Source organism: Squalius cephalus (assembly GCF_949319135.1).
Source record: "Squalius cephalus genome assembly, chromosome: 5".
NCBI lineage: Eukaryota > Metazoa > Chordata > Actinopteri > Cypriniformes > Leuciscidae > Squalius > Squalius cephalus.
This window is the reverse complement of record NC_137126.1, coordinates 24,423,291-24,675,083: the sequence shown is the minus strand read 5'-3', so window position 1 is coordinate 24,675,083 and position 251,793 is coordinate 24,423,291. Positions and strand designations below refer to the sequence as shown.

General features: G+C 37.6%; 6 protein-coding genes across 15 annotated transcripts; 4 read left to right on the top strand and 2 right to left on the bottom strand.

The window, feature by feature from the left end:
* The first annotated feature begins 28,575 nt into the window (after nucleotides 1-28,575).
* aqp3a (aquaporin 3a) lies at nucleotides 28,576-33,612 on the top strand. Its single transcript, XM_079871099.1, has 6 exons — nucleotides 28,576-28,994; nucleotides 31,261-31,387; nucleotides 31,521-31,658; nucleotides 31,751-31,875; nucleotides 32,456-32,673; nucleotides 32,777-33,612. The coding sequence occupies exons 1-6, from the start codon at nucleotides 28,887-28,889 to the stop codon at nucleotides 32,949-32,951; spliced, it is 891 nt and encodes a 296-aa protein (XP_079727225.1). The 5' UTR covers nucleotides 28,576-28,886; the 3' UTR covers nucleotides 32,952-33,612.
* Nucleotides 33,613-39,609: 5,997 nt separating this feature from the next.
* On the bottom strand, nucleotides 39,610-44,054 carry LOC307158681 (uncharacterized protein). 2 transcript variants are annotated; one of them, XM_079871472.1, is made up of 6 exons: nucleotides 43,547-44,054; nucleotides 43,390-43,455; nucleotides 42,303-42,806; nucleotides 41,612-41,740; nucleotides 41,248-41,338; nucleotides 39,610-41,043 (listed from the first exon to the last, which is right to left on the bottom strand). In XM_079871472.1, the coding sequence occupies exons 2-6, from the start codon at nucleotides 43,445-43,447 to the stop codon at nucleotides 40,836-40,838; spliced, it is 990 nt and encodes a 329-aa protein (XP_079727598.1). In that variant the 5' UTR covers nucleotides 43,448-43,455; nucleotides 43,547-44,054; the 3' UTR covers nucleotides 39,610-40,835. The 2 variants fall into 2 exon arrangements, with proteins under 2 accessions (XP_079727598.1, XP_079727599.1); XM_079871473.1 differs by having other exon boundaries at nucleotides 43,390-43,458; nucleotides 43,566-43,633.
* A 3,100-nt stretch (nucleotides 44,055-47,154) lies between these two features.
* wdr54 (WD repeat domain 54) lies at nucleotides 47,155-51,582 on the top strand. The gene is made up of 9 exons (XM_079871294.1): nucleotides 47,155-47,919; nucleotides 48,077-48,139; nucleotides 48,216-48,282; nucleotides 48,423-48,479; nucleotides 48,608-48,735; nucleotides 48,838-48,938; nucleotides 49,636-49,798; nucleotides 50,010-50,084; nucleotides 50,743-51,582. Exons 1-9 carry the CDS (start codon nucleotides 47,686-47,688, stop codon nucleotides 50,872-50,874), a joined length of 1,020 nt encoding a protein of 339 aa, XP_079727420.1. The 5' UTR covers nucleotides 47,155-47,685; the 3' UTR covers nucleotides 50,875-51,582.
* A 14,255-nt stretch (nucleotides 51,583-65,837) lies between these two features.
* rhobtb4 (Rho related BTB domain containing 4) lies at nucleotides 65,838-123,396 on the top strand. Of its 4 annotated transcripts, XM_079871454.1 has the most exons (12): nucleotides 66,311-66,434; nucleotides 66,518-66,624; nucleotides 94,033-94,234; nucleotides 94,646-94,749; nucleotides 100,486-100,671; nucleotides 101,468-102,269; nucleotides 102,621-102,840; nucleotides 104,605-104,723; nucleotides 114,555-114,705; nucleotides 117,785-117,873; nucleotides 118,101-118,206; nucleotides 119,103-123,396. In XM_079871454.1, exons 3-12 carry the CDS (start codon nucleotides 94,043-94,045, stop codon nucleotides 119,282-119,284), a joined length of 2,151 nt encoding a protein of 716 aa, XP_079727580.1. In that variant the 5' UTR covers nucleotides 66,311-66,434; nucleotides 66,518-66,624; nucleotides 94,033-94,042; the 3' UTR covers nucleotides 119,285-123,396. The 4 variants fall into 4 exon arrangements, with proteins under 4 accessions (XP_079727582.1, XP_079727580.1, XP_079727579.1 ...); XM_079871456.1 differs by lacking the exons at nucleotides 66,311-66,434; nucleotides 66,518-66,624 and adding an exon at nucleotides 65,838-65,923; XM_079871453.1 differs by lacking the exons at nucleotides 66,311-66,434; nucleotides 66,518-66,624 and adding an exon at nucleotides 85,846-86,233.
* An 8,635-nt stretch (nucleotides 123,397-132,031) lies between these two features.
* Nucleotides 132,032-175,027, top strand: LOC307158674 (uncharacterized protein). 2 transcript variants are annotated; one of them, XM_079871451.1, is made up of 16 exons: nucleotides 132,032-132,346; nucleotides 158,272-158,327; nucleotides 160,457-160,569; nucleotides 161,971-162,045; nucleotides 166,470-166,607; nucleotides 166,771-166,848; nucleotides 167,205-167,356; nucleotides 167,981-168,035; nucleotides 168,183-168,257; nucleotides 169,603-169,708; nucleotides 169,810-170,292; nucleotides 170,367-170,759; nucleotides 170,843-170,941; nucleotides 172,809-172,924; nucleotides 173,013-173,064; nucleotides 173,145-175,027. In XM_079871451.1, exons 1-16 carry the CDS (start codon nucleotides 132,261-132,263, stop codon nucleotides 173,279-173,281), a joined length of 2,214 nt encoding a protein of 737 aa, XP_079727577.1. In that variant the 5' UTR covers nucleotides 132,032-132,260; the 3' UTR covers nucleotides 173,282-175,027. The 2 variants fall into 2 exon arrangements, with proteins under 2 accessions (XP_079727577.1, XP_079727578.1); XM_079871452.1 differs by having other exon boundaries at nucleotides 132,036-132,346; nucleotides 172,812-172,924.
* A 397-nt stretch (nucleotides 175,028-175,424) lies between these two features.
* rtkna (rhotekin a) lies at nucleotides 175,425-244,998 on the bottom strand. 5 transcript variants are annotated; one of them, XM_079871460.1, is made up of 13 exons: nucleotides 244,645-244,998; nucleotides 189,303-189,502; nucleotides 188,082-188,143; nucleotides 186,300-186,353; nucleotides 185,468-185,585; nucleotides 183,311-183,535; nucleotides 182,787-182,881; nucleotides 181,959-182,065; nucleotides 181,743-181,871; nucleotides 180,597-180,762; nucleotides 179,855-179,959; nucleotides 179,210-179,300; nucleotides 175,425-178,345 (listed from the first exon to the last, which is right to left on the bottom strand). In XM_079871460.1, the coding sequence occupies exons 1-13, from the start codon at nucleotides 244,753-244,755 to the stop codon at nucleotides 178,339-178,341; spliced, it is 1,470 nt and encodes a 489-aa protein (XP_079727586.1). In that variant the 5' UTR covers nucleotides 244,756-244,998; the 3' UTR covers nucleotides 175,425-178,338. The 5 variants fall into 5 exon arrangements, with proteins under 5 accessions (XP_079727586.1, XP_079727587.1, XP_079727583.1 ...); XM_079871461.1 differs by lacking the exon at nucleotides 244,645-244,998 and adding an exon at nucleotides 212,203-212,481; XM_079871457.1 differs by lacking the exon at nucleotides 179,210-179,300 and having other exon boundaries at nucleotides 244,645-244,876.
* Nucleotides 244,999-251,793: the final 6,795 nt, after the last annotated feature.

Sequence of the window (251,793 nt, the reverse complement as noted above, 5' to 3'; positions counted from 1 at the left end):
GTTACACATTTCACTCATTAACGAAGAACACTGGGCCCTCAGTTGGCCTGCCAATGCTTTTATACCACTACATTACTTTTGAATAAGTACTTGTTGTTGAGCCAGTTTTACAGATTCACTCCCAGAGGTCAGGGGTTTGCTGTTGGAAGCTGGGATGAATGAGCTGACTATGCAAGATCAGTATGTACTATTTAATCTAATTTTCTCATACCCTATGAAATACACCTTTTACATTCTTTTACAGATTCTGTTCACAGATGTGGACACTATGGACACCTTTAAAAAATTATCTTTTTAATGTGAAGGATACATTTTTCAATCTTAATTTTAACTCCTTCCAGTCTGTATTAGTGTTTCAAAGAATTAAAACAAGATAAATTATGAGGTGGTTTGCAAAATTTGAATGAAATCTATGACAGATTGATTCAAACTTGATGCTAGTTTAATAACGCACAACAATAATAGTGCTGACAAGATAGTTGGTGGTCCTTACTATAATTTAAGCAGTGCATACGTTTGGTCTTAATGAAGTTTCACCCCATGAATGTTTATTTTTCTGAATGTTACAGAAAATGTGTTGCTCTGAATAACACACAGCTAAAATGTTTCTCAGAGATTTTCACATCACTTCATTTTAGAACAGTATGAGATTGATTATAGACAAATGTGATAAACATTTTGATGGCAAGTTGTAAATACTGTAAACAGAAAAGGTATGCAATTGGAATAACATGAGATGTCACTTGCTGAACTTTTGTGGTACAATGCTGAATACTGTTTATAGGAAAATAAACCTGTTTGAACAAAATTTGTGTTTTTGGTTTTGTTAATAGTTTGAGCATCAGTATGTATTTGTTTTTTCATTAATGAATTATACTTGCTATTACTATTACTCAACACATCAAGTTATTTAGAATAAAAAAAATAAAAAAAGCTTTACAACAATATAGGCTATGCCTATGCATATACATAATACAGATTTTCTTTTTTTTACCCACTTCATACATATATGCAGGGACTTGATGAGATCCAGTTCCTTCAAATCAAAATTCTTCACATAAAGTGTACTCATTATTTAAGTCTGGCCTTTCCCATAACCCCTCCTTGAATCAAATAAATCTTTTAAAAAGGAAGGAGCACATTGCACAATGTGTTTGGGTGTGACATAATCTGCTGTCTGGAGATATCAATTTTAACTTGTCAGTCAACTTAGTCATATGTGATCATGATTTGGTTCATGCCTCAGGTCTGTGGTGTTGGTATTAATTTTCTTGTCCTGAATGATGTTTGTTGAAATGAGACAAACACAATCATCAATCACAAACCCTGTGAACCAATATCAACCAATTACAATTAAAAAGTTACTTCAGGTGTGTATCTGAGGATTTAAAGACATTTGCAGTCATTTTTTCCCCTCAGTTTCTATTGAGTTCTTTCAGCTTTTGAGCACTTTTTGAGAGAACTGTGAGCTCCCTGCACTCAAAAATAGAGGTTCTACATTGCATCTCTCTATAGTTCCATGAAAGACATTTCACTGGGAAATACTGGGTAAAAAAATTAGCTAGATAATTAAAATGTTCCTCACACACTATGGGACAAAAGGTTCCTGCAAGAACTGTACACTGAAAGGTTCTTTGGGGAACACAAAATAGTTCTTCTATGGCATCGCTGTGAAAACCCTCTTTTGGAAACTTTATTTTTAAGATTGTGTCAGTAGGCCTACTTCATTTCTAAAACCAGGGGACATCGCCACTCAGATTCAGGAAAGTCAAGGTTGTTTTAAACCGGAACCCGCTTTAAAGATGTCCAGACAGTAGTTCTTGGCATTTGAAATGAGTATTAGGGATCTCATGATCATGTTCTTCCTCCATTTAAATCCTCTTGAGCCTCACTCTCTATGGGCACTTTATCTTATCCAGCCTTCTGTTTTAAAAGGGGACGACTCTGGCTTGAGCACTATGGATAAATGGGCATCTACTTATAAAAATTAACATGACATTTTGAACGAGCAGCGACAGCAAGCGCACCAGACAATTTTTTATCATCCATGAAAGTAAACCCTTGTATTCTAGATTTTGGACGCAAACCTACAGCTGCAGACATAAGAGCTCACAGAAGAGGGAGACAAAACATCTGTGACTGAAAGCTGAATCGTTGAACTGCATCTCCTGACTGGCCTCACGCTGACGATGAATTCACACAAGGTTCTGTAAAAAGACAGAAGTAGCTACGAGAACAAAAAAACCATCTAATATCTCTCCCAGAGTTGCTTTTGTTTATAAAGGTCAGAGATTTCAATGGACCTGATTGTTAAAGGTTGGATTTATTAATAAGAATAATCTGATTCTTTCACTTTCTTAAAGTTTTGTTTGAAAAGAATGGGTTAGTCTTAGTATCACCTGATATATATGACAAGCTCTGTAATATCATCAAGAATTAATGCAATCATATGTTGTTCTGACATGTGAGTTGTATTAGGTGGAACCAATTATAGGCCTAGCCCAGAGCTTGTCTTGTTTGCAGTTGAAAATCAAGACTGAATTTCCATTTTCATTTAGTCCAGGCCCTCCTCGCATGGTAATTGTATTGTGCAAATGTCCCCATTGCTAAATACTGTGATTTCTCAAATGTCATATGTCATTTGTCATCCATATCTAATATGCTCTGCGTTGATAGCTTACACTTGTCTCCTGAGCTTTTGATTTATTACTCACCTCTGAGCGACTTCATCTTCTCAGCGTTCTTATATTCAGTTCCTTTCATTTATTCCCTGATGGTTTGATTCAATGCCAACTTGCTGCCTTATTTAAAAAGAGATATTGCAGAGCCTTATATTAATAATAATAATAATTTGTAATCTTTTTTATGCCCAACTGATGTGCAGCTTGCGTAAGGATGCCATTATTTAATTCCCAGGGCTCCCATTGCTCGCAGCAGTTTAATGCATTCAGTTTACTATAATGAAAACTAAATATATTTTGGTTGTTCTACATATCTTCATTGAATATCACATGACTCCTGCATGTCTGTCTCTAACCAATTATCAAGAACAAGTGAATACAACAACAAACCTAAATTTATTTGATCTGGGAATGATTACTACAGTCATTTTGCAGTTGGTTATGTTTTTTGAAAGAAGGTTGCGTTGATTTGATCAAAAGTACTTATTCAAAAGTAAAATATTACTTAAAATAATTTAAAAATGTCATTTGTGTAATTTATTCATGACGACTCCAGTCGTCAGTGTCACATGATACTCATAATAATTCTGATGAGCTGATTTGCTTCTCAAGAATTTTTTTTTGATAATTATCAATGTTCAAAACAGTTCTGCTACTTAATATTTTGTAGACACTATGATACTCAAAAAAAAAACAGGATTCTTTGATGGATAGAACATTCAAAACAACAATTTATTTAAAATGGAAATATTTTGTAACATTATAAATGTCTTTATTGTCACGTTTGATAAATGTAATGCATCCTCGCTTTTGAGTGGTAGTGTATATTATTTCTTAGTCAAAGTGTGTCGATAGTTGTTTTAGTTTAGCACACACAAGACATAAAACACTTAGATTTGGATCAGTCATACTGTTTGAAAATAAATGCACAAAACAAGACATGGATCCTCCTTTTTGCCAGCAGCACAATGACTGTCATGAGTAAAGGAGTTCATTAGTCCCTATTAGGCCTCGCTCTGAGAAGTACTGGTTAGCATTTTCTTGTTCTCAGTGAGTGATGAGAAATGATACCACTATTGCCACATCCTTGAATGTGACAGCTAGGTCTTCCACCCACAGTAAGTACTTGAGCTGGGTTTGCTGACTTTCACACAGACATAACTTAATACCTCTGGTGTTTTCTCAGGAGTCAAGCTTGACTGGAACAGATCTGCTCAAGTGCAAATCATGATAAAAATGTGTCGTCCTCTCTGCTGAGCAAAGATGGCCCATTTTTGTTCTCTCTGTGATAATGAAAGCATGATAGGGGTTATTATGGGATGGAAGAAAGCTGAAGTGATGTTCTTTGAGTGGCAAATATATGGCTATTTCGACCAACAGATTGGAGTTATTTGTAAATACACTCATACTTATATTTTGCCCTCCTCTTTTAAAAAATATTCTCATTTGATATATTCTAAACATTAATAATTTATATTTAAAGTAAACTTTCAGCAACCAAAAGCTGGCAAGTAATCAACAGGTAGAGGACATAAACACTATGAGGTGATATGCAGCGGTGCGGCAACAGATTGACAATGCATCTGAATGACTAGACCATGACTATATCACATAAAGCTTTAAATGCTTCTGTAAACTAAAGTGGACACATAAATCAGTTTAACATAAGAATTTCCGGAGTTGACTTCATGTGTGGCAATCATTCTGAATGTATGTAGTCATTGTGGTTAGAAATGTCTGTTGAGATTTGACTTTATGAATAAGTACATACATATAGTTTCTGAGAACTAAGGGTCAAACCCTTTGTCTTACAGTTTTTCTCGATTGCTTAAACACATTTCTTGAAACTATGCCTCGTATTCTCAAAACTGTAAACACAAATCCATAACGTCTCACCCAATTCCCCAAACATCCTATTTTCAGGTCAAAATGAAGCTCTACACTCAAAACCATTCACTCTTGCTGAAAAACCAAACTTTGCCCTCAGACAGAACACACAAGCCCTCAAAATCACACACACTACAACATAGTCTAACACACTGGTGCAATAAATTCAAAACAACATTTCCAAAACGGGTAAGTTATGTTGCTTGTGGTTCCCCCCCTCACAAACCTTTTCACATGATGAACACAAAAGACACAACCAATGGATACATTGGCACATTTTTATTCATTCATATACTACACAGTACAACACACACACACACACACTTTTTTTTTTTTTTTTACTCTCTCCTCTACTTTTTTTATTTACTTACAGTAAGATGTGTGTGACCAATATATGACAGTAAAAGAGCACACACAAACCTTATTCTATTATGGAATTGTATTGGAATGGTAAAGAGTGTTGGGACGTGACAGGAGGGCCTCCACTCAAGGAGACAATATGATGAAAACGTCTAAGAATGTTTCACGTATGGTTGAAATACCATCATTTGCCTAGAAAGATAACATTCTGGGAGTCAAGACTATAAAGGAGAAAAGATGCCCTCTCTTCACTGTCACACTCTGCAGCCACTCTGTGTGACTGTACGACTGCTGGCCTTTTCTTGCAATAAAATACACCTCATCAAAGACTATTGGAAATGTTTGTCTTTTATTCAGTGATAGAATTTTGTTTGCCACCACACCTCCATGAAGCTTCTCGAGGCGACAGTAAAACTCAAATTTGGCCTTATACTCGTAGCCCAGCCTCCCTCATAGTCATACTATTGACAAAGACATGGGCAACTAGAGTGGCTTGAATTTCATCTGAGACTGCTTGTCTTCTTGCCCTTGCCCTTCGTCCTCCTCCTCCTCCTTATCCCTCCTCGATCTCTTCCTTCATGTCTTTCTGGATCCATTGTTCCAAAACTCAAACTGATTTGGGCCCTTTTATCTATCTATTGAATGATCTGATTGATGTGTGTTCAATTTTGACTCTTAGTGTTTCCACCTGGGTAATTGTGTGCTAACTGAGCTGAAGCTGTGCTGACTTGAGTGAACAATATTGAATGCTAGTGCTTTATACATGACAACATGGTCTAGACAATGAGAAATGAAGGGATTTGTGTGTAGAGTTTTGCAGTGACAGTTCAACAAATTTGACTCATGTGTCAAAACAGGGAATAGTGTTTATAGTTTAGTGAAATGGGTGCTTTTTGATAAATGGCATTATGGTTTTGAAATTTTAGTTCAAAAGCCTGGTTATAGTGTTTAAGCAATCGAGAAAAACTGTAACATGCCTGGCGGCAATTCATTGTCTCGGTGAGTGACATTAAGCATGTAAAACCAGTGTCGTCACTCTGAATGATTACATATACTGTGGCTTAAACATTCTGTCTCACACAGTGTCATAATCTGTAATGTCTTGAAATTCTGTCAGTAATTACTCACCCTCACGTCGTTCCAAACTCGTAAGAAAGTTCATCTTCGGAACACAAACGAAGATATTTTTGATATAATCCAAGAGCTTTCTGACCAGCCATAGACTACAATGTCATTGCAACTTTCAAGGCCCAGAAAGGTAGTAAATACATTGTTAAAAAAGTCCATGTGACTACAGTGGTTCAACTTTTGTTATGAAGCGATGAAAATACTCGCTTCATCGCTTAATCGCAATAAAAAACTACTTTATTTAACCCTTTCTTCTCTTCCATGTCAGTCTCCGACACTGTTCACGTGAGCACCACGACACATGCGTGTGATGCTGACGCAGGATCCAGCCGATACTGAGCCGGCGTTCTGACGTAGAAGCACTGCACTGTGTTTACAACGTGAACAGCGTCAGAGACTGACAGGGAAGATAGGCTATATATTATTTATTTTTATTTATATTTATTTTTTTCGCACAAAAAGGATTCTAATTGCTTCATAACATTAAGGTTGAACCATTGTAGTCACATGGACTATTTTAACGATGTCTTTACTACCTTTCTGGGCCTTGAAAGTGGTAATCACGTTACATTTTTGGGTGAACTAACCCTTTAAGTAATTAGGACATTAAAGGTGCAGTTTGTAAGAATGACAGCTAGTGGTTGAAAACAATCCCCCGCTCCTCCTCAGACTTGACGCTCACGCGGGTTGCTAGTTTGAGGGCACGCAACAGGAACAAGCGCAATTGACAATGACAGCTGAGGAGTAAGTTGATGAGTTGATTTATCCACGTTTTAATATGCTCTCGTTCAAAGAGATTTTTATATGGATATCAAGGCTTTTTAGGTTGTGTAGAATCTGCAATCTCTGACCCAGTTTATTTGCTGGCTGTAATACGCTGTGTTTCCTGCCAACTGGCATCCCGGGGTGTCGAAATACTATTGGGTGAACTGGCAGTGGGCGAGATCACACAGACCAAAACAAAAAACAGAAATTCCAACACGGAACGCACATTTCAAAGTAAAATAACTGGCTGTACACTGTAAAAAATGATATGATCAATAAGTTATGACAACATATGTTTTTACATTGCTTTAAGCAATTTTCTACTTTTTTTCAAGAGTCAACTAATTTTTTTAAGTCAGTTTAATGTAGCCTAATTTAAGTTGAAATGACTTAAACATTCTTCATACTTTTTTTTTTACAGTGTAGAAGTGTTTTTGAGAGAAACGAGTAGGCCTATGTGAACTTAGCATGTTTCCTAAATATCTGCAAACATATTATGGTATTTGTATGCTTTAGTAGAGAGAAAAAGTTACATAAAGCACCTTTAAACACTGTTTTCTGTTAGATTATATGGAAATTGGTTAAATCTGAACATATAATCTTTCTAACTTTTCTGTCAAAAGCAGATACACCAGGCAAATAACTCATATCATTCCTTCTCTGTTATTGTTTGACTGCTGAATCTCCATGGTAATTCAACCAAGATGTTTTTGATTTTTTCCCCCTCTCTTCAATAGGAAAGTCAATAGGTGAAGGCTTTTATGTCTCCTTTGTGTTTGAAATCCCCCACAAATCATTTCGGTTCCACAAAACAGCAATGAACAGATTTCTCTGAGCCTGCCAGAGGATAAAAGTATAAGCGAGATCAAAAAAACTTATAGCAAGGATTGGTCTTCGTGTATATACCGCATGGGGCTTTCTTTTTTGTTATTGACTTTTTAGTTATTTTATCATCCCTGTAGCGTATTTTACGCAGAGGCTCACTTTTAAGAGAACTAGCCTTTTTCACATTCTTTATAAATTCTTTATAAAAAGACTGGCAAAGCAATATAAAATCAATTTCAGCCCTTAATGCTGTGACATTGCCATCGTGTCTATAACGGACACGCTTACATGGCATTTCGTCATTGCAGTAATGAGCAGGAAAAGCACTGAATGGATGCAGTGTTCGGTGAATGTTGGTGACCCGAGGCTGTGTTCAAGCGCTCCTTCAATTTTAACACCCAGCATGAGCCTCAGTGCTCTTAAGAGAGTCAGGGACAAGTTAATCCAGAAATGTATATTTCCATATTTCACATATTTCCAACATGATGTGCATTTATTTTTATTTTTTTTGCAATGTCCTGATTCAAGTTTTTAACCACCGACTTTCTAATGCAACACAGTATATTTGATCCACTCGGTTCAATGTCTGTATTTTTAGAAGAAGGACCACATCAAATACTTTCATAATTGTGTCAACTCTCTCCCCACTTGACAAGATAATTATGTGGTGGCATGAAGGTGTCGAATGCACAAGCTTTACAAGTACAGGCTCACACAGATGCTTCTGAGGAGAATGAGAGTCTAAAATAATAGTGTTTGGCATGCTGAAATGTGATAGAAAACAACATGGCAATGAGTAGGAAAGCACAAGAAAACATTCCTGGCTTTATCTCAGTATGTTTAATAAACATACTGCCTGATGGTCTTTATCTTATTAATGAACACCTGGTTTGGATTCCCTGTGGCCTTAAACAAATAAATGTATAATCATTTCAGAAGAATCTGAGAGATTTTCTGATGCACACTACTCCCTAAGCCGAGGAGATACTCCTGAGCCGTAGAGCAACAACCTTTGTGATGACGAGAACTCAAAATGAGGAACCTCCTGCCCACGTACACTCTCAAAATCACACCTGGACATCATTATGTTAATCAGCTTGTGAGTCTGAAAACATTCCCACATGTGGGTGTGCTGCGCCCTGAACTGACATTAATATTGCATTATAATGCAGCTTTACCTTAATGAAGGCACAAACAAAGAGTTCTGAAAGGGATGTGAAAAGAAATGAGCGTGAGGGAGATATTAACATCCTCTTTCCAAATGTTCGCTCAAGATAAAAAAGGTATTTTTGTCTTAGTTATGTTTTCGGAACCTCAGGTGTTTCCATTGAGTATGTGTGAAATATTTATTTTGGTCTGCTAGCTTATACATTCAAGTTTATAAGAACTGGCAGCATGTAAGAATGACACCAGATTTTTTCAAAGTGATCCCATTTTCTTATCTGAAATATCTCTGTACATTTATAGTATAATAATTATTGCTCTGAGAAATAATAATTTAAAATTTAAAATAATTTGATATGCAGTTACCACTTTTATGGTATTCAACATATATATATATATATATATATATATATATATATATATATATATATATATATATATATATATATATATATATATATATATATATATATATATATATATATATTAATGAAAGATTTGCTTAATGTCAAACACTTGTCTTTGGATTGCTTTATTTTAAATTTCCTTTCACAACCCTTCAGATGACAACTGTTTGAAGAATGGATGTATGGAAAAAAATCTTTCTTGGAGCGTAAGAACCCTGCTGTTACGAATGAGTTTCTGTTCATGCAGGTCTATGTTCAGACATGCTTAAACCATGTCATCATGTCAGTGGTTTCTCTCTCCTCTTATTTGATCACATGAAATTGCCCTAGGTGTTTTTTGTTTTCTAAGAAGAAGAAGGGATGATTTCTTAGAAATCTGAACATCCTTTCAGTTTGAAAACAGTAAGGAGTATATATAGTTCAACCCACACATTGATTTAATCTTGTTCTTTTTGCTTCGAGTTGGAAAGCAGTATGCTGGCCTGTTGGTTCAGGTATGGTATCTTCTCTGAAAACACTTTTCCAAGAACACTTCATTCCATTCATCTGTCAGCACGGAACTTTGGAAGACTCATTAGAACTTGGATGAGTTTCAGGTGGTAATATAGTTTATGAAATCTCTATTCTACAGTGAGCTGATCTCATATTTTCATTTTAAAATCTCTCAAAGTTGTATTCACAAAAGTATTATTTTACTTAATGTTGTTGGATCTAGATTAAGGTGGAGGAAAGGATAATCTTAGATGCGGTGCAGATCCATCCATGGACAGTTCACACAAACTCATCACTACATCTCCAGGCATGCGGACATGTTGTTAATGAACAAACATTTTTCCATTGGCGTGCCAAAAAAAAAACTACACTGTAAAATCTAATTAGTTGGACTTAAAAAGCATGCAAACCGATTGCCCTAAATAAAAAAAACAAGTAAAGTGAAATAGGAATAGTATGTGGTACTGACAAATGCTTAGTTAGTATAGTTCACTTCGCAAGAGTTCTAGTAACCAAAAAAGAACTGTAGAGAGTACTTGATCATTTACTTTAAATTAAATATAATTGTTACCATTGTTGTGTTTTGCAGGCTGAATGTTGAAGTCTGTGTGACTCAAGTATGATCAATTGCAAGCTTGTCACAAATATAGAGGGATTATATAAACCCAATTAAAAGTTTCACAAGGTGTTTAGGACATAAGTGTTAGCAACATAACTATAAAAGATCATTAATTGACATGAAATATGTTATACATCATTCATTCATTCATATATGTATATATATTACTTCTCTTCCTTTGAATCTGAATAATTGATTTCTTGTTGCATTCGCTGCATCAATGGAAAGAGAATTACAATAGTATATATGAAGTTCTAAGTGCCCAACCAGGGATCACTAATCGCCATAATGGTGACTAAACACATTTTAGGAAAATCAACATCAATTTATGAAGTCAGCTTATGTGGTGTTCTCTTTCAGTTGTATTAAAATTTCAACATTCAAGATGACTTTGGGAAATGAGTTAATGCAAACAGAGAAAAATAACTGCAGAAGTGGAGGAAATGAGTGAAAAGTCCCCACCTCAAAAACCACACTCAAACCAATCAATTTATCTTAACTTGGGTTTTCTTAGTAAACTAAACATAGTATGTAAATAGTACATTTTTACAATTAAGTTAAGACATTAAGTAAAGTTAACTAAAAAGTGTTAGTTAGAAGAATCACTGTTGAATTTTACAGTGAGGCTAGGGTGACTTCTCAGACAATCAAATCAGAACCTACTGTTGTATATAAATTATTTAAATAATTTAATTGTGTGACAATTCTAGAGTTTGGGTTTAATAACAAAGAATGACCATGGAAGAGAGTAAGTGCAGAGGTGTGTATATATGCAACAGCTCAGACATAATGAAGGAGAAGCAGGAAAACTAGTGATTGAAAGTAGTAGGCTATTTAACCGTTGTGAATTATCTGAGACAGGGATAATTTGAGCTGACACTATGGTATATATAAAAACTCTAGCTCCTCATAGTTTTAAATATATTGTAATCTAGCATTGTTTTCTTTTGGATAAGACAATAAAATATAATTGTAATGAACAAGGTGGGAGGTAATGAGAGCACCAGTGTTTGGGAAGCTACTTTAAAATTGTAGGCTAGTTTGCCAAGATACAAGCTATACTCAAAATGTAATGTAAAGGTTAAGTATAGGTAGGCTATACAAAAGGTAGCTGAAGTTAAGGGACCAATATCTAGCCAACTATATAATACTTTACAATGTATTCAGAGCCGTAAACAATAGCAGTTTTTAAATTAATTAATATTTTAGTTAGAAAAAAGTTAACGCTAAATAGCTGATGAGACCTACTTCAAGACCTAAAAACAGAGTTGCCAATGCTCACAAGACAAATAAGCAACTGCAGCTTCAGAAACAAGCCCAATATTATTATATTATTTATTGTCATCAATTTTATTGTCATGCTAGGTAGAGAACAGACTTTAATGATAAATCGGATGATGAATGCGTAAAACTGCGCCTTGAAGAGCGATGTAGCACTTAGGCCGCAGTATTCCAACATATCTGCAAAGTGCATAGGTGTAATTCGCCAGATAACAGTTCCCCTTTAGGTTCAGCAGTTGGCGAGCGGTGTAACTTAAAACCATGCAGGAGGAATCCACACCAACAGAAACCTTGATTTCCAACAGTTGATTCCAGCAGATAACGCTCAGAAATAAAAGCAACAATCCAACAGGTGAAATGTGATTCCGCAGAGTTCAGCTCCAACCCCAATTAAACACACCTGGGGCCTGATGTATAAACGTTGCGTACGCACAAAATGGGCATAGAAATATGCGTACGCATTTTTCCACGCACATATCGGGATTTATAAAAAATAAACTTGCCGTAAATAAGTGCGCACCGTAAGGATGCTCTTGACCGTGCGTACGCACTCTTTTAGAAGAGTATGTGTTTTGGCGACACCAACTGGCCCAAATAGCAATAACTATTTAAAATGAAAAACTTCTAAATTATCCTATTACATCACCCAATAAATCAAATTGCATCAACCTGAATTATCATTATGATATGATTATGATGGAGTTTGATGGATTCATTGATTTTAATAAAATTTGGACTCTATTTCATTATAGCTCTGCACTGGTGTCTTGCAGAAGATCACTTTTAGACAGAAAATCTAAAGAAATACAAGATAATACAAATATAATTTCGCTCACCAACCTGTCACTTGAAGCAAATATCCATCCCTTCTTAAATGTCCGCGCCAGCAAGCGTGTTGGGCCGTTTAGTGAAACTGACGCAAATAACAGTTTAAATAAATAAAATACTTCTGATATAAACTATGTTTTACTTATGATATAAACATTTAGATTAAATATGCCATTCAAATTAATGGAGAACACTTAAACATGAAATTATTACTGAGAAGTTACAACATTTTTTATATTCAAATTCAATCAATAGAAATATTTGTTGTGGATGCGGTGTTTTTGAACACGTTTCCTGTAGCGTGCTGTGTTTAAATGTTTTAACCACAGAGATAATTGCTTATCATGATAATACCAGATTGTCTGAGAAAATAGTTTCGTGCAAATAATGCCCAAGGCCTATCTGTTTCCATTAAAAATATAAATCAATTAAAAATACTATTCGGCCAGTGGAAAAGATTAAATGTATTTTACACTATTTGATTTATGTATTCAAAAACAAGACAAGGACAGGCAAATACATGATTTTTATTAATGTAATGTGTCTTGTACCGTTAAACGTTATCACGTGGATGAATAATCATATGCAAATGATATGCAGATGAGGATCTGCATAGTAAAACTAGGCGTTGTAAGCTCCATATATGGTTATTTCAGGGTGGAGACGCATGTGCGCACAATCTTCCGCTGACTGGGATTTATAAAGTGAATTCTGCGCAGGTTCTGGCGTAGGCCTACGGACGGTTTTATAAATCTGAAAACTTTTGTGCGTATACGCAAATTCTGCCTTATGTGCGTACGCACACTTTAAGGATGAAATCTACACAAAGTTTTATACATGAGGCCCCTGGGGTCTCATTTATAAAGCGTGCGTACGCACAAAACGGGGCTGGAAACGTACGTACGCCAGTTCCCACGGCCACGCAAAGGTTGTGATCTATAAAAAACAAACTTGACGGGAGAATGTGCGCACCTTTAAGCAAACTTTGAGCCGTGCGTACGCACATTCTGGAGACAAAGGGAATTGGCGACACCGATGGTGAGCTGGAGTTAAGTGTCTTTTTGGTCACTTTTAGACAGAAAATCTAAAGAAAATTAAACATATACAGAAAGATAATACAAATATATAATACAAATATAATTTCACTCACCAAGCCTGTCACTTGAAGCAAATATCCATCCCTTCTTAAATGTCCGCGCCAGCGAGCGCGTTGGGCCGTTTAGTGAAACTGACGCAAATAACAGTTTAAATAAATAAAATAATGATTTAAACTATGTTTTACTTCTGATATAAACATTTAGATTAAATATGCCATTCAAATTAATGGAGTTAAGCACTTAAACATGAAATCATTACTGAGAAGTTACAACATTTTTATATTCAAATTCAGTCAATAGAAATATTTGTTGTGGATGCGATGTTTTTGAACATTTTTCCTCTGGCATGCTGTGTTTTAATGTTTTAACCACAGAGATAATTGCTTATCATGATAATACCAGATTGTCTGAGAAAATAGTTTCGTGCAAATAATGCCCAAGGCCTATCTGTTTCCATTAAAAATATAAATCAATTAAAAATACAATTCGGCCAGTGGAAAAGATTGAGAAAAACTTTCTCTGAAATGTATTTTACACTATTTGATTTATGTATTCAAAAACAAGGCAAGGATAGGCAACTACTTGATTTTTATTAATGGAATGTCTTGTACCGTTAAACGTTATCACGTGGATGAATAATCATATGCAAATTATGATCTGCATAGTAAAACTAGGCGTTGTAAGCTCCATATATGGTTAATTCGGGGAGGAGACGCATGTGCGCACAATCTTCCGCTGACTGGGATTTATAAAGTGAATTCTGCGCAGGTTCTGGCGTACGAACGGTTTTTCCATTGGCCATTTTTGGCTTTCGGGCGCACGTACACTTTTAGTAAGGTTCCTAAGCACAGTTTTATAAATGAGACCCCTGAGCTGGAACTACCAGAAACTTCACGGCAGGAGTGTTGAGGCCAGTTGGGAGCTAAACTCTCCAGGACAATTGCCTTCCAGGACCGAGTTTGGACACCCCTGCTCATCCCACTCCTACATCTAAACACCAACCATTTCTTAAAAACTATACAGTATAAATAAAAACATAACAGACAGTAATCACCATGACTAATGTATTGCTAAAATGTCAAAGGCAGTACAAAAGTTGTCCAAATGACTTTGTGTTAATGCATAAATAAAATGGATACATTTATGATTTTTTTATTCTTTTTAAATTATTTTATTGTCATTTCTTGAGTCACAGCGAGAAAAATATTTAGTGTCCCGTGTTGAGATTATGATGCGATGAAGAATGCTGTGTTGCACACTTCCAAATTAGTTCCTGAAACGTACCGTAAAAAAATTAGGGATCATGTAAATTCTCAGGACAAACGTTTGTGGAGTTCGCTCGTGATATGAAACGTCACATACTGACGCGTCTTGACCAAACGGCAATATACGACGAAAAGGGTACCCCTAAAACGTCCGTATGTGACTATTCGGGTTATGGGTAGGTTTAGGTATGCGTTAGGGTACCGCTAAGAGGCGCTGCTGGTGCGCTTATGTCTTCGTCTCATATGGACGTTTTAGGGGTACCCTTTTCGTCGTATATTGCCGTTTGGTCAAGACGCGTCAGTATGTGACGTTTTGGGGTGAGACCGGGCTGGTTGTGTACTGCGAATAAAGTCACAACTCTACAACAACTCAAGGAGTTAGTTTTGCTGGAAGATTTCAAAAATTGTTTGCCAGAGAAAATTGTAGTTTATTTGAATGAACAGAAAGTGTCTACTCTGTGTTTTCTCTGATGATTTTGTGCTCACTCACCGGTGGTTTTTTCATCACCTACTAAGCGCAATTCTTATGTTCGTACACGAAATGTTAAAGATGTTGCGACTGAGTAAAAAGAATGCAGGTAGTGACAATATGGAAAGCCGCAAATGTTTTTTATTTGCCATGAGGCTGGGCACCTCCTTTCAGCTTGTCCTGCTTTGAAACGGAAATCTAGCAGAAAGCCTCACTCTTCAAAGAGTGTAGTCCTAGTTGATAGTTGAATATGTTCAATGTGTCCGCATTCAAACCGTTTTTTTTTTTATGGAACAGTGTCATTTGATGAGTCAAGGACTGAAGCCAAACCTGTCCGCATCCTGAGGGACACAGTGTCGGCTCAGTCGTTTATCTTAGAGAGTGTACTATCCTTTTCTACCCATTCTAGCTGTGGGGTTGATGTACTAGTAAAAGGAATTGATCTGGCTATTGTTAAAGTTCCCCTGCCCAATGTATTTTTACAGTCTGACATAAGTTCCGGGCTTGTCAAGTTGGCTGTTTGTGCTGAGTTACCTGTTGAGGGAGTATCGCTCATTCTTGTCAATGATTTGGCGGGTAGGAAAGTTTTCTGTTTACCTGAAGTGATGGATTACCCCGTTGATGTAAATAAAGTTAACAATGTGTTACATGAAACATTTCCTGATGTGTTTGGTGCTTGTGCAGTGACTCATGCTCAATCTCGTAAGTTTGAGGAGACTGTGGATCTTTCCGAATCTTTTTTGTCTACCGAATTTCCTGATCAACCTGATCAAGATGTAAACAATGCGAATGAGTTGAATGTGTGTGCGCAGTGAAACAAACTGCCTTGCCGAAGCATTCGGTTGCTTACAGTTTTTCTCGATTGCTTAAACACTATAACCAGGCTTTTGAACTAAAATTTCAAAACCATAATGCCATTTATCAAAAAGCACACCCATTTCACTAAACTATAAACACTATTCCCTGTTTTGCAAATCCATTCATTTCTCATTGCCTAGACCATGTTGTCATTTAGAAAGCACTAGCATTCAATATTGTTCACTCTAGTCAGCACTGCTTCAGCTCAGTTAGCACACAATTACCCAGGTGGAAACACTAAGAGTCAAAATTGAACACACATCAATCAGATCATTCAATAGATAGATAAAAGGGCCCAAATCAGTTTATTGAGTTTTGGAACAATGGATCCAGAAAGACATGAAGGAAGAGATCGAGGAGGGATAAGGAGGAGGAGGAGGAGGAGGAGAAGGAGGACAAAGGGCAAGAAGACAAGCAGTCTCAGATGAAATTCAAGCCACTCTAGTTGCCCATGTCTTTGTCAATAGTATGACTATGAGGGAGGCTGGGCTACGAGTATAAGGCCAAATTTGAGTCGCTTCACCGTCGCCTCGAGAACCTTCAGGGAGGAGTGGTGGCAAAAAAAAATTCTATCACTGAATAAAAGACAAACATTTCCAATAGTCTTTGATGAGGTGTATTTTCTTGCAAGAAAAGGCCAGCAGTCGTACAGTCACTCAGAGTGACACAGAGTGTGACAGTGAAGGGAGGGCATCTTTTCTCCTTTATAGTCTTGACTCCCAGAATGTTATCTTTCTAGGGAAATGATGGTATTTCAGCCATATGTGGAACATTCTTAGACGTGTTCATCATATTGTCTCCTTGAGTGGAGGCCCTCCTGTCACGTCCCAAGTTCCAACACTCTTTACCATTCCAATACAATTCAATATTAGAATAAGGTTTGTGTGTGCTCTTTTACTGTCATATGATGGTCACACACATCTTACTGTAAGTAAATATAAAAAAAAAATTTAGAGGAGAGAATAATAAAAAAAAAAAAGTAAAGCAGGGAAATTTTTTTTGTTTTGTTGTGTGTGTGTTGTACTGTGTAGTACATGAATGAATAAAAATGTGCCAATGTATCCATTGGTTGTATCTTTTGTGTTCATCATGTGAAAAGGTTTGTGAGGGAGTGAGGGAGGGAGTGAGGGAGTGAGGGAGTGAGGGAGGGAGGGAGGGAGGGATAGGGGGGGACACAAGCAACATAACTTACCCGTTTTGGAAATGTTGTTTTGAATTTATTGCACCAGTATGTTAGACTATGTTGTAGTGTGTGTGATTTTGAGTGCTTGTGTGTCCTGTCTGAGGTCAAAGTTTGGTTTTTCAGCAAGAGTGAATGGTTTTGAGTGTAGAGCTTCATTTTGACCTGAAAATAGGATGTTTGGGGAATTGGGTGAGACGTTATGGTTTTGTGTTTACAGTTTTGAGAATATGAGGCATAGTTTCAAGAAACGTGTTTAAGCAATTGAGAAAAACTATAATATTACGATGAAGAGGTGTTGATGCATAAATGGTCTCCGCCTAAAGCTGAGGAGGGACTGGAATACGGTTTATCAAGCTGTGGTTCCAAAGCCTTATTGACTACAGGTATTAAGCGTCGCACATGAACATGAACTCTCAGGCCATGTTGGCCACGAATGATAATTTGTTAAAAGATTTATTTTGGCCATCTTTGAAACCTGATGTAGCAAAGTTTTGTAAGTCATGTCATTCCTGCCAGCAAACCTAACCAGGTTATTCCCCCAGCTCCGTGAAAACCAATCCCAGTGCTTGGAGAACCATTTGAGCGTATTTTAATTGATTGTGTTGGCCCTCTGCCAAAAAGAAAATCTGGAAACTCGTATCTTTTAACCTTAATGTGTCCGACAAAGCTTTCAAGTTGGAAGTTGATGCTAGAGGCACAGGTGCCGGTGCAGTTTTAATTAAGACTGATGATACTGGAATAGAATACCCGATTCGGTTTTTTTCCAATAAATTTCTCAAATACCAACTGAATTAAAGCACTATAGAAATGGAAGCTCTAGGGTTGTTTCTTGCCATTCAACATTTTGAAGTACACAGGGTCTAGTGCACAACCAGCCTGATCTCACGGCAATTCGTACGAATTCTATGAGGTGGCTAATTTGTACGAATTCATACGACCTCACTCGCACGAATTCGTACGATTTTTGCTAAATCGTACATATTTTACGAATTGCCAATTCGTATGAATTCATACGAATGACCTATCCCTGACCCTGCCCCTAAACCTACCCATCACGTGGGTTTAGCAAATCGTACAAATTCGTACGAGTGAGGTCATACGAATTCGTACGAATTAGCCACTTTTTTATCACTCGTACGAATTCGTACGAATTGGTCGTGAGATAGCGTTGGCACAACCAATTACTGTGTATACTGACCACAATCCTTTAGTTTTTCTTCAACTAATTTGTCAAGGTTTTAATTTGAATTTCCAGCATAAAAAAGGAGCTGAAAACGTGATCGCTGACACTCTTTCACGTATCCATTCTTAAAAACCTATGGTTTTTATTTGAAGGGTGGGGGTGTTACAGCTTATGTCTTTTAGAAGTATGTGTTTCTGAGTGTTTCTGTTGCAGGAGAAGGTGTGGCCTGCACTCAAGCCAGCAGAGATCCTGATTGGTCTGGTCTTGATTGGTCTAATTTTGGTTCCATTGAAACAAAGGACCACCCCAAACACTATGAGGCTGAATGCATGCCATTTGTTTTGCTCTGTCTTGATTTCCTCTGTGATTGTGTGCCTTTTGTGAAACTTGCTTTTGTTCATTCGATTTATAACTCTTAGTTTGTTTTGAGTTACTTTGGCCTTCAGTTATATTGTGTAAATTGTAAATACTCAATTTAGGGGAAGTAGGGAGTGTGACGCCATTTCTTTTGCATATATGTTTATTCTATGTTTTGGGTTAGGGAGTTAGGGAAATTGTTATATTTTTCTTTTGATGTGTTTTTTTTTTAGGCCCTAGACGGCCCTACCCGCAGCAAAGAAAATAAATGTTGTTTATTTAAGGTTTTAAATTATAGTCTTTTTCAACATCAAGTAATCCCTTGAAATGTGTTGGCACCATAAATCACACAAAACAGATTGAGGTGTTAAATAAATGATTTAAAACAAAATCTCAGTGATCATAAATACAATAGTATCAACCAGTTAATTAAATTCCAAGTTACTGTACCAGTTTTAGTTGCAATAGGCCAGTGAGTGACTTATTTGTCATAAGTTGAGAGTTCTAGATCTGTGATGTGATCTGCACTGTGGATAAACTAACTGACATGATTTAGATTTCATAAGTAAAATGCCTTGTCAGAGGATAAGCTCAGATGGGCATCCAGTACATCGACTTTTCAAGAAAGAAAAACTTGAATTTCAGGTTTTGTTCTTGGTGTCTCAAACAACTGTCAGTGTAAACATAACTGTCAATAAATTCCTTTGAAGGATGTTGTGTTCACTGTCATTTTGTCTACTGTTTGTTTTATACAATTGCCCTCTCTGTGGCGTACGGACACTTGTTTTGATATGAAAGTCTTCTTGGTCAATCATTGAAAGATGAGCTATATTTAAAAAGAAGGTAATTAGTTAAGAGAGCAAACAAAGTTTGAAAGAAGGTAGCAAAACAAGTTTAATGTATTATGTAAAGACTCTCTGCTATACTGTTCGCTCGATATACTACTATATAAATGTTCTCTGCTATACTGTATTCAGGCCTGTGTTTCACTGAGCGTAAAGTCAGTATGTGTCCTCGCTGACATCTATTGTTGTTCACTGAGTTGTCAGGGACAACTGCACTTTTGGACGACAGCCCGGACAACAGCGCAAAACTTGTTTAGGCGGAATTTAGATGAGGTAATAATTAGTAATCCGGAGACAGATTTATGAGACTGTAAGCTCACCTCCTCAGTATGTAAACAAGCAGTAGTCCCAGTCCCACGTCATGTGTCAATATTGTAATCAATTTGCAGTTGGTAAAATAACTGATAACTTCTGTGTCATAATTCGAGGTTGTTTAACATTAATCTAATGTTTGACATGTCTATGTCACACTTTAATCTAGGGATTTGCACATTTTTCAGACCCAGTGATGACCCATTTTGACTATCAGCCAATGCGTTGTAGATATGTATTCAACATCTTTTTTTTTTTGACAGAATTGGGAGATCTATTCAAATACATGAAATAATAATTAAGACACCAATAACATCTAAAGTAAAAAATATAATGCATTTATAATGTAGTGCATATATTTAACAATGTTTACCATTTTAGTGCAATGTTCTTAAAGTGTGTGTGTTTTTTTTGTTTTTTTTTAATAAACTATAACAAGATATGGGCACTGAAGGACTTTCCTGAGATACATGTAATGAAAGTTTGTTCACAAGTTGAAGATTGGGTATAAGTTGTTTCAGCAAGTTGCCTATTTCAATGCCTTCTGAAGTTTATTCATGTTTATTTCATTTCATGTTGTCATGACTCAGGTCACTATTGTATGTTTTAATATCTATATGCAATCATAATGTATGAGTGGTAGAACCACATTTGACATAAAATGCCTATAAATAGAGGTCACGCTATATAATCACATACATGAAATTAATGTTTTAGGGAAAGTTATTTTTTTTAAAGTAATGCATTATAATATTGTGTTACTCCCTAAAAAAGTAACTAATTGCGTTAGTTACTTTTTATGGAAAGTAATATGTTAAGTTGTTTTCACAAGATTTCACAATGTCCTGACAGAAACCCATCAATATATGATCTGTTAGTCAGAAAGACTTTAAGTTTCAGTATTTCAACAGCAATTCAGTTACAGAAAAACTGTAACAGGAAACAGTTTTCTTTAGAAGGCAGAAACATGATCTGATAAATGATCTTTGGTAAACGTTCACAGTAACTGTAACCAATTACTCCATGTTATTTATGCAAAAGGGTTAATCGAAAAATATAGCCTATGCTAACTGTTCAAGATTTTGTTGTGTTTTTAAGAAATTAATATCTTTATTCAGCAACTGTTCTTCAGCATTTATAATGTTACAAAAGATTTATATTTCAAATAGCCTAAATGCTGTTCTTTTGTACTTATATTCATCAAAGAATCCTAACAGTTTCCATATTAACTAACAATATTAAAATTAAAAAAAGAAATGTTTCTCGATGACCGAATCAGCATAATGATTTCTGAAGGGCCACACTGAAGACTCAAGTATGATGCTGAAATTTTGGGGGGTCAAAATGACAATTTTCACCTGAGATTGAGAGTCAGATTGCAAAAGCACTTTTGTTTTTTGACCAAAGAGTTTGTAGGCTATGCCTGTATCTCATATTAAAGAAATCTAAATATCCTTTTAGATTCTAGGCTACTTCTTAACAAACTTTTCTTTTGGTTTCTTAATTTTAAAGGCCCATGAGTAACACATTGGTACACATTTTCAATGGTTGCACATTTTCTGAAGAACAAATAATGTTGAACCTAGAAATGTATTTCGGTTTTTTTTTCTAGAAACAATTTAACATTCCTGAGTGCCATAAATAGTAGCCTAGGCTATTTTTTTCCAAAGTTTGTCCCTGTACCTGTAAAAGTATCTCAACATCCTTCTATATTCTCATTCTTAATAAACTTTTCTTTTGTAGGCCTAATCTTCATTTTAAAGGCCCTATATGGTTAAATTATTGAATTATGTATATTATGTCTAAAATGATTGATTTTTACCCATTTTCATAGGCTATAGCTACACCAACGGATATTATTGCAAATATCATCAACCTCTATTCAAAACGATAAACTTAAAAGTTTTATTTATTTATTTATTGTCAGGAAGATACATAGATGGCATGGCATATTATTTGAGAGCACAATAACTGGACGTCTTTGAAATTTCATCCAAAAAAGCATTTAGACAATGGCTTTTTTGAACTATAGGCCTATATGTTGTTGCAACCATGTATGAATAAATGAAAAGTGCATACTTTACAGATAAAGAGAACTTAGATGATTAGTATGGGCTGCTTTTTAATGCTTGAGACTTTATTTGGTTATTCTGTGTTTTAATAACGCGTCCAAGAATATGCTATAAATTACTTTAATGAAAATGTTTTTCTCTATTTAAAGGAAAACGCTGACTTTTTGGGACTTTAGCTTATTCACCGTATCCCCCAGAGTTAGATAAGTCCATACATACCCTTTTCATCTCCGTGCGTGCCGTAACTCTGTCTGAAGCACCCACCGCTAGCCTAGCTTAGCACAAAGACTGGAGGTAAATGGCTCCAGCTAGCATACTGCTCCCAATAAGTGACAAAATAATGCCAACATTTTCCTATTTAGCCTACATGTTGTGATTTATATAGTCACAGCGTGTACAAATAACAAGGTCACATGAGACACAGCCATCTTCTAACCGTATACATACTGGGAACTATATTCTCAGAAGGCGAAGCACTGCTACTTCTGCAGAGTGATTTGCTCGCAGCACCTGTGGTGAGGAGCAGAGAGTTCGCTCAGAGTTGAAGTAAATCACTCCGCAGAAATAGCAGTGCTTCGCCCAGTATGTATACAAAGATGGCTGTGTCTCATGTGACCTTGTTATTTGTACATGCTTATTGGGAGCAGTATGCTAGCTGGAGCCGTTTACCTCCAGTCTTTGTGCTAAGCTAACGCTGGTGTGAGGGTGTTTCTAATACTTGTAATGGCTGTGGGAGTGACGGTAAAAAATCTAGTCTCTCATTCACCGCTATAGAAGTTTAATCAACTATTACGACTTCCGCTTCTGAGAAACTCGGAAATGTGAAAAAGGTCTATTGACTCAATTAAGCTGCCATTCTATTAACCCTTTCTAACCCTTTCGCACGAACGATCACACCGGTGTGATTAGAACGGGCAGTGCATCATGTGATCAACTGCTAAATTCAAATGTGTTTTCGCGCGTTGCTTGGCGCTGAGCCAGAGACAGTCACAGGCGCACTCAGAGCTGTCATATAGAGCTGGTAAGTCCCGCCCCTCCCGCTAACCCCACTGGACCTCTGGTTGAAAAATCGTCAATGCAAGTGAATGGGAGAAAATAATTATTTTCTGGTCCCGTTTGAATTGTGCCATGAATGTGAACATATGTTGTCTGTGATTTTTTTATATAATTTTTCGTGTAAAGAATGCTACAATTTAGCGGGTAGAAGTTTGATACGGTTAGACTTTAGGCTTGTTCGACTTCATGCAGCTCTGCGCAGACCGATCGGCGGCTGACTTAAAGCAGTGCATGCCGGTTAGAAATTTTGTCCGACTTGATACAGCGCCGACACCACGTGACTCTGACGTGTGCCATCAAAGTACCGCGAGAGCGATTCGAGAGTAGCCGGAGAACTCAGCCAGCGCAGCTTCTCAAGAGCGGCTGCACGAGGGCTGATGACGACACAGCTGCTCCACGATTGGCCGGATTCACCGCATGACAACGATCACGTGTGTTTCGTGTTTATTCAAACACCTTTAGTTCCTCTAAAGCTCTCAAATCAGTTTTTTATAACAGTAACTAAACACTCTTTTCATGTTGTTGCGATGTTATATTGTGTCATGTTTATCAAATTAAAACTGATTAAAAAACGTAGACTCCACTTCATTGATAGTAGCTTATGTTGAACTTTATTCTTGTTCAAACAGACGCTGTATGAAGTAGTACATAAAATATTGAATGAAAATGTCTCTGAAACATCTATTATTTGGCAAATATTGCATTTATTTCACTTGAGCTGTGGTAAAGTATGCAAACACCACGTGAGCGGTCACCACGGGAACCAGAAAGTTTACCACATACTTTACCACAGCTGAAGTGAAATGAATGCAATATTTGCCAAATAATACACAGATGTTTCAGAGACGTACATTTTCATTCAATACTTTATGTATTGCTTCATACAGCGTCTGTTTGAACAAGAATAAAGTTCAACATAAGCTACTATCAATGAAGTGGAGTCTACGTTTTTTAATCAGTTTTAATTTGATAAACATGACACAATATAACATCGCAACTACATGAAAAGAGTGTTTACTGTTATAAAAAACTGATTTGTGAGCTTTAGAGGAACTAAAGGTGGTCGAATAAACACGAAACACACGTGATCGTTGTCATGCGGTGAATCCGGCCAATCGTGGAGCAGCTGTGTCGTCATCAGCCCTCGTGCAGCCGCTCTTGAGAAGCTGCGCTGGCTGAGTTCTCTGGCTACTCTCGAATCGCTCTCGCGGTACTTTGATGGCACACGTCGGAGTCACGTGGCGTCGGCGCTGCATCAAGTCGGACAAAATTTCTAACCGGCATGCACTGCTTCAAGTCAGCCGCCGATCGGTCTGCGCAGAGCTGCATGAAGTCGAACAAGCCTGTAGTCTTTCTCGTTATGTCTTTTCCACTACTGCTAGCCGAAGAATCATACCATATACTGTCAAACTCGTAACATGAAAGATTATATAAAAAAATCACAGACAACATATGTTCACATTCATGGCACAATTCAGACGGGACCAGAAAATAATTATTTTCTCCCATTCACTTGGATTGACGATTTTTCAACCTAGAGGTCCAGTGGGGTTTTACGGATGGGCGGGACTTACCAGATCTATATCACAACTTTTCAGTGTTTTCAACCACATAATGTTTATTTTAGGTTTCAGACATATAAATTCACATAGGGCCTAAGTAATAATAAAACAATACATTTAGAGTTTGTAAAATACACACTGATGTCTATGAAAGAGGCAATAATAATCCTTTCCATTATAATTACACGTTTTATTCATATATCAGATACACATTGTGCAAGTAACTTTTAAAGTTTACTCTATTCTTCTCCCAGTTCACCAGCCACTTACTTTTATGTATTTCGGGAGAAGTGGATGAATTCATGTGTTGTAAATCCAACAGATCCGATTCTCTGAACTGCGTCTGCGGCACAAACTAACATGGCGGCGCCCATCGCGCATACAGCTCAACTAACGCGATCGTTATAAAGGTGTTTAAACCACAAAACACTTCCACTTGCATATATTTGACAATCGGAATATCAGATATTTCACGCCACAGCTAACACATGTGTGAATATGTAAGGGATAATGAATAGAGAGGCGGTCGTTATAGCGAATAACAAGCCCGACAGCTGAACGGGACCCCGACGCGAAGCGGAAATATAAATATAAATTTATATTTAAATTATAATGATTTAAAAAGGAGTTTATTGTTTTAAAAACGATTGTATTGCTTCCGCCAAAGAAAATAGTCCGTTCCGTGTCCATAGCAACGCGCTGTTTTGCATGGCAACGGTCTGTTATAGTTCGCAGAGGTCTGTTATCAAGAAATAACATACCGCATTCTACATTGGAATTCAGCCAAGCCATGTAATTAAAAAGCAGATCATCATTCATTCAGCGCTGTTGTTGCTGCGGTGTGTCACGTGACAAGCACGCGTCACCATAGAAACCATAAAGTGACACGTTCTAAATAACCATAACGATCGCCTTGAAAAACTCCCGCTGGGGGGTCAGCCAGAATATTTTACATTTTCTTATCTATCTATCTATTCAAAAATTCAAACGCTTGCTTCGTGGAGGTTTGACTTGTTTTATCCAACTTATTTTTCAGGTAAGAATAGTGCGGCCATTTGTAATTTTACCATGTCTGGTTTCCGGTGTCGTTCGCTTCCAGTTATTTTAAGCAGTAACGTTACAAAACTCTCGTTATGCCGCTTGATATTGCAAACTGGTATTTCTTACCATATTATTTTATTGTTATTCTTCTCGTTATTTCCCTATAGCGGTACATTTTCACAAGATTTCACAATGACCTGACAGAAACCCATCAATATATGATCTGTTAGTCAGAAAGATTTTTAAGTTTCAGTATTTCAACTGCAGTTCAGTTACTGAGTTACAGCCACTGTCCTTGGCTGGTTTTGGCTGGTATTTACTGAACCGAAACAGTTTTCTTTAGTTTTCTCCCTGACCACACCTGCTGTGTCTCTGGATACACTATGGTTTGAAAGTTTTTTAGCTTGTTCCAGCCTGTCACAGCCCTCCCTTTAGACAGTAAACAAACTTGTCTCCCAAATTGCTCTACAATGCACCGATTGCACTCATTGCCCTACAGTGCAAAGTCTTAGAAGCACTATGCACATGAGCAAGGTTAAAAAAATAACAGGACGGTATGTGGCTCATTATTCCATCACAATTTCATAAGGAGCTGAAGTGTTATTCTTATACTGTAGCCTAGCCTATATCTTGATCACATCGGAAGTTTCCCCCATTTGGACAGGATTCCGTAGAGCTGCGCTTGCATGGACTTGCAATTTGTAGACTACCTGTACAGGGGTGCATATCTTGTATCAGTTTCTGTTCATAAATTTTGTCATTCAATGATCATTAGTCACATATATTGTAAAGGTACAAATGTAGACATATTTAATTCATTTTCAGTTCAAAATCAGAAACTAGCCTTTTTGCTACACTCATTCACCAGTTAGCTCACAAGAAAACAACTATTCAGTGAAAATACAGCAGTGAAAGCCAATGTTGCTGTTCAAATTTGATGAAGAGGCAATGGAAGAGAAAAGAAAGATGAAAAGGAATGATGTTAAAAAAAAAACCTATACGAGTGTGGATTAGAACCCTGAACCTCTAACACGCTTGGTAAAAGTTCTGCCACTGGACCAGTTAAATACAGTTTAGACATAGTCGGATCTATGTATTTATTCACGTGAAAATTCTCGCCACTAACAACATATATTAGACCTCAGTAAACGAAAAGTTAAACCCAATGTACTATTTAAGTACAGACCCCCCCACAGACACACTTTTTAAAACAAACTTACACCACTGGCAAAAAGGGCATGTGCTCTGCACAGGTTGGACCCTGGTAACAGGTTGAGTTTTGGTAATATAAGCAAGTTTGTCTTTGTTATTGTGCTTTTCATTAAGAATAATAATGAACCCATCATTCAAGCAATTGCTGCCCGAAACCCACCCGCTGGTGATACCGGTATTACCGGTGTGATCACACCACGGGTCACCAGTAGGAAAATTTCCTCACCATCACATCCCTAATTCAAGTGTATGCATAGCACAGTCTAACCAGATTGACTTGTCTAGGACTGCAGTAGCTTTGACACTTTTTATCTTTCAGAAAGTCTGTGTAGGAAAATGTGCTATAGCCAACAGAATCAAAAAAGAATGAATGGGTACAGACCGTTTACAGATATTAAGTTGGGCAAGCTACAAAATCCTTTCAAATATCCTTTCCTTGCCTTAATAACGAGTTTCTTTAAATCTATAGTTACTTTCTTTTTAATGAAACAACTAAAGAGTGATACAACTAAAAAAAACTGATATCAGGGAGGGTTTAATAGGGCTCCTGTGCAACATGGTTAGTATGCGTCATTTCTGTCAGGACCACTATCGTCAAATACGATTGACAGTTAGCATACAGTTAGGATTGGTGGTGGTAAGACATATAATACCTTATGTAGCCCCGCCCCTTTTCAGAGCTGCGTTCCGGTCTGTATTTTCACAGCGATCTTGCGTATAATTATGAATGAACGGCTCGTTTTAAAATCTGATGTGAGCTTGACTAACATGACCTGCCAGAACTAACGATATACGCTTGATAATTACAGACAGGCAATTGAATAAATTTGAATGCATAAAAGGTGTAGCCTATATAATGAACATTATTTGACATTTAGAAAATAGCCTTGGCTGTTTGATCCACATTGTGACTAATTCATTATTAGATGTGTAAGATTGCACACATAAAAGTTAATATTATGTAGGCTAGATTTATTTTTTATTAATTCGTTTTTTTTCTCAACAGCTGTATTGAAGATATTACTGCCATCTGCTGAACACGTAATTTTGAGGTAAACTACACTTTCTATTTGTTTTATTTTTCCCCATTTATTCAGAAATTTGGCACAGTCTATAAAAGTGTTAGTCTTAATACAATTTTTCCATTCAAGTAAACATTCTGTCACAATCAATGGAAAAATCTAGAAATTAAGTCAAAAGAATTCTCATGTTCTGCTGTTTAAATAATTTCAGAATATGTATGGCCTAATTGTAAATACAAAAAAATATAAATCTTTCAGTATAATGATTGTGTTTAGATTAATTAGTGCCTAATCAGCATCATTGGTAACAGATTTCTTTTATGAATCATACTACTAAGCAAGTGACCCTGCCCGTTCCTGGAGCCAGAGCCTTAGTCATGCTTTATGTTAACTCAAAATGAAACTCGTCTCCTACAACTGGCCATATCACTTTTAGAGATTAGCCAAAAATACTTCTAAAATGTTACACACAGGCCCACTTTTAATCCAAAAGCCTTAATAGTGGGTGATGAAGTTTCAAAAATGCATCAATGTGAGAGAAAGGGAAGAAAAAAAAAAAAAAGAAGAACCTGTTCTATAATAGAGAGGAACAGCACTGGAATGCAGTGTGAAGGGGTGTGAGCATATATGAATAATACAGGGAGGGATCGAGGGAGTTAATGTGGTGTATAGGTGAGTGTGTGTGTGTGTGTGTGTGTGTGTGTGTGTGTGTGTGTGTGTGTGTGTGTGTGTGTGTGTGTGTGTGTGTGTGTGTGTGAGATAAAGAAGTGTGTAAGGGGGCAGGCCATGAAGGGCTGGTCCTGGTCCATCGTGGCTATAAGAGCAGAGCCCTGGCCTTCACATGAGTATACGTCTTTGAGGACATACAGGTTTTTTTCACACAGTCAGAGGAAGACATCCACACCCGGCTGAAAGATGGGTTGGCAGAAGGTCATGCTGGATAAGCTTGCACACACTTTCCATATCCGCAACAAGCTGCTGCGCCAGGGATTGGCTGAGTGCTTGGGAACTCTCATCCTGGTGGTGGGTATTTCTCCTTAATCATAATTTAGTCACTTAATCACAACATCAGTAGTAATAGCATCAAAGCTGAGCTCGGTAGAAGTTAATAGAAATGCACTTAGTCATATGGTCTGAAACAGCATGTTTATGTCTCACATAATCTGTAATAAAAGTCAAAAATAAGATTTCTTTTTTAGTGCAATGTTACATGTAGAGCATCAGCTGTGGAATTGCACACTCTTGCTCTTCTCACTCAGATTGATGAAAAAGTCAGGGTCTAATGGGCACTTTAGCACATGCAAGAACTCACATTTTCCTTAAGCATTTAACTGAATGATAGATTAATGCAAATTAGCATTTAAATCTGTACTATTGTGCACACAGTGGTGTGGAGTCTTACAAAGATCTTACATTAGCATGTTTTAGTTTACTGCAACTGGTCTTCAGTCCAAAAGTCATCCAAACCTGTGAGTTTCTTCTGTGGAACACAAAATAAGTATTTTTTTTTTATACAATGAAAGTCAATGGGGTTGGTTTGGATCCCTCTGACTTTCATTGTGCGAAAAAAAAAAGAAAACAAGTTTTATTTTTACACAATTGAAACATACACGGTGAACCAATAAAGGAAGCGTACTGCATTGTATTTTATTGAAAGTACATGATAAATATGCCCTGAGGAACTATACTTAAAGGAAGTAATTTGCAAATAAACAAGAAAGAAGGGTAGATATAATCTTAGTCCGGTTCGTGAGAAAAACATATGCTCTTGACATGCATGATAAACAGCACAAAAAGTACTTGAACATCCTCTAATTTAGTGGCAATTTTCTCGGTGACAAACAGCGCACATAAGAACTAAGTAATGCAGCTTGTATCAGGAAAGAAGCGCATACCAAAGCTTTCGATGAATAGCACTTGTTTCATCACTTCCATTAAAATACCACAATCCACGCGTGAGAAACAACATATGTTGAGGTTTAATGTGTGCATTTGCCACACCAATAACAAGGATTCATTTTTTCTTATCCTAAACATGTAAAATCTATATTTTGGAAAGGTTTGACATTAATGCAACCATATTTAGTGGCTAGATATTTAGATATTCACCAGGATGAAAACATATATGATACATATTATTAACTTGACAGACCCACAATTCCCCACCAGTTTACAGTCAGAAATGTTCTCAAACATTGTGATAAACAGGATGTCTGGTAAATGCACCACAAGTGGCAGACTACAAACGCAGAAACCGCCGCTGTAAGAGATCAGGGCTGTGTGTGAATGACAGTCACATGAGGGGTATGAAATATGACTCTTGTTAAAGAGCACACTGACACCAAACTGCTGCTACAAAATGCTCTCAAGGCAATTATGTGATTTTACAAGCACTTTGGTAAAAACTTATTTCAAGAATTACACTCATAGTTTTCTTTTAAGGTGGCCCGGGGTTATGTGAGAGATAATACTTGAATAGAGAGGTCATGCGATAACTGAAACACTCATCAGGTGGGATGTTTGCTGTGTGGCAAAAGGTATTCGATGTGCAAGTTACTTTGAACACGGTCTTTGTCTGTGAAGGTCAGAATTGTTAATATTGACTTTATCTGCAAACGTTCTTCCCAGAGCAGAAACAGGAACCATTTCTCTTTGGTTACACAATAGGCTTACTGTGAAGGGAAAAAAAAGGTTAAATAAAAATGAATAACACAAGGAAATGTAATAGCATTAGAGAACAAAAGGAAATACTTTTAGGGCCACGCTTAGGTGATAAATTGGTTTTGTGAGATGCCATTTTTAGGCATGTGTTGACATTGTTGCGGAGATTTAAACTTATGAAAGCTCTTCAATGCTTCCTGGCAATTACATGACTTTAGTATAGCCTTAGCTTGAGTCTGATAATTTGATATAATGCCACAGGTATTTATTCACACTGAGGTGACTTCAGCCACAAGTCTGAACAGCAACTTGTAATTGCTCTTTGTCAGAAAGGACTTGTAATGACCTGTCTGAAATATTCTATGTGAAAATGTGCAGACCAAAGTCACTATAGATTTGTAGTGTTTCAACAAAAGGGAATACTTATTTTATTTTTAGCAGAGTTTGAAACTGCAACCTGCTATTCTCATCACCAGTTTAAAGTATATGTTGTGGCTCACAATTTGAATGGCCTACTCTTAGATGGTAAAATGATTATTCATAGTGCTGAAAGAAATGGCACGCTTGAAACAATGTGTGGTTTCTCAAACTGTAATTAACGCATGTTCTTATTTCACATCATTCACAGATGTTTGGCTGTGGTGCAGTGGCTCAAGTGGTACTAAGTGAAGGATCTCACGGACGCTTTCTCACTATAAACCTTGCTTTTGCGTTTGCCGCTACCCTTGGAATCTTGGTTTGCGGCCAGGTGTCAGGTAGGCAAACTCCTCTAAAATTGCATCTTAAGCTGCTGTTGTGCATGGTTATAAAAACAGGACTAAGCTTTTATAAAAGATTCTTTGTGGATGAACTGTTTGGATGAGAGAACCTTTTTTTTTTTCACCTTAGGCGGACATTTAAATCCAGCAGTTACATTTGCTCTCTGCCTCTTGGGACGTGAAAAATGGAGAAAGTTCCCTGTGTACTTTCTGTTTCAAACAATTGGATCCTTCTTGGGTGCCGCAATTATCTTTGCTGAATACCATGGTACATGTTACGCAGTATTAATCTTCTCTCTTTTCAAAAGTGTATATCATGTTTATCTTTTCTGACACTTTATTTATTTTTTATTTTTTTAGATGCAATGTATGAGTATGCTGGAGAATCAAATCTGTTGCTTGTAAATGGGCCAAAAGCCACTGCTGGGATTTTTGCTACATACCCCAACCCTCATCTCACCATCTTAAATGGATTCTTTGACCAGGTCAGTAACTGCAGCTTGTAACTAACTTAAACCAATTATAAAATCTCTCATTAAACCATCAAAGACATCCTCTGTAATGACTACATTTTTATTTGTAAATATTTCAATTATGTTGTTTTTATTTAATTACAGGGCACGATTATGAACTTACATGTCTTTAAAAATAATGAAAATAGAATATTTGATGTAAATTAGTCTATTACCTAAGGGCACATATTGAAGGTAAAAAGAAACAAATACAAGGAAAAGTTTTTCAAGCAAAACATTTTTTTACCATCCCCATGTTTCAGTAGGACAGGGGTGTCCAAACTCGGTCCTGGAGGGCCACTGTCTTGCAGAGTTTAGCTCCAACTTGTCTCAACACTCCTGCTTGGAAGTTTGTAGGATGCCTAGTGAGACCTTGATTAGCTGGTTCAGGTGTGTTTAATAGGGGTTGGAGCTAAACTTTGCAGGACACTGGCCCTCCAGGAGCAGGATTGACACCCTTGCCTTAGGGGGTTCTGTAAAGTATAATGAATATATTATTTTTATTATCTTATATATTTTTGTACATAAACCATAAATATAACCATCTTCCCAGGTGATAGGCACTGCATCTCTTATTGTCTGCATCCTGGCCATTGTGGACCCCTACAACAACCCGATCCCCCCAGGTCTTGAGGCCTTCACGGTGGGGTTCAGCATTCTTGTCATTGGACTCTCCATGGGCTTCAATTCTGGTTATGCAGTTAACCCAGCTAGGGATTTCGGGCCTCGTCTTTTCACCGCCATGGCTGGTTGGGGTGGTGAAGTCTTTACGTAAGTATATACATTTAATTCCCATAACAGGAACATATTATGTATCAAGTTTTTGCTTCTGTCATTAAAAACTAATGAGACTTTCTATTTTGTTTTCCAAAAGTACCAGACAGTGTTGGTTTTTGGTGCCCATCTTCGCCCCCTTCCTGGGATCCATTATTGGTGTGATTGTGTACCAGCTAATGGTGGGGTGGCACGTGGAGGGAGAGGCACGGGACAAGAATAATAAAGCTAGGGAAGAGTCTTTGAAACTTAATGACGTCAGCAGCAAGGAATGATCTGCGTAAATTCCATCAGCCCTCCGTACCATAAATCCACATAAGCTTTCTGCTTATGAGTCTCTGGGTTCAGTGAACATGTCTTATACCACACAAGACTCCCTCTTCTGTTTCAGAGCGGATTCTGATTGTCTTGCAGGCCATCAAATGGACTTTAAATGCTGAACATTTCTAGATTTCAAACTTGTGTTAATAGTTCCATCAAACATTGTTGTTATTCTTTTTTTTTTCACACATCCTCCAGAAGGGAAAAAGGTGTTTCTTCAGCAACACGAATTATATTAATTCACTGTTTTGAAAGGTTAGTAACAATGTTGTGTTGTTCATCTAATAGCAGTTCTACTAAAAACAGGTACAACAATACTTAGCTTTCTTTCTTTTTTTTCAGTGTAAATATTTTTTATTCTCATCTTCATTTAAAGCAGAATTATTTCCTATTACATTTTAGGGATTGCAACTTAACGTATGCATTTTAGGAAACATGTTACAGTCGATAGTGGAATAATCCTGCCAATTGCATCATGACATTGCAGTCTTTAGACTGGTGTCATCATCCTCTTCTGTATCTGTTATCAGTTTAGTTTCCTAACCAATGTAATTGTGATTGAATGTTTTGAAGCAATTTATTGTTATATTAATAAAGGTTTTTGTTTTAAAAGAAGTCTCACACTGTGAAGTTTTGTCTTTTTTATGTTTAGTTGAAACCACCCTTTGTCGTTCCTTTGTCTTTAGGGATGTGCTCATTCATGTACTCCTCCAGGGGTTGTGGGTGTTAATCTATATTAGTTAAAAAGATGCCAAAGCCAGTCATTATCAAAGACGTCGTAAGATGAATTAAACAAGCCTAAGGCCTTATGACACAATAGGTATGGACCACTGGAGTCTTAAAGTATACAAAAGAGTAAGAACATTACCAGTCTCTCAGGTTCACATTCATATTAAGTTTATTGGGATAACATCTGGGTGTGTGCAAGTTAAAATATAATACATTCCACCTTCAAGAAAGAAAACAACCTTTAAAAGTGAACTATAGCTTCAACCAAGCCACAACACGCCAGGTTAAAGTTCTCAGACCTCAATTATATATTCTTTATTATCCCTGCTTTATTTCCCAGAACCCTACAAAAACAAATTGTTGCTAACAACACAGGGTTGTTGACAGAGCAATAACTCACTTTAGTTACATTTCTAAAAGCAATTTCAAAACAAAAGAAGACCAGCCTTCTCTACACTTTAAATTGGTGCATTAATTCAAGCTTGTGGATTGATGTGTCACATTGTGGTTGAGGGAATGAGGAGGATTCAGGCACAGAGTTCTATGGGCTTTTTATTTAATTTTAAAAACAAAATAAAAACTCACAAACCAACGCACAGTATGGCAAGGCAGGGAAGGACTGAAAACATGGGTAACACTACACACTGGAACATTAGACGACACACTGGCACAACACAGATAATGTAGAGAGAATCAATAGGAAAGCAAATGAGAAGGGTAACATGGCAAATGAACTAATAACAAGATAACAGGTGGAGTCACATTAGACAGGGAAGCACATGGCACATAGAAACAAATGTAAGGGAAGCCATGTGCCTCACACCAAACATCATGACAATACAGGAGCACGGCCAGTGAAAACTCACAAAAACAAAAACATACACGACCAAAAGCACATGCTGAGGGAACAAACACTCAAGCCGTGTGCTCACAACAGAAGACAAAACACGGAGCATGAATGTCTGGAGCTCGACCCTGAACCGAAACCCAACTAGGCAGGAGTGCTGGTATCAGAAGGACAAGACGATACAAGATTGTCAGGAACTCAAGTGATTTGATTTTCCTTTCTCCAGAATGTGATTACTACCGTTCGAAAAGTTTATGGCTTTCTTTTTTGAAAGAAGTGCCTTATTCTCACCAAGGCTGCATTTCAGTAAAAACTGTATTAATTTGATACATTATTACAATTTAAAATGACTGTTTTCTATTGTAATATATTTGTATTAATTCCTGTGATGGAAAAGCTGAATTTTCAGCAGTCATTACTCCAGTCTTCAGTGTCATCCTTCAGAAATTATTCTAACATTTCTTATTATTATCAATGTTGAAAACAGCTGTGCTGTGTAATATTATTGTGGGCATGGTATGTTTTTCAAGATAGTATCCATTTCTTTTTTTATTCTTTTTTTTTTTTAAATAAACGGTATGTAAACATGAACTTTATTAATCATCCACATATAGGCTACATGTTTTTTTTTTTATATATACATACATTTAAGTCAGATATATCAGGAAATCTTCTCAGCCAGCTCATATTGCACCTTTACAAAACCCTCTCTTTTGAGTAAATATGACTCCCTTGCCATTGCGTCCTTTTTCTCCTTTGGGTACATTAGCACAGATTGCTTCTTTGTGCCCGAGGCACTTTCAGATACTGGTTTCATTTTTCAGCGAAAAAGACCACTTCCCTGCGACAGCTCCTGTCTTAATTTCCACTCAAACAAGTTTGGAAACAAGATGTGGGAAACAAACAAGTTTGGATACAAGATGATGGAAACAAGTTGAACAAGTACCATGACAAAAACATGCGCCCTGTTTAGACTCCATAAAGCTTATCTTATTGGCTTAGAGCCCACACACCTGCATGGAGGTCTCCGAACAGTTTCGAAGTTTCATGTTGGGTACGGCACGGGCAAACTTGCGTTTAGGGAATGCATGCCAACTTTAATAAGGCGTGAAATCTGCAGTTATTTCAGGGCTTTCGCGATGTTTGGATTGTTTTATGAACATTTTGCTTGATAACATAAAGTATTGTCCTTGGGTGTGGGGTTCTTACGTAAACAGGAATCTACTTAGCAATTACAGTGTAGGCCTGTCCTAGTCCGAATAAATTTCCTGTGCACAGAGCCACACATTTCCCATGATGGCTGGCATGGGAAATGCAGAAAGAATTTGTTTTTTTTGGTTTCTAGTTTGGTAAAATGATCTAAACAATAAATGATCTTCTTTCTGCAGCTTAAGACTGTTTTGTAACCTGAGACAGCGTAGACCTCAACTAAGAATGTGAGTGGTTCTAATAAAACGCCCAATGGGACGATGCCTCGTCTTTTTTTCTTTTTCTTTTTCTTTTTTTTCGCAGAAACTTGTAATTTATGTGAAAATCCTCTTGAAAGACTTCACAGCTGGAGCTAGAATCACTGGCCTCAGTACCACATGCGATGTCCAAAAGAACATTATGTCTTTTCATCTTTACACTATGCGTATAGTTTGTGAGGGATTATATATATATTTTTTTTTTTACCTTAGTGAAACAGTAGGCTATGTTTTAGAATGTAGACTTCTACAATATTCTCAAACAAACGTGAGCTTTCAATGCAAAATGTACAGGTCATGATTTAGTCGCACTCTTTGAGGTCCACAAGTACTTGTAAAGCACATTCCCAAGTTTACTATGTTGTTTCCTGTTGTGATGCACCAAAAGTGCCTGAAGAAATGCTTTGTAAAGGGTCACTGCTTCTTTAGCTGGGAGCTAAAACATCACAGCTCCCAGATACCTTTAAGATGCTGCCAACCCATATGCTGCCCACATGTGGAAAAACAAGCTGAGAGGAATCCATACTGATAACACTTTTTTCAGATGTTTTCCAAAGCAATTGCGATCAGATCGTAACACCTGTACCTGATTTGAAATCTCTGGTGTTTTATTTTTTAGCAGGAGCGCTCTGTAATTTTTCAGTAGGCCTATAGCTGATTAAAGCATTGATACAATAATAATAATAATAAATAATATAGCATACTTTAGCAAAATAATAATAATCAAAATGATGTGAATTGTATCCCGCACAAGATGATTTAAAACATGTCTAAATGACTCAAATTTTCAGTGTGCACAACCACTGAGTACCTTACAACAACAAAAAGGTAGAAATCATCTCCTTTTCTTCTCTGATACATCAAATAACTTGTCAGAATGCCTTTAAAGGATTTTCTTATCCCCTGGTAATGACAATTATTTTATACAAACAACGTCCTTTGGTGTAAGGGTAACAGTTCAGTTAATTTTCCTCCACAAGACATGCTTATCTGTTACAAATATGACCACCTTTTCATAGTTTAAACGATCTACAAGACAACTGTTGTCAGCAATGTTGATCTGACTATCATATTGCATGTTGGCCTTACATTGGCTTTTCAGATTTTGTGGCTTTAACTTTGTTCTAATGTGAACAATGCCTCTTTTTCATTTATGACCTTTTGTGTTCATCCTCAAACAATAACCTATTGTTGTTTCAGAGTTCCTTAGAAAAAAGGGGGAAAAAAAGATGACCACAAATCAAAACATTCCTACATGATAATTAAGATGCACTTTTACTGTACATTCCTTACAAAACATAGTGTTTTGTATATTTGACTTTGTTAAGGGACTTTAATCAAATTAAACCAATCTTTTGGAAGGAATTATGTGATCATCCCTCATTATTTCAGCTCCCTGGTGCATTTTAATGAAGCAAACTACGTGCAGTTGGTGCACATGACAATTATGAATAATTTCCATAACTGCATGCTTCTTGGAGGACAGAAAAGGTTGTGATCGGAGATACAAATGAACAGCCAATGGAAAGAGGACGACAGAAACAGATAGGAGCTCAATCATGCTCAATCAGTGAATCGGGTGTGGACATCCTCTTTTATCCTGATAGGTATCCTATGGGAGAGCCTCTGCTTACAAAGACATTTATTTCCCATGGCCCTGTCTCATGTGTGTAACGTACATGATACCTATATTTGAGAGCAGAGAGCTTGTGCTCTACATGTTGCACTTTTTGAATTCTGCAACATATTTGTTGGGAAACAGATGAAAGATTATTTATAAATACTGGTATTTCAGGGACAGTTGTCACAGGGACTAAAACACTCAAGATTGTAGCTGTTGCGTTTTTGGTTTATTTGCATAGCAGCTCACTAAATTAAAATCTAAAGCAATGATAACAGAACAATGGAGATGTAAGATATACATTCAATGGTATAATGCATAATGATGGCCATTTTAAGATATCTTTTCTCTGGAAGGTGTCTGCATCTGTCATGGTTCAACAATGACCTGGCCACAATCCAAATATATCTATAGTATTTGTTGTAACAAAATGATAATGATAATAAAACAAAACCAACCAAACACACACACACATACACAATTATTATTATTTTTACATTTATTTATGCAACCTGCTCAAATACACGCCTGCTTTCAAAAAGCTATCACACCTTATCACTTGCCCAGTCAAGTCTTCCACTTCTTGGTGGTTATCTTGTCCTCTTATCTTATAAAGTTTTAAATAAATACAACTCAACCAAAAATTGTTATGTGACTGTTGCCAATATGCTTAAATGCAATGTTAACAAACCATACAACTTAAACCACAGTGCCAGAGTACCACGGCATTGCGGTGGAATGTGAAAGTATGCAGCTTTCACATACTGTATAGGCCGTATCTCTGTAATCTGCAAAGGTTTAAAATCCTTTTAGAGGAATTTATTTAGAAAAACATGAAAAAAAAACAAACAAAAAAACCGGTTTACCCTGTAAAGAGGTAAATAGTTTTTATTGTATGATTTGTAGAATTTTTTTGTTGTTGTTTTGTATATGCTTAAAATTTTACACACACACACACACACACACATTCTTGCACATCTTTATGAGGACATTCATTGACACAATGCAATCTCTAGCCGCTTACCCTAACCTTACCCATCACAACTGCCTAACCCGAACCCTTACCCTAAACCTACCCTTAACCCAATTATAACCTTATCCCTAAAACCAAGTCTCGACCCTCAAACAGGCCTTTAAAGGGGTCTCAGAAAGTGAGGACCGGCCAAAATGTCCTCACTTTACTCTCTTTGTCCTCACTCCAATGGTCTAAAACTCAAACTGGTCCTCACAAAGATAGCTGTACAAGTACACACACACACACACACACACACACACACACACACACACACACTACAATCCCTAACGATTCAGCACAGCACTGGCCTTGAACGATTCAGCACTACCACAGTACATGTTGAAGAAATCTTCTTAGATGGATCTTCGCACCAAAACAACACATCGTCAGTTGTGTACCACCGTCTCATTGGATGTTTCGGCCTTTTATTACAGGACACCCTCAGCAGAGGCAGGCCCACCACAAGCTGATCAGACCTGGGTGTCTGATCTGCATGACTGGTAATTTGGTGGCCCACACCGTATCCTTTCGTTTCAGCCACAGCCAATGACTACTTCCATCGGCGACAGTGGCAAGTTCCTTAATAACTTTCTGCGGGCCCTGGCCTCTGATACCCACTTCCTTCAGCAGCCTTATGATGGAACCGGCCCACCTGATTTATAAATGTAATCAAGTACATGTCCTATATGTGACATGTATATGACTAGTCTAAAAGTGTGAACAAAATATCACATACTTTTCAAAGAAGTGAGAATGTGCAACACCATGTGTTTCTGGCTTTGATTTTCATGCTTGCATGTCAACCTTACATTTACCTCTCTCTCCTCAAAATATGTATGCTTTACACCCTAACAACAAGCTTGCACAGACATGTTTTTCATTTCTTAGCTCGTGCCCTCAGCAGAAGAGCTGTACAAAGCAGTGAGTCAAAAGAAACAGGTAAAGTTAGTCTGATAATAAATCTGAAAAAACAGTGAAGGTGGTGCTCCTCCACCCCTTCAGTACAAGTTACAGCAAGTTTAAGTGTAAGTCAACAGTACTTTATTGGAAATGTTAAATGTAACTATTACATGTGATATTTAATAATATTATTATTTTTATACAAAAGGTTTTCATATATTTGACATTAATTCCTAATCACACTAACAACAACTTTCTTCAGTTAGGCTTATGCAATTCAGAAATAATCTACATTACTGCTAAAAACATCACTTGTTATAAAAACATTCAGGTTTCTTCAATGCCATATCAGTATTTTAGAAGCATGTTTTGAATGTTTTTATAGTTTTCCAAGAAATAAAATTCCTATTTTACATGCACATATATAGAATGCAGCTTATATAACCATTCACTGTTAACTACACAGAACATCTTTTAAGTTTGATCTGTATTTGACCTGAAGTTACCTTATATCTTTTTTGGCAAGGTACAGACTATTGCCTTTGATCAGAACCCAACCTCAGTTTTTCAAAATTCAACAGAGTGATGGCATTCTGCTTGCAAGAGCACAGTACACCCAACAGATGTGATTGTTTTCAAGATGTTGGATATAAAAGAGAGAAGAACGTATAGTCAGACGGTCATTATAGCAAAATGAATTGTAATTTTTCTTTTAAAAAGGCACATGAAATATTGATTTGATTTTGAATGATCTCAAGCGAGAAGCCTTTGCGTTGGATTCCGGTTGCATAAATGCTAAGACTAGTTTTACAAGTTAGTCATCAAATTTTTTTTTCTTTATGACCGTTCATACCTTTTCTTAGTCAGTTACATAAAGTTGTAGATTGGTTTAATTTGATACAGATAAGCAAGACTCTTGACTAACTGCTAGTGGGTTGTATAAGTTCTTAAGACATTGTCTTAAACTAAAGCTATGCAACTGGCCCCCTGGTGTTAAAGTTGTGATAATTTCTTGCAATAACTTTATCCCACTTATTCCACGGGCTACACAACAAATAAATAAATACATGGAAATTGGGCATGAGCATGCAATTGGCAGTCATTCCCTGGACAGCGGTCAGTATCAAGAAATAATATCAAGAATCAGAATCAAGCATTCCATGTAATAAGTTAATAAAGCCACCAATTCAGTTCTGTCAGTTTTCTTAGGAATGATACACAGGTCACTCTCACATTTATTTCTTCTATACATAATGCTGTTTAGTCGGTTAGATACGTTTCAAACAGTGGCGTGACTGTTCCATCTTTCCATTCAACAAGGATCTCGCCTCGCTGGATGGAGGGGGACTGAGCAGGTTTCATAGGGTGTCGGGTTAGAGGGGCTCTCTCACTAGGCACCGGAGACCCTGGCTGACTGACCTCTCCTGTCGGAGTGTAGGATTTCAGCACTACCACAGTCTTCTTCCTCCTGTGCGTGAAGACAAGAAGTAGATCAGCCACTCATAAAGGAGGAAAACTTGTTACTGAGTATTTCCTTGTTATGAAACCGATTTCAACCAGCACAGATCAGTTACAAAACAATGAAAAACCTCTCTATGTGTAAAATTAAATGCTGCCATTCAGGGTAACAATGCCTTGAAGGTTTATTTACCAAAAATGAGAAGAATCTTACCTGTTCTGGTAGATGTTAAGAATGATGATCACAAACCCAAGTAACAGGGCCAAACTGCTTAGAAGCAACATTGTCATTTTCCAGCCTGTTCCTGTTATTAAAAACGTTATACATCACCAACTAACATTCTCTTTTTTTTTACCCACACCATTTTCTGTATTTTTACTCATTTTCTGTCATTAAAATTCAGTAATCTTTCGTTGGCTCAAGACATGGCACCGTGTTTAGGTTTCCTCTCCTCTACTGCCCTCATGTGGACATAATGTAACGTTTTGAACGTTTGATTGTTTATAGCCTGTGTCCTGACCAATAAGCATTCAACTGTTAAAACGAATCAAACTTTCTGAAACAGATGAGAACTTACCATAGTCTGTTGTAAAAACATTAACAGAAGGTCCCCCAGTCTCCACGCTACTTTTAGGTTCAACCGATGCCTCTGCAGTCCGTGTCGCTTCAGTTGACTTTATTTGTGAGGTCTGGCCATTACTCCCAGCTTAAGTAAAGTAATAAAAAGATTATACAAATATGTTATACAGCATAGTGATTATTAGACACAAAACAGACAATGTACACACAGGAACCCTGTCATTTTTGACCAATCAATTTCAGTCGTTCATGATCAGAGATTTTTGGGAAGGTACGTCTATATGTCAGGTACCAATCCTTGGAATTAAGATATGTAAATAAGTATGTACAATTAATTATTAATGATAACTTACTTGTGTCAGCCTGAGATTTGAATGTGGCTCAATTGAGAATTTGGATTAGAATAGTCAGTGACATTTTATTACACTTAAATATCACTCAATCTTCTCTGATATTTCCAGGTTTTCCAATACTGTGGGGACCCTGGTTAAAATTTAGTAGGACAAGATGAGAAAGTAAAAAAAAAACACATATGACAGAGGATGATATGGTCTGGTATGAAAGGAGTGACCTTCAAGAGACGCTCAGCTGAATTCTGTGGAGTTTTAACTGAAGAAGTGGATGAGATGTAATTAATCAAAATGATGGGATGACGGAATGCACACAAACTCCTAATCTAACTCTCTTACAATGCCAATATCGAATCTGAGTGAGGATTCGGGGTCCAGTTGAAAGTGTCTGCTGAGACTCTTGCAACACATTCTGGTCGTGATGTGTGCTGTCTGTATCCTCGCATACCGTTTGATTAGCCATTGTCCTCCACTTGCTGCCTTTCCCACGATCTTTGGAAAGGAAGACCTTGGAGGAATCGTGACGTACGCTCAGGTGTAGACCCTTGCTGTGTAATGTCAGGAGACCCTTTTTAGAGCAGCTCCAGGTCTGGCCCTCACGATCCTCCTCCTCAGAGCTGCAAGCTTGCAGCCAAACACTCTCATGCTCCTGGATCTGGGGTGCAGTTAGACACCCTCCTGTCTGCGGGTTGCTGAGAGAACGTGTCTCTGGGTTCCAGTGCCACTCTTGCAGAGCTGAATCTGCCCTGCACTCTTGCAGGGTTAACCTGCTGCTGACTTGACCTTCATTTACCTGTACACACTTCCTCAGCTCTTCATTCCTGATCATGAGTCCTGTAACTTCTATAAGGGAAAAGAGATATTATTGTAGCTTATAATACTTATGTTAGGTAACATTGGCAAATTCATATTGCAAATATAGGCTATGTGGTAAAATACATCTTTAATCATGCATCAAAACCTCACATATACAGTATCTGCTGCTAACAGCACAACAAACAACTTGACAGTCTTGACCAAGTTAGAAGACCATCCTTCCCTTTGAACACTATAGCAAATAACATATTTGCCAACTTTCATATATGTTTATGATACACGTATACATGGAGCTGTAGCCTACTAAGTGTGAACAGTCTGGGCTTTTTTACAGAAACATCCTCAAAATCCTATGTGTTTAGTAGCCTAACCATCTTAATTTCATTTAGGAAACTGCACTTTTTTTAAAATCTTAAGTCAAGTTGCCTATTAAGACTGGAAGTTTCTGTAATACAGCCAAGTTAGCGACTTCTACTGACAAATGGTAGGCTTCTAATATGATGACAACATTGTTTAACAACAAATGCGATTTGTTCTTTTTAAACAATACAATAAAGACACATTTTATTTCAGTTTAAACATTGAAATAAAGATAGCACATGCTCTTTACCTTCAAAAACAAGCGTTGTGAGAACAAAAGTGCACAATCCTCTCCAAACAACATCCATCACCCCGGCTACAACGGCGCAATAACAACACTAATATTAGACTTTCATATTACAGTTAGCTGTTCTGATACAAATACAGAGTAAAGTAACAATTCTCACCGCGCCTGATATCCCCCTAAAGCAAAGCAGAAAGTGAAGAGTGACGATGTTGATCCACCCGACAGTTGACACTGTAGCGCTACAGATTTTCACTTGAAAGAAGACTGGAAATTTATGGCGCATGAAGCGCAAAAATGTTCAAAGAGTGAGTACAGAATACTAATTAACAAAAGACGAGAAAAGGCAATTAAGTGCTCTGCTGAGTTGGGGGAAAGACAGTAAAACTAAGGGAATCACGACAACAACCATTGTGCACATTAGCCTACATGAAACTCGAGTTTGCTTATTAATGTAAAAGACGTGTATTTTCAACATCACCAAACAATAATAGTGACGGGAAACTTAACTGTAATCTACAGAAGATTTACAAAGAGAATACTCATTTTATGAGGCTCAGCCATTTGAATGGCATTCCATTCAAGCTGAGATGACAGAGCTTCTGTTCCCGTTGCTGTGTTGTTGCTAAGTTGGCGTCGACAGTCACACGGTATTTAAAAAGAATGGGAGTGTGAGCAAAAACACTTCAGAATTGTTCCAACTATTTGTGTTTCTATGGTGCAGACAGAGTAAAATAATGCTACAAAATCACTCCGAAATGCCACTTTTGAAAAGGAAATAAACACTTTTACTATAAATTATGCTCTATGGAGATAATTTATCTTTGTACTTCTATTACTATTTTGCTAACCAAATAGCCTAAATTAGCCTTTGGCTGACAAGCGAGTAGAGCATGATGCTACATCCACACCATAGGTCTCAGTCAAGAAGACAACTGTCATACCAGCCAAAATTCAGTCAAAGATGTGATCCATGAAAATATCACATCAAAGTGAGGATATTTGACTATTCTGAACGTGGAACAAAACTTTAAATTAAGAATTGTGTTATCAGAGTAATGTCATTTACACAATGCTGTAGCCCTACAACATATCCAGCAGGTGATGAGTTTTCTCAAAGAATGTTCATACATAATCTGAATTGCAGTTAATAGGCCTATTATTTCTGATTGAGATCAGTAATTGGGCAGTTTTCTGTCTTCATGGTCAAAAGATTGCCTGGACTCTGCCTTCCCTCTCTCTGATGCCCATTACATGATGGGGCCCATGCTCACTTTCACAAGCCCCATACGCACAACCTCTCTGGCAGGTCTCTTATACACAAAGTCATTAATTTGTTCCTCCCCCTTGCTGTTTTCAAATGCACTCATACAGTACTTTTGTGGTAAGCAACTGAGGTTATTGTGTGTTTTGTTACATAGCCTACTGTAACTGTTTTACTGCTAATATTTTCTATTACTTTTTTTCATGGAAATTTCAGATTTTGCATTTGGTATTTTGTTTAGGGAAAATGCTTTGATTTTCATTGAGAGGCCTAAAGAAAACATTCTGCTAAGGTCTTTCAGAAGGAGGATCCTTTGTACCTCCCACAGAGTGCTAACAATTAGATCTTTCACAACTGAATATCAAAAGAGATTTTGATATCTGTATGTAGGAGGGTTACAGGCAGCCTCTTGTTTGTCAATGTGCTGCAAAAAGTGTAATTAGGATAATCTTTATTTTTTTATTGGCAAAAAAAAAACCCAAAAACAAATAATATGTGGTTTTGTTTGTTTGAAAAACTAAATCTGTATATTAACCCTTTTACATAGAGGTCAATACAGTGGACAGCTATTAAAAAGCCATTTTGTGTAGGCTATGCATTATGGCATAGTTGCACATAGTGCATGATATACACTGTCACCAAGTGGCAATCCTTTGTGTTTTTTTTTAGACCTTCGGAATATCCATCCATTCCTTCTATCCTAGGAGACTCTTGCAGTTAAAAAAACAAACATAAAAAGTAACATCCAAGGAATTGTGTCATTGTTGAATTGATAACATATGTGCACAATTTATGTAAAATGCAAAATATGTGTAAAAAAAAGTCTTGTTTTTCATGTCCTAGAAGCAGCAAAAACACATAAGGAAAAAAATCCTGTCTGTGGTTATCATATTTCATGCATTTAAGGGTTAAGGTAATACAAAAAAAAAAAAAAAAAAACACCAGAAACAATAATCATAAAATATATATATTTTTTAATAATGTAACTTTAATAAAGTTAAAGCACTTGTTTTGTATTTTGGGCTGGGGATTTTTTTATATACACAATTCATTTTTGTATAATATTATAAAATAAAAATACATTTTGTTCTATCTTCATTTAATGCATTATTTTAGTAAAAAAATCAAGCAAAAGTATCTTATTCATACGAGGCAGATTAGTGCCATCTGGTGGAGGGGGGAAAACTGAATAAAATGTAATGACAAAACCACTAGAAGGCTGTATATTTTCCCAAGCTGTTGAGAAGGTGATGATCTGCATCATAATCCTCTTCATCAGAAGGCTATTTTTGTGTGTGCTCTCCTCATCAGACTCAGAGTGTCAAGGAATGTGTCATCTTCTTATGAGGGGTATATTTGTGCACCAGTGTTCTCTAGCTCTATACCTTTTCTTTTTTCTTTTGGTAGCTCTACCCTCAATTCCGTGAATTTTTTTTTCTTCCACAGCACAAAGAAACCAATGGAAACATCCAGCATGCTGAAAAACAGTGCCACAGGCCAGCAATTTGTCTTCTGTGGGAGCTCTGGCATGCACACAGTTCCAACCATGGTCAATTTTCCCTGAAGAAGCTCTGTGCAAAAGGCAATGTGAAGAAATAGTCGCACGTTGTGTGTCCCTGGAGAGCAGCTGTCACTTGGAGTACAATGCGTCTGCCCTGATTTCTTTCAGGCTGTGCCCCACCAATTTTCCCGTGTAGACTGGCAAATTCCAGGCATAGCTTGTACTGGCATCACAGGCTGCCACGATTTGAATGCAATATTTGACAGCTTTACTTGTATTAAACCCATTAAAGCCATTTTTCCCATCTGTCACTAAGAGTTTGTTGTGTTCTCTCCTGGCACGTCGTTTCTTTGTCATCAAATCGGATGACCCTTAAAATTTTTTGAAAATTGCACAGTGGCATGATGGCCCGAAAAATCACCCTCCCTGATTCAGCATGCCATAGTTGTGGCTTCATAGACACCAGCAAACATGAGAAGACAAAAAAATGCTTGTATATTAGTCCAGTCTAAAATCAATCCATTAGAAATACAGCAAACACAAATTTGTCATGTCAACCATCATTTGAGCTTTAGGCTATAGAAAAATTATTTTGATGAACACCCCCCATTTTAGCACTGCTGTTTCAGAACATCTTTTACAAAAAGGTTCAGGCTCATTATACTATACAAAATATTGTTTAGCATGGTAATTAGATATTGATTATAAATACAATATTTTCCCCAAACAATACAACCTATGAAACTATTAAAATAATAGCATCTGTTTGAAACAATATATGGATTTTTTTTTTATTGTTTTTTGAAAATGAACATACATATAACCATACAGAACATAGATAGATAGATAGATAGATAGATAGATAGATAGATAGATAGATAGATAGATAGATAGATAGATAGATAGATAGATAGATAGATAGATAGATAGAGCAAATAATAATTAAAAAAAAGCTGTAGCCTATGTCTTTAAGACGCTCAGAAGCGTGCGTCACTCCGTGCACGGCAGATAATTGTGACGTTCTACACAGGTACACATGTCTGCTCCGTCACTATGGCTGCAAGAGACGCGAGATGGTGATGAGACCTTGCTTGAATACAATTAGACAAAAAATATTCATTATACCTCTTCTCCGACGTTGACTGGCCTAATAACATGCGAAACTGCGTATGTAATTTCCATATTAGGCGCCATTCTATCAACTAGTTGCACTGAAACGAAAGGCTTGGCTATAATTACCGTTATTTATGTCTCACGCGCGATTACATGGTAAATAATGATGTCTGGGATTAATTAAATGTCAGTGTGTTGTTACTGGAAAAGAAGCAGTATTTTATACTTTACATCTTGCCGCGTTGAACCAGCCTGGACATAACTTAACGTTACCTCTAAAATCCGATTTAGTGTTGGTTTGAACAGCACCGCCCTAATTCTCTAGTCTCAAGAAACTCTCAGCATTTACAATTGCCCATTTTGTTTGGAACTGATTTCCAAGTCCTGCTTCGCATTTCGGAAACAACATCCCTACTCTTCAAAAATGGCGAAAATGTACCACAAAGAGAAAAGCATTCCGATAAAGAGCAGCGCGTCCGCGCTCTACAACAACCTGAGCGTCCTGCGCATCGCGCCGCGCTGCCTCACCTATTTCACGGTGGTCCACGCCAACGTGGTAAACATGGTCAGTGCGTCCTGGGACGGCCTGAACTATTCCCACCGACAGCTGCAATCTAAAGAGGGCAACGTGACCACCAGCTCCTCACTCATCATGCAGGTAAGAGGATTTGAGTCCTACTAAACACTGTTGATTATCTTGTTTGAATGCTGTCACTATTTTAACACCCTAAATTGGTAGGCTGATAGTATTTGTACTTTTCATTGTTTTAACATTTAACCCTAGATTATAATTAACTCTGATTTTTGTCTGACAGGCAGCCTGGTGTGTCCTGCCCTCAAGAGATCTTCTAGTTCTCACTTCTCAGAAAGGAATTCAGGTGGGTCAAGTGTTATGCCATGCTCTTTACATGCACGGGAAACATGACTTAAACTAGGCCTACGTTTATTCATCAGATGTATGAATCAGATGGATCGATTATGGTCTATTGGCATGCCCTGGACACACCAGAGACCCCCACAGGTCAGTGCACACCTCTGTCTCCGTAAATAACGTAAGCGTGTTTATTCATTTTCACCTAATTTGAAGGAAGAACTGTGTGAAATTGGTTGTGATTAACTGCGTACCTAATAAAACTGACATCATCTGTTGTAATTTCCCAGCTAAGGCAGTGTTTGCCCGAGGGATTGCAGCGGTGCGGGAAAAATACATTTGTGTAGGTAAGTAGCTTCATCTGTCAGCAGTGGATATATATAGTAAATATCCGTCTGTTCTAAGCAAGCCATTTATATATTTCCTTAGTGTGTATACTAAAAGTGGCCCTTTCCATTCCTCACACTTTTTTCAGGGGTCTCATCTGGCTCAGTGCTGGTGTTTGACGTTCCCAGTAAAGGCAGTAACATCACCCTGTCTGAGGTTTTGGAGGAACACAAAGAGGCCATTACAGACATGGCCTCTGAGTGCTCAGGAAGTCTGGTATTAACTTCTAATAACTTTCATTTGTCATGTTTGGTTCAGTTGATTTAAATTACTGGTGGCTCAAATGTTTTAATATTAAATTGGCCTCTTTTTTTCCAGGAGGGCATTGCTGATTTAGTAAGCGCTGATGACTCTGGTCTCCTCTGTGTGTGGAAATCAGGAGAGGATTTTCAACTGCTCAACAAGATCCCTGGTTTTGAGTATGTTAGGAAGTAACACTCACTATACAAGAGACCATGGGTTTCATTCATGACAATGGGTTTCATTATTTAGGAGTGTATTCTATATAATTTGAACGTAAAGTGGTCCTTCCCAAAATCTCTCCTCCTGATTTGGAAACACTTTGTAAACCTGAAATTTGATAGTCAAACAAGTGAATTCTAATAATTTATAAATAGGGAGCATGCACGGCATGGCATGCACGCTGATTTTTAATTCGCATACTTCCAGCCCATGAACTACGACAATATGTGAATCCTGTGGGATCTTTTGGACTCCCTTCTTAGGTTTGGCACCAGTATATTGTACAGATGCAAAATAATAATTGGCCATATTTTTAACAAAAAATATTTAAATAATGTGTTAAGCTTGCTGACAAATGCTGGTGCTCAGAATAATCGTGTTCTATAATAAAAACTCACTGATTTTTATTTCATATAACTAATTGGATAATTAATTAATTTTGTGATTATATATTGTTATGGTAAGTGTTATCAAAATGCAGTGTCAGTTTGCCTAAAAGAAAATAAAACGCATCGCTTCATGAATCCGAAAATTTACATCAGAACGACTTTACAAACGGTTTACACAAAAACGTATTCTGCCTGTGTTTCATGAAGTATACCAATACATCATTATAGTACATATATTATTCAAATGTGTATCTTCTTCTCTCAGCACAAGTTGTTCTTCAGTCAAACTGTGGAAGGGCACAGTCATTGCCGGCTATGGGACGGGACAGATCCGTCTGTATGAGGCGGTCACGGGTATACTGCATGCAGAGGTCAATGCTCATGCGCGCTGGATCTACACACTGGACATTGCCCCATTCACTGGCCTGGTGAGAAAAGATGTATACAGTACAGTCTGTGTGTCTTACAATTAATGTATGGATCAGTACATATGTGCACTTTGAGTCTAGTAATCGTATTATTTAAATACATTTTGAGCACAAATAGGCTTAATTAAATGAAGTTTTTCATATTCAGATGTATTCTTAAAATGGTAAACTCTCATATACTGATATTGTTTTCCTTTGTTTAATGAAAAAGCTGCTCTCTGCTGCAGAAGACTCTTGGGTTAGAGTGTGGCATCTGAGCTTGACCCCAGAGACTAACAGTGTAGAGGTAAAACCCTTCACAGACATACACTGCATGTCAAATTTTGGGGTCAGTTTGGGTTTTTTTTCTTCTTCTACAGCAAGATGCATTTAAATGATCAAAAGTTACAGTGAATACATTTATAATGTTAATATCATTTCTATTTCAAATAAATGCTGTTCTTTTGATCTTTCTATTCTTCAAAGAATCTTGAAAAGAATAATGGTTTCCACAAAAATATTAAGCAGCACAACTGTTTTCAACATTGATAATAATAATAATAATAAGTGTTTCTTGAGCAGTAAATCAGCATATTCAAATGATTTCTGAAGGATCATGTGACACTGAAGACTGGAGTAATGACTGTTAAAAATTCAGCTTTGCCATCACAAGAATGAAGTACATTTTAAAATATATTCAAATAGAACACAGTTCTTTTAAATTGTAATTATACTTCACAATATTACACAATGTTTTACTGTATTTTTGATTAAATAAATGCAGCCTTGGTGAGCAAAGAGACTTTCAAAAACATGAAAAAAAATCTTAACCAACCCCAAGCTTTTGTACGGTAGTGTACATGCACTAGAAGTAGTTACATTAAATAAAAACATTTGACTTGATATTTTGTTCTGGAGTATTCAGTGTTGCAAAGCACTTCTCTGCATTTCTCTGCCCTTTCTAGATCGAGCACATGTACAATGAGTGTGTGACTGACACGCAGATCTGTGGAGCCAAGTTCTGTGATGGCGACGGCTACGCATTTGCAGTGACCGGCTATGACTTGAGTGAGATCATTCGCTACACGCAAGCCTAATCAGCATTACATCATGCAAGGTCATGTCTTGACAAAATATTTGTGAATAAATTGGTGTGCATGATAGGCAGTGTCAGGGGGCAGAGAATGTTTTCTTAAAACCGAAAGACACTACCTGAAATTGCCCTAAACAGCCCCACTTGAACACCAGGAGGCTGTGTTAAGTTTGTCTACATGACTGACAGTTGTAATGCATACAAAAATACACTTTTGTGCTCTGATATTGAGGTAAAATGCATAACAAGAGAACATATAGATTACCTTATAATCTGGGTAGAGAAGTATCAATGTAAACAAATTTTAGAAGAGGTAATTCTGTTGTTCTTTTGCTCCTTATATAAATAAATTTACTAAAAATGTATTTTACCTCAATGAAAAATCTGAGGTCTGCAAATGAATCAAATGGAATGTAATCATATTTGTGATTCAGAACACAGAAATGATCAAAATATATTTTATTTAATGTGTAACATAAAAATTGCAGAGGCTATTTTTTTCCAAAGGGAATTATAATGTTCTTTAGATTTGTCTAATAGCCTTTGAAATAATCACATTGTATCTAGATAGTTATTTCAACTTGACGTAAAAGAAAATATTTTATATTTTGTGTCGTTGTCTTAGTTTTTGTTATTCTCTGTTTCATTGTAAGCAGTTGTCAGTGACAGTTCAGCAAACTATTAAAAAATAAAGAAATAGGTTTCACTCATTGACTGTGGCCTTTATTGCAATTAGAAATGTGTACCAGTAGATGGCAATAGAGCTTATGTCTTTAATGTTTTTTGAACATTTGCAACATTTGAGATCAGTATTAAACAGACGTATCATAGAACATATCCAGCATAAATTAGGGTAAGAGTCCTGTGTGCAATGGTTTAATTGTCTCCAGTGTCATCTCTGTGAACTCGTACATTTTTGATCAACTTCAACACATTTGATGTTTTTGTAGTTTTCTAACAAGAGATTTTTTTTAATTTAAGCAGCATTTTTTTAATCCTTGACTAATATATTCATCACTGTTAAATTCAGTCCCTTTGCGTCTCTCTGTTTGCCTTTAAAAGACAAAGAGATTGTCCTTCATGCACCTGCCATGAGGCCCTGATGAGTCGTTATCACACTGTAATGTTTTGTTGTCATTACATCATTCATCTGTGTAGGTTTCTCTTTTTTAGGTAACAGCAGAACACCAGAGGAATGCGCATTATCACGCCAAGCTATTTTATCAGTGACCTGTTGAAATATTTTATGCTCATTTGACTGTATTTCCACCATAATATTTGTGCCCGTACTGTTAGTCTGTTGTTCCCTCATGTATTATCCACACATGACCTCCCTTGCCAGCTTGTTATTGATAAAACACCCCATGCTCTCTTATGTAAGACTTTTAACTTTGTCCTATGGATGACACTGTGTGTGCCCTATATCTGTTATTAAGAGAGAGTGAATATCAATGACACATATAGGGACAGACCTAATAGACTGGGAGAAGAGCGCTGACCATCATATTTGATGGTGGACGGAGAGGAAGAGAGTCCAGAGAGTGTCGATGAGACCTCCATTAGCTGTGGGTTTAATGGAATTATGCAACGCTGCCGTGCGGCATTGGAGCACAGTGAGATGTGTTTAAGGTCATTGTGTTTAGTGGGATCTGTGGTAATAAACACTATGGCTGGTTTACAGGCTGTGTGAAATTCAATAGTGCTTTCCAGACACATCAGATCTGTGGCCTCCAGGGGGTCGCAGTGTTTTCATATGGGATGGCACAATGCAATTCCAGTGGGAAAAACCTAGATGCTCATTTTTTACACTTAGGTGGATTTATTGCACTTAAGTGGAAGTAAGAAATATTATATTCTGTGCTTTCTATGCATGTGATGTGACGAGTCTTCAACTATGGGCACTCCATGGTATTGATTTTTAATTATAAAATTTAAGTTTTCTTTTTGACCTTTCAGATGTCTTTATGTATAGATTTACATTGTACACTTGATCCAGACCCAGAAAAATCATCACAAGAATGTTTGCAGTGCATCATTTCCACTCAAGCGGTAATATTGTCAAAAGTATGTTATTGTAACATGTATGTTCTGTTTTGGTTTAGTTTTCACTATTTCTGTTCTTGTTCACTTTGCTCGTCAAGTTTCCATGGTTGTTAATTAGTTCCACGCACCTGTTTCTGTTCAGCTGACTACCACTACTTGTGTATTTAAGCCCATAGTTCTCCACAGTGTTTTGTCTTGCGTTGATGACGCAAGTTTGCGTCATGTTTGTTTAGTGATTATTATTCCTGTTCCTGTATTCTCTGAGTGTCAGTTAATTACAGAATATACAGTATATATTGAATTCTCTGTCATAGTGTTTACTGACCAGCAAAACATGGCAGTTATATTGTGTACAGTATTATATTGTGATACTGACACATAAAAATTAGCTATGACTTTTAGCTTTAGATTTAGGAGTCAGCCAGTTTATCAACAAAATGTTTAAATGTCATTTCTATAACACAATATATCAATGTGCTGGAAATGACAGAATCCTACAGTAATAAATGCATATATACAGTTAGGAAAATAAAATGTTAATTTTTTTTTTTACAATGTTATAAAGTTGTGAACGACTGTCAGTGTTATTTAGTATAATTTAGATACTATTATAGTTTTTTTCATATTTTGAATGATTTTATTTTAATTTCTATTTGGTTATTAGTAATTTTGTTGTTTGTTTTTGTCATTTTTGTTCATTTTTGAAAAATATGTCTACTATAAAAAAAAGTTGCGACCTTAAATTTTTTAACTTGGATGTTTAAAGGGATGCCCTTTTCACAAGATGTAAAATAAGTCTCTTATGTCCCCAGAGTGTGTATGTGAAGTTTTAGCTCAAAATTCCCTACAGATATTCTTATATAGCATGTTAAAATTGTCACTTTTTGAGGGTGAGCAAAAAATGCACCGTTTTTGTGTGTGCCCCTTTAAATGCAAATGAGCTGCTGCTCTCAGCACAGGGGGCGGAGCTTCAAGAGCTCGCGTCCTTTTACCTCTCACACACATGCACTGGAAATGTCAATGTTTATGTTCAAACTGGAGTCAGACAATGATGGAGAGAAGAAGTGACAACATGTAGAATGCAACAGGACGTTTCTGAATGGTTAGTTGATGAATTTATGTAGCTTATGTGTAGTTATTTTCTAGTCATTGATTAGCATATTCTGTCATGATAATCTATAAATCTTGTTCCCAGGGGCAGAGTTTATGTAAATTATAGGGTTAGTGATGTCACTAACCCGGGAGGAAGCTTGTGTAGTCCCTACCAGCCGTTTATTGTAGTCCTTAAAAAACGATTTCTTTAAAAGCAAATATCTTCCTTTGCTTTGAACTTTGAGCGTTGTACCTTTGCAGATGTTGTTTATGCTCAAACAGCAACATTACACACTAACTAAAGTTAGAAAAGTCAAATCATAATCAACCACCCCTTTAAGTCTTACTTGGATGTTGAAGTCTTAAATGACATAAAACTGACATAAAAAATGAGTTGAATCTTGTATAACTTATAAAAAAAACATAGCTTATTTTGACGAGTTCAAGACATGTAAAAAAGTTGTCATAACTTATTTTTTACAGGATTCATTTTATTTAAGTTTCAAGTTAAACTAAATGGAAATGAAAAACTAGCTGAAATAAAACAATTTTAAGTTTATGTTGATATGTATATAATATATAATATTTATATTGATTCATATTGATAAATATTTTAAAACTTTTAATTCATTTCAAGTAACAATTTTTTTTAATGGTTTTTAGGACCTTTTCATTTTTAATCAAAATGTCATTGATCTTCTGTGATGTATGCAGGACTTCTCCAATCATTTAGTCTGCTTAAACCCTGTCCTTTCTTACAACCGAGTAAGCTCACTTTCAGATCTCACTTTCGATTGATGGAAGCAAGTCCTTACTTTTTTTTCTTCTTTAATCCGTTTCACTTGGATGTGCCTAACAATACAGAAGAAAATATCTGTTGCTACTTCAGTTTCATCTTGACTTAAAATGTGTTTTATATTTTCTAAAATCCCACAGGGTAAGTGCCCATGCATTAGTTGAAAAAACACTCATAAATGAGGGCCTGTTGCACTCTTTTTCAACTTGACAGCTACACATGGACACATCGTTTTATCTTTAATTAGCCCTTGGGATTTAAATAAACATGCATTAGTTGTTTGCTGGCTTCCGTACTTGATATTAGCCAAACGAGGGGCTCATTAGTCTGAATGGAATATGTTTTAATACAAAATGGTACATGTTTATTCATGTAAATGAGATGGAGAGAGGGTTTCGAGGACAGTACAGACGCAACTGACTACAATCATAATACTCTGCAGACGCATGTCTTTTTATTCATGAAGAAGAGATTGAACTGGCTTTGAATTGTGGAGAATAATCTGTCCATATAAAACATGACAGTTTATTCACTTTCTGTCCTGCCTGTTTGTCATCATATTTTTAGCAGTAGCTGAACCCAGTGACCAGGCTTTAATGTTCAGCAAACAAAAGCCGCTGGACGAATCCCATTAACGTGAATGATTAATTTGGAGATGTCTGGGTGGAACACGCAGCACTCGCTCTCCCTTCCAAAACTTTCCAAAACCTATCGGCCTTAGCGCAAAGCCTGCTGGGAAAGCACTGCCTCACAGGGATTGACAAAGTAATTCCTCACCAGTCTGGAGCTGAGGAGAAAACAGACGCAAGGAGGAAATTGGGGAAAAGTGTCTCCTGAAAATAGTTCATATAAATAGACTGGAATCAGCAGGAGGGGGAAGGGGGATCAGACACACGGACAAATGCCGGATGAGAGAGAATGACTGGATAGAAAGCGGAGTGAGAAAGAGGTTATGATTCATCTGGTCATATGGAGATTGAGTTGTTTGCACACTCCACCCGCTCCAACAGCTGCCTCCGTCTCTTCTGCTGGGTGCTGCAGTGAGAAAAGAAAACAGAGAGAGTGAGCTGTTTTAAAGATATGTCCTACCTTTGGAGCACTGCACAAAAACAAAAAGAATCTTAGTCATGCAGTTTCATGGTCACACCTCGAATCTGACTTTCATTTATCAAGCAGGCCTATTTCATTTATGAATCAGACAGACAGTGCCGAAGCTGGTTATGATCACCGATCAGTCAGGTCTTAAAACCTGTGCTTGAAATAAAACAATCAAATCAACGAAATAGGACTGGAAGAAAATATCCTTTATATTGTTCTCAGCATTGTCACAAACATCAACCAAGACACGTAGCAAGAATAATTGATGATCAGAAACATGTCATGTGAATTCCTCATGAATTTGTCAGTAACTGTCATTACCTGTGGGTGTAATTTCAGGAAATTCAAAACAACTTCTTGTTCCGAAATGAGCCGTCCAGGCAGTGACCTCAAAAAGTATTCGAACACCTTTTGGTAATTCCCTTTTTATGAATTTAATTCCATTATACAAAATAGTGTAAGTAGCATCTGCTATTTTTATTTATCTGTAGCCAATGTGATTTTTGCACAGGCATATTAACCGTAAACCACTTGTAGCAGTGGTTTTCATCGAAGAGCATACAGAATTAAATTCTGTATGCATTCTGGAATCACAAAATGAATCATGATTCATGAGTACCTTTGCCCATATAATCTTTAAGCTAATAAGGTCAAGCGTATTTGGCTTGTGGAGGGGCTCGATGAAGCAGCTTCAACTCAAGCTTAGATATACTCCCCAGTGGGACTGCTAATGCTTGGATGATGAGTATATGGTAGCAAAATGCCTAAATCATGTTGGTGGAGTTGGGGAGGTGGAGGGATGCCAAAACAGCTGATGCCAGATCAAGATGAGCGGCTGCTTATGTGCTCCGGCAGTTGATTGAAAGATTAGATGGGTTCACTCCTCCCGAAATTACGTAGTGAACTTCACTTAATTAATTTAATTTAACACTCACAGTTTCTGTTAATTAAAAAGGTTTGAAAACAAGTAACATTGTCATAATTACAGCAGAAATGCCCGAAGAAATTTCTTAGTCATAATGGGGTGACTTTATTGGACAATGGGAGTAAGACTTAAGAGGAGGATTACAAATCTCAGTGGAGATCCCTGGAAAGAGATTATAGTAGAATAACTCCTCATTTTGCCTTTCATTATAATTGAATTAAATACAGACACACAGTCAGTATCTTCCCTGAGAAATCAGTGCAGACAGTGAATATTCTACAATTATAAACCTCACCTCTTTCCCATTGTTGCTAATATTAATTGGCTGGCTCAAGAAACATCCAAGTGTTTTATTGTTAAATAAACATGCAAGCTGTAGTGAAATGGTAGCGTTGCCAGGCATATTCGATATTAAAATATAAATATAAAAATATTCCAATGTCTATGTTTAATCTGGTCATCCTAAAGCCTGTTTTATACTTCTGCGTCGAACTGCCGCCGTAGCTACGTCGTAGGCTGTGTGTAGCGCGCGTACCCTACGGCGTACCCTGACGTGCACCTCTCCAAAAATGTAACAACGCGTCAATTCTACGCGGACACAAGCGCGGTGATTGGTCTGCCAGAACCCCTCCCTCGGGGTTTCACATGCTCCCTAGGTGCGCGTCAACGCGGACAACGACACAGAAGTATAAATTAAAACCAACACGTTGCCTACGGCGTATAGGCTCCGGCGTAGGTCCGACGCAGAAGTATAATGAGGCCTTTAAGCGTAGCTAGAGACAAGCATGCTTGCCGGTTTCTCAAAGCTTCATTAAAGTGGTAATTGTGTATAAAGATCAAAGTGTTCATTGTCATCGGGCTGAATTTGCACCTCAATTATCAGACACGGACATCCTGAGGCAGGTGTAATCAAGCACAGCAGGATAGGGCACAAGGGCGTGAGTTTGGCACAGAGAAGTGAACAGACAGCCTGAAGGCTTGTCACTAGCAGGCAGGCATCAGAGATCAACACGTTAGCAGGGGCAGAGCACTTGACGGTGGAGTGCTGTGTGTTCGAGTGCTGGGGTTGTGTTGGGGGGACTCGACCGTGACCTCACACTTTGGCCCTGACATGTGAGATAACACTCCAGGAGCATGTGTAAAGTGTGTTTGTGTGTGTGAGAGAGAGAGTTAAAATATGATAGGCTATGTATATGTGCATGGGAAATATCATTCAAAATGTTTCACAATAAAGTTTGGAAACTGGTTCTAAAAAAATTGTGAAAAATCAGTTCCCATGCTCAGTCGGTTGTTCAGCTGATGAAACATCTTTCCAAAAGACTTTCTGTAGACATTAACCTTTATAAAACCGGTTTGAAAGGTAGAAAATTGCATCTAATCTAGGACCTGTACAGCACATGCCATTATAAAGACTGTTAGTCTATATCTTCACAGCCTCATTTTCATGCTAGTATTAATTTTATCTACCCTGACTAAAGTCTATAGTCAGGGTTTCCTGGCGTGCTTCTCAATACTAAGGCTGCATATCTGGGCTGCCACATCATCAAGCTTTGTCGAAGGACATCTCAATTTGAAGGATTTTTTTGAAGACAGCAATTTTGCATCCTTCATTCAGCTTGTTTTGTAGGATGCATCCTTCAGTCGCCCACAATCTTTTGCACGCATTCCAATTCACAAAATGTCACTACTTAATAATGCTATACAAAACAATTATTTTGGAGATGAAGGCATTGTTTTTGTTTTTGTTTTGTTTTTGTAAATTAATTATATAATGCTAAACCATATAATGTAAACCACTGGGAAACCACAGACGGTTGTGATTACCTGTACTGCATTAATAGAAAAAGATGTTTCATACAAAGTCATTTAAAATGATCATTTTAATAGTATTTTCGCACCAGAAACATTTATGAAGTAACCATGCGCACTTATACTAGACTCATTGTAGTGTTTAATGCTGAGGAGGACTCTAGCCTACATGCCTCCTAAGGACTGGAGGAAGGAAGGAAGGCCTAGGAGGAAGCCTTCCGTTTGAGAAGCACCCATGTACTACTATTTGGTGATGCCACGAGACCCTCTAATTATACCTACACTCTCAGAAAAACTCTCAGCTGTCACTGGGACAGTACCCTTCAAAAAGGTTCTAAAATGTACCATTTAGGTACTAATATGTACACTTTTGGAACTAATATGTACACTTTTGGTACCAAATGAGGGACTAATATGCACTCTTTAGGTACAAAAGTGTACCTTTTGAAAAGGTACCGCCACAGTGACAGCTTTTGTACCTTTTGTTTTCTGAGAGTGTACTGATTGTGCAATAATCCAATTACTAAACCAACGAGCCGACTCTTTTCAGTGAGCCAGAAATGTACAGCGGGGCATAGCAGTCCGATTCCTGAACAAATTACTCTTGTGTCAATCGAAAACACGCAGCTCTTATTTCCAAAGGAATCATTCGAATGAGTCGGTTCTTTAATTAATCAAACTGTTGACAACTAATAGGTACTGACTGGTTGTTCATATGACATCTACCCAGCAAGCCGTCATTTCACCGTCTAGATTAACTATAGACCCGGCTATGAGTAACCCACTTCTAGCCAAAATAACTTGGTTACATGTCGTTTTTGCCAAAATAACTTGCGAGATGTATGATATTCCATCATGTAAGCAAAGTAAACAGTGATTACAAGGTGTTTGGTTTCATTTATTCACTCATTTCATTTCTTTGTTATCTAATTGATGACTAGTCTATTCTTGGGCTATGGTCTAGATGTCTTAAATTTTCAATGACAGCCCAAATTTTGCCTTCTGGCCTGTGTTTGGATGGCTTTTAAACGTCTTTAAAGCGCAAAATTGCCTGCTGGGTAAAGATACACATTATGTATGTTGTCTTAAGTATTTTATACACATTACTGAATGAAATATGTTACCACATTGTTTGTTTAATATTGTTATGGTTAAGGTTCATTATTGGATATAATTTGACACCTCTATAAATATGCTACTGTAAAAAGTCATTAAATGTCTCTGTAAACACACCTTTTGCGAGACTTGATTTAAATATAATTCTTATTTAAATTACCTCATCATTTGGCAATGGAATTGTATTTCACCCCCCAAAAATACTTAAGAATTACAAAAAGAATCATTCATGGAACTGTTAAGAAAATGGAATCGAGAGGAATTTGAACCAGATTTGGAATCAATAAATTCTTTATTAGTCCCATACCTATTCACAATTTCAGTTCAAGCAGCAAAGACAAAGTATGTTCTCAGGCTTGAATGCACTCCACCCTTTTGAACTTAATGTTTTAGTTAGATATTTAGTTAGATAGCCACTTCATGATTATGTCAACTAATAATGTTTGCAGAGCAGCAAGGTCTTTCCAGGGAGTTCCTGGTATGTTTTTCACAGAGTGGTGAGATCTGGTTTCATGTGTCAAGTTTTAAAGTCAATATATTTTGATCTGCATCACATGAGGAACCGGTGACTTCATGGAGCAGTTACATGTAGTCATCCATAACAGACTTGTGACAAGTCAAATTTCTGAATTATCCAAAAAGCAGCGCTAGTATTTGTTGAATCAGGAACAGGACTTTGACATAGCAGTGTAAGCAATATTTCGTGCAAAGATGTTTGTTATTTTTTCTTATCAGTGTGCTTGTGCAAACATTCACTCATTGGCTAAAAATAATAGAACATTGAAGAGATATTGCCTCAAAGGATGTAGATTTGGCCAATGTTTTAACATTAAAAAATGAAAAAACAATGACGGCCCCAGTGAACTGGCTGCAGGCCACAACAAAGACATATTAATTACATAATTTATATTACCATGAGCAAACATGGGAGTACTGTGGGTTATTTTCTTCTAAATGTGTGTGTGTGTGTGCTCCAGCTGTGCTGTCACTCAAGGAAACCCACTACACTCGTAACACACACTCGCCTTTGCCCTCTGAGAGGATCTAAATTTGCTGTGCTAAGCAGAAATTTAATCTAGTCATAATTACATGCAAAACATTAACCTGAACCCCAATCCTCTCTGCCCCCTAAAGACTGCTTGAACTCTTTAGTCTGTTTTTCCATCCGATATACAACACAAAACACAATGTCAGAATTGATACACATGAAGTCAGATTTAAATTTGAGGCACATTACCAGTCAGTGTTCTCTATTCCAGACATCACTGTCACAAGATCCTAGAGGCCGTGACATCGGCATGCCCTGTAAATAGAACACATATACAGGGAATTCTCCTCTTGACTGGGTTTATATAGGAGACTGATGGACCGTGTGGCCTCCAGATGGGCACTCAGGCCTGGACAGCGTGATCAGAGGTGAACAAAAGCAGAAATCTAAATGGAGCAGAAAGACAAACACGCCAGTCTGTTCATTTAGTCTTTCCAGACAGTTAATGAGGATGGACGCTAAATGAAAGTGGTCAAATGAAGTGCAAATATCACAATTTAGCCTTAAAAAGTGTAGGAGGTGGGCTTTAATGGTAAACATTTGTCTTATATCATATACAGTATTCTCTGGCATATGTTGCTTGCACTACAAGCAGTAGATTCTATCAGTGAACTAAAGTTTAGCAATAATCCAAAAGCCAATGGAAAAATCCTATTGGGTTTTGCGCAAACCAGGGTGATGCTAACTTCTGGGTTGGAGTTCAAAAAGTAACCCTCAAATTCCAGAGGAAGACTCTCGCCTGTGAGGGAGATTTGGAAATATGCTAATCTTGATCGGGCATGATATGATGGTGTCAGGGCAGCGTTAGCTGTATTTTGTCCCTGTTTCCATGGCAACCCCAAAGTGCTGCTTGGAGGTGTGACGCTGCTCGAAGTGTGGCATGTGCCAAAGCCTACTGGTTATCTCTCGTTCGCTAAGTTTCTATTCATAGTGCTCAATGGTGAGCCATGCTGAGGATGGGCATGTGGTGGGTACAGTTGGGCTACGCAGCCCAGCCCAGATCAGACCGTACCATGCTGATTTTAGAGAAACGCAGAGGGGGGTTGGCAGAGCGCAGGTGTGTGAATGGACTGCCTGCAAAACCTCAATTCTCAGTAGTTCCGTTCAAGTCTAAGTAACACCTGCTATCTAACAGTGATGGGCTTTAGTGACACAGTTTTCCCCACATAAAAATTTGTAGGATCATTTTTGGAATAGGAATATTCATTTTGCTCATGAAAAATAGATCAGTCTTCAAAAATTCACACTTGTCTTTTATGAAATTTACTAGCAATTTCAGAAGGAAAATTGTTTCGATGTAAATCCTACACCATTATTTTTCAGTGTGCCCTGATTTTGTATTATTATTGTAATAAATAATACCAAAAATCTGTATTATTTTTAATAACATTTTTTTTATTGGAATTATGTATAGCTACCTTGAAATGTAGAAAATATAATTAATCCTACAATTATTTATTAGCTGTCACATCCTTCAAAAGCTTTCATGCATTTACGGCTCAGTGATCTCGACTCTGTCATGCGACTGGAACCAAAAGTCAGTGAGGGGAGCTCTACTAGAACTGTCACTGGATATGTGGTTTTTTTTAGCAGAGTGGATGGGCCTGGGGACAGAATCTATGTAAATAACAGCTTTTGTGGGTGATTGTTCAAGCTCAATTGGCACCTCTGTAATGGGCTTTTGTAAAGTGGATCAGTGAGGAGAATGGCACGGCTCTATGCCACAGAAAACAAGCCATTGTGGGCTCTGCCTGTTCAGTGCCAGGGACACAGAGAGTTGCTGAGAGAAATTGATCTGGCCGGGCTTAACCCCTAGTCTTTCATGTGTCTATGGCTTTGGCCAGAATTGGCTTTGTTAGAATCAGCCTACGCAAGGTCTTTCCGACCCAATGATCAGCACTTTACCCCCCTGGGAGAAGGGAGAGAGGCAGTGGACTGCACTGAAGCCACCTTTATTCCCCATTGTGCCCATGCACGGGTACATCAATGGTGTTGGGTAGAAGCCTGAGGAAAAAAAAAAAACTGCTGGGAAAGACACTTTGGAATAAAAACCCAGGAGAATCAACAACATTGTTGTTGTAGGCTGCCTATACACAGACAACACCCAATACAAGCTATTTTACCAGTTTAATGAGTAGATTGAACAGTGTTTCCATCGCTATTTATGATATATTGATTTAGAAAGTGTCATTTGATTTTGTGGAACCCATGAGTCGGTGTAATACTTAATTATTTCTAGATAATAAGATGAAGACAGATTTCTCAAATGCTCCAGGGACACTTCATATTTTAACTGAGAGGGACGAGTCTGGACACATCCTACTATGGCCTACTTCAGACGGCACTTTGTGGAACACAGTGGCAAGTATGAGGGAGCTTTTTTTCTGGGAACGGATCCCAGGATGTCTGAAAACCCTAGTGAAATCGCCAATTGCCACAAGGTTAAATAAACTGGGTCATTTAGTTTGTACAGCGAGTGGTATTTTAAATAACCCCACCTGAAAATACCTCCTGATCTATATACGTTTGTCCTAACTCAAACTACGCTCTTAAAAACAACGGTTCCAACAGGGGGTTTTCACAGCGATGCCATAGAAAAAAACATTTTTGGTTCCCTAAAGACCAGTGCTTAAAATAAACATTATAACCCCCCCCCTTTTTTTTTTTTTTGGGGAATGGAAAGGTTCCATGGACGTCAGTGTTTCTTCTAGCATTGATACCATTAAAGAGCCTTTATTTTTAAAAGTGTGGGGGTAAAAATATCCTTAATTTCACATTTGGAAAATGTACACTGGTTACCAAACTTTACATAAATATATTGTTTAATGGTGTCATCGAACATATATGTATTCCAAACAGCTGAAGTAGACAGTATTTTAGAGCTAAGCTACTGTTTTTAAATAATTCAATTAAAACCAATATACAGACCTATATGATATCATAACAATCTGAGACATAACAGATCATACATCAAAAATTTAAATACATTTTTGTGGTATACAAAAAAGCTGTAACATAGACCTGTTTTAAAAATTAGGGTTAAAAACATTAAAGGCATAGTTTACCCAAAAATGAAAATTCTGTCATAATTTACTCACCCTCATGTTGTTCCTCTATGTCTTTCTTTATTCTGGATCATAAAAGAAAATATTTAGAAAATTCACCATACAATGGAAGTCAATGGAAATTAAAGCGGTTTGGTCACCAACGGAATTCTTCAGAATACCTTCTTTTGTGTGCAGAAGAAATAAAGTCGTACAGATCTGGAAAGACATGAGGGTAAATTTGATGATGGTGGAATTTACAATTTTGGGTGAACTGTCCCTTTAAGGGAAGTTCATCTAGCATCCATTACTGCAGTTTGCAAATGGCAAATAACTCACGTAAAACGTGATAATTTAAGTTGAGAAAACTTAAATTCTTTAGGTGTTACCAATTGAAGTAATTGTAAACTGTAAACTGATAATACACAATACTGTCGAATAGGCTGTTCTGCCACACTGTTCATCTGTCATTCGGGCTCAGCAAAACCAGTGTGTGACATAATTATTCAGAAAAACTCAAAGGATGTTACTTAAGAAGAAGAAGGAATATCAGGTCACTTCTCAGAAAGATCAATGAACAGTAAACAGCATCACCTAATGATTCTCATTCATTATAGAACAGTGTACTGTTTTGCAAACAGAAGGGGAAATCTTGCTTTGTCAGTGCCATGACATAGAAAAAAAAAAAAAAAACTGCTTGCAAAGTTTGGAAACATTTTGTGACTTTCTGAGCTGTTATTAGCATGATTTTTTTTTTTAAATCTAATTTTAACATCTTTAAAGCAAAATTAAGTACAGATTAAGGAATTATGGCTTTTTTATATTTTTGATGAAAATACTTTGTGTCTGTATTTCCCAATTTAAATTTTAGGTTGACATTTTTATTTCATTTATTCCACAGTTTAACATTTTGTATTGTATATTTTGATAGTGTTCATTCAAGTTTAGGTTTTGCTTAAGAATGGATCAGTCTCAGGCTCATGTGGAAGTAAAATGTCATGTGTTTGCTGAAAGTTGCTGTAATAACAAACCCTGAATGTGCCGCAGGTGTGTTTGTAATGAGATGGAGCTGCATGCGTGTCACTGATGTAGGCCATATGTGAAGCGTCCTGACATGCAGGTCCAGCAGAGCCATCCACACAGACGTGAACCTACGGCACAGTTTAATGCTTTAATGCTCAGTGCTCACCCTGTGGGTCTGTGCTATGTCAGTACTGTTTTGTAAAATGCAACTTTTTGTAAAAGATAACAAGGAAACAGAAATATTGCTCATAAATATCCCTGTCAGTTCGCACAAAAGCAGGTAGTGTATTCTCTATTTTCTGTAAAAATCTGTTTTGTTGCACAATGATTTCCTTAGAACATCGGCATCTCCTTTGCTGATGGATAGGAGGCATTGTGACTAGTCAGCAGACTAAATTGGGAATTAAGTGTGGCAATCCATTGTAATACTTTCTGTGTATGACATTAAGTTAAACCATCAATATTCAAGAATAAACCCATCCCTACAATTAAATAAATTTAGAGTTCGAGTGAAATAAAATCTTTTGCAATGTTTTGTTTACCCTCTTTTTCATATTTTGATCATAACAATTATATTTATATTTTAAATATTTACATTCCTTTTATTTATTTTGTTCTTGTACTGAAAATATTTACCTTCATGCATTCCTTGAGAGGAAGTCAATGATTATATGAAAATAAATTCATTGACTAATGTTTACCTTAGTATTATTAATAGCATTTACTTAATCACTATAACGTGAACCCAAATTAGCTTTTAGCAAAATATAACAATTGACATCTATGTTTAGCACACGTCCCATTCCATCACTTGCACAATTTCAGCCTTTGAGTGGCGACACAACACGCGCCGTAGCGCGAGCTAGGCAGAAGCTCTCGCGCTCCACTTTATGAATGGATGGGAGTGGCGCTGTAGTGTCAGTGTCAGTGTCGTCACGCTGTTAATAGGCGCTGGCGTTCGTCAGTGGACTTCACAGGACAGCAAGTGGACGACATATGACAGCAGCCAGAGCGAGACATTAGGGGCATTAGGGGCAAAAGGCGACTGGAGGCGATACGGTGAGCGCGCGACTGTGACAGAGGGGCAGTTCACACATGTTACAGGGTGGGAGGATGGGATAGGGTAGACAAAGGAATAGCAGGCACGTTGTTTAATTGGCCGCTCGTAGACTAGGCTACTAGGACACGTTTACGGACTGAATAATAAAAAGTTTCATTCCTTGCTATCACGCTGATGGCCTCTCACGCGATTCACTTCGACTTTTTGATTCGCGGGATTCGTTTTTACTCCAAAACCACCTGAAAGTGCTGCTTTTTTCCCGTCATTTTTTGTGTTTGTGTGTGTGTGTGTTTATGGTATACTTTGGTATGACTGGATATCCCGAAATGCATTCCTACAGAGTTGTGGCAAAGTAGAGATATAATTGTACGAATCTCTTTTCAAAGGCGTGACATAATCAAAAGGGCGAGACAGAGAAAAAACTCGCATCAGCACCACGCGAGCACACTTCGCCTGTCTGTCTGGGAGAGACTCCGAACCGAAGAGTCTTCGTTACAGGATCTCAGAACTGTTGGTCTGCATTTACTGTCCCTCCCAAGAGTTTTGGGCTGTTCCAGCTCAATGACTAACTCCCTTTTCTTTTATCTTGGAAGAAGGACACATGGTTTGGTTGAAGGCAGTGGTATGGTTTAGTAGAAGGCAGTGAGCACTTTACTGACGCGCGTACCCGAAAGATTCACGAGGCGAAATCACATTAAAGGTAAGTACGGTTTTTTATTTTTGTTACAAACACAAAACTTTTTAGTTTGATATGACATTTAGCCTAGTCTTTTGTCGCCTGTACTGTTTAGTGTGATCCACATTTTTAGCCCATTTGTGCATTATTTTGCTGGACAGATTTTTTTTTCTCAGGTTTTAAAATGTAATTTCATTTTGTCGTGATTAATGCCAATGCCAACTGACAAGACTCACATTAGTTCGCTTTGAAACATTGCAACCTATTACAATTGTTCTAAAATTAACTTAAATTGTTGCCTTAAATTTTCAAATGAAAAATCAAAGTGGTGCCAACAAGTGACAACCTGCAGTGGTGTTCATAGCACTTTTTCAACCACTTGAAATTAATCGATAAAGAAAATTGAGTTGAATTCCGAAAAGACCCAAAACATGTTTTTGACAAAATAATGACAATTTAATGATCGGAAGCAAAGAAGCTGTAAATATAACGATAATCCCTTTTTTTATAGTGTTAAAAGCACGACCATAAGTGAAGTAGACCTACATTTGTGATTTTTTTTTTTTTTTTTGTGTGATTTCTTCGCAAGTTTACTGTGAGGTTGTTAATCTGAGGTTGTTATACTAGGGCTGTGTCTTAAAACTGCTCAGATGATTGACCATTTTCCCTAGGCGCGTTCTGGTCAAAAACCATTGCAATGAATGCTGCTAAATAGGCAGCTCAATAAGTTTTGAGATACAGCCAGTGCTTTGTAAACAGACACCAGGTCTGTGAGTCACTCCTGTAATATGGGTTCAGGATTCAAGTAGGGGTCCCTAATATTCAAGGGGGTAAGTGGGTCATGACATAGTGACAGCCCAACTATATCTAATTTAGATTGCTTAACAATCTGTTGAACATTATAAAGTAGTAAATGTTTTTTAAATCAAAGTTAATGTAAAAAGTCCATGAGTTATAAAGAGTCCGGGTATAGAAGCCATTGGCACTGTAAAGGTTGAAAACTCCTCAGCTAGAGGAACACGTAATGGACATTTACAATTACAGAAATCTCAGTCCTTCTCTTCCGAATGGATGTACGTGGCACTTTTATATTTATATTACTTCCACATTTCTCCACATAGATTTTGAAGATTTCGCACAGCTGAGTAAACACTGACTGTCCGGTCATAATCCACACCGCATCCTCACTGCTGTATTAATAATGAACGCATGATAATAACTAATAATGATATTTATTGTGGGAAACATTCATTAAATATATTTACATTTCAAATGATACAAGACCAGCTACAGAAGGAAATTCTATGTCATTGCACTTTGATTTGTGAATTAATAACTTGTTATGCGCATATCTAAGATTGAGTTAATGTAAATATTTAAAGTTAACTTGCCATGGCAAATGTTTAAGCTCAGATTCATATCTGTAGGTTTGAGGCTGATCATGTTGTTTGGACAATACAAACTTGACACACATTGGAAACAGTAACTACATGATTACTGGCAGTTAAAGACCGTTAAGGGTACAATTGCATATTTTTCCAACCGTTTGTTATCTGTCATGGAACTAAAACCATTGTTTTTTGGGTGAGGCAGATTGTGGAATATGTTACCGCCCTTTCTTTCTTTCTTTCTTTCTTTCTTTCTTTCTTTCTTTCTTTCTTTCTTTCTTTCTTTCTTTCTTTCTTTATCTACTTCATCTCCAAGAGATTGTTGTTGGTGACTTGAGCTTTCCAGCAAGCTTGCACTCCAAACATTCCAGCCCTCTCGAGCACCGAGGAGCTGGCCAGCTCCACACAGCTGGGAACTATATAAGACCCAGGGCCAGTGTATTGAGCAACATCTTTAACTTGGTCTTGCACTCCCTATGGCTTGATACAAGAAGGGGGAGGGGGGCGTTCCACATTCCACTTTCTCTACCGGGGCAAAGCGCCATCCAGATCCCAGTAGGAATACATAGAAAGGTAGAAATTCCAGTGTGCAGATAGATGGATGTGTCTGTCACAACACATCACAGGATGAGTAAAGCATGCACACGGCATACATATGTATGCTGAATGCACAAATGACATTACACAGACAAGTGCTGTTCATTCCTGAACTCTGCACACATGCATATACAAACATTGGGGTAAACAAACATGCATCATTTCCCCAAAGCACATGATGTCCGTCTGTGCTGGACCAATGCAGTTTAGAGAGACGGTCAATACAGTGTTCTGTCTCCCTCTGCGTTTTTGGCTGCTCTTGCAGTTGTTTTTGAAAGGGGAGAGTCCGTGTGCAAAGAAAGTTGAGGCCAGGACAGCGGGCCGATAGCGAGAGAAAAGAGTGGGAGAGGGAACTGGAGGAGAAAGAAGAGAGTAGATCCTTGGAAAGACTTTGCAAGGGGTTGCGGGGGAAAGGATCGCGGCTGAATAATGCACAGCTGCATACTAAAAGACAAAAAGAGCATTTGAAAAGGAGAGCGAGAATGAAAGATAGTTACAGCAAAACAGCTCCTTGTATGTCTTATAACAGCAATTACGAGGCAGTATGGGAGGTAGGAAGAGGAGGAATATTAGAAAAACAAACTGTAAGCTTTATTAATGCAGTGAGAATGAGTGGAGAGTAAGTGGACTTTTTGAATAGTTTCGAATAGACTTGCGGTAGTCTGGTCCTTATTGCACCCTATTCTGGCCAAGAACACACTTAAGCCCCTTTCACACAGAGATTCCGGAAAATACACGGATAATGTGTCTCGGGATTTGTCCCGGGATCGTTTGATTTTGTTTCATTCACACTGCCAGTGATTTTCCGGAATCTGTGAGTGCGTTCACAAACATCCCGTAAAGATCCCGTAAGGAAACGTGACGTCAGGATGTGATAACTCCTCTTCGTCATTTCGACACGAAGACGAGTCCATACTCCCCAGTAGCGCCACTGGCTTTGCCGAGTGGCTCGTTCCCCATATGCTGTAGCATAGGTTGTAGAAAGGCCCGTGCGATGGCACGTGGGTCATCACTATGACACACCCCTTACGGCATTGGTCCTGGCTTTTGTTCACACAGGGTGTGTTCCGGGACTGATCCCGGCAATGTTACTAGGTCCCCATCCCGGCATCAATCCCGGGACGTGTTTGCGTTCACACAGAAGGCTCTCCAGCAATTTTACGGCAATTTCCCGGGATCAACGCGCTGTGTGAAAGGGGCTTTAGACAGGAAGAGACCATCTGACCAATATGTACATTTTATGTGCAGGGTTATCTATATTTATGCATTTGGCAGACAATTTTATCCAAAGCAACTTACAACTTACACAGAAAATACTGTAAAAATAGCAGAAAATGAATATAGACAGACACTGTCATCAAAATTGTTCTATCAAAGGTTTTTTTTCCACATCTAAACTAAATTATGTTTTATTAACAAAGTTCGGGAGGAGCACGTTCAGATAATTAAACCTAATTAAACACATGTGGAGCACATTCAAATAACCAAACCTAATTAGACACTAGTGGAGCACACTCTGTTCAATCAACCCAATCAACGAGTTAAGAGGTGTATATATACAGCAAACTTGCCTCCGTTCGTTGACAGTTTAACAGCATCCCTCCACTACCCCAGCTCCTCACTTCTGGTCCTAAATACTCTTACAACAACGGGGGGAGTAATCTGGGTTCGGGCAAAAATTCCGAGCTCGGAGCCCTCCCCCCGGACAGCACGCCAAATACGCATAATCTTTACTCTGTTTAATTGATGTAAGTGTTTACTCGTGAAGTACTGATTATGTCACAGACAAATATTAGCTTTGCTCATGTATCAAGTTTACTTGTTACTAAGTCCCGGTTTCACAGACAGGGCTTAGACTAAGGCAGGGTTAGGCCTTAAATTCAATTAGAGCATTTAGTAGCTTTTATAAACATGCCTTAGAAAGAAAAACATTACTGAAGTGGCAGTGACATATTTTAAGATATGTCAGTGCAAGTTGCTTTCAGTTAAAAAAGCCCAAACATGCATTTTTGATGCATGTGGAGGAGGGCAAGTGTTAAGTTAAACTTAACTGATACATGCTGTGTACTTGATGTGTACAACTGATACTTGATAAAGGTAGTGCCAGCCATTGTGACATGTTATTTTAGGCAGTGTCTTAGTCTTTTTTAAAACTTCTTTTTACTTTTGTTTCAAATGGATTGATACAGAAGCCTATTATCCATTCATTACAATCCTGGAAGCACTCCTAATAAGAGATAAACTCCTGACAGTTTATATATTTATTTAAAAAAGTATAATTATAATGATTTTAAATATAAATAAATAGATAAAAAATATTTATTTATCTCTAGAACCGTTTAGGAAGTGTAGCTCTCTGCTTTGTTTGTGAAACCTTCAGTGGCGTAAGCATGTTTTGTGCACACAGACACACGCAGTCCATGTGACAGTGCTGAGAGTTGTGAGGACAGGCAGGTGTTGTGCAGGAATTGCTCAGTAATAAGGTCCTCACCCTGTCTCCTCTCTGTCCTAGTCCAGATTCCCTCTCCTACTCTCCGTCAGTTTGTTCATGTGTGTATGCTTCGAGTTCAACGGAGACTGCAGATAGGGTTGCACATTGCACAACTATTGACACACTTTCGGGGAGCATGAACTCAGTCACCCAAGACTGCTTGTCTCTACAGGAGTCATTGCCTCCTGAAGTTATAAGTTATTCACGACAGCATTGGTTTAAATTTGACAAAGTTTGTATTTTTTTTACCCTTTCACATATAAAAAGTAAACTTCAAGTTCACTTTACTAAGTACTGTATACTTAAGTAAAGGTCAAGTATATTTATGTATACTTTATGTAGTAAGTATACTAATATCAATGTACTAGTATTATACTTGTAAGTGTACTGTACTGCTTGGGACTAAATTGGCCCACTTTTTAGTGTATAAAAGTTTAAGTATACTTTAAGTGTAACAGCGGTAAACTTTGAGTGCACAACTATATTACAAAAATATTTTTTGTTTGTACTGCAACTATACTACAAGTGAACGTATATACTGATAATTTACTAATATACTTGTAGCACATTTTTTTTGTTTATTTTTTTAGCCCTATTTTAACTATCTGAAACGCAAGTATCAACTTTGTGGGCGGATCTCTGGTGCTGTTGCAATTATACCGACGGGATAAATGACTCTTGTGTCCGAAGCAAATCTAAAATGGGTTGGTCTGAAGTAGCTACATAGGTGTGGTTTGGGCGTAACGTGCCATAAACCAATCAGAGCGTCATCTCACATTCCCTTTAAGAGCATGCGCGCTTGTTCCATGGCGGATTGCTATTATGATGGCGAATTTGCCAGGCGCACGCCAGGAGCGGTTCACAGCCGAGGAGACCAGCATTCTCGTCAGGGCCGTAAAAGACAGAGAAGTGACATTGTATGAGGATGGGAGAAACCCACCCAAATTAGCTTCGGTTAAAGCTCCAATATGTCATATTTTTTCACCACAAGAGGGCGCAGTTTCCAACAATAAGAAAGGCGAAGCTTGATGACGCTATGAAGGAGGTGACGATGGGAGATGTCGTTTTTAATGCGTTTTCACCATCTAGCGATGTATCTAAATGGAATTAATGAATCATGATCACGGATGAGGTAATTTATTCGTTTTTGTATTACCTGTATGTCTGATCGTATTATTTTATGTCATCGTAATTAATGAACTGCAAGGAACGTGAAATGTTATGCTATATTATCCCGTTACAACTTACAGCTATTTGTCAAATGATTTGTTGGGTTAATGTTGTGCAGTTTTACGTGTTTATGGTTAATGCCGTGTTGTTTAACGTGTTCAAACCAATCGTTCTAAAAGTAAATTTGAACGAACATTTGCAAGTAATGACTAAATATATTTTTTTTTAACAACACATATCCGATTGTAATTAATTGTACTGCCATAATCTCGGTCACCACGCGTGATAAAAAGCCTTACCGAAGTACAAAGAGCAATATAACTTGTACAATAAAAAAAAATTGATTTGCTTACCTGTCTATCAATAAACTCGCGAGAGCAGAGTCTCTGTCAAGTCCAAGATTGTCGCGCAGCTCTCTCCATCTCGAAAACGCCTGGGCGATATTTATCTGGGTTTTATTCCTCCGTTTGTCACACAGTCTGCGTGTATCCGAATATGGACGCTTTCGTTTTGTTGGCACTTCAATACTCGCCAAAGAGTAATCGTGATCCATAACAGCTATAACCATACAGTCTATGGCTATAACGCTATAACCACCACTTCCGCATTTGACCATGTGATATTCCGGTGTGGTGGAATATCACATGGTCCACACCGGAAAAAAAGGATAGTGCGGACATTGCGTCACTGAGAGGCGACATTTCTTTTCCGGGACGGACAGTTATTTAAAATCGGAATTTCTCTGAAATAAAAAATCTTTGGAGACTTTTGAGATATTGTAAGTACACAACTGGAGGAAATATATCAAACTGTGCAAGTTATTTTCGGAAATTTTATTACAAAATTGTTACATATTGGAGCTTTAAACAGGCGTATAATACTGCCCTACAAAGGCAAAAGACCTTAAGTCCCTAGAGTGTGTAACTGAGAAAAATGACTTTAAAGATTTTTAGTTGTCCCGTCAAATTAATTATAGGTAGGACACTGGAAATCTGGCAAATAGATGTTTTAGTAATGGAAATTATATACATAAAAAAATCTTGAGCTCAAACTTGACTTTTGACCACTATTTTTAAGTTACTGTGCTCTGCCTTTGTATTGTCAGCAAAAAGTGAGAAGTCATGCCAAGGCAAAAGGCAGTAACTTCCACATTATCAATATTTGGTTGCTGATCACCATTAACAAAATCATTATAGTAACACCTGTATAAAATCTAGTGATCATGGCATTTATTTTGTATGATTTACAATTATTTATAGCCATCTACTTATTGCTATCCTGTGCTTTGGTTGCATTCTGATGTCATTATTAATACATTTGACATGACAAAATACCTCCATAGATATATTAGTCCAGCGTTGGCTCGACCGCGTTTAGGGCGGGGCTGAAGGCACCGGCGAAGTTTTGGCAATCTGCCAGCTAGATGCATGAGTGTTTCAACCAGGTCCAGTACCCGAACTGAGTGAGGCGGGGCTTTAATTCTTGGTTGTATTCATCTGATACGGCAATGTGTAACGTTTTTCTGTCAACTCTGCATAATCCTTCGCGATCGATATTGCACGTTTGTCGACGGCGGGTTCAGACCATACTAACTGTTCTGACCGCAGGACAAAGCTCTGAAGACATCAGAAGCTAGAGGGACTGATGGCAGCTGTACAGAGTACACAGGCTACACCATAATTTTAATTTGAATGGACAGTAAAACAAAGGCAGATAACCGTACAATCTGGTAGGTAGCATTATTTGATAGAACACCGGCACAGTAACTTCATATTGACGCGCGGCTAAACAAAGGCAGAGCACCGTAACTCGTAATTTGAGCGTTCCAAAACAAAGCCAAAGAGCGGTAACTGATGTTACGGTGTTCTGCCTTTGTTTCTCATGGGCTTTTGGAAGTTACTGTTAAGACAACTCATTATTTTCTCGAAAAAACAACGGAATTGATTCAAGATACTTATCCACATGATAAAGGAGGTCTTGAATGTGACAAAAATATAAATAACTCATTTTCGACCAAAAACGAAGTTAAGGTCTTTTGCCTTTGCACGGCAGAATAATTTGGGTAAATGTGTAAGCTAGATTTATGCCTATTTTTTCACATCTTCATGGACACCACAATGATTTCCCTTGTGTGGTAATATTTTTCCTTGTAATTATGTATAGTTTGTGTGGAACTGCTGCATTTGTGTAGATGAGAGAAGCAAAGTGTATGCGTGTTGTGCACACGCTACATTACGGCCAAGCATGCACCCTTAAAATAGCATCTGAATAACGCGCCACTGACTTTAGACTAGGTTTTTCCTGGTCTGTGGCGGAATTGTTTTCTGAAACTGCAAAATAGCACCAGGGAACGTTTGCGCCGGAACACGCCTCCTCTTTGCGCTGAACCACCCCAGGAGCGCAAGTTCATTCCCTAATTTACAGACGTGCGTCTGTGGAGGGAAAAGTCCGCTGTGCGTCGGGTGCAAAATAGCAATGATACATGCGTCGGTGTACAAAGTCAACTGCGCTGGGTGCAAGATAGGGCCCTATATGTGAAGAAGTATTTATTAGGCTACTCAATCAAAAGAGTAAACACAACTAAAAGCCAAGTATAGTATACTTGATTATACTTTTCCTTATATCTCGATCAAAAGATTGAGTAGCCTACAAGTATAGGCCAAATATAAGACAAATATATACTTAGACTTTTCTGTCAGTAGAAGTATACTTGAATGTACAGTACATAAAAAGTAGACTGAAAATATACTTTCTTATTTTTTATTTAAAAGAAGTATACTAATAGCACACTTGAATAAACTTCTTTCTTGTGATAGTATGTAAAAGAAAAACCTTTGGGTGCATAATTTCTCCAACTCTTTTCTTTTTTAATACTAGATATCAAGGTCTGTTGTGTTTGCAGTATGCTTCTTTTTTTTTCAAAAGTCAAATGATGTTGTACGGAAATGTGAAATATTTTCTCCAGTTAATGTACCGTCCGGTTTATGTAATCTCTGGATAATGTACTTCAGGTTTTGCTGCTCTTACAAAACATTTGATAGCTGTTGATTATATGTCATGTTTTGTTTTATTTTTTTTCTGAAGCTCCAGACATTTCAAATGTCAATGAATACTTGAAAGAATGCTAGTTTAACATTTAAAACCTAATCATCAAAATGTTCTGCTGTCAAAATAAAAGCAACATATCCACAGTGCAGATCCTGGCATAGAGAGTATCCAGGTGATTATATTATATATTGTCCCTGAGAAACACATACTAGCAGCAGTGTCTTACGCTTGTTTAGTTTCTGAATGAATCAGTGCTTTTGATTGAATTGGTTAAATGAATGACTCAGTGACTCACTCATAAAAAAAAGTCACTTGTCGCCACCTATTGGTGTATATAACTGTTCAGATATATAACCTTTATTTGTTATAGACAAACCATAGATTAATTGAATTATACAATAAAAATATTATTTAGAAGTTTAATTCTTGACAAAATTAATGATTTAAAAAAAAATGTGTATATTAACAGTGGAGTACATTTTATATAATATAGTACATTAAATTAAGTTTTATTTTGTTTGATGGGTAGATAGGCCACGTCTTGCTCTTCCACAGAAGTACTTCCATGTAGTTGTTGTAACAGTTGCAAATGACAGTGTTGTATTCCCAGAAATGTATTAAATTTAAAAACCCTGTCAGCTAAATTTTTGTCATAGTTTTGCACAATCAATATGATCCTATGATGCAGCCTGTGTTCTATATGGGGTTTTGGACCTTTGGGCTCTGATTTACATGCAATCTGACAGATAGTATGCACAAATTCTGAGTGTAATCCATGTGTTTTGCAAGAATAATTGCACAAAAGCAACATGTGAGCATAGATTTGATGCACCCATATTTAAATGAGCCCCTCTGCATGTGGTAATTGTGTGTGTGTGTGTGTGTGTGTGTGGCCTGGTAAACCCTACATTACACAAAGATAGCAATATCCGAAATCCTTGTCCTTGTGGGAAAATTGTTTTCCCCCATGAGGAAAACAATTTATAAATCATACTAAGTAATGTTTTTTTTTTTAAAAGAAAGTTTTGTGTGATGGGTAGGTTTAGGGGTAGGGTTAGTGCAGTTTGTACAGTAAAAAAATCATTATGTCTATAGAAAGTCCCCCAAAAACATGAAAACACAACATGTGTGTGTGTGTTTGTTATAGACTGCTTGCATGTTAGCATACACAAACATTTTTGACTTTCCAGACCCAGAGTCAACACCAGTCTGATCCAGTCAGTGCACCACATTTTTATATTCATCAAATCACATAACATTTGCTTTTGGATCAAGACACTGTGGCTTCAGTAATGACCATGTTTCCTTGACTGTTAGAGTTTACATATCTCACATAACTACCTGAGCCCAAAAGTTACAGCAGTGCAAAAATGTTGTGACTCATTTAAAAAAGTTTTCATAAGGCTCTCTTGAATAGGGGTGGGATTAATTAAATGAGAATGAAGCCACCCTTTTTGCACTGTGCGCTGTGTACTGTACTATATCGACGTGTATGTTTGTGTGTGAGAGTGCAAATCTGAAATCTAAAAACCCAGTTATCATGACATCTCCATCTTGTTTGACATTCTTTATTTTACAGCGGACATACCTCAGTTGTGATGAGATTACAATGCAGTTTCTGATTTACAGAGTGCAGGAAGACACACACATGCACACAGTGTAAAATATAGAAACACATTAACTTTCAAATCATTTGCTCTTTGTAGAGTAGATGCAAAGCAACCTGACCCGATGTCCCGGCAGTACCTGAAAACCACATTCCAAAATAGCACACCCAACTTGATCTGTGATCCCATAAAAAGCACATATACAGTAGTAGTAAGCCAACACACACAATGAATCATGAGGAAAACCCTGTTGAGCAGGGAGTGGCCGGTGTGGTATTCTGTGCAGAACACCCACAACAGCTTCTGCTGTAATTCTTCTCATAGAAGCACAAAACATAAGGGCTGACAATGCATCTCACTGTATGACCATCATCCAACACATAACAGATTCCTTTATTTGTTTCAAATGAAGTTTTCTGTATCTCACATGTGCAAATGTATGAAAGTCATTGCATGATCTAACAATATCAAACCTTGTGGCAAAATGCACACGCTTTTCATGCAATGTATTTCACAAAAAGAAGGCTGTTTTAAATGATAATAAAATATATATTTTTAAGTGTGACTTGACTTTAGGTTCCAAATAGTGTTTTGAGGCCACTGTATATTTGCAAGAGTGGACAGTACTTGAGTAATTGTACTGTGATTGTAATTAGGGAGTGTTCAGGAAACCTGTTTACTATCAACAGTAAAAACAGTTTTTTTTTTTTTTTTTTTTGCAATTCCATGTTTCTAGTGGCACAGACATTACATACTTGAACTTTTACTCAATTACATTTCCAGGGGGTGAAAATATACCCTTTACTCCTTGAAATTTTATTTTTTTTAGACATATTCTGCAAGGGTTTTTTTATGACTAAAAAGTCTATTCAAGGTTAAATACAATGTGCATCAAAGTTACTTTAATGAGACAGTCTCCTCTGTTCCTTGAACGCATGAGTAAATTTCTAAAGACAAACCTTAATATTTATTTTTAATACTTAAGTACAATTAAATGTGGATACTTTTGAATACTCATAATACAGTACATTATGAATTTTATTTTTTTACACAGTACCAATAAAGCAGGTACAATTTGTCTGCACTCTTTTGACCCCTGGCAAGTGCTGATGTGACAGGCACAGAAATAACACCAATATAGATTTTTCCAGTGCTTTTTGGAGATGTTGTTTTAAGTGTTCAGTAGGGTGCCAGACAGTCAATTTGTTGTGTGTGCATGTGTTTGTGTCCATATTCAATGAGTGTTTGTCTTTGATTGTGTTCTGTGTGCATAGCAGTTCCTCATTATTTGGTAACAATTTTCTATTTGTGGGCCTAATTTTGTACCCTTCTAATCCCAGTTCTAAACAGTCTATGGAAATACATTCCAAAGCGATTACATTGACCTGTTCTCTCTGGAAACCCTTCATCCAAAACAGAGAGAGAGAGAAATGAGGAGTAACTGAGAAAATGTGAGACTATGAAACAAAATCACAGCAGCATATTGGCCTTCGGTTTGTTTCCAGCAGGTTCAGCTCCTATAGCAGAGCAGCAGTGCAGTGTACTTCCTCATTCCCCCGGCGGTGGACAGCAGGTTCAGATTTGGCCTGTGGTGCTTCAGAGATGTTTGTTTTGGCATGTTAACATTAAATTAGCCTGCTTTTTTTGCTCCTGGACCCTGTGACATTTTTTAATGTCACGTTATAGCTACTATTTTTCCATTTGCTTGGAATACAAGATACTTTCCACTAGGTGTGCTTTATAATTACTTTTTGTGAATTCATATTTTATGTACACTGGCATGCACCTGTAAACACCATGTGCCAATTTAATTATTATTATTATTATTATTTTATTTTATTTCTTAACTGCATGAATTTCCATGCTGGTTATTGCTGGTTTCGAACTGATCTAGCTGGCGGACCGACACAGCTAATGAGTATAGCAGCGTTTCCATTACCCTTCAAATTGCACAAATTGAAAATGGAAACACGTCAATTTCGCTAAAACTCCCATATATATCGCAAAAAAAAAAGGTTTTACACTTGCATAAGGTGGTTTTTCAGGCAATTCGAAAAAGGTATATTTACCAAAACTGCAATGGAAACAGTTTTTGCACATTTACAGGTCACCTGACGTAGATGGCGCGGTATGTTTGGACAGAAGACAAGACAGAGTTCTTCATTAAACTCAAAAGTATTACGGGAATACTGGATTCTAAACAACAAAGAAATGCCACAATATATCAAGACCTTGAAGCAGATGGAGAGGGAGAAACACCTCATATGTGCTGCACCTCATATACGCCTATGTCTCCCTTCGATTAAAAATAATGGCTGGTGCGGTGGCTGAGATATACATAAACCTACTAACATCCATTGCCATCATTTTTGGAATGACTTATCGCAAGAGGAAAAAATTACGTTTTAGTCTCATAACATCGGTTAATTCAGAGAAATTCACAATTTTAAATAGTGACTTGTCACTTGTCGCCTGTCAGTGACGTAATATCTGCGTTTTCGCTTGTACTGCCATAGTAACCATGGCAACAGACGTGGACAAATGTGTAACGTCTAGCGGCACGCTGTTGTTGTTTCGTTCAAACATTATGGACCATGGCAAGCAGACTTTGGGACAAAAGGAGAAATAAAATGAGGATCAATATCAGCGTGGCGTTTTCGAGACGCCGCTCTTGCGTGTGCTCTATTAGACAGGTGAGCAAATGTACATAAAATGAATCAATGTTATATAGCTCAACATGATGAAATGTTAGATTATGATCAGTATGTTATTCTAATATTGATCTAGCTTACTGTTAGTCTCATACAGCCAACAAACTAACACATAGAATAACATTATAACTTTAAAAACACTCAAATGCAGTTTAATGTAGACCAAGTGAAACAGTGCTGTGTTACCTCACAATTTTAATTCGTCAAATAAACTGACTGGCACGTAATCCGAACTTGCAAAAATATAGCACGTAAAATATTATGGACAATATAAACGTGCCTGCAGGTTGATGTGGCTATTTTACGTTGTTCAGAGTCAAGCAGAAAGTGTCCATACAGAAAACATAAACATAAATAGCCAACCAGCGCTGCCATCAGTATAATACTCGGATTTGTGGGTCTTGAGGAATCCGTGCTTGCCGAGTATTACGCGTGGGTTCCTGGATATTTTCTGTATCTGTTGTGCCCACTGGATAGAGGAGTCAGACCAAGACTTCTGTGCTCAGAACTCAGTGTTTATTTCGACATTCCTTAACTTGTGACTCTTCCTCGTTCCACTCAATCACATCGTGCATTTCCTTCTCCCCATCTCTCTTTGTCTCTCCCCCTTCCCGTTTTTCCCTTACGCTCGCGATATCTCGCGTAAAATCTAACTTTATTTAAACCTTCCCATTTAAATTCTTACAGTAGTAATTCAGCTCTTGCGGGTAGTTCGGTAGAATGAAATGTCCTCATTCCTTTATATCCCCCGGGATTCGCGTGTGATGGTGATATCTGTCTGTCATTAGCAATCGCGCCCTGCTTCATACCACAGTCATGTTAAAAAAAACATGAATGTTTTCACTTATCCATAAATATTATACATAAACATTATTAGATCCATCGGCATGACGACAAGTTCCATGATTCAACGCTCATCAATCTAAGCCTTTGTTATTGTTTTGAAGAGGTTAGCGACCCCTAACGGCGAAAAAATACATATTGTACCTTTAAGCTAGATATTTACTCCAAAGGATTCAAAGGAAAGTTTTACCATTAGATGTTCCACTGTCTCTATTCATTTAAAGTAGTAAAATAAATATTCTTGGCAAACACAGCCCTGGAGTGTATCCACACCCAGGTGTGATGGTCAGTATAGTCTCGTCCAGATGTTAAGAACATTGCAGCATAATAGATAAAATAGCAGCACTGAGTAACTTCATTCCACAGATCAGAACAAAGATTGATGGGCTAAACGAATAATTCATGTGGTTGATTATTTGCACACACAAAAAAGTTCATTTTAATGTCTTTTCCTATACAGCAAGTGTTCATCCCCTTAACCCTGTGGTTAGAAACTAAATAAAATGGTTTGTCTGTCTATGAATGCAGCTTTTGTCTTCAAATGAATGTAATTCCAGAGAAGCAGTACTTTGACTTCAGGCTAATCACACAGTTCTTTGAGTTCAACTGGTAATGATGTCATTGACATACATGATATGAGGCTTAAGGGAAAAAACTAAAAGTCCTGAAAACTAGACTTGATATTCCTTTCATTATCTTTTGTGACAGGTTAAGTGTCATTTTTCAAAAATGGGACGTCTGGGTCATATCTATAGTCCCAAATTCCAAGCTATATGTGCAAAATTATATTACTCAGTTAATTTAAGCCGGAGTTTGGTAATCTTGAAAGGAACTTGTGCCGTACTGCACTTGGCCCCGGTGTAGCTCTGTGATTAAACAGCTGAGGTTAGTTAGGTTAGCCTCTTCATTTGAGCAGGTTCTGCTTAAAGATGTTCACATTTAATACATGGCACATCCTGCTAAGAGTGGCAACACTTCTGTCTCCTATTCTACTATAAGATTAGATGTCTTGCTAATAGTAAAGATATGAACTATACGCAGCAGGGGTCTCACCCATTATGGGCCTATAAGCAGATAGGGCCTATAGTTGCTCAGAGTGCTTGTTAAAGCATTTATCATGTGGGTAGATATTAATTGATTGCAGGAGAGCAGAAGTGTCTGTCAATGGCTTGAAGCGTCTGAAATACCCTTCCTAATGAGGCCTGGAGAGTTAGTCTTGACTGAAGTCTAGAGCATGGCTAAGCTCACTTCATCTTCATGTCACCGAACAATGCAGGGAAACCACCTTAAAGCTATCTTAATCTCTCCACTGTCATCTTTTCAAGCCCGTTGATTGGAATAGGATGGAGGAGTGTAGCTGACGTCACGCAAACAACATGCGGTTCTCTTGAGCGCTGGGTGGATGAATTGTGTTTGGCAGGTGGTTTTGCCATTGGACATGTCAGATGAGCCTCCACTTGAGACTCGCTGACTTGGGGATTGTGTTTGTAATATGGCTGGGTATCCATACAGATGTCTCAATTCAATTCATTAGGGTACATTTGATTTATAATGTCATTCTGCTTACATATGAAATACATTTTACAGTGTTTCAGAATGATTTAAGTGGCAATTTGTATTTTGAACTGTTAATTGACAACTAGCTCATGAGAGTTGATTGGATCACGCTGTATGTTTTTGATTCACTAAAAGAACCAGCTCATAAGAGTTGTTTGCCAATGAATTAGGCAATACTGTTCCCACTGTATGTTTTTGATTCACTAAAAACAACCAGCTCATGAGAGTCGTTTGTTAATGTATCGGGCCACACTGGTCACCCTTTATGTTTTTGATTCACTAAAAAGAACTAGCTAGTGAGAGACGTTTGGTAATGAATCGGGTCACATTGGTCGCCCTGTATGTTTTTGATTCACTAAAAACAACCAGCTCATAAGAGTAATTTGTTTGTCAATCAGACTACGTTTTTGCATCAAGCTCAGTAGATGTTTTGTGCAGTTACTTTGCAGTACACAGTGATTTAATATCACATTAGTGGACCAGTGCAAGGTTTCTCAAATAAACACAATATACGTGAAACCTATAACTGAATCACTCAATATCTGTAACACAGACTGAATATCACTGGATATTGCTTTATTAACAAACAATGTGCTCATGTTACAAGCAAATATCAATATAAATTTTGTCCCTCCCCCCCATTATGTATGAGAATGCATTTTTTACATACTTTGGAAGAAAGTTGACACCTAGTGTGCTGTACATAAATCAGAACAGTAAGTAGGTCACATGTAGCACACTGACAGCTGGCCTGAACTCACAGTGTTAACATACTTGGAGAGCTTAAAATTGTGGGTTGATAAGACAGTGTGGCCTGTCTCAGTGTTGTGGAGATAAAGTCTGTCTCACATTCTCCCCTCTTTACCCCCCTCCATCATACCCTTGTCCCTTGCCTGTCTTTTGTCTATGGAGAGATTCCATGCAGCTTTTTGACATGATAAACAGGAGTGGATGTTGGCAAAGAATTAAGAAATAGTTCCCAAACATACACACACAGATACAAACATGGATGCAGATAAACATGAGCCTGCGGTGGGTGGAGAAGTCCTGTTTAAGTCCCCAGAGAGAAGCCTGTCATTTTCACCGGATGATATAGTCATGAATCAGCAGTGAAAGTAAAGTTTTAATGATGAACTCACGAAAACACGTTGGCACAAACATTTTCTAAATCTTACTGAATCAATTTCTGATTGATTTCAGTAATTTATACACTTTGGGGTTTTGGTTCTGTGTATATTATAATTCATTTGAATATAAATGTGACTCCCCTCCTTATGTGCATAAGATCATGATGATCATGTTTGTAGCTACAGACTCACAATTTTATAATTAATGGCTATTAATAGAAAAACTCAATATAGAAACCCAGAAATTATTTTATTTTCTGTATATCTACACTAATTGCCAGTTTCTTTCATTTTATCTTCATTGTTTTCCTAAGTGTTATCTTTGTTTGGATGTTCTGCACACAACCTCACAAGCCTCTCACATGGGCAACACCATGCCACTGTTTGTGTACTGATACCAGGAAACCTCCCTCTGTTCTCAGAATGTAAATCTCATCTTTTTCCTCCACGTTATGCACTTAATGACTTGTTTGGTGACTTTGTGTCCATGGCGCTAAATCTTATCCCTTCTTTAATACAAACTATTAGTACCCATGACAGGGGTGTGCCTCATTCAGTTCACTGTTCCTAGTCAAGATAACAGTTTGTCCGCTGCAATCGATGTACTGATGTAGTCCTATGACTTCCTGTTTATGCTTTTTTTTTTTGTGGCTCAACTTCATTGCATTTATGCTTCTTAAAAAGATTCCCCATTGTATAACAGGTCTGACCTGCTTTGCCTAGTCTGAAGATGAATATGTTTGCAGTAAAATGTTACGCATCCGATTATGATAGCTGTGTAAAACGCAGTTTGTAAGTTTGCCACTTGCATGAACAGTGGTTGCATCACTTTATGCCAAGTGAGAGTACGTGTGAGTTTGTTTGATATGAATGTGAAAGACATTTTTTAATGTGCATGTACAGTGCGTCTAAATGTGCGTGCTCATGACCTGTGGTTCACATCCAAAATCCACAATAACAAACATAGCTCAACTCTGCAGGAGACACTTCATAATGTTTCCCAGGCTCACCCTTCATCCACCCAGCCTAATTTATGTTTCTGCCCTCCATTTCCTTTGCTTTGCGCTGTCATAATGTCAGTATAAGAAGTCTGACTGTACATTATAGGCTCAGACACTTTCACTAACCTCACCTCATTATACATCATTCCATGTAAACCCTTTCATAGACAAATCCCACAATGCCCACGTTCATAGTCTCTCACTCTCATTCTGGGTGCTCCAGAGAGGCCACAGGGGCATCATTTTCTCAGGGCCCACTGAGGCACTGGCACTGGCATGCCTGCTAGAGTCCAGCTGGGTCTAAGATGGATGGTAGAAAAGGCTGTATTGACTGAAGTGTGGGAACAGGGGCTGTATGTGCTTCACTAAAATCTGTGACTGACATCACTGGCAGGCTTTGTGCAATGACATCATGGTCAGACCCCATCCGCAGTCTAGATGTTTGAGAAACGAGTTTTTTAAGTGCTCATTGTTTCAAAATTTCAATACTATAAAAACGGAAACACCATGGTGATGGGTGATATTTTCTGGGTGATGGGTCTTTCTCAGCACTTACTAGAGGTCTGTGTTGTGTTTTATGCCAGTATTTATCACTAGAGGTCAGTATTACTTGCTGTGTCTGTTTAAGTATGCAGGAACAAATATCAACGAGTTTCCCTGTCACCATATTAAAATGTTATTTTCAAGAAATGTAAATTTTTTAAGGCCCCCTCCACCAACAATAGTTAATGTTGTTGTACCTCTGTCTTTTTTAAGGAATCAAAAGTGAATTGATGAATGTATGATGAATCGTTACTGCAGATTAATAAAACATATTTTACATTTGCTGAGACCCCCTACACTATCCCAGATATCAAACGTACATCGCAGAGATTTGATGTGCGTGTTTTCATCTGGAAGACGTAGGCTTACTGCTCACCTGCAACGTGTCTATGAGATGTTTCCTGTCAAATGTTAAATAGACATTTAGAAGATGTCTTTAAGATGCTTATACTCTAGAATGTATGTAAAACTGACCTTTTAAAGACATTCATCAGATACACAGCAGAAGCTTTCCAGACGAAGTGCTCTTTATAAGACATCTTGCCGACGTACGTGTGCGTATATGCTTAGTGTTTATATAGATCTTTGTTGAGACAAGAGGGGCTTTCTGTTAGATTATTTCCTGCACAGAATTAGTCATTTATTTACAGTGCAGCTGTCACACTTATGTGGAAATGACAATTTAAATAATTAATACACATCTGAATACTATCGTAATCTTGTTTTACCACGTAAACAGTTATCATTTACGAAAAAGAAGAGTGTATAATAAAACACTGCAGTGTTCCTAACTGTCCTTCCTTCATCTGTCAGTATGACTGAAACCTTGGAAGTTACTCTACGCGTGGTATCGCAATAAAATAACGTCTGTATCTATTGAATATGCGCCTCTTAAGTCCAATGATTAAGTAATGTATGTATGCCACTAGTTTTCAGACGCAACTACAATGTGTTACGGGACTTGCATTGTAAAAACATAAACCGCTCCGCCTGTCAGGGCGTGTTTGAGTCTAAACAAATGACTGGTAGATTGTGGGTTAACGGGCCGAGTGTTCCAGACGGGGCGGGGCCATCGGCCGCGATGGATTTGATTGGCTGCCAGTCACAGTGCCATGGATTCGGGGTGAGTTCAGTTTACGTGACGCTCGAGTAGGGGCGTGTCATTGGCGAAATCAGCTGTAGAAACAATAACACACCAACGACGCCCCAAAATGAGAGCTTATCTATAAATGTCAGTAATTTCAGGAGAAAGAGGCATCTTTGAGAGAGTGGGGATAGATGTAGCGCACTTCATGGTTGAGGTTTTCCACTGCATTCTGCAAACTTGTTTCAAGGGATCTCTTTCAGTTCAGCAGAGAAAGCGAGTGTGAAGATGCTGCCTTTGTGTCAGCCGTGACACGCCAGCGAGTTGAACACACACAGTCGAGAGTTTTTCAGAGACGTCTCAGTCATTTAAAGGTTTGATTTGATCTCCTGCACCCGGTTTAACGGGAGCTAGGAGGGAACCACGCGAGGACTGGCATGTGGGTCAATTCTGGAAGCGTCGGAAGGTAAGGTGAAGAAATTTAACTTTGTTTCACCTCGCGACAATCATACAGCATTTGCGGATTCTTAGTTACTGTTACATTTTTGCACTCAACGATGCATCAAAACTGACTAGTAAAAACACCACCGCCCATCCTTAACGCTTGATGTTGGAAACTTATGGCAAGCTGTTTTAACATGTATTCATTCATTCATTCATTCATTCATGCAACCTGCGTATTTTATTACTGACTAGGATCTATTCAGTTAGTCACTCTCACATTACCATTTCCACTCTGTGGTTCACATATCAGCTGTTCACTGTTTACTAGTTACCATTTTATTATGTATTCACCATGTTTATGATAGGGTAGATATCCCATTTTTATCAGTAACATTCTCTATATCACTAGATACAGTTGCTGTTTTATAATTAATAGAATCTATAGAATTGCCACTTTATAGTTCATTGAAAACTCTTACACCGTGACCACACATGATGTGCCGCGTGACAAAGTGACCAATATAAAATTAAATTCATTTGTCCTTAAATAATCCAATAGTAATCGGATTGACGGCTAAATCGGACTGAAAAGCCATCATGTAAACAACTTAATCGACCCGATTGAGCACAATCTGAATGAAATTTCTATCGGATTGAAAGGGTCGTGTTTTTCCTTTTCTAATCGGATCTGAGAGAACGTAAACACTTGATTGGATTGAAAACTGAAACTGGAAAGGATTGCGCATGTGCAATGACGTATGACGCATGAAACGAGCTGCAGTTGTTGTTAAATAAAATGTCATAAATTACTTGTGTTATTCTAAAATTCTCCTACCACTCATCTTCCGTGGAGTAGAACAACATCACATCAATCCTCACTTCATACTCTCCTCCACAGACACTTTATTTTGGGCTCGGGAAGGGTGTTTTTAACTGATAACTATAAGCAGCATGGCAGACCGGTTCATGTACTCCTTGTCTCCAAATCAGGACCTGAAATTGAAAAATAAACAGTGGTAAACTGTATTCATGCGCATGACAAAAAATATAATATGATTGGAAGCTTGTGACATAGAAACGCGCACATCAACCCGATCACTTTATTTATCGTTCGTGTAAACACTACGTTCAGATTCATCAGTCGGAATGAAATAGAATGGGGCATCAGTTTACTGTTTTTGATTTGTCATCATTTGTCAATATTGGCAGTGACTAATAGCAAAGGAATACGTACTAATGAAATATATGCTTGTTGCTGTTGGCATAATTATTAGTAAATAGTGAATAAGTACTAGGCTACTATATAATAAATAGTTACTAATAGAATTTAAAAAAATGTTCTTTCTGCTCGATTAAGTACCAGTAGCATAACAATAGTTAGTCTTAAAGAATAAATGGCTTGCCATAGGAAGTGTGTCTTTGTATCGCGTTGCGGCAGCTGAAACTCTCCACCTTTTTCACTTTGGCCAGTGTGTTGCTATGCATCTTCTCAGTCTTCATAGTACCGTGTTTTATGTGTGTATGTATTCATTTTCCACAGCACACTCTGATTCGGTGGCGAGCATGGGCTTGGCTCACCTTTTCTGACCTATCTTTTTCTTTCTCTTTCTTAAATGAACTCACATTTAATTCACTGGCATTCTGTTTCATCTTAAAGCGAGAAATCCTCTTACTGCGAGAATTCACTACTGGTTTATATTTCTCAATGAAGCACATTCTGAATGGGGTGCTGAATTAGGGCTTTATACAATTATGAATGGGGGTTTGTCAATGGCCGTCCCTACATATTTTTACACTATACTTTTACACCTGATCTAATCACATGAGAATATCTTGAGCATTTGAATTCTCTGAAATGCCACCTTTTTTTTTTGTTTTTTTTGTGGCTTTGCACGCATGAGCCAAGTTCTCCCGCTAATGCTATTGTGAGATCTTACTGACTCTTTGTCCATTATAATCCAGGGACAAAGTGAAGTGTTTTAGTCTTTTGCTGATTCAGCAATCATTATTTTATGATGTGATTGTTAGGCTATATTATACAAGCATTGCTTGTCAGCAATAAACTCCTGCTTCATACTCATTACAAACTGCAGTTAACATCATGCTCTGTCATGCTGTTCAGAAATTGATAACACAAGTGTGTTTTTCGCTTTTTGTATGCTCACCTTATCTGACAATATTTTATCAGAATGACAAGTGCTGATAATCATAAAACAAATTCAAATTGTTGTGCGATCATCCATACCAAAAATGCTCTCAGATAAGCCAACCCTATCAGCGCTCTTTGAATACATTCGCTTTAGCTGGTCCATTGAGAGCTGAAGTCTGGGGACTCTACCTTTCCTTTTTTTTTTTCCATGGGCTGACTTTAATGAGTCTCTCATTGCTGAGTTTGCTCTCAAGGGTAAAGGTACAGTTGTATTTATAGTGCACATGACAGCTTAGGTCCATAGGACTCATGACGCTTGTAGTCCATGTGGGCCACTGTGCTAAATAGTTAAACTCTTTTTGAAGACTTAATTGGTGGTTCACTGTTATGTATCAGCTTAACTTGTGCACATCTTGCTGTAATTACTACTTTGTTCTTGCTGATGTGAACTTGTTTGAGTATAGCATGGAGGACATGAGTGTCAGTTGGCTGCAGTTGGGATCAGTTTAAGGATCATCAGAAAATACTAGCAAATATATGTATATAGCCTACATATATTTGCTAGTATTTTCTGATGACGGCATGACGTCACATACATCAACAACATATGAAGCAGCCTCTATGGAAGACTAGCACGCATTTCAGACGTGAATCGTGGCAAAGTCGACGAAGAAAGCGCGGTCGGAAGAGTCAAGGAAAAGAAAACGACGGCTATGTGTGTTTACGACAGTAACGTTAAATACAAGTACTCCACGGTGACTCTAGGGGTCGCTGTTTGAGAAAAGCGGAAACTGCGTAGTGTGCCTTTAAGTTGCACTTAGGTAAGAAAATATAAGTAAATATCTAACCATCTGGTATGTAAAAACAAATGATGCTAGTGCTTTCTCAGAACTAACTTCTCTTTTCAGAGCCATTTTCAATTACTTTTAACTGAAGTAGAAGTCATAAATGTTGTAATTTCAAGTTCTGCGTGTGAATGACTGGACAAAGTTGAAAGGGATGTATCAATTTGGCATATTACAGAAACACTGATCTGTATTATAGAGAACATCATAAAATATATTCATAATAATCTATGTAGAGGGCGAAAAGAAAGCCTGTAGTGCTTTATAATGGATAATTATACAAGTTATTTTAATTTTACATGTAGTATTTCAATCAATTTAAAGGTGTATGGAGTGATATAAGTGTAGTTATTTGAGTTTACTGTTCATAATTTTGTTTTGTTTAGGCTTTGTTTCTAACTTGAATGGGTGGCATGTCATTACAAAGGCCAAAATCGGAGGTATGAATTTCCCAGGTACAACCTAACAGATTAATTTTGTCCAATGTTTTACTTGAAAGTTTTGTATCTATGTGCTATAGTTCTTTTAAAACCAGTTATCTTTTATTAATAATCGGTTATGTTTTTGTTATAAAATGCAAAGACATTCATACATGAAATAGGACTTAAGCATCCAGACACTTGTGGCTACTGCATGTAAAGTAAATAAAATGTCCCTGATGCTATCACACTGACAGTAGATCTCAGTGATTCAGTGGTTAATTCCTCCATTACCCCCCAGTGACTGATGGCATTAAGGGGAAATATCTAACTCATTCTCTGATCTGAAGGACTCAGCACTCTGAACGACTTTGTGGCCTGGCTATAAAATGTAATTGATCCACTAAGAGACATTGACTCCTCGCAGTACAAAGGCATGTGGTGTAAGACACTCCAAGGTTCTATGCTGCAGTGGTACAGTTTGCTCAATGCTTGCTATTTTGAAGCAGTCTAGTATTTGGAAACAATGTAAAGTCTGGTGTGCAGCAAAACGCTGCTCCACTTTAACCTGTTTACTGGCTAGCAGGAGACCACCACGTTACATAAGTTGTCTGTGCTCATGGCATACCCTGTCTTCACATGTCCCCTCTATAAACACTTAAAATATGCGTACATAAACATCAATGCGGGGACACTCAGGGCGAAACACTTGGCATGATGCATTGATGGAAAATACAGAAATTAGGCTAGTTCATTATGATAGGCAGGGGTTAAGCCAGTGTATGTGTTAATATGATTTGGGTTGATTTAGTTTGTATATTTGGATTTTCTTTTTATAAAAAAGGGAAGTCTGGTTTCCGTGTAAAGGACGGGGGCTTGCAGGTGCTCTCTAAGAGCGAGGCTTAATCGTGGATTCTGGTTATGTGACGGCAGAGAGAGCAGCCTTTGCCACTGGAGCTGTTATGTAACACACACAGTGCAGGAGGGGTGAGCAAGTCTCCGCTGCCCAGCTGTCTAGAAAGACAGCTGTACAGAGATGGAAAGGACAGTCAAACTTACAGAAGAATACTCTTGTTTGAGATTTATTTTGCCACTAGAAATATGTGGAGAGTGCTCTACTAAGTTATTATAGCCTACCAAAAGAGTTTATTGTCCATTAACTGCCATATTTGCTTGTGGGTTGTAGTTGGTCCACAATGCTGTGATATTCTTCTTTCTACCTACCTACATATTTAGATACACACACACACACACACACACACACACACACACACACACACACACACACACACACACACACACACACACACACACACACACACACACACACACACACACACACACACACACTGAGGCTGGCAGGACTGAATACAAGCAGACGAACTGTTGTGTGGGCCGTACAGTGTTTGTGAATGGAGTGGGCGTCTGCCACGCGTCTCATCTCTCTCTTTCTCTATCTCTCGCTCATTCTTAGACCTCACCTCCCACTGTTTCTATCACTGCCTGTCACTAAAACAAGCGCTAGTGTGGCACACTGCTCGTCTCATTCCCCATGACAAAACACTGACTCACTCAACTGACTATGCTAAAAGCTTCATGAGACATCCATGTCTCTGGTATCATTGCTTTTATTATACACATTTGTTTGTTGTGTTTGTGTGTCCCAAACGGAAACTATACTCAGTTCGTAGATATTCTGACCAAGTGTTCAGGGATAGACAAAAACACAACACTATAAATTGTCATCATTTAAAAGGTTAGTTCACCCAAAAATGAAAATTCTGTCAGTAATTACTCACCCTCATGTTGTTCCAACCCCATAAGACTTTCGTTCATCTTCGGAACACAAATTAAGATATTTTTGATGAAATCTGAGAGCTGTCTCACTCCTCCATAGGCTGCTAGGTAATTGCAACTGCCGGCCCAGAAAAGTTAGTAAAGACATCGTTATAGTAGTCCAAGTGACTACTGTGGTTCAACCTTAAGTTTATCAAGCGACGAGAATACTTTTTGTCTGCAAAACCCCCCCCCATCTAACCCTTTAATCACCCACATGTTGATTCAATTCTGTAAAAAATTCTTTCTTCTATGGAACTATTTAATGAAAATTAATTAGGCTGTCAAGCTTTAAAATGACACACACACACACAAAATGTTTTATTAATCCAAATAAGTTGTGCAGGATATCTCAAATCTTCTGAGGCTGTACGGTAACCCAGTGTAGGGTGTGAGAAACAGGCTGAAATTTAAGGTATTATTCACCAATAATGTTTCTCAGTGCCATTTTTCAAAGGAAGTGAAGCTTTCCATTTCCATTTTCTTATGATCAACAAGGATGCGTTTATTTAATCAAAAATATGGTAAAAACAATATAACTGAGAAATACTTTAATCTAATTTAAAATGACTCCAGTCGTCAGTGTTCTGCTGCTCAAGAAACAATTATTATCATTTGTTGAAAACAGTTGTGCTGCTGTATATTTTTGTGGGAATAAAAAAGTCTTACTGACTCTAAACTTTCGAACAGTAGTGTATTATATATAAAAAAAAAAAATCACCTTTTATATTCCAAAGAAGATGGAAAGTCATACAGGTTTGGAAAGACACAAGGGTGAGTAAATGATGACAGAATTGTCTTTTTTTAATTTTTTTTTATTGAACTATCCCTGAATGTAATTTCAAACATGTAGGCCTATAGGAATTGACAATGTATAGAGAGTTAAATAGTGGAAACATTGTGGTTGATTGTTCAAAGTGCATAAGCTTGCACTCACACCTCTGTACCACCGCCCCACTTTTTGCACGCTGAGAAAACATACTCAAGTCTGTTTCTTTGAAAATTTGGTAAAGATCTCCCAATTATTTTATTTTTTTAAATATGCAGTCATGATAATCTTCACCTTAAAAGCATCCTCTATAAATGTTGGTGACTCTCACACAACAGCTATAAAGATTGCTGTTAGATAACAGAAACATCTAGTCACATTTACAGCTCAGCTTCATCAGCCCGTAGTGCCACCGTTATGTAACCTGTTAAAGAAGCTTCCTCCAGAGCACCCTTAGCACTGACAACATTTCACAGAGATGTCTCTGAAACCTTCTTTGCTGATCCAAAATCTCAAAACTGGCTGTAACATTCCCCTCATGAGGAATTAACTGAGCACTGCTGCTCTAGATAAAACGTCTCTTGACCTATTGTAGGCTATTTTGACACATTACTAATCTTTGTCTGATTGCCACCTTGCTACTGAGAATGAATTGAGTGAATGAGAATCATTTTTAGTCCCCAGTATGTCACTGGAGGCCAGAACTGTGACGTCTTTGTCAGTGGAACAATAAACAGTGGCGTATTAATCTTTCATGAGCTCTTTTTATGGAATGTTAGCTGTCTTGGACAGCGGAGCTCAGAACGGGTTGTAATGTATATGGGTGTATCACTTTAGCGGTATCAAAAGAATGCACGGTTCTTAGTCGGCCAAGAGTGTTGCCTGTGTGTTTATTCATGGAAATGCTTTATTGTTTCCCGGAAAGTTAATTGATTTGTGCAGCTCAGGACACTTTTAGTGCATTTATCAAGGGTAATTCAAGCCATAGCGGGTGCACTTTTAAAGCCACAGAGGAGTTATGGTTCCCAAAATCATTTGTACTTGATTTTATACAGCCTCTTGTGTATTAATATAGTTTTTTTTTTACAGCTCATTTTACAGCTTGTTGAACAAATGTCTGCATTCATTACAAAACAAAAATCTCTCATTGTTTTAGGGAAAAAAAGCACATCTCACGTTGCTTGGTTGTCATGGATATTAAGTTACAGTCGTATGTGTTGGCACGCAGGTCTCCTAATGATTTGTTTCAGATGCATCCCTCTGCAGGTTTTTTTTTTCTCTTTTCTCTGCAGTCTTGATACTTAGGAGGTTTAAGTCAATGTTTATGTTCAGGAACCCGGGCAAAGCGTGAGAATTAATGCTGTCTGGTTTAGCTGTGTTCTCTCATACAAATCAGCATTACCACTGGGCTTTGACCTTAGTTAGCTTCAGGTGGATTCTTCCGAAAGAAGGAAAAAGTGCTAGATGCACTTGTTCACGTCTACTGACGCTGTACAGCCAAGTGCAGAACTGTGTTGGCTGTCTTTGTTGTTCCTTCCTCAGACAGAAATAGCACCTGACCCAGATTTTTGTTTAAACTTTGAACATTTGGTGAATGAGTAGTCAGTATTGATGTGGATGTTGTTTTGAGTAACCACAATAATTGGAGTGAATTATTATCGTTTTCCTACCATCATTTTTTGTTTGTTATAACTTATTTGTATTTTTGTTTTGTTTGGACTTTTTGTCCAAATTATAATATTATTCAATATAATAATGATTAGCAGTACTTAAACTATTTATCTCTATTTTGCTGTCTTTCAGGGCCCTCTCCATGGATATAGACACAGATTATGAGCGACCCAATGTGGAGACCATAAAGTGTGTGGTGGTGGGTGATAACGCGGTGGGCAAGACTCGGCTGATCTGTGCCCGTGCCTGCAATGCCACCCTTACTCAGTACCAGCTGCTTGCCACCCACGTGCCAACTGTCTGGGCCATCGACCAATACCGTGTGTGCCAGGAGGTGGGCAGACCTTTGGCATATTGTGTACATGTTGAAGAGCATTAAGTGTTGACATAAATAGTGTACTATAACTGTCCATACATGTCAATTGAGTAAAACCTGTTTAACCAGTGTATTTACTGCATATACATTAGTATATCAATATATTCTTTAGTTTATATAAATTAGTTATAAATGGTATAAATATACATACGATTTGTTTACTTGTAATATTTGTTCATTTATTTGTAATATTTATATTAAGCTCATTTAGTTTTACTTTTTACTTTTTGTTAACTGTCATAATCCTAGCCAGGCAATTTCAAATGTGACATTTGTTCTTTATTAACTTGCCAGTTTAATAAAGCTCAATATAATAAATATAATGTGCTTGCATTGGTGTGCTGGTAAAATTAAACCTTACTTAACAAGGTGCTGGAGAGGTCACGAGACGTGGTGGACGAGGTCAGTGTCTCTCTCAGGCTGTGGGACACATTTGGAGATCATCACAAAGACAGACGCTTTGCTTATGGCAGGTCAGTTACACAACATGGAACTGGATTTGAACTCATAGTGCTCAGTGTGGCGTCATTGCACTATGAGTTACCAATAAACCATGCCACAGAACCCTTGCCTTGATACACACACACAATTCATGTCCCACAATACCGTTGCTCAGATCAATCTTCCATTTTTTTTTTTCTTTCTGATATCTCTCCACTCTTGGCTTTGGCATGTGTTGCCCTGCCAAGCTTTGGTTATTGCCCTAATCCTCCCAGCTGGGAAGGTAATGTGCTGTAAGCCTAGCCAAAGAGCACTGCGTGGAGGCTCTTATTCTCAGCGCAGTGCAGGGCAGCGGAGGATCAATGGATCAGCAGTGGTGCTTTGGCTCAGGGCAGTGCAGCAGATCACAGTAGCTGCTAAACCAAGCAGAGAGATGGGTCAGAGAATGAGGGAGATTGACACTGTTCCTAAATGCTTACAGTGTTTACATCTAAGGGTGTGTTCACACTTGCAGTTCGGTTCCCTTGTTTTGGTCTGGACCAAAAATTAAAATGATGCATTTAGTCCTGGTTCGCTTAACGTGCACAGTCATTTTTAAGACCAAACTTAAAGATACAAAAACAAAATAAACGGCTTTTATGACATACATTTTGTGACAGATCTTATCGAACATCCAAAACAATGCTGTGTGCTGGGCTAAACGCATCCATATGATAGCATTATTACCAGCTGAGAACTCATTAAGAGTTCATAAAATGAATTATAAAAGAGTCAAAACAGCGCCAGGAACAGATCGAGAGACCCAACTTATCATCGGTCTGAATCCGCTTGTTTGATGAGCACCAAGGTTCTGATGGCAGTGTTCACACTTTTACAAATGAACTGCAATCACAGGCAATTTGTTTTATTCAAACCAAACCTGCCATAAAACAATTTCATTGCATTAAATATAAACTCTCAAGCAATAAATATATTTAGTGGATGCATTTTGCCCACTTATACTTTTTTCTTAATATTTATGTTTTTCAGTAAATACTCATTTTCTGAGAAAAAAAACTGGGACTGAACCTTTTCCAGCCCAGATCTTTAACCATACGCACAACCATTCAAAAGTTTGGGGTCAATAAGATTTTTGTACTGTTTTGTACAGTAAGAAACATTTCTTATTACTATTAATGTTGAAAACAATTGTGCTGCTTAATTTTTTTGTGAAGCCAATCATTTTTTTTTTCAGAATTCTTTGATAAATAGAAAGTTCAAAATAACTATTTATTTGATATAGAAATCTTTTGTAACATTGTAAATGTCTCAAATACTTCTGATCAATTTAATGCATACTTGCTAAATAAAAGGATTAATTTATTTTCTAAAAAAATCTTACTGACCCCAAACTTTTGAATTGTAATGTACATAGTAGACTAAGAGCTCATGGCAAGTGAGGTTTTGATTATGTTATTCATCAATAATGTTATAGCATTGTGAATGTGTTTTAGTATTACTTGTGTGACAGAGAGAGAGAGAGAGTGAGAGAGTGAGAGTGAGTGGAAGACAAAGAGAAATCTGTGTGAATGAATCAACAGGATGTGTGTATGTGAGATCAGACACGTCCTATGTGTGTGCAGAGTACTGAGGCAGATGCAGTCAGCTGATAAAACATTATTAATGGTGGTGCCCTGTTATGGAAACAGAATCAGGTGACCTTCACCCCCAGTGTCTGTTACTCAAGCTAAATACACACCCACACAGACACATTTAACATTTCTTGAAAATGTTTATCAAAGCCTAGCTGAGTCCATTAATTATTTGTGAACATAAACTTGCAAAACACATTGTGAAACGCAAGTGAAACGATCCTAACTTATTTAGATGTTTAGGTAGATAAGGAAAAGACTTCTGGAGGAACCGTGACTCAGTGGGTAAGTCCTCTTCCACGAGCTGACACATATTTATACATGCATATCATCACACACGCGTTGTTTTCATGTTTAATGGAGACTTTCCATAGACATAATAATTTTATACTGTACAAACTGTATATTCTATCCCCTTACACTAACCCTACCCCTAAACCCATCACACACAACTTTCTGCATTTTTACATTTTCAAAAAACATCACTTAATTTGATTTATAAGCTTTATAATTTTCCTCATGGGGACCAAAAAATGTTCCTACAAGGACAAGGATTTTGGATATTGCCATCATAATGGGGACTTTTTCCCCCCATAATGTAGAGTTTACCAGGCCACACACACACACAAACTGATACCATCCTCATGCTATGGTACTGCCCCAAGTTATATTCTTTGCTTTTTACTGTTGATTTTTGTTTGTTTGTTTGTTTTTCTTGGAATATTTAGGCTTATTTGTATGTTTAGATGTGTCTCTGTGATCGAGACTCTGTTTACAGTGTAGTCAAGCAGACCCGTAGTCAGGAGTTTGAACTTAGACATGCTCTACATAGCGCTACAGAACACCACACACTGATTACATAATACAGTCCTGTATGACCCTCAGCACTCGTTTTTTACAGTGGTTATTATTCACTGAGAAATGGTGAATGATTGTGGATACATCTGTGGTTGTGGTGTGTCAGTCTGTTTTTTATTTGTCTTATCGCTGACCCATTTCCACATATTCTTGCAAACGTTTCCATGTTCATGAACATACACACACTAACAGAGACACAGACAATCGTCGACTTTGACCCCTGGAGGCTGCAGGTCTATTTGCACATATACCTAGTATGCAGGGTTTGAAATGAACTGTTTCACTCACCGGCCAATTTGGCAACTAAATTTTTAAGTTACCAGCCATGCAGAACTTCTACTAGTCGAGAAAAAACAACAAAAAAAAAAAACATATTAACTACGTCACAGCTTGCAATTATCTAATCAACCAATCATATGGCAGTTGCTTCAATGCATTTATGGGTGTGGTCCTGGTCAAGACAATCCCCTGAACTCCAAACTGAATGTCAGAATGGGAAAGAAAGGTGATTTAAGCAATTTTGAGCGTGGCATGGTTGTTGGTGCCAGACGGGCCGGTCTGAGTATTTCACAATCTGCTCAGTTACTGGGATTTTCACGCACAACCATTTCTAGGGTTTACAAAGAATGGTGTGAAAAGGGAAAAACATCCAGTATGCGGCAGTCCTGTGGGCGAAAATGCCATGTTGATGCTAGAGGTCAGAGGAGAATGGGCCGACTGATTCAAGCTGATAGAAGAGCAACTTTGACTGAAATAACCACTCGTTACAACCGAGGTATGCAGCAAAGCATTTGTGAAGCCACAACACGCACAACCTTGAGGCGGATGGGCTACAACAGCAGAAGACCCCACCGGGTACCACTCATCTCCACTACAAATAGGAAAAAGAGGCTACAATTTGCACGAGCTCACCAAAATTGGACAGTTGAAGACTGGAAAAATGTTGCCTGGTCTGATGAGTCATTCAGATGGTAGAGTCAGAATTTGGCGTAAACAGAATGAGAACATGGATCCATCATGCCTTGTTACCACTGTGCAGGCTGGTGGTGGTGGTGTAATGGTGTGGGGGATGTTTTCTTGGCACACTTTAGGCCTCTTAGTGCCAATTGGGCATCGTTTAAATGCCACGGCCTACCTGAGCATTGTTTCTGACCATGTCCATCCCTTTATGACCACCATGTACCCATCCTCTGATGGCTACTTCCAGCAGGATAATGCACCATGTCACAAAGCTCGAATCATTTCAAATTGGTTTCTTGAACATGACAATGAGTTCACTGTACTAAAATGGCCCCCACAGTCACCAGATCTCAACCCAATAGAGCATCTTTGGGATGTGGTGGAACGGGAGCTTCGTGCCCTGGATGTGCATCCCACAAATCTCCATCAACTGCAAGATGCTATCCTATCAATATGGGCCAACATTTCTAAAGAATGCTTTCAGCACCTTGTTGAATCAATGCCACGTAGAATTAAGGCAGTTCTGAAGGCGAAAGGGGGTCAAACACAGTATTAGTATGGTGTTCCTAATAATCCTTTAGGTGAGTGTATATATATATGCAGTATAGAAATATAAAAATATATCTGGTAATTTCTCTTTTTTTTTTTTCTGACTAGTAAAAGTTCTGAATGAGACACACAGGCCTATATATAATAAAATTTGTATTTCATACATTCATTTCTTATTTAACAAAAATCCTGTCATCCAGCCATCTCCTCCATTTTTCTTTCGTCCTCATCCTTTTCACCAAAAATGTGTTTTACGTGGACAGATCAATACAGTACAAAGAACATCAATAAAAAGTTGGATGTTGGAAAATAACAATAACTTTTCTGTGAACCAAATGCATTTTAATCTTGGCTATTGATTCAATTCAAATGAATGATGTGCATGTTCAAGTAAGCCAGATATGTGCAGATTCTGCACAATATGCTTAATATATCATGATGACTCACAAGTTGAGTATTCGCGCTAAATTCGCAGATTTTGCTTATACGAAGTTCCCCAGCAGAGGTTAGTAAACATTATTAGTAACCTGCCAAATTGGCTAGTGATTTGACAGCGTTACCCACCACAGTAGATTTTTACCCGCATTTGGTGGGTTGGCGGGTGTTCATTTCAAACCCTACTAGTATGGCTTAAAATGCTGTCTAAGTTTAGTAATGAGGCTTAGCTGATCTTGCTCAGACTGTATATGTGCAATCCCATTGCAATGTCAACATTTCCAAAGGAAATCAACATGTTATAATTGTCCACTTTGCTAATTTTATGTTTTCAGGGAAATTCCATTGTTTAATCATCACACATGAGGTGTTCGCCAATAATAAAGCAACATTTTTGAGAAGCCATATTGTTTCAAAAAAGTAATAGTTCTAGATTTTCACTTTGTTGTCAATAAGTATTTCCCAGAAAGATTATATCAAAGAAAGAAAGAAAATCTCTTAGAAATGTTGTCTGAGAAACACTCTCTGTCATATTATATCTATAAACATGCACATGAGCACTTTCCAGTGTAAATGCATAACTGTGATGAGATCCGCTAGACCAAGTTTGTTTACATTACAACAACAATGCAGTGCTCCATTAGTCATTCTTGTGTATGCTGGTCTCACATGATGAGCTTGTGAGTGCAGCTGTGAAATATGACATGGTCGGACGACTCGCTATTATTAGACCAGCGCTGGTTATTGAGTCAGATGAGATGCTTTAATGACGTGCGCAACACCTTGCATGCAGACACATTCACTGGAAGAGCACTCACACAATCATTACTCTATTTGTCTGCTCACTCGCTCACTGTTTCTTTATGAAGTTCATTTATGCCGCAGGGGAAATGGTCATACCGCGACTTTTATTATATAAAAGACTGATTATGATTAGTGAGCTGGTGATCTTTGGATTTGCATTTATGCAAAAATCTCATTTATGAATGAATGTTAAAGCCATTAAACTAATATAATGGTAAATAAATATCACTTTGCATATAATTGTGCCACAACAATACTCTTGTCAAATCATTCTCCATAATATAATATAAAAATATATAATAAGTCTGGACTTATGACATTTGGAATCCAAGGAAATCTCTTTGTAGCTCACAGTAGTTTTGTTTGTTGCATTTCACAGTTTTTATTCCAATAACAGTGATTCACTGTCCATTTTAAAGCCTCTGTGTAGGATGATTAGTGTCCAGGGTTTGCCAATTTCCTGCCTATTACATGATTCCTTCGGATGTATTCTCTTTAAATAAATATATTTCTTTCTCTGTGTGTGTTTAGATCAGATGTGGTAGTGCTGTGCTTCTCTTTGGCCAATCCGAACTCCCTGCGCCATGTCCGCACGATGTGGTTCCCTGAGATTAAGCACTTCTGTCCCCGCACCCCAATCATCCTGGTGGGCTGCCAGCTGGACCTGCGCTATGCTGATCTGGACGCTGTTAACCGGGCTCGCCGGCCTCTGGCCAAGTATGACCACATCCTACACCCACTCGTAGCACATATTATGTTGTTAAACTTCAGTATGAAGAGTTTTTCATTCTTTTTTGAGCTTCCGTTTTGAGAGGATTCTTGTGCTTTTTTGAATGTTTGTGGTCAGTTATGCATTTGCTACACTTGCCTTTGATGCCTTGTAGGGTAAGATGGGTAATATACCCCCATATATTGTATATAAAATTGTAAAAATGGTTGGTACGATTTAAGAAAAAAATACTTTAATTTAATTTTAAATTAATACTTCAATTCAGTATGGACACATTAAATTGATTAAAAAAGTGACAGTAAAGATATTAATAATGTTTCAAAAGATTTCTGTTTCAAATGAAAAACTTTCTGTTCATCCAAAAATCCTGAAAAAAAAATGTATCATGGTTTCCACAAAAATATTAAGCCAAATAACTTTTGTCAACATCAAAATTATATAATATTTTAGTGATAACAAGAAAAAAAGTTTTGACCACTAATTCTGAAGGATCATGTGACACTGAAGACTGGAGTAATGATGCTGAAAATTCAGCTTTGCCATCACAGGAATAAATTACATTTTAAAATATGTTCAAATAGAACACAGTTCTTTTAAATTGTAATATTATTCAACAATATCACTGTTTTACTGTTGTTTTTTTATCTCATAAATGCAGCCTTGGTGATCATAAGAGTCTTTTGATAACATTACAATCAACAAAAAAACTTTTGAATAGTAGTGTGTATAGTCTGTCTGGCTTTAATAATGCTTCTGTTTTTTCTTTAACTGTCCCCCTCCTAGACCCATCAAACCTACAGATATCCTGCCCCCAGAACGAGGCCATGAGGTCGCTAAGGAACTTGGCATTCCATACTATGAAACAAGCATTGTCGCTCAGTTCGGCGTTAAGGATGTGTTTGACAATGCTATCCGTGCTGCGCTCATCTCTCGACGCCACCTTCAGTTCTGGAAGTCCCATTTAAAGAAGGTTCAGCGTCCCCTCCTCCAGGCCCCCTTCCTCCCCCCCAGACCACCACGACCTGTGGTGGGCATCCCCGATCCTCCTCCCATGGATGGAGAAGGTCCGGACTCTCTTTTCTGCCAGCTGTTGTGTGCAGACGTCCTGTTCCTCCTCCAGGCCGGAGCCACTCGTGTCTTTGCCCACAAGATGTACCTGGCCACTTCCTGCTCAAAGTTCTATGACCTTTTCACTATGGACCTTGGAGCGGCAGGGCTGGAGAAGGAGGATGAGGAGAGCTCGGAGGGGAGTGAGGAAGAGGAGCAGAGCCGAAGAGGAGCCAAAGAACAGGCTGGGCGCACCAAGAGCCTGGACATTGATAAGGAGGGTGAAGGTGGCACTAGGGGTTCAAATAGGCTGCTCATGTTGCAGCAGGGCTCACTGAGGACTTCACAGAGCGATAACGCTCTGCCTGCCAGGGGCCAGTGCTCTTTGGGACCCCTGGGAACAGGCCGTGCTCTTTTGGGATGGGGGCGTGGTTTCCTGGGGGTTTACCTGGAGATGGTGGATGACCCTGTGACAGGTCGACCGAGACTCATGACAGTAGTGTCCATGGATGAACTCATTCAAAAAGGGCCTTTCCAGGTAAGAACAAACTTAGGGCCAATTCACACTGCACCAACAGATGCCGACAGACAGCAACAGATACTTTATCGGGTTTTGTCGGATCAGAGTTGGCGTCAGTCGGCTCTTCTTTAGGCCAATTAAACGTTGAATCGCTGTTTGTCACGTCGGTGAATGTCTGAGAAGTGACGTACTGTAATCAGGTGACTGTCGCCGTTGGTCTGCGTCTGTTGGTGCAGTGTGAATTGGCCTTTAGATGACATACAGTATTATAGCGACGACCATGATGCCATTGCATGTTTTTTAAGAATCTCTATGAAATCTCTGCGGCGGTGTCACTTTGTCTGTTTTCCCTGGTCTCGGCTCTTTTAGGCAGTGCTGCAGTACCTTTACACGGGTCACCTGGATGAGAAACGTGAGGATCTGATGCAGGTTGCCACCATCGCTGAGCTTCTAGAGGTCTTCGACCTGCGTATGATGGTGGCCAACGTACTGAACCGTGAGAGCTTCATGAACCAGGAGATCACCAAAGCCTTCCATGTGCGTCGTGCCAACCGCATCAAAGAGTGCCTGAGCAAGGGTGCCTTTGCTGGTAGGCAATCTGAAATCAGCGTCAAACATGCATTACGTATTTCTCTGAGGACGCATTAATATAGTATCTATCGATCTATCTTATTCAAAGCAGCGCCATCTTTGATTTTCAATGGGAAGGCTGCGAGGGATAGACATGCAACTTTTCAGTGGGTTGTACTGCTATTTAATGTGTTTTGGGATTGTTCTGCTGAAGAAACAGTGCAAAAATATCTTTCCAAGCTGTGGAAAATTATAAGTGATCTAGGCGCTTTATATAGCTTTTTACAGCGGATGCCATTGAAAACACAGTAAGTCTATCACTTACAGCCCCGCTTTCATACCTGTCATGGCGCTGCTCTGAATAAGGTCTATATTGTCGATGTTAGATTAAACTCATAAGGAAAATCAGTTCATATCAATTTGTGACAAATTTTCTCCAGTTTTCAATCTTCAACTATAATGACTTTTGACAACTTTTGATGTTGCTGAGGGAATGAGAAAAAAATTAATGAAGTTCTAATTTATTTTTTTGACTAATTAACTGTTCTAATTTGGATAATTCTGATTCTTCTGGAGGTTCTGGTGTTATTGACTATATCTAATCTCACATTCAAAAGGTTTTCGTAGTGACACCATTGACTCGAACCTCATGAGTTCTATTTTCAAATCCAGAATCCTGTGGAATTGGAATAGAATAGTTTATACTCTAGAGCAGTCAATTTGCACAATTTGTCTTTCCTTTCTTTCATTCAGTCTCTGTTTTTTGTTGTTGTTGTTGTTTTGAAAAAATACCCAGTGGAGGGCTTTATAATATCCTTTCATTTGCTGTCAATTAATATTTGCATATTGTGAACGTGTTTGCATTTCTGCTTTGTGGTGTTCTGTGTCGCTTAATCTCTGTTATTGTCATGTCTTGTGTGTTGTGTGCATGTTTGTCATATTTAACCTTTTAATAATTAACCTCAACACTCCTGTACTCTCCACTTACACCTGTTTATTTCATTGCATCCTCTGCAATTGTCACAATCTAATTACTCAACCATGAAGGTGCTTCTCTCATGTTTGAAAACCTGAATGTTTTTCATCTCCATTTTGGCCAGAGGACTACTTGTACGTTTCCTAAAGCCGGGGACACACTTAACGACTGTAAGGCCGATTCTGAATGTAATTTGATACTTACGACTGATCATACCCAAATGCGCAGAGTCAGAGACAGTTGCGTTCAGTCTGTGTTCACAGTCGCTGTTTAAAATGTGCTCCAGTCGGTAGGAACAGTCTGTAAGTGTGTTCAGTTCAGTCTTAGAATGTTTCAGCTAGTCATTAAGTGTGTCCCCAGCATAAGGCTATGCTGAAGATTAGAAACCAAATCATTAGAGATTTATTTGCTTTCCCCGTAAGAGTCAAAATCAGCATTGAATTTAATTAGGTGCAGTTTTCCCATCATGCCCTCCTGATACCCGCAGCATAATGCTAAGCAACCTTCCAACATCATCTGTTGTTTAACGTATTTAGTGAGCAACAGTGAACATGTGGAGTCATCCATGACAGTCTCTAAAGGATTCGCTGCTAAAATAAATTTGCCCCCTATATGGTCTGGCCCTCCCTTCACTTTTTTCTGTCTTCTTATCCTTAGCCTTGTCAATCTGTCTATTTATTATCGGTCTGTGTGTCTATTTGTCTTCTCGTCTGTCTCTTTGTGTTCGTCCGTCCACCTGTCTCCCCCTCTGTAGCCTCGACTCTGTGACACACGCCGAGATGTGTGCTCTTTTCCTCCTGGTTTTAGATGTGGTGTTTCGATTAGATGACGGATATCTGCCAGCCCACAAGCCACTGCTCATCTCAAGCTGTGATTGGATGGCAGCCATGTTTCGTGGATCCTTCATGGAGAGTTATATTGAGGAGGTGAGCAGAGATTTTAGTGATTCATATTTCATTAAAGCAGGATCATGGCGCTGTCTATGCTAAGGTCATAGACAAATACTGATATGCTTAAAAGAAGATTTATCTGAGAAGCAAAACTGCATAAGTATTAAAGATATGGTCTCATTTACTGTTGCTTGAAGAAATTTTTTGGGGGCGAATTATTATTTTGCCTGATGGACTTCTGGTGGAAATTTCCCCACACAAATTTTATTGAACTTTGGCACGTGACCAATAGGAAGCTGTTTGTTTTGAAAGTGACCTTTATGCATCTCTACACTATTGACCATTTTTTATGTATTGCTTCACTATTGAATTAATTTGTTTGTTTTTTTTAACAAAAGTTTGCTGAAATTTCGTGCTAAAATGTGATTGGGCTGTAAGAAGTGAATTTTGTCTTACTACCACTGCCTCTGACAGATTTTTCACTTGTTTTTGACTTTTATACTTGGGTTCAAATTAAATCTACCAGTGCAGTAAGACAAATACACTTGTGGTAGGTATTGTTACATTTTTTTACTCTCACACCGTGTCTACACCAGATGCGAGCGACGCAATACGACAAAGCAAATATAACCCATTATAATTAGTGATGCTGTCTACACTGGATGCAACACGACACAACAAATCCCCGAAACTGATGTCCCTATTTCCGACTTACTCCAAATGCTTGTGATACTTCTGATACGAAGAAAGAATAGATTTGCAACGGTCGCTTTGTCCGTGACAACTGTCATGTCCAGTGTAGACACTGTGGTAGTTACCGGTATTTTTTTGACATCAGTAGTCTGCCATATGGGTTTGATTTGATCTCAACAGAAAATTGGCTACAACTATTTCACATTTTTAGAGTTTCACCTAAATTTATTTATGGACCCACAAAGTAATGATTAGACTCACACATTGATCCTTTTCGTACCCTGGAGCTCTGACAGATCCCACTAAAAAAGTGGCACAGGTAGTTAAAACTAGGCCACCTCTATGACAGCCTGACCCACATTGATGCAGCTGCGACTGGAGACCGTCTCATCCATGTGGAGGAATTAACAGCCCCGCAGGACTAAACAGGCCTCTGAGGAAAGTGCTTCAGGCAGACTGTTGCCGAGACTGAGAGGAGGTCCTGTGCCAGCGGGAACACACGCTGAGATATATCTGCTTTCTGTCTGCTCTCTTGTATTCAAAAGAGGGACACTAGAAGGGGTCTAGAAAGATTTATTTGCTGTGATTGAGGTTGTAGACCAACTTTAGGAGTTGGTGTAGTTTTGACATTGTGGTAGAGTCATATTATTATAGGTTGGAATCAGTTGTAATTGTTTTACTTGAAAAAAAAATTTAAGTCGCTATATGAGTTTCCTTTTGAGAAAGAATGAAATTTTAAAAAATCACAAATCGAGTAAAAACAGTAATATTATGGAATATTTTTGCCATTTAAAATAACTTCTTTCTATTTGAATATATTTTAAAATGTAATTTACTTCTCTGATGGCAAAGCTGAATTTTCAGCAGCCATTTCACCAGTCTGCAGTGTCATAAATCATTGTAATATGCTGATTTGGTGCTCAAGAAACATCTTGAACATTATGCTGCTTTATATTTTTGTGGAAACGTGCTACTTTTTTTTCTGGATTCTTTGATGAATCGGAAGTTGAAAAGAACAGAATTTATATGACATAGAAATCTTTTGTAACATTAAATGTCTTTACTCTCCAATTTAATGTGTCCTTGCTAAATAAAATTATTAATTCCTTAAAAATAAATAAATAAATAATTGCTATTGATCGGTAGTGAATATAAGTTTCCAAATCAAAAGGTTTAGAGAGTAAATGGTAGACATATTTTCCTAGACAAGGTAGATCAGGTACTTTTTTTTTCCATCTGTATTTTGCTTATTTCATTTCCATGTGATATGTACGGAGCCCTGCACATGATATGTGGAAAAAAATAAGTATATCATTCCCACGACTTATAGTTTATTATAGTTTATTGTTTTTACTTATAGTTATTAATTCGTTCCCTCGTTTTAAGTAAATCTTGTGCACAATATACTAATTCGTTCCCTCGTTTTACTAAATCATGGCCACGTTGTAATAAGTCGTTCCCTTGTTTTATTGAAATCAAAACGAAGGAACAAATTAGTTCAATGTGGCCATGATTTACTAAAAGAGGGAACAAATTCTTAATTCATGCCCATGATTTTCTAAAACAAGAGAACAATTCTTAATTTGTTGTCACGATATATATTTTTGTCCGCATGTTATATGCGGGGCTCCATCAAGATATGCTCCATGAGATACTGTCTCTTTAGATTATGCAAAATCTCTTGCCAAAACAAGCTCATTTCTTTGTGTGTGTTTCGGTGCATTGCATAGTTTGCAGTAACAGGAAGTCTGTTAAACTGGGCACTTCCTGAAATAAAGGCAGAGTCACTTCCTCAGCACCATCATGTGTAAAGTAAGTTTTAGTCTGTGTTTCATGGTTAATTGGACTCTAAGGTGTATTTTTCAGCAATGTTTAAATTAATTTCATGTTAAATTAGCACATAACCATTCCACACAGTTTTTGATAAAGTTACACTTGTTTTCTATGGAATTAATCTGACACAGTTTCTGCTTGGCATAAATTTAGCTCATGTATTTTTCATCCAAAACTATTAAGTCGGGTGTCAAAGGTAAGGTTTCGCTGTATTCCTTTCTGAGGCCGATCTCACCCGCACACTCTTTCCAGGTCTATCCCGTGCACGCTCTCTGATTTCTTTGGGCTACCATCTGTCAGCTCAAGTTCTAGAAAGACAAGCTCTCTGAGGGCAGGAACTCAGAACCAAGCTGACCAACACCCGAGGTAGAGAGTATAACACCCTGTATAACATTACAAGCATTACATGGAGCTAGATTTACAGCACAAGTACAAACTGATGTGGGAAATAGGATGCTGTCTGCTTTTCTATTCTGACAGCATTGGCTGAGAGTATGTCACATAGAGAGCAACACAAGGTGGCCAGAGACAAGTAAACTTGGTTCTGCTTTGACAAGCTCGACATGCTCATTGGTCAATCGTTGCATTTTAAGGAGTATAATAGAGTTACTTCCCCCAAAAATGCTCCAGATGCAATAATTTACTCATCCTCATGACGTCCCAGATGTATATGATTTTCTTTCTTCAGATGAACGCAAAAAGATTTTTATAAAAATAATCCATCTCTGTGAGTCCATGCAAGTGGATAGATTCCTTGACACTTCAAAAACATGCAAAACGAACACAATGGTAATCCAAACAACTCGAGTTGGTGAATCAATGTCTTCTTTAGCAAAACGATAGGTTTGTTTGAGCAAAATACTAATAAATACTAAGTGATGTGAAGTGATGCGAGTTTCACAAAGCTCTTACATCAAGCATGTATGATAGTTGGCCGAAAGCGATAGTTTATAGTTTAATACGTTTTTCTCAAGCACGTTTCGATTCAGAAGACATTGATTCATTAACTGGAGCTGTATACAGTAGATTACCTTTGTGTTCGTTTTGCATGGTTTTTGAAGTGTCAACTTCGAGGGTTGCATTCGTTTGCATTATATGGACTCACAGAGATGGGACATCTGGGACGGCATAAGGGTGAATGAATGATGAGAGAATACATTTTTTTTTATGGAGAATCTCTTTTAATGTATCTCTTTGATGTCTATTTTGGTTGACACTGAAATAGCATCTATATGTTCCATTAGTTAGTACAGTAACTAACTTTGAGGTAGTGTTATTTCCATTTTGTCTCTTATTTGCGCCCAGTGCACATTTAAAGGGATAGTTCACCCAAAAATGAAAATTCTGTCATCATTTACTCTCCCTCAAGTTGTTCCAAACCTGTATGATTTCCTTTCTTCTGCTAAACACAAAAGAAGATATTTTAAAGAAGGTTGGTAATTAAACAGTTGCTGGTCCCCATTGACATCCATAGTATTTTTTTTTTCAACTATGGAAGTCAATGGGGTCCATCAGTCGTTTGGTTACCGACTTTCTTCAAAATATCTTCTTTTGTGTTCAGCAGAAGAAAGAAAGTCATACAGGTTTGGAACAACTTGAGGGTGAGTAAATGATGACAGAATTTTCATATTTGGGTGAACTTTAATTCAAGTAGTTTTGGTGTGTTTTGATTAAACATCTCAAATTTTACCTGGAGTTCACAAGGAGATGGGTTGTTTGGTCGTCGACTTAAGCAACCAAGTTTTCTTAAAATTCTTTGTATACATACCATTCCACTTGAAAGTGTCCCTCCTCTGGTGCCTCTTTCTTGGCTTTAAGCAACAATTGCTTTGGAAATGTTCACAGGGCTTTGCAAATGCTCCAAAATGTTAAAGAAAATTAAGCCTGTTCCATACATTACAGTAATGATGTGAGGCAAAGAGCAGCCAAATGGCTTGTTCCTCATCTCCTCTGGTCTGGCACATTGGCCGTGTAGCGACTGGCTGTAGTGAACACTGTACTATTTTTAGAATGAGGTTTTGAATAGAGCGAGCCCTTGTCACTGTCTGCACGGCAGCCGCTACAGAAGATGTTGTATAACCAAATTTAAAGCCCTTGCAAGACCTCAGGGTGGCAAATATTTAGAAAGTGTCATTCAGTTGAGTAAAGCCTGATCGTTCACCCGTAAGTGGATTTTTCAAGAGTCTGTGCTCAAATGTTTCTTGTGTATAGCTGCACATTATTGTTGCACCTCAGTTTGTGACGCACAGAGTCAAGGATTGTCCTTGAATGGTCTACCACATGTAAGCTTTACTATTTGTAACTCTGAGTTCAAGAAAGACGATGATGGAGGTAATACGAGGTTTATTAGATACATACAAAGATAATAGCCAACGTGCGAAACAGCGTGCAGGCATAACACAAACAAAGAACTGAACACAAGCAGGAACTTAAATACACAGAGATGATTAACTTAAAGACGAACAGCTGTGAAGATGAGTGTTAGTGTCCATGGTGACTGATGAGTGGCGAGTGAAAACCAAAACAAACTGAACATGACGGTGACCCTATTCTAGTCCCTGCTCAGAAATATGTCTCAAGGTTTTTGAGGTTAGGCAGTGAATACGTATTACTGAAGACAACTTTAACAATCCATGCAACTTCTGCACTGCTTCTGCCTCTGAATGTTATTTATAGGTATTTTATGTTGTATGTTTACATCCCATGAAAACTGTTCATGGAACTACTGAACCAGGAACTGTTCTCTGTTGTTTTGTTTCTCTGCTTTTTAAGGCAGAAAGTGTCTGAACATATGGGAGACGCTCAGGTGTCAGAATTTCAGCAATATCATACTTCCTAGTGTGATTAGCCCAAGCCCGAGTGGAAGCTCAAATGTGAGAAGCTGTCACATTTTCCCCGTGAGAAAAAGACGAAGTGAAAATGTAGACGATGAAGGCGGAGACTGTGGTTTCGGTCACTGCTTTGTTAGTTGATGAGAAGGAGTCTGGTGGTTTTTGATTGGTGACCACTTCCTCCGTAACGCACATTGCCCTGGGTTTTGACCTCTTTTTCTTCTCAAGGTAGTTTCTATGTAGGTTAATTTTTTTTTTTTCAATTCTTCTTCTTCCAAGGAACAAATTAAACACAGACTATTCATTTTAATATCACCATTTCATTTAAATTACATGCTAAAATCAGTTGAAATTAAAACGCTAAAAACTAGTGATCACATTATAAAGTACAGTATGAAAAATGGATGTTCATTTAGCAATTTGTTAAAGATTACATTTAACGGTGCATTCAGTAGTTCTTTAGCAAACATTAACATCGCTGTTCTTCTACTTAAAGTACCGATGCTGCACTGCCATATATTGACATGGATCATCACTGTTTTGTGTAAATTACACTGAGTTTTAGAGAGGTCCAGAATTATTCATTCCCTTATCTGTCCAACAAAAAAGAAGCAACTTCTTGGGCATTTTCAGCATCATAAAATCTTTGTCTGTCTTTCTATCTTCTGGACCTTTTCTGCATCTTTGGCCATACAGGTACTGATTCTCCCATTGTCTCCGCTGGTAAAGAAAGCATGCGCGTGTTTCATTGTCTAATTTTCACTCTTCGCATCACCAAACTATGCTATGCTACTAGCGTGTCTACAGAGGTGGCAGCCAATGAGCCAGTGAGTGTCCGTTTAGTGAAACATCGCAGATCACGGCATTTTAACATGGCGAAATACATAAAGAGGGGGACCCGCACCATATATAATTAAAACACATTTTATAGAACACTATTATGAGAATAGTCTCATGTGAGTGTACACAATTTCTTTGTACACAATTTATTTCTTAATGTGTAAAACCTTTTAAATTGGCCCCAAACTACTGAATGCACCTTTAACAGTCTTAGTGTTCAAATCTTATAATCTGATAACCGATATTGGTATTTACCGGTATATACTGTGCCCCCCTACACCTGTGTCTGCAAAATCTATAGAGTTTGTTTGATTGTACTTGGAGGATTGAGACAAACAAAATTTCCATTCACTCATAGCACCATTGTTATCTTTGGGTTTTAACAGGAAGTTGTTTTACTGTGTCTCCTCTGCGTCTTTTAAGTCTGCCCTTTAGCCATAATGAGAGGTCATATTCACACTGACATTCTGTTAATTGGCTTTGAGACAGACAGGTGAAGGGCACCCCTAGGCTTCTGAAGTACCGCTGAGTGTCATCTTGTTACCCCCCAATGTACCATCTCTGACCTATAGAATCTGTGTCAGCTTACAGCCGCCGTTCCCACCAACTCCTACTCATGTGGCGGAAGCAGCACAGATATTGTTTTGACGGTTGTGGTTTGATGCATTTTGAGTCTTTTACTTGTTGTTTTATTCACAACTCAGTGCAGTGTAGAGTAAGTGGACACATCTTGTCATTTCTTAATTGGATGTACATGTTATTTGAAGCATTAAGATGTTACTCATGTTGAGCACTATTTTTAGACGACAAACCCTACACAAGTGCCAGTGGTTTCCAGGTTGCTACAAACATCTGCGCCATATAAGTGTTCAGTTCTCAAACTGGTTAACTGCAGAGGCAATTAAATCCACTCCATCCTGTCTTAATTCACAGAGGAACCACTGCTTAGTCTGAGCATGACGACAGCATTAGGAGAAGGTTGCCATGGATTGATTCACAGGCCCGGCACTTTCCTCTTTGTGTCCCTGCTGAAAGCTCTCCCTTAATTCCTTGCCTGTTCCTTGGAGCTGAAAGAATAAGCATGCCTTTGTTTGCTCTCTGCTCTTTTTGGTGTATGTGATTTTGGTTATGAATAGTGTTGGATGTGGGAAATTATGTCATGTTGCCTCCAGGGAACTCACCAGTGTTATGTATGCCCCTAAATCTACCATAATAGTACAATGGCGCCAAAATTTCAACTTTCTATGAAGGATGAGCAAAGTGGTCCCACAATCTATCTATAAATTACAGAAACGTCTGTCTGTCTGTCTGTGTGTCTGTCTGTCTGTCTGTCTGTGTGTGTGTCTGTTAACCACATATCTCTTGAACCGTTAGTCCGATGGATTTCAAACTTGACAGGTGTCTCGCTACGGTCACGAGTAAGTGCAGTGCCAAGTTTGACGTTGTTTGGATGAGAAATGCTAAAGATATGGTTAAATATATCATTTTTAAAAGGTTGTGGTTTAAAAATAAACATTCTGACAATCTGTCAGCTACACTGTTTACTTCTGAATATTATAGTTTGGTTCCAAAATGTGATAAATCCACTGATCTATATAGAATGACATTATATAGATCAGTGGATAAATCCATTTTGATTAATTTGAGTAAAAATGTGTTTTCTTTACCAAGAAACCAACAATTACTAAAAACACACACAAAAACTGATTTTGCACGGGCACTTTGCACTGCTCCCTGAATCGACACGCTTATTCATTTGTGGATGTTAACTGAATCTGTAAGTCAGCTATGCTGTTTACTTCTGAATATTATATTTCATTCTGGTGCGCTTAACGTTATCGCCACTGTGTAATAGTAGCCTATGCTATTCACCAACTAAACATATCCTATTCAATGCGTTCACAGTCTCTTTCATGGGCATCATTTGTAGTAGCCTATTCACAAACTGTTTCCTCAAGCATAGCGTTTTCTCGGAGTTCACTGTGTGCTTTCTACCATGCACAAATAAAAATGTCACTGAACTTTTGCTGTGTAATTGTAACTATGAGCACTCAAACACACCAAACCAACAATTACTAAAAACACACACAAAAACTGATTTTGCACGGGCATTTTGCACTAGCACTTAGAAGATGGTGGTATACATAAACACTCAGTCAGCTACACTGTTTACTTCTGAATATTATAGTTTATTCACAGCCATCATTTGTAGTAACCTATCCTGCTCCCTGAATTCAATGCGTTCACAGTCTCTTTCACGGGCACCAAACCAACAATTACTAAAAACACACACAAAAACTAATTTTGCACGGGCATTTTGCACTAGTAGAGATTAATTTTTGAAATGCAGTGCTGTTCAAAAGTTTGGGTCGATAAGATTTTTTTTTAAAGTTTTTGAAAGAAGTCTCTTTAATTTGATCAACAATACAGTAAAAACAGTAATATTGTGAAATGTTATATTATACTAATATAATTAAATATAATTATCATTTAAAATAGCTGTTTTCTTTTATTATTTTATTATTTATTTTAATATGTTTTAAAATGTTATTTATTCCTGTGAGGACAAAGCTGAATATTCAGCATCATTACTCTAGTCTTCAGTGTCACATGATCCTTCAGAAATCATTCTAATTTGCTGCTCAAGAAACATTTATCATTATTAAAATAGTTGTTGAAAACAGCTGTGCGCTGCTTAATATTTTTGTGAAACTTTTTTCAGGGTTCTTTTATAAATCGAAAGTTAAAAAGAACAGCATTTATTTGAAATAAAAAAAAATTATAATGAAAACTTTTGATCAATTGAATGTGTCTTTGTTGAATAAAAGTTCAAAGAAAAATCTCACTAACCCCACACTTTTGAAAGGTAGTGTGGGCTTGTACTAACATGATGTACATCCATTCACTAAAAGCAGAATAATACAGTAATTAAAAAAAAAAAAAAGTTAAGTGGTAATGAAACACCATAAATTAAATTTAAATTGGTGCACCAAGTAGCTATTTTAAATATGATGACAAAATTTGCCATATCAGTATACAGGATCTGAAACTTACTGAATGTTGCGTATTATTTCTGTGAAGCATATCCTGTGTTCACAGTTTACGTATATGATGACAGTCTCTCCTGTAGGCTGGTTTGTTGGCTATCATTTATGCAGAGGCCAGGTTTCCCGTAGCGACAAGCCCACAGAGTTATTTTTCCACAGCTTTAAGCTGAGACTGTCAACGGTTTCACACAGTGCTTTAATCTCCTGAAGGATAAAAGACCCCTTAGGGAGGCCGCTGCCCTCGCCCTTCTATCGCTCTCCCAGGCCCTTTCCTCCACTAGCCTATCTGGACAAATACATCCCTTTCTAACCGCTTTTTTGGCCACTCCGGGTCCTGCCATGTCAACAAGAAGGCCTCTTCTAATGGTCAGCAGCCAGGACCATGCAGGTCTCAATAGGGGAGAGGTGTGGAGCAGATTGTTTCATCCCTGGATCAATCTGCTTCCCAAGTTTCCATGTCCTGGAGATGAGCTATGAATAAACATCCCTCAGCGTGGGTTATGAAATCTGTTTCCACAAACTTTTCTCAACGTGGGCTTTTGTTAATAACCGTGAACTTGAAATATTTAGGGTGTTGTTTTGCTAACCCACACGTCTTTTTCTTTCTTTGTTTCTATTTTCAGGTGTCAATCCCCAACACCAGTTGTGCCTGCATGAGAGCTGTTCTGGAGTTTCTCTACTGTGGTGTATTGACACCATGCCCTGAATTGGAGCCAATGGACCTCATAATACTAGCTAACCGCCTCTGTCTTCCCCGCCTTGTAGCTCTAACAGGTAGGTTTGGTAATGGCTCTGTTTACCTGAAGGCAGACAGTGTACCTTGAAAAAACACTGTATAATGCTGTGGTTAATGGGCCTGGGGAGGGAAAAAAATCTGATGTCTTGACTTTTTTCACACAACTCTTTGAACATGAATTTGCATAGACATGATTCTGTTGTTTGGATGTGCCAAACACTAAAATGATAGCATTTAAACTTGAAAAAGTGAATAAATAAATAGAATAAATATTATCTACAGCTAAACAATACCTAGTGAAAAAAACCTATACCAAAATGTATTTAAAATATATATTTTTTCATATTAGGTACAGTTGTGGTCTGAATTAATGGCACCCCTGGCTAAATATGATCAAAAATGGCTGTAAAAAATAAATCTGCATTGTTTATCCTTTTGATCTTTCGTTCAAAAAACTTGCAAAAATCTAACCTTTCATTGAAGTAAAATAATTGAAAGTGAGGGTGAAATCACATTATGAAATAAATGGTTTTCTCCAAAACACATTGGCCACAATTATTGGCACCCCTAGAATTTTTTATGAGTAAAATATCTCTAAAGTATATTCCCATTAATATTTACCTTTTTTTTTTTTAGCACACCAGGGTGACTAGGAACATGAACAGGGTGACTAAACTTCTTGTTTCACAGGAGTTTAAATATGAGTAAACACAAAGGCCAAATTCCCTTAATCATCCATCACAATGAGTAAAACCAAAGAATATAGTTCTGATGTGCATCAAAAGATTGTTGACCATCACAAAATAGAAAGTGGCTGTAAGACAATAGCTAAAGAATTGAAAATCCCCATTTTGACCATCAGGGCAAAAATTAAGAAGTTCCAATCAACTAAAGATGTTACGAATCTGCCAGGAAGAGGACGTGTGTCTATATTGTCTTAATGCACGGTGAGGAGGAAAGTTGGCCAAAAACTCTCCAAGGATCACAGATGGAGAATTGCAGAGATTAGTTGTGTCTTGGGGTCAGAAGCCTACCAAAAAAAATATCAAACAACCCCTTTATCCCCACATGTTGTTTGTGAGGGTTTCAAGAAAAATCCTCCCCGCTCATCCAAAAACGAACTCCAGCAAATTCAGTTGTCAAACACGACTGGAACTTCAAACGGCACAGGGTTCTGTGGTCAGATGAATCTAAAAAATAGCTTTTTGGCAGCAAACACGCTAGATGGGTTTGGTGCACACAAGGATAAAAAGTACCCCATGTGTACAATTTAATATACCGTTGGCTCTTTAATGTTGTGGGCATATTTTTCTGCTGGAGGTCCTGGACATCTTGTTCAGATACATGGCATCGTGGATTCTATCAAATATTAACAGATAAAAAATCAAAAACTGACGGCCTCTGCTAGAAATCTTATAAAGGGCCATGGTTGGATCTTCCATCAGGACAATGATCCAAAACAAACTCAAAATCAACACAAAAATGTGTCAATGAGCACAAAATAAAGCTTCTGCCATGGCTGTCCCAGTCCCCTGACCTGAACCCTTTAGAAAATGAGTGGGTTGAAAACTGAAGATTGTATACTACAAATCCATTAACATATTTACTGACATAAATATTATCTACAGCTAAACAATACCTAGTGAAAAAAAACTATACCAAAATGTATTTAAAATATTTTTTTTTTTCATATTAGGTATAATACAAATCCATTAACATATTTACTGACATATCGCTTGAGACTTGGTGATGTAAATATTATACACTTTTTTTGGAGTACTTCTTTATTGCACAATGCACATGTATTAATATTAAGCCGAAAATATGTTTTAATATCACTATTAGTAAGGAAAGGATGATCTCTGTTTAATATCATTCTTTAAATGCAAGATATTTAAAGTGTACCTAAAGTATACTTGCAATAGTTCCACTTTAGCACAATCAAATATACTTTAGTTATCCGGAAATAGTGCTGAGGTCCAACTAAGGATATTCGTAAGTGCATTACTTACTAAATTAGCTGTTCGAATTTAGCAGACTTTAAAGGTTGGATCAGTAGTTTTTGAAATATGCTGTTTGCCAATGTTGATATTTGAAATCAACCCAAACTAACACACCCCTTCTTCATTGCTCCGCCTCCAAAACTCTCAATCCAATTATACCAGCCCTGCTCTGAGTCGGTCTCAAACCCCGACCCCCTGCAAGCGAGTCGAGTGCACTAATAATGACGCTGAACACCGCATTCACTAGCAGTCGTCAGCGCGACTCTCACTAACTGTCCTCCGTTACGCACGCAATCCAAGAGAGGATGTCTGTTTATACAGAAGTACAACAGAATAATGCTTCACAAGAAATAGAGCATATAATGAACAAATGACAAGGAAGCACAAAAAATGAACGTACAGTACACAATAGTAATTACAAACAAGAGTTGTTTGTTAGTTGCCAACAGCACAGCAGCTCCAGACACACAATGACACTCAAAACCAGTGTTATTCACGTGTGGAGCGAATCAAAGCAACGTCTGCGTCTGTTTTCAGGCCTTCCCATTTAGTTCTCTCCAGTGCTGGAAAGCTTTTCAAATATTAACTTGAAAGCTCTTTCCTGATCATAACCCCTTATTTTCCAGTGAGCTTTTCTCTTTTGTATTGTGTCTCATCTCTATTTCTGCAGTCTTTCTTCAGTTCAAATCTCCCTCTTGATCATACTCTCTCCTCCACCGTCTTACGCCCCCTAATGCTGATTGGCTGACACGTTTGTTGTTGTGTCAGACTGACTAACATCCAAACAGCAGATTTCAAAAACTACTGATCCCATCTTTAAGTATATCAATTTATTATACTAAAAGTACAATTGCAGGGTATTTATATTCAGTACATAAATATGTAAATGTATTTGTAGTATACTTAGTATATGTATTTTAAATATATTTTGGTATATTTATTTTTCACTAGGGATAGCATGTATTATTTGTTCAAGGTGAAGGTGAAAAATGTTTCACTGTTGACGATTTTGTTGTTATGGAGTATTTTTTCCCCCCCCGTCAAACTATTAACCATTAAGCCTCACGGCTGACATATTAACACTTGTTGTGTGGTGTTTTGCTATGGTCTACAGAGCAACATGCCATTGAGGATCTGTTGCTGTTGTCCGTTAAAGGGGTGGACATTGATGGACATGTGCTGGCCTATCTGGAGATGGCTCAGGTAACATTAATAAAGATGAACAAACAAAGCCTTTTAATAGAATGTAAAGAACACTGAGTAATGAAGTGGCAATATAACCATTGGAGCACATTACAGAATTACCATTCATTCATAGCAGCCTGCTTTATTCTAGTTCAAAGGATGAACACACTTTGCTTTTCAAATTAGCTTCAATGAGAGAAATCACACTGTGCCAAATTGCCAACGCTGTTTTCTGTCTGCTGTAGTTCCACAATGCCAAACAGCTCTCTGCCTGGTGTCTGCATCACATCTGCACCAACTACAATAGTGTTTGTCGCAAGTTCCCTAAAGACATGAAGACTATGTCTCCTGGTAAGCGGCAACATTTTTTTTTTAAATGTATTTATTTGATTTATATTATGTATAAATAAATAAAAAATTCAGCAAGGACACATTAAATTGATCAAAAATGACAATAAAGCCATTTATAATTGCAATGCAAAAAACAAAAAAATTATTTTGTTCATCAAAGAATCCTGAAAAAAAATGATCAAAGTTTCTACAAAACTATTAAGCAGCACAACCGTTTTCTACGTTGATAATAATAAGAAATGTTTCTTGAGCACCAGATCAGTATATTAAAATGGCACTGAAGACTATAGTAATGATGCTGAAAATGTAGCTTTGCCATCACTGCAATAAAGGATTATTCTATTTTAAGATATAATTTTTTTTATATATATTATAAATATCTTGGTAAGCATAAGAGACTATTTTTTAGAAACATAAAAAAAATATATACCAATCCACACTTTTGCCTAATTATATATGGTTTTTATGTATAGTGTATTGTAGTGTATGTGTTTATAAAATACAAAAAAGAATTCTGTCAGTTTTTGTCCTGTACTCTGCACTATACGCTACATTATTTTCTTTATCAGTATCAGAGTAAACAAAAATAAAATATCAGAATATTTATTACATAAGATGCATATGAATACAAAACTATTTGTCACTGGGATAAGAAAAATAAACTAACAAATAAACAATACATTTATACAAAATAAACCATTTTTATGGCCATAAACCAAAAACCATAAACCTAGCTAAATTATGTCTTAGCTATACAACACATAGTATCTAGCTATGTTGCTTCTCAAGTAAATGTATATTGTTGCAAGGATCTTTAGATATTTTTACTGAAAACAAAAACAAGACACAAATACTGGACAAGAAAATAATTTTCATCTTCTCATTTGTTCTTCCAGAAAATCAGAAACACTTTGAGAAGCATCGCTGGCCCCCTGTTTGGTTCCTGAAGGAGGAAGACCGCTACCTCCGTTCTCAAAAAGAGCGAGAGCGCGAGGAAGAGATTCTACGCAAGCAGCACACCAAACGGGGCTGGTGCTTCTGGAGACATCCATCCTCTTCAGCACCCCACATTTCCTGAGGGTCTGCCTCCATCCATCCATTCAAAACCCCAATACCCCTCACCCTCATTTCAGTCCAGACGCATGTAGCCAAGCCTGGGGAGCCCTGTTTTTGCTTCAGTGCGTCTGTCCCGACTGCTGGAAGCTGGGGGCCTCTTTGCCTCTGAGCTTTTGTCTTCCCTCCCCGTGCCGGGCCTTAGCGGGATGCCGGCCACAAGAGCTCAGAGCGTGTGTTTCATTAAACGGGAGAAGGCTTGAAGAAAGTCTTAAATCTTTCTCACTCTCAATGTTACGTGTTCTGCTGAGCGAATGCAACAGGTCTTGTTGGAGCATCACATAGGGAACGGCATCATTGCAGTGACCTGCTTTCGCCTCTTAAGACTGTTATTATTATACAAGACCACACACACACACACTCACGCACACACGCACACACTCACACCAGCACACCGTCTGAGCGCTGGCGCCCGGGCACACGGATGCTGCATGGTGCTGCTGTGTTGAGCTTTTCTCTGTGAGACCTATTTCTGGGAAAACCGTCATGTCCAATGCCTACAAGCTGAAACATAGCTTAGCTTTGAATACAACTAGCAACTAAAATGGCGGCAGGGATATATACATTTTTGTTGTTGTTGTTGTTGTTGTTGTGGTTGTTAAAAGAAAGGGGTGGTAATTGCCCCCGCCTACATTATCAGTAAAAAATTCTCCATTTTGGATCTTCCATAGCCCCATATTGGCTCTGAATACCAATTGTGTTGCCTACTGAAGAACTATTTTTCAGATAACTTGTCCTGTCACTAACTTTGTTCATGTAATAGAACAGAAAGTGTGGGTAGTTCAGGTCTGTCGCTCACAAAAAGGCTCTAGGACAGCACCAAAGACAGACAGGCAAGTCATTCAAACACAAACGCCTTACCAAAATCTGCTGAAATGAAAACTTGACAGCAAGTAAACTAAGAAATTAGGGCTATTTTTACCACTGCCAGGAGAGTATTAACAGTCACAGCTGTTAGATGACATTCTGTTCGATTGAGTTTTGTGATATGACCACTAGCAAGCTCTTCAACTTGCTTGCCTTTCACCTCCACCACTGGGGGGCGCCCATGCCTTCTGAGTTTACCCTGCTTTAGAAAGTATTAGCTACTCATTTGTTTGTCAGATCTTCACATCCTTGTGAAATACACTCGTTTTTGTAGCACTAATTCATTCTTGGCTATTGGCGAACCAAAAAGTACGTTGCGCTGCAAAAAACATGAGGCCAAGGCACTCGAGAATGTAGAAAATATACATAAAAAGCCTTTATTTAAGTTGCGCTGTTTCTTATTCCTTCACCGCTCCCCTCTGTTATTCCTCTGCTCCTCTACCTCTGCAGTTAGCCAAACTGAGGGAGAAACTATCGATCCACTTCCTGTAGTGTTTGATGCGTTGCAATGTGACGCTTCACTTCGCACTTTACACATGCAGATAAAATCGGTGCTCAGGATTAGCCTGCTAAATGTCACAGCTTTCAACCTCTGACACATTATCTCTTTAAGGGACGGTCATACTTGAGTTTGAGCTCACCAACGTATAACTCTATATCTAAAATGTCAAAATATACAATCTACTCCACTTTCATGCAACGCAGCAAACCTGCAGATTTAAAGTTTTCGTTCTTTTAATTCGTTGTTGTTCACAGGCATTCACGCAATACAACTTGGCAGGTCAGAGTTCACCAAATTTGAATTTTTTTCCCTTTCCCTTGCATTTCCGGTCTCCAGCATTCACATCAGTATGAATGGAAGTGAACGGAACGGAAATTGTAGTGTGACCGTCCCTTTACACAAGTTTACCTGTTTTGACAATCTTAACAAAATACCCCGACATAAGCTGTAAATTAAAAGTGCATCATCCTTTTTTGAGCTTCCATGAAGCTTTTTCTTCATGGAAACAGGTTTTGTGGTTAAACCGCCAGTTTGGTTCCTGCTTTCAGATGTGCAACGTGAAGCGTCATTAGCATCCGTGAACTCCCTTCCATCTGAAAACATGAGTGCCTATGATCATGTTACACTTTCCCTTCCACATTCAAGTATTTCTCGGTGAAGCATGTTTGTTTTGCCTGTTTCGTGCCTTTTTAACAAAAGTGTTATTAGCTACTTTGGGAGTGAATGAGAAATCAGAGACATTTTAAGTTTTCCATGCCACCCTTTTTCTATTTCTGGCTTTCTGGGTTTGCTTCCTCAAGGCTGCACCCTGCTTTTCACACCAGACGAGCTGAAATCATCAACAGCTACAAAAATAGACACGCAGAGCCAATGCGCTCAGACAGGCCGATCTGCACACAAATAAATAAATTACAAAAGAAGAGGGAAAACAGAGAGCAGTCGCTTACCATCTATATGCTATCGTTTTGACATTCACCTGTAAGGGAACTATTATAGGTTCATCCCAGTAAGGTCACCGTGATTTTGCCAAGACAGAAATGTTCCTGGATCAACATCTATTGTTGATCCTGGAATAACATTCCTGTCCAAAAAAATAGTCCTAACCCTACCCATAACTTATCCCTAAAATCAGAGGGGAATGATAGGTGAATAACACTGATGTAGAAGCACCTAACCCTGGTTGTAAGTCTAAAACCTGACGTAAACTGTAAACTTGTCCCTCAAATCTGATTGGTTGATTGGAAGGTTGTTCCAGCGGCGTTACTAGAGCCACTAAAGGGACATGGTGAAGAAAAAAAATATGGAAATGCTTTTGCATTCTCTCGCAAATGTTTTGCGTTTCCCAGAGAAACTTTGCGTTTACCTTCTAGTAACGCCACTTGTGCAGTATTTATTGGGGCAGACAAATAAATGAATGTTTAGAGATTCCACTATGCCTAGAGGCTTTATAATTAGTAAAACAATGAATGTATGACCTTACTGTGTATTTGCAGACTGGCTCTGCGATGAATTATGATCACAGCTTTTCTGTCTGCCCCTTGAAGTTAAAAAACATCACCCCAGATGAGCGCTTCGAGAACACTACAAACATCGGCGTGTTTATTGGGATTGAAAGCATCGTTGCGGTGGTGATTTCGGGCTTGTTAGCACTTTTTTTGTTCTTTTGACTATTTGCTTTTGCACCTTTTTTTATTTCTTATTTGGTCTGCCTTTGATGTGCATGGCATTGACTGTTTCTAAACTATTGCTTTTTAAAACATTTTGTAGCATAGAACGGTTTCTTCCATTAAACGGTGCTCCTTACGTATTGTGTTCTTTTTTGATCCCTCATACTTGCTATAAGATTTTTATGTCGGTTGCTCTTTGTACCTTGTGCTTTAATCAAATATGCCTTCGTTAACTTTGACTTCGAGGACATGTGATGTATGTTTTTTTGTAATAATTAAGAGGTTTAGTTGATGTCATATAAATAGTATTAGAAAAGGTCAATTTGCCTGTAAAGGGATTGTTCAGCCCAAATGCAAATTCTGTCATTTTCTCACCCTCCTGTTTCAGCTGTTTTGTCTGTATAATGAAAGTCAGTGACATCCAGAACAGCTCAACTTCATTGTATTGACAAAACTAAACATATTTTCTGTTCCACAGAAGAAAAAAGTTTGGACCGACATGACAGAATGTTGCTTTTTGGGTGAACTGTGCCTTTAAAGTGAGAGATTGGTTCAGGCCCTATACAGTGGCTAACAAAATGAAAGATCCCTGCTAACAGTAAAATTGCTTGTTAAATATGCACTTTAGCTTCAAATTTGATACATACAATGTTCTTTGTCGATTTACTTTCAATTTAACAATAGTCTTGACTGAGTGACACTGTACAGTATTTATCGGTGCACGTTTACAGGTAAGATGTGCATGGGAATGGTCTAAGCGCTAACTTGTATGTAATTATAAATAACTGTAGCTTCCATTACTAAGGAATTATCATGCACTTTTGTCTTGATGAAAGAGAAACTAGCCCTGATTGCAAAAGTCCATCCAGAACTCTCACAGATAATTTAGACTAAATGTTTATCATGTTCATTATTAACAACACATTATACGGTAGTTCTGTTTATTTATTAGCAGTACAGCAAAGAAACCCAGTAGTTTATAAGAAAAATGAGCACGCTTGATAATTGTGGTCTATTCTTGTGTTACTGTGCCTTTAATTGAAGAAAAAACAAAACAAAAAAAAACATCTTTCTGAAGAGAGGTCACTGCCTTTAGTTTTGAATAAGGTAATTACACACACACACACACACACACACACACACACACACACACACTTCAGCTGACAGCCAGCAGACCACTGTATTGCTCCTTCTGCATGCCTGTGGCCAGCATGTAGCAATACCCTTTGTTCTTCGAGTGCTGTGAAATATTTGTATCAAATATTGATACAATATTGACCCCCCCCCCCCCCCACCACCACACACACACACACACACACATTTTGGGTGTTTTTTATCCCTGTTTGGTTGTGCTGAGTTTGAGTGGAAATCGTGCTTGTTGTGAGCAGTAGTCATACTGGTTTGGATGAGAGTGAACGTAAACACTTGCACATTAACAAAGTCAGAGGCACACTTGCGCCCTCTACAGTCAGCAGAAGTTTTGTTTTGTTTTTGTTTTTGTTTTTTTACAATATAAATGAATGTAGGGCAGGGGGATATGTGATATGTTACACAATATGCTCTTTGGAATATGATTTTGGTTTGAGTGTATTTTTGTAACATACTAATACCAGACAGCAGTAATTGCAGTGATTGTCTCTGATTTTTGTTTTTTACTGAAAACTCTCACATTTTGTAAACTGGAACAGTTAACCACAACTTAATGCTTGTAAAATTAATAATCTGACCTCAGGTCATAGGCAGAGACCACTTCAAGCCCTTGTTAGTTTCTGTGTTTGGTTTCAACAAAAGGGCCGTATTACTTCTCTGAACAACGTCTGTCAGTTATAGTGGAGCTCTTGCATTCCCTTTGGCAGACGCTGTCTCTCTTTCCAATTGTGTGGTGAGGTGAACTGTCTTCTTGAGGTGAGGTATAGGTGTTCGGCTGACCCTTCCCTTGACCTCTCTTCCTCTTTCAAATCTGTGACTATTTAAAGCTGTTTTGCACTTTGTGGTTTTCTTTTTAACTTCTTGGTTTGATTAATTATTGTTCCTGTCCTAAACCGAAAAGTTTCTGATTCTGTAATTATTGTCCTTGTTCTGAACCAGAAAAGCACACACACACACACATACACCATAAACACTACTAAGGGCTTTTAATATACACAATCAGAATGTTTTTGCTGCTGTTGCAAAAAAAAGAAGAAAAAGAAAAAAAGAAAACGTTTTACTGAATCGTTTGTAATATTTTTGAACAACTGTGATTTGTACAAAATGGAGAAAACAGGGTTATCTGTTTCAGTATTATAATGTTTGCTTGGCTTTTAATAAAACTTAACTGAACTCTTTGAACTCATTATTTCTTTGTGTGTTTTTTATGTTTTAGTACATTGACTGTAATTATTGGCCATAATTAATTTGTTACATTAACATTTTAGCATCTTTTTAATATAAAAATAATTTTCTTATTTACATTTACTGTTCTCTGGCTTGCATATAAATGGGAAACGTATACGCAATTTTATGTGAGATTTCTATCTAAAGCTTCTTATGTGGAAAGTCACTACTGTTAAATGTCCTGCAGAGGGAGACATACACGGTTTCATACAACTGTTTTTAAGCACTTTCTCTTGTTAAACGCTATATTAAATACATTCTTGCATAAAATATAGCCTTTAAATAATATAAATTATATTGTAATTCGCACGTTCACAATCTTTTTATATTTCCAGTTGCTCAGGTTTGTTACAGTAGTAGGCTACTGTTATTCATCTGGCTGTTGTGTTGACTACTTCACAATGTAGCTGACTAAATAGCTGAGACATCAAAAAGTTACTGCCTTCCTTCCCAAAGTCCCTCAAATGCTCTAGAGGAGATTTAATAAAACCGTTGTGGTATGAGGTTTTTGGTTGTCATACAAACAGTCATGTTTATGATTTCAGTAACATTTAAATAAGGTTTCATTTGTTAACATTAGTTAACTATAACATGAACTAACATTTAACAATTATTCAACAGGATTTAATCATCTTAGTTAATGTCAATATGAACATTTACTTATATTTTCAAGATACAACAAGGCTTGGTTCCACAGACAGGGCTTAGATTAAAGGGTTAATTTACCCAAAAATTACAATTATGTCATTAATTCCTCACGCTCATGTCGTTCCAAACCCGTAAGTATTCGTTCAATTTCGTAATACAAACTGAGATATTTTTGATGTAATCCGAGAGGTTTCTAAACCAGCCATAGGCAGAACCACTTTCAAGGTCCAGAAAGCTAGTAAAGACATCGTTAAAATAGTCCATGTGACTACACATCAACCTTAATGTTACGACGCGATGAGAATATATTTTGCGCGAAAACCAGTAGGCCTATAGGCATCCTGCGTCAGCATCACACGCATGTGTCGTGGTGCTCATCGTCTCAAAAATATCTTCTTTTGTGTTCCAAATATGAACGAATGTCTTACGGGTTTGGAACGACATGAGGGTGAGTAATTAATGACAGAATTTTCATTTTTGGGTGAACTAACCCTTTAAAGCATGATTAGGCCTTAGCTCAATTATGACATTTAAGTAGCTTTTATAAACGTGACTTAGAAAAAGCATCTTGAGACAGATCAATGGCACTGACATATTTTAAGATATTTCAGTGCAAGTTGCTTTCAGTTAAAACAGCTCAAACGTGCATTTTAGTCTTGGACTAGCTTAAACCTCATCTAAACCGGAGGCTAAAGTTGTATTTGAAAATGCACTGTGAACTAACATGAAGATTAACAAATGAGACCTTTTTGTAAAGTGTTACAATGATTCCTATCATTTCTATTGGCGGCTATGGCGCTGCATTGTTTGAAGGAGTCATCTCCAAACACACACGCACACTCACACACACTGCAACATTTCCAGTAACACTTTGAAGGGGCAAAGTCAACACATATGCTGTAGCCCCAAAAGAGAGGGTGTCTGTGTAGACGGGTGGCTTACAGACTAGAAAGTCTCCTTGGCGTGTGTTTTTGAAACACTGATTACAGCCCTGGTGCTTGTGTCATCAGATCTGTGACTAATGTGTTCGGTGGTGCCACGGTTTGATTCATGACGGCCAGAAACACTGTACGAGAGTGTGGTAACATTCTCCAAAAACTCAGTGCCATGGTGGACATTTAGAAAGCTTGTTCTTTCTGAACTAAATACAATTCTTTTGTCTATCCCCTTTTTTAAAGTTCTAGGCTTTTATACAATAGCAAAAACATTATTGTTATAATAAGCTAAATACATGACCTTGCCATTGCATTCCTCTTCCATTACAGTATAGTCTTATCCCACTTTAAGCAGGGGGCTGAACATTTTTCCCTTCATACCATCAAGAAGTAAAATTTCCTATAAAACTTGTAAAACATGAGTAAACGTCTGAAAAGGCCAGTGTACCACAGTATGCTCAATTTTCTCCATTAAACTTTCCTTTAAAGTCTTGTTTTGTTCGATGCAATGTCTCAGAGGTAATGCAATCAATCATAGATTGTATGGGTTACATCTCATTGTTCTTAAGATTTTATTGTCCAGAATGGAATTCCTCAAAATTATAATTTAATTAATGTGTTAATCCAAAACATGAAATCAACAAAGCAAAGTCACAGACATTCCTGACTGGACCTGTATGTCTAAATTCACTCACCCCCTCATCTTATAACAAATTCATCTATATAACTGATGTCCTTGCGTCTTAATACAGGGTGAATGGCAATGGTTCTGAAAGCAAAAAACGTAATATCTGGGTACGTTTAGTCTTTCTTTGGATGCAATTATTCAGCTATCTGTTACAGATAAATGAACTGTTTAATGGGAAGTTACTGGACTGCACAGTGTAAATCAAACCAGTGAGACAATCAATTGTAATAAAGGTAAATAATATATGTATTATATGTATGTACTGTAGCCCATGAGCTGCAGAGACACTTACAACTTTTTAAAACTGTTTCACAGATGTTACATTGTGTTGCATGAAAAAGTCTTGCAAGGTCTCTTAACCATTAATATTATCAAAATATGAACCATGTGCCTTTGTAGGGATTCTGCAAATCTTCTTTTACTATTTATGCCTCTGTCGCCTTCTGCACTGTAAAAAACAATATGTTGTTTCAACTTAAAAAAGTGTTCATGCTGCCTTCAAATTTTAGGTTTAGTCAACTCAAATATCCAAGTTGTCACATAGTACAACTTCACATTTCAAGTCGACTAAACTTAAAGTTTTAAGGAAGCTCTTACTTTTTTAAGTTGAAACAACAATTTTTACAGTGTGAGTTGGTAATGTCTTATGTAATCAAGTTTATGTTATACTGCTGTTATTATTAGATAATGTTACAAGAGGTCATCTTGGCATTGTTCACGTATTTGCGTCCAATACACTATGTTCAACCTGACCGCACATTGGCAGCTTGCGCCTGTGGTCATATATGTGTGTAAAATATGTTTTCTGGCCTTACTCATCCACACAGACACCTCACCTGCAGTGAGCAATTTACATATATCAACTGACGCCTCCTGTCAAAAAAGAAGGGGGAAAACATCCTGCTTTGACCTCAATTGGTGTGATGTACATTAATGGAAAATGTAATTAACACGCACAAGAATGCCAAATGTGGGAGTGCAGACTGTGACAAATAAAGCATGAGATCTTCATCTTCTGGTGTAATGAGCGCAGCACAAAAATAATGGCTATGTAAACAGGCTGGAACCAGTGGAGGATGTTCCCTGAAGCCTCCTCACAAGAGTGTGATAATATTGGAAAGAGTAGCAAGCATTGTTTGACCTCTTAACGTCCTTATGTCATGAGAAAGCAAACACATATTGCTTACATGGAAATCCAAACTTTTGAAGCAAATGGGAATCTTTTGCCCCCGTATTACTTTAAACACATTGAGCTGAATAAAGTCATAACTTACACTGTGACATTGTGGGCAATTTTAGTGTCACACAAATTTAGATGTTTTTTTTTTGGGGGTTGAAAAACAGAAAATTATGAAAGGGTTTTTTTTGGGGGGGGGGTCTGACAATGTACAGCACCATATGATATGGAAATGTGCTGTGTGTCTTGGACATGTAGCCATTTCAAAAGGTTATGAATTCCCAGGAAGTCAGTCCTGATAATGCTAGCATTTACTTAAGATAAAGCATTCAGGCAAGAAAAGAAAACACAGTATCAAAAGTCCAGGAAAGGTTGATGAAATGCTGGATGCTTGAAAGGGATGGAGAGAAGCAAAGCTAACAGAAAACATATGATGAAAAAGAGTAATGACTACGAGAGGGCAGAGGTCAAACTATAATCCTGAACTCAAGGCATATATCTTTGGTGTGTTGAACTTTGACCTCTTTCAGGTCTAAACACATCGAAGTATGACTGTGTGTGTGTGTGTGTGTGTGTGCATTGCATGTGTTTAAGATGTAAAGGCTGACAAATATAGCAATGCTGTAACAGACAGGACTGGGCTTGAATGTCTGCAATGCTGCATTCAACTTTTAATGAAACGTAAAAGACATTATACTGTACTGCCCTACAAAGCAAAAAGGCAGTAACTACGCAGAGTGCAGAACTGAGAAAAATGACTTTAAAGTTATTCTGTCATCCAGCCTAAGTAGTTGTAGGTAGATTATTGGACATGTGGCTGCTTTGTTACTTTATATTAGCTTATTCTTTGTATATATCAATCCTCATATTTAATTTGATATTTTACCCCTATTTTGCAGTTACTGTATTCTTGCTTTGTAAATTTGCTTAGTATTACTTACCAAAAACGTGGCACAATACCAAGGAAAAAGGCAGTAACTACAGATTCTCCAAAAGCTATTACCATTTTTCTCCAAAACGACACACATTTGAGATAAGATGTTTTGTCACATAACAAAGGATGCCTTGAATGTCATGAAAATGATAATAACTCATTTTTGACCAAAAATGCAGTTACTGCCTTTTTGCTTTGTAGGGCAGTGTAGTAGAGCAGAGCAAGGTTCCCTTAAATATGATGATTTGCTGACCAGGAACAAGAGTGTTTATATGACTAACATACTTTTTTGCATAAAAACAAATCTATTTACCGTAGACTGTATAAGGGAAATATTATGTGTATAATAACAACAATATCTTCTTGTGCGGTCACATTTACTATTGCTCTGTGAAATTTCACGGGTCAGAATCCAGACATTCTTTTGAGAATGTGATAATATTGGGAAGAAAAACACCCTTTTATTTCTGGTTTAAACATCTAAGAGTTGGTCAACTCTGGTTTCGCCGAGCAAATAACACGTCCCGTAGAAGTCACTTTCAAACCAAGAAGCTTTCTGCTGGCCAGCAAGGTGAATTTGCGTGACTAACTTGAATATGAGCAAAATTTGCATGGGGAAATGTGTTTTTGAGGATACAAGTGTTTTTGACCTTTTTCTCCTGAACACACAGAACCCTTATGACTTTCGCAAAGCAACAGTAAATGTAACTGCTCCTTTAGAGTGCTTTTAAGTGTTTTAATATTTTTTCCTAACAAATTTATATGCAAAGTAATTTCTTTTAAAACTAGGGCTGCCAATAAAATAATTATAAGGATAAAAAATGTGTTTAAATTAATTAAGCATATTTAGTTGAAGGGATAGTTATAAAGGGATTGGGAAAATTATACCATGATTTACTCACCCTCAAGCCAGCCAAGGTGTATTTAGGGGTATTTTGTTTTCTTCACTCAAATTTTGTACAGACATGCCCTTGCTCTCACTTTCAGTTTGAAAAAACTATCAAGGCCAATGTATAGAAAACACATTTGCCGACTTGTAGATGACAGGGACTTCTTCAGGCTCAGTCAGAACACAGAGGAACCAAAGGAGAGCTTCATCCTCCATGTTGTGTACGCTCTAACATTATTCCAGTGCTAAGTGTATTCCTCTCAAACATTACAGCTCTTTAAATAATCTTTCATGTCACTCAAAGGAAATACCAAACATGCTGTCATGTCAAGCACAAAAGCATAACGGTTCAAATCTGTCAACAGGGAAGGCAACATGAGGCAGGAACAGGAAGCTACTTAGATCATGAAGGAATTTGAACATTTTAGCACCCGTTCCTTTTAGCTGGAATATTTTATATTTGAAACATACATTTGAAAGGGTTAAACAGCATTTTAGACAGGCAGTGGGGGCCCTTCACAAGCAGAGCTCTACAACATGCAACTAATTAAACCATAAAGATAGATGATGTAATGTTTAAAGAGTCAGACGGAGGAAAATGTGGGTTCAGTTCCCGTTCACGGCTCTGTGTGTGTGGGTGTGTGCAGAGAGAATGGTATTCCTAAAGAGTAATATTGAACTGACATCAGCAAGGAGGAGCTCAGTATGAAGACTAAACTTTTCTTCTCATGTGGGTCAGTGTCTCTCTTTTAACCTAGTTTTAAGCATCTTTTATCATTATGTGGAATCCTTATATCTCAGTGATACTAAAATAACACTGGTGTGTAGAGATAGAAAGAGAGAGCAATAGTATTAAACTGGGCATTGCAGCAACAAAGCCAATTTAAATGAAGACTATCAAGTTCAGTTCCCATGAAATCAGCCCTGCATGCTGGGGCAAGGGTCCCTCCAGAGATCAATGCACTGTAAACGGCTTCTCAGCTGGCTGCCAAGCGCCCCAAAGACTGCTCACAGGAAGCCTCTACAAAAAGAGACTGGCAGCTCAATTGCGTGCCAAGCAGGACCAGCGGACTTCCAACCAAACTTACACTCATTCATGGATAGGCTTCAAACATTAGGCACAGAATAGGAGGAGAGATCTAAAAATTTTGAATGATTTTGCACTCAGATTTTCTTTTTGTGCATGCTCATGATTTTTCTGTCTTTGCGGAAATCCTGAAGAACAAAAACACAAGTCAAGTAAAGTATTAAACTAACAGGGGTTTTCAAACTTAATTTAGCCAATCCTCGGCTCAGCTGCATGGCCTCTCTACAGGATCTATAAAAAAAAGTCGAGAAAATTTTTGTTAATTTGTTCAATTATATTGATATTAATTAAGCTGACAATGTAGGCTACTGTCAGTGTACACGCTTCACTTTGCAGTCAGACTTGTTTTATTTCTCACTGTTATTATGGTCGTCAATAAAATAAAAAAGCAGCATGTAACAGTGATATTGTCAAATTCAGTAAATGTGTTTTAAAAATGAATCGTTTTCAGATAGGCTAATATTTAATTGTTTTGGATATAAATACCAATTATTTAATTTTGCAAACAACATGTCTTTAACATCATGCAAACAACATGTCTAACATTATACTTTCTAACAGTATAATGTCTGTATATGAAAAAATATAATCATATTTGAAGTCACTGGCCTCAAAAAGTTCAAAAACCTCTTAGAAATATGATAAAATCCAAGGTATAGCATAAAACTTGCAAAGGCATCTGGACATCTCATGATCTAACTCAACAAGAATGTCCATAAACTCACTTTGATATGCGTCCTCGTGTTTAAACAGTCAGGAACATTAAAACTGGATTCAATTATGTTATCTCCAAATTAATTTAATGTGACCCTGCATACCACGGTGTGTAGGCCTAGACCTAGACCTAATTCATGTTACCAACAACAACCAAGATAAAGTGAAATTGTGCAACAGCATTGGTGTTTTTTCCCTCTCGGAGCAGGAGGTGGAGCTTTTGGGGAGATTCCTCTTCATGAAGTTTTCCAGCAGGACTGATGCAGAAGCAGCACATCAGCAGTGTTCGCCTCCACCTCAAACAGCTCTTCACTTACAGAAGTTACACATCGCCTGCAAAATTCAAGTCACTGAATGCAACTTTGGAGAAGGGAACTGCGCTTGTTTACTAGGGACATAGAGCGAGAGTTGAAGTGCACTGGTCTTGTAGAGTACATAGAAACACTCCAGCATTAGGATGAGAGCGATTAACTTGGACACGTACAGCCTGTCTCTGCTGACCGCTAAAGAAGACATCCTCAACCCGCGAGCATCCACCAACTGGTAATACAATAAACATTACTTACTAGTTGTGGCTCAAAACTAAGCGAGCTGCATGTCTAGACTGCATTTTTGGGCGTCAAAAACGCCTGAAGCATTTTTATATATCATAAGCAACATATCTGAATGTTGTCTAGCTAGGCAGCTCGTTTGGTTTTGAGACACAACCGAAGACGTGCACTGATGCTTTGGAATTAATATTGCGCAGTTGCTTTTTAATGTTTTCAGAAATCGTTATGTTTAGCCTACGTTTAGAATAATGTGTATGCTACGTTTGAATGCACTTAGCCTATATTTTGCACTGTGCAAAGAAAGTTGAAATATGTTCAGCACTGAAAAAAGAAAAAGAAAAAAGAATGGAAGTAGCCCACTTGTTTACAGAGTACTTTTTGTGACAAGCAAAATCTACTAGGCCACTTCCCTCAAGCCTATCCCATTGCTGAAGATTTAGGTCACTGAATGTGTTTTTACACAAATTGGAACGGAAAGTGAAGCGCAAACACGGTGGCTTTGTTCCTCTGGAAGTGCTATGAAACTTCTCATTGCCATTTCTCCCTTAGTGTTTACCTGTATGCAAATTAGCTCAGTTGCGATAGGTCTCTGCACGCTATAGCTTCATGCACAAATTAGTAAGCCTTTAAAAAATAACCCTTTAAACTATGACCTTACACAATTTTAACATTTGTATTTGACCTACATGTTAAGACCAATGAATGCACAATTTACATCAGTTGTATCATGTAATGAAGCTGCACGCATTTTTATGTTTTTCACTGTTATAGCGCCACCCTCTGTCACCCTCTTTATGCTTTTGAAATAGTATTGAAATGCTCATTGGATGTTGGTCAAAGGCATACAATTTCACTTTCACAATAAACAAGATCAGAGTCATAGTTTGTCATTTTTATAGAACCACTAACTGGCCCAGCACAACCAAGTTTCTACACACGTTTACTAAAGTTCACTGAGGATACTCATTTGGTTCAGGAATAGTGCTGCAGTAATGATGTATTTTTGTAGGCCAACCCAGATGTTAGCATTACCCTCAACACGAACCCAATGGGATACAAGTTTTGTTTTTTCATCATGATAATCTTCACAAATGAACACAACTTCTATGAATTTTGAAGCCTACATAAAATCGGCAGAAGTAAAAAGTTAAGTGTAAATTAACTACAATACAGTCACATGACTTCATCACTAAGGATCCGACAACACTTTCAGTCTTTAAAACATTTTCCCTGAAAGTTATAATTGTTTGCAAGTGTGTGATTTTAAACACAGTGAGGTTGTGAAAGCGGACTAGTGAGAAGATGAGTTTACCTTTTTGGCTGGTAACATTTAATGTTTCCGTCAACCTCTGTAGTCCCATTTAGCCACTTGTTAGCAACCGCCTTTTCCAAGATAAGTAAAAGCTTTAAAAAAATCACAGGGTACTGATGTATTTCACGTCGTAGAGTGTGAAAATATCTTGAGCACGTGTTCACCACAAACCTTATTTCAGGCATTTAACCAAAAACCCATTCAAAAATCCTATTGACTTCAAGGCAATGGGCAAGGCAAGGCAAGGCAAGTTTATTTATATAGCACATTTCATACACAATGGCAATTCAAAGTGCTTTACATAGAAAGAAATAGGAATAATTAAAACAGTTAAAAAAAAAAAAAAAAAAAAAAAAAATACAGTACAAACAGTCGGACGAACATTGGCACAGTGCTCATTCAGTAAATGCACAGCTAAACAGAAGTGTTTTGAGTTTGGATTTGAATGTGACTACAGTAGGAGCACATCTGATCTCCTCTGGAAGCTGGTTCCAGCTGCGGCTGGCATAATAGCTAAAAGCGGACTCGCCATGCTTAGAGTGAACCCTTGGTATTTCTAGTTGATATGATCCTAGTGATCTGAGTGTTCTGTTGGGTTTATATTCAGTAAGCATATCTGCAATGTATTGAGGTCCTAGGCCATTGAATGATTTATATACTAGTAATAATACTTTAAAATCAATCCTAAATTTAACTGGGAGCCAGTGTAAAGACCTGAGGACTGGTGTGATGTGTTCATATTTTCTGGTTCTGCTCAGAATCCTGGCGGCAGCGTTCTGTATGAGCTGCAACTGTCTTATGGTCTTTTTGGGAAGGCCAGTGAGGAGTCCATTACAATAATCCACCCTGCTGGTGATGAAAGCAGGAACAAGTTTCTCTAAGTCTTGTCTGGAAACAAAGCATCTAATTCTTGCAATATTTTTCAGATGATAGTATGCTGATTTAGTTATTGCTTTGACATGACTACTGAAACTAAGGTCTGACTCTAGGGACACACCGAGATTCCTGACTTGATTTTTAGTTGTTTGACCCCTAGAGTGAAGGTATGCGTTCACCTTGAGAACTTCATCTTTGTTTCCAAACGCAATGACTTCAGTTTTGTCTTTGTTTAACTGAAGAAAGTTTTGACACATCCAACTGTTGACTTCATCAATGCATTGGCACAGGGAGTCAATGGGGCTGTAATCGTTAGGCGATAGGGCTAAGTAGATCTGTGTGTCGTCTGCATAGCTGTGGTAAGCAATTTGGTTCTTTCTCATTATTTGGCTCATTGGGAGCATATACAGGTTGAACAGGAGTGGTGCAAGAATTGAGCCTTGAGGTACTCCGCATGTCATGGATGTCCACTCAGACTTGGAACCGGAAGTGCTAAAATGCTAGGCCTAACTCATTTCTGGGTTTCGGCCTACGAAGAATACGTCATCCCTGGAGCACTCTATTATGGCTGTTTTGGCTGTGCCCTACATTTTTCATTATGTGGCCTAGAATTCAAAGTTTAACATATTTTGATGATTATATTTACACTCAAGAATACACATATGCCAAATCTGGTACAGCCAAATTATAAGTACTGACTGTCAAAAAAACCTAGTTTGCAAAAGTACTTTTTTTGTTGTTGTTCAAAAATCTATGGAAGAGGATTAGGGCCAAGCAATATTAGAAAATAAAACCATCTCAAGATTAAAGTCATTATAATGCGAGATTAAACTCGAAGTTTTTCGAAATACACAATACATTTCAAGAAAAAAAAAAGTCGAAAATAGAATAATTGAGAATAAACTCATCAAATTTTGAGAATAAAGTATTTCGAGAAAATAATTGAAATTAATATGTCGAGAATAAACTCATACTTTGAGAAAGAAAAACAAAAATTTCGAAAAAATGCTAAATAAATATTACTGAGAATAAACATTACGTTTTGAGAATTTCGAGCAGCTTTTGAGATCAATGTCGGTAAATCTTGACATTTATCAACACCCTTTCTGAGGGTTGATTGAGAGAATTTTGACTTAATGCATGTGTACCTTGTTGATTATTGATGACTTTGTATATCACGTGCGCTGCAATAGTGCTGTATACTGTATCAAAAGTTTCTAAATGGTCCAAGAACGAACCCTTTACAGACCTGGTTAGCTCCACTGTATTACTATTGCCATCTTCGTATGCAAATCTGTTTTTAATGAGTGTTTAACGCTGGACCATTTATCATTTTATTTATATATGTTTAAGTGAGTAATGTTTACAAGGTCAAGCTTTTTGTAATGAAATATTAATTTGGTTAAATTCCCAGGGGGAGCAGACTGCACAATTATGTCCATCATCACTGTGTCTCATCACAAAATCCTACCTTGTCTCAGAGCGCCACTCAAACTTCAAGCACTTAATTCTTAGCACTGTTCTTATTTTATTACCGACTGTTCACTTGAATTTAATAATGTTTTGAATTTATATTACTTAGGCTTGTAGTTTTTGCTGTGGTATTTCACTGGTATCTACAATTTTGGTTGCTTATTAATTAGAATACTATGTTACATGGGTCAAAACAACGAAAACAAATAAGTATTACACGTGATATTCTTTCACAGTCTATGGACCCCCTAAAGTAGCCTTGGCCACCCCATAAAAGTCTAGTTCCGCCACTGCTTCTCAAGTGTCTCGTTCCTCGATATTCCACACCTTGAGGATCAACAAGATTAATAATGTGGGAAACCACAGCGTAACAGCCAGCGATAACCTTACATTTGTCCACTGGTTGCTTCATGTTCATGTACATCTCGCAAATTGGACTGTTTTCTTTTTTCTTTTTAAAATACTCTTTAAAGTTTGTATGCTAATTATTATTCAGTTATTATTTAGCAATAAGATGTTTCTTTGTTATTGAAAGAAAGACTAAAATATAGCTTGAAGTGATCCAACTCTGTCATGTCCTCTATCAGTATGCAATGAACATGACACTGACTGATCAAATGCGTGTTTATTATCAAAACTTGAAATGAGTTTATTCTCAAAGTATGAGTTTATTCTTGACATTTCATTTAGAGTTTTTTTCTCAATTTATATTTATAATGACTTTATTCTCGAAATTTAATGAGTTGAATCTCAATATTGTATTTCAAGTTTTTTCTCGAAAAACTGCGAGTTTAATCTTGCATTATAATGACTTTAATATCAAGATGGTTTTATTATTTATTATTGCTTGGCCCTCTTTCTCTTCCGTAGAAATCCAATATGGTGGAAAAGTTTCCTTGGCAGAAATAAATGGTGGTATATATTTTTTTCTCTGTAGTTTTTCCTTTAGTGTTATAAATGTCATGTTTCTACTATTTACGGGTTATTCTGTATATTTAGTTTTAAGGCAGAAAATGTAAAATATTAATCCTAATGAAAACAATAGGGTTCCCACCAGTTCGTTTTTGGACCCCTAAAGAAAATAAAAAAATGCAGCTACAGGGCTCGAAATTAACTTTTTTACTTGGTAGCACTGGTGCTCCCAACTTCAAAAAGTTAGGAGCACTAGCAAAAATTTAGGAGCACCCACCAAAAATTAAGGAGCACCACAACTACAAATTATATATTAACAGATTTTATTTCATCCTGTGGCCAAGATTTGAAATTTGGTCTTCTGGCTCTATATCATCTCACCCCGATGATATTGGCACATGATTTGTCATTTGACATAAATGTAGTGAAGGCAAGCTCTTCTTTGGCGATGGTGTATGCGGTGTTATATTCATAGACAGTATGGTTATATTTGACGTATCCTGCCGATTAAAAGCCTTAATAATTGAACCTGATTTGTTTGCCACACACCTGTCCCTGCATTTTTTGCTTGGCACTTGGCACTCTATTGCTATTAATATGCTGTATTAATCTTTGTTAATCTTAGTTAATAAAAATACAGCTGTTCATTGTTCATTAATGTTACTTCACAGTGCATTAGCTATGTTAACAAATAAAAAAAAAAATCTCAATAATGTAGGCTATTAGTAGCCCAAATGTTGAAATTAACATTAACAATGGTTAACAAATTAACAAAGTGCAGTTTATTAATAGTACATGTTAACTGTGTTAACTAGAATTTAATAAGTGGAACATTATTGTAAAGTGTTACCGATTTGTTATACACCGATTCAGACGTCTCGTGAGTGTGTTGGACAGATCAGTTGTTTTAACCATTCATTAAAGTGAATCGGTTCAAATGAGTCATTAGTTTGCGAATCGGACGTGTCATTAGTGGACGTGTAGCATACGGCAAGCGTTGTGATTATCCCGGTAGTTTATTTTTTTAGCACAATTCACACTCCACAGTAATTTAGGAGAAAAAAAATCTCCGAATGCTCCACGTGAAACTTCGGTCTTCCACCCTTTTTCTATCGTGTCAAATGATTTTGATTAATATGCGCGAGGGAGAGAGAGCAAGACAGCGCTCGTGTTGTTTGAAGACGTGAGAGTGCGCGCGCGGCCGGGGCTTTCTCTCGTCAAGCGCAGCAATCACTCACGCACCGATCAAATAAGGCTTTGGCGGCCGCCAAAAAAAATCAATGCAGGAAAAACCCCGGGATTGGTTATATTAGCGTTGGATAGAATGACGGTCCGGCCATCGCGTATCAGCGCACATAAGGTACACACTGTGAAGTCATTTGCAAACGTTTTTTAGAAAAATGAAAACAGGTCGCACCACAACCATTATTTGCACTCGCACAAATGCTCCCAAATATATTTTTAGGTCGCACAGATTAAATTTCAGGAGCATATGCGACCAAAATGGTCGCAATTTCGAGCCTTGAGCTAGCTGTGGTATTCTAGAAAATGTAGCCATTTATTGGCCCATAAAATGATTCAAAGGTTTTTTTCTGGTTCCTCATTATGTGCATGCATGTGCGTGTGTGCATTTTGGGTTGAATGATGTAAGAACCAAACCAGCCCCTTTTATTTGTGACTTTCTACCATGATGTCATGAAGTTATATTCTGCCTCAGCTTCAGGCCTCTGCGGAGAGTAGTAGTTTGCAGGGTGGTTTGCTCTTAAGTGGACACCCACATGATTAGAGACACCCTTTTTTGAAACTGAATACATATGCGCTCATTCATTTAGAGAAGAAGTTAATAGCCCGTTCCCATCTGCCGCTCACTCAACTATGATGTCATCATTTTGTGGCTTCTAATCTAATGCACTAACACATTGCAAAGGTGACAGTAATTGCAGGTATTTCAAATATAAACTACATGTAACAGGCTTCCTTGGATATACATTTGATCAAACTTTATCAGCTCCTTATCTGACAGTTCAAAAGCCCTGCACTGTCTTTCCTCTGTGTCAGATCTTGGCAATGTTTGTTATATCAGCAGTGTCATTGTCTCTCCTATATTTCAGCAGGCTCAGGCTAATTCCTGTAAATGCCCTGGCAGTGGCTGCCTAAATGATCCAGGCAGCACCCATTCTGTTTTTCCACATGCTTAATCACCGTGGAAACATGCTCAGAAACAGTCACTGACGCTTCAGGCTTTACAAGCCTATCAGGCCCATTCATGTACTGCCTGGTTCTGTCTGCTGACAGCCGCAACCGTGATGGAGACAGTTTGTTGACTTTGTGTTTCACACATGCCACTTTGACATGTCAAGTAACTCAAGAAAAAAAGGCCCATAAGAAAATGCTAAGTTTTAGCAGAGAATCAAGCCATTTTTAGCAAAATGGAAATGTACACTTCTCCACCACCGTTATCTCTTATCTCTGTACTTTTGTGCTCTGAACAATTGGCATCATTGGTTTATTGAGCTGTTCAGATGTACTTTGAGCTCACTAGAATAAGGAATAGCTTCTGTCATCGGCAGTTTTCACTTTATACAGGGTTTTGCTTATTTACAAAACATTTTTTGAAATCAAAAATGTAATTTCCAATCAAATCAAAATTGGAGTTTAGGGATTGTTAGTTCATATACTTTCTAAGTACATTGATCAAAAGTGACAGTAAAGACAACTATAATTTTACAAAATATTTCTATTACAAATAAATGCTGTTATTTTGAACTTTCTAGTCATCAAAGAATTCTGAAAATCTATCACAGCTTCCACAAAAATACTAAACGACACATCCCGTCAACATTGATAATAATAAATGTTTCTTAAGCACCAAATCAGCATATTAGAGTGATTTCTGAAGGATCACGTGACACTGAAGACTGGAGTAATGATGCTGAAACCATCACAGGAATAAATTACATTTTGACATATATTAAAAACAGTTATTTGAAGTTGTAGTAATATTTTGTACAATTGTACGGTTTTTACTGTATTTTTAAATTAAGTAAATGTTAAAAGTTTAATCAAGTAAAATTGGTGAGCATAAAATACTTTTTTCAAAAACATTTATAATCTTACTGATTCCAGACTTACTTACTGAACTGTAGAATATCTTGACTTCCTGTTTCAATAAGAATATTTTCATGACAGGAAAGAAATTTGGGTCCAGTGTTCTTACAATTTAATTGGATGAGTCAAAATCGTTTCTACAAAATATCTTCTTTTGTGTTCTGCAGAAGGAAATGAGGACAAAATATTGCATAAAGCTGCTTATGTGAGAAATCTTTTCTAGTGATAAAATGCAGCCAAACTAACTGGTCTGGTGGAAGGCTCCACTTGGAAAATTGCAATTCTCAGAAAAATCTCCTATATAGAGGTACTAACCATGACTGATTCTTCGTTCTTATCGGTCTTATGATCAGAGTTATACCTGACAGTCTTTTCACATGCCACTCAGTAGTTCTTCAGAAGTAAATGTTTTCAAACGGTCCTTTCTTTCCTTGTAGCATGTAGCAGCTCTAGTGTTTGCTGTGGATGGGTGTGTAGAGATTCCCAAGATCTTACATGAGTCATGTTCGGTCAGTGTATTGAAAACTAATGCAGTAAGAAGAACTGATTCTGTGAAAAAGTTTTTTATTGTTGTTCTCATAATTTGTAGAGTGCCCTGCAGTACAAGAAATGATATAAGATAAATGACAATGTGATTATCTGCTTTTTAAGAAGCACACATTTCATAACTCATTTTTTTGGTTGTAAGCCATAACATATTGTTCTTATATTGACAGGGATTTATTGAGCTCAATGTGAATTTATCATCCTAAGCCTTATGCAGGCAGAGACAACTCCTGAGGGATGTGACTGGACTGAATTTGATTGGAAACTCTGAAGGCGTGGCAGAATTCTTTCTAATGAATGTTGTAGGAGGTTATGATGAAAAGCCACAGTTGTGACATTTGGATCTTGAAGGTGGTTTCACCCCCCGCCTTCAGACAAAGAGGGATTCAGTCACTGTCCTTTAACATTTTCAGAGACCAAAAATGCAACTGTTAACGTGTTAAAATACGTTGCATGGTTTGAACGATGCACACACGTCTTTCGATGGTGATAAAGTTAATCCGTGATGTTTTTAAAGGAACTCACCTGCAAATAAAGAAGGAACACAGAGTTCAGGTGCTTCCATCTCCATGCTGTTGGAGCACAGGTTTATGCATGATTTAAGAGCCTCAAGGTGCAGTGTTCTTATGTTACCACCAATTAAACATCTGCCGTGGTGAGTTATCACAACAAGAACATTATTCGGTACTAATAATGGAGCGTGGTAACCTTAATTGACCTCTGCTGGTAGTTTTGATAAAGTAGTGTAATAATAAGTGACAACTATGCACAAAACAATGGGATTTTCCATGTCAAAAACTTTTTTGAAAGTCACATCAAATTAGCTGTCTGCAGGACCATAAAAAATATTTTTTGAAGAAAAGAAGAACGACCAAAAATACGATTTCAGTCTGTCTACTTCAAAATGTCGTTTTATTCATTGTGTTACTTGCTATTTCTTTGTAATTATTTGTAAAGTTCCTGTTCTCTGTGCACTTTAAATGTTTATAGTACTGTGAAAGACAAAGATAACATTTTGAGAATAAGCGTTGCTGTCGGATGGGTTGAGAGACGTTTCTCTGCAGGAATGCCTTATATGTACAAAATTGATGAATTAATAAAGTAACAATTATGTTTGACAGCTTAGTTATTAAAAGAGTAGAAAAGAGTAGAATCTGCATACTTTGATGTGACTTGATCTGCATCACCATTTGTTTTAATTTCACACTATATTGTTGTGTTTCATGCAACTAGGCCAATCTGACATAATTGAAATCAGATGTTATGTTGCTTGTATAGTTTTATCCACTGGCAAAAAAGGTCTAATGTAGGCTAACAACATTTGTCTGTTCATTTTTGAGCAAAGTCCATTTTATCACAAGGGTGTCCAAAAAGTTTGTCATTCAAAAATGACAATATAGGCATTAACAGACAGATAAATATATTTTCAGGTAAAAAAAGAGAGTCATCTCAACCATCCTTAGATAAAAAAGTCACATTGATCTTCCTTTTGTTTAAATACTTTTATAGCATTATCTTAGTGGGGTTATTTAGTTTTCTGTGGTAACCCAACCACCATAAATGTTTTATGGTGGCAAATTAGTAATTACGCTATTGAGCAGTAAATTAAGAGGTGTTTTAGTGTTGACTTTGTCCCAAGTAAGTGCTTCATTGATTTACTTTAAACTTTGCTTTAAAAGACCCATGGGGTTTTCCCAAGTATGCTGAGGATGTAAGTTGATCTTGGAAGCTCCAGGTTGTTGAAATGAAAAATGAAATGAAAATGACATGTGAAGGCCAAATATGGTAACCCATACTTGGAATTTGTCCCATTCAAGTTAGTGCACACACTTTAGGAGTAGTGAGAAGTGAACACTCACACACACTGCAAACCGTGGACACACACACCCGGAGCAGTGGACAGCCATTTTTGCTGTGGCGCCCAGGGAGCGATTGGGGGTTAGGTACTTGCTCAAGGGCACCTCAGTCTTTTCCTGCCTGTATTGAGAATTGAACCCGCAACTGTCTGGTTACCTGTCTGACTCTCTAACAATTAGGCCACGACTTTGGCTGATGTTCCTCATGTCAATTATCAGTGTTGCAGTAGTGTGAATGTTTTGTAAATGTTTCCTAATCCCTAAACTACCACCTCGAATGTACCAATTATTGTTTACATTACACTCCTGTAATGCAGAGATGCTGAATGAGTGTCTTTGGAAACAGTCTGAAGGGATGTTTATTTACAAGGATGTCTTGAAGCATATGCCATATTACTTTCTGTTCTTCACTCTCATGGCAGACAGCAATGTTCAGACACTTCATGTCTCTGTCAGCATTGGCTCAGCTCAGTCAACCGAGTCAGACTTAGGATCTAGTCATTCTACTATAAACTTGGAAAGTACCACCTTGAACTTCAGTACTGCTTAAATGGAATAAATATGGATTGAGAAGCATGAGTAGATGATTTTACACTCATTTCAGCCACCATTCGTGGATCATTAACTAAACCTCAAATCATGTTGACAATCTGTGTTGTTTCTTGGGAAATGCCTGGCCCTTGTGTAGGTGGCTTCTCTCTCTGGGTCCTCCACTGTTGAACTCAATGGGGAAATGTTAATGGTTTTCCTCTAAGCTGCAAGGCTGGGTCAAAAGCCTCAAACAATGCTGTTTGTTGTATGTTGGGTTTTAGTCCCACACAGATGGCTCGTGGTTGCTGGCGGAGCTGTGAGCTATTAACTTGTCCAGGAAAATTAACATTTGTTGCAGTTGGATATCTGGGTACTCTCAGAAGTCTCCAAAAATCTGCTTTCTTTTGAAGATGTTGAAATGACTTCCAGTTGAGATTTTTTTGGTTATTTCTTGAACCTTGAAGATCAATAATAGAATCATGTGCAAGCCTTTCCATGCTCAACTTTCAAGTTTTGTGCTTGCCAAAAGTTTTGGCAAATGAGCATGGCGCATATGCCTCTTTTCATTGTGCTTTCATGTAATTTTTTGGCCAATCTTGTCTAGTTGAAAGATTTTTCCATTTCTTTTCCTACATGTTAAATGCATTTGCTCTGACCATAGAGACAAGGTTCTGAGCATTTATGATGTTCTCAAATTTCATTCCTATCTTTATCCACCAATACAGGAAGTGAAAAAAAAAACTTTTTTGAAAATAGACAGACACTGCTGTTCAAAAGTTTGGGGTCAGTCAGATTTCTTTCATATTATTTTTGAAAGAAATCTCCTATGCTCAGCAAGACTTATTTGAAATGTAAAATACAGTAAAACAGTAATATTGTGAAATATTACAATTTAAAAAAAGATTTCTATTTAAATATATTTTAAAATGTACTTTATTCCTGTGATGCAAAGCTGATTTCTACAGTCTTCAATGTCACATGATCCTTCAGAAATCATTCTAATATGCTGATCTAGTGCTCAAGAATCATTTCTCATTATTAATGTTGAAAGCAGTTGTGCTGATTAATATTCTTTAATGAATAGAATAGTACCTTTGAACAGTAGTGTATTCTTGCCAAAGATTTAAGCACTGATGTTCTATTGTGTAAACATTTACATTCTTCAATAATGGTGCCTTTAGTTTGTGTCCCAAATTAGACACACTCCTCCAAGGTGGTGAATGACATGGTGCAGATTGAGGTGTGCGTTTACAGGGAGGTCTTTATCACGCCCCTTAATGACTCACAGTAGCCTTTTACCTAAGGAGGTCATGTTGTTTGCAGCTCAAACTAGTGTGTGCTTTTAACAACTGAGCCTGTTATATCTATGCTCAACGTATCGGAAGTGGACCTCACGCTGTTTGCAGGTTTCCTCTCCATTGCTTTGAAGTTCTAGCTTTAACTAGCACAAAACAAATGGAGAAAAGGAGTCCATGCAGTGAATACCGAATACCAGTTGGGACACATTTGAGCCTTTTTAATGTAGCTTTAGTCTACTCTAATAAATTATATTTCTTCATATTATTTTTAATGTTATTTGCACTGACAAAACTAAGACCTTCATTTCATTATCTTGAGATTGGCAGAGGATAAACATTCCTCTTGTGCTGGTGGCGTAATATGAGGTGAAAATAGGAAAGTTTTTGGTGTTTTGGGTTTACACAACACAAGATTGGCTCTGCCAGAGGCCTTTAATCACCTCAGATTGGAAACTTACACAGGGCAGAATAAATCAACAAACAGCCTGCATACCTAAAGACTCCCACAAAGTAATGAGAACAGCTCAAACACAGCCATAGATCCAGCGTAAGCTTATGTTATGTAATCCGTCACCTCACATAACCTGAAAGAGCATGACGTTTTGCCAGTTTAAGTGTATTATTGGAGATTATACTAAGACGAAATACAAAAGATAGGGCTTAATCTACAAGCAGTACAACATTGTCAGTGGTTGTTTTAGAGGTAGGATACAGGTGACTGGGTACCCTAGAACTGGCACCTCTCCATTGCAGGTTCAGAAGGTACAATTCCAATAAAGCTGGTGTTTTGATTCCAGTCTTTGTGGTTGGCAGGTGTCTGTTAGCTTGAATCATCAGACTGTGTATCAAGTGCTATTCTAATTTCAAATGTGGAATGTTTTTAAATGGTTCCAACATCTGCTGCATACAGTAAGTCAAAGAACTCAGGCCTTGTATTCCATTGTTTAGGCTGTTAATGTATATTGCCAATTGAACTGTTAACTGGCTGCAATGAAACTTTACTATATCTATTGGGGAAGAAGGCATTATGGTTCTATCATGACATGTGAGTAACTAATGAATCAGGAAAATTGGAAAAGTAATGGTGGGTAAGGTACAAAGCAACTCCGAGAATAGTACATGAGGAGGTTGAGATTAATTGATAAACTTCTACAGAAATATATGCAGTTCTACAAAAAAAGGAAGATCTTAGATAAGATCAAAATTTGTGGTAAGTTTGTGAATTGTTAAGAATCATATATGTTGCACTGAAAATATGTACAGTATGTTATCTCACTGTTATCGCTCATGTGCCAATTACCTCCTCAAGTTGCTGTTATTTGTTTGAGGGATACCAGACTTTGTGTATATGAGCGAGGGTCTGTGTTCTGTGGTCTGTGACACCTCTCTTACAAGAATCTATAGGGAGTTAGAGTGAGGAAAAAAACAAAACAAAATGAAGAATGTTTATCCGTTGTTGTTATTTGCTTGAGGGATACCAGACTTTGTGTATATGAGCGAGGGTCTGTGTTCCAGTAGCTGTGTGGGACAGATGCAGGAAATGCCAGAATTGTCCCAGAGGAGTAGTTTGTTGTGGAGGCCAGTGGCTAAACTCACCATGTCCGGTTAGTGACTTCAGAATCGAAAGTTGCAGACTTGTCAGAAAAGTTTTGAAGAAAGCTACATAGTTGTGAGTTTACTTTGGCTTTAAATTTAAAACAGTGCAGACATCTTGCAGAAAATATATGTTCTCAAGTCTACCCTCTTAGACTACAACTCAAATACTGTGAAATTTAGTTAATTTGAAACAGTGAACAAACCCTCAAAGAGTAACAATAGCTTACAGAAGTAAATAATGGGCATGTAGTATATGACAATTAATCCTGCTATTTCTGTTGTATTCCTGTAGCTCAAGCAGTTGAGAATGGCTTTAGCATGAGTTCAAATCCCAGGGAGTGCATGAAGTGATAAATTGTACTTTTGCTTTGGTTGCTTTGGATTAAAGAGTCTGCCAAATGCATGAATGCAAATGTTTGTGATGATGTCCCTGATGTTTCGCTTGAGCCCATAGTCCTCATCCCTTACTGAGAAGGAGAAAGACGAAATGGGAGGATTGAAATGGTTCAGTGTAATTGTCTGAGAAAAGCATTTGAAATAATGAAACATTATATATAATTATAGTAGTTTTTCCCAGCTCAGCTTCAGCGGTCATTACATAAATGATTATGGCCATCAAATTATGACCAATAAATTGAGCTTAAAGCTGCTCTACAATACATAACAACAGCTTGGAAAGGTTACAGAGTTTCAGACTATCAGGGTCAGCAGTAGATTTCCTTTAAAGGGTAATAGCAGCATTGTTGATGGAAAAATAGGAAGTCAGTTCCTGTGATTCTGATAAGAGTCGTAGTAACCTTTTAGGCCATGATGCATTGATGAAAAGATCCATCATCTCAAAGGACTTCCTGCACAGATGAAGGTTGTGTAGAAATAATAGAACCCATTTAAGAGAAGAATAGAATGAAACGTTCCTGCCTCACTTAAACAGACTGGATGTATGAGTCAGGATTGCACAGCTTGATTTCAGTGTATAGCTATTTATATCGCAGCTAACCTATAAGGTTACCCATGAATGGCTGCTACAGTTCCTGTTCGTCGATTGGTGTTACATAGTAGGGTTCATATTACACAGTATAGTTACTAGAGTAAATTAAGCTTTAATCAAGGCTGAAACACTAGATGTATTGTTCCTGTTTCTGTGTTTGTTCAGGCTTTATCATGCTAGTTGGAATCACAGACCTGGACACACCTGTTGACTCACAACTGTGTATATTGTACATAATCAAGTTTTCGCTGAACAGTTTTACTTGTTAGTCACGGTCTTTTTACTTAATTGCAAAACAATCAGATTTACATGGCTAAAAGCCTGACTGCATCAGCTAGTGTGTACAATCTTTGGACCTAAGGTATATTGTTAGTTTCCACTTCACAGGTTGTTGAAATGCTTCATAATGCCACATTTCATATGTATACATATAAGTGTAAAGCCAAACAATAAGTGCATTTACATTGAAAAACTTACACCAAGTATGCTTAATCAGAAAACATGTAAAGTCATGTAAATACCTTAAACAGTCTACTATTTCTGGCAAACATCATTAATTACACCCAATAAACACAGATTGTTGCCAGTGCCTTGGTTTTCTCTCTGCATTTAAATGCATTCACCAGTGTTTTAATGGCAATCATTGTGAGCATGTCTAAGTTTTAACATTAGAACCAAAGATTTATATATATATATATATATATATATATATATATATATATATATATATAGCCTACATCTCATGCCCACTGCTCAAGTAATTATTTTATTTTTTTGGTGGGTGTGCTTGTAACTGCAAATAATTTATTTCAGTATCATATTTGTTTAGCTGTTTGGCAGAACAGAAACTCCCAGTTCTAATTCCAGAGTTTCTTTCATTTTTTTCATTTACCTTTCATTGTGTCATGTAACTGGCATCTGATTGATGTACAAGATACAAGTCATTCTCCCTTTCTCTCATGCTTGCACAACATTTAATTTTGCAACCATATATCACATTTGCATGCCAACCACCTCAGTCTGTTTTCTTTTCCCAACCCCCATCCTATTAAATTCAGTACCCCATACTTCTTTTCATTTTCCCATCCTCCCTCCTCTCTCCTTCGCTCTTTATTGTCAACTCTTCTACTCCATCCTTTTGTATTCTGCCAGTTGCTCTCTCTCAGGAAACCCAGACGCATTCATTCGTCTTCTACTCTTCAAACAGTTGCTATTAGCGCAGAATTGGCAACCAGGGGACTGATCCTCTGAACAACAAAAAGCAGCATTAATTACATTCTCACTAAGATGCCTTATAAAGCTTAGACTACATACAAGCAGTAAATTTAATTCAATAGTTACTATTATTATTAATATACATCTTCATTTGACTCATGTCCCTGAGTTTTAGTCTACATTTCAGGTCTCTTGGCTATTGAACTCATTTTAGTGTACTGAGCTATTTGCCTGTTCCAGACCAAAATGCACTCAAATAAATAGCACTTGGCACACTGTATTCAGTATGACAAGGTTGCTGTGCCAGATGGCAATGTGCTCAAGTTGTTTAGTACTTTCTGCAAAGTTTTTTAGAAAGCCCACCATCCAGAATGGTATAGGTCTGCCAGGCCTCTGTCTGATCCTTCAATGACCGTAATGATCCTGAGCCATTTTCTCAGAAGCAGTGCTATTCTTTTGCTCTGTTCCCATTCCTCCTACTTTGTAGTGACTTTTTTCATGCCGTATTTGGTACAAAATATCCATTTTCATCAAATTCGGATATATTAAACTGTAATCTGTGGTTCAGCACTCAAGCAAATGCACATCATGTTGTTGCACACTGAATGCCTCGGGCCAACTATCTGCAAGCTTGGGCAAACCCTTTTCCTCCATATTGCTGTTATGAACAGGGCTGCTTTGTCTGCTTTGATTTCAATAGCCAGTTTTCAGGACACCTGAACTGAGTAAAAGCCTGGTCCTATCTGCTGATAATGAGCATTAAACGTTTTTATTTTTTACATATGTAAATAATACCAGCTGCCATTTCTACAAGTGATTTCAGTGTAGTGACGTTTGGACCTGTTGGTTTTACATGTCTGCTTTGAATTTATGATTGTTTTTAAACAGGCCTTGGAATATTAGTGAGCCATATAGTACAGCCAAAAAGCCAGATTTGTAGACAAGCTGAACTGGCAAGGAACTATTAGTCATTTAGTAAGTTCAGACTAAGGGGTCTAAGGGGTTTTCTGGAACTGTAAAATATGCCACAGATGACACTTGACACTTTTCATACTGTTTTTAGGAGAAAACTGTTTCCTCCCTGCCAGTTGGTTTCACAACCAGGTAGGTAAAACTCCCTCGGTCCCTCTTTTCTCTTGAGCCATCGAATTTGCTGAATGCTCCTCTGCACAGATGTTTTCCAGCTTTACGCACTACAGATGGAATGTGGCCATCTTAGGCAAGGTGGACATCCAAGAAGATTTGGTTTGAGTGTTTATCAACATCTGTTTCAGAAAACAGATGTAGTCAGGATGTTAAAGACAACATTTTTCTTTTCACTTGGATATTTGGTGAAATGATGCAAAGCCGTGTTAATTTTGTTAAAGAATAATTTTCGTCATTATTTTCGTCAAAGAAATGTTTTCACCGATGAAAGCGAGACGATGACTAAATAAAAATGTTGAATGACAAAAACTATGACGAAAATCTATTGACATTTTCGTCAACGAATAAAAACTAGACGAAAATGTTAGGTAGGGACGATTTGGGAAGAGATCCAGTCAGAACTGATGTCCTGCATTTGTGGTAGATGTGCACATTTGAATTGTAACGTGCTCTACCTGGCAGGACATGAGTTGGTAAGCTTTAATAAGGATTCATTATATTTAATTTATACAAATAAATATGTGTGCTTGAAAGAATAAAGAATGATGTATGCCAGTTGTTATAAAGAATGCATATATCATTAATTGAAAAGAAGACTGTGTTCTGCAGGAGAAATGGTTTTATTTAATTTTAAGATTTTTTTTTTTTTGGTCACATCAGTTAAATCTGTGTCTGTATTGCATGTTCAAACTTTAAAATCATTCATATTGGTTAATATTTTCTCCAGGAGTATGTAATGGGTTTGGAAATTTTAGAGAGATTCTAAAGTAATGCATTACAATTTAACTAAACCCATTAGATTTTAATCGAGTAAAACTAGACAAAAACTAAAACAATTCAGATGACTAAAATATGACTGAAACTAAATGGCATTTTAGACAAAGACAATGACTAAAACTAAATCAAAATTTGCTGTCAAAATTAACACTGATACAAATATGCCATATTATTCAGTTCATATTTCTGTGTTCTCGGAAAGTCTTGGATGAAATGACTTCATGTGGTTGTTCAGGTTCAAGTGAGATGTCACAAACCAATCCTGTCTTTGCGGGAACTATATAAATACCAGTGGTCATGTCTGTGCATGTAAACTCATGGGAGAATGAGTAATCGATAAAGAGTAATATCTTTAACGGCCATCTCTTATCACTCTTTATGAGGATCAGAGCACATGAATTGAGTTGTTGACCACTTAATGAGATAGAAAACTAACAGGAAAATCTCAGACATATCTGGTACACTACCAGATACACTACCATTCAGCAGTTTGGGGTTCCCTTTCAAATGGAAACTGCACTGTGTCCTAGGACACTATGGGGAACACCTCCAGCATGACTGGTGTCTGAAGCACATGTTTGAAATGCGACAATGTCATTGGCCGACGACAGTCCGAGACGTCACTACCAGTGATTATAAAAGGGCAGCTGTAGTGCACGTCATCAATTTCTTTTGTCTTCAGGATCCGTTTGTTTGCATACGTGTTAAGGAGATTTCTATGAAGTAACACCCAGCCAAGCGTTTCAGGAAGTGTGTGCCTTGGTATCAGAGATATCGAGTACCCAACCTCTGCGGCTTCCACCCCAAAGTTGGGTCTCTAAGCAGGCGTAATAGGTTGAAGCTGTCTCATTCTGATAGCGGTTCCCATAAGTAGACAGCTCCCTTACATCTCTTGTAGTAGCTCCCTAATATCAAAAAGCTGGTAGTTTCCCCCCTCTAGTGTTGGGTTCAGTAAGTAGGAAGCCTCTTTGTGTTTCCAAGCTGTGGGCTTGTCCAAGCCCTTGACTGGTAGAATGAGTAGCACCTCCCCATTATGGGCTTTAAGTAAGGTCCTTGTCCTAGCTTTCGAGCTCTCGTGATCTCTGAGGTATGGTGAGCTGCATCCACCTCTGTGTGGGTCCCTTTAAGCAGGCAGCTCCTTTATGATATAAAGTAGTAGATTCCTCCCCCAGTCTTGGGGTCCCTGCTAAACAGGAAAGCTCCTTCATCTACCTAGGTTTAGCTGCCTTCCCTTTAGTTGTGTCTCTTTAGTAGGTGGCTGAGATATGCTAAAGTTTCAAGGTCGTAGCTGCCTCCCCCTGATATGGGGTCCTATAAGCAGGTGGCTCCCTTGTTGTAATGAAATTGTAGCTGCCTCCCCCATAATTGGGGTCCCCCTAAGCAGGAAGCTCCTTAATTTATCTAGGTGAAACTGCCTTCCCTGTTGCGGGTTCTTTAATAGGCAGCTCCCCTAGAATGCAAACTTCAGCAAATTCTGATATTCAGCCTAGCTGCCTCCCCCTATCTTGGGTTCTTAAGCAGGTGACTCCCTTGTGTAAGCAGTGAAGTAGAAACCAGGGCCTGAATTTCATTTTTGAAAATGGGGGGGGGAAATCCCCCCCTTGGGTGATTCTTATGGGGGGGGGATTTTTAATTTGAGGGGGGAGTTTAGACTTGTTTTTTTTTTTATTACATTTATCTCGCCTAAATGTATGCTCACTCATTGCATTTTTACAATGGAGTAATTTTGTTCTTAAGAATTTACACAACTTAAGGAAGCTTGATTTCAATCTTTGAATTAAATTGAAAAAAGTAGCACAAATAAATACAATAGAATATAGATACCAATAAAGAGAAATAAAGAGAAAAGTTTTTGCTTAGGTCTAACACTAGTATTCAGAAATACTACAGAGACTGAATAAAGTAATCAAATGTAAAATAACACTGGGTAGTATTTTAGTCCTTACTAAATTAAATCCATAGGCTATTAATCCTGATTCCTTAAAATGAAAGCTATGTTTTGTTGTTTTGACAACCAAATTAATGACAGACACATATGGCTGCTGTCACTTTAAGAGCTAGTGCACGGATCCTGTTTTCATTATACGGTCGCGTGCGATTTATGCTTATTTAAGACATAACCGACTGTGTTTAGACTCACCAAGACCGAAATTGACATGATTTTCGAATGTTTTTGACTGTTAAAGCGATATAATCTACGAAAAATAACTTTTGTTTCCCGCGAGCTGTTTGAGGCGGCTTTACTCAATGTATGTGTGCAGAGAAAAACAACATCTCTCAGACAGCGCGCAAGTACCGAAGAGTTTAAAATCGCGTGCCGTGAATGTTTAAACTGGTAAGACTTAAAAAGACGTGCAAATGGTAAACTTTAGTTACTCATGATGCAATGCTGGCCCGATTATACAAGAGACAATTCCGTCTATCACGACTCCCGAAACGCGAGAGTGTATTATCGCCACCTGCAGCGCGCTTAACGATTGCATTGTGCAACCCATTTAGAGAGATGAGAGATAGAAGACGCAGCAGTGCTGAATCACTCACGCTGTTTGTGAAATTGCGTCTCGCAGACAGTTTTAAAATTACTGATTTGATTTCATAATCTGTCTGGATTCGTTTACTAATACAGCCTACATGCTGAAGTGAAACGATGTTTGCGGGAATTTCCCGCATTATAAATGGCAGACCTGCGGGAATGATTAAAATTATGCGCAATACCCGCAATCCTGCGCCGAAATTCGAGCCCTGGAAACTGACTCCCCCACTCGGGGTCCCCTAAGCAGGCAGTTTACTCATATACTCCAGAGATCGATAGCTTGGTTGAAGCCTTGGCCTCAGCCTTCGTGGTTCTGTAAGCAGGTCCTCTGCTCCCAGAAGAGAGTTTGGGGTGATCCCCAGACTGCATGGGGCTAACGTGGAGTGGTACACTCCTTGTTACTGGGATACCTTCTGTTCGAGGTCCTCCACGCCCTGCGAAGTGCTGGCCTCACAAGATGCTGACTTCAAGTCAGACAGGGTTTGAGCATTTGTTAATCTAGTGAAAAAAATTCTCCCCTGGGTTGTCTAGGGGTTGAACCAGATCTCCCAGGTATATATATTTATATAATTAACCCAAATCAGTTTATCTTTGTAAAATGGCACATCCTTTTAAATATCTGAACGTACACTCTTAACATCAGTCAATCAAGCATTATATTATGATATTATGATAATCAAGCACTATTTAATGATAGAACTTTATCAGTAGACTCAATAAACTACTTGTACCGTTTTTGGCCTTAATGTATAATACAGACATTTTTTGTCGCGTCTGCGTAGCCACGCAAACCGGAATTATCCCGACAACATAATCAGACACCAGTCACGCTGGTGCTGGTTCCCCATAGTGTTTTAGGATGCAGTGTCTTGTTCCCCTTCTCAGGGAACCATGGTTGCATGCGTAACCTGATCAATTTTTTAAAGAAGTCTCATCAAGGCTGCATTTATTTGGTCAAACATACAGTAAAAACAGTAATATTATGAAATATTGGTGCAATATTATTATAATAATACATTCTATTTTAATATATTTTAAAATGTAAAATACTATTACAAAATGTTTAACGATTATTTGACGATTAGAAAGTTCAAAAGAACAGCATTTATTTGAAATAAAAATATTTTGTAATATTATAAATGTTACTTGGCCAGTTTAATGCTAAATTAAAGTATCAATTTCTTTAAAAAAATCTTACTGACCCCACAACTTTGAACGAGAGTGAACATTTACATTTATGAAACAATACTTTCTTTCTATCATTTCCTCTACAGATGTGCCATTGCAATTTTTTTTTTTATTTATTGGTACACCTACAGTACGCACCTACATGAATAAGTCTGTCTTAAAATGGCCTTCCCATGTTTCTACTCTCTCTTTCCTTTCACCCTCATTTGTTTATGACCTGTATTTCTCTTTCTCCCTCCATTCCTCATTCTCTGTTCTTGAGCTCATAGCTGGCTGGACTGCAGAACAGGGCTGCTTGTGTTTTTCTCATCAGACTCTTGACACAGGAAGTGTGTATGTGTGAGGTGAGGACGGTCCAGACGACTTCCAGACAACACCTCTCTCCACTAACTACAGACGGCAGGAAATGTCTAGTGCTGCGTTAGATTTGATTTCAAGAAATGTATTAAGGGACGTGGTGAAGTGTTTTTTTAAGCATTTTAATTTTTAAGCATAAATTTGAGTTAGTTTTTTAATATACAGTCATGCCACACTATTATTTACACATTATTCTTTCAGTCAGTTCTTGCTCTCAGTTGCATGTTGCTCCCCCTAGATTCCTCAGCTTTGTTTTTAGCATTTTACAGACAAGCTCTTTTAAATAAAGTCCAGACCAACTCAGTCTAGTCCTGTTGGATTTTAGAAGAACAATTTTGGTGAACTTTTCTGTGAGCAGAGTTTTTTTTTTTTATGTGAAGACTATTTAAATAATCTGAAGAACTCTTTACCATTATATAGAACCTTTTGTGCAATGGAAACCTTTATTTTAAGATTGTATTTGTAGGGAAAAAAAGACGATCCATTTCATGATGACTTTAAAAACTGGATTGTTGATGGTTAGTGAATAAGACGCAGACTTTTGCCCTGAAATACTGCCTACAAAAAGAGGCTTAGTTTAGTGAATTCTCCCCATTGTTAACAAATGATTACTGTATCATGCAAGTACGTGGAATTTTTGAGACGATTCATGTGAAAAATGAAAGACAGAGTAACTGATGAGAACAAAAGCTGTCCTTTCAGTTCATGCAAAACAACTGCATGTGTATTTTAGCTCAATTGAGTACGTCATAGACACCATGGAGATGCAATCCATGCCTGAAAGACAATGAGTGAAGTGCTGACTGTGCTCATTTACTTGTCAATGAGAATGTGTGTGGTCTTTACTGCATAGAAAAAAAACAGTTCTATACATTTTTATCTGAGGTGCATGTTTAAAACACATTGATTGCAGCAGGATGTGATTTGACCCTTAGATGAACCAATTAGCCACAGGACAACATGCGTTGAAAGTGACCAGATACACAAAGGACTTTTGTGTGCGCTGGAGGTGTGCTGCTAAATGAAATGCACATTTGTTAAATTGTTATGCACTGAAGCATAATTTTGTGGTGTTGTTTGATCAAAGTACCAGCTGTCATTATGATTGAACTACTTTTTCTTGCATAATTGGGATTGATTCTAGCTGGATTCATTGCACAAAAGGCTTTATTAGCCTAAAAATCTCCCCTCATTTTTAACGAAAATGTCTGTCAACTCCAGGACATAGCAGAAGATTTAGGAGGAAAACCTTTTATTAGCATCTGCGTTGGCAAGCTCTCCTTCATGGTATACTTGTCTCATGTTACCCTAACAGACAGCTGTTACAAGCACGCCTCTGATCCCCCATTACGATCACCCTCTCAGCCTTTTATATTCCCATGCTGGTGGAAGGATCCGGAACAATGATGTCACAACATGCTAATTACAGACTGATTGGTAGGTTGGTTTGGTTGAACACAGACCTTAATGAGGGGAAACAGGCTGTTGTTGTAGCTTGTGTCTGAGCTCTGAGTCAAAAGACCAGAGGTCACAATCTGGGAGGCTTCCAGAGATCAGAAGCTTTGAGGACAATAGGGACATGATGACAACAGGCTGGTGTAGATTATCCTCATTCAGTGTAAATTCCATGGGACAGAGTAAGGGGATTCTAAATAAGAGGTGTTTAAATGAACACTACACTGGAAAAAAACTCATTGGATCCATGATGAGTTTAGTGTGAATATGCAATTTGCTGCATGTTGCTGTTCATAAAATCACGTTTTTGCATATTTGCTTAACTTCTGTTAAAGATATTCCCCTTCTCCAATCTATTTGAGAAAAGTGGCTTTTTCTTGCAGTTTTACTTTAAAGTTTATGTTGAATATTTAGTTAATTGAGTGTAAAAGGTTTGTATTTATATGAATAGGCTACTTTAAGTTCGTTTAACAAATTTTACATTGAATACACATTTAAATTAGTATAAAAAAAGTTACATTTTGTGTATAGGATTAATAGAAAAAATCTATTATAAGCAATTGATATGTTTAAATTATATATTTATAATATGTATTCATACTATTTATTTATAAATATTATTTTTTAACTCTCCACAAGTGAATAAATAATCTCCTCATATGAGGCATCCAAGGGAGGAGTTTTCAGAAATGAACTTCAGGCCATGACAATGACAAAGTGTATTATGGATGTAAAAGAGGCATGGGAGACGATTAAATGTTCCCAGCTCTTACTGGACCAGTTTGATCCATGAGCCATGATGTTATTATATACAATTATAGGATTTACTAGATATTTTACATTTGACTAATTCTTAGAAAAGTTTTCCCAGAGATTAACCTGTTTATGATGTCACTCAGCTGTGATGTACCTGCCACAGCAAGTTTGACAGAAAACCAACTGATAAATTTACAGATTTCACCTGACACCCAAAGGAAAAAAGTACACAACAGTGTTTTAGTTTTGTGATATTTAAACTGAATATTGTTGGGACTAGAAGCTCATGTTGAGAGTAAATGGCTTATCCGACACTTTTAGATTTTTTTTTTTTTCTTCTTCGGTGAGAGGCAGAAACGTTGAAAAATTCACCATAATGTAAGTTATGAAGTTTTGCTCACAGAATATGCCCAAATGTATTTATTGTGCTTTGAATGGGAATTGAACACCATATGAATGTGTCTTCGAGTGCAGTTTCATCAGCTGCCATTTCAAACAAGAAGTCTCACAACACCGAAGTCACAGACGGGAACCCTTCCAAAAGCATTACAGGCTGTGATCCCCATTCCCAGAGCCCTTCAGATGTTTCACTAATAGTTACCCTTTAGCAGAGAAACTGGGTATGGACCATCCCAACAAATGCAGTGTTGCACTTCAATTGCACTATACCTCAAGTCTTATTAATCTCAGAAACCGAGTGCCCCACCTGCATTTCACTATTTGCTTTGGTGTGGCCGGGTGGCCCTGATACAAACTCCATTATTTTCTCTCAGCTGCAGTTCCAAGTAATAGTCCCAGTGCAGCTTATGAATGATACATAACCACAGACAGCTGTGACCTTGGTTCAAATGCTGTTTTGCGATTTCATACACTGCAATTACACTTGTTATTAGAGCTAGTAGCCCCAAAGAACATTCGGTTACAAGTCTTGACTTGTGCCTGTCAAAATTAGAGCCTAACTAACAATGTGAAAAGTCATAGGCAACGACAGCGGGCATCTACTCTGATTAAGGTAGATCCTGAGGGACTTTTTCTGCAAATCAGAAAACTAAACAGCAAGAGCAGTAATAAAGAAAGAGGGATATATAACATTCCTGTTCTGAGAGAATTTGGTATATGCATTACTCCACAGGGCCTGGTAGGTTTACTGGGGTCAGTGCTGGGTATGCACAATACTTGTCCAATATCTGGAGAATTCTGGGATGGCGTGAACTTGTATGATAAACGGATGGACACATGGTCCTCATGCCTAAGCCCACTTACTACATTTTAAGATGACGTAAGTTAGTGAGGATGTAGTTTATGTTTGGCTGAGGAATGCAAGGAGGGCCCGTGATCTGTTTCAGACTGTGCAAGGTCGGGGGTCTCTACTATTGATATATTGACTTTTCACTTGCCTCATCTTGAATTGCTATCATCACGACCTTGATATGGTCAGTTTCAGGACGTTGTTAAAATCTGGTTTCAACAAATCTTGAAAGTCATCAAAATCATCAAAACTTAAAGCTACACTGTGTAATTTTTTAAGTTGATTCTTCGCAAAAATTATATTTGCTCATTCATGTGTATTTACTTCCACCAACTAATCAAGTATTCTCATAAGCGTAGAATCTGCCATTCAGAATACATACGAGCGAGTCGCTTGAATGGCGAAAGCCATGTTGCGCCTCCATCTTGAAAATACATTATCCAAAGAGGGACATACCTGGAAATTCAAGCTTCACCTTTCACGCTTTTACACTCAGTGGCCCGTGACGAATGCGAGGGGGAGATTACTTACGACTGCCGGACACCTTAGGAGTTAAAACGCCCTCGGAATGGGAGGGGCTAGAAAGTAATATTCAGTTGGTAGTCATATACAATTTCACCGCTAGATGGGAGAAAATCCTGCACAGTGTAGCTTTAAGTCTATCAACACCAGTTTCTGAAATGTGGTCTGCTGTTTTTTCCTCCAGTGTAATATACTGATGTATTTCTCTCTTTGTCTTTTTCAGGGCTTTATTTGCATATGAGGGAGAGACCAACAATCTTAAACTCACAGATTCAGGAGGTAAGACTCCTTCCCATGACTCTTTATTTTTGTGTTTTAAGTTTTTTACCAATGCTTAATAAAGTACAGCACCAAATCAGTAAGTCTGTTTTTTTTAAAAACAAAACAAAACAAAAAACAAATTGGTTTATTTGCAGATTTTCACGTAAAGAACTACTTTACATAATTCTAAAATGATTTTCATTAATTAGAGAAAGTTCCATGGAAACAGGAATAACAGCAAAAGAGCTCAACAGTGGCCATCCACTCCTATAAAGCATTGCGAATGACATAATCGATTTGAATATATTTTATGTTTACTATATATATATATATATTTTTTTTTTTTTTTTATTATAATTATATTTAATTTTATACTTGTTTTAATTGTATGGCTTGTTGTCCATAGTTTTATTATCATTGTTTCCACAGCCATGTAAATTAGGCCATTAGGTTTGTAAAAGTCAAGGAAAATAATAAAATATTAAAATCAGTGTTATAAATCATGGAAAGGTTAAGGACATTTCTGATGAATTGCTTAGCTCTAAAATAATTTGAGAAATTGCTCTTTATGAGTGCATTCGCCATACATTTTTTTTAACCCTCTAGGGCTGTCAAAATGGCTGAAAACTAAATTAGAATTTTATACTTAAATATTACCAATATTCTAATTATATTCGAATTTAAAATGCATAATTTCAGTTAGGGAAAAAAAAGCTTCTTGTCTCCCCAGGGCGCAATGAGCAGAATATTAATTTACTGCATTAAATTGCTTATTCCAAGCAATGAAATAACATGTTATAAATCCAATATAATTTTGTAAATTGAATAAAAATAATTTTATTTCTGCATTGTTTAATTTTTTTTGCGTTTAAAAACGAGATGCAGTAGAATGGGGAAAAAATCCCCCCTCAGTCTCGAGACTGTTGGTCTCGAGTTTTTTAGAAGTTGAACTTCTTTTAACATATCGTGGCTTTCTAAACATGCGGCTCTCTTGTGCGGGACTCGAGTGCAACGGTCAAAGATGTCCGTCTAGTCCATGTTTTACATAGAAAACAATGGAAAAGGAGCTCATAAAAAGCGTTCAGTGTGAACAGCTTAGTTATGGTTTTGATTCAACCAATATCTTCTCCGCATTGAGCTTCTCTATTTCTGCAATGTTTTGAATGAACAACGCGCCACATCTAGTCGGTTCAACTGGACAGGTTAACAGAATATCATTACAATGCAACAATGACTCTTACGTCATCGTCGCGCATCTCGTTCACGTTCACCACTAATAAGGCTGCCTGATGCACCTACAATTCGAATGCTTCGTTTTTTCATTCAAATGTGGATTTTTATTTTAAATTCAATGAATATTCAAAATTCAAATTTAAATTTGACAGCCCTTTAAAAATCCCTATCCAGTAATTACAAACAACAAGAAAAGTCATTGGTCAAAAGGTGTGAAGTGCATTATGCCTGGGATGAGAATGACACAGTTAATTCATAAAACACATTAAACATGCTTGGACATTTGTCTTTTTTTCCTATAGAATTTTTGGGATTATTTGCCTTTATTTATAGGACAGGAGGATAGACAGGGAAGTAGGGGTGAGAGAAGGGGAGTGGGATTGGGACATGTCCCAGGCCAGCCTTATACCCAGGACCCCACAAGCCAACTACTCCTAAATAATGTCCTAAGCATGTGTGCTGAGTTTTTGAAATTCCTATGGAGAAAATGAATGGAAAAAACACATCCAGAACCAAGGTCGCTTAAAATGTGGACAGTCACTATTTGAGCCACTTTAAAATCTCAGTCTGTGGGGATTCATGCAACATTCATGTGTTAAATGCTGCTAAATCAGAGGATTAGCAGTTAAGGCTGAACTGCCAACACTGTTCCTCTTAATATCAGATGATGCAGAAAAATCTCACTTGAGTGCAGTAAAATACCGGCTCTGCTTATTACAGTACATCAGACCAATCCTGTTCTTTGTAGATTATCATGATAATCTGGAAAAAGAATGCAAGTGTTTCATGGTGGCTGAGGCGTTTCCTTTCTTGTGGTCAATATTTCATGAAGACACTTTGGACCTTTTTAATTTTGTCTTTCCCTTCCCCCTTTATTTCTCTCTCTCTCTCTCGCTCTCTCTCTCATCTGCCAGCTGGAGGTTTGACAGAATTGGTTGGGAAATTTCACAACAGCAGGCCCATGTATGGCCTCTGCAGGGTGGGTCTGACAGAAACAGGACAACCACAGATTGTCATGGTCTGCTGGGTAAGTTCACATGAAGAATCTGAATGTTTATGTCAGTTTATTTCAGCCATAAAAAATGTATGCAGACATACTACACTGAAATGTAGCGGCCGAGTTCTCTCAGCTCTACATAAACTGCAAATTGACAATATCCTACATTTTAGTTGGAAAGTCTGCCTTTCCCCTTCTATCGGGGTGCTTCAAACATTTGTAGCTCTTTTAACAAATACTTCTGGATGAGGTCATTTTGCCTTGTTCTGATTGGATGTTAGAACTTTATACCTAGTTCCTATTGGATGTTGCCATGGGGTGTGAGCCTGAAGTGGTTCCTCATTGGTTGGAGCTGCCGCATCTTGAAACGGTCCGTATTTAAGCGGTGGATGTGAGGCTGCTGTTGATGAGAAGTGTCAATGGCTTCACTTCACAAAAGAGCTTTGACCTTCAGACTTCAGTAACTGAAGGAGCTCAAATACGGACGAAAAGAAGCATTCTGGGAACCTTTCTAATATCCATCGTGGATCTGGTTGCTAAGGCGAGAAGTGGGAATGTTGTTGTTGGGGTCAGAGGTGCCATCTGTAGCCAGTCAGGCATTGTATAGAGGGAGGGGGGGGGAGTGGTCTCAGTGACCTGTTAACTGCAGAAGAGACATTCTTGTGAACCAGACTGGTATTCACACACACACACACACACACGCGCATACAGTACAGAAATCTGATTCTATAGAAGGTCTAGATGCATCAGAAGAGTAGTTTGTTACAGGTTTAAGATAGATTTTAATTCCTTGTATATCATTCTTTTTGAAAGAAATTCATAGTTTGAAAGAAATTCATAGTCAAAGATGCATTCATTTGATCAAAGGTGACAGTAAAGACCTATAATATTAATGTTACACAACATTTCTAATTCAAATAAATTCTGTTCTTTTGAACTTTCTATTTATCAAATAAATAATAAATAAAGTATCCTGGTTTCCACAAAAACATTAAGCAGCACGGCTGTTTTCAATGTTTATAATAATATTAGAATGATTTCTGAAGGATCATGTGACACTGAAGACTGGAGGAATGATGCTGAAAATTCAGCTTTACCATTACAGGAATAAAGTACATTTTTAAAATAAAATAGAAAACAGTTGTTTTAAAATGTTTCACATTATTACTGTATTTTTGATTAAATAAATGCAGCCTTGATGAGCATGAGAGACTTATCTCAAAAACATAAAAAAACAGTACTGACTCCAAACTTTGAACCGCAGTGTATATTGAATTTTGAGGATATTTAAAGGTGTCACTACATTATATGTCTCATACTATTTGTGTTTTTATTTTGATTATTTGAAAGCGCAAGTCTCTTAAATATCATGGTACTGTCACATGTAGGTATCTTATAAATCTTACAGTCTCTTCTGTCTACATAAAACAGGTTGGTGATAGTGTGGATGAGCATCGCAGAACTGAATGTGACAGCCATCTGCCTGCCATCAAGGCCTTCTTCAAGGTAAAACAAAACAAACAGTCGCCCACCATGACTAGGCGTCTGTGTCTCATCTGCTTTACATAAAGTTCCTGAGGAAAGTTCATATAATCACAGCAGCACTATATTCAGCTGGTTACTTGTTTAGATGATTCTTCTGACATCCTTCATAGACCAAACTCTTTAAACTTGAGTTTAATAAATGCATTGTATTGCAGAATACAATGTATTTTAATAGCGTGCCCGTTCGAACCTTCGTTAATCATATAGTATATAGTGCCGCAGCTACACTTGGAAGCATTCGGATATGGAGTGAGTAAAATAATGTGTTTCTCTCCCTCATACATCAGACATTTGTCTCATTCTTGTACACATCCTGTGTTTGTATGGCTGTAGAATGTCCTGCATCCTTTTTGTAGGGCGTCTGCTCTCTCTCTTCATCTCTCTGTAAAGGAACTTCCCTTAAAGCTGTAGAGAAAACATTCAGAAAATGTATGTCATCGGAAGTCATCATAAACACCTTTAGGTGTTTACGATTGAGGGATATGCAATAGGAATTACATATTTAGATTGTTAGACCTCTGATCAGATATCACAGGTCTCTTTTTTCTGGTTTATATGATTTTATCTTTCTTACATTGCTGCTTTGATTTAACAAATGGAAAAAAATTGCATTTTGTATATCCTTTGATCAATAATAGAACAAAAAATATTTATTATTTAGATTTAAGTCCACATTTCATTATGCATTGACCTCTATTATATATATACAGATTGAGTTGAGTGCAGTGTTTTTGTTAACTCAACATGCTCTACGGAATGGTGAGAGGCCATTAAAGGGTTAAGACAAACTCGTGTTTTGTGCCTATTTGAATGAATGGGTGGAAGATGTAAAAAAGGCTCACAATTCTGAAATGCCAAACCCTCCTAATATGTGTACAAATGCACTCCTCTGCTTTATTCTGAGATTTCCCTCTTGTAAATGTTTCCTTCCTTCGCTAGTATCTGTGAAGTGATGTCTAGCAGCTTGGGCCAGCTCCTATTGTAGTAAACTCTTCCTCTCGTGTCATGCCCTATTGTTCTCCTGAACAGCCGAGCAGTGCCACTGACAGGCACCACACAGACTGACTGACAAGAGCGGAAATTTAAGGGAGAGAGAAATTCCTAAGGAAAGGACAAGGTTAAAAGTGTTTGTTATATAAAATGTGCTTTTATTTTTAGCAGTGTTGGCGTTGAGGGTGTTTTATGTTTCTTGTGATATATGTGCATGTCTCTTGAAGCTGTCTGTGGATTTATTTACTTCAGGCGATGTTGCTTTAACATTTCCATATTTTTCGGATGGTTGTATGAGATCGTCAAACATACTTAATGTCTGGGACATTTTTAATGCCTTATAAAGACATTGCCCAGTCAGCTCCACAGGCATGCCAAGAATGCTGTTTATTCAATTCTCAGTGTTTCTCTCTCTCTCTTTTGAGATCGACAACCTTTATGACCTTGTATTGTGTTGTTCATCCACAATGTGTGTTTGTGTGTGACAAATGTCAGCACGAGTGGGTTACAAAAGTGTCTTTTATTATATTTCCATTCGGATTTAGATCTTGTCGCGTTATTTCTGTGTTGATTGATGCTTGTTCAAGCAAATGAACTTTGTTAGGTTATGTAAGGTCAGCAATTAAGTTTTATAGCGTGGGAGAGGCTGAGCCCCCAAACCAACTAGAGCACATACTGTATGGGATAAAATCAGACAGCCGGAGACAAGCTGTCAGAGGCATTTACAGTGTTCTGCCTCAGTATTCTTCTAAATTAATGATAACACTTTCTAAATTTGGATTGAGGGACCTGCAAAGTCTCCAGTTGGACACAGCAAGAAAGCCATAGTCGACGACGAATGTGAAAAACCTTCTTATTCACAGACACTCCACAGATGCATGTCCTCGTGTTTCTTTCAATTATGCTGGCAGATATTTTGGTTACAATTTATTTTAAGGTGACATAGTTACATTGTACTTGTACTTACTATAGAGTTACGGTTAGGATTAGGGTTTGGTTTAGGGTTAGTTACTTGTAATTATGCATAATTTACTGTTATTACTATAGTACTTTTTATTTTTTTACTTAAAGGGATAGTTCAAACAAAATTGAAAGTTTTGTCATCATTTTCTCACCTTCATATCTTTCCAAACCTGTATGACTTTCACATTGTATGGACAAAAACACAAAAAAAGCTGAAATATGAAGAATTCTTCTACAGAAGTCTTACAGGTTTGGAATGAAAGAGTAAATAATGAGTCTCTAGTCCAGGCCTAGTCTCCAAAGACATTCAGTCATGGGGAACTGAACCAAATGTAAAAGCCAAACCCATTTATCATAGTGTGCGTGTTGGCTTCTGAGATGTGCCTTCAGAGTATCAGTAATAAGATGAGCAACATTGAAGTCTAAATCCCTCCAGTTTCTCCTCCCTGCTTTCTCCATTTATCACTCACACTTTTTATTGTCTCTTCATGGCGAGTCTGTGCTAGTAAGGACTGTCATGTGTGCAGAGTGACTAGTCATCTCTTGCAACATAAGCAGATGTTGTAAACTTCAACAGATTTTTATTTTGCTTTGATAAAAAGAACTGTAAATATATTATCTCTAATCTGTTGACAATGTTCTGGTTGTTTTTGATGTTTTTGAAAGAAGTCTCTTATGCTCACCAAGGCTGCATTCATTAGTATCGGAAAATATTCTTGTAATGGCATAGCTGAATTTTCAGCATCATTACTCATCACGGTCTTCAGTGTCACACGATCCTTCAGAAATCATTCTAAAATTCTGGTTTAAGGCTCAAAAACATTTCTATAATCAACATTAAAAACAGTTGTGCTGCTTAATATTTTTGTGGAAACTGGGATCTTTTTTTTTTTAGGATTCCTTAATAAAGTTCCAAAGAGATTCCAAAATCTTTTGTAACATTATAAATGTCTTTGTCACTTTTGATCGGTTTAATGAATCTTTTAAATCTAATATATATATATATATGTATATATATATATATATATATATATATATATATATATATATATATATATATATATATATATATATATATATATATATATAAAATTATATATATATTAGACCCTTTGAACTAGACTTTGAACTAACTATAACTTACTTTGAACTATCCACCTTATTTTTTAACACGGAAGTAAGGTGTTTTCTGTGAATGTGCGAGACTTCCGATTCATTAGCCGCTGTAGGGAAATAACGAGAAGAAAGTTTTGAAGTGCAGTAATATAATTAAGATAGTATGGTAAGAAATACCAATTTGCAATATCAAGCAGCATAACAAGCCGTTTTGTACTGCTAAAAATAACTGGGAGCAAATGACACAGGAAGCCAGACACAGGAAAATTACAAATGGCCACCTCATTTTTTTCCTGAAAAATAAAGTGGATGGTTTGTGATTTTTGTTTTCTGGTTGATTGAGTGTGATCTGAGATCAGATATTAAGGACAGAAGTGCTGTCAGCTGCAGGTTTGAGGTGTGTATGGGAGAGCATCTGTCCTCAGTGCTGTTCATATTGTCATCACCGCTAAAGCCCTGGGGCTAACTGCATGTCAAGGGGCTCATCTAAAGCAAGTAATAACAGATAATTAAGTCATTTAACTCCTCCCGAGCAGAAAAACATATCAAAGGGAGGAGAATTCAACCTAATGTTCTGTAGATAAAGTCATTTCAGTCACAGAAAAAGCAACGAGTGAACAAATTGGTCCTGACACGTTCAAGTTCTTGTGCGTTTCAGGGAAATGTGGAAAGAGAGCTGAATGTAACAGTGTGGTAATCCATTGTAAAGCTGTGGGTTTTGTTGGGTTGGAGCCCAATCCTGCACTCACAAGGCCCTCCGGCACAATGTCTATTTCATTGCTTTTCTACTCCCTTCCTTCTCTCCCATAAACCAGATCACTCTATTTTACACTATATTCAGTCAGTGATCTGAGGTGTTTTGTTGAGCAGCGATTAACCACATTAATCCTCAATGGATCTTCATCTCAGTGACCTCAGAGCTGTAGATTGATGCTGATGACAGGAAAATGCCTTATAAGGAAAAATGTAGTATACATACATGTTAGTTTTGGGCCTATACATTCTTACATCCTCTGATAAACAAATGAAAATAATTTCGACCCATAGTCTGTTCTCTCATATGCCATTACAAGGCCTTCACTGAAATTTAGTTATCACTATTTTTCTCTGCATTTGTTGTCTACATAGATACAGAGAAAAAATCTACTTGTTTTGCAGAATATGATCAGGTTAACAGTCAGTTCTTATTCTAAATGCAATAAAACAGCAGACACATTGATATGCAAACTTATCTTACTTAACTAAGTGTGTTCATATGGAACAGCTTCAACGATGAGGTCAGTATTTTTTATCTCTTGATGTTTGTGTCATCACAGGAGGCTCAAGTATTTATTAAAGCCTCGGAGCAAGATGAGGTGACAGAGGAGCAGATTATGGCTGCTATTGCAAAGATTCGACCTCCAATGGAGAAACTGAGGAGACCCTCAAGGGCAATGGATAAGGAGGAGACTGTGGTAAGTTACCATAAAGAAAAAAAGTGACTTGGCTGGCTTCCTTCATTAACATAGAAGAAGTCTGCTTCTCAGTATAATTTATTGATGCACTTAAGGGACGTGGTCTAATTGTCTCTCATTGATGTTTTGGGTCTTTTGTTGCATTTGTGTGCCACACCCACAGGGTACAAACTACAAGAAGACAAATGCTGCCATGGAGATGAGACGGATTAACAGAGACTCCTTCTGGGCACGTGCAGAGGTACAGCGTCAGCTATGTTCACTGCTGCACTTTCCCAAACATACCCATAATGCTGCAGATTTTGCCAATATTTAACAAAAGACCAGAAATAATTAAAAATGTATCAAGCAAGATTCCTCAAATATAATACTATTAATAGAAATATCCCAGCCACCTCAGTAAGGAATAATGTACAGTCAACCAGCCATTATGCAAAAATATTTGAATATTTGCAATTTACCAGAATCAAGATAGCTGTGTAATAATTTATATTATAATCAATTTGTTTATCTCAAACTTCTTGTTCAGACTCCAGTTATGAAAAGTTCTATTCAGATGTAATGTGTCACAAATCTGTGTAATGTGATGTGTTTTAGCGCGAGGAGGAGGAGAGAAAGGAGGAAGAACGTCGGAGGGCTGTAGAAGACAGACGACGCTGGGAGAGAGAACGAGTTCTAAAGGAGAAAAAAGAGGCCGAAGAGAGAGACAGAAAGATGAACGAAAAGCTACAGATGATTGAAGAACAAAGGTTTGCGCTGTCCACCTGATCAAAAAACATTTCTGTCCAAAGGAGAATTAATTGACCTTTCGCAGGGAGTTGATTGACAGGTGATCTGACCAATCATAATCTGCCATCCGCCGAATCCGCCATTTTTGTCCGACAAAGCAGTCAGGAAAGTAAGGAGATACTCGTTGGAGGATTTGAACTTGAAAAACGGAGTGCACTGACGTCTTTCCGCAGTTAAAACAACATTCCTTCTGATGTTCATTCATGTTTATTTGATGCTATAAATTAACTAGAAGGAAGAGATGATCGGTTCATGAGCAGCTTTAACTGAGGCTCTACAGCGATCTGTCAGACACATTAAAGAGCCACAAAACGGTATTTATTGTTTAAATTTCTTTAAAAAATGACCAAATTTGAAAGGTGAGACTTTGTTTCATATCAAAAGTAACCTGGTCTGTCCTGTCTCCAGTGTGTTGTCAGTGTCCTCTCTCCTCCGCGATGTATTTTTCACTGTGAGAACATGGTGTGTGGCATGAGAGTGGCATGGCTTGTCGGACATAGCAACAGTAACTAAAGGGGGCGGGTCTTTTGCGAACAGTCAATTCCTTCAGCTTTACCTTCCTGTTGTTGTTGTTTTTTTATCAGGAGGATCCAGGCTGAGCTTGAGGAAAAGGCTAAAAATAAGGAAAAAGTGAAATGGGTGAGTGCGTTAATAAGTGTATTCAGTTTCTTTTACTGAGATTTGAAAAAGTTGTAAGCTTTTAAACATGGTAATGAACCTGCATATGGGTAAATGATCATGTAGTCATATCCTGTAATGACGTTGGGTTCTTTGTGCAATTGACAGGTGGAGCAGCAGAGAGAGCATGAGGAGGACATGAGGGCCCGACTTAGACGCAGCGAGTCCATTGAGAAAGCAGCAGTTAGTGTTTCCCTTTTTGTGAATCATCCAGATTCTGACTACAGCCTGAAGTTCTTAACTACAATAACTACACTAGGGTTTATATACTACTCTCGCTCTGTCTTTTGAAACTTTATTATTACAATCTATTAGATCACAAGTTCCAAACACTGTTTTGTTGGCTTTACTTTTTTTTTTGTATTCCTGCAATAATGTACTGTAATTTAGTTGTTCTTAGGAAAAAAAAGAACCATATGATTCACTATATCGTAATAAAAATGTATAAAAAACTAATTATTAGCTTTTAAAAGGAGGAGAGAAACACTTATCTTGCTGCTGACGTCAAAGTCCAATCAAACTTGATGGTATTTATACCATGGTTTACTTAATGGGAGTAAAGGTAACTAAAAAAAGTGCATCCATTCATCATAAAATTAATCCATACGGCTCCAGGGGGTTAATAAAGACCTTCTGAAGCGAAGCGATGCTTTTTTGTAAGAAAAAATGACTAGCTTCCGGTAACGTACGTCCGCGCTCACGAGAGAGTTGAGGTCCGGCGTGTGACGTAGGATGTAGGAGTAGCGTAAGCTTAGGTGAGAGTAGACGCCTCTCGCGGTTCAAACAAATAGGGCTGGGCAACAAACTCAAGCTCCTCCGACATTTCTTTTTAAACATTCTCATTTTAGACTTCTAATTCATGACAAGTGTTTTGTTTTGCTCTATCCTCTGTGCTTCTGCGTTCGTCAATTCGTCATGCGTCGGGTCAGAGTTCACTCTTCCGCCGGAACTCAACTTGTGCACGGAAGCCAGTGATTCTAGTTTATAAAGTTATAAATATGGATATTTTTCTTACAAAATTACATCGCTTTGCTTCACAATGCATCGCATTCATCTTTATTAACCCCTTGGAACCATATGGATTACTTTTATGATGGATGGATGCACTTTTTTGGGGCTTCAAAATCTCATTTACTATTCACTCCCATTATAAAGCTTGGAAGAGCCAGGATGTTTTTTAATATGACTCTGATTGTGTTTGGCTGAAAGAAGGTCATATACACCTAGGATGGCTTGAGGAAGAGTAAATTATGGGATAATGTTCATTTTTGGGTGAACTTTTTAACTTGCAACAAGAATAAACATGGTTTAAGTGTTTTGTGTGGTGAAACTGCCGAAAGCATGTAACCAATTGAAGTGTCTTTTGCATCCTAAAGAATTTTGGTTGGTTCACCACTTTATGTCTATTGTAATATGTCCTAAAGCAAAACCAGTTGAGAACCTCTGCTTTAAGGCCCATTTATATCTATTCCTTTATCAACACAAACACATTGCTGGATTGAACAATGCTTCTTCTTTTGTCCTGTAGGAGGCAGCAGTACTTGTTTCCCAGCGCACCATCAATCCCAGGGAGTTTTTTAGGCAGTTATCCGCATCCTCACAAAATTCTTCAAGCCCTGTATCACCACAATCAGGTAAACAAGGCCTTTAGAAACCCAAAATGCCTGAACATGTTCAAATTACAGTGTTCATTATATTTTTTTGAGGTTCTTTTGACTTATGTTCTGGTCCTCAGGCAAATCTCCATTCCGTCGCTACCAACGCAGTTTGACAGACACAGCCTTCATCTTTGAGAGGGCCAACTCCTATTCTGGTCCCACATCCCCACACAGTCCCTCTGCAAGGTCTCCATTCTCACGCACACATTCCACGTCCTTCAAACGTCCAACATCCCCACTTAGTCCACCCTACCAGATGATCCCCTCACCACAGCATCCTGAAACATCTCCTTCCCCATCACCTTCCCCGCGCTCTGTCCCACCGGTGTCGCCCCCACTCAGTCTGCCTGTCACCAGACCCCCTCCACCCCAGTCGTCACCTCCCAGCCGGCCACCTCCTCAAGCACCCGTACACTATTCCGCTTCCCCTGTGTCTCCAAAGCTGCTGGACAGTCACGACAAGTCAGAGTCTTGCGCCTATGACGTTAGCAGGGAGAAACTCACTGTCACAACAGAACGTTTTCCAGCTTCGCTCTCTGATAACCCACTGCACAATACGGGTAAGTTTACTTGGGTCTAAATGGTTGAAAACGGTCTTGTAGAATGACTCATCTTGACAATATCTTCCCTCCAGAGCTTGTTACTGGCTCTGGAATGCTGTGTGAACCAGAAGTGGACTTCACTGCCAAGGCTGTGCTGGTCGAAGAAGATGAAGATGAAGATGAAGATGAAGAAGAGGTAGAGGATCCAGAGGAAACTTCAGCCATGTCAGTTCCGCCTTCAGATACTGTGATCACCACGAACTATGAAGAAGCAGTGACAACTGAACAATTCATGCCTGAGGATGAGAAGAGTGTCATCAGCTCCCTGGTGGAGGTTGAGGAGTCAGAGTCTGAGGATGAAGCAGACTCTGAGGAGCAGCCTTCTGCAGAATCTGAGGAATTCCACCCTAATGTCAACCACATGTCCAGACACGTGGTACCGATCTCAGATGATGAAGTTGAGGAAGACCTTCCAAAGAGCCCAGGTGATGGGAACACAGATGTAACGTGAAGAAATGCATAATATTTTTAAGGTTTTTAAGACATGCTTCTTGTGCTGTGTGTTTAGAGTCGTGTGTGAACACATCAGAGTATGATCGGATGACTGAAGAAGATGAATCTGAATGTGGCAGACCACTGAATGGTACAGGTCATAAGCTAATTGGAGGTAAGTTGTTCCAAACACAACAAAATCAATCGGAGACATGCACCTCTTTGCTACGAGACACATGACAAATGAAAACAAGGTGTTCTAAAATCGACTCAAAATATCAGACATGTTTGATATGCTCTGACTGGACGGAAGCTAAAAAAAATGTCTGTGCATATCATAGATGTGATGTGAAATCTGTCAACTCTTGACTGCCCAAATTCTGCAGACTGGAGCTGACTGTCAGGAAGTAGGGCTGACTCCTCCGGACTGCAGATCAGGGCAAAAGTTGTGTAGTGTATTTCAGACTTTTATTTATTTATTTATTTATTTGTTTATTTAAAAGGGACAATGCACATCAATTGACATTTTTTGTTTACACTCAAAATGTAAATGCGCCAGAGTTAGCAGAAAAGCTCATTTTCATCTGTAGTCCCTTGGCAGGTCAACACATCATCATATTACTTTAATAAAAAAAAAAGAATACATGAAAGATAGAAAACAGATTAAGAAAGAAAAAGGAAGATAAAGGAGAATATAAAATTAGTACAATACGAAGAAGGGCAGTACCTAAGATAAGGTAAACCAACTATTTATGATTGCAAATCTTGAGTGTTTAAATGATAGATAGCTGGTGCTTTCTCTGAGTTCAGTAGGGAGACAGTTCCAATAATTTGAGGCCCGTACTGAGAAGACTGTTTGGCCAAACTTACTACGTCTATACTGTACAACACAGTCTCCCCTAGTGGCTGCCCTAGTTGCCCTGCCACTGCTGTTCTTTTGTTGTATAAATTCACCCAGTGGTGGAGGTGCAAGCCCATGTAGTATTTTGAAAATGAGGCAGGCATCTTGAAACTGTAAGAAACTCTCAAAATTGAATAAGTTGTATTTTGTAGTGATATGGCAATGGCGATAGCTGATAGGTTTTTGATCTAGTATTTTTTAAAGTTTGCTTATAAAGGGTTTCTATTGGTTTAAGAGTTGTCATGTTTGCTTGGGACCAGCTTGTGAAACAGTATGATATATGGGAAAAAAATCATGGCATGCATAAAAAGTTTGGCTGCCTCTATGGTTAGATATGGCCTTATGTGTCTGAAATGAGCCAGATTATATCTGATGGTATTAGCCACCCTTTTAACATGCTTTTTAAAAGTTAAATTAGAGTCTAAAATAATGCCAAGGTATTTAAAATCGGACACAACCATGAGTGTTTCTCCTTAAATAAAAACATCAGCCTGCTGTGCACTTGTGGATTTCTTAGAAAAGAACATACAAACTGTTTTGTTAATGTTAAGATGCAGATCTGACATTTTTTGCCAGTCAGAAACACGTACCAGTGCTTCAGTTAATTTAGTTGCAGCCTGTTGTTTGTTCTTAGTATGCAAATAAAGAACTGTATCATCTGCATACATTTGTATATTAACAGACTGACAAACTGAAGATAAGTCATTAATGTACAGGCTAAACAAGATAGGGCCCAATGCTGACCCCTGGGGTACACCAATATTACAGTCGAGGTATGAAGAATAAGAATTACCAATATGTACGCTCTGTTTCCTGTCAGTTAAGTAGGACTCCATCCATTTCATGGCCTCATCCGAGAAATTAAAAAAAGATAATTTTGATAATAGTGTCTGGTGATTCACAGTGTCAAAAGCATTCTTAAGGTCCAGAAACACTGCACCTACTATACCACCCTCATCTAATTGTGTCTTGTTTTCAAGGAGGAGCTGTCTCTGTAGAGTGGTTTGTGCGAAATCCAAATTGCATTGGGTGTAAAGGGGTGTGGCCCAAGTACACAAGTTATCTAGTTTTGTTGTCTCTTGTGTGGTGAATATATATAAATACATGAATGATGAGTTTTACACCTTGTTTTGTTTTTAAGTAGAGGATGTTGATGTATCTGAGCACAGCACACCTGAGCGGCTCTGTTACACGGTTAATCGTGAGGAGGAAGAATTAGATGAAATCCAAGCAGAGTTGGTGACTGAGAATGGCAAAGTACATACACCATACTTATTGACTCAAAATACATCTTAATGTGATAAAACAATTCAGCAGTACTAAATTTTCTTCTTTCTTACTCTAGTCATCGCCAGAAAGACTTCTGCGCGTGAGAGCGTTGTATGACTACCAAGCAGGTTAGTGTTGTTTGCTTCAGCAGCAGTGTTGTGTAATTTGTCATTTGAGATGTCCTTTGAAACTTCCCTGTTCTCCACAGAGGATGAAAATGAGCTCTCTTTTGAACCTGGTGACATCATCAGTGACGTGGAAACAATCGACAAAGCGTGGTGGAGGGGCTTCAGCAAAGATGGACGCCAGGGTCTCTTTCCTGCCAACTTTGTAGAGACCATCTAAAGACGGTTCCTCTTCCCTCTTTTCTTTTTACCATTTCTCAGGGACTAAGAACCGCAAAACCCAGTCTATGAGGATGTACCATGTACTCTGAGATTAAGAGTCACAGGAAAAGGGTTTGGAAGGGAAGCGTTCACAGGCACAACTCGCCCAACGATTCCTTGCGCTCCAAAACAAACAGCCAAAGTCGACAATTGAGGTTTTAATGATCATCAACTGCAAGACTGAGGAGGATTCTCACATGATGTGAGTTGAGAGACTGATTCAGTACAATTTCGTTTACAATCGAAATTTACATCACCATTTTATCGTTTCATCATTTATTATTTTACATACAGTTGTTACGTTTATCATTACTAAATGATACCAAAGGTGGTGGCGGTGTCAACTGGAGAACAGATTTCAGTTTCTCTTTTACACATAAATCCAGCTTACAGTCATATAACATTTGGCCCTGAGTATAGAAACTTTTTTTTTTTTTCATAATACCAGTATGAGACATTTTGATAATGTAGGTTATATAGTTTTTTTTTTTTTTAAACCAGAGATGTGCTTATAGCATTCTGAATGGTGTCATAACTGCAAAGGAGTGCAGACAATACAAAAGTTGTCATTGCCGAGACCAAATGATTTGATCATAGCAGACACCTGAGAAAGTGGTATCCAATGATACAAACTAGCCTAACAGAGGGAATGAACCACAACTGGTGGGTCAAAACCCTGCTCTTCCAACATTGTGCCTTTAGAGAAAGGTACTTCTCCTGAAATTATTGTTTTAGTGTAATATTTGAAACCCCTCGCTATTATGAAAGCCAATGTAAATGAAATGGTTAAAAAAAAATCTAATTTTAAGTGTTATCTTATAAGCAGATACCGATATAACAGAAGTTGGCAGCCATTGCATGTTTTTAAATGCTTTGAACCTTCTGTCAAAATGAAATTCTTCCATACACACTACTGTTGAAAACTTTGGGGTCGGTCAGATTTTTAAAAATGTTTTTTTTAAGAAGTTACTTATGTTCACCAAGGCTGCATTCATTTGATCAAAAAGGTAGTAAAAACTGTAATATTGTGAAATATTACAATTTAAAATAACTTTTCTAATGAAATATATTTTCAGCATATATGAATTTTCAGCATCACATGATCCTTCAAAAATCATTCTGATATGCTGATTTGCTGCTCAAGAAACGTTTCTTATTGTAGTAATACTAAACAATGTTAAAAACAGTTGTGCTGCTTAATATTTTTGTGGAAACCATGATATTCCCCATCCTCCCCCTTCTATTCTTTAATGAACAAAGTTAAAAAGAACAGAATTCATTTTAAATTGAAATTGTTTATAACATTATAAATGTCCTTACTGTCATTTTGAATCAATTTAATGCATCCTTGCTAAATAAAAGTATTAATATCCTTAAAAAAAGAAATTACCCCAAACTTTTGAACGGTAGTGTACAATAAGACAATGTTCACTGTTGTGTAAATACTATCGAATACACATTGTTTTTCTATGTAATTTATTTATCTCTGACCATGAACATAGATATATTTCCTCCCAGAGAGGCTCTGTCTAATCCATTTAATTTGTGTTACCAGATTTAAGTAATAGGTACATTTTCAACTAACAAAGTTCTTCTGTATTAATGCGGAAGATCATACATCGCACCTGACACACATTTCATTTACTCTATGCTCTCTGTTAGTAATTTCTTATTGTAATAAATGATTACGTTTATGTTTTATTCACATTCTGCAATAATGCTTTAATGTTTTTGAGTTATTTCACAGCCAGTACACGGAGTATCATAATCAGCAAGCAACCATATTCAACATGTAATGCATGAGATCAAATTAAAGGGATTCATTTTACTGGGTCATAATGAGTTTACTCTCTTGAACATTTAGTCTAGTAAAATCACCACTGCATGAATTAAAGAGAATTACACATACACACACACACAAAATGGCTGGTGTCCTTTAATTTAGGTCATTCTTTTTCTTTTTTTTTACAATAAATTGTTTTTGTACATGAATCTATTAGTGATTTGTCCAGAGACATGCAGACAACCTGCTGAAATGACACTTACCTCCAAGTTAACATTCGATGTTCTCTACAAGGATAGTTAGAGCTTTACTCGCCTGATAGAATGTCAATATAATTTTATTTATAACAAAAATTAATATGGTAAAACACAATTTTAATAAAAACACAAAATGAAAATTACAAAACTTTACAATAAAAATTATTGTTTGAATGAATTTACAGTTTTTAAATACGTGCCAGTGGCCCTTTGACTGTTTGAGAACTGTTAATTTTGTAGCATCATAGTTACTAGGACAAATATTTTCTCTACTACTTCTGAATTTAAGAGGAAAAGTGAGTCTGCCATTTCTACACTTCCAACTTTATGGAATTTGTAAAACACTACACGTAATCATTATAAAGAAAACCTGTCTCTATCAGATTATCAGCTCTATCTTCATCTCAAATGAAAGGTCAAATATAATACAGGTTTGGATGCTTAATATTTTGAGTAGATGCTTTCTGCAATACAGAAACTTTATTAACCTGTATTTTTAATATTTTTTTATGGCAAGATAGCCTGTAACTTCACTCCTGAGGCTTTACTGAAATCACAATAACAGTTATCCAACTAGACTTGCATTATTGTAAATATTGCTAATATAATAGTCTTCAAGCAAATACACAGTTTATCTGATCTGGAAGATGCGCTATGACACTGAAACACTTAAATTCAGCAGTTAGAAGCACATTAAGTGCTGGACAGAACTGACCTGCAAGCCAACAAGGAAAAAGGAAATCTTAAAATAATGCATGTACCGCTTATGTAAACGAAATCTACAATACACAATTATCTTTGAACTGTTGTAGCTTTGCATAGTAGTGCCTTTGCAACCCTTCTCAATCAGACAGGCCGTTTCTGCAATGGCTCAAAACAAAGCACCCAAAACGTTCCAACTGTCAGCCATATTTCAGAGCTTGTGCTGAATACTGGTTAATGTGCATTCTGATTTAAAAAAAGCTTTTTCTGACTTGTAGGGGTTCACATTTGCAGAGTGTGATAAGGTATGTACAGTAATCCTGAGGTCATCACAGTCACAGGTAGTAAACGGAGTCACATTATATATCCCATCATTATAAACCTGAATACAGACGTCTGGACCTTGCATATATATATATGGAGACCATGCAAAGAAATGTTTATGAACATTTACAGAGTAGCAGATATTTATACACATATTATTTGTTAAAGATGCACTCAGTCATTTTTTCCTCACGTGAAACATATGCATCAAATCACATACACTCAATTCAGTCATATTAATTTTATTTTATATGGAGCGGGTCACTTTATGGGGGCGGCCATGTTAAGATCACATGACCAGCAATATTACTGTGCTCACTTTAACTCAGTAACCCTCCTGTTATTAGACACTTTTACCAAAGAAGAAATTACTCATAGCTAACTGTTAGCATTTCTGCAAATGAAAATTATTGATTTTTGATGCTGCATCCACACCACAAGATGTCAGTATACTGTATGTCAAAAGCGACCATTTAGCACAACATCAACAAAAATGACTCGAGTGCACCTTGAAAGAAAGTCAATTATTGATAACTTGCAGGTTGGTGATCTTAAGATGCAGTTTCACTTGTTAATAAAGTGAAATTCATTAGTGGTAAAAGGATAGTTCACCCAAAAATTGCAATTCTGTCATTTACTCACATGTATTTATATCATTTACCTGTATGACTTTCTAATGTAGAACACAAAATTACATATTTTGAAGAATGTTAGTGACCAAACAGTTTTGGTTACCATTGACTTCCATTATTTGGAAGAAACCAATGAGACATTTCTCAAAATATGTTCCACAGAGTAAACAAGGTAATACAGTTTTAGAATGACATGAGGGTGTTAATGATGACATAATTGTCTTTTCAGGCGAACTACCCAAACTTTTGAATGGTAGTGTATGGCCAGCCTTTAATATTTGTGATGATGAATACTTGAGACAGTGTTGAGCCTAACAGCACTTTCTAATACATAAATCTAAAACGATGGCTGGTCAAAAAGTAAAACTTTCCGATCTTACAACACCAAGGCAACTGCTTCAGTCCAGTCTAAAACCACTGTATCAGGAATCTCTCTCATTCCCCAAAGGTCTGAAATAATGGCCATTTCATGCAGAGACAATGTGTAATGCTATATATATATCATGGTGTATTATATATTCAGTTCCCATTGTAGAAGCTCCTTTAAAAGGCAGAAGAAAAAGTTAATTTAGCATGTTGCCTGCCTCTCCCAGTTATTATGTAAAAAGGGTGCAATGACAGATGTTGACCAAACATCATGACCTCAGGTATTCCAGATTTTTCCCAGGGGGACACAGGAAGTTACGATGGCTCTGATAGTAACCAGAGGAAGTGTGACAGCTACACCTGACTCTGCAGCCAGTTCCTGGGGTCTAGCTTGGCTCTCAGGTTCCTCAGGCTGCGGCGAGCGCTGGACGGTCTAGAGAAGCCCAGGTCTGACTCCTGACTGTTGCTGCCCTCACTGGAGCTGCTGCTGGAAGTGGAACTGGAGCAGGACAGAGCAGTCTGAGCGGGGCGAGGAGACACAGAGCCGGCGGTGGGCGGCTGGCAGGCGCACCGGAAGCGCAGAGTGGAGAGCTTGGCGTCCAGGGAGAGGGTACGAGGGCGGAAGTGACCGGAGGAGGAAGAGGGGTCGGGGGACCACGCCTGGCGGAAGCAGGGGCTGGCGCTGGCGGGACTGTCGCCGTCTGAGGTCAGACTGGCGTTGGAGGAGAGAAGGCCGGGTGTGCGGTGGCAGCGTGGGCTGCGGGGCTGGCGGCTGTGCAGGCGAGGGCTGGGCGAGTGGGGCGGCAGGTGCTTACGGTTTAGGGGCGTTCTCGGGGGATCTTCTGCAAACAGGGACATCCAGTGAGGTGGCGATTCGAGCTGGGTCCTCAGCTCAAACTCTTCAATACGACGCGCCAGGATGTCAGTGACCGTTCCAATGTCGTCAGAGGCGTCAATAACTGTGACGGAAGAGAAACAGGAGCCACAATGAAAACCTGTTTCTAAGACTCCTGGGACGACACTATCAGTCGCATGCTTCATTTACATAGTCGTTCAAGAACATCCTCAACATCCAACATTTTGCTCTTAGTAAGTGGATGGTTTTTGTAACTTTTGACCACTGAGCTTCTTCTCACACCAAAATATTGTCAATTACATGTTGGAATCTGATGTAACCTAAACTTAAAATAAAATAATATCATATCATATAAAAATAAAATAAATTAATTATAAAAACAAAATGAGTACAAATTAAAGCAATACAATATAAAATTAAATTATTTTGTTATATATTGTGCACAAAAAGTGAAAATACAATCAAATCAAATCAAAAACATTCAAATAAACTGGTAAAAAGTAAAATCTTAAATACCTTAAAAGTAAAATTTTAATATTATATTTTTCACTTTTTAGAATAAAATTAATTATTGAAATAAAATGAATTAAATTAAAATAATATAAACAATTTTCTTCAAATAAAACAGCAATCTACACTGATGCTATATGTTTTGTTTTTACTCATTTTATATTTTTAGGGCCCGAGCACCGATGGTGAGAGGACCCTTTTGGAATTGCTCCATTTATTATAATAACATTTTTTACTTTTTAGAATAAAATATATTGTTGAAATAAAATAAGTCAAATTAAAATAAAATAATGAAAGTAATTTATGTATTATTCATTAAATGTATAAAAGATTAGAACCGTATTTGAAATCTTGTTTCGAGAATTTGAAAGTTGTTAGTCACGGGGTGACGTGGGACAGTGGCATCTTATGTGGGTAGAAGGTGAGGTCAGGTAACTTCTCATCACAGTTACTTCACCTGTCATTGTAATAGGAGGAGAGCAGAGCTCGGATCTCAGCAGAGACAGCGTTATCCTGCAGCAAAAGCCCCTCACCGGATGCAGGGGTCACTAAGGAGGAGGAGGGGGAGGTGGAGGGCAGCAAAATGCACCAGGGTTGTGGGGAGGGCACGGGGAAGGACGGTTTATAAAGTAACCAAATAATGGTACGGTGGTTGGGTAAATGTATGGGATGGATGTTTGGATTACAAATTTAAGGCATGAAGCCAGTGTATGAAAAATCAATAGTGAGGAACAATAGGAAAGAAGAAAAAAAAAAAAAAAAAAAAAAAAGGAAAACATCAGCAAAGAGATAGACATAAAAACCACAGAGAAAATAAGACAGAGAAAGAGAAAGAGAAAAGACTGTCAGTTTGTCAGAAACAGCAGATTTCTCATTTAGCAGTTAAAAGGAGAAACTGATTACGAGAAAGACTCAGATCTGACAGAGGACTAGGACATGCAGTTCAATCCACACATCTGTGTTATTCATGACAGGAAATCCTGCTTGTGCATTATTTCTGTCATCATCTGACTAGTGTTATGGCTCTGAAGTGCTGGTGATCTTTATTTTGTGACAAAATAGGGCTTAAAATTCCTCTGTAAATGTGTCTGAACGCACTCACCCATCTCATGGTACAGGGAGCCCTGCTTCGGCGTGACTATGGCAGGCTTGCGTGGTGAAGGCAGCTCGATCTTCATCAGGTCGTCACAGCACTGCCTCCACTGGCCTGTAGAGGGAGCAAGTGGCTTAGTCACACTTTTTTGGCAAGCGCTTTGAGCCTGCAATCAGGCTAATAAACCACATTACTTTACAGAAGAATTATTTACTGCAATTACAATTATTAAATTATTATTCATAAATGTATTACTATTATACTATTACATTATATATTACAAATAATGTAATGCTGTTAACTAACATGTATAATTTTTTTTCAATATATATGACTGAGCATTGTGTCTTTTTGTCTCTTGGTTCTGGGAAACATAGCAAAACCAATATCACTCACGTATGGAGCAGAAACAACGCAACCCCGTTTTCAGGCCTTCCCGCGTAGTTCTCTTTCTAGTATTATTGCAGGTCTTAAAGCTCGTGCCTGATCATAACCCTTTTTTCAGTGATTTTCTTCTGATATTTTCTCTTTTGTAATGTCTCTCAGTCATCTCTCTTTCTTCAAATCTCACTCTCTCTCTCTCACTCGCTCACTCACTCTCAACAGCGTTTCTTTTAGAATTCGCTTACTGCAACTTTATTGAATTTTTGCACCGTAATGTTAATTTCTTGTGGCTTATGGTTTTAGAATAAACTGGTCACTTAGTGCAAGATATGGTTTATTTTAGTAAGTTGACAGTTCATTTACTCACTCATATCATAGAACTGTTGCCAGAACGCTTCCATCCAGTGCTGTGTGTCCTCTCTGCTGTCCGCTGCTAGTGTGTGTGTCACCTCCTCTCCTCCATACTGGTTAGTGATACGGATATTCTGTGCCTTGCTGTGAGGGTCCTTCTCTGCAGCTCTTATTCTTGTCTCCTGAAATAGACACATGAAAACAACACGTTATAAACTATAAATTATATATATATATATATATATATATATATATATATATATATATATATATATATATAAATAAACTATCGTTCAGAAGTTTAGGTCAGCAAATTGAACAAGAATTAAAATTCAGTGCAAAATAAAAGTATGCTAATTTGATAGTTGTTTATGTATATTTCACAATAATAATAATATCAACTATATATAGTTTCTTTTAATCACTTGAATGTGGTCAATTTATTCTAACAATATAAAATAATTGAAACTCAAATTTAATGTAATTTATTTATTTGTTTGGTATGTATGCAGAATAATGTACAGTCTGATGTATTTTATTTTGCAATAATGACTGGTTGACTATATATTACAGCTTACATTACATTCCTTTAAAGGATATATAAGGATATATATTTAAAGACATCTAAAGGATGTAAGATATTAGTTTTTCACTTTCAGACTTTACTTTTAAAACATTAAGAACTATGCAGTTATGATTAATTCAGGTGATATGGAGTAATACCTGAACTGTAAAAAAAAGCTCATGTTTTGCAGTATTTAGTAATAATTTCAATTAAAACCAGTAGGTGGCAGCAGAGCACAAGTAAAGCGCCTGCCATGCGCAACAGTCACCTGAGAGCCGAGGAATGTGCAGCCACACAGTGCAGCTCTCAGATGTTAAAACAGGCTCTTTGTGCTCATGATACACAGCTCTCTAGGGGCACTGAAAGATACACTCCCAGTGCATGCCAAACAAAAAGTCTTTTCATGACTACTGACACAATGAAACATCTCGGAACAGAAACATCTTTCTAAAAACAGAGAATCCATTTGAAAGAATTATTTTATGAAAACCACAATGGAGAATTATCTCATGCTATTTCCAAAAGCAGAACAATGACCCTGATATCATGCATAAATGAGCATGCTTAAAATTTCCAGAGTGACTGAATGTGGCTTACTTTGTTTATACCAATAGTTAAGACGGGCTCCACACTGGCCTCCATGTCCTCTTTTTGATGATAGCAGAAGAGATTTGTTCCTTTTAAAACACCATAGACATTTGTCCAGCCTTGTGGCTCACCTCCAAGCTTAAAGAGAAAGGAAGGAGAAACATTAGCCAAAGACAACTGTGAAGTGTGGAAAAATGATATTCTGAGTGTGTTTTTCCAACACACCTTTACCCTTAGACAGCCACTCATCATCTGCTGTGTCATACAGTGAGGTTGAGCGGCCAGACGACAACACACACTCCCATACAGAGGCAGCCAGTACGAACACTCCTCTACAGAGAGAGACAAAATCAGACAGTAATGACACTCCTACTGAGAGAATGATAAAAGAATGTGTGATCTTACAAAGTTAGAAACTATTTTAAAACCCAGTAAACAAGCAATTCAAATGACATCATGTTTTGCACCCTAGAGTTTTAGCACATATTTCACAGCAAACTAAACTATCATCTGCGAGAGCGAGCAGCCCACACTCGGGCTGTAAGACTGTCTGCAGTAACTCCTCAGACATAAAGACGGCTATAAGCGACTCTTATTGGCCCTTCACACACCACGACTGGCCATCTAGAGAAGTTTATGAGCGTGACCCTATAACACAATAAATCTGACAGATGTCGACAACACACACACAAATGTGCTTTGCAGGCCTGTCTGTAATTGATTACCTGCAATGTGAAGAAAATGATCATGTCATAAACAAATGTGCTGTAAATAAAATCCCAGCAGCACTTGATGACCGAACTTAGACATTACAATCTCTTTATCACACAAAGCATCTTATTTTTTCACTCTTATAGAGTCAAAATTATGTAAAATATCAAATTTTGTCATTAAATTACATATCATTCTAATATCTAAAGTAAAAAAGAAAGATAAAATACTGTCATTTGTGCCTGATATATACAGTATTTTGACTTTTTCTTCTCAAAATAAAGATGTTCCTAGTTAAAAACAGTTTTAAAAAGGCAGTGGTAGAAAGAGTTGGCAGGTCACCGTTTCCTGTGATGGTGAGGTCATGTGTGCGGAAGCTGTCCTGGACGTGAGAGAGGTTGAGGGTCGTGTGAGCCAAAAGATGATATTTGGGCCCCCTGTAAACACATAAAATAGGGAATATGCAAACATTTAAACTAGGACTATCAAATACAAACATAATTGAATTATCAATTACATGATAGGCTGATGAAGTGATTAATGGTGAATAAATAAGATATTAAAATAGCAATGTTATTTAATTTTTTTAAATAATATTTCACAGTATTACTGTTTTTACTGTATTTTTGATCAGATAAATGCAGCCTTGGAGAGCATAAGAGACATTCAAAAACATTTTAAAAAAATCTACCCGACCCTAAAACATTGAACAGTATTGTCTTATCATTAAGTCTATCACTGGCCTACATTTCACAGCAATCATTTTTGTGTTTTGGTTCAGGCAGCAGCATTGTGTGTGTGTGTGTGTGTGTGTGTGTGTGTGTGTGTGTGTGTGTGTGTGTGTGTGTGTGTGTCTACACACTTACGGTACAGAGGGCACAGGCAGCAGGATTGTCGCTCCTCCTCCATTGCTGGTGGGACTGCAGGCTCCAGGCTCCAAGCCTGCCTTCATTTTCTTTCCCGTTGACCTGCCTAGAGATGAGCTCAGCTTGCTGGCCAGTTTCCTCGGTGTGCTGCCTGCTGAGTAGTCCTCCTCTGAACAACAGCTATATAGCTCCACACGCAGCTCGAACCCAGGCCTGGCCTCATTACTGCACACAGGAAACAGCATTAATAAAGCACATGTACGTCATATTATTACACACATTTGATATCAATAGGGTCCAAATTTACATTTGCATATACAGTAGTATACACTACTGTTAAAAAAAAGTTTGGGATCAGTAAGAGTTGTTTTTTTAAAGAAATGAATACTTTTATTTAGCAAGGACACATTAAATTGATCAAAAGTGACAGTAAAGACATTTATAATGTTACAATACATTTCCATTAAATGCTGTACTTTTGAACCTTCTATTCATCAAAAAAGCCTGAAGGAATATTATATCCAATAAAACATAAGCAGCACAACTGTTTTCAACACTGAATAATAAGAAATGTTTTTGATCAATTTTTCCAATCACCTTATTAGAATGATTTCTGAAGGATCATGTGACACTGAAGACTGAAGTAATGATGCTGAAAATTCAGCTTTACCATCACAGCAATAAATGACATTTCAAAATATATATAAAAAAATGATTTACTAATAATATTTCACAATTTTACTGTATTTTGGAACAAACAAATGCAGCCTTGGTGAGCATAACAGACTTCTTTCAAGATTTTTAAAATCTTACCGACCCCAAACTTTTGAACAGTAGCAGTACTTACAACTTCTGAATGAAATTATCTAGTAAAGTTTAACAGATTCTATGCAGTTTAAATCTGTGCTTTTTACTAAAGAGGCCTTTACTGTATCTGAGCAAACATTAACCAACAGGAACATATGCTCCAAATGAGCTTCTAATGGATCTTTTTTTTATTATAAAAATGCTTGGTCTTTAATTACTATGTACTAACATTTAAATATAATTAAATATACATTTGAATCATTTGATAAAGTGCACTTATTGTGTACTTATGCGTTTTTACATTGTACTTATATTTTAAAATAACTGCATGTAATTATAGCTATAATTAATTTCTGTACTTACATCTTTAATCACACTGTTATGCCTTCCCTTTCACCTTAAAGGGTTAGTTTACCAAAAAACGAAGAAATTGTCATTAATTACTCACTCTCATGTCATTCCAAACCCATAAGACTTTTTCATCTTTGAAAAACAGATGAAGATATTTTAAATGAAACCTGAGAGCTTAGAAGAGAGCCTGAGAATTTAGCCTTTTATTTCACACATAAATATTGATCAGAGCACATAAAAGACTTGTGAGAAACCTCTTGCTGAAGCTTAAACGTGCTGTGTAACACATAAGAACGAACCTCACTGGTTCTTGCGGAAGCTCAAAAGTGCTGTGTAACACTAGACTGAACCTCATTGGTTCTCGCAAGTCAAGCGAACATGCTTGAGCTTCCGCTTACCACAACTGATGTGTGAGTTGATGAATGTTTATATGTGAATAAAAGCCTAAATTCAATCTGTTCATCATAAAGTGATCGTGTCTCTTCAGTAAATTTGGACTTAACTGCTCAAATCATATGGATTAGTTTTACGATCTCCTTATGAAACCATCAAAGTGGTAATTGCGTAGACTGTTAATGGAGGGACAGAAAGCTCTCAGATTTCAATAAAATATCTTCATTTGTGTTCCCGAAGATGAACAAAAGTCCTACGGATTTGGAACGATATAAGGGTGAGTAAATGATGACAGAATTTTTGGGTGAACTAACCCTTTAACCCACACTTAAACCTACCCATACCAGTGAACCTGTCCCTAACCTTATATCCCACCTCAATAGTAGCAAATGTGTTTTGCAATACAACAAGAACACAATAAGTACTTTGTATGTACGTTTTTATGTAAGTGCATAGTAGTTAAAGACACCTAATATAAAGCGTAACAAAATGTTTTATTTATCCACGTGTAGAGTTTATACAGACTATGAACATTTGAAGGTTGCACAAAGATTAAACACCTTATGGGTTAAATAACAGTTAAAGCAACAAAACATGCACACTCACAAGACAATTGTGTTGTCAAAGCAAATGTCTGTCAGCGTCCGGTCCACCATCACCATGTCTGTGTCAAAGATCTCACCACCCAACTGCAGCAGACAGAACACAGCACACCGATGCAGCTCTGAAGAAAGAAACAAAGACATTTGCTTTACATGATTTCTACTTAGAAGTCCCACCTGTCGTAATGTCTTCCCCAATGTAGCTGCAGGTTTGGCCCAGTGCCTGTAAAATCCCCCAAAGCAACCTTGTTCATTCAGGAAACACTTACTCCTGCACCTGTGTGTGTGCGGTCCTGCTTTTTCCTGCTTAGGGCAAAATTAGTATCTGTGTAATTTTTTTCCCCTGTACAAATTATAGAACATGAATAATTGTGGCACAACCAGTCTTAAACATTCTTGCCTTAATCATGTTGATGGCTTTTAAAATATATGATCCTATTACCAGGATAAAGCACATACAAAAGCTTTCCCATGAGAGAATAACACATGCATGTGGGTTCCTGTGCCACGTTTATCAACATAATGTCACCTCTGTCAGCTGCTCTAAGCACCTTAGGCAAAACTACATTAGTCACTGTTGTCTGGAAAATGTTTTATACGCCAGTAATAATATTCTGTTTACCCAGAGGGCTTTTCTGGGCCTGAACGCTTCATAAATAAATGTGTTTTTCGTTATCGTGGAAATGCATATACTGAATGCACAATGTACCACAGCAGTATTCCCTATTGTTAGTGTGTGTGATATTCAATGGGTTATTAAACAACATGCAGTGTTACTTATGTGTTATGTGTTAAGTGTTATGCATATCAAAGAGAAGAGGAAAAACAGATGTTACCTCCTTTATTCTTAAAATACTCTGTGTCTTTCCACATAAGAGGTATCCGGAGATCTGCAAAACAGAGGAGTCAGAGGTCAGAGAGAAACACACAAGGTTATAACACACACACACACACACACACACACACACACACACACACACACACACACACACACACACACACACACACACACACACACACACACACACACACACACACACACACACACACACACACACACACACACACACACACACACACACACACACACACACACACACACACACACACACACACACACACACACACACACACACACACACACACACACACACACACACACACACACACACACACACAGTGTCACTCACAGCTGCGAGCAACCATTGCTGGCTGTCACTCCATGTCAATCAACAGAAAAATACATTCAAAACACACATCTGGTATTTTATACCATGCTGCCTTTATCATACTGGCCCACCCACCACATCAAGACCACATTAATCGCTCAAGCCCAGCTGGATGTGCCTCTCTATCAAGATCTGTGTAATCAAGCTTGTTGATAACAGCAGAACTTCATTCAATTAACAGGAAGAGGCTGTTAGGGAACAATTAATAGGATACTGACTGCAGATGATGGACAGCAGAAAACAAAAGAGAGGCTGCATGTAGGAATTATAGATTGTATGTGCGTGGGATGAACTAAATAACAGTCTGGATGCATTGGTGTGATGGAATAATGGCACATGAACAGGAATCCCACACAGATTCTGCAGCTGCACAAAGTGAAGCAGATTTCTGCTGAACAGGAATGCTCCTCATTAATAAAATTCTGCAAATGCCTCACCCTTTTTGTGTTTATTTATAAAACATTTCATCTAATGCGTTTGATAATGCGTTTAGCTACCAATAAAGCCATTGCACACAATTTGTCTTCAAAATCAGCAGATTCTGTCAGTGACTACATATTAGAGTGGTTTACATTAGCATGCATGTGACTGTGAAGTGAGGGCATAAGGTCCTCTATAACCTCTTCATGATGACGTAATAATTACAGCATTTACTGAGTATCACCCCAACAGGCCTCTCACTGTAGATCTCAAACACAAATTGCCATGGGTGAAGTCAAGGAGTTTGAACTGGGAGTTAATAGCACTGGGTGTTAAGAGGGGGGTTGGTCCCTCTAAAAGATCCAGACAGTGAGGAGGGGAGGATGACTCGTAAAAGAAGACCCACAGCAGACTGAGACACAGGCGCTGATATATAAAACAGCAGGGGTGTGATTTAGTGCTCAGACACCCGTATAAACAGACTGGTTTTCATGATTTACACACAATACACAAATAAAAAAAAACAGAGAATGTTATATATACTACCATTCAGTTTGGGGTTGTAAGTCTCTTATGCTCACCAAAGCACTAAAAATAGACTAAAACATTCCTATTGTGAAATATTATTACAATTTAAAATACATATTTTAATATGTTTTAAAATGTAATTTATTCCTGTGATGCAAAGCAAAATTTTAGCATCATTCATCCAGTCTTCAGAGAATGAATGAATGATGAATTTTCAGGATTCATTGATGAATAGAAAGTAAAAAAACAACAACATTTATTTGAAATACAAATCTTTTGTAAAATTATAAATGTCTTAACTGTTTTGATTTATTGTGGCACTTTTGAAGTGTCCTTGCTGAATAAAATCTTACGCTACCCCAAACTTTTAAACGGTAGTGTATATTTTTTTAATTTTGTGATTTCATTCACGGCGGCCTGAATTCTTTTCTGCGAACATACCTGAAATGGCTACTTTGCCTTTACATGGGGATCGGTCATCCATCGGACCTGCATCAGAAGACCTGAACACAAACACTCAATAAGACAAGCCACAAGGTGTAAAGTGCTTCAAACCAGTTATAATTAAAGCTGAAGTGTGTGTCACCAAATGGAGTTGTAAAAATACTAACCATTTCCTGAGCACTTCCCCTGTCTGCCATTGGTCGGTTCATACTATTGATTGAGCCAATGTTGTGGTGTCATGTTGGTTGATATGCTCAAATAAATAAAGCAACGTACTGACATCCATACATAAGTTCAAGACAACAGGCGTATTGGCCAACACAACGAGTTCTTTAACCTACAAATGCTCTAATTACAGTTACATAAACTGGGATACGAAAAAAAAACTTTTTTTGAAAATATTACACACTTCAGCTTTTACACATTTTCTAAACATAGCTTAATTTTTGTGTTTATGTGGTGTGTATGGAGCCAACCATGTGACTAAAAAGACAACACTGTAGTAATTGCCTTAAATTGACATTTAATACTTTGACACTAGCTTTACAGTAACGATCCTGATAAAGAGGCTGAGATTACCCCTGTAAAATGGACAACACTCACCTCATTAAACTCCTTCTGACCTCAACACTATTTTCTGCAGTCATGTGCTTTGTGGCTGTCCGATCATTTATACTTTGAGTCAATACATTCAGAAATACATTCAGCTATTTATAGTAAGATAGCGTATAAGCACGCAATTTGTGTATGATGAAGTACTTATGGTCAAAGTGTAGTTATCAGCTATGCATATTTTGATAAAACTTCAAATTTACCGGTGCTGACAGTATAATTAAAAATGCTTAACCTCCAAAAAACTATTATCTGATTTACCTTTTATTAAACACCACAAATATCAAAGCCACCCAAACATTCCACATCTAATTTAGTTTAACCAAACTTGTTCTCATCATATCTGAGATTCTCATCATATCTGTAAATAGAGAAAAGTTGCTCCAGCTACTATGCTACTACTACGCATGTAGAAGTGGCATAGTTAGTCACAATGAGCGAGAAAGGTTGACATGGAGCATGCTAAATCTCAGACCTCCAGGGAAACACCTGGTTTAAAAAAAAAAATTAAAAAAAAACACAGAACAGAGGAGCTTCGGCTTGCTTACATAGAGTACCTTTAAGTTGAACCAAACCGAAGTACATTCATCATAAGTGAGCTCTGACCTGCGTGCGATCCGCTGCATGACCTGCGCCTCCTTCATGCGCTGCAGCTCTGACATGTAGGCCATGATGCGGGCGTTGCAGGTGAGGAGGCTCTTGGAGGCCTCCAGCGCTTGGTCCCTCTGAGAACATGCAGCCAGCAGCTTACACGCACCCTCACGCATACGGATCTCATAGTCGATCTTCTTCTGGATGTCACTGTCCTGGAAAAAAAACAGAGGCTCATGTCAGGTTTACTGCTGCCTATAGTTGTACAAATAAAATGGTTCACCCAAATGGACGATAGCGGTTAATCTCATACAATAAACTGAGACATGTTGACCATAAACACTACGAAAAGTAAACATGCAATTGGTGCTTTGTCAAGAAATTTCATGATCTGAACAATAGAAATGACTTTCATCAGTGTAACTTAATGTCCTCAGGGTTGTTCAGTAAGATTACACAATGTTGATTTGAATAAAACTAGTAACCACATGAACATTTTTAGGTTGCCTGCCATGTCTCTGGAGCCTTGAGATGATTTATGAGGAGTCAAACAAGACAGCCTTCAAAAGAAAAAACACGCAAGGAAACCTCAACATAAACAAACATGTCATTGCCTTTTTTCCTTGCTTCACTTTACTGATAAGTACTTGCAATCATGTGTGTGTATATATTTATATACAATCTTAGGCCATAAATGATCTCTATTTTAAGCCAAAATGTCCAAAGGCACAGCACAGAGGACACACTCCAGTCACATGACCTCTGTAATGGACTGCTCCAGCTCGCTGTGTGTCTCCATGCAGTGAAGTATGAAATTGAATATGGGGGGTTAACAAGCTGGAAGAGATGCTCTGGCCTCTTGACTTCTGTTTAGCCTCAAACAACCAGACACCAGGACACTGAATCATTTACACATGAATAGAGAGTGGCAAACTGTCTTATCTAGCACGTGAGCTTGAGCAGTGCATATTTTGGGGAAGATGTGAGTGAGCCGAGGCTGGATTATGCAGGGCAGGAATAAAAGAAAGAATAAGGATGAAGATGGGAAAAAAGGAGGTGCTTAGGGAGGAAAGGAGAAAGAAAGGAGAGATGGGTGTGACTGAGGATTTCAAGTGGGGGAGTATAACCTGCTGTCATTCAAATTAACTCTGCAATGGGATTTAGAATTAATTCTATTGTGAAATGAATGGCAGAGAAAGTGACAACAAAGCATGAGAGATAAAACAAGTCCATTTGAACCCATATCGATCATATACCTTGAAAACAAGACAAGTTTAATTTGACAAGTGAAAATGAGGCTGTGAGGGACAGATGTATTTTTTACAGTGTTTGGTTGCCTAAATGATCGATGACTGGTGAGACCATATTAAACTAACTGTACTTTCATCCATCAAGGCTTATTTTGTTTGTGTAAATCTAAAGATTTTGTCTATTCTGACAAAACAAGATAAGCAATGAAAATGCTCTGTTGGTCACTTTTCTATCTTTATATTTTTCTCAAGTGACAATCCAGACCTTCTTCCTTCTTCGCCCTTCTGCCTTACAGTGGGGCTTATGTTGCCATGGCAACAGGACCCTCGTTTTGTGTGCAGATTTCAGAAGCTCATTAAGGTCTAACCAGGCCTCAATTAAGACAGCTCCTTCTTTTGGTTCCCCTTTCAAGTCAAAACCGGATTTGCTGTACAGTTTACTGCATTGGATCTAACAGTAACAGCCAAAAGATGGGCTAGATGAGCGTAAAAAGCAAGAGCTCCTGTTTGTACACAGAGACAAGTACATAAACTGTAGAACAGAGCTGACCACCAACAGCATTCAAAACACTGTCAGGGTGAGAAAAAGCAGACCTGGAGAGAAAAGAGAGATGATCTACTGATATGATGGATCCGTTTAAGAAAAAGAAATCACACCAGTTTTGCTTTCAGTGTGAAAACAGCCTTTTACTGGAAACTTGCCAAATCTCAACTGGTTAGGACAGTGTTTGAAAAAGATCCAATATTGACTTCTTATAGTTTAACAGTAGTAGTCGTAAAAACTCTAGTAATTTTGTAACAAAAATGGTAAGCGACATCATGTCAAGCAAAACATTGTCATTAGCTATGTTTCCAATTCCATCCACCTATTTTTATGTGCATTTTCATCATTCGCATCTGGTAAAAAAAACTTGCACATAAACTGGAATGACGGAAATACATTAACCAAATCAATTCCCCGATGCGCATCAAAAAAGACATTCGCGATGGGACGGTATTACTGGAGCAAACAGCAGACAGATCTCGTCTGAAATGCTGTTTTGGTCATTCTGATATGCCTGAGCGAAGTCTGTCATCAAAGTGGTTCAGTATAATTGCCTCCCAGAACTGTCTTACACGACTGCGTTCCCAAACAGCAGCATCAGCCTCCGAAAGCAAGATAACTTTATTGCGTTTCGTCTGCGCGCTCTGAGAGGCAAGTCATTATATACAAAATTATTTTATACAGTGGCTTCTCCTACTGCAGCAAATTCCATTTTTCTTAGTGATATTTAGCATCAGTTTATCAGGAAGTGATGATTTTGCCCTCTTCGGCTCACTGGATGTTTTCGCTGCTTCATTCGAATATGTTTTATGCGATATTCCAATTTTGCGCAAGTTAAATTTGTAACTTTGGATGGAAACATAGCTATTGACAGTGGGTATGTCATTATTCAATTAGACCAGGAAACAAGTGCTCCATATCAGATTGCCTAATAATGGATTTTGAGTTTGTGCCAACATAAGTGATGTTGAGCATATTGTAATATTTTGAAAAAACATTATGATGTTGATTTTTATTTTGTATTGACACACTATTATATGTTATATATTACTGATTTAACTGCACTGACTATCAGATGAGGACAAAACTTGAGCTGAATTGAGCACACACTACTGTCTTCATCTGAAAAAAAAAAATGCAACATCAATACCGCTATTGAACTGAACTGAATCAACATTGATCTGACTCAAACTGAAAAACGATATTATTGTCATTATATTTGATGAAGTTTACATAATTAATTCTGTTGCTTTCCTGTTTATTATTGTGAAGCTGCTTTGAAACAATCTGAACTGTATACATCTCCATAAAAATAAAAAGGTGACTTGACTACCCTGCAGGAAAATCCAGCATAATCCAGCATGAATTCCATGTTTATGCTGGTTAGAGCTGGTATAGTGCAAGTCTAGCTGGTGGACAAGCATTGTCATGCTGTTCTCAATCACTCAAGCTTCCCATTCTGGATTTTTCATTAGGGTAGATTTGATTAATGTATGAAGAAAGGTAAAAACAAACAAAAAACAAACAAAAAAAAACTGCTTGTTTTATTTGCTCACTTTCATGCCATGGTTCAATCACACACAAGCAAGGAAGGATTCAATTGCTCAAAATATATGTTGCTAAATATAGCTTTCTCAAATAAATGTTTTCTTAACTCTATTAATCAAAAAATCCTGAATTTTTTTTCCACAGTTTTCAACATTGATTCTAATAAGAAATGTTTCTTGAGCAGCAAATCATCATTTTAGAATGATTTCTGAAGGATTATGTGACACTGAAGTCTGGAGTAATGATGCTTTGAATAAATTACATTTTACAATACATTCAAATACATTGACTGCTGAATATTATTGGTGAGCATAAGAGACTTTTTTCAAAAAGATTACAAAAATCGGACCCACACAAACTTCTGAATGGTAGTGTAAGTACTTCAAATAAACACTTATGTTAGCACGGCAGGAATAAGTGTCTAGTAAATATACAACCACATGCCACAAAGACCCTTCAAACACATTTTCAGGGTTGCCAAGTGCCGCCTACCCTGTGACAGGTGCCAGGGCAGAGCAGCACGGCAGGCGGTGTGTATGTGTGTGTGTGTGTGTATGTGTGTTTTTGTGTGCCAGTCATCAGAGTAAGTGTGAGCGATGGTGGCGGGCTGGCAGCAGAAGATGTGAAAGAGCAAGGGAGAAAGGGAGGATCGAAGAGAAGAGGAGGGAGGAGAGTACAGCGAGCACTCTGTTTCCCGGTAATGAAGCGTGAGTTTTGAAAATGAACCCAGATGGGAATAATTGAGGGAGATGGAATCTTCAGAAAGATAGAGGACACAAGAAAGAGTGTGAAAAAACTAATGAGTCTGTAATTACAGTGACAAATGCCTTGCATGTTAATATCTGCCAGGCTTCAGAGACCCCCGAAAACCCTACAGCTACAGGACCGCCAGGAAAACGATCAGTTTATTGCTCTGAGAAGTGCAAACTACTTGGACTTAGTAATTGCTAATAATTACACAATGAAGCTGGTCTTGTTCTCAAAGCACTCAAAACCCCCGGCAGACGCGAGACATGTATAATGTGGCGATACGACCGCAGGAGGGACATCGGAAGTACATTTTTTTCAGAGGCAGGGGACGTGAGTCATGGGAAATGACTACGGTCTTTAGAGGATAGGCTATAAATTTGAAGTCTTTCCCCCTGAAAATACCTTAAATAATGAATGTGAACTAATGGCTTTATAATGTCAAATGAAAGAATGTAAACAGAGGAACCAGCCACATGGAGCCAGATAATGAGATGCTGATCTAAAGCACATTAATACGCCAGTCCATGTTTGCAGCTTGATTCACTCCAGCCCAAATGTTTATAAAGACATTTTCACACTAGAAAAACTCATTTAAAGTTTATTGTAAACCCTTTTTAAACATCATGCTAGGATAATTTAGTCCATGTTAGCATTTTATACACTTAAAAGAATAGTTCATACATGTTAGGTTAGCATTTCACATTGTAGCTACATTTAAATGCCCCAAATAATCCATCTTGACTGATATTTCAATCGGATTGAAAGGAGTGGTGTACACCTGAAATAATCCAATCCACAGTAAAAAAAAAAAAAAAAAAAAGCATGTAAATGCTTGTATCCAACTATTTTCTCAATCGGATACAAAACTACCTTGCGCACATGCGCAGTGCCATCACATTTTATGTCTTACGAGCATGTGTATGTTAATTTACATCTTGCAAATTTGTCTTATGAACTGAATATTTGCTAAATATTTGATAAAAAAAAAAAAATCTTCTGATAAATATGTCATTAAAGGGTTAGTTCACCTAAAAATGAAAATTCTGTCAGTAATTACTCACCCTCATGTTGTTCCAACCCCGTAAGACTTTCATTCATCTTCGGAACACAAATTAAGATATTTTCGATGAAATCTGAGAGCTGTCTCACTCCTCCATAGGCTGCTAGGTAATTGCAACTGCCGGCCCAGAAAAGGTAGTAAAGACAGTGTTAAAATAGTGACTACAGTGGCTTAACCTTAAGTTTATCAAGCGACGAGAATACGTTATGTGTGGAAAAACAAAAAAAATAACGACTTTATTCAACTATTCATTTTCTTCCGTGTGGGCCTCTGAGGGAGTTCACGAGAGCGCCACGACGCATGCGTGAGAACCGAGAAGATGACGCTCACGATCATTTGATGGGATTCATGGGAAAGTGTGAAAGGTAAGACATTCATTTTGCGGCATTGGTAAGGCACTTTTACGTTTTCTTGGTTTCTCACGATTCGGACATCCAGGAAATGCACACTTTAGAAACATTTTAAACACTACATCGAGACCCATCTGCGTCATCTTCTCAGTTCTCACGCATGCGTCATGGCGCTCTCCTGAACTCACGTCAGAGGCCCACACAGAAAAAAATTAATAGTTTAATAAAGTCGTTATTTTTGTTTGTTTTTTTGCGTACAAAAAGTATTCTCGTCGCTTGATAAACTTAAGGTTGAGCCACTGTAGTCACTTTTTTACGATGTCTTCACTAACTTTTCTGGGCCGGCAGTTGCAATTACCTAGCAGCCTATGAAGGAGTGAGCCAGCTCTCAGATTTCATCAAAAATATCTTAATTTGTGTTCCGAAGATGAACGAAAGTCTTACGGGGTTGGAACAACATGAGGGTGAGTAATTACTGACAGAATTTTCATTTTTGGGTGAACTAACCCTTAAGACAAAAATTCACGGTAGCTCCAGTGACAGAACCTCAGTGCTTTTCTCCAGTTCTTGGCACTGTGCATGCTCTGCAGTTGTGTTCATAATAGAAGTAATGCACATTTAAACGAATATGTGAAGTGAATTATAATGTTTAGTTCATATAAATAGATCTTTCAGAATCTAACACTGGATTGGATTCATTGATGCAAATCAGTGCATGTAAACATACCCAATGTTCATCCAATTAGCTCTATGCTTTACAGTGCCTCGTACCCCAGGGTTAATAACGGTGCTAACCCTCTTTTAACATCACAACTGTGAAATTCTGCTTAAGCCTGGGTTAAAAGTGGATGTAATCTGCACATTAAAACAGTGTTAAGATTAGTGTGAAAAGCCCATTAGTGTTATGAAGAGCGGACACACGTGGCAATTACCAAATTGCTTTTAAAAGCAATTTTGCTAACATTTTGTCATTAGCCATTGTGAATTAATCCAGCCAACCAAATAACAATGTTAAGTTAATAGGCCCTCTGGGGTTATAGTTGCATGAAGTGACGTCTTGCAGGACATTTCTCTCTGGGATAATGCTCTTATCCGCTTGTTTGTTTTGTCTTGTTTCGCCTACTCTGTTTCTCACGCTGAGGCTAAATCTTAAACTTTGACCTCTCTCCTATTACCAGCAAAGATATCAAAAAACGGACTCAAGTCTCAGATAGTCAGAGCTCACACTGTTGCAACATGAAAGAAAATGCACCTTGCTAATGCATGTTAGCAATTAGCTGCACTAATGTGTCATTTATAATGAGGAACTCTTTGTCAACAGTAATTATATAAAAGTTTCCTTTGGTAAATTAACTTTTTAGATCACTTTAGACAACCATATACACTTTCTGATGAAGCCGGTTGACCAAAGAAGTCAAAGTTTACATCTCAGAGGATATTTTGCTCTTCTCAGAGGATTCAAATGCTGTGAAGTCATTTCCTGTCATGAAAACTTGGCTGCAGTCATCTGTGTGAAGCTCTCCTGACTGACAGCAGCAGCTGTAACTCCTGAACTGCAAGGCTAAAGAGAAATATGAAATGAAATCTTCTGGGCTACACTGACCAACTTAAAGCACAGTATGACCTGGATCACTTAAATAGGTGTGAACATAAGAAGCACTGGAAAATGCCTAACTATGTTAACCACAGGCCTGAAAAAACACAGGAAATGATCACCTTTAGCACTAAGGGAGATTATAGAGTAAGTGAAAAGAGTGGTATTATATTCTTCAGCTACTTTAACAATTTGCTTTTCACTAAAAGTCAAAAGTTCGCACCACACTAATTAATGTGCTCTTCTGCATTTCCGAACCTTCGGACTTTCTCACACAGTACAGAGAAAATATGGTGACACCCAAAGGCAAAACAGCAATTGAAAAGGCCAAATCCCTGACCACACCCACAGACACACTGGATTTCACTGACCGAGGCCAGTCAGCCTCCAATCAGTCAACCACAAATATGCACCCGCCTTCCCCATCCGTTCCACCCAATCTCAGCTCTCCTCTTTTTGTCAGCGTTGTGGACAGTATTGGACTTTCCCATTGATAGTTGATACGGGTGTAGATGTAGAGAAATGAGCTTGGGAAGGAGACACGTGGGGTTGGAAGGGACAAAAAGGGACACTGGTGACTAAGTAAAGTTTTGGTGATTCAGTTTTCTACAGGGCAAAAGGCAAATCCTTCTGCATAAGCAAAGATATTCCGTTACATAAAAGATAAGTCTTACTAATAACAAGTCGAGACTCGAGAGACTTAAGCTTACAATAGATGACATACTGTAAGGCCGTGTGTCCACCAAAGCGTTTTTTCACGCGGCTGCCGTGTTTTTTCAATTGTTTTCAATGGGAGCGCCGCGTTTTTAAAACGCCATGAGCGTAACGAGGCGCTGAGCGTCTTTTTCACGCTGAAGTGCTGAGCGTTCGGCGTTTTTTACAGGTCGCCGAGAGTTGAAGAATGTTCAACTTTTGGTAAAACGCAGCGCTCATCACTGTCACTTTTTACCCAACCATTCAATCACATTGGAGAAGGGGCGGGACTAATACCACACCGACCAACCGCATCCGCCACATTCTGCTTGTACAACGTACGTCAACAGATGACAACAAGCATAATAACGGAACAAAATCATTTAAAACAAGAGCCAGAGAAAATACATTGTATTGACATTTTAATATACAATCAACACAGAAACAAAATATTTGTGAAATGAGATACTAGTAACACTTTCGCGGATATTCCGTATCATAACAAGCAAAGTGTCTCAACTGAAAAAAAACCCCGCAACGCTGGCAAAACGCTCTCAAGCGCCCACAGCTAGGCGTTTGCAGCTGGCTAAAAACGCTTTGGTGGACACGCGGCCTAAGCGTATCCAGCTATCTAGCTAGCCTTCCAAACCAGTATTATCCATATAGACCATTTATATCTCTGTTTTGTTATTACAATTACATTTTACATGTAATGCTTTTATGTTATTGTGTAATTCATGAAAAACAAACTATTTATATTATTATATTAATTAAAAATATAAATAGTATTAATACACTATTTTATCGTCTTCGCCAAATAATTTTTAGTAATAGTCTAAAAATAGTCACTGTTTTGTTATTTAAAATATCTTAACATATTTTAATGATTTTATTTCATTGTGTAATTCTTAATATATATCAACACCACTACCATTCAAAAGTTTAGGGTCAGTCATTTTTTAAAGCGTTTATTCAGCAAAGACACAATAAATAATTGAAAGTAAAAAGAAAAGACTTTGAAAATGTTACAAAAGATTTTTGATCAAAAATCCGTAATATTGTGTAGCATGATCACAATTAAAACTATTACTGATTTTTTATAAAAAAAATCTGCCTTGGTGAGCATAAGAGAGTTTTCAAAACATTTAAAAAAAATCTTACAGACCCTCAATTTTGGAACAGTACATATAAAATTTCAAAAATAGCAATGTGATCAAAATGCATGTAGTAACTATAGTATACTCCCTCAAAATAACCCTAATTTTCTTCATTTACAACAGGAAAACAAGCTCTAAAAATCTTCAGATAAACACCTAGTGACTATTGACACAAATAATTCACTCTAGAGGTTGAAGAGTCAAATTTCTATGGTTTGGATTTCACGGCAAAGCTGCTATGGGCAGGGTTCAGTTGACCTGCGTGAACCCTTTCATCCAGTTCAGAACGCTACCTAAAATACTGAAGAAACACTGCCAGAGGAAGCTCAATCACTTGCAATGACTCGAAGGAAAATAACAACTTCAACAGGCCAGTTGTACTCCAGACACACAGTTTTCACCCTGTTAGCACAGCGCAGGCCAAAATGGAATCCTATTTAAGCTGCACAGCAATACACAAGTCTCATTATTAGCACACAATGGGCCATTTGAGATGGTGTTGTGTATGTGTGTGTGAGGGCCGTCTAAAATGCGCAGTGTGTGACTATTGCTCTCCAGCCAGCTGTTCCCACACAAAGGCGAGAAGCCTTCCAGCACAGCTGGTTTTGGACAACTGAAAAAGGGTGTGTAAATGTGTGTTTGGGAAAGAGAGGTGTCTGTGTGTGTTGGAGAGAGTTGCACAGGCTGAGACAGAAAAAAGAAGGGGTGTGAGCATACATGTGCATGCTTGAGCTGTGAACTTTGACAATACACAGCCCACATCTGTGATGGAAAATATATTTTTTAAATTGTGTAGGTGTGTGTGCTATCTGGGAATCAGCACCAGCAACGGCAGATGCGTGTGTTTTGAGCCTATAGTATAACCTCACTTAACCTGCTTATGCAAAGCCAAAGAATCACAACTTGACTTATAGATCTTGTCTTAACCAGAATCAGTAATGTTTTACGCATATTCTGATGAGTAAAAAGTCTGTTTGTAATTGTCTAAATGAAATGAATGGCTTTATGTAATCAGAGAATCATTGAAATTTGTTTGTTCTTTACGAACTGAATGGAGTTGAATTAGAAAAACCTTCATCTTAACATCAATCAGCAATATGACAAAATTGCAAGCAAGACTGATAATCCATAATCACAGATTTTATTCTAATAAGGTTAGGCTTTCACTTATTTTGACCAATGCATTCCCATGACTTTTCCATCCCTTTTTCAGTTATTTGTGGTAATACTGATGTTCAAAAATCATTTTGATTCAGACTGATTCGCTAAAAATTATTCAAATAATTTTGTAAACTGATTTATAGCAACAAAAAAAAAACTCATTGAACATCAGAATCATCCATTTCAAGCAAGTTTTACTCTACAAAGCTCTACACAAGAGTAACATTTTAGATCTCAGCATAACTAAAAAAATATATATTCACAACAGACATTTCCCCAATAATTAAAACTGTATTCATTTCTAAGACTTTTCCAGGCCTGGAAATAAATATTTTGACCCTCCTTAATATTTCTAGTATATCCATGACCGTAATATTATAATGCATTAATTATAGTAGATAAAACATACAACTTAAACCATTAGCCATGGAACCATACACTCTGGTTTAACCACTGACATGAATCGAATGGATTTGCTCAGTATTCACTCTGTATATTGTACAAAAACATGGGCAAACCATCCACAGGCACACAGATTCTCTCCAGGGATCCTCCATTTGCAACAGCCACTGATCCTCTCTCCACACCCAAACACAGCATGTTCACCTCAGGCCTGACACTCGCTGCCCTTCTTCAGTCAGGTAACGTCCCGGCTCTAGAGATCCCTGCTAAACCCCTTACAGGCTCAGTTTCTGGGCTAGTGGAGGTAAAAGGTGTGTGGGGGGTCTGCATGCTTCAGTGACACACTTAGGGCTGATCTATATTCCCTTATGGCTGTTAATCTCAGACTTTGATGCTGCTGAAGGCCGTGTGTGGGACTGGTCTCTAATCAGCTCAAGCCAGCTAATTGGCATTAAGCACCTCTGGCTGCTCTAAGTATAGAGCCGTAATAAAAAGTGGAAGCAGTGACCTTGGAGGACCAGTTTAGGTATCAGGTTTACACCAGATAAACACTAATGTAGATGTGTTTAGCTGCAGTATACACACTGTGTATTCTGAATTTTATTACAATATGTACAATATTCTACACTTCTGCATTACTTTACAAGTCACGACTGGCCAGGAGAAAAAAAGTCACCTTTCACTGATCCTTAAGGGGCGGTCACACTACAACTTTCATTCCATTGACTTCCATTCATACGCATGCAAATTTTCTGGCTTTAGACGTAAACAGTCTATTTCGCTACTGTACCTTTAAGACTTCTTTATGTAACCCACGTTTGTTATGGCTGTAAAGTTTGCACAGTTAATTAACTGAATACTAAATAGGTGTTGATACTGATGATAGGTGCTCATGGTTCAGAAATCAATACCATGATTATTTCTGAACTATACATTTTCCATAAATGTGGACTGTGTGGACTAGAAAGAGTTCTTTGTGTTGTGAATGACTATACGTGTACATACACTGAACTCTTATTTAAAAATAGCAAGTACAATCTTGTTTTGTTCTTGTTCCATGACGTCCCCTTTAAATGTCAGCTCTTGCCGTGAATGTACTGCATTAAAATGCAACAGAGCTCAGCTTTTATTCTCCTTCACACTGTTTTGACTTTGATGAATGCCTGAGATGCATGATTGCAGATGTGATTCTGTATGACTTGACCTCACTTTCCGTTACATTAACTATGCATGTAGCAGCTTTTGGTAGATAAAGGTACGTATGCAGCTATTAGATCATAGTGTTTACACCATAGATGTAGAAGGCAATCCAGATCAACAATAACTGACAAACAGTAACTATAGGTGGTGCACTAAGATGATCTAATTTACTGACCCAACAAAGAGGTCACATTTGGCTGGTTAGCATGACCCTGTTTACGCATGCTTTAAGACTGCACACTGTGGGTATTTTTCTCCATTGAGTAAGGGATAGTCACATGACATTTACAGCTCAGCTGATTGGCTCAAAAATATGCCCAGAACTGAACACCCATAAGCAAAAGACAGCAGATTTCAAATCGCGTAGTTCCAGATTATTGCTGCTGCATTTTTCCAGATATTATAGACATCCTTGGACCTCCAAAATGACCAACAAACTTAATGTATGGCTCCACAAATCAGCAGTGCCAGGAGTTTATTACTGTAATCACCTTAAACCACCCCCCCTCCCTCTCTCTCTGTGTGTGCTTTTTTGTTGAACATTTTCTCAGACTGTGTGCAACTGAGCTGTTGTGCCTCATTAAGATCAAGTGTGAGAGTAAGGGTGTGTGTGCACATAGAGAGCTTGAACAGCAGAAAGACCCCCTGTAGAATCAACATCAGTCTGCTTTGTACACTCACAGTTGCTGCTCTTTGCGGCTAAAAGAGAAGTTCAAGCTTCAACTCATTCACTAAGATAATGCAATTTTGCATTTGATGCTAAAAGCAAGTGTTGTAACAAAGCAGTGAAGCCCTTTGTTATGGTTTTCCCAATACACTATTACTATTGACTCATTAATTAATGCATAAACGCAGCTGTGTGACTGGTGTACCTTATTGACAGAGCTCTTCATTAGCATGTCTATTAAAGTGCAGGTCTGCAGGCAGGATTAACTGCTCTGACCCTGCTGAGCACACAAACTCAGCTGGCATGAGGCCACCTGACCAGAGAAAGATGGATGACTTTTCAAGAAGTGGATATCATACAGGGTTCACACTCCTGCTAATGGTGGCTAAACATGTTCGTAAGTTTGGGGTCAATAATATTTTTAAGTCTCTTAAACTCCCCCTTTGGTGAAAATCAAGCTTTTAAATGTTGTTTATATGTCTATGTGGTGTTTTTTAATATGCTTTAAGACAAACCATGTACAAATGCAAAAGTCAAAAACTGCTTAAAACTGCAGTGAACCAAAGACAGTCTCAAAAACGCGGTTTGAAATCGCTGGTGTTTCTGATGTCACGAAATACCTCGTAACCTCAACGAGTGGATCTCTGAGCTGGTGTGAGTGAGTGGAGGCGGGGCTAATTTTTATTTTCATAGAACTGCATACTAAGTGAGTTAAGGGTGTAGAGTTACATTCAAGCTATTTTAAGGCACTTTTTTTTTTCAAGGAAAATACGTTTAAATATGTCTTAAATATATAAATTATTGATTACTGCCGGACTATAAGGCTATAAAAATTAATCTGCGCTTAAACACACCAAAAGGACTACAGGCGACTGTCAACTAGCATGTGTGTTCTGCACTTGAGTGTAAAATAACTGTCTATCAGCAGGAATAATTTTTTTAGGATTGCAGATATACAGCGCTTGTCTACCATTTTGAATATAAATCATACAGATCACTTTCTTCATTCCAGGCGGCTCATGTTATGAAAATAAATGCGCATTGGATTTGGAATGCTCAGGTAAGATGACAAAATTAGAACAGCCCTCTGTCTGTGCTGTCTTGACTTCTTCGCTATCTTTCATTTTTCGCTTTTATTCACTAAGCTGACTTCGCGATACTAAGCTGAATAGCCAATCAGAGTTCTCTCTCTCACCAACTGCAAGGGATGCCGGTGGAAGCTGATGGACACCAATTCACTATGTGCAATTGGTCAAAAAGCCCCCAACGGGGTACGACTAGTAGCTTGGTGAGTCAGGGCCTTTATTCTTACCAAGGCTACATTTATTATTTACATTTATAGGCTGCATTTATTATTAATTAAAAATTACAGTAAAAACAGTAATATTCTAAAATAGTACTATTACTATTTGAATATATTTATTCCTGTGATAGTGAAGCTGACTTGCAGCCAGTGTCACATGATCCTTCAGAAATCCTTTTAATATGCTGATTTGTTGTAGACAAATTTGTAGACAAGAGTATTAAGTATTATTTATAAGTATTATACATTTGTTGTAGACAAGAGTATTCATTTCTTTTAAAGGTGAAATATGCAGGGGTTTTTTTTAGCTTAATTTACCTTAACTGAACAGCTTCGGAGTCATTGGAATGGTTATATGACTTTTTTCAGGTTGAATGGTGGTCTTCTTGCACCCCCCTAGCGTCAAGAAGCATCGCGTGATATCAGGTCTCGCGATGTTTTACGCCACTGCACACATACACTATCTAAACATTTATATGCTAGCCTTCTGTGTATCAAACATTCCTCAGTGGACATGGATCTGTGCGTTCCCCGGCTTCTTTGAAAACAAATGCACATGACCAGAGGGAGAAGATGGGAGGGGGGAGAGTCGCCAACGAGTTTTGACGACAGTGTTGTCAAATATCTGTTCCGAAGCTGTAGGGGGAGCTCTATAGAGAAACCCGCGAGCAAAAAGCGAAGAAATTGCCAAAACTGCATAGCGCTGCTTTAAAAGAAAATAATCTTACTGAGCCCAAACTTCTAAGCGGTAACAACCAACCAATGACCAGCTCATTCATAAGAACTTTTCTGAATGTTATGAACATCAAACTTAAGCACGAGTCATTCAAAATCTATCTCACATCATTCCACTAACACTCATTAATTTCAATCCTCAATGACACGTACTAAATCCTCTTTAGCACATAAAGCATTGTCCTGTCATTCACTTGCTGTATGATTATGGGAGGCCCTGCTCAAACTGACCTGGGCAGGATAGGTGGACCATGAGAAGAAATCTGCAGATTTCTGCAGTTTTTTGTTTCCTCCTCTAATCTTTAGTTTTACTTGGAAGATGATTGCAAAGAGGAGAGTATGCATAAGCAATCATCAGGGAGTGAGCGAACGAGAGAGGCCATTAGTCAACCAGCTCAGAGCTGAATGAAAATTCAAGCACAGCATCATTTTATCATTCTGAGGGCTAGTGTGCAGAAAAAAACCCTGTTTCAGTGTTGCTCGCTCGCTTGCTCCCTCCCTCCCATCTGTTGCCTTTCCCTTATCTTCTCCGTCTGTCTAGAAGTATGGACGAGCAGTCACTGTAAAACTACACTAATACAATCAATAAAGAGTCTGTGTGCTGTTTGCAGGAATGTTGTTCTAGTGCATTTCTAATGCACCTTGCATGAGTAAATAAGACATTCAATGTACAATCCACATACCTTTGAGGGTGCACTTTATTACGCAAGCCAATATGGCAGCCGTCTCAGACACCTAATGGTGCGGCTGCAGAATCATGCAAAACAAACATTTTCTTATCAATGACACTCTCAGCCCTGATTAAATTATTCAGTGATTGAAAATGTCCAATAACACTTTCCAGTTATTGAGACCGAAAGACAGAAGTATTCAGGTCAAATGATCTCAACATGGCGGCCCCCATGTATAATAAGTAAAACTTATGTGAGTGTACATCATTTTAAACATCCATCCATGTTCCAAACCACTAGTCTTATGTTGGGTTGTTAAAAAAACTTTTCTAACGATGAACCAAAAAACGCACATTTAAAAAGCTTAGCAATAGCAAATATAGATTTATTCAATTTCTGTTCACACACAATATGGAAATGACAGCACTAGCTGGATGGAGAGGCAACAGATTTCTTACACATGGAAATACACAAATAGACAGACTTGCATTTCTCTGAGATCTTTCTCACGCACGCCGAGAGCAACTCAAAGCAGGACTGGGAAAGTTTGAAAACAGGAAAAAAGAGGAAATAATAAAACTGGGACAAAACAGAGAAAGATGGAAGCAAATCAAACAAACTGAAAAAGGGGAGTGATGGAAACAGAAAATGCCATTAAGGCCATTGAAGGGATACTAAATTTATCAAGTTGGAAAAAAACAGGGTAAGTGTGACTTGAGGGCGGAAATGAGGGAAGAAGAAGAGATATTTTAAGACATATAGTGCATCTGCACCAGTTCTGTCTGTTAAGATGTGCTCTAGTAACACACATATAGTTTTAGTAGGTCAAAAACATCCAGGCATACACAGAAAACAGCATGAAAAAATTGCAAAAATGCTGGTCTCAGTGTGGTCTGTGTTCTCCTTCTCCAAATACAAGTTTGAGAACCACTGACTTACAGTGAAGAGCACCTGCCGATAGTGCTTATTTGCTTGCCCTGTCTGCATTGTTTTAGCACCCGATTCACTAACGGAGTTATGCAAATCGGACAGAGGCACAAAAATCCCCCTCTCATTGCTAGATTGTGGACAATCGTGATCTTGCATATATTGCTGAGACTGCATCCTGGCAGATTAATGTTTTTATGCAGTTTAAAATGCAGAAAAAGTGCTTGTTTGGTCAATTATCTTCTGATTATCATTTGATCATTGACCTCTGCCATTATCATGTGAATAGAAAATGTACCCAACACCATCTTTTAAATACAATTAGCAGAGCATTAACAAATAAATTTATTTTTTGTGAATAAGGCAGTTGCTAAGATTCTTACAAATTCTTAGTGTTGTGGTTGCTTATTGTCCCAGATCAAAACAGGCTAACCCCCAAATATCTTTGATATTCTGGTATATAGATATAGCTCAGATTCTCTTGCAAGGAAAAGTTTAGGCCAGTTTTACAGGCTGGAAAATGAAAATTGTTCAATTACTTATTAAATAACAGCACACTTCTCACAAACAATCAAAAAAGGCAACGCAGACGCAGCACAAGCTGTAATTTGTCTACTAAACAACCGCTGTTAGAATAGATGATAGTACAGTTAGCAGCAGTAAATCAATTTCATCCATTGAAACTTAATTTTTCTGTTAAAGAAAATTAAAACAAGCAGCATTGTCATCATTACAACAGAAGTGCCAGAGGAAATATCTTAGCCTACATATAATGTTGAATACTATCTTGGACAGTGGGGAGCCTTTCAGTCAAAAGCAGTCGATCTCCGAATGCAACGCAATGAACTGACTCCATATGAGGAAATGTCATGAACTTGTAATTTCAATGAAAAGCATGATAACTTGATCCGTGAAATTATATGGAAACAAGATTTAGGAGCTTTCCATCTTTACTCTCCTCATGTTACATTGCATTCGGAGATCGACTACTTTTGACTGACAAAATTCCAGCCACCAGAAACACTAACTGATAAAGTGAGTCGTACAAAACCTTTCTTTTTAGTAAACTTTGTGTACACAAACAATGTAGTCAATGCTCAAGTTCAAGTGTAGAGCCCCTGGTGATACTTCAAGCACAGTTTTATGTTGTGTCGAGCTGCCTTAGTGTTTTAAAAATAGCGATTTTGATGCTATCATAGAAATGCCCCATGCACTCCCATTCAAAAGGCACTTATTTTTTTATCTTAAAAGTGGCGTTTCCATTCTAACTATGCTTTTAAACAAAAGTTTGACTCGGGCAGATTAACAAAAAGGGCCTAGGTTCAATTTTGGTGAGAGTTACCCTTTAAGAGTCAAAAAGGTTGAGAACCACTGGCTTATGCGTTTTGTTCAATCTCATCAGTGTACCTATATGATCTATGCGTGTGCATAATGTGCATTATCTTAATAAATGTCGTTTGCACTAATAAACCCAAGATAATGCACATTTTAGCACTGGTCAGATTCAACAATGTTCTTTATAAATGAATACTTATTCACACACTTGTTGTAAATCTCTAATAAGTAAGCTTAAAGGGATAGTTCTCCCAAAAATGAAAATTACCCCATGATTTACTCACCCTCAAGCCATCCTATGACATTCTTCTTTCAGACAAATAAAATCAGAGTTATATTAAAAAACGTCCTGGCTAATCCAAGCTTTATGGGAATTTCATGGGCAATGAATGGGAGCCCAAAATTTGAAGCCCAATAAAGTGCCTCCATCCATTATAAAAGTAATCCACACGGCTCCGGGGGGTTAATAAAGGCCTTCTGAAGCAAAGCGATGCGTTTGTGTAATAAAAATATCCATATTTATAACTTTATCAACTAAAATAACTAGCTTCCAACAACCGGCCGTACGCATCGTTTTACGGCGAAAGAGTAACCCTTGACCTGATGCATGACGCATTGACGAATACGGAAGCACAGAGGATAGTGCAAAAAATAAAAAAAACCCAGTCACGAATTAGAAGTCTAAAACGAGAATTTTTAAAGAGAAATGTCTGAGGAGCTTGAGTTTGTTGCCCAGCCCTATTTGTTTGAACCACGAGAGGCGTCAAAGTTTACGCTACTCCTACATCCTACGTCATACATCGTCAAGTGTTACTCTTTTGGCGTAAATCGACTAGCGTAGGCCGTCTGCCGGAAGCTAGATATTTTAGTCGATAAGGTTATAAATATGGATATTTTTATTACACAAGCGCATCGCTTCACTTCAGAAGGTCTTTATTAACCCCTCGGAACCATGTGGATTACTTTCATAATTGATGGATGCACTTTTTTGGGGTTCAAATTTTGGGCTCCCATTCACTGCCATTATAAAGCTTGGATTAGCCAGGACATTTTTTTTATATAACTCCAATTGTATTCGTCTGAAAGAAGAATCTCATGTACACCTAGGATGGCTTAAAGGTGAGTAAATCATGGGGTAATTTTCATTTTTGGGTGAACTATCCCTTTAATAAGTGTCTGTGCTCTAGTGGTCACTTACAGTCAGCATGTAACCTGAAATACCAGCTCAGCACTTTAGCTATAAAGCAAAAGACCCCATGAGGAACACGCTTTATATAAACACATAAAATAGGCTGCTTGTGTGGGATTTTGGTGTTTTGAATGTGGACCCCCATATGCACTAAGCAACCACCTCCAGATAAAGCACACAGAGCCACTGACACACACAAACAGCAGTGCACATTAAGAACATAGTACACACACGTACACACACAAACACACACGAAGCCCACACACTGCCCTCTCTCCCACTAATGCTGCTTTCATACTTAAGTATGAAAACACAGCTTTGACACATGCATATTTAATAACTCTTATATAATTATACTTCACAAACACAATAAATCTCTGCCTTTTCTGAGAATGTGCCACCCTGACATACACATACATAAAGAGCATTTATTATATAACTAGTGTTACGGTTAAGCCTGCAGGTAACATAAGCAAGTCTGATTCATTTGTGTGAATCAGTTGAAAGTAACAGTCTTTGTCTATTATTTACGGTGGCCAAGTAGTGCACAACACAATGAAATTTAAAAAGCAAACATATGTTCACAACACAACGAAATTAAGCCACAACACAATGAAAATAAGCCACACCACAACGGAAATAAGCCACAACACAATGAAATAAAGCCACAACACAACAAAATAAAGCCACAACATAACAAAATAAAGCCACAACACAACAGAAATGCTCCTGACCACTAGGGGGCTTTTGGAGTGCGGTAAAGTTAGTTTTCCATGCCACTGTTCTATAGAGTCAGCAGTCTAAAAATATATCAACACCACGATTAGTTTTAACAGTATGACTAACCATTGAATATTGACATTTATTAATTCAAAATCATCTACGTGCATTATAGCTGCATATTTATAGTCTAGAATGCTTTGACGGCGAATTCCTAATGGTTTCCTAATGGTTTTCCTCCAAGTGGTTAAAACGTATAATTTGTATTAATTAAATTGAATTTTAACATTCAAAAACAGACATGTTCAAAATCCAAAGCTTGATTGTATTGGTATTTTTTTATACCTCCCTTCACGTATTTACAGTAAACAATTATTTTTAGGAAAAAAATAATTCTGTAATCTAATTTTTTTTTTTTTTTTTCATGTTTCAAAGGTTGTAGTTCCTAATAACCAGACTGACTTACTACAAGTGAAATTGTGCCAATACCTTCCTGTAATTCTTTATTTTTATTTATCAAAATATATTATAATAAATTATACAATTTAACCACTTGGTGGAATTGCCACTTAGGGATCATGCGCTGTGGAAGCGGGTCAAAGCATTCTCGAGTATAAATACGCAGCTGTAAGGTGATTTTGAAGTAATATGTTATGTCGATATACAATGGTTACATACTGTTAAAACAAATCGTGGTATTGATATCTTAAGACTGCCGACTCTATAGAACAATGGCAAGGAAAACTAACTGTATCGCGCTGCGAGAGCCCTCTAGTGGTCGGGAGCATTTCCGTTGTGTTGTGGCTTATTTCCATTGTGTTGTACATTTTCCGTTGTGTTGTGGCTCATTTCTGTTGTGATGTGGATTAATTTTGTTGTGTTGTGAACATATGTTTGCTTTTTAAATTTCATTGTGTTGTGCACTACTGGGCCACCATAATTATTAGATTAAAAAATGTTCACAGACATTTTCATAAAATAAATTGTAAATTAGTAAATTGTTATTCTTCTTAAATGAAAATAAAATCATGCCTTGGTTATTTTTATCAACATTTTTACTCTTATTAAATATTTTGAATTGAATCAGCTACAATGGTAGAAAGGATCCTGTTTGTTTAAAAATAAACAAATACAAAATCAAATATAGTAAAACCCTAGGTGATACGCAAAAATATTTTTTACATATCACCAATAGCAGATCTCTTTGCTTTTTTCTATGGTTTGATGATTCACTCTTTTTGTTAAGCTTTTGGTGTGTATAGACCTTAAAACTGTTACAGCAACAAACTGATTGCACTGTGCACATGCAAACACATGAGCAAGCACTCGTGAACACACACTTCCATATGGGCAATGTGAGTGTGAGTGAAGCTGAGAATTCAGCAGTGTGATAAACAGGCCAGCATTTCAACCTCTCAGACTGGCAGCCACATAAAAGACAGAAAGAGCACTGCTTCACTCAGCCATACAAGCCAAGCCTCTAATGGTGAAAAAAAAAATCCTCGTCCATCTCTTCATCTCTGTTCCTGTCCATCTCGTCATTCTCTGGTCCGTGAAGATAAACGGCACTGTCAAAACTAAACTATACAGTTCTGCTTGACAGTAAATGGCTCAAGCTATGCTGAGCAACTCTCCTAAAACAAATGCTTAATCGATTAGAATTATGGTTGTTACGTACCCAGCCATCTTCATTTGAATATTTTAATATGCGAAGAATTTTATCTCAAAATCAAAGGGGAAACTAACCTGAAATCTACAGTCGGAAGCTGTGATTTCTCAAGCTGCAATTCTCATATGTTGTAGCTGCATCTCTGTAGACAATCGGGAAGAAGGAACAGCATCTCTCCAGCAAATATTGATTCTCTAAATGCAGTCAGACTAGACGGTAATGATTCAACTGCAGCAGCAGCATAGCGGGCCTAAACTGAATCCTGTACATCATGACAGGCCGCCAAACATTCCCACATTGATCTTTATTGATTAAATTCCAGAGAGAAAACACCACACCGAGAGTCACGACCAAAAGGATTCAAAACAATCCAAGAAATCTTAAAAGTGAAAAGAGCAAGCTGTCTCTGCATCTAATCGTCTCTTCAAACCTGACCTTTTCTGCATCAGACCGCCAGTGGTTTAACATGGTCCTGACACTGAACCCTCACAACACATTGACTCAATAAAAAAAAGAGAAAAAAAGTGGACACAAAATAGAAAGAAGAAAGAATCTGAATGGTTAGATAAGGGAGTGCTAATTAAGAATTTAAGTTATATAGTGTGGCAGAGATCATGGGTCATTTTGAGACATATGCGAGATAAAAGGGGAACTATTTAACAGGACCGTAGATGTAACACAATAAGCAATCCCACCACAACTGAAGTGAGTGCTGGAAGTCTGACTAATTTCCGGGAATTGGTTCCGTGCGTTTCAAAAAGCAAAGCAATGGTTCTTTTACATCATCACATGCTCCATGACATCCAGCGTAACATATTACATGACCTAAAATGTTTCAAAAAAGTCATTTAGAGCCTAATATATTTGCATTTACATTAAACAATAATACAATTCTGCTATTTTGCTATTAAACTTCCTTTTCATCCCATCAGTAAAATCCTTATCCAAATAAAAAATTCACACATCAAACACGTCTGAAAGAGACTTGTCTTGGTGACTCGAGAACAGCTCCGGTTCCAGAATTTTTTTATGAAAGAATTGTCAGATTGATCTTGTGAATCAGTTCAACTAACTCAATGAAAATAGGTCCAAAAGAGCGATTTGTTTACACAAACATCAATATTCGGCAGTGCTGTTTACGTAAACAGACCTTATAAATGCCTGCACGTCAACTAGACTCGAGGTTAGAGGTTTAACGACTAATGCTCTCTCAGCCATGAGCTGTGTAAGAAGACTTAAAGTTTCTCAACCAGAACCAGTACATAGCATGGTAGATTACAACACTAGCTCTCCGTTTCCATTACAAACCCTCTAAGAAAAGAAAGCAAGAGAAAATTTAGCAATGGGCCCACAAAGCCGCATCCTGACTTTGATTTTTTCCTGAAAATAATCTCCTCCCACAGAGTTGTGTTACTGCAGTACAGTAGAAGCATTGTTTCAATGAATTCCTACCACTATCCATGCTGTGCAATCATTAACACAATTTAATAGGAATGTTATTCCAATATTTTATTGACATTATTCTTTTTGGCAATGCATGTTGCCGCATCTTGTCATTTTGACAAACTTGCAGCCCTTTTTTATGGCCGATATAAATATCTTAATTAAAAAATAATTGGATTAAAAGTTTATCAACTTTTTAAAAACAAGAATAGAGAAAATTTCTCTCAAGACAAAAAAACCAAACAAATATAGTCTAATACAGGCTGAAAAGAGCAGGCCTCCTCGCGCGCATCATCTCATGTACTCAGCAGGTATTGAGTGCGCGCGGGCATTTGACCTTGCTGCTGCACGCGCACCTGCACGCAATAGCGCAGCGCTACCTGGGCATTATTATAATAAACCCCACAGATGCATTATCAAACTGGGGTATATTTTCGACATAGGACGAATTATAAAACAAACCCTGACAGTACAAGCAAAATATTCCATCGTGATCAGAACGAGAAATCAAATCTGTAAATGCACAGCGGGTAACGTCATCACTTACTCGCGGATTCTTCGTGTTATTCATGTTTGAAGAGTCGCTCGTAGAAGCTCGAACTCCGAAATCACCGAGCGGTCTTACGCAATCCAGCCCATTCGCTCCAACTCTGAAGTGATCAAGTGATCAAATGTCCATTTCTCCGCAATAAACGTGGCTCTGTCACAACGGTGGATAGAATGCTTGCTAGGGACCGTCGGTGTTTGACACGGTCATCTGGTCGAGCTCATCTCTCAGCTGTCATCACAAGCCGCTCGCTCTCTCTCTCTCTCTCTCTCTCTCTCTCTAGTCCAGAGGGGGTCAACTCAACACGAGCCGCGGTGGAGTGAGAGCCAACCAGTGAGGCTGGAGAGGGGGCGTCGGTGGTGCTGCTGACTTCTGTGGGTTTACAGTCGTGGTCCGGTGTAGGTTTATCGAAAAAATATCAGGTTTTCCTAGATAGCATGCAAACAATGATACAAATACATCCCGCGTGCCCTCGTAGATAAAAACAAAGCTGTCAGTATAAGCGCTGCAGGACCACAGTCATCTCTGTCTTTCTCCATCTTCCGTCCTCGTCCGCTTCAAATCCACGTTGAATTACATCACCCCTCTAACAATAGCAGTGAGTGCTCGGAATAACGCTCCGCAGTGGAGCAAGTGCGGAATATGGTTCAGATCAGCACGTGGGTTAAAGCAATTAAATCTTTATAAAGCAGCGAAAGTCCAAAGAGACAAAGTTGCCAAAGAGCTTCATGATTAAAGATACATGTGCAGACTCATACTTTGATTAGACACATTGCATATTTACTCAGGGGTTTTCAAACTTTTTGATGCCACCCTAACTATAAACTTCCCATTTCTATTGAATTATTATTAAAATGTGTATACCTGGAAAGACAAAACACTCCAAAGTGAGCATGCTAAGAGTGACACTTATTTCTTACTGTGAATTAAACAAATAAAATGTATTAGCTGTTAGTGGATTAACAAATCATCTAATCTTATGCTTTCTGATTCCAAAAAGATGAATCCAGTACTTTTTATTCTCTGGAATGCACCCTGCACAATTTTTCAAGCCCCTGAAACCCAGTTTGAAGCCCAGTCATTATAAGTACAGTATATATATGGCTAATAATCTTTGATTACCATCTGATAACACCCCACCATCACTATAGTATAAAGGGCTGATTAACATTGAACAGGCTAATTATTTATATGCAGGACTTCATGGGACAATGCATTAAAGTCACCATGAAATCAAAATGGACAATTTTATGGAATATTGCACTATTTATTATGATGATGATTTATCCATGCACATCATAATCAAATTATTTTTTTAATTAATGGGCACTCTTTAATCAAAATAACTTCCCTCCCTCTTGCAGCGACATCTCTTCTCTTCTCTGATGATGCGTTTACTGGCGCGAGGGCGGGATCAACCTGTCACTCACAGCAATAGAAAACCACAACCATCCAACCAATTCTTAATGGACAAAATCAAGTCCCGCCCTACAGTTTTCTTGTTTGAGAAACCGTTTCGCTTGGATACAGTACGTCTTGGATACAGTATCGCAACTTCCGTTTCATGCCGACTTTAAGACTTCAGGGGCATTATGGTTCAACAGTTTTATAAATGACTACAAAAACAAGGGGATGAATTTGAATGACAAAGAGACAAACAAAAAAACATAAATTTTCTGTCTATAATGTCATTTATTGCTCATTAGATGCAGAAAGCCTTCATTATCTGGTGGCTTTCTCAAAAGCAAACAACCCTGTAATAATAATGATAATAATAATGATCACTGCCCCATGCTTGTGTAACATGGTAACCCAAGTCAATAGCATTTTCATCAATCCTGTTTTGTTGCACACAGTCTTATTTAGTTGAACCACATGCAGTCCTAGTGCCTGCTCGAGTTAGACTGAAGCCATGCCTATGACAGACAGGCTCTTAGATTCATTAAGCCACTTCAGATGGCAGTTCTAGGGGGCACAGCAGGTCGTATTCAACCAGGTGGAAAATAGGTGAGGAGTGAGCCAGCAAAATGAAGATGAATGCCAAGAGGCCCTGTGTGCTGCTGGTGGGTCCCTTTGTAGGATACACTGTCTGCATAATTGAATAACACAATCAAAAGCACACAGTAAGAGTGGAGTGATATTGCATTATATAACAAAATACATTGTTATATAACACATTTTTTGGTTCATTTTGTGGTGATTTAAAAGAAACCAAGGCAAAAAGAAAAAAGAAAGGCCATTCTGAATAAACGTAAAAGATATGAGGCGATAGGCTGAATGGATTGAGTTAGCGGAAGAGCAAGTAGAAGCGAGAGAGGGGAACAGAGAAAGCAAAGGAAGTGAGGGACAGTAGGGAATTGTCTTCCAAAAATCGATGAACATGGTGAGAAACATGCAGAGATGAAAGAAAGCTTTATAGAGGGAAAAGGATTTTTGACCTGACACCATTTCACACACATCCTCAGGATGTTCTGTACTGTGTGTGCCCACAGGCTGTTACATATACATGAACACCCATGTGGAAACACAAATCCAGCATTTGAGGAATGGTTTCATAAGAATCATCAGGGCAGTAATAAGATCTGTTCAACAACAGCTGCACTAACTGCGACGGGCAGTATTATTGGTCACAAGGAGCAAGAGAATGTGTCAGGGCCACAGACTACCCATCGTGGAGTAAAATTAGCCTTGTGCTAATACAAGAAAGACAAAAAGAGAAGGATAGGGGGTGGGAAAGAGGCAGACAAAGTAAGACAGGAAGCCAAGTGTTGTGAGAGGAATGTGAGTGCATTATGCATTTGTGAGCATAAAGTAAACATCCAGACGTCACTGTAAAAGGGCAGAGGGTCAGGTCAGTGAGTGGCCTGCTGGAATATAGAAAACAACAACAGATTTTAAAGGCAACAATGATGAGATTTAGTGCAACACATTTAGAATCTGATTAAATGCTTCAATCTGATGGTTCAAGTCACTTAAAGCTGTACACAATAAACAGATTTGAAATGATCTCACTTGCCTTTTAATTAAGTCTGAGTGAGTGCATTAAGTTGGGTGTTTAGCCTTTATAACCTCCCCAAACTCTCCCTTATTGGCTTGTGATTTCCGATTTCTACCGTATTTACTTTCTCATTGGAAGGAATGTTTTTTTTTCCCAAGCAAAATCTTGTTTCCTATCTGAGGCGTGTTGACCTTGTCTCTAAAGTTTGTTTCCTTCCTCACCATATACAGCATCTAAAACAGTGTCTCTTCTTCCATCTTGTTAAGTTCTTACTGGTCCTGATGTCACAGATGCATTGTAATGTCACATTGTATTGTTGTAATACCAATAAATTCTCAGAGAAATATGTAGCTAGCTTTTTTGCCCTCAGGAGGGGCTGTGCATTGAGGCAGGAAATGAGCAATGTGGTTTGGAAGTTGACCACATACCACAACAAGAGATATTTCAAATCTTCCCAATTTCATAACAGAATGAAAGGAAACAAACCCCCAATGGCAATATATTCTCATAAACGGTGGCATATCCAAGTATACAAATCCCTATTTTATGTATAAATATATACAACCCATTGTGTTTGATGTACATTTATGTTAGTTCAGTTAGTGTCCCTTTGCTGACATGTGTTCAATTTTACCCTTACTCACAAATTTCTCATTTACAACAGTAAACACTTTACAATGAGCAGTTATGAATCACTGGGATCTCTGAAAATACACATTTGAGCAGCAGATACCTAGAGCTGAAAACACAAGCTGATAATGGTGGTGTTCAATCAGTGGAATTACTAAAAAGCTTTTGGAAGTATTGATTTTGGCATTATTGCAACAAGCCAAGCACTGTACTATAGATGATTGAAAGCCCATTATTGATTAAAATCATAAAGCCTACTGGCAGCATCCTGAAAAAGCAGCAACAACAAAGGAATTTCATAGCAAAAAAAAAAATGCCATGCAAGAACTTTCACTACTGTGTCCTGCAGTGTTGTGCACAATTCAGAACTGAATAAGGACTTTTAAATTCAATTCCTAAATTTCAACTGAGGTAGGATGCAAACAGGATGCAGGATTAAAACTCAAATTTAAATGTATAGAGGTAGAATAAAAAAAAAGAAAGATATATATATATATATATATATATATATATGTCTATCTGTCTGTCTGTCTGTCTGTCTTTAAAACTTTTGTATTGACAAGTTTTTACATTTATTTGAAATTCTGTTATGAATGGAATGCTATATATATATATATAGCATTCCATTCATAACAGAATTTCAAATAAATGTAAAAACTTGTCAATACAAAAGTTTTAAAGACAGACAGACAGACAGACAGACAGATAGACAGATAGACAGATAGACAGATAGATAGATAGATAGATAGATAGATAGATAGATAGATAGATAGATAGATAGATAGATAGATAGATGCATGATAATTGGTTAGTCAAACAAATGGTTAATCTATAGAGTAGGTGCCAGCTCATCCCTAAGACTAGTCATCCCCATTCATTAGCCAATGGGAGACAGTGTATGGCTCCTGCATCATCTACACAGCAGCACAATAATCTGGATTAACCTAAAGGATTCTTGACCACGTCAAGATTACATACACATGCATCTAGTCTTCATGAAGGCTGGCCCATTTTATCTGCTTATTGAAAGAGACACATTATGTTCTGGGCAGCTGACCAGTTTCCAAAAAAGGTTAAGGTTGAGTATAGAAAGGATAAAAACCTATCCAGAACATTCTGATAAGTAAATAAGGGCACCTCTGCAGAGTCTTAAAGGGATAGTCCACCCAAAAAAATAAAAAATCTGTCATCATTTACTTACACTAATGTCTTTAACCCATCTGTAAGACTTTCTTTCATCTGTGAAACATGAAAGGAGATATGGACAAAAAATACAATGAAAGTAAATGGGTAAATTATTTGGTTCACAGCATTCTTCAAAATATCTTTTGTGATCCGCAGAACAAAAAAAAAAAAAAAATATATATATCATACAGGTTTGGAACAACATGAGAGTAAATGATGGCAGATTTCATTTTTGGGTGAACTATCCCTTTAAATGAGCCGTACTCAGCTCATTTAAAGCAGATTTAATATGAAAGTGATTTAACACCTAGCAGATCTACTGGTATTTATAGTAGCTGATAATACTGTAATCTTTTAGAGCTGACTGGTGGTGAACCAAGACCCATAACTGGACTCAAGTGTATAGTAAAGATCCTACTATAAATGCACCTATGATTTAAATTCAATTAAAATCTAATGGAGCTAATGGCTATTTTATTGAAGACCCTTTCCATAGTGCACGGACGCCAAACTATGTCACCCTCATCAACAAGGCTTTACAAAAGGATCCAAAAAAGGTAGCTCCATGTACTTCACCTGCTTCAGTCCCGCAGCAAAAGTCATTTTACAAAGGGAGCACTCTTCCCCGACCTACAGTTTAACTATGAACTACAAAGTTGGATGACATCAGGGGTTCGTACCAATGACATCAACAGACACAAACAGACAGTCTGTTCTTCTCAACACTTTCGTCGGCCCAAGTGGACGTCAGCAACTGCCGCTACACGGATAGCAGGAGTCAGATCGATGGAGCTGGAGGCTGACACTGCTTAACTGTTCTCACAAGGAAAATCTATTTCCACCGGTGGAGCCATAAATCTAAAGGAGAGGTTTGGTGGTGATGTAAGAAAATCATCTATTTCATAGGTACTGACAGATGCCTGAGCACTAGATCAAGAAGAGGTGCCATTTCACTGCAGGGAGGTTAAAGGAGGAGAGATCTCAAATGAATGGTTTGCGAAATTGGAGAACAGGTCAAAGTTTTGCAATAGTGACATAAATCATGTTTTAATAAAAAATAAATGAGCAATATAAATGTTGGCACATACCTGGGCAACAGTACCATATAACGCAATTCTGTATTACTCTGAGGGAACATAATGACCTGCTGAAAAGGTCAAGCATGGTTTTGTGTGCTTTTTTTTAGTAAAGTTTATGAATGTGACTCTACAGTTCACACTACAAGTCTTCAGTTATAAAGTCTAGAATACTAGATCTTATTTAACAATTAATTAACTCAATCATACTGCTTTTTAAAGTACAGAATCAAAGATTTCACAGAAGGTCATATAAGAGGTGTTGGGACACAAGGACTGAAGTTTGAATCCGGAATGGGTCATATACTGATTTTGACACATACGAGCGAGCAACATCAAACTATGCCGCCAGTTTATCGCAATGTCATAACAAAGACTATAGATATACAAAGACGGTGCACTCCTATTACTTATGAATGGGAGAACCTTCTGAATAAAAGAGCCAATTGCAACTGCAGTTACCGTTAGAAGCGCCAGGTTCCCATTGAAACCTTAGGACTGCAAATGCGCATTAGCTTTTTTAACACTATTTGAGCAAAAGAAACAACATTTATGGGACAGTTCATGTCAGGTAATTTGTGGCAGATTTGAAATATGTTATTTAATTGTGAGTTCAGCAAGCAGTTTTCAAGATTTTAGGATTTCCCCACTCAAATAGATAGGACTCAACCCGAAATAGCTGCCCAGAGGTGTTGCAAATATGGCCGTCGAGTGAAGAGACGTTCCTTGAAAGAGACTTTGGTCATAATTATATCTTTGTGTACTGTATGTAAAACTAGCTTTTTTCACATTGATTCATTTTCAAATTATTTATTTCAAATTAATTAAATTAATATTATGCAAAAATAAATATACATTTAATTGATGCAATTATTATGATAGTGTTTTTTACTATTTTAAATTAAATTGTGTGATATATTCATTGACTTTATAACGACCACCCAGCTCTCTAAGATATCGCCGTTGGCAATCAAAAAAACCTTTATCGGTTGATCACTAGTCCCAATCCCACTCCTCCTCACTCTCTCTGTCACTTTTCTGGTTGGAATGGCTAAAAATACTGAAAAAGTGGTGCTAAGCTGAAAATTAGCAATAAATTAAACATGAACATCCAGACAGGCCACACATCATCTTCAGAGCCCCAGAGCAAAGAGTACCAGGAGGACAAGTGTTCCTTTTCAGCTGTATCTGATAAGCTAAGCACCCCACACTTCAGCAGCTCTATCCCTGGAGCCTAGCCAGATGGTTCCCATCAAACTGCGCTAAGGATGAACAAACAGCATAAAGTACATTATCTCATCCATGTTGATTGAAGCTTTTGTGAAGCAACAGCCGTAAATTGCGAGCTATTCTCTAGAGGGTGGAGGTGTGCCAGTTTGTTATACTGATGCTAAAATGACCCTCCTGTTGTTCCATTCACTCCTCTGTCCAAAACTACCAACGTGAGGCTTGATTCAATTACACGGCCAACCGAACTCCATTGGCTTTATTGCAGGTGGTGAGAGGGATAGGTCACAGCATAAACACCTACATTATAAACCAAGCAAGAACAAATCCAGCTGAAAGACTTAGGGGAAAAAAGTAACTCATTCTATCAAAACTGTTACGACGAGCGGTTTGTACCAAGACTCCGAACCGGTTCAGGGAATGAAAACAAAAATCTGAAACAAACTAAATCAAATCAAATCAAATAAATCAAACACTTTTTTGAAATTACCATTAACCGGTTGCTAACGTTATTTTATCATTCTGTTTAATATTTTAATTTGGCAGTCAACCAATCATGAAGTCAAATAGTACGGCCTATGCTGATGTGATGTTGTTGACACATCCAACGTAAGTGAAATGCCCGCGCTCAGCTGTCAAGTCATCATAGGTAAGTTGTTGGCATTAACTTTTGGATCGAGTTTTTCCCGAGAATATGTCACCAACCATTAAAGTATTATGAAAATGAATGGCAGGTAATATCCAGCGTGTTGCGTGTTTTGAATCTAGCGAAAATTGCAGGTTGGTGTAGAACCGCTATTTAGGGAAAAAATGAAACACCATGTTGTCAAAGTATTGTGGCACTTGCGTGTGTCATTACATTGTTAACATTTTCCCCAAATCAAGCTCAAATTGAGTTACACGGTTTTTTCAAAAGGGAGAGTCTGAGATTTTTGTTTTGTCAGTCATTAATGGTCAAATTTGAGGCAGCGTTAACTTACAGGTTACAAAGTTTATTGTAGCTATGTGGGCACCCCCTGCTGGCCTCACTAACACCTCTTCCAACAGCAACCTAGTTTTCCCAGGAGGTCTCCCATCCAGGTACTGACCAGGCTCAACCCTGCTGAGCTTCAGTGGGCAACCAGTCTTGGGCTACAGGGTGATATGGCTGCTGGGTGATAGGGATGCTGCACACTGGTGGTGGTTGAGGAGAGATTCCCTGATATGATTGTAAAGCACTTTGGGTGTACAGTAGTACATATGAAAGCCTAATTCCTTCCTTCCTTCCTTCCTTCCTTCCTTCCTTCCTTCCTTCCTTCCTTCCTTCCTTCCTTCCTTCCTTCCTTCCTTCCTTCCTTCCTTCCTTCCTTCCTTCCTTCCTTCCTTCCTTCCTTCCTTCCTTCCTTCCTTCCTTCCTTCCTTCAAAATAGTCCATCCGTGAGCTCCACCAAGTTGTAGTTTTATGTAACAGCAGTGGCTCTGTGGCTGGTCATGTGACCAAAAGCACAAATGTTATTGGTTGACCAGTTTTTATTCGTAGTGCCAAGGAAGAGATTAGAATACCTCTCCGTAAAAAAATAAATAAAGCTGTCGCATTGACAACAAGCAAATGTTCATGTTGGTCAAGAAATTAAAAATGTTTAATCACAATTTTTTCACAGAATGGTCATTGTGTGAATAGGCCTTTTTCCACAGTCCTCTGTGTAAGAGGCAACGCGTATAACGCAACACCCATGGGTCTATGATGTATTGATACGGAAAGGCTTGTCAGTGAAATTGGATAGACAGAAAATCTTCCATTCTGTAAGAAACATATATGCCCATTAACTGAACTCCAATGGTGGAGATTCAACAGATTCAACAGCAGGTCTTATCTTAGAAAAATGAGGCTCATTTTCTAAAAGCACAACATCTAGAAAGCCCGAGCAGGGCAGGAAAGACGGGATAGGTAATAAAGTAAGCAGACAGGGTGAGAGATGGCGGTCTCCTCTAACACACTGAATGCTGGGAGGTGTTTTCCAAAGGAAGCTGGCTTGAGTCGAGGCATTTGGCTGGTTCCTGCACACAGAGTGTCCATTCAGCCCTGTTCCTGACTACACCAAGGCCCAGGCCAGGAACGATAGAGGCTGTGCTGAGGCGTGGGTGACCAACTACAATGCCCTCTTTCACTACCAGCCTATGCCCTCCTCTCAATACCCCACCCCGCCTGGAGGGCATGAGGAGTGCCAGAGCCTTGTAGATACAGGGCCTAGTCATGAAAAAGACTCCTTGAAACCCAGTTTGTATGTTGAGAACTGGGTTATTTGAAAAGAAGCAAAGCAGTAGTGGTCATGTCTTGCTACATTTCTTGACATAAATCAATAAAGACATCTGTTAATGAATAACACTGAATTGTATGGCTGATATACTTCAAGCGAAATCGAAGAATAAACTGGTGTGACGTCATTGTGCAGTTCGTTTGACATTCGAAACGGCTTGGCATGTGCAAATCGCTATGATTAGATGCTTTCTTAACTGCTGTTTTCTCACCGCTGACAATTTTGTTGTGTGTAAATTTTGTTACTGAGAGGAAAGTGCACAGTACATATTCATCTAAACTCTGCTCCCAGCAGTGTGGATGGTGTCACGATGTTCCCTATAACAGTAAACCAGTATGCTCAGCTATTTCGAACATCTACCCCTAAGCGAAGAACAAAAAAGAACTTCGTTTTAAGTATGTCAGAGCCTTTAAACCTCACAATCCATAACAAAGCTAGTTAAACACCTTTCCAGCTGAACCAATAGACTGAAAAGAAGACCTCGTTTTACTATGGATGAATGGGCAAACGACACAGTAAATGGCTCTGGCATGCGCACAATTATGATCTCTAACCTTATGAACCCTGAAGAGAGTCACGTTTGGCTCGGGCTCACCGCTGGAGTTCATTCATCTCAACTAAATGCTAAACTAAGCTTAAACTAAGCATTCCAGAGTTACAGTATATTTGACAATTCTCGTGGATGTTCAAACAAAGAAATGGGTGGTGCGGTGACACTTCATATCCCACATTATACAGTTAAGAACTTGTTGGGAGGTAAAAACAAACGTCAAGAGGAGTCTACTATTGGGCCAAATGTGACACCTGTACCTGCTGATGTGTGGTGATTATCTGTGGTGGATTCAGGTCACACTGGGGTTCTAGGTGAGGTGAGAGGTCTGCCCTTTCCCAAGCATTTCATCATGCTCTGGCTGGAGTTCAAAGACCCACAGGACATCATGGGTGGAGGCCAGAGTTATGAGGTCCTTTTTTCTTGTGCTAACACAATAACATTCTTCTAGGGTCATTTTAGTTGCACAACATACCATAAGAAATTAACGTGAGCAGCAGGCATCATTCCTGCTGGGATGGACACACAAAGGCCACACTGATCCACCTGAGGGGAGGAACCCTGGTAAACACACTGCTGAGAGAGTATAGAGAGAGCTCTGTATCTGCTACAGATCCATGTAAACAAGCTGTGCGAATGGAAAGAGTCTTATTGACTCATTCCACAGAAAAGGCAACAGGGAACAGAAGAGATATAAAGATCACATTGTTGCTTGATTATCATAATGCCCTTGAGCACATTCGAGAAATTGTCACATGGAATTAAAGCACTGTGAATGCTTTGCTAGATGGCAAATAATGGATGACGGATATATATATTGTGTGTGTGTATATATATATATTGTGTGTGTTATATATATATATATATATATATATATATATATATATATATATATATATATATATATATATATATATATATATATATATATATATATATATATATATATATATATATATACATATATATATATATATACATATATACAGTATATCCATCATCCATTATTTGCCAAAATATATTATCATCAACCTCCATATTAAGGTGGAGAAAGTATTGTTTAAAATTTAAATAAATGCATTTTTCAGTTGCTGGTGTACCATCAACAAGCTAAATATGGAGAAAGTGACCAAAAGACCCATCACCCCTCAGGCAGGCACCGAAGAGCAAGGGCAAGCCACATTAAGCACTATGACTGAGCAATCACATGTCCTCACAAAGACATGTCCATATCTACAGCATGCTATCCTATGTGTGGTCAGGCAGTGTGTGTCAAGCAGAGATGACATCATACCAGCCAATTACTCTCATTAAGCTCAGCTATTTCCTGTTCCCATCACCCATCACTACAAGCAGGCTATGAATCTCAGTTTTGCAGCAACAAAAGGTTGTGACGACACCGGGGAAGTGTTCTCCTGGTTTTCAGGAGACAGAGACATCGTAAAGGAAGGACACCAGAGGAATGTTCATGTAGTGCCAAGAATGTGGCTGCCTTGATTCTGAAATGGACTTGTTAAAACTTGAAAAATCTGACTGCAAATGCTAGCGCTAACAGTAGTCCCTAATCATTCAGAAAACCACAGGTTCCTGCCTCCGCAGCACTGGAGAATATATCACCCCCTTGAGCAAACTCTGGCTAAGCAAAATCATCTACCATTTTATGTTGTCAGACAGCCCAGAAAGATTTTCCTCTTTAAATTAATCTTTACAACAACAATGGGGTTCACAACGTCTTACTGCCATCCAAAAGACACTGTTTAGAGGTTTTGAAGATTATAGGTGAAAGACCAAAATACGACAAAAATATATTTGTATTATTATCAATGTTAAACCAGTTGTGCCGTTTAGGCTAATACTTCTGTGGAAACTGTGATACATTTTTCAGGATTTTTTTTTTAAGAATAGAAAGTTCAAAAGTATAGCATTTATTTGAAATAGAAATCTTTTAACATTATAACTGCACTGTCACTTCTAATCAATATTGCATCCATGCTGAATAAATGTAACATTTATAGCTGTTGTTTTTCAGTATAGTAGCACATTAATATCTGTAATTGCCCCTCCCTCACACCTCTAATCGATTCGATTGAAAGATACGCAACTTATGTAAAACCACTATAACAAGCACAAAATGATAAATTAAGCATTAAAATACATTTAAAAGTCATGAAATTATTATGTTTTCATAATCAGTCATTACCATCATGTCAAGTCCTCATGTCCAACCCTTTAGAAGGAATCCAACCTGTCTTCAGGAAACAAATTACTAAAGCCCCAGTGGGCAGCATTTTTGCTAGATCATACAAAGAGTTCATTTTTTACATGAAGATCACATGAGCGATTGAATTTAAACACAGAGTCCCTTTCAAACTGACACAGGCTTGAAGCTAATTGACTTCTGAGAACTCAAGACTGTCAACTTTGAGATGCATGACCATGAAGTCTTTAAATGCACCAGGAATTTATGAAAATGTCCTTCAGCTCAAAGGAAGCGCCTCCATGTCCTTTCATTATCTCAGGCTTCAAATTTAGGGTCACATTGCAGGAATAGTGAGTACATAATCTGTCTACTCGGCGAGGAGCACAGGCACCCTGGAGGAGTGAGGTGTGATCTCAGCATGAGCGGTGAGAAGCCGCCCAGTTTGGTCACCCACACAAAACCCCATAGAGCAAAGTGCAGCGACGGGGGCTGAGGCAGTGTTCAGCATGTCATTCAGTGAGATACTAGGCGTTACTAACACACAACAGCTGCAGGACAAAAAGACGCCTAACCAAAGGAGGTTTTTAAAATAAATAATGGTATTTGATATGCACTTTGATATTTATCATATAGTTTATCCTGTGCCTCCTGCTTCTAAATGTACACCATTAACCACTGCCTACTTAGTAAATCAGTAAGGGTCTCTGCCACATAACACTGAAGTCTTGAAGGAAGAAAGGGGCTTTTTTCCACACTTCTCATAGCTTGACTTTCACATAAGGTATCTGTATGTTCACAACGATAATATCACCAAGTGTGCAAATGTTTCCAAAGATAAGGCCAGTCAAATGAAGTCTCAGTGGACGCACTTGCAAAAGAGCTCACATTAATTTGAACATTTTTTCCTGATACTTATGAGTTCAGGCACAGAACACCGACGAATTCACAAACCAGGCAATAAGGTCCAACAACACACACTTCCATCCCATGAGACTGTCTTGTGCGATTGCAGCTGCAGAGCAGGACCATTTGAGAAATAGTGTCGCCGCTTCTCCGTTTTAAGCATTACTGCCAAGACCAAACTAACATGAGTACCGGTAATCAAACACATTGTACATCAACGTCATTGTAAGAGCGTTTAGATACAACTTCACCACACAGGAAAACTGAGCAAGACCATATAGGCTAAGTAATCTCTCACACCTCAGTACAAAACGTATTTGATTAGATCTTCACAGACGTTTTAAATCTTGACTTTAGGCCAAGCTAAGATTTTTCATTTCATAGCAGAGCAATGACATGTATTCTTAGTTATTGTATTTGGAAAGCACTTGCTATAGAAATAGTTTGTATGATTTGTTTATTGCATTTTAATATCTGATTTAATTAAAGGGCAAATAACAAAATTCAGACCTACTTCAGATGTCAAAGGAGGAATAAATATCAAGCCAGATTATGAGAAGACATTTACCTTTAAACTCAGGGCAATCTGACGAATGTAGATCATATTGAGATCCTCCAAAATACGAAGTTTTTCCTCCATGTCAGCGAGTCTGTCTATGGGCATCATTCAAGAGGAATACCAGCTCCTGATTTAAAGTTCAGTCTCCCAATGCTCTTCAAACCATCAATGTGTCTTGAGAGTTGACAAACATTATCGGAAGACAGGAAGAAGTTGACGAGTAGGCTATATGAATCACGACCCAAACGCATCCAAATCCAACAGCGTATCCAAGAAAATAGTTTTCACGTCACAGACCAGATGTGTCTGGAAACAACAGTTAATGAGATGCAAATAACATGAAATATAACTGAAGGCACCTAAAAATAAAGTCAGGAGTAGAAAGCTCTCTCCGCAAACTCGCCCAGCTGCTGTACACGACACTTCAAGCGTCCGCGCGTCTATATGCCTCCACAACAAAAGCGAGTGAGTACAGTAAAGGGACGCTCTCTACTGCATAAAAACGACTTTCTTAAAACCCTCAAATCATGTTCTCTCTATCCCGTCAGTATAATGGGTCATTTAGGCTACATGCAGTTTCTTTCTTTGCGTCCCTCTGTCCTGATGTGAGTGTGTCTGTGCTATGGCAGGACTTTCCCCACAAAAGGGCATCAGCGCGCGTGGACCGACTGTACCGCCTCATTCACCATTCAGCTCACAACACTAGGCTACAGCACAACCAGCGCGAGAGAGAAACTACACGCCCTTCATAAATAAGTACCCGAATATCTATTCGGTAATCGCAAAAGCCTTCACATCATTCAGGATGGGGATTTAAAAAAAAAAAAAAAAAAAAAAAAAAAAAAAAAACCGTAAAATATACGGCCAAGAAATCCGGCTAGATAAATAGCAAAATAGGTTGAGTTATTGGTGATTCAACCCTATTACCCAAGTTACGTTAAGAAAAATAAATAAATATATAATATTAATAATAATAATAATAATAATTTATACATTATATACATTATGTATATATAGAAATATAGTATATATATCAACTTGAGGGTGAGTAGCCTAAACAATTTTAAAATAAATATATAAAATAATTGAACATATTTAAAAATAAATTATTATTATTAGGCTATTATTATTATTATTATTATAATATGGGAATTTGTATGACTACTATGACCCCTATTAAGTGACAGCTTAGTTCTGGAAAAGCTGGCTAAATAATGCAAATACCATATGATTTTTTTTTTTTTAAACAGCTGAGCATAGTATTTATTTAATTGGAATTTGTATGAGCTAGGTTTCTTTTTCTCTTTTTAAGTTGTTGCTATTCTTGTTTGTTCTCTTTTGTTTTCTTTGTCATAATATATTGAAAAACTCAATAAATATAATTACTTTTTTTTTATAAAAAAAATAAATAAAACAAAAGATTCAGACCCTAATTTGTACCTGTATGTAAAGTTCCTCAAATGAAACCTCTTGACTGCTTCAGGAACATGTGTCTGCATGCTGCCTTAGCTGGAATATATACGAACATTAAAGGGTAACTCTCGCCAAAATGCAACATTATATAGATAAGCATAATTAGAATGGAAACGCCACTTTTAAGTTTGACCGTATTTTCGTTTTCGGTCAAATTGCTTTTTGAATACGGTCAAACTTAAAAGTGGAGTTTCCATTCTAATTCTGCTTTTAAACGAAAGTTTGCCTCGGGTAGATTAACAAAAAACACCCAAAGTTGCATTTTGGCGAGAGTTACCCTTTAACTATAGGAAACAAAGGGTCCATCTGTCCGCACAATGAGAACAGTGCTTTGTCTGGGTAACTGCAGTCTGCCTAATACTTTCCACATAATGATGGCATCCAGCTTCATAAATCCAACACAATTAGTCATCGTGATTGTCAAGCAGTGGTTTATTGACCCTTTCACCGGTCAAGTAATACATTTATTGGAAGGCATACTACTGAAATATTTCATACAGTGGTGGATAATGTGTGTTAGCAGGGTATCAATTTTTAATATATGCTCAATAATTTAAAATGCCACAGTTCAATGTCAGACTCAAAGATTCCTCTCACTGAAGGGAGTAAAAATCAATCAGAGCAAACAGGACTTATATTTACAATACAGATGTTTTGTGGTCTCTACTACAATTCTTGTTTCTTTCTTTTTTTATGCATCTGTTTGGATATTGGCAACCTTAAAAGGGAAAATAAGTACATTTAATTTAATGATGTTTCATAAAGAGTCTTTCAGTCTAAGTTACAGTATCCTATTGAATTTGTGTAACTAGCCCATTCAGTTTCTTTATATGACCCTAATCCGGTAATGAAGTCCGATTGACATTCGATTGACAAAAATAATACAATAAGTGAAAATGCAAATACGTATTAAATATTATGCACTATAACAAACCCAGAGTCACTTTCGGCTGAAACAAGAACACACAATGGGAAACACAGAGACGTGATTTGTTATTTTCCCAAGTCTTAGGGGATAGAAAAAAAGACTGCAAAATGTGGGCTCCAAGGGAATGGTACTCAGTGTTTGTGAAAGCAAAGTGGACACAGGGGTCTTGACTCTGTGAAACTCAATCTACCATATGTGCATGAAAGTTAAAGGAATAGTTCTCTTAAAAAATTTACTCACCCTCAAGTTGTTTCAGACCTGTATGGATTTATTTCGTCTGCTGAACACAGAGGAAGATATTTAGAAGAATATTGTTAACCAAACAGTTGATGGACCCCATTGACTTCCATAGTAGGAAAAAAAAATAAATACTATGGAAGTCAATGGGGTCCATCAACTGTTTGGTTACCAACATTCTTCAAAACATCTTCTTTAGAAATAAATAAATTCATACAGGTTTGAAACAGCTTGAGGGTGAGTAAATGATGACAGAATTTTAATTTTTAAGTGAACTATTCCTTTAAGGACTGTACCTACTGTAATCAGTAAAGATCTAGTCTACATAATTTGTATCATATTTGACGACTTCTGGTGGTGTTCTTTCCCAGTTATTTAGGTAAAAATGGACATTTCATTTTATTTCCTTAAAGGATTAGTTCACCTCAAAATGAAAATTTCCTGATAATTTACTCACCCCAATGCCATCCAAGATGTTCATGTCTTTCTTTCTTCAGTGGAAAAGAAATTAATTTTTTTGAGGAAAACATTTCAGGATTTTTCTCCACATAATGGACTTCAACGGTAACTATCGATTGGGACTATCACCACAGAAAATTGTGCAGAAGATGTGGCCATGAAATGCAAGCAAGTACAAAATGTATTTGATGTGTTAATGAGCACTCTGGACCTTTAACAAGAGTTTGACAATTGTTTATGAATGTACAAAATCTGTAAAATTTCAAAGATCAAAATGCACGATTGTCTCCCAAAAGAAAGAACCGATTCTGAACTGCCTGAAACGAGTTGTCATTCCATTCTTGTTTCCTGCATGAACCTACATAGGTTTGTAACAATTTTGCATAATGCCTATGGTCAGCCAATGGTCTTTATTGGTTGCCCGCGAACAATGTCTACTTTGACCCACCCTCAAACACTAGTTGTAGCTGAGCCCTGGAAGACTTTGGTTCCTGTTGTCGTCATGTCGAGAAGACACTGTTTTCTGTGTTGCGAAAGCAAATCCATTTTGCATGCATTTTCAAAGGAAATTGATACGGTAAAACCGACGGCATTGTTGCTGTTTGTATCACGGTGTATGAAGTGCTGAGCCTCCGGAGCTGAAATTTTAGATATGGTAACAGGCGTTATGTTTCTAACCCGTGCTGTAAGTGGTTCATTAAACAGAATGGGCCATCTGACCAATCAGAGCAGAGTAGGCTCTCAGAAAGGAGGGGTTTAGAGAGAATGAATCCTTTATAACCGTTTCAGCACTGTGAGAAAAGGGGTGAAGTGCAATATTTATTATGAGAAACTTTGTGTTTTTTGACCTTGAATGCATGTAAAAAATATTGCAGGGGAACTTTGTAAAATATTGTAGGAGAATATTGTATTGAATATTTAAAATAGCATAATAGGGCCAATTTAAATTCAGGATGGGTTGGTGCACCCACATATGATTTGACTGGTTTCAGTAGCATCTTTACAAATATGGTGTGAAGTGAAAAGGAACCTCTGACAGGCCTTTGTTCCTCAGCGGATGTACTGAAGCATATATAGGGATATTTCCCTTTCCCAATCAAGAAAAAGGGACTAGAAACGGCTATTTGTTTGGGTGGCCAGTGTGATAAAGCTGGCGCTGCTTAGGTGGCAAGCAGAAGGAATTTGACTGGGTGGAGTAAGGAAATGCCATACTGAAGTTACCACAACACTTCAGGTTTGCTATGCACTTAAATCTAGTGAAAGGAAGTATTGTGACAGGGGGAAAATGCTCTTTTTTCACTTATTCAAGAGTTTTTACACCCTTTAAAAGATAAGTGAATAAAGACGGCTCATGTTGCGTTTTTAATTCATGTGGTTTGAAGTTCAGTCAGGGCACATCTGTGAGACAAACAGAGGGAAGGGCAAGGCCTCTTAAGGGCTGTTAACCACTACAAAGAGCCTCAGCTGCTACCCAGCCCCATCTCAAACACTGAGTGCAAACCACAAGAAACAGAAAGAAGAGGCCCGTGCACTGTAAACACACACAAACACGTTGCGTTTTCATGTTTTATGGGGACTTTCCATCGACATAATGATTTTTATACTGTACAAACTGTATATTTTATCCCCTTACACTAAACCTACCCCTAAACCCATCACAGAATACTTTCAGCATTTTTACATTTTCAAAAAACATCACTTGGTATGGTTAAGTATGGTTAATAAGCCGTTTTCCTCATGGGGACCAAAAAATGTCAGATAAATTTCAGATATTGCCACCTTATTGTGGGGACATTTTGTCTCCATAATGTAGTGTTTACCAGGAGACACAGACACACAGATTTCAGGAGAATAATGGTGTATATTTAATCAGATACTATGAAACAAACTCACCTGACAAGTTAAAAAAACTCTTTCCTGTGTTGTCGCGTTTTTTCTTGTGGTAGATTTCCCCTACGAACCTAACTTAAGTTAACCTGGGACATCTCCAGTCGACGCTTACGAATTTATCCTCTAGCACATCTCCAGTCGACGTCAGCTGAGTCGGACGACGTCTCGCCCTTATAAACCTTTTCACTTGTGAATAAGGTCTCTAATGCTCCACTAGCCGGCTGCGCAGCAGTAACCAGACAGACTCCAAACAATGGCTTTGAATATGCTTTAATCACGGCCCGGAGGATCTCGCACCAATTTCAGAGAATTGCCCTCAACAACAGTTTTTATAGAATAGCAGAATGGCAAATGTGACATGATTCAATATGTGGTTCTATATATGTAAAGCAAATTTGGATTTACTTCAGCTTGTTGCTAGAGTCATGGAGTTAAAAATGTTTCCTAATTTATTATATTCAACACACACTAACTTTGGCCCAAGTGTTAGGGACATTTAGTTTTCAAAAGTATACACGTGTTAATCGTTCAAGAAAAAGGAATATTAGCTATGTTTAAATACAAATTAAATTTCCTTCACACTTTCTACTATAAAGTTAATTTATTTGCTTTATTGGAGGTGAATATCATACCATGCAGTTTGATAACAGGCCAGTAAATGGCTCACCCCACACACACAAGGAAACAGAAAATGTTATGAAAATCTTTTTCATAAATGAATAGATTTGACCTGCATGCGGATTCAAGTTGTGCTACATTGTGAATTTCGCTGAGTATCGTGCTTAATGTCCGTTAGCGATGACTATGCACAACACACCACAATCTCTCTTACATTATTGCCTAAATTTATACAATGTTACTCATCAATACCAAATCACAACAAGCAGTTAGTTTATCTTAAAATGGTTATAACAACACAACACAAAACCAAACCACATTTGTACATTTAAACAAAAACAAAAGAACATTTAACATCATGGAGTTACTGGCTGTCACTTGTTGCTATACATTGAGTCTAGAAATAAGATTTCTGAGCCCAGATTTCTATCCTTAAAGTTTCGGTTCTTTGGGGTCTCCAGAACTTCCTGTCTGCTCTGAGCTGCTGCCAGTGTCACTGTGCTGCTAACATGCTCCACATGTCCACGGGCAGTGAGTTTCTCTAGGCTCATCAGCTCCCTGGAGACGTTTCATTTCTAAAGTCAGCTGCAGCCCGTGTGATCTGGACCCCGTCCCAGGACCCCTCCATTGCCAACAAATCAACCCTCTCTCTCTCTCTCTCTCTCTCTCTCTCTCTCTCTCTCTCTCTCTCCCATGCAAACACATACGAAATAAATCAAATATAAATGTACCACAAAAATACAGAAAGCTCATTAAATACATTTTAAAATGATTTGATTCACGGACTCAATTTCAGCAGTCCTTTCATGGGAAATTAATGTTTATTTATTGCGCAGAGATTTTCAATTAGACGACACGCATCAATATCAGCTGAAAAAAATAAAAAAATAAAAAAATAAAAATCAAGAGTGTTAGTAACACTGTTCATTAGTGCCCATTAATAATGTGATTGAAGTACAGCATGTCAGAGAGAAGAATCAATGTGTTGATGCTTATAGCTGGTAAGCCATTGACTTGTAATGTCTTCAAAAAAGAGCAATGTCTCCCCCTAAAGGACAATTATAAAAACATTATTCAACGCACTGGTTGAACTTTATGTAAATAAAGAACAATATGTCTCAGATTCATTGCCTAACGCATGAGCAAACCAAATTAGCAACAAACCACATTTTTCAGCAATAAAAGGTAAAATAAAGCAGTAAGGCCGGGCCATAGCAGCGGAGAACAGGGAGCCAGTGTTTTTATGTTTCTGTTTAGTGAGGTTTTCTCTCCAGTGAGGGAAAAAGCAGCTGTCCAGGAGAGAGAGAAAAGTCGCAGACACACGACAGTCGCATGTGGAAACATCACTCTAAACTCAGAACAGTAAACTATTGCCACACCAGACAGCCCAAACATTATAGCTGCTAGGGTTATTTACAAGAAGAGTAAACTGAGCTTATTTTTAATCAGACAGTTGTCATCCAGAATATGCTTTCCATCTTTAAAAAAAAAAAATTGCATGAACAATCCTATTTGAGCATCCATGGGGGTTATATTTAACAGCGTATTTATTTGTGTTATTTGTTCAGATCCTTTAACATTAGCCTACAACTATCTCCTTGGCATGCTGTACTACATCATGTTATATAACATTATATAATAGTGGAGCTAAAGTTACCTAAAAAGAAAGGGAGGTGAAGACTTAAAAACATCAGGATACCTATAATTTAATAAATTGTATAGTACTTTCATATGAAAACATCTTTCTAATGTAATAGATCAAGTCTGCAATTTGCGTCGTTAACCGTTACAATCTGAACACATGTAAAGGTAAAGCAATCTCCAGGTGTATCAGTTTCTCAATCATCAAGCCCCAAAGGTTTAGATATACATAACCTTGGGTTAATGGTTGAGTCACTTCTGTCTCACTAAAACAGCTCATGCAAGATGAGTCAACTGGATGAGAGAAGTACAGTCATAGTTTTCACACTTTGGATTACATAATTCTACTTTCTCTGACATCATGAGAAAGACTGCCGTACAAATGCTGTGAATAGGGAAAATCTTGTCTTTCTGATGGAAAACAAGATAAGAATAATCTAACAATGAGTTAAGTTGGTCTAACAGCAGTTGTGATGCAATCGTCCTGGCACGCCACCTTATTATCAGAGTAAATTTAGTGCTCTTAGAAGAGCATTTAGAAGCCCATGAGAGGGAATTCTCAAAATACACCAAGAAGTGTGTTAATGACATAGATGAAAATACTCTCATGATGACAATGGGATTGGGCTGAATCTATTTATTTCACCAAAGTCACCTTTCAGAGGATGTACCAGAAGAGGAATAGTTTCCTCTTTCTATTGGTTCATGCCATGCATTTTTTATGTTGGTTTGTTGGGGTCTGGGCTCTAATAATAACAGCTGCTATACCAATTATATTTACATTACATTTACATTTATGCATTTCGCAGACGCTTTTATCCAAAGCAATTTACATTGCATTTCAAGGTACACATTACATTCTCATCAGTTCTTGTTTCCGATCAGTTCAGTTCCAATATTATAGAACATAAAAAAAGACCTGAATTAAATACATTTCAATTGACTAAAAAAATATAAAATAACGTGTTTTTTTTTGGTCACAATAGGCAAGGTGCAATATGGACAAGGTTAAGCTACATATAACATTTGAATATTTTTTTAAAGAAATGAATACGTTTATTCAGCAAGGACATTAAATTGATCAAAATGTTACAAAACATTTTTCAAATTCCTTGTATCAATATTTTATATAAATGCTGTTTTATTGAAAGATTTCTGAATTTCTATTTAAAGAATCCTGAAAAAAAAAATAAGTTTCACCGTTTCCACAAACATTAGCCTAAGCATCACAACTGTTTTCAACACTGATAATATTAAGAAATGTTTCTTAGAAATCAGCATATCAGAATGATTATGAAGGATCATGTGACACTGAAGACTAGAAAACAAATCAGCTTTGCCATAATATAAAAAAAAAAAAAAAAAAAAAAAAACTGTTCTGTTTTTACTGTATTTTAGATCAAATAAATGCAGCTTTGGTGAGCATAAGTATATATTTAAATCTGACTAGTTAGGCTACATTTTACATTTATCAAAAAAGTAAAAAAGTGCTTTAAACTACAACAAGAGAGGGAGAGTGCTGATAATACAACAGTACAACAGTAATGAGGAAACTTACAAATGAGGAAAAACAAACATAAGCATTGCAAGCGCTCCAGAGTTCGTCCTCACAGAGATGTGACAGTGGCTTAGACACAGTGCCGGAGCACAAAACTAGTTAATAAATGTTAACAAATACCAGACATTCTCAAAGTGTGTGGACACACAAACCAACCTCCCGCTGACTCTGCTTTAAAGTGATTCGGCCAGAAATAAATTAAGATTGAAGATCATTAAACTCTCACTGTCACTGTCCAGCCTGGGAATGGCCACAACTGACTGAAGGCAGATTATCTAAGAGAGTTCTAGAAAAGAGACATTTTAATCTTGTCATTGTGGAACAAAAATACTCAAATACTGGCTTAGGAGTACAGACAGCATTAAAGCTCAACAGATCAGGGTGGGGAATATGAGGATTAATGCTATGTTTAGCTGCTAAGGGCATTGTGAGAGAAAGTCAGAAGTTCATGGGTGCCAGTTTGGTGTCTGAAGTCACACTGAGCATGTTAGCACATTATTGACACGAGGTCTTTGTTCATATGACATCTGCGTGTTACATACTCAAGCAGCCTGAGTCAATCCCACAAGAGTGTTTTGCACAGGTGTTCATAGTGTTGTTTCAGTGAGCCAGCTCTGTGATGTGAACACTATTACACATACAGGTATGTAATGGTTTGGACCGCATCCAGCAGTGACGTACAGTACAGTGTCTGTGTGAGACAGCTGTGCTCGTCATCGCTTTTAGAGTACAACCACAATGCTGTGCTCAACCCACACATAGTCGGACTGAGTTTCACGGACGAATAGAAAGACGGGCGAAAGGGCAGATTCCATCAAGTCCACAGGGTAAAACACAATGAGAACCTCAAACTGTTTACAATTTCACTGTTTACTCGGATCATTTCCTAGATTCACAGACCCATGAACACTCAGCAATGTTGCGGAATAACCAACTAAATGTAGTGTGACACTATCAACTACATTTTTAGAACAGTGAAGGTCCAGTTCAGCTGTTTTCAAAACAATGTTGTTTTTTCAGTAACAAGCTAAAGAAATCCTGGAAAAAAAAATAGTTTTCACAAAAATATCAAGCAGCACAACTGTTTTCAACATTGACAAGAGATGTTTCTTAAGCAGCAGATCAGTATATTAGAATGATTTCTGAAGGATCATGTGACACTGAAGACTGAAGATAATGATAATGAAAACTCAGATTTGCTGTAACATTAATAAATTATTATAAATTTAGTCATTTTAAATTTTAAATTATTTTTAAATAGATTTTTACATTTTGTTTGCAGAACAAAATATATATGTTTTTATTGAACACTGATGGAGCAACAGATTTTGTATGAATATAAATCATAAAAGTGGTTTGTTTGTTTGTTTGTTTGTTTGTTTGTTTGTTTAAAAAGGATTTCAAGGATCAGCCAAATTTCCACATGCATCTAGCCTGGCAAGCCAGACCTACATCAAGATGTTAGGTCTGGCAACTCACCATAGACACGGCTCAATCCGAGGGGCGGGATAAACGGCTGTCTTTCAAATTCCCTCTGCACGCAATAGGACAGCGCTTCAACCAACCAGAGCGTTTTCCCAACAGCGGAGCTTACGTTGGTTGATAGATTCAACATTTGAATCTGGCCGGCAAAACTACGAACACATCTTCCTTTTTTAAGAATGACTTAAGTGCCGTTCTTTGCTCTTTTCTCAAAGAAAAACTTAACTCCAAGTCCTCCAGAGTCGCGGCCAAAGCCGATTCGAAAGACTGTTCTCCAGCAGCAGCCGCCATTCTTTGTTTTCAAGTAGCAGGGAACCGTCGCAACTCTGTCGTCATCATGTTAAGCCCGCCCCGCCTACTCTATACACGACGTGATTGGCCTGACCCAATTTAGGTTTTTCCAGCACGAAAGTCAACGGAGAGTTGCTAGACTACCCTGGCTGCAAAATAATTTTTGCTGCCGCTAGGGTGCGTCTAGATTTCTAGGCTAACATGCATCATCAAAAGCGGTTGTTAAGAAAAGTGCTGAGCTGAATTTTTGTGACATCTAGTGGTTTAAAAGAGAATGAAGTCGAATGCGTCTTCTACCCCGGTGCGCCTTTAGCTCCATGTACCCTTATTGTTTATTTGTTTATTTTTCAAAGCTGAACAAAATGGAAGAAGTAGCCTAGCTGTATTTGTGTAAGGGAATAATCAACTCACTGTCTGTCCTCTCACTCCCACATAAAATCTTTGTGAATCATTGTTCAAAGTGATCCATCTAAACAAATGCATTCACTAAATCAAATTTAGTCTAAATCTAAATCAAACTTCCTAGCGTACAAAATACAGAAAATGCTTATTTGGTGCTAAAGAAACATTTCTTATTATTATCAATGTTGAAAACTGTTGTGCTGCTTAATATTTTTTTAACTGTGATATGTTTTTTTCAAGATTTCTTTTCTCTAACTTTTGTGCCTAAAAAAGCTGCTCTTATTGTGAAAATAAATGAGGCATATATCATCTGATTTATATTTAAAAAGATACTGCCCCCTTATATAGTTTCAATGTAGTTCGATGTAAGTGCCAAACTAAAACCTTTTAGCTTAGCATCACTGCAGTTGAACTGCTTTAACAGTTTCAAAGTAGTTTCCCCAACTGACACTCTCACACACTAAAATGTTTAAGAGGATGGAGTTTATGAAAGCATCCACTTTGAGGATTAACTCTCTTATGACACAAACACAAGCAACTAGAACTAGTATAATACCAGTGGCTGTTGTTATAACAGTGATCACTTCAGGGCTGTGTGTGGGCATGCAATTGCCAAAGAGTGTGTGACTCACATCCTTTTTTCTAGACAGACAGGTACGCATGAATGAAGTGACTCCCCTTAAGCTGAACCGAGTTGATTAAGAAACAGTTAACGACGTTAACAAAAGTCTGGGCCTCTACATTGTCTCATCCCTCTCTGTCTGAAAGATGTTCCTTCAAGCTACAAGACAAACACTCAGCCTTCTAAAAAGAGCAAGGTTAAGCATTATGTAATGCCAGAGTCATTTAGATAATGAAACCCTGCCTTTAAAAAATTCTGTTTTTTGTTTTTGTTATTTGACTGTAGCTGCAAGAAGCTGCTGGAGGCCGAGTAAAATCCAACATATGGCAATGATTTCAGCATTAGTCTGCACATACATTTAACTGTCCGGGTGTTGATGCACGTTTGGAAACGATGACAGAATTGAATTAAATGTGTCTTGCTAACAAGTGACACGTTTTATTATTAACACTAAAATACATTTTAAATTATCAGACAACTTATGAGTGCACAGTTACAAATGTCTTGAAACATTAAACAGACAGTCAGTATGTGTGAGAGGATGGACCACTTCAATAAAAGTGAAAAGGAGAAATAAAAATTCTCATTATGGTGGATGTAAGACTGGAAGTCAATCGATTCATTGGTAGAGTTTGTTTATTCTACAATGTTACAGCATGATTAGAGCTAAAGCAGCAACATTTTTCATACCATTGTTCTCTTTGCTTTGGAACAATATACATTCTGGGAAACACTATACAAATTAAACTGAACTGAAGACACACCACAGCAAGAGACAAAAACATCCCACTGAGAGAGAAGAACATTCATCTAACAGAAATGAAACAGTCATTTCATTTCTGGAATTAAATGAAACATTGATTTCTGTGGTTGTGATGTAATTCGGGAGATACGAGTAATCTGCCTAACAAGGAAAAACATCACATGACATGTCCAATTGTGTGAATAATGTCCATGTCAGGTCTGCACAAGTGAGATAAGATAAAATTGGACTGGACTTGATCTTGATGTCCTTGAGCACAAGATCCTGGGATGAGTCCTGAACTATTTGACATCCTGCTGTTGGTGAACATCTGAGCCTCAAATCATTTTTAGGACAAAAACATGCCAATACTGAAGGATGTTTAGAAGTCAATGTCAACTAAATACTGTGCCTGTTTCCAATATCCGCAATGTGTAGCTAAGAGTGTTTTACAGCAGCTCTTAATATTTTGTATGCAATTACTTGACTAGTAATGTATTTGGTGTAATCTAATTACTTTTCCTTTGTTAAAGTAAAGTAAGGGATTACTCTTAACTTTTCTGTAATTTAATTACAGTTACTTCTGATGTAATTGCATTAAATACTGTATGGACTATACAATAATTCTATGTAAAACAATAGTGGATTTAACATCAAATTTGAATGTTAAACTATATGTTTTTAATGTAACTTTCTCCCATTGCACACTTTGGTAAGTTGAAGAATAATTTATGTAAATGTATTGTTTATCTGAAAGAAACAAAAGTGCAGTTTCGTGACTGTCCTTGCATTGTTCAATTCGTAGAGGTTGATATGGGATTTAGAAAGTAATTGGTACTTTTTAAATACTTTTAGAGAGTAATTAGTATAGTAATCTAATTACACTGTTGAAGATGTAATTAGTAGCTATATTAATTACTTTTTTAGAGTAGGCCTAACTTAAACACGGCTGTACATTGTAGGGATGGCCATTAACACAAATTCCACAATTCGATTTCAATGAACAATTAGTGATTCTACTCTATTCCAATCTCAATTCAATTTGATTCGATACCGATTCATTTAGATATAGCAGGTACAGTACATGTAAATTTTCCTCAAGAAGAAAAAAAATCTCAACAAATACAGTAAACTATACATGGTAGGTTACTGTATCTTACGGTATCTTTCAACATACCTTCTGATGTTCATTCATGTGTATTTAATGCTATAACTGGTAGTAACGCTGAAGAGACGGTCAGTTTAATGTGAGCTCAGCTCTGCCGCAATCCTTGAACTGAGCGATCTGTCAGTGTCACACCACATTAAAGAGCATTTAATAGTGTTTGAATTTCATAATAAAATTAACAGAAACTGTTTCATACAAAAAGTAACAAAGCACAAGGCTTGATATGATTTATTGCATGGTGTACGACCTACAAATAATGTTTAGTGAATTTGTTCTTGTATCAACTGAAAACAGCATAGACTAAAAGACCTAGTACATGACATTTATAATGAACTGCAACATACTGTATTGTATTCTGTCACCTGTTTATATCTTATGTCACTCACTATAGAAATATTCTTGTATGCGGGAGATTGGGGTAAGATGTGTCAATGGAAAGCTGTGTAACCCACCCCTTAAAAGATCAAACTATGCATCTTTGGCATTTGACTATGTATTTGTATCATACTGTATTAAACCCTGTAAACTATTTGGCTATGAATTAGAAAATACAGGAAACACGGTTAAAAAGTGTTAAATACCATGAGATAAACTCCTGCATGGTTTATAGAAATGTGAATAATAGGCAGCAAAACAAAACTATAGAATGGGATTGTCGTTTGTTGTCAATAATTATTCGGTGGAATGCCTCGTATGCAATGTTTCTAACACTCCCCCTTATGGTCTCTTCCATTTTTTCTTTCACAACACAATCACAGGATGTATGTTCTTATTATTAGAGGTTTTTGCCAATATGCTTCTTGGGTTCGGGTCAAAAAACAATTCTAAGCAAAGCAAAAAAAAAAAAAAAAAAAAAGCTGTTGTCACTGACACTAAAACATCCCCTCTCTTTTATACATACAGAATTCAAGCAAAGCTCAATACGCCTCTTCCTAGCTCTCACGGTTCAGCCTGGCATACTAACTAAGAGCGAGGCACCTATGACATCAGAGCGTGGATGATTATCTTCCTCTCCGGTTCCTCTTAACAGGGCTTTCTGCCAGGGACCTTCGTTTAAATCCAAAAGCATGTGCTCCTGTTTGGGCCCCCGTGCTGAAAGATTCCCCATTGTTCTCTGGGGCCTGGCAGTGCTGCTAACATGCTGAAGGGGAAGTTTTTGCATTTCTTCAAGATATCAACTCCTTCATAGCTTATGGCATGTACTGCCTCATTCTGAACATGGCGAGAGGCGCCACATAAGTATAATGTTTGACCTTACAAGTCCTAGGAAAGCCAAATATATGAGTGGAATTACAAATCTTCAGCTAAAGATATAGAAGTGCACAAAGAATCATCTGTATTATATTATGCATCTAACACGAACCACAGCAAGAAATATTTTAATATAGTAGCTGGTACAATACTGTTCAAAAGTTTGAGGTTGGTAAGATTTTTTTATTGTTTAGACGTATATTATCCTCACCAAGGCTGCATTTATTTGATATTGTGAGGTATTACAATTTAAAATAATTGATTTCTATTTTATGTATTCCTGTGATGGCAAAGCTGAATTTTCAGCATCATTACTCCAATCTTCAGTGTCACATGATCCTTGAGAAATCATTCTAATAGGATGAGTTGATGCTCAAGAAACATTTACTATTATTATCAATGTTGAAAACAGAAAAGGTGTGTTTTATTTCAGGAATATTTTGATGAATAGAACGTTCACAAGAACAACATTTATTTAACAAACAAACAAACAAACAAACAAATAAATAAATAAATATAGTAACATTATAGATGTATTTACGGTCACTTTTAATCACTTAATGCATCCTTGCTGATTAAAAGTATTAATAAATACACTGCCGTTCAAAAGTTTGGTTTGGCTTACAACTTACAAAAGATTCTATTTCAAATAAATGCTGTTCTTTTGAACTTTCTATTCGTCAAAGAATCAAAAATGGTACACAACTGTTTTCAACATTGATAATAATAATAAATGTTTCTTGAGCATCAAATCAAGAATTTTTTTCTGAAGGATCATGTGACACTGAAGGCTTGAGTAATGATGCTAAATATTCAGCATTGCATCACAAGGATAAAATACATTTTAAAATATATTAAAATAAAAAACTGTTATTTTAAATTGTAATATTTCACAATATTACTGCTTGTTTTGTATTTTTAATCAAAGAAATCCAGTCTTGGTGAGCAGAAGAGATGTCTTTTCAAAAACATTATTTTTTAAATATATATACTGTATTTATATAATTTAGATAGATAGATAGATAGATAGATAGATAGATAGATAGATAGATAGATAGATAGATAGATAGATAGATAGATAGATAGATAGATAGATTAAATCACACTAATTCCAAACTTTTGAACTGTAGTTTGTCTCTGCATATCTTCCTTTCCCTAAGGAATTGCAGAGTATGGTCAAGTGCTCAAAGCAAATATGGAGAAAACATCACCATAAAAAAATACAGAATCAGTCAGGGAAAAAAAACAGCAACTCAGGCTGTGTAAAACATCAAGCAAACTTTGCCTGCTGAGGGAAACTTGTCTAACAAAACCAATGCAGGTAGAAAAAAAATTCTTGATAGCATCAATAATCGTGAGCAATCATCTTGGAGAATCCAGTACAGAATGAATTAAGCAGAGTTCCGTTGGGAAAGAAGCAAGTGGTGTGGGTGGAAGGGTGTGTCTGGTGGTGTGTAGACTACATCACTTTTAACTTCCTTCAGGGATATATGTGGCAGAGTCCCTCACTGTGGTTTTAATGGACCGTGTTGTAAGCAAACCAAAAAACAAAACAAAAAAAAATGCAAAATAGACAAATCTAAAAATGAAAGTGTGATTAAATTGACAACTGGTATGATAGAAAACAACCCAAGAAAGATGCATTTTGCATCAGTTTTGGCAATTAAAAAAAGTGCACTGCAAAGGTTTAACGTCTGTTGGAGACTTGGCATAAAACAAAGTCATTACACAAGATCTGTGAGCCAATTTTTCCATTACTGCTTTTAAGTCTACTTAACTGATCCAGCAATCTTCCTTCCCTCTACCGCTCAGTATAATTGCTTCACCTGAGCTTTCACACACAGCCTGCTGCAGTACTACTGCAAACTGGGGCAAGATATTGTAAAGTTCAATCAGATCACCCATCTCTGTGTGTATGCAAAGGTAAAAAGATCTCTTTAAAAAGAGTTTCATTAGGCCATATTGATTTCCAATCAACAGCCACAGTGAAGATATCAAACAGAATACATCTCATCCACTCTATAGGGGGTAATATGATGTCTTAAAGGCTTTTCAACAAAGCACACAATGACTTGAGTAAAGTCACATGCATCTTGAATGAGGGACTGAAATAGAAACGTGCATTTGGAGCCTAAATGATACTGATAGGGGCTAGTAGGCAAATCTTATTAATGAAAAAGAAATGCAAACTCTGATTAGAGCGGTTAAAGAATAAAACAGAACATAATTCAGTGATAAAAAATAAGAACTATTTAACACACACGGGTGAGAGTAAATGACAGATTTTTCTGTGAACTTTCCCTTTAACTGTTATTAATTGAGCTTCTAACTCTGACAGTAATTTTATAATACTTGCATGGACTTGAATGAACAAAAATCTTGAATGTGGACTGAGAAGACTATAAACCAATGGTCCTCAAACTTTTTTTCAACTGGACCCCCAACAACAATATTCGAAGGCCCCCTAGCTATAGGTTTTCATTTCTTTGAAAATATATTCCCAGTTTCTTTAAATTAAAAAAAAGTAACTCAAATAATTCAAATCAAAATCAAATTTAAATTAAATTTCAGAATTCCAACATTTTTAGGAGCTGAATGTTCTTCAGGGTTCCCACTCTTTTTATACAAATGAAATTACATGACTCTTCAATTCATCTGTAATTTACTGTATATAATGATTAAGGATTTAAAAATGATTTTTTTTTACACTATAAAATATTTTAGAGCTTGGCTAACTAACAGAATATACAGTATATTTATTTTAAAAAATTGCCCCTAGCATTTTAAGAATTTATTAATTTACCTTTTTTTCAGGTATACGATTTAGATTATAGATTATTTTAATGTTTATATCTTTAAAAATGTTAAGTCATTTTGAGGCCTCTTGAGAACCATTGCTATAAACAACCAATGAATCAAAAGCTGACACAGTCCATGTGACTTTTCCTGTTCATTCAGGACAAGATCTGCCTAAGATTTAAGATCCCTGAATGTCAAATCAATGTGGATTTAAATACTCCAGCACAACTAAAATGTAAACATATAGTCACTGCAGCAGTCCCAACTCCCAAGCCAAACAAGGAATTCAGGCACAGCAGCCCAGAGCTGCCACTGGGACTCTACACATCCAACAGCCACATTCTGAACCAACCATGCTTCTTTCCATCTCACCACAGCAGGCTACGTATAAAAATAATTAGGGGTTAGACAGAGTTCTCTTTTAACTCAACCTACTCTGGGATAATCATATACAGATGCCATTTAGCCCTTTCCCCTTGGAAGAATGCAAGAGATCTACAGTGTTTGATAAGATACTGGGGGTCAATGACAAATAAGTATCAGAAATTATAAAGGAGAAATATCTAGTATAAAACACGTCAAGTTTTAGTTAATGAAATATATATATTCATGTTTGTTTCACACATTTTTGAAAAAAAAAATAAAAAAAAATCAAAGAGTCAATTTTGAAGAATAATTTTTTAAATTCTAATTTTCTAAAATTCTAATTTTCTAAAATCTTCTTAAAAATCTTAAAAAGTACTAAAATCATTGAATACAGGACTCTATTTTCAAAAAAGTTTTTTTTTTTTTTTTTTTTTGGGGGGGGATTTAATGTTTTTAATTTAATATTATTTTAACTTCAATCAGTCATGAGGTCTATAGGTTTAGTATAAAATGGCCTCTTGCGTTTTGGTTAAGCCACACTGACAAATGTCTTTCAAATAGCCTATCAATGATAATTTAAAACAATATTTCTTCACTGTACTTTTTGTTTGTTTGTTTGTTTTACAGTTACACCACTTAAACAAACACTTTTGACTTTAAGCACCACAATAAGCCGGACAAAACAGAGCCACTCGCACTGCGTCATTTATTCTGATTGTAGGAAATTACCGTTACCTATAAATTACTCCTTTATCAATGGATAAAATAAACATTATTAGCTAATTGGTGTTCGTAAATGTTAATATAGGAAAAGTAAACGGCCGACTGTACAGCCAACACATAGAGTCCAGCTGAGCCTCTGGACACAGTGATCACCGGAGCTTCTTTACCTGCGGGGTCTCCATGAAAACACTCTGTCTGAACTTTCCACGGCGGATCTCCATCTCCAGCGCGGAGCCCCGAGCGACAGTCGCTCTCGCTGTCTGATTTCGGCAAAACATTCGCGATTTTTAAGTTGATCCTTCACTCCTAAACAACGCTGTTTATTCTCACAGACCTGAGACCAAGCCGCAGTTTGGTTTGGAGACGCTCCACGTTGCAGCGGATCACTGTCACAGTCACGTTCATAAATGACGTCCCTCGATCCCTCTATTTTCTGTTAAAAAACTATAACAGCAAAAACGGATGATCGCAAGCTACTCTGCTGCTCTCACTAGAGCAGGCTACTTTAATCTCGCATCTACAGAGCGTGTGATTGAATTCCCAGAGCAGATAAGTTTTTTTCCGAGATTGTGAGCCAGCAACAGCGTCCTCTGTCGGCGGATAAGCGGTAGGCTTAGGCTATATCAACTAAACAGTTATTGATGGGCGATACTGCAAATTTCGGCATCGATCCGATACCAAGTAAATACAGGGCCAGTATCGCCGATATCGACACCAATACTTCTTCATTTTAAAAGCATGCACTTGAACTTGTATGCACTTTCCTGTGCTAGAGCAGTGTGTCATGATTTATGAGGTGAATGCATCATATATGCTAAATCTGAATACGTTTTCATGACTACTAGGCCTAAATATTTTGTGATTTGTGCTCTCAACTCGCCTCTAATTAGTCAGTGACTTTTACAAAACTACCCTAATTATAGTAGGCCCTACTAGCCTACTACTACCAGCCTAGTACTAGCCGACTGTTCAAAAGTTTGGGGTCTGTAAGATTTTTAATTCTCTTCTGCATTTATTTGATCAAAAATACAGTAAAAACTGTAATATTACAGTTTAACATAGGCTATCTGTTTTCTATGCCATAGTAAACTGTCAAAGCTGAATTTTCGGCATCATTACTCCAGTCATGATGATAATTCATTTTAATATGCTGATTTGCTGCTCAGGAAACATTTCTTATTATTATCAATGTTTCATATTTTTGTGGAAACCACGATACATTTTATGCAGAATTATTTGATGAACAAAGTTTAAACAGTGTAAAACCCTTGACTGTCACTTTTGATCAATTTCGATCCTTGTTGAATAAAAATATTAATTTCATTAAAAAAATCTTACTGACGTCAACATTTTGAACCGTTATATACACTTTTGGTTTGTTTATTGCGAAATAACTCCCGGTTGTTTCTCTGTCATCTAAGGCAAGGCTTCGTTTCCCAAACGCACTGGGCCTGTGAGCTCAGCGAAGCACCAGCATCGAACGCTCTCTGATTGATTGGTTTCGTCTTGTATCCAGATGACTAGGAGAAAAAGTTCTATCCCACAAAATTATCCGCTAACATTCGCTTATTTTTCCACTTAGAAGCTTATTTTACGCACTGAATTGCGTGCTAAATTAATAAAATAAAATCTGGTAAAAAAAAAACACATTTGGATCGATATTTTTATGTGAGGATTGATCCTTTTCGATACCACGTCAGTATCGAAAGTATCGATACTTCAGGATCGATCCGCCCATCCCTACTAAACAGGTTTAGGGGGATATGAAACCAGGGGGGCAGTGTTTTGGAAAATATTGAAGCTTCCCCGGGCGCCGCCATTGATTAGCATACCCCCACCTGCTGTTAGCATTCCATTGACTCCCATTCATTTTGGCGTCACTTTGACAGCGAATAACTTTACATCTGAGGCGTTTAAAGACTCCATTTGTCCATTATATATTTCTAAAGAAGCACGAAAATGTATAAAAGGCTCCATTACCTTGTATCTTACGTTATGGCCCTGTAGATGCAGTTTTTGTAAAAATAGGCTAACAATTGCATCATAACCACGCGACTCTCTGTCGCGCAGTAGAGAAATTACCGTATGGACAGGAGGAGAAGCTCACGGGCAATCGGGGGGACGTGGAGGCAAAATGACAAAGTAATTAATCAGAATACAGATAAAGTTGCTCCTGCTCCTAGCTCATGGACACCTCCTACTCACACTCTCCGTCTCTGCAAGTTTCGGAAGGGAATGATTCAGATTTCTCTTGGCACAGCTACTAGAAGACAGACGGGTTGCTCACGTCACATCTACGTCGTCAAGCTCAGTTTGAGTCTGTGCAGTACGGTCAGCCATCAGGAAGTGAGAGCTTCTAATTGACTTCACTTTGACTTCACTCGTTGTGTCCAGTTTATATGAAACAGGCAACATTTAACACGTTGATACATAGTTAGCCTACCTTGACTCGACAAAATGGAACATGGGAATCACGTAAACACGATTCAGTGTCAGAAAAGTCACATAGCCTACTAAAATGGGGACTAGATTAAACAAAACCGAGGCCTGTTCCATAAACTGTGTTTAGAAAATTGGGCCTGGGGACTACAGTCCAAAAACTTATTGGGGATTACAGTCCAAAACCTGACTTGAACTAAACCTAACAATTCAGTCGGGGCTAAAGCGGTTCCATGAGGACAATTTAAGTTCATGCGATCCTGCTAATTTTACCCAGATTCAATGAATCAAGATCAATTTGATGTGCACGCTATTCTTAAACTGCCCTAAAGGTAGATCATGGATCAAATCCACCATGGCAAACAGCATAGCGTATATCTTTTGTGCGTTTGAGACATGGTGTTTTCCTCAGTGCATAACTTAAATGTCACAGGTATATTCTCCCTCTGTAAAAATTAGAAAGTCATGCAAATATTTCCATGATGCGCAAATGCTCGCCAAACAGAGCGCTATAGAATAGGATCGCAATAATTTTACTGAAATATATATGTTGCTAAAACATTTGTTGTTGGAAATTAAATTTTAAACCTACAAGTAAGTGTAATTTTATGATAGCTAGCAGTAACTGTAGGGACTATTGTAATGGGGTAAATCATTGGCCTATAAATACTGTAACTGTAGGCCTAATTACTAAGCAGATGAGTTAATGTGTTGTGACTAGACAAAATGGTACAGTTCTAAACGTTGTGCAACAATGGGCATAAGATAATGCTCAGAGAGCAATACAAAATCACAAATCTTTTTCAAAAATGTCAAGCAATCATAAAGGCTTACTGTTGATCGAAGAGCGCTTCTGGATGCCATCTTGTGTTTCAGTTGTGAATGTGTGTCTTTTTTTCGGTACTTTGATGTAAACTGTAATTATTGCATGTTTTTAGGACCTTGCTAATAATGTTAACGCTTATTATCTTAATCTGCATCTAACAAATGTTGTAACCTGCTTTACTGACAGTGCATGCTACTTAGATTGCTGCTTTTGTGCTTTTACCAAATTCTTTGTTGTTGCTGCCTGTGCGTATAACTATGCTGTTTTTCGGAACTAATTTTACTGAGCTTTAACACTTTCATATTGTTCCTCTGCTGCAGCTACTGTGTAGCGGACAAACACAACTGTACTACTACAGTTGTACTTTTATTGTCAATTGTTTATAAGGTTTTATGCTTTCCCTAGGGTGCCATTGTACAACTGGCCAACAGGACTACAGATGAAAACTAGCCCTTGGCTAATTCTGGCATGTTACAGGTGTACTGTTGTTAATATGCACTGTCCTGGTAAATGAATAAAAAAAAGAACAAAAAGAAAACAGAAAATAAAAAAGATCTTCTTCAACGCTGTCTGTACACCACCTTTCATTAATGTAGAAACATGTCCTTGCGATTTCTGCGTCCTGATCCAATCTGAACTGAGAATTCTTCTGAATTCTGATTCTGATCATTAAGAAATTTGAGAAAGTGATGATTCAACTGGAGAAGCCAGTGACTTTAATTTGTTTTTAAAGGAAATATCCAGTTTCAAAATTTAGTGTTATGTTATGATTTATGAAATATATTGGCTACTGTGATCATTTTATAATTTTCATCTGGTGTTCTCTTTTAATTTAACAAATAATAGGCCTATATGAAAAAAAAAATGCACTGATTTTGTTACCTTTACCTAATGTTACCTTTTATTTATAGGTGAATATGTGATATATTGGCCCTGTTCTCAGATGCATTTTGATTGATTGGATCACAAGGATGATGCTAAATACAGGACGTAGTGTGGTCGAAAGTGCTCGAACAGCCACAAAAGGCTGACAAATACTGATCTAATGCATAAACATTATGTGAAGCATGGTAGCCAGACATGATTTAAACTTTGAAGACCCAAATTTGGTTTAAAGATGAAAAATGTACCAATCACAATGTTCTCTCACCATTCCTGATTTCTAACATTTGGCATGGTCTTGCGGCTATCAGAGCAGAAACTAAAGCTGCAGCTCTCCGTATGTTTTTCCGTCGTCTCCGGGCGCATTCAAATTGGGTGAGCTTATTGTGTCCATTAGATCGAAAGATTTGAAAAAGCACATACATTTACTCTCCAAAAGACCCTCCCCTCAAAGAAATCAGGACAGAAGTGGTTGGAAGAGGACAAAAGATATGGATTAAAATACCAGGTGTAAACGTATGTGTCTCCCTCGTCTACTTGTGATCCAATTGACCAAAATGCATCCTAATAGGCTACCTGGTGCAAACAGGCCCAATATGACAAAAAGGAAGCAACATAGATCATGCAGGTAAAAGGAGATTCATTGTGAAAAGAGAAGGAAGTTCACTTGCAAAGATGGAACATCACTCAAGAGAAAATTAGAGAGCAGATGCCATTAAATAAGTATGTTTCTTTATTATCCACAATTTTGGAAGTTCTTAAAACTGTAATTTTGTTCTATTTTTCTCACATTACACCCTGCGCTCAAAATCTTTATTCAGTTACGTGGTTATAGTTAAAGGATTCAGTTTGGCAAGAACTGGCACAACAATGGTGACACCCTAAAGTAAAACGGATACTTTTGTGTAACAGAATAAAAGAATGCATTTGAAAAGCAACAAGCTTTTGATTCCATTAACCACAGCATTCATTTTCTCTTTTATATTTTACTAGAAGGCTAAATGGAAAATAAACATGTTCAGACCAATGAGTGTGGTTTAAACTTTAAAACATTAACAAGTTCTACTGCTTTGCCTGCCAACTGTTCAGTTCAGGCTTCAGTGGTTTGCATTAAGAGGTGCAAAATCTGTGACCCATTTCTTTTTCTTTCTTTTTTTAAATGTTTTTCATTATTATTATTTTAAAATGTATGCATTTATGCTTTATTTCAAACTTTGTTAAATATCTAAACATAAAGTTGGCACATAGGCTGATATACTCAACAGTCAACTTATCAGACTTATTTAGGTGGAATATTAGGATATTTAGGATAAAGGATTGAAATATTAATGGTGTCTAAGAATACAATCCACTTTTTCTGGAGGTAAAGGGAGTGTAAAAAATGTGATTGATTGTCTAGAGTTCAACCATCCAACTACACAGACTGTCAGTGCACTCTCAATGGTTACAATATCTATACATTTATCTTTCAAATTGTAACCAATCATTCAGAGAGAGAGAGAGAGAGAGAGAGAGAGAGAGAGAGAGAGAGAGAGAGAGAGAGAGAGATAAAACGCCATAGAAAGTGATAAAATGCCATAGGATAGTATACAAGCTACAGTATCATATGGCGTTTTATCACTTTTTTCCTTTTAAAATTGTGAAAGGCTCACTGTCTGCCCATTCACAATTGACTAGTTTTGGCTTTCATTAACTTAAATGCTTTTACTTAAATGTACTGTGAATGTAAACTGTACCCAGACAGATGCTGCAACACCCCACAACCTTATCATCTGCAGAGAGAAACTGCCACTCAATTACACAAAAATACACTCAAAATGATGGATGGTGAAGACATCAGAGGATTGTGAAGATACAGGGTCAGAATTATTGACACCCCTGGTAAATATGATCAAAGATGGCTGTAAAAATAAATATTCATTGTTTATCCTTTTGATCTTTCATTAAAAAAATTCACAAAAATCTAACCTTTCATTGAAGTAAAATAATTGAAAGTGGGGGTAAATCACATTATGAAATAAATGCTTTTCTCCAAAACACATTGGAGATAATTACTATTGGCACAGCTCTGAGTTTTCTCCTATAATGCCTGATGAGTTTGGAGAACACCTGACAAGAGTCTCTCCAGATCCTTCAGATTCCCAGTTCCATGTTGGTGGTGCTTCTCTTCAGTTAACCCCACTCATTTTCTATGGTTCAGGTCAGGGAACTTCAGATGGTCATGGCAGAAGCTTCATTTTGTGCTCAGTGACACATTTTTGTGTTGATTTTGATGTTTGTTTTGGATAGTTGTCCTGATGGAAGATTCAATCTCATTATATGAATTTGGCAGAGGCCTTAAGGTTTTGATTTATTTTTATCTGTTAGAATACATGATGGGGTACTTTTTATCCCTGTGTGCACCAAACCTTAGAATCCGGTCCCTTTTGAAGTTCCAGTTGTGTCTGACATCTGAATATGCTGGAGTTTGTGGTACATGTGGTGATATAGGGGTTGTTTGAGTTTTTATTTTATTTTATTTTTTTAGGCTTTCTGACCCCAAGAAAGTGCTTGAACAGCCACAAAAGACCTCCTACTGATCTAATAAACATTATGTGAAGCACGCTAGCCAGACAGGATTTAAACTTTGAAGACCAATTTTTTTTTGCAATTCTTCATCTGTGATCCTTGGAGAGTCTCTGGCCACTCAAACTTTCCTCCTCACCGTGCATTAGGACACATCCTCTTCCAGATTTGTTACATCTTTAATTGATTGAATTCTTAATTTTTGCCCTGATGGTGGAAATTGGAATTTTCAATTCTTTAGCTATTTTCTTACAGCCACTTTCTATTTTGTGAAGCTCAACAATCTTTTGCTGCACATCAGAACTATATTCTTTGGTTTTACTCATTGTGATGGATGATCATCTTCAATAAACATCTATTAAACCACTTACCTGTCTGTTCCCTTCTGTTGTGTGACAATCTGGACTTAAGTAAAACATATCCAAAGGAATTTTTGAAATATTTGATATAGTTTGGATTTTATGAGTTGTATCTCCCAGGATACGTTGACCTATTAGGGTATATAAAAGGGCCCAAGACATCAATGTTTCTGTGATTTGAAAAATATATAAGCTGGTAGCCCTCCAGGATTGGACACCCCTGTTTTACCATAAAATGAGCTGTG

Bases quoted from the DNA above. Each gene is read 5' to 3' on its own strand.
- LOC307158681 (XM_079871472.1), bottom strand. From the start codon at position 43,447: ATGGATGTTGTTTGGAGAGGATTGTGCACTTTTGTTCTCACAACGCTT. The intron at 42,807-43,389 runs GTAAAGAGCATG...TTTCCCTTATAG, and splicing joins CACAACGCTTGTTTTTGAAG to AAGTTACAGGACTCATGATC. The intron at 41,741-42,302 runs GTAAGAGAGTTA...ACTTTACTTAAG, and splicing joins TCAGATTCGATATTGGCATT to CTGGGAGTAATGGCCAGACC.
- rtkna (XM_079871457.1), bottom strand. From the start codon at position 244,755: ATGTTTTGCCGAAATCAGACAGCGAGAGCGACTGTCGCTCGGGGCTCC. The intron at 189,503-244,644 runs GTAAAGAAGCTC...TTTTTTTTCCAG, and splicing joins TTTTCATGGAGACCCCGCAG to GACAGTGACATCCAGAAGAA. The intron at 182,882-183,310 runs GTAAGTGTGTAG...ATGTGTTTACAG, and splicing joins CTGCCTGTGCCCTCTGTACC to GGGGCCCAAATATCATCTTT.
- aqp3a (XM_079871099.1), top strand. From the start codon at position 28,887: ATGGGTTGGCAGAAGGTCATGCTGGATAAGCTTGCACACACTTTCCAT. The intron at 31,388-31,520 runs GTAGGCAAACTC...TTTTCACCTTAG, and splicing joins GGTTTGCGGCCAGGTGTCAG to GCGGACATTTAAATCCAGCA. The intron at 31,876-32,455 runs GTCAGTAACTGC...CCATCTTCCCAG, and splicing joins TAAATGGATTCTTTGACCAG to GTGATAGGCACTGCATCTCT.
- LOC307158674 (XM_079871451.1), top strand. From the start codon at position 132,261: ATGAGAGCGATTAACTTGGACACGTACAGCCTGTCTCTGCTGACCGCT. The intron at 132,347-158,271 runs GTAATACAATAA...TGTCTTTTTCAG, and splicing joins CCGCGAGCATCCACCAACTG to GGCTTTATTTGCATATGAGG. The intron at 168,258-169,602 runs GTTAGTGTTTCC...TTTGTCCTGTAG, and splicing joins AGTCCATTGAGAAAGCAGCA to GAGGCAGCAGTACTTGTTTC.
- rhobtb4 (XM_079871453.1), top strand. From the start codon at position 86,205: ATGTGGGTCAATTCTGGAAGCGTCGGAAG. The intron at 94,750-100,485 runs GTCAGTTACACA...GTGTGTGTTTAG, and splicing joins AGACGCTTTGCTTATGGCAG to ATCAGATGTGGTAGTGCTGT. The intron at 102,841-104,604 runs GTAGGCAATCTG...TCCTGGTTTTAG, and splicing joins GAGCAAGGGTGCCTTTGCTG to ATGTGGTGTTTCGATTAGAT.
- wdr54 (XM_079871294.1), top strand. From the start codon at position 47,686: ATGGCGAAAATGTACCACAAAGAGAAAAGCATTCCGATAAAGAGCAGC. The intron at 47,920-48,076 runs GTAAGAGGATTT...TTTGTCTGACAG, and splicing joins GCTCCTCACTCATCATGCAG to GCAGCCTGGTGTGTCCTGCC. The intron at 48,140-48,215 runs GTGGGTCAAGTG...TTTATTCATCAG, and splicing joins CTTCTCAGAAAGGAATTCAG to ATGTATGAATCAGATGGATC.